Raw genomic sequence first — 268,768 nt, forward strand, 5'->3', positions numbered from 1 at the left:
TTAACATTGAATGTTTAGACTTTTAGCTCTCCTCCGAGTTACTTCTTTGATTTTAAACTGCCCTTCTGTCTTGAGACTCATGGAGAGTTAAAGGAAAGATCAATATTGATGCAGCAGAACCAGCAATATTGTCTTTTGTAGTATCAAAACCCAGAGCCTGCACTACCCACAGCACAAACTGACCACCAACAGATCATTCAGAAAGTAGTGGGCAATCATGCTGCAAGCTTTATAGCAGAGATGAAGAGCACATAACAGAGATCTATGAAGTTCACTGTTTTTTCAACTCTTCACCCAGAGGCTTATTTCATTTCCAAACTGAGAATCTTCGGTCCCAGCCAATGGCTACCTTAACATCACTTGACAGGAAATTCATCAAACTTGACACAGGTCTCTGTAGAGCAACAAAACACTTTTATTTTCTTCAAATATACAGCAGCAGCATCACCTGTAAACAGACATTGATGTGCAAAATTGGTCAACTGTTGGGGTCCACAAGTCTGAGACCACCAGTGAAGACGCTTCTGTTTTGCATTAGTTTAAAATTTAAAACCAAAATGTCAGTACAAATATGAGAAGCTTGATAATTTCAGTGAAAACTTGAATTTGTGAAAAATGCACATGAATTTTCCTATCTTTAAGTATTTGTTTTTCTATTTTTTTCTTTTTTAATGGCAGCAGCACTAGAGTTGCGTGGACTTCACAAGCCTGTTCAAAACTTGATAACCCAAGTTACCTCAAGCATGAGCTGCCAATGTTCTAAACAGCTTTTGATGTCAGGAACATTTGGCTTTCCCAGTCTTCAAGTGTCCCATTCACTCGGTAGGTGTTCTGTGGTGTTGAGGTCAGGTGACTGCGAAGGACGATTCATGACAGTCAGCATTCCGTGGTGTTCTTTGATCTTCAGGTTGAAGCTTTATAGTGCGTTTGGTCTCATTATCTTGCTGCAGTGTGAATCCTTCACTGCAAATATGCAAACCAGAAGGTGGAGCATGTCTCTGGAGAATGAAACGCTGCTTCTCCTTGCTTAGAGTGGAGTCGATTCACTGCTGATGTCCAACGCTAGAGGTGCAAAACACCCTATATGACTCGAATATTGTCGTTCTCCTTACATACACCTTTCTCTTACTACCACTAATCTCTAACTAGGATTTAACAGTAAATCGGACTTTTTTTTTCCATCATCCACTGTGAAATGCTGCTGTGTCTTAGCCCACTCCAAGTGTTTATCATTGGTTCCCCTCCTGAGAAGTAGTTTACAGACAAAGGAGTTAACACATTCACTGCTACACCTTTGTCTCAATTCGCTTAGAAATATTGCACAACCTGACATATTTCTTCTTCATTTAGTTGTCTTACATTCTATTTCTTCTGTTTTAAAATGTTTCTAAATCCTCAAACCTTCTGATTATTTTCAGGTTTGCATGACTTTCACTGTGGTCTCAGACTTTTGCATGCCCCTGTGCAAAATCACAAAAAGACTAATTCAAAAATAGTATCATTTGACACTAAAAGTAATATTTTAAAGTTGATGTGCAGGGCATTTGATCTTCCATATCATCAAAAGCAAGCAGGTTAGACAGACCTTGAAAAATGAAGGCCCCACAACTTCAGTTATGAAGCAGCAACCTCCAGGGCTGCAAAATAAAGATAGTGCCAAAGACAGAATCTACAGTTCATCAAATGGCTACTAGAGGCTGGTTCTGAGAGTGAGACAATCCTCATAGACCTCTATGTTTAAATGTTTAATTGTACAGCAGAAATAAAAGCATTTCCAGTCTGGTTTAAAAAAAAAAAAAAAAAGTTAATTTTGTCATTCATGACAACTGTACAGGGGGTTCATTTTCATGTAACTCACTTGTTTGAATTGTATCAAGTCCTAAAATAACGCATAATGCAAACCAATAGGTGCCCTCATGGGACAGCCCATGACCCAGAGACGTACTCATGTTCTACCTCTATTTTTGAATTTGCTGGTTAGGAGGAACTGCACAGTGTCGTGGTGGTTAGCACTGTCGCCTTGCAGCTAGAAGATTCTGGTTTGCATCCCAACCTTCCCTGGATCTTTCTGCGTGGAGTTTGCATGCTATCCCTGTGCATGCGTGGGTTTCTCCAGCTTGTCCAGCTTCTTCCCACAGTCCAGAAATATGCTGAGTTTAATTGGTAACTCTAAATTGTCTGTAGGTGTGAATGCGAGTGTGATTGTTTGTCTGTATATGTAGCCCTGTGATAGACTGGTGACCTGTCCAGGGTGTCTCCTACCTTCGCCAAAGTCAGCTGGGATAGGCTCCAGCACCGCCCAACCCCCCCCCCCCCCACACACACACACACACACACAACCCTAGAGGATTAAGTGATGGATGGATGATGGATGGATGGATATATGGATGGTTAAGAGGAGGAGTTGCACATTGGCAAGATGGGGATGGTCAGTGCCACCACACAAAATATTCCATATAGTCAGCTGTGATCACACATGGAATTTTTGGTTCAGGCTAATTGGAAAAAACAAGGTTATAAAAGAAACTATGAACACCACAACTATCTTAATTAGATAATGTGTTATAATTAAACAAATTACTTCTTTTCAGGAGTAATTTCTTGACTTCTCTGAATAATGCAGAAGTACCTGTGAGCAGTATCCTCATTAAACTACAGTACTTATAAAAGGTGTGTTGTGTAGTTCAGTAGGTGAACTGCTCTGTGAGTCAACAGCTTCTGAACAACTGAATGGTGTCCCTGAATGCACTGTAAAAAACAGCGAGTACTATTTAAACATGGTGGACATCACAGCCTTTTCCTTTTCTCCACATTTCCACAGTGTAATATAATGAAGACACTGGCACAGTATCTTTTTCTACCAGGGAAACTTTTCTTATGAAAACAGGATTCGTATTGCACGGCTTTATCCACAGTTATAAAGAAAATGGAGCCTTAGAAACTACACTGCTTGGCTCAAAGTTAGGCAGATGAACAAAAGATGAGAGAACAGGCTGTCTCATAAGACATAATGCAACATTTCGAATGGCCCTTTGGTTAGCCAAAGTGGCTCATTGGATGGAAAAATCTCCCTGCAGCAAAGCTGTAGATAAGAGAGAATTCCCCGGGTGGTCCTCTTACTAATGACGGGCTCATGCATATACTGTAGCTTAACAAGAGCTACATTTCACAGGGTATTTTAAGCTCTGAAATAATGGCTTGATCGCACAATAAAATGTGCACTTGTTTTTGCAGTATAACTTGCAAACTTCTTTTTCGCTGTGGAGAAAATGTGAGGCATAATTTGTAATAGTTTTGTTTACAGAAGACACAGCTGCTCGATATAAAACTAACAACAGGTAAACCTGATTTAGGTGAGCCAGTGAGTGAACACCGAAACTTATTACACAACTAATAAAAATGCAATCAAGTTTCCTATAATTAACTTTATTATTGCAGCTGTCTTCCACAATATGTGAAAATGAGACTTTCAGAAATAAATATCAGCACTGATATGCCTCCATTTGCTGCACAATCTCACTACTATTTTTACTATTTATCCCACCAAACTTAGAGGAGATACTGTTCGTGCAGGTTGCAAATTAATGTTCCTCTGTCTGTCTTTTTATGATGCCATTCCAAACCAAGGTGACTTTGAAATGAGGGGTAGTTTGAGGACAACCCATTACAAAGGGACACCATACAGAGCTACAGTGTGTACAATTAGCTCCTTAGTGCCTAACCATATGCTACAGAGAGCCAAAAGTCTGCAGGTTTTTCACTCCAGCAGATAACTCCAGCAGGTGACTGTGTTGATGAGTTCTTCTCTTCTACCTGACAGTGTGCTAATTAGTGGGTCTTTGGATGTACTGAAAACCTACAACACAACTTGGCGGCCCCTGCTCTCTGTATACTCATTTTGCAGTTTGGTACGGGAAAACCAACAGAGATCAGTCAATCTGTTAGCTTCAACAGAGATCTACTGAACAGGTAATATAGAGAAAACCAAAGTTACAACAGTTTATTTTCTGTTTAGCGAGGCTCCCAGAAGCTGCCTCTGTGTGGTCTCCAATTTATTTTCTGTTCTTTTTTTTTCCAACTGTAAACAGCGCGTCCATTTCCTCGGTGCATTTTGTAATGTGACAACAGTGTCCATCAGCAGCATCCTGAAAATCAGGCAAATTTAATATTCAGACAGATCCTTTTCATCATATTCAATTAAGTCTTTTCAGGCCACATCAGTATAAATTGCTCATGGACACATCAGCGTTTAAGAAAGTATAAAACAGAAATGGCATGTCAAATTCTAATGAATGGTTTTGCCAGATTTGTTTTGTGGGAAACCCTAATTGCTGTGTGGATTACATTGAATGGTAGCAGTTTTTCAATGTCAAACAAGTGATTATATTCTTGTAAAAACAATGCTTTGCAAACAAATTGATTATGTATAGTCTGAAAAAATGTTGTACTTAAACCTGGCAGTAGGTTGTTTTCTTTTTATTTAGCCATTGTGATTGTCATTGATTGTAGATAAAGACCTCCTTGGGGACACCTGTTGTTTCCTGAACAGCGTCTTTGAAGCTCAATGTGGTAGCACCAGCCTTTACCATCTTGGCAGTGCCTGACTCCTCCTAGCTGGCTAATCAAAAAATGAGCAATGAGGTGGAGCTTGGATGGAGCTGAGGTGGGCCGTGTTGACATCTCCAGGGCCATAATATCTCTTATGACAGCAAGCCATCGGTTACTGAAAGCATCCACCCTCGTGATTATGCACAATTTTAAGCCTTAGTACATTTTAAAAGCCGTGATTTACATTTTAAAAAAATCACCCCCGTCCCCTACAGTTGCCTAATGAGAAGTTAGCCAGAGAGACCAAACTGCTCTTGTAACCCGGATGTAAACGGTTGATCAATGCTCTGTTAATACCGGATTATAATGTCCTGTATACTGTAAGGTTGATTCGAAACATATACACAGTTTATGATCTACTTTCAGTGCAAAAGTGTCAAACAAACCTGATACTAAAGATACTAATAGGAGGCTGAAGTATTTCTACATTTGCAATGTGGGTCTATGTGACGAAAATGCAACCACTTACACGCCACTCTCATACCAGGTACAACCATTTCAAATAATTGTAATGGTCTTGTCGTGTTGCAGTAGCTGCTCTGAATAGTCCACATGTGGCGGGTGTATCATGGCATTAGAACAGAGCAGTAGGAGCTGCTTGAGAAGGACTGCATATGTTCTTTGCAGATTTCTGCCTGCAACAGTCTTGAGTTGAAGCTAAAAAAGACTGGCATTGGTATATTAATACTGGTAAAAGACCAAAAATTTTTTGAAATGAGTGGCATCAGCATTAACTTTAGGACTTGATATTAAAAGGTACACAAACCATCTGATTTCCTGGCATTATGTTTCTTAAAACCATATTTGCTTTCCCAAAAATCTGCTGTATGTGAATGTAATGTTTTTCAAAGAATTGCTTGGCAAACTATACAAGAGCTTCCCTTTTGTGGATGTTCTGATTGATCACAGGAGGGACAGCGCAGGTGTAACTAATAACATAATTAATGGCTCTGTCCCATTTTTGCATGCCAGCGTACCACGAGAGAGCCAACGAGCACAGTAGTGGAGCCCCGGAACGCCCAAGTGGTGTGCAGCTAACGTTAGCAGCCATGTCTGTGTGTGACGGTTTAAAATGCCCACTGTGAGGAGGCTCCGTAGGCCAATATTGTTCCGTGTCAATGCAGGGGGAGCACAGGTGTAACTAATAACATTAATAAGTGCTCAGGCGTGCCAGTTCCAGGGTCCTGATATTGTGCATGCTGTCTCGCTGCCAGCAGCTTATTGGGACACTTGAATGAAACAGAGCCATCATTAATGTGATTAGTTCCACCTGTGTTTCTCCTGCTATGACAAGTCACAATGTCTGCTGTGGAGGAAAACAGTAGGCCTGCATTTCTTTATTCTTATAATAACCTTGACAAGACTAGGAATTCTGCACCATCAAAAGTAGAAATCTGATGTTTCTTGTCAGTCCCTCCACAATCAGACTTTGGTCCTTGGTCTAGACTCATCATTTTAAACTGACATGTAACTATTATACAGATACAGCCCCATCACAGGGGAGGCCACAGATACCAATTACTGTACCGGCAGTGGCCTCAATAGACTCGACAACGTGCTGCAACTGTTGTGTTTTGAGTACAGAGCATGTCTCTGATGTTCTCGCAAAGCAAAAGCTCTCACTCGGGAAACACTTCATTGTATAAAAAAACAAAACAAAACTCTCACTGTTTCTTTCTATATTATTATTAAACTGCATCTTCATGTGTCTAATATGGAGGCTATTGTGGTCTTTTCCAGATTTTAAAATTCTTGCCTTGTCTGTGCACTGTCTCCTCCACGTCTTGTCTGTTTTTTCCGAGCCAGCTCTGCTATTTTCTTTCCCTTTTTTCCTCATGTTAAAACATATCAGAGTAAGCCTAGTCTTTGCTCAGCCTTTGCCTGTAATCCCTGTAGTGTGTGTAACTACAATGCCCTTCATCTAACTATTCAGTAGTGGGGTTTCTTATTGCTTTGGGAGGGTTTTTCCAGTGCTGATGCTTGTTGTGGATATTTACTACTGCGTCTGGTTGCTGCCACGTATTGTTGTTCTTCAACACAACCTTGTAAAACTGTTCAGGTATATTTATACAGTGTCTCCTCTGCAGTAAGCCGTGCTGCTGCTGTCCCAGAACATAACACATTAAAGTGTTTTTCTCACCTCTGAGCATGTCAACACTTATTTTTTCCTCTGTTCTCCTTCATAAATATATTTATTTTTAACTATATGCACCACTGTCCATTGACAAACAGATCTAAACCTTTTTAGGATCTTTATCTGAGCATTTTGCTTGTTATTATCCTATTTTCCTCACATTAATAAATAGACTGTCTGCTGAGCTAAAAGGAAAAAGCAGGGAGAGAAAAAAAAAACCCACACGATGATGCTGCTCTCTCACTCGGCTGCTCATTGTTTGTCCCTCCTCTCAATCTGCAAATGATATCACAATGATTTGCAGCCTTAAATTAAATTTGTTTGTTTGCTTGTTTTGCTTCTCACCTGAGTCTTGATAATCTCTCCTCTCCGCCTGTGATCTGGCGGTCCCGTTCCACCGTAGGCTTTCATCTCGCTTAATTGGTTCTGATGGCCTCTGCGGGGGAATTTTTCAGGAGAGAGAAAGAGAGATTCGGTGTCGCTCGTCAGGCGCACACGACGAGGGGTTAAAACTCACTGCGTGGGATTAATGAAGGGTTAAAGCGGCAGATGAGAAGAGGCAGGAGGTCTGAGTGGCGTGTGAAGCTGCATAACCCGAGACCCCGGGCTTTAGCCAAGAGGAGCTGGTGGCAACTGTGAGGAACACCGTCGAGCATTGCGATGCTTGTTAACATGTGGGATGCATTTTGCTCACTTGTCTTCGCCTGTGGTGGCTTCTCTAATTTGTTTGGATCTGAATGTCGGCGTGTGCCGGGTAGCATCTGTGCATGCTGCCTCGCGTACAAGTGGACGGCATAAAGGCCACTGTTCCCTATTTTCCGTGTGGTTTCATCGTCCGTCAAGGGACCGGATGATGCTTTTCCACTTGAACACAGTTGGCCTGGTGCCCGTGGAAACCCTTGTGACCTCCTTGTTTCTCCCTCGTCCTCCCTCCGTCGCTCGCATTGTCTCGCCACACCTGAGGTCTCCGAGGCTCAGGCTGCTCCTGCCAGGTGTGTCCCTAATACCGACTGGGATACACAGAAATACATACAGCACAGAGTGTGTAGGTGTGTGTATCATCCACAAAAATACACAGCTTATACAAGGAGACAATGATTCTTATCCCATGCCTGGGTTTTTCACATTGTTTTCTGTCCTTTACTGAATATTTGAACAAGCGGAACATCTGAGAGAGAGTCCTGTCACTGCACTCTCTATTCCCTGTCCTCTCCTTCGCAAGACTCTGATCACATTTGTGACACAGCTCTTCTATCTCCAAACCAAATATCGCTGTCTGCACATCTGAAACTTGCACGCTTTGTGCCGGCGAAGGTTATGCAGGTGTGCGTGTTTTTTTCCCCCCTCAAATGTCAATACTCTGTTTGTTTTTCATTTTAGTAGCTGTTTCTGTGCTTGGGCTTAGATATTCATATCAGGGTAAAGCAGCAGGGGCTTGCATAGCAAATATCAGTCTGTCTGCCTGCCTGTCTGTCTGTCTGTCATTTTGCCCATCTGTGCGTCAGTGTGATTGTCCAGCGTGCCTGTCAGACTGTCTGCGTTGCCATTTTCCCCCCCTTCTCTGCTATTCTCCTAGTTGACTCTTGCCACATGTGTCTGAAGCAATCACTTCCCTCCTCAGGCTTATGCCATTTATCTCCCACCATGTGACTGAATTCGTCTCATGGCTCCGGTATGTGTGTTTACATGTGTTTGTGCCTGTCCATCCACATGTGGGCTTAGGAGATGTGTGTCTGCGTGTTTGCTTGCACGTCAATCTCTGTTTGTGTAAGGCTTCTGCATCCCCACCCGTCAGTCAAACGTCGCTCAGCGGGGTATTAGCTATCTGTAAAGGCAAGGTCATGGTGACTCAGACACACCGAAGCAGGTAGAGCCACCACTGAACCTTCAAGGCTGCAGTGCAGTGCCGTGCTCTTGGTTTATTTTTTCTTTTTCTGAAGGCTTGAAGAGTAAGCAGAACGACAAGACAGTCTGGCATAAAACAAGCCCCTCCAGGTTAGCCAGACTTATTTGGAAGAGAAAACAAAGCCAGATGGTAAAATTATTACCCACAGTGTGCGTTGTAAACATCCATCACAGTTTACAGACTGGCTTCATGTACCCAGTGTACTTACCGTGTTTGTGCACACAGTTTGCCTGTATAATGAAGGATTGCTGCCGACAATTTGGGTACACTCATTTTCGGTTTTACCTACAAATAATGTGGCTAAACTGTTAGCTTGATCACAACCAGTCTAATTATCTGACGGCCTGTTCTTGCTGGTGATGAGGCTCCATTCCCAGTTTTTAACAATGGGCTTGGTGAAGACAGCAGTGATTGAAATGGTGGAAGATACAGAAAACAAAATACAAACGGCAAAATGAAAAATATCTGTCTTTATAAGATGCAGTGTAGCCCTTTACAGACATGGCACATATGATAAAAACCTCTTTGGACATAAAAACTCATCTCTGTGTTTTGAAATTACACATTTAAATGTTATTTTCCTGTGAAGATAATCACATTCTGCCTTAATGTGACTTGGATATGGCTCTAAACTGTTGCCCACTCTGGAAAGTACAGATCTCTGAAGTCACGGTCTGGAGCTCGAGCACACCAGCTCAATGTGACTTGGATATGGCTCTAAACTGTTGCCCACTCTGGAAAGTACAGATCTCTGAAGTCACGGTCTGGAGCTCGAGCACACCAGCTCACCTTCCACTGAGCTCAAACACTGTAAAACTGTTTTACGCTACACAATGGCATTCAGCCATACATGTTCAAATTACAAACAAAACAGAAACAGAAATCATGTATTGTTTTCTTACGTGTGTTATCTATGAAACCCTGGAAGTCTAAAGCAGTGTTTTTGAGCCTTGGGGTGATGGGTTATACTGTTTCTTGGAATGGGACCAGTAGTGTGATTTTTACACTTTCGCTTTTGTGTGATGACGTGTCCTGTGAGGTGTTCATTAGTGCAGAATTTATTTTCAGACAGAGCTGAACCGGCTATTCTCTGCTGTTTTCACTCTTTAAGCTAAACTAAGCTAAGTTAATTAGGTGGTGACAGTATCCTATATTTGATTCATCCGAGTCACGTGGGTTGGAGGTGATAACAAATACTTGAACTCCTCACCAGTAAGCTAGAACTGAGGAAGACTCTCTATTGAGAGGGGAAACGTCTTCAAAAACCAAAAGAAGTCCAGCTCCTTTCTGCCGGAGCGCATTGAAATTACATTACACACACCTCACCTAATGCTCAACAAGAAAGCGAATATTTCTCACTATGTCAAACTGCTCTTTTAAGTGATGGTGGCGCGAAGCCTGGTGCTAGCTGCACATACAGATAAAGGAATGCTGACACAAATATCACATGTACACGTTTGGACCACATTTCGGTCTATAATCAGACGTGCACCCTCCGAATGCAGAAATACTGTAACAGATGGTGGGTGTGCTGCATTCACACGCTGACAAATTTGGCTACCTAAGCAGATGTGTACACAAACACAGATGCAAACACACACACGCACACATGCACACACACACAGACGAAAACACAAGAGTTCCAAGAAGGAGCCGTCGTCAGAAATGCCTTCAAAACGTGGGCATACGCACAGAGAAACTGGCAACCAAACAGATGCGCACAAACACACGCAATCATTGCAAGAGGGGAGCGAGTCACCTCCGTGAGCGTACAGCGTCGGAGGGAACTGGGGGTTCTGTGTGCGCACAACTTGGATCTCCACCACATGAAGCACAGAGCAGTGGGAGAGAGGGAGAAAGTGACGGAGGTGGAGAGAGAGGGGAAGAGAGGGGGAGCAGATGGGTCAGCCATCTGGTGGATGGAGGAAAAGCGAGGGAGATGAAAAGAATAGGGAGGGTGCACTGGGAGATGTGTGTGTATGCATGTGTTGTTGTTGTTGTGTGTGTGTGTGTTGTGGGGAGATTCATGAGAAATATCTACATGAAGGTAGCAGTGAGTGTGTTGAGCTTGGTGTGCAGTCGGGATGGTCAGCCGAGACTCAGGTGTCAGCGGACAGTGCAGTCCAGTTACTCTGCCCCAATGGCTTTAAAACACTTATGACATACAAACCACGTACGCACACGGAGGCTGTGCTCGAACATAAAGACACACAACATGCACCTTAGTTACCATCTTGGACTATTTCTTGTTGAATAAAATACTCAACCAGTTACTTAGCAGCAAACTTTGATATTATACTACGTCATTTCTTACAAAGCGTCCAGCAGCTCTAAACTATTGAGCCTACTCAAAAGGTATTATACGTTATGTCTCTATGACATTAAGCCACACTGTCAAAAAACTATTAAAACCATATTAGATGGCCACCCTGCTGCGCATGGAGACATGTTCTTTGTGACCACAATACCAACTTGTTTTCAAAGTTTAGGGTCTCTCAGGCAATTTCATATTTTCCATAAAAACTCGTACTCTTATTCATGCGCTAACATAGTTGCACAAAGATTTTCTAATCATCAATGAGCCTTTCAACACCTTTAGCTAACACAATGTAGGCATTAGAACACAGGAGTGATGATTGCTGGAAAAGTTCCTCTGTACCATATGGAGATATTCCATTAAAATTTTCCAGCAAGAATAGACATTTACCACATTAACAATGTCTAGACTGGACGTCTGATCTTCATTGAAAAAAAAAGCTTTCTTTCAAAAATAAGGACATCTCTAAGTGACCCAAACTTTAGAATAATAGTTTATGCATATATAGAAAAAGACACAGCCAGGGCTTAATAGTAATCAGTTTCAAATCTAAATTGCAATTAGAACAATGCAATTAGCAAAGGCTGCAATTTGAGATATATGTTATGCAGTGAGTTCGACCCAGGATTTAAACACTCATTTCAGTGGTTCTATAAATTCATACCAGCCTTCTTGTATGACCGTCAGACTTTTTTGATTGTATCTGTTGCCTCTTGTCATCATGTTTTAATTCTGCTGCTCAGTCAATATGGAAACTACTAAAATTTTATCGCAAATCAAATCACAAAATCTGTCAGAAAAATTGCAATTAATATTTTCCCCAAATCGTTCAGCTCCTAAAGCTCCAGCTCTGTAAAGTGAAGTCAGTGTGTACCTGCTTTTTCCCTACTGGCCAGCAGGGGCGACTCCTCTGGTTTAGAAAGAAGTCACGTTGTGTAGAAGTCTGTGAGAAAATGATCCAACTTTTCTCTGATTTTTACTTAAGTTAACATTTTCCTTGTAAGTTTATGGGCTCAATAGCTTGTTTCAAGTCTCCTTCCATTCAGAATAATGTTTTTTTTAACTTTTAGTCCCATTAAGAGTTAAATACATCATAAAGAATGGCATGTTTTAGGGTGTGCTAAGACTCTCCACCCCTCGGCTTTTTACATCCAGTTTCAAAGGAATAAGATGGTGACGGTCAAATGCTAATCTTGGAGCGTCAAAACGACAGTCCACAAAACAACGGTTGATTTCACTGTAGCTACGTCTCGCTTTCATATAGAATCTTTGCTTTAACATGGAACTGTATCTTATTGTATGTTCATCCCACATACACCAAACTGCAGCCAGAAATACTAGAACACCAAATGTGTCTTTATATAAGGTTGAAATGCTTCCAAACAAATGCCCTATTTACTTCTATTTACTGCACTGACTGCAAACAAAGCCACACATTATAGTAAGCCACCCACTTCATAGCACCCTGCACTGTGAATAAAAATGTGTTTCTTCTTTTAAAACTTCGAGGCCTGTGCGACTGCAGCTACACATGCATTAATCCAGGCAAGCACATGTTAAGAGACACCTTATTCATAACAATAGCCTAAGTAGAAGTATTTTTAGCTCTTCTTTAGACATTTATGTGTTACAAGCTGAATTAAGTGCTCATTCTAATAATCAGACCTTGAACCTGTGGTCTCACGCCACTGAGAGTGTGAGAGAAATTATGTGTATCATCACATAATCATGTGGGAACGGACAAGAAAAGCTCACAAACGCCACGTGCCTGCGAGGTGAGTTTATTTCCTTTGTTAAATTAAAGTGCTTTCGCTGAGGAAATAGTCTGTCTCTTTTCTTATAATCCTCCTGCTTGAAACTGCTGGTTAAAACAGAATACTGAACAGTTTTTAGAGCTTATTAGTTTAAAAGCCCACCTCCAGAAAAAGTGGAAAAGATAAAAACCGAATGATGGTAAAACAGATGCCTCTCAGCTTTGTTACATTTAACTGTAAGAAGGTTTTGTTCTGTTTCTGACTTGATGTCACACCTCTGACATGATGAACTGCTTGACTTGTTATGTTTCCTGTTACTGTGTTTCTTTGCCAATGACTATGGCAACTCCAACCACTGAATTTATCCTCCCATTGATGCGACTCCCTATTTAAGCAATTAATTTAAGCTGAATACATACAGTAATGGAAAAAAATGATTGGACCACCCTTTTTTCTCCAATTTCTTGTTCATTTTAAAGCCTGGTACCACGAAAGGTAAATTACCTGAAGAATACAATGAACACGATAAAAAATGCAGCTGATTCCATCATATGTCCTATTTGACATGCTTCAGCTTCATTGTATTCCATGGTATGTAAGATGCATGTATGTTTCATGTAATAAGCAGCACTGCACATGTAAAGGCCTAGAGTGGTTTTCTGCTTCCATTCAAGCCGTTGCACAACTCAGAAGCTGTCAGCTCTCACATAACGCCTAAAACAAAAGAATTATGTTAAGCCACAAAGGCAGACATCTTGGCATTGCTGGAAATTGGCATGAGTGAGAGACAAGTAGTGAAAAAAACTGAAGATCTCAAAGACAGCTGTTCATTACACCAAGAAAAAACAAGCCCAACATGGTACTACCAAACTGCTAGCTGGTCACAGCAGGAAACGTTTTTCTACTCCACGAGATGACCATGCACTCATCTGTTCCTGTGTCAGGAATCATCATCAGACCTCCAGAGACCGTTCGACAGTTCGAGGCCAACTTCTTGAAGCTGAGCTGAAGTCACACAGGGCAGGAAGAAGCTTTTCATCAATGAAAGGCAGAGGAAAGCCCTGTTACTGTCAGCTGGGGATCACAAGGATTGGACTGTTGATGATTGGGCTAAGGTTCTCTTCAGGGATGAATCCGATTTTCAGCTGATGCCCACTCTAGCCAACTTACTGGTTAGGAGGAAGTCCGGAGAAGCTACAAAGCAGACCGTCTGCCCCTACAGTAAAACATGGGGGTGGATCAGTGACCATCTGAGGTTGTTTCAGTAGACAGAGCAGACAGAAAAGAAAACATGGAATGCCTGAAAGCTGTTTTGGTAGCACAATGCTATAGCTACTGATGGAAGAGCTTAAAGGCATTATGGAGGATGTTGTTTTTTGTTTAATTTGTCTGATTCACATAAAATGAATATACTGACCTTTAGTGGACTTGTATGTATGGTCTCTAAAAGAATAAAAAAAATAAAAAATAACTGTGGACATGGCAGGACCTGAAAAACATCAGCCAATCAACGCGCTCGGACCGAGGCGTTTGGTTTGCTCTCTTTCCTGTCAATCAAAAATCTTCCGGCTCAGGCCTAGTTACGTAGATTACGTACGCCTTGGACTTACGTGTTTTCTGTATGTGTTGCTTTGGTATAGCTTCGTAGTTAGCTGGCAACTTGTTTTGCTCATCTTTTTTTACATAATGGCAGATAAAGATCCAGGGGGACCCAGCCGTAAAAGACAACTTCACGAGTCCTACGCAAGTTTCTGGAGGGGGGCGTTTCTTCGTAAATGTTAAGAGGGGGAGGTTAGAGGGGGGTGAGGGAGAGGTTGTATGTGTGCATGCGCATGCTACGTTCAAAGTCGTAGGAAATTAAATCTCCTCCACTGCCTTTAAGTGATTTTGGTTATTATCAAGAAAACCATGGAAAATGACGACATATCAGCTCTTAAATGAAACTCTTACAAACTGTTTTTGTTGCTGTCATTATATTTGTCAAAACAAATGTACCTTTAGCTGTACCAAATGAACAAGAAATTGAAGAAAACAAGGGTGGTCTAATTATTTTTTCCTTTTTTTTACCTCACATCTTTAGACTCTGATGAAGACACAGGAGGGCTGAAACTTTAATCTGTTGGTACAGTAAAAGGCTATGAATCAAGAAGTCTGCTCCAGTCCCTCTTTTGTACTCTGAAACAAGATGTCAAATGTTAAAACTGAAAAAGTTTTGAAAAATATGGGCTCACTTTTAATTTCCAACAGTACGTTTCAAAAAAGTTGGGAAATGAGCAACAAAAGAGCAGAAAAGTTGCATAATGGTACAAAAAAGGCCTGTTGGAACATGTCACAACTAATTAGGTTAATTGGCAACAGGTCAGTGTGATTGGGTTTCAAAGAAGCATCCCACAGAGGCCGAGTCTTTCAGAAGAACAGACGGGGTTCAACACTCTGAGAAAGACTCCGTGGGCAAATGGCTCAAAAGTTAATGTTTCCTAATCTAAAATTACAAAGAATTTTAAGATTTCATCATCCACGGCATTTCATCATCTACTGTACATAATATAATTAAAAGATTCAGTGAATGGAGAAATCTTTCTACAGAGTGAACAAGATTGAAAACCACGTCTGAGTGGCCGTGATATTCAGGCCCTCAGGCGACCGTGCGATGAAAAATGGAGTGGAGATGATGACTGCACGGGCTCAGGAGCACTTCTGAAAATCACTGTCGCTGAACAGAGTTTGTTGCTTCATGCACAAATGCAAGTTAAATTTCTACCATGCAAAGAAATAAACATATTCAAATAAGATCCACAAATGCTGTCATCTTACTGTTCTGACCTTTTTTTAAAAAAATGATTTTATAAATGTTTTCTTTTGTTTTCCTTTTAATAATTGTTGTCATCTTCTGTCTTAATGTCTTTGTAAAGCACTTTGAATCGCCTCGTTGTTGAAATGTGCTGTATAAATAAATTTGCCTTGCCTTGCCTTCTCTGAGCCAGGCACCAAAAAGCAGCCCGGCAGTTTAACGTCAAGCCGTCCTCATTTGGTGCAATGACACAATATTTTTGTCAAACAATGTACATTCTGATCATTTGTGTTGCTTGAATAAGGCTAAAATCTAAAATGACCAATTTTTTAATGTTTTTCTTCTCATGTTTTTACAGAAAGGTAAAATTCAATGTGATGATCACCTGATGCCTAATTTGACTTAAGAGCTGTTTCTGTTATTGCAATTACACTGATCAGGCATAACATTATGACCACCTGCTTAACACTGCACGCACTGGAGCGATTCACAGCAGAGTGTGCAGCCATGGGGATGCAGACGTTTTGGACAACCCCTGAGTCATTTTAACAAATCTAAACTGCTAAAATAAGAAATGACGTGCACCAATCAGGAACAGCATTTGTGAGCGCATCCTGTGAGTGCCCGATCAGAGTGGAATTCATGGAGTTTGGAAACTCGGTAAACGCCTCTTTGTGATGCTCCTCAAGCTGTTCCTGAACAGCTTCAGTGGTGTGGTGAGATGCATTGTTCTGCTAGAGGAAGCTGTTACCATGAAATGTGTGCTCGGCCTGCAGCAATGTTAGTTGGTTTGTGTCACAGCAGCATCCACATGAATACCAGGACCCAAGGTTTCCCTGCAGAACAACGCTTTGTAATGGAATGATCAGTGTTATTGTTTTCATCCATCAGTGGTTGTAATGTTGTGGCTGATCAGCGTATTGTGTCTAATTTACTCCGCAGTCACACAGTAACATTCACCAATGCACTTCTAATTGGATCTGTGCTGGTTTCTGCTCCATCCTTTCCCTTTGTTGTTCAGAGCTATGTTCACCTGGCTGTTCAGAACAGAGTATTTGACAGATATGCATCGTAGGCTAATACAAATAATGAGAAATCCAGAGCAAAAAAAAATCTAATTTTCATCTTCATTTTACCAATTTATAGGCATAATTGGTAAATTTACTTTACATAAATTAAACTTCTCTAAATGTTTGTGCACTGAGTCTGACAGTTAAACCCTGGAAATGATCACACCTGCTGCAGGACTCTGGCAGCAAAACCACAAGGTTGAGAAAAACGTTTAGTCAGTTCATTTAGGTTGTTCACAGCAGAGACAAAGCAGCTGCTCCCTGCTCGCTCCTCTCTGATGTTTCTACCTTTTCACAGTCGCTGTCCTCATCATCACCTGAACACTGTTGGAACAAAGCCATTATGCCTTGACACATTTCGCAGCATCAGCCAGCCTTTTACCTCGTTTGGTTTTCTCTTTCTATCCCTGCTCTGATGACTTAGTCGGAGTGCTGGATTCTTGCTACCTGTGATTATGGATTTCACTGGTCATGCCACTGCTGATAAGATGACCGATTAAATGTCTGCATCTTGGCAACAGAATAATGCAGAACTTCCCAATGGCCAGTCCACACCTGGCTCGACTTCATTTAATTTTGGCAATTGCAAAGTGGAAAATGGTGCTGCGGTCTGGCCATTCAAAATTTCAAATTCTTTTTGGTAATGGACACCTTGTCCTCAGGGCCTAAGAGGAGGGGAACTATCCATTATGTTATCAACACACAGTTCAAAAATTGGCATCCACATTAGCATAGAGGTGTGCTAGTGCACATGGCATAACCTGCACATCTGTGAAGACAGCATTACTCCAAGAGACGTGAGTAAGCCCTGTGAAAAATCCCCCAAATGCCAAATTATTTCAAATTACATCATCCGTCAATGAAAGACTGCATTATTTCGAAGTTGGCAAGTAGATCATTTTGTCCTCTGAACTTAATAATACTCCGCTCTAAAAAATCTGATTGTGAGACTTTATAAAATGGAAAAGGACACAGGAAGACTGCTGAACAACTAAGAACAGATGCAGTAATAAGGGGACTGAGTGAGTCATAGTGCTAATAATCTGAGTCGCAGCAGTCGTCCTCCTGAAATGATGCCACAGACAGCGCAGCGCAATCTATCTCTGAAAAACAGACGGGCAGCTGCTTCAGACATGGAAATGGAAGCTGTGAGTTTCTATGACAGCTCAGACAGTACAAAGGACAAAGCATTATGTGAACCTCTATAGACTGCATCCCAGAGAAAAACCCTGCTTGCTTTTTGCTACAAGACTTCAAGATTCAATTTTGCTAAAGGACATGAAAAGCCTGATGAACATTGGCGTATGTTCGTTGGTCCATTTTTTCCAAGACAAATTTGTTTGGCTTCGATGGAGTCCAATTTGGTACGACTACCACAGTGAAGGCGTAGTCCCAACAGTGAAGCACAAAGAAGGGAACGTAATAATTTGGGGATGTAGGAGTGCAAATGGTGTTGGGGAGATGACATTTATAGATTGCACTATTAACGCCTGTGGACATATCAAAATATTGGCTGGTAAGATTAGAATTAGAAGCTTAAGTGTCGTTAAAATGCAGTGCAAGACAGATATACAATGCAATTTCTTTCCATTGCTCTATTGCAAGATGGCTCCCAGTCTCCAAAAGCTTGACAGAAAATATTCCATCATGACAGCGATACAAAGCACAATGCCAAAAACACACGAGGGTTTCTAAAGAAGAAAAGAAAGTACAACTCAGACCTGGCAAAATACGCCACCTCACTTGAATCAAACAGAACAACTTGGGGTGTTTTAGAGAGAAAGGTAAAGCAGCACACCCCCTCCAGCAAAGATCTGCTGAAAGATGTTCGAATGGCAGAACATCTCTCCTGAAATTTGGTGTCCTCTATGCCAAGTAAGATTGAGTCTGTCATTAAAGATAAAGTTAAGCACACCAAAATAGTGAAAAAAAATTGAAGATTTAAAAGACACACTGACTTTTGTTGTTCCCATTGTGGAGCCTGTTTTTTTTTAATGCAATCAATTAAAGCAGTAATGCTTTAATCATTTGACATTTAAAGGATCTTACACTGGGTTAACTCATTCTGTTGAGTACTTAACAGATTTTGGAGGAACATATGCTGGCATTTCGACGTCTTATTCAGGGAAGGTAGCTTTTTTTGGCAATACAGTGCCAAACAGCAGCGAAAAAGTCCATGTGCTGCCATCCAGACCTGTCACCCAGTAAAAACATTTGGCACATCCCAAAATGAAATGAAAAAAATGCAACCCAGAGCTGTTGAGCAGCTGAAATCCTGTATAAAGTGAGGATGGGAAAACATTTTGCTTTCAAAACTACAGCAATTGGTCTGCTCAGTTCCCAAACGCTTCCAGAGTGTTGTTAAAAGACGAGGTGATGCAACACAGCAGTAAACATGCTCCTGTCCTGACTTTTTTGAAATGTGCTGCCGGCATAAAATTTAACAGGAAAATTCATTTGTCAAATAACAATAAAAATGTCTCAGCTTTAACATGTATTAAATATGAGGTTTCAATTGTTTGAAAATCGTTGCATTCTCTTTTTGTTGACCTTCCTCCTAACAATCCTCACTTTTTTAGAAGCAGTTTCACATTATGGAATCCACAAATTATATTTTAAAATAATTAGATGTTTACAATTTTTAAAAAATGCCTGAAGCACGCAGTTGCGCGCCATAATTCTTGGATGTTAGGCAGATGTTCTCTCAGCTTCATGTCTGCTGTAAAGTTTTCAGGGATGCTATGAACTTGTTTTTAGTCTTTAAAAATTTATTGCAAGACACCGAAACAGAATACATGATCCTACAAAGACTCCTGCAGGTTAAACTGAACAAAAATTGACAACTATGTACTGGAGATCTTACTGTTATGTATATTTTTCTTGACCACCATTTTTGCTTTTACAAAAAAAACAGTAATACAAAGTTACATCCTTATAAGTGATACTATTTTGTTGCACTGTTTTAGAATTTTGAGATTTCGTTGGTCTGTCTTGCACATACAGACATTCTTATTGAGGAAACATTTGATGAATTGTACAAAAAAGTCCAAATTGAATACAGTTTATGTTTCCGTCATGTGTATTGCAGAACATGACAAATGATCAGACTTTTCATGAGTACACCAGATACTTTATAAGCTGCCTTGAATCCCTCACTGTTTGCTTTTTTTCTGTCTTTACTGACATGACCTTTACAGTCTGATTAATTTCTATGTATTTATTATGTGAAAGAAGAAGAGATTTCATAGTCAGAGTCATGATTTTGTACATTTATGTAATTTTTTTTTAACATTTAACAGCTTCCACATGAATGTCTGTAGTTACATTTTTGTATATTCAAAGTCAAAGTCAGAATTTGTTCATGAAAAACACTCAGAACAGCAAGCGCTGAACCAAAGTGCTGCACAATTATAATAGCAGGATGTAAAACACAGCTAGTGAAAGACAAACATGAATAAAAAGAGACAATAAAATGATGAAAGAAAGTTACAACACATTAAGAACTGAAGTCAGGGTGTGAAGCTCTACTTGGACTGAATGCCAAAAAGATGTGCTTTTCAGCGATGACTTGACAAAATGTTTCTAAAGTCTGGGCAGTTCTCACATAAAAGAGTAAAAATGTAGCGATTAGGAGCAGCTTCTGTGGAGACTCAGATATGTTTTGGTGCCTAAATCCAGGAACATCCCCGAGTATCTGGTTGGTCGACCTCAGAGCTCTTAACTTGAGTGTGACAAAGCAAGAATTCTACAAAATAATGTGACACCAACCAATTTAAAATTAACTGTAAAGTCCTAAATTAAGCCTGAAATGAACAAGAGGCAAATGGAGGGAGGCCAATGCCGGTGGGATGTGATTACGGTTTCTTTTTCCTGTTAGAAGGTGAAAAGCAGCATTTTGTACCAACAGCAGATGCTGAGAGACAAGAATTAAAATGGTCTACTTGAGTGGTAATAAAGGCACAAATAACTTTCTGAAAGCACTTGAAAATGCATTTTGACCAGTCATTTGCATTTTGACTGGTAAGAATAACAGCTTAAGAAGTCTACAGATGCATTTCAACTTGTCAGAAATTGCTTTCGATTGTGCAGTTTCATATTGGATTGCTTAAATTTCACTTTACAGATATCCACAGTGCATTTAAGACGAGTTCAGTTTAAAGATATCTGTAATTACACTTTGACTCGCAGGAAATAAATTGTATGGAGAAGCCAAATCAAGATAAATGCAATTTAAGTTTCGCCAATATGACGACTTTAACAAATCAAAGATGTCTTTAATTGAATTTTAAGTATATATAATCACAATTAAGTTATTTTTACTCAATAAAAGTGAAATTATACCAATTATCTATCTGAATATTTCAAACTGAAATATTACAAGTTGAAATTCAATTTTGGATATCTGAAACTACAGTTATGACAATCATGTTAGCCATTTATGTTTTTCCCTCGAGTCCCAGTGGACTTGTATGCAGTTTTACAATGACTGAACTGTCCTAACTAAAATGTGCTTAGTTCTCCTGGAGTATGTTAGAAGGTAATTAAAGACTGAGGGGATTCCTGATTGTTAGCTAATGAGTGGTTAGCTAGCAGGGCTGACTGTCCTTCTGACTTTCCTGGCGGACTGACATGCCTTTGGGGCTGACGCTGATGCCTTCATTTAACAGTACATCTGCAAAAATAGTGCCAAGATGGATAAGACAAACTGCAAGGGTGGCATGGAGATATTTTGGGCCCAGTATAGACAGGGCCTTCAGGCAGATGCAGCCAAATGTGCAAAAATCACTGACACGCTTGCTGCAGGTCTTCGGCACCAGTGGCCGACGATGACGATGATGATGATGATGATTATGGTGGTGGTGGTGAGGTGGGATGAGGAGAGAGATCAGGGGACAAGAGCACGGAGAAGCTAAGAATAGACTGTCGGCGTGTGTCAACAATACAAAGGGAAATGATCAGAAATACTGTTTGTGTTGCATGTGCACGGATCAGACGCAAGCAAATAAGAATGTTGTGTGACACTGTGTGATCAAGCCAATTTTTTGTGACTTGTTCGCACACATTTGTGATTTCTTTAGCAGAGAAGAAAACATCACATTCTGAGTCAGTGAACAGCCGGGATGATTCCACCTTCATTACTGATCAGGGGAGAAAGAAACTGCAGTTGTCAAAGTGCAAAAACAGAGCCTCAAAGAGAGAAGGTGATTCAGATCAGGAGCATTCTTGTTGTTTTCCTTCATGTTCATGTGGTTGTGCACTGGAAATGAGTTCATCAGGGTTACAATGTCAAGGACGAGTTTATTGTAACGCGCTGAGGTGTCTGATGGAGAACATTGGGCAACAACATCACAATCATCACGCTCCACCAATCCTACTTGCTAGATTTTGACTTTGTGTGACTTCTTCCTCTTCCTCAAGCTCAAACTTCAGTTGAAAAGTTGCTGCTTTGATACAGTTTAGCACATTCAACACAAATGGTACTTGACATATGGGTAATTCATAACCGATAGCATTACAGGCATTGCAGAAGTGTGAAACACTGTATCGCTGCACAAGGAGTCTACTTCAATGTACATGACAGCCAAATTTAGGTGGGTTTTTGATTTTTACAGTCTCAGAACTTTCAGATCACCCTTGTGTGTCATGAGCAATGATGATGATCACTGTTTGGCTGCTCTGGAATCCAGAACACCAGCCGAGATCCCCTTGATAAAACTGAGCCACAATGCACCAGGGGTGAACAAGCTTGCTGCTGTGTACAAAGTTGTGTTGATATAATTAAAGTAAAACCAATTTTGCTTATTTTGCTCTACTTCAGTTTGGCTAGCTTGCTATTTTTGTTAATTACGGCATAGTTTGCCATGTAGCCAGTTAATAAGTCAATGACAGAGGTGCTTGAGCTAGCTACCTCACCGTGTTCAGGGGCTGAGATAAGCAGTAAACATTTGGTATCGGCTCGTAAGCTCGATCTACTGTTTTCCCTGGTGAGGTAAAAATATCTTTTAATGTGACTCTGATACATTGCGCAACTGAAAGAACATATTTATTAGTTAACAACCATACATTAACAGTTTGTCATTTTAGATGACATACACCTCTTTAGTGAGAATAAAGCGGTGTATAGAGAATAGATGGATGGATGGACTTTTTTTTTAGGGTGAAGATTGTTCTTTTGCGACCTAGAAAACATACTTGGGCGTCAGTTTTAGAGTCGGTCTTCAAGGACGATATCTAGAAATTATCCATTCAAAAATCTCCATTATAAAATACTGTCAGTGCAGATTTTCTGCATCTCTTTTTCAGAAAATCAATCGATTCTTCACCAAAGACTTCATCAAAATCAGTTGAATCCTTTTTAATTTAGTAAGTTTGCACTTTATTCAATGCTGCTTTGTCTGGGAGACCCTGAACCTCTGATCAACCGTTTATCATGTCTATTTATAAATTCAAGTCCACTTTAAAACTGCTGCCTGAGGCAAAACTTATGTTTTTCTATTTGGCCCCAAATGCCCCCAAAATACACCATCTAACCATATTGTTACTCTGGATGGTATTGTCTTAACCTCTTCTGTGAGGAACCTTGGAGTAGTTTTTGACGAGGATGTCCTTCAACTCACAGGAAAAACAAATCTGGAAGATGTTTAAATTAGGAACATTTTGTGTTAGATTGATGCTGAAAAACCAGGATCGCTCATTTGTTACATCTCGGCTGGACTATTGCAATTCCTTACTATCAGGATAACCAAATAACTCTTTGGAAGGTGTTTACTTCTTTTCTTTTGGCTCTTAACTTGAGATAAATTTCAACAGTACCATCAAGTGCATTGTCAGATAACAAAGAAGCCTCCTCTCAAAATGTGATGCAATCACATGTCAGGACCTAAATACTAATTTGTATGTGCATTTTTATGTTTATTTACACACAGAAAAACCTAAACCTGCTGGAATTCACGCATCTATATACTGAGTAAAGAAACACACAAAGCTTGTGGCTGTTACTAAGATACATCTTAGGGCCTGACGTGGTATGTTTCAGTTAATAATGGCGGCACAGCCAGAAGGAAACGGGAAAGAAGATGAAACTATGAGATAAGTAAGACAAGCGATATAGAAAAGATAAGTGACAGACTTGGGGTGGAGAAGAAAAAAAACTAGGGGGAGGCAGGTGGTATGATGAGACAGAAAGAGAAATAGACAGGACAAGAAGAAAGAGAAGGTGGCATGAAAGGTGATGATATAAAATGGAATACCAGAAAAGATGAAAAGATCAAAGAAATCCGACTTCCAAAAGCCCAGATGTCAGAGAATGGAGACCAATTTATTGTGGATAGCAGGAAGCCTGGCTCCACCTGTAAATTACACTCTGTCAGCCGGAGCAGTGCCGAAACAATGCCGGGCCCTGATGAAAGAGAAAACGAACATGATGGGAAATGATTTTACATGAAGGAACGACAAAGATTCCACTTTCACGTTCCACTTTCAACTTTGCATTCGGCTCACGGAGTCCACTTCTATCACTGTCTGAAATACTCTAATGCTATAATTATTGTTAATATGATCGCAGGTATGGACAATCTATCATTGTTAGCTGCTCAGCCATAGCCAACTCAATTCTCTGTGTGTGTTGGGACGGGGGGAGGGAGGAAAAATTAACCAGCATATAATTTGTTCAAACTTTATTTTCTCTCTGCTTGGATGGTTGGTAATTGTCATCATTACTGTGATTATTACTCACTTGGCTCTTGTTGTGTTTGTTGTTCACGAGCGTGATTTTCTTGCAAGCTTGTCCCAAGTGATTGTGCAGATGTACCGCAGCCTTTTTTCTCCCTCATTTTATAACCTCGCCGATATTTATGCAGGTGTGTGTCTGTGTGCTCTTTGTTGTCTTGGCATTCCAGTGTGGCTGTTTTTCTTTAAGGGCACATTGGTGCACAGTCTTTACGTGGAGAATGCAGACTAGAAAAGTGGGAGAACACTTAAAGTCTTCCATCAGCTGGCAGCTCGACATTCAGGCTGTACTTTTGAAGATGAAAGATGACACCAGGCATGCATACATATATTCAAATCACACATTTTCAGACGCTGGATACATTTCCAGACGTTTCACACATTAACAATGCATAGTGAGACAATACTACAAAATTCAGTTTGAAATTCTGAAGAACCTCTTCATTTATTCATCGCGCTTGAAAGAGTCGTTCTAAAGGTGTTCGCTGCTCTTGTTTTTCTTAAAGCTTTCGATGCATTCGTGAGCGGTTTCTTTGACTCGAGAGCCCCGTGCAGCTCCCCTTCCCTCGTATGGAAATTTTATGTTTTGATAATTTTGGATAACAAGGAAACGTCAGATATGAAAAAGAACATTCTCTTTCATTAAGGCTAAATTGCCTGAGGCGAATTTCACTTAATCAATCCAACCCCTCAGATTAAAAAGCATTTTTAATGATGATTTAAAAGTCAATTATTAGGTTGTGTCAAGACCATTGATAATTGTGATTACATGCGATGTATAAATTATTCATTCATTCTTAATGCTGGCTTCAAAAAGTTTAAAGGACACTACTATGTGTGATACAACTGTTCTCCTAAAATCTGCACAGAAATGAGCTTTTCCATACAATGCAATACACTACAGTAAAATGGAGACTATAATTATGAGTCTTAGTTATGGTCTTTATATACAATAATTAAAGAATAACTATGCTGCCTGATTTAGTGTTGGACACACGGGATTGCACAGAAAATAAACACTTAACCGTTAGCAATGATCATCTTTGAAAGTTACTGATGTGAATGCGGATCATATTCAGTCTTAAAATGCAAAAAAAAGAATAAATCTATTGAAGACAGGCTTCGGGCGAAAAAAATGACCGTTGCATATCACTTTTATCCAGCCTCCATAATAGATTTTACCAAACAAAGGGCTTGTTTGATCACCTGAATCATCTAAAATTCCACTTATTTTGATACCGTTCCAGCACTGGAATTAAAAGCACTTTGTATGACAGTTTTTCTAAATGTGTGACACAGTTTCATAAAATTCCTAAGCAGTGATCTGCACTGATTTGTATGTGTGTGGTGGTGAGAGAGTAGCAGGAAAGGTTTGATTATTATGCAAATAGATTACCAGTCAAAATCTGAGCACTCAGTCAAATCTTTTTCTTTGTTTTTACTAATCGCTACATTGTAGTACAAAATTGACAATGTTGAAGCTGTTAAATAACATGAATTGAATTCTGTGTTAAAAAAATGTAAGAAAAGCTGATTTTGTTTCATATTTCTTAAAGCCTCTTTTTGCACTTTGGTATGCTATTGGCTAACGAAGCCAGCTTCATGAAGTCATCGCCTGAAATAGTTTACAGTCAACAGATGAGCCTTGTCAGAATTTAATTGGTAGAATTTCTAACCATCTTAACATTTTTGAGATCATTAGTAGTGTTTGCACAGAGCAAATAACCCTGTTCACCAACTGTACTAATCAGTATTATGGTAGGAACCATTCAACTATGCAGAAAGAACTGACAGTTCATCATTAATTTAAGACATGAAGGGTCAGTCAGCGTGGCAAATTTCAAGAACTCAAGAATTTGTTCAAGTTCAGTCATAAAAACGAATCACGCACAATGATGAAACGAGAAGTGCACTGGGAAGGAAGACCAAGAGTTCCTTCTGCTGCAGAGAAGAAGTTCTTTAGCGTTAGCAGCCTCAGAACCTGCCAAATTACAGCACCGCAGATTAAACTCAAACTGCTGCAAAGAAACCACTACTACTAAGGAAGACCAAGGAGAAGAAGAAAACTAATTGGACCAAAGACAAAGAATGACAATGAGGCAAAAGAAAACCTAGACTTTGATCTGAGAGTACAGACTTTTGGTTCCAACTGCTGTTTTCATGAAACTCAGGCCTTGTCCACATGTACACGGGTTTGTTTGTTTTTTTCTTTTTCAGATGTAGCTTTTTCTTAGTTGCTGCCGTTCTCTTCATGGCCGCAGAGTTTGATGAAATTCATGAGAGAAAAAAGGCAAAGCTAGTTATCCAAACACACACAGAAAAAAACTCCGAAAGGAAAAAGCGGCAGGGGGCTGTTCTGTAGGACGATATTAGTGAAAAGTACATCAAAAATACTGTTGTGTTCTTTCTTGACTTCACTGTAAACAAACCGTTTGGTAAACTCCTTTCAAGGTGAATGTTGTTTGCAGTGTTGATGTGCAGACAGGATGTAACCAACAACCAACCCCCTGCCTCCTGTTTACAGCGACATGTGCATACTCAATATTCCTGAAAGATCATAAGATATACACCAAGCAGGCAGAACTTAATGAGCACGTGCCTGATATTGTGTTGGTCTCCTTAATGCCACTAAAGCTCCTCTGACCCGGTGGGCCATGTACACAGGACTTCTGGGGATGTCCAGTGGCTCTGTGGTGATGGCAGTGAATTCTGTGGGTCCTGTAGGTTCCAGGGTGGACCTACCTAGATCAGACTTGTACATCCCACAGATGCTCAGTAAGATTTGGATCTGAGGAGTGTGGAACCTGGGTGAACATCTTTGCTCTGTCATGCTCCCCAGGGCCACTTCTGAGCAGTTTTTGTGGTGTGTGGGTTCATTGTCCTGCTGAGGGTGGCAACTGGCATCAAGGACTGCTGCTGGCATGGGGTTTGAAGGGTTGCTTGATCTGCAGTGTTTGGGTGGGTTATACAGGTCAATTATCCACATGAATGTCAGAACTCAAGATTTCCAAGCAGAATGTTGCATTAGAACAAGATGATCAAAGTTTTTCACTTCACCTGTCAGTGGTCATAATGTTGTGGCTGATCGGTGTATGTTTTCAGGCATGTTAAAATGGATGGAGATTATTTTTAAAATTATTTTAGTTCAATTCAATTCAATTCAATTTTATTTATATAGCGTCAATTACAGTCAAATTGTCTCAAGACGCTTTACAGAACCCAAATGCCTGACCCCCAGAGCAAGCCCAAAGGCGACAGAGGCAAGGAAAACACCCTTTTAACAGGGAAGAAACCTCGAGCAGAACCCGGCTCTATATAGGGGGGACCCATCTGCCTGCTGGCCGGGCGGGTTGAGAGGGACAGAGGAGGGCAAGGGGGAGGGATGGGAGGAGAGAGAGGGGTGGGGAAGCAAGGAAAACACAACACATGCTTGTCTGCATGGAGATCGTTTAAAATGTGGTTTTAAAATGAAAAAGTATTTGTGTAGTTGTAACCTCAAAGAATGTGAACGGTGCTATTTGCAGGAGAGGCTCCAATTGTGAAGCGTGGAGGAGCTCTGATGGTGTTATCTATCTATCTATCTGTCCGTCCGTCCGTCCGTCCGTCCGTCCGTCCGTCCATCCATCTATCCATCTATCTATCTATCTATCTAATCCCTGACTATGACAGTGTTGGAGATTTATTCAGAATTCAAGTCAACACCTAACCAGCATGGCTACCACAACATCCTGCAGTGACTCAGCTTTGCTTCAGATTTGAGCTCCGTTGGGTTTGAGTGGCTCCTCTGCCAAACTAAACCGCTGGGCTCTGAAAGGGCTGTTTGACCAAGAAGCAGAGAGAGACTGAGTGCTGCGTCAGATGACCTGTCCTTGACAACCACCTGACCTAAACCCAACTGAGATGTTTTTGGATGACTTGGGCGTCAGAGCGAAGGAGAAGCAGCCAAGAAGAGCTCAGCATATGTGGAGGCTCCTCCAAGGCAGTTGGAGAAGCTCCAAGTGACGACCTCATGAAGATGCCTGACAGAATGAGGAGAGTGCGACGCTGTTATCAAAGCAAAAGGTGGCTGTTTTGAAGACTTTGAAATTCAAAACATTATGCTTTGTTTAAACATTTATTGCTTGGAGAATAATTCCACGTTTCACAGTTTTGATGTCTTCAGCTTTGTTCCGTGCAAACGCAAGTGAAGAAAAACGCTTGAATGAGTAAATGTGTCCAAAAAGCACCTAATTTTCAGTCACTTTATCTTCCTGCCATTGAGTGTAACACGGTCTGTGACAGTGTGCACAACCCTTATTTAAGAGCTTACTGCATATTGCATTAATCTTTCCCAAGTTGTGCGCAGACACTAAGCTCTCGCCATTACTCCTCTTCAGAATTAGCAGAAATAGGATTATGAATCACCAAAATTGGAACAAATGGATGATTTCCTCATTTCTTGTCAGATTACACACACGGCATCATCATTTAATAAAAATCAGACACATGATATTGTGACAAGAGAAAAAACATTTTGCAGAGAATTTAGTTTTTTGGTGAAGATGAGGATTTCATGGGAATGGAACACAATGTGAATTATTTAAAAGAGAAGAAGATGGTAGATTTTACTCTTTTTAAATACCCGAAAGTCTTATTTTGGTGATTTATTCAGGAAAATTAGTTACATAATAATAATAATAATAATAATAAATGTATTTATAAAGCACTTTCAGTCAAAGTGCTGTACACACAGAAGTAAAAACAGATGAAAACAAATAAAAACAGTCGAAACAGACAAAACAATAAAAACAGAACAATAAAAAAGACATCAGTAAAGCAAACAATTTAAGATTCATATGTAAAAGAAAACAAGTGGGTCTTCATCTTAGTTTTAAATCCATTAATGGACGACGCCTGCCTGATTTCAACAGGCAGACATCTAACGTTTGTTTCAGGATCACTCGGGTAAGTTTCACAACTGTATTTCAACATGTTGCAGGTTCTACGTGATCTTCTGGCTATATTTTGAGGCAAAATTTCAACAAAAACAACTAAAATGTTAAATCATTTACTTATATTTCACACTTTCAAGTGAGATACTGCGGCAGTAATGGCAGCTTGTTTATTTCTGCCTCTGCAACCCACATTAGTCTCACATTCTTTTTGCTTTTTGCACCTTAAGTAAAACAATGCTAAAGTTCACCATCCTCACTCTTTCAGCCCCACCAGGGCAGAAAATGTCCAGCTGCATCTCCACAGGCTCGGGCTCATTTGACAGGGAACCTCTCATGTTGTTTTGGGTAGCAGTGGTCCTGGAGGCCAAACTGTGAAGCTTTCCCCGTGGTGGGAGCTGCTTGTGAGCCGGCCAGGAGTGAGACAACAGAAGCCACAGTAGCTGGCATGACTTCTGCACAGGCACTGGCCTGGAGCTGCTGGAACATGCAGGACAGGTGGCCTTCGAAGGAATCCAGCAACTGAGAAGTGCTGCCAATGCCAGGTTTTCGCAGATATCTGACAGCAGAGAACGAGTCCAGGAGGGTGTATTCAATGTGTGAAAATTCAGTTCAGAATCCAGGGATGATATTTCACAAGGTCATTTTAAAAAAAATGAGGTTTGTGGAATGTACCATCACTATGTGCACCAACTCATTGAGTAAGTGGCTGTTGAAGCACCAGGCTTTTTTCAGTAACCTTGTCGAATTCATTGTCTCACGGTATCTGATTATAAGTATAAGATCGGATGAAACTGAGAAAGCCTTGAGCTGAAGAAAATCCTGCTATCATTCAGAATGAGCAGGTCCGAGAGTATGTATGCACTTCCTCATCGTATATTTAAATAAAAGTTAAAGCTATTATCATTAGGTGCTATTCATGTGCAGATGTTAACATAACACCATGCCACTGTGGTGCTGTGAAGGAAAGAAGCTTACAGCTCAGGAACACTGCATTCTTTTTGACAGCCGCTGTCCCACACTACTTAACACTCCATTAGAAAAATCATTAATTCAGTTTGTTTCAGTAGAAAACTGAACAATCTTGAAACATGGGTTATCTGAGCTGATGGCTTTGTGAACTGATGCGATGTAAAATGGATCTGAGGCAATAATTAGAAATTAGCAGCAACAGAAAAAAAAATATGACTTTAGCTGGGTCTGGAATTGAGTCCTGGAGTGAATGTGTTCTTTTCCTCATTTACTCTCATTCCAGGCAAACAAAACTGTCGCCAGATGCAAGTCATATTAAGCGAAAAGAAGATTCTTGATGGATTAGATTCATTCCATGCATGACTGGCTAAAGAGGGGTTTAACCTGCCACAGAATCGACTTACGAGGCCAGATCCCTGAAGCCCTTAAGGTATTGCTGTAGCAGCTTAAATTACACAGTTTTATCTAGAGGCCAGGGTGTTTCCGCTTGTTTTTTTGAGCCATATTGGAACTGCTGCTGCTGCTGCTACTGCTGATGGCAACATCTTCTGCTTGTAGGCTCTGTTTGACTTTGGTTTGGTTATTAAGCAGCCATCCAGCTGGTAGGCAGCTAGCATCTGGAAGCACAGGCGTATTTGCTCTCCAGCATGCTCAACTGCAATTTAATATGCTCACTGACACTGCTAATATTTATCATGTTATTATCTGGGTAATGTATTGGCCAAGCAGACTAATGCTGCCCTGCTTTAACATCACCATAATGTTAACGCTGCAACCAGATTTGATTAATTATGCAACTACTGACTTTTACAAGTCGGGTTCTAATAAGTGTGTGCATTTCTGTGCGTGTGTGCTTTTATTTGATGAGCAGTGTAATGTTCTACATGGCAGGTTATAGCCCACAGACTATAATTGCAACTCATTGTTATGATATGCTGGGAAGCCTTCCCGCTGCACACATGCACAGTCAAGCTTACATGCACAGAGATATGACAGTGTGCTTGTAAAGGCACACATATAGACACTTTAATACAATACGCTGCTCATTTATCCTCCCACACCTTTGAGAACATTGTTTAATGCGTCCATATAATTTGTCAGTTTCTTCTTTGTCCCCACAGACGGCATGACTTTTTGAGATATAAGAGAAACGTACTTCTGCGCAAGTTGTGGGTGTGAAGAGGAAGAAAGAAAGAAAAGACCTGAAATTGCATTTGTGTTTCGTGCAGCTGAGACAAAAAGGGGTCATTCAAGTTCCATCTAAACAGATGTTGCTATTCCACGAAAATAATCCTGAGCTAGCATTCCTAGACAACTTATAAATATGCTGTGTGGTTCATGAAGCTGTCGACTATGGGTTGTGGGGCAGCATAAGCCCCATCAAGGTCTTGCTTAATTGAAACACAGCACATTTTCCCAGCTCATCCTGATACTTAAGGGTATGATTTTCCCCCCTATTTGTAAGGTGCAGTGTATGGGGTAGTGTAGACATGGTGGGTTTGCAAAATAAAAGACATCTAGGGTTGCTGCATGAAGATCTTTTAATCTGCTCTTTAGTAGACGCTAACTGTGAACTAAAACAGCAGTAGCAATTATATTTATTATACACAGCTCATTTCATCACATGTAGACTTCACATTGAAAGACAAAATATGAAAAATATAGACATTACACGTCCATCTAACATGACACATGGCAGTAAAAACCACCACCACTCCTCCTACAATCACTGCACATGACTATATATCCGCAATTAAGACTCTCAGTCGGGCGGCTGGTATTTGTGACCAGTTCGCCCTGGTGCCTCTGTCTGAGTTATGTGTATTGTTTGTGTTCCTGTGTAGGCGTTGGTCCGTAGTTACTTGTAGAGGCTCCATTTAGCAGTCCAACAACATTGTGAAGAAGCTGTTTATTAATTTGAGTCTTCATGCAGTGTGTGTGCAACGTCTGTGTGTAGAAGCACCAGTTTTGTTTAGTTAGTTTTGTACACTGTATTCGTTTCTGTTACTAGTGGTGGGTGTTGCTACTGTGATTTGGTTTTTGCTGAGGAGTTTAGTTACTTTGTTTGTGTTTAGCTAAGTTACAAACTCTGTTAGCCTTCGTTTGGTTTTATTTTGTTCTTTGAAACACTCACTAGTCTTGTTTTCTTTGTTTGATCACTTTTGTGTTCCATTTGCTACTGAGCAACAAATGCCTTTACCTGAACCAAAAACACTCTGGTTATTCTGTTGCATCCAGCTGACTCTAGAGGTTGGATCGTAACAAGCAGAATTAAAAAACACTTAAATTGCCAATGAATATAAAAACATTTGGCATTAAGAAAAGAACACACTAATCTGAAAAGCACAGGGCTAACAAAGCTACCCTAACAGGCTGCCCAACACTGGCGCCCTCTTGTTTTCTTCCAAGCTCGAATAAAATAGTAAAAACAGTGTAGCAAACAGTACAGGAAACAAACACATGCACATGCACACAAACTCACACACATGCACAGTAGTAAACCACAGGCCTGGGAGAATAGGAAAGTTTTACTTTTGAATCATCCAACAGTTGTAATAAACCGTACATCAGTCAGCAGGCTGCAGCACCACACTGAGGGCATCTTCTCCAGACTTTGATCTAATTCTGGTTGCAGGTACAAAAAACTCCTTGATGACCTGAGAGGCCTGATCAGGGTACAATCAATTATAGGTCTACTGTAAGTCTCCAAGGCAACAATCTGCAGTCTAATTGCATTAGCATTACACATATATGCATTAGCATCACAAAGCACCCACCACAAAGCAAAAGTTATGAATGTAAATGCAGAAGTTGGTGTAATCATGAGTGCTGGCAATCGGGGATGTGGATGAGGAATGCCAGGTAGAAGCATTGGTTTTCACACCACACACTCCACTTTCTCATCCCCAGCTAGCCCAGTCAGCGACAAAAATGATCCTAAAGTTCAAATAATTATGATAATCAGGTTGGTCAGTAATCAGTGTAGCATGTTGAGAGGTGGATTGTGTGATGGGTACAAGCAAAAAGCAACAAACCTTCATCATACCTTCTGATGGAGGCCTGTAGATGGAAAATAAGAAAGAGAATGTGGAGTTGAAGTCACTTTTTAAGAGGCTGAGACCCAATTTAGTTTGTATGTGTGCACTCTAATGTATTTTGCTAATTATTTTTCACTGATCTCGATGGAAAACATCACGAGGAACATGTGACAGTGGATGTTGCTGCTCTGGCTTTGCTATGGATGCTGCAACAAGTCCTCAAATTCATACGACCACATCGGTCGTATTTAACGTGCACCGGAATACGACCCATGAGAGCGTATTTACGTTAGCGCCCCTACGGGGAAAAGAAACACATTACGGGATTTAATTCAAGAAACGGCTTTTCCCTCGCGAAACGGGTTTTTCCTCACTTTCCCAGCACAGGTTTAGGGTTCTGGTTAGGGTTAGGGTTAGGGATAGGGATAGGGATAGTGTTAGATAAATGTTTGTTCATGGTGATGTTTCACCTGCGACACCGGAGTGTCGATATTTACTCAACCGCCAGAGGTCGCATAGTCAAAACGTAACACTCGGTCGTAATACGGGCATGTACAGACGACCTATGTGGTCGTTTTTCGTTTGAGGACAGGCTGGATGGTGGGTTGCTTTGAACGTTGTACCTTTTTTTTGTCTTGGAACCTCTCCAGGGTAATGAGGTAATTGAACTGTAACCTCAATATCTTATGCTCAGCCAATCCAAGCATGCAAACGATAGATAGATAAGGAGGTACACTACGTCTCTCACAATATATTTTACATTTTTCCTGTGGTCCTTGTGGTTTCAACATTTTTTTTTAATTACAGCATTTCCTTCTTTGTCTTTGGTGCTCCTGTTGGGGCCAACAATAGATACGACTGTCACAACTTTTTATCTTTTTTGTTTTTTTATTGTATTGTTAGAGATTTTGGATAATTTCTTGGTTTTACTGCCATTTTTAATGGGAAAAATAGCTAGAATTCATAGATAATCAATTCCACTTGAGATATTTCAGAAATTGACATCTAGAAGTCTGTGTACTCCACATTGCTGTGTCAGTGTTGGAGAAAGATCAGGCACCCATTATTGTTTTGCTATTGGGGAAAAAGGCTTTGGCTTGCTTGCGTTCCTTTAATAATTGCAGTTGTGCACGGTTGTTGCTAAGCCCAGGATGCAGCACTGATACCCCTGCAAAATCATGTCTTAGGGAGCAAGTTTTGGCAGAACTTTTGCACACAGAACCAAGCAGGCCTGCTTTATTGCAGGATCCTAATATTAGGCAAAATTTAACATTTCCATCATGCTCTGAGATTGTTGTTGTTGGGGATTTTGACTGAAACAGGAAAAGGAAGAGGCAGCCACAATAAATGCTTGCTCGTACCCACAGTCTACTACTGATGCATCAGATTAAAATATGAATTCACGACTGAGAGAGATCCAAGTTGTTGTCAAAGTGTGTCTTCAAGAAGCTGGCCCCTGGAATGAAATCATTTTCTATCACATAGAATCCGTATTTTTGATTTTCGCAGGACTTGGTAGAATACACCAGAGCAAACTTAAATAAAACTTGCTAATGAAGAAACAAAAGCTGGCAGGGAAGCAAACAACAACTGGAGGCGGCTGAAGAATCCAAGGCAAAACAGAGGCAGAGTCCAACACGATAAAGTTCAAGGAAACAAAGTTCAATGAAGTGCAAGATAAATCCGACAAGCAAACCAAATGCCGGGAAGTGAAGACACAGAGAGAAGTGCAGTTAGCTCATCTCATTTGACTATTTTGGGCCTCCTTGTCTCCTCTGTCCTCCACTGTCCTGCCTTTGAACCGGACCGCAATCTTGGCGCATGTTTCAAGTCCTTAAATGCATCTCAAGGATTGAGGAAGCTTACTGGAGGAGCAATGAGCAGGAGTGCACAAGTGGATCCTCGATGTGTGCTTTGACCTCTAAAAGACAGCTGGAAGAAAGCTGGATTTACAAGCCATGTTGGCAGCAGGTCTGACAGATGGGTGCATATAATCCATATCACTCAATCATAATATATGCCACACATTGTTTGTATTGTACTGTTTTGTGTGTCATACCCCTTTTATAATTCACAACACGGGCCTGTGCTGACCTAAAAAGAATAAAAACAGATGACATCCATATATTCTTGTCACATTATGCCACGCTGTAAATTGAATTCTAACTAGATATATGCTATAAGTTGTCATAAACACTGTTCTGCTCATCTGACAGAGATCATGAAATACAGCGGGAGGCTATAACAAAACAATGGACAGATGATGCAGCTGTGCCACGTCACATTTAATTGACATTGCTTTTAAACAACAGCTCCGAGGCAAAGATGTCTCATTTTGTTAAACGCCTGTTGCCTCGACTCCTCTCTCCTCGTACCTCTTCCTTGTCTCCTCTGCTCGCATCTCTGGGAGGAATGACTAAGGCACAAGAAGAGGAGTTGAGGACATCCAAACTGAGAAACAAGAAGAGGGGAGTGACTAAGAAAGGCCAGGAGACAAACTGACAACCAACAGAGGCAGATACAGGCCTATATTTACACAAAGAAATAACGCAATCCAGTGAGGGTAGGCGATCAAAAAAGGAGGGAAAATACACAAAAGACAAAATCACCAGCGACACACTTGGTGAATAACTTTAAAATCACCAGGAGAATAATGAAAAGAGAGACTTTATGCTCTCTCATTTTCCAGTTTGTACATCCTCCATTACTTTCTTTGACTTCTCTCCTTGCATCTGAATCCCTCACAGCAGGGATGCGAGCAGAGGATCGATGTATTACTATTGAGTGATACATATAATGTCAGTTTGGTTTAGTTTTTTCATTTGTCAGTCTTGCTCTTGACATGGTTTTGTATATTTCAGCGGTGTGTCATGCCTTTTTCCATGCCTTTTATGTACAGAAAAGACTTCAAGGATAAACCTGCGAAATCTTGCTCATAGTTCCTCCAACAAACCTCCTTGATCCTCCATCCTCCATCCTCAGGATGCATTTTCGCAGCTGAGATGTCCTTTGTGATGGCACACTAAGATTGATGTCTGGGTCACGGGCAGGAGGACAGAGGAGACGAGGAGGTTTAAATTAGTGAAATGAGATGAGCTCTTAGGACGGACACAGAGGTAGACACAGACAGGGAAGTAAAGCAGACACAGGGAAAAGAAAACACTTAAAAACACAAAGGATAAACAAAAGGACACTTAAGGAGCGTGACCGTGACGGTAACAACATTATACAAATTACTATAGTGTTCTCTTCTTTTTCATCCCGGTTACCAGGATAAATTCATTTACAGATCACATTAATGGTATTTGCTCTCATTAATCTATCTTTTTCAGTTCTGTAGATAAATATGCAGATTCTGAAGTTAGAAATTGTAGGCACACAGCCAGTACATGGAAGGTTTGATTCAAATGTTTCTGAGATAACCCTGAGCGCTCCGATTGCATTTAGCATTCACAAGTCGTCTCTCATTCAGCTGCTGTTCCAAACAGAACTAAGCTCCACTGAAAGTTTTAATTATTGACAAGATAAAAAAAAACACACAGTGTTTTTATTCTCTCACACAAGATGATTATAGGTTTGGGATTTGATAGTATTTTATCGAATTTGACTCAAGCCCCAAATCTGTGTTTTGAATCCAAATGACTCATGTCAAATCCAGTCAGATTTAGCTTTAAACTCGACAAATGAGAAAAGTTAAATTAATTGAAACTCAAAGATTCAGTTGGCATCTGTAGTCGACTTTTGTTGACTGACAAATTTGTTGAGTTGCAACTTGTATTTATAACTTGAAAGCATATACGACATGAAAGATTAATGTGACATACTGCAGTGTAGTCTTCTTGCATATGGAATTTTCAATATTTGGTTCAAACACTAACAGAAGCCTTAAGTAGTAAACTATCAATGCTACATTTCTTTAGAAACGATCCACTCAAACAGATGTGAATTAGTCTGAATGTGCTTGGTTCATTTTTGGTTTCTATCCATCTATTCTCCAAACCACTAGTCCACTTTAGGGTTGCGGCAACAGGGCAACTGTCTCAGCAGCTTCCTCCAGCTCCTCCTGGGGATCCCAAGCTGCTCCTGGGCCAGCTGGAAAATAAAATCCCTCCAGTGAGTTCTGCATCTGCCCTTGAGCCTCCACCCAGCCGTGTCTGCTAGACCTCTAAAGGAAAAGTCACCCAGGGGACCTCTTTATCAGGTACATGGACCACCTCAGCTGGCTCCTCTCAGCGTAATGCAGCAGTAGGTCTCATCTGAGCTCCTTCCAAACTTCTTACCAGATCCTGGAGAGTAAGCCCAGCTACCCCATGGAGAAAACTCATTTCAGGGACTTATCATCACACTCCCGTTCTTATGGTCATTACCCAAATTTTACGACCATAAGTGAGAATGGGGACGTAGAGCGACTGTTGAATTGAGAGCTTTGTTTTCACCACTATGATATGGTACAGAAATCACATTCAAGCAGAAGCTGCAGTGAGTTTTGTGTCCCACCAACCAAAATGCTTCTGGACACAACTGGCTAGACGGACAATCAATCAGATCAACGAAACATTTGACAAACTGTGCCACAACTTGGCTCTTCTGTACCGTCAGAGAAGCTCAATCTGGCTTTGTTAAATTTGAAAACAGTGTTACATTTTGATACTTTATTTTCTGCCAAGTTCCATTTTGGCTTTTTTTGGTTGGAAGTGTCTCATTCATTTAAAACAGCAGCTTAGGTTGGATTAGGAGCAGATTATTTTTCTGTTCTGGTTCCAGGTTGATGAAATACTAAAATTCATTAAAGTTGTACTCATCAGTATCTCAGTATAACAACTAAAAGAACAAAAGCGAAGACTGCAAAGCTGTCAAAGGGGGCAATCTGAGAATATAATATAGTATTATATAATTATCACCCAGCTCCGCTGTTCTTCTCAGCTCTACAGAGCATTTTATCATCTTTTTCCTCATTATTTTGATTAAATCCTCCCACTCTTGGGAGGTTGATTACTAAAAACAGAACTAAAAAGAAGGTACATATTGAATTTACTCAAATGTATTGGTAAACATTTTTCTAATATATTAGCCAAATTTAGAAAATAAATCACTATTTTCAGCTTGTTGCTGCAACAGCTGAAAATATCTTTTGAATACAGCGGAAAAACAATTGGAAATGTTAAAGATTTCGTATGATTCTATTAACAAACAATATATAGCAACAACAATAAAAACAGAACAAATGAATAATCTTTGATAATCATTTATTGGCATTAAAAAATATTGTTTGGTCTCAACAACAAAAAAGTTTGCATCTATCTTTTTAAGTTATGACAACTTGTAATGGAAGCATGTTCAACCAACAAAGTATACTGAGTTAGAATAATTTGCATTGCCTCTACTATCAAAAGTATTTTTAATTTTAAAAAATGCTGTCATACTTTCATCAAAGTGTTGGAAACATTCCTTAGAGATTTTGCTCCATATTGACATGACAGCATCACACAGTTGCTGCAGATTTGTCGGATGCACATCCATCATGTTAATCTCCTGTTCCACCACATCCCAAAGGTTCTATTGGATGGAGATCTGGTGACTGTGGAGGTCACTGGAGTACAGTGAACTCGTCATGTTCAAGAAACCAGTTTGAGATGATTTGAGCTTTGTGACATGATGCCTTATCCTGCTGGAAGTAGCATCAGAAGATGGTCCACTGTGGTCATAAAGGGATGGACATGGTCAGCAACAATACTCAGTCTGTGGCGTTTAAACGATGCTCAGTTGGTACTAGTGTTGAGAAAATATCAACGACACCATTACACCACTATCACCAGCCTGAACCGTTGATGCAAGGCAGGATGGATCCATCCTTTCACGTTGTTTACATCAAATTCTACATCTCAATATCGCAGCTGAAATGGAGACTCTTCAGACCAGGCAGCATTTTTACAATCTTCTATTGTCCAATTTTGGTGAGCCTGTGTAGCCTCAGTTTCCTGTTAGTAGCTGACATGATCTTCTGGTCCTATAGTTCATCTTCTTCAAGGTTGGACATGTTGTGCATTCAGATGGTATTCTTCTTCCCTTGGTTGTAACCAGTGGTTATTTGAGTTACCTTGAGTTGTCTTTTAATCATCTCCAACCGGTCACTGGATATTTTCTCTTTTTCGGACCATTCTCTGTAAACCCCAGAAATGGTTGTGCATGAAAATCCCAGTCGATCAGCAGTTTGTGAAATACTCAGACCAGTCCGTCTGGCACAGACAACCATGTAACATTCAAAGTCACTTAAATCTTCTTTCTTCCTCTCTCTGATGCTCAGTTCAGCAAGTTGTCTTGACCATGTCTACATGCCTAAATTCACTGAGTTGCTGCCATGTGATTGGCTGATTAGCTATTTGTGTTGTCAAGCAATTCAACAGATCTAACTAATGAAGTGTCCAGTGGGTGTATATGTAAGTGAAAAGTGTCTGAAATTACATGTCTTTTAGTGATAATTTACATGAAATGATGTTATAAGTTACATATTGTAGCGTTCCTCTAAGCGATGCTACGAGACGTTTCCCAACTTTTCATGGACTTTATTAACCCTTTAAGCTTCAGTCAATTCCAGCCGTTTTCAGTACAAAAAATCGCTAATATTCTATTTTTAAATAAAAAAAATGACGAAAAATACAGGGAATATTGGACGCGCATCGCCAGGTGCATTTCCTTGAAAACGACCGATTCGTGGATTTTATACCGACTTCAGGACATGTTTTGGACAAAATAGTTTACTGGCTTGTGTCATCTGGATGTAAAAGGTTGGATTATGGCCGTTTTTTGTGGAATATTTTTTTCTGTGTGTAATAATGAACCCGGAAATGTGAGTCGCGCTGTGTGCGTTGAAGCCGTGTATAGAGAACGGATGGATGAATATTCGTTTTTGTCAGACAAATGTGTTTTTCTCACCCGCTGTGGTAATCACATCTGAAAGTGGTTTATACCGGCGGATTCATGAGAATCTAAGCTTTCCATCGGCGTATAGTGTTTGTATAATTGTGTTTGCAGCCGTCGGACATTCTTGAAATTCCTATGCAAATTAGTAGGTGTACCACCGGCGGTACACCTACTATGCACTGCACTGAAGCGCAAAGGGTTAACAGCTTAACACAAGCTACTGTAGGCCGTAGCCAACGCCAGCGACACAACAAAAGGGTCTAACCTCAGCTCTCGTCCTCTGTTTTTCCGCCCATAAAACTCTTTGACACACGCGAGAATATAGCTAGAACATGTCCACAATAACGATAATCTCACTCCTTCCCAGACGGTTCCTTCACTGACCTCACGTAACTCCATAACTCCTCAACTGTCTTTAACTTAACACATTTCTAACATGAAATTCAGTCCGTTACAATATTATTTATATCAAAGCTCAAATGTCATGGTCAATTGCAATACTATGTAAAGTCAATTAATTAGTTAAGTATCATTCTATACATTAAACTTTTCCCTTATGCTCCCATATATATGTATATATATATGTATATATATATATATATATATATATATATATATATATATATATATATATATATATATAAGGGGTGGCCCTGAATAGTGGTTTCTGGCCTCCGAATATTCGGGCCCTATTAAAGACGAATATCCGGATATTCGTTCCGCCCCGTAACGTTCGTGTGGTTCGTGTGGTTCGTGCGGCGGCGCGGCAGCGGCGACGGCCCGAATAGATCCGTTCGGATCTGTTCGTCCGGTCTCCCGGGTCCACATTTTGCCCTCGTTTAGTCTTTAGTTAAACTGAAGAATTCCCAAACACCGGTCTTCAGCATCTTGTCTTGTGTTCATGCAACGAAGTGAAGCGTGACTTCAGAGTCAGCAGCCACCTGGCCATTCGGGTGGTGTTTACAAACACGAATGGAGGAGTCGAAATGAGCCAAAGAACACGGCGGAATGAGCCGAAATGGGCCGAAGGCGCAGGGAAGAGACGAGCTCCGAATATTTTCATCTGGGGGGAGGAGGGGGTGATCACATCCACATATGTGTATATGTGATAGACACGTGTATATGTTTATGTGATCACAGGACGAGATGAGCCGATGTGGGCAGAAGGCGGAGGGTAGACAGTAACGCTGCATATGGGGGGGGGGGCAAATATTCGGATACCAAATTAATATCCAGATAGTGCCGTAGCGAACGAATATTCGGATATTCGGGATATTCGGGTCCAGCCCTAATATATATATATATATATATATATAAATTAATGCCTGACTGCATATAAAACAAACATGAATCAAATTTTCATACTTCAAAAGACAGTCTTAATTACTGTGACCAAAACTGCGTATAGACAACCAGCTCACTCAGTCACTGTCAAATTCACATCATGTACAAAAGAAAAGAAAATCAATTACCTGGAAGTATACACAAGTGGTTTGGAAAGAGAGAAAGTCTATATGACTTGAGAGGGAATTTGAATGTTAAACAAGTAATTAGTGAGAACAAACGTAAAGCAGGACTACATTTCAGTCTGGGGGATGAATTTGTGGAACAGAGGAGCTGAAGTTTGAACAGATGTTAAAGTATAGCACAATAAACGAGTATAAAAATGGATGATTAGGCAACGGCAGGGAAGGATAGGGTGAAGGATATGTGAGCTGTATTTTTATTTTTTTTGCTTTGTGTGATTTGCTAAGCATTAATTGATGTTTGCTAAGCAGGGTATAACAAGCTGTGGTTTCACTCTACACCTTTTTCAGATATAATTATGTTGCACGTTAAGGATTTATACATTTATTGATCTTTTTTGTCTTGGCTTTGTCAAAGCATACAAGTGAACATACACAAGACAATAAACCTATGCTATAATTTTCTTTCACTCTTGATAAACAATATAATAAGAACCAATTACTACAGATTAAGCTCTGATAGAGATAATTTACTGTGAGCGAACAAATCCACGACACCTCCACTCCTCGCTCATCACTGTGGGGGTGTCAGCATTCATGTGCTCACAAATAGCTTGCTCATTAGCAAACATTGTATAAATAAGCGACCTGTGCTTTCGCCAGCAAATTCATGTGATGCTGCGCCAAGTAGTACTGAAGACACAAGCCAGGAAAATAGGCAAGATTCGTCCAAGAGAGTGTGACAGCGACCGTCTCCTCCACAGATAAAGAACAAACTACCAGACTCAACTCTGCACTGCATTTGTGTTCAAATCACCAGTTGAATTTTGCATACAGTTGTTCATATTTCAGTCCAGCTCTTTCTTTAAAATTTTCCTCACATCACTGGTCAGTCCCGTCCGTGTCACCAGACGTCCCGCAATGCTTTGCGATTCACTTGTGCCACATGGAAAATGAATGGGGGGCGTTACGTCTCTTTGAGTGAGTCTTTACCCTGAGGCTGACAAATGCTTTATTGAATCTTTTGTGCTATCACTGTCACCGGCTGAAATGAGAAATGTTGGCGGGAAGAGATTATGTCAGCTCTACTGAATACAGTTTTTATATTTTTTGTGCATAAATACACAATATTTTATGGTATGTAAACGTTTGGCTTTAATGCACAAAAACACAACTGCCAACTGGACTTAACAACCTTGGATGGTGCATACAGTGTGGCCAGCTGGGCTGCTAAAACTCGCCATAACAGCCACAATGTAACGCCATTTTATGAATATTTTCCAGTGGGCCTGCGTGGGGGACGGTGTCCAGATTTAACGCAGCAGAGCGGCTACCCCTCCTCCTCCTCCTCTAGTCCCTCTCTCTCAATCCATATCTCTTCTTTCACTGATCGTCAACAGCTATTCAAAGGCTGAAATCGTTTGCTAAAAGAATCTTGGCCAGCTGGACGAACGACAGAGAAGAAAAGGAGAGGGAGACAGAGAAAAGCCAAACAACAATGCATTCATATGTGGTCATTAGCATTCAAACAATTGCTCAAGCACCCCCTCTGGCACAAGGCCCTTGTCATATTCATACCTGGACTCTCGCCACAAACAGACTCACAAATATGAAATCGGCTCGGCGCTGTGTGTCCGTGGCGTTATTCTGAGGGCAGCAGCACTTAAATTGTAAATGCCACATGCAAAAAAAAGAGAAGTAAAGGAAAGAAGAGGAAAGGAGCAAGGACGGGAGGAAAAAGAAATGACAGTGCCTGAGGGAGCAAACATCACCTCCTGTCTGACTCTCTGACAGCAAGGAGCAGACAGGTGGAGAAAGGAAGAGGACTATGTGTTTTTTTTTTTTGTGTACGTGTGCGCAGAGGTGCAGCATCTTTTCCCGCTGAGAGAAGGGCATCTGTCCGTCTCCTGCTCGGCTCGGACTATAGCATGCGGCAGCTGTCCACGTCTCTCAGAGTGGCGTGCTATTAGACGCTCTACCTGGCCAGCGTCTCAACTCAGATCTGGAAAAACTTATCGTGCATCTGTCCGGCCGTCTGTTATCCTCATGCTATCTGCCACTCTGACTGTCTGTCCGTCCGTCCTGGCGCCTGTCTGTCTATCAAGCAGAGCTGCATGTTCTGATTGCAGTGAGCACACGTTGCGTCTATCTGCCCACCTGCTCATCTTTATTTTTTTTTTTTCTGGCACATCCATAGCTATGCTGCTTTCCCTGTCACTGTGCATACCGTCACTGGCTTTCGGTGTACGCTGTGCATATGCCAGCTTGGTCTGTCTCCCCGTTCCCCGTGGATCTCATAGATGACTGGAAGATATGTGGGGATCAAAGCCTGGTAGTTGCTGCAGGGAGCAAGCCGCCCCCCACCTCCTCCTCCTCCTCCTCCACTTCCCAACACATGACAGTGGCCTTCAAAACACACACATGCTGTCAGCTGGCAGCACATATACACTCACTGATGAGCACAAAAATAAAGTGTCTGGAGGCTGCCACGAGATTGAGAGGCCAGTGGATAAATCAATTGTGTTTGAACGCGATTGTATGTGTGTTCTTTGATTTTCTCGGTTGTTCTTGGATCCCTGGGGGGTTAAGGATGAGCTCAGCGCTAATAAACAGCAGGGAAGACTGACACAGAAAGCTTTAATTGACAACAAAGCAATTTTAACGTCACTCCAGCTCCATCTGATAGCATTTCTGAGTTAACGTGCTCGCTAAATAATTAGCTCTGATACTAATGAATAGGGGTTTTGTTGCTCTAATACTGATTAACATGCCACAAAAAAATGATTCATCCTACTCCCAGTTCATGAAAGCGTTTACATTAGCTGGTGGGTCTTTCCTGTGGTGAATTGCTTTGAGTGTGTATTTTGGAGAAAAAAAAATGAAGAGGAGCTTATTATCATGTGATCAGAGATAGCCTCCATGAGGAGAGAGAGAGGTAGAGAGAAAACCCTTTCAGACAGACACTGATGCTTCTACAAGGTAAAATTAAAGAAATAATTGGCAAATATTACTGTTTTGACCAATTATCTGCAAAACATGAAATAGTGAGTGGTGTACATTCAGTTTAGGCGAGGCTGGGGCCTGCTGACAGGTTTTTAGGAACCATTTCTTCCGTCTAAAGTAGCTCCAACAGACTTGAGCTGGTGTTTTCTTTCCATGTCCATGAGAGCGAGGAGGTCTATGTGACGCAAATTTTTACGCAAATTTCAGCGCATATCCCAACATTAAGTGATTAAGCTACAAACACCAATGGCGCACAAACTCAGCAATATTGTGAAGACGACATACTGAGCTTGTATCAAAGTCCTCCAAGTGGACTCCAGCAGACTAGAAAAGTAGTATAATTGCTACAAGCAGCCGCCCGTGGTGTCTGCAGATGTCAATGTGTGTTTCCGCGAGGGAGTAAATGAAGGCTAAAGACTCTCCAGCCACACGAAAGGCTCTGTGAGGAAGTACTTGACTCTTGACAGACTGCTGCTATATGAATTGTGTGATCAAAGCCTTCTTAGAGCTCATCTTGCTGCTTGGTGGCCATGTTGGAAATGCAGTTATTTTGGCAGGTCCTTGTCTAAATGAATGGGAGAGGGTTATACCTGCAATTTTAGTGGTCAGTAGGACATAAAGGTGACGTATCGCTCGTCAAATCTAATAAAAACGCCTAAAAAGTTTCCCCCAAAAACAGATTTAAAACGTGTTCCTGCAGGTAAAACTCCTGCTATGCATGCAAACAGATGCACAACACCACATTTGTCATTATATAATTGCGGGACTTTTTGTATCATAGTTGACATTTTTGCTGTTTTCAGGCCAAAAATCAACAAGGCCGCCTATAACCAAACACCACATGGCATTTTTACAGAAAGATTCTTCTAAAATAATATATATAGAATTTAGTACAACTGAAATTGAAAGTTATTTATCAAGATTTTGTAGTAAACCTGTTGACATGCCATAAATCCACACTGACTCACACACTACTTTTTATCAAATAGCTCAGAAAGCCTTGGAGTCTTGCCAGTCTTTTCTTCAGGAGGAAATGACATCATGTGGAGCAGGTCATGTGATCAGAAATTAACACACTTCCTTGAGAGGTGTTTTTGTAATGGGTAACTTAGTTGAAAGTGATTTCTTGGACACAGATACAATTTGTTATTTTCCACACAAAATTTGATATATATCAAAAAAATAAAAATCTGCATCTTTATAAAAAGAACACAATAAAAACAACTTTTTAAAAGGCTCATTTTAGTATTGTTTAGTTAATTAGAAGATGGTATTAAAGTCGGATGGTTATTTAGTTAACATTTTAGTGGTATCTAGTCATGTGTTATTAATAAATGATTGTCTTCATAATAAAAAATTAGGGAATTTGTGAAGACACGGTTATAATGAACATAAAACACATTCGTTTTTTTTAAACTTTTAATAAAGATGTATGCAAGATATATCCCACAGACTTCAAAAGTCCCTCAATTATATATTGATCGTGCATCAGTTCAACAAAAGCATTGGTTGGATGTTTTCCTGTTTGATTTGTATAAAGCATATGATTGGCTTTTTTGGAGGGAGGGGCGGGACATGTGTCACACAACTGCCATCTTTGGCTTTACAGAATTCTGTTATAGATTTTCATTCATTACTCTTTTAATGGTGAACCTCTGTCATGTATAGCCGTATTACTTCAAGATTACTATAATTTGCTATCGTGTAACCTAGAAAAGTTTTACAGTGTTTGTGTTTGAGTCACAGGTGAGCTGACGTGCTCAGGGTGCAACAAGTGGAAAGAAATGAGTGGAGAGAAGCACAAATTTCATGTATCTCCACATTCCTGTAGAAGCAACAGTGTAGAATTACGTCGAAATCGTTTCGAGACAGGAAAAGGTTGTTTTCCTGAGCAAAATCTTAAAATGTTGCTTGTATGTATAGATGAGTTTTCAGGGGTTCAGTCGAAGACTGCAGAGGGACTTTAAAGATTTGAACTTCATGATGTCACGAGTTGGTAAGCCTTGGAGTCACCACATTCATTTGAATTTATCCTCCAGTATGAGATATTTCAGTCTGGACCAGCGTTGTGGACAGACTGAGATTGCAACCTGAGGTCTGTGGATTATCCAGAGTTTATTGAACAGTAGCCCGGAAAGGAATGCTATTACATTTTTTAAATGTCATTCTTCATGGCTGCGAGCACCCCAAACAAAATTCCGTTCATGTCTGCTGAATAAAGACGGCGACAGAAATCACAGACCAGATTTTCCAAATCAAACCAAAGCTTTCTGCATGGGTAGAAGGACTGAAGTGTGAAAATGTGTTTTTGTAATTTGGGCAAATGGATCCTTCTAAGTAGAAAAACACATGATTTACTTGATCGCAAATTATACAGCTGAGAAGGAACAAGCTGAATTTGTGATGCTTTGTGAGACCACAGTAAACCCTCCAGCTTTCTCTGATACAAGTTGTTTCTTTGCACAGCCTAAAAGCATGTTTTCTGGTGCTGGGTACAATATATCCAGCCTGGTTCTGCTGTTTGGCCAACTGAGTGCGCCTGCCAAACACATGTATGGCAAAACTAACCGACTCTCCAGGCTGCTGTAAAGTGTGGCACAGCCAGGCAGTTGTGCACTCTGGCCTGAGGAACCGACAAGAAAAAGAATTAAAAATCCACACAAATGCACGCAAATGTGTATTTATAATTTAATAATGCATTCACAGGCGCTGTCGTTCCATAATAACAAGAACAAAGAATTCAACTATATGCTCCCTTTCCTTCTCCCTGCGACACATATACTCACACACAGAGCATCTCCCTGGTGGATAAATCCATCCTTTCATTCTCTGTCCTCTGACTGTTATACTGTACTCTATAATAGAGAGAGAGCAGTCCCTCTTTCTTGCTATTCTAATGGTCACACATGCATCTCTTTCTTCCCTCTCTCTCTGTTCTTCAAAGGGATCCTGGTGGAGTCAATCTACAACCACGCTGTAGACTAGAGTTACGGGACTTACAGCATATGTAATGACAGAAGAGAGGAGGGTATATCAGCCTAATGAAATGTGAGCGTGCATGGGCGCGAATACGTGTGCGCGGAGATGACGAGGTATAATTTGCTCTTAAGTGATAAGGATGGAGGTAATAGCTTTTTGAAATAGGATCGTGACAATGATAAAGATGGTCTGATTAACATGGCTATAATAATGTTATCATTGGACTGTAATCAGGTGATGACTTACTGGTGATAATGATGTTGTTAATGATGATGATAGTGCCCCTGCTAAAAAAAAAAAAGGCAATGTAATGAGAGGAGAAGGGACAATTTTAAAGGTTGCAATGTAATAATTAGCGTGGTCTTCCTTACATATGTTAAAGATGCCCTGGGGACTTTGTCTTGCTAGCAAACAAGAGTTATTTTACATACTTTTTTCCTAATCAAAAATTTGTTCTGTTCACATTTCCGTTTGTTTGCATGTAATTTCCACAGACTGGGCGGTGTCTTTAAAAAGTGTTCAACCTTTGGAGATTTTTCTGTCACGGTCAATGTAATTTGGCTTTTCTGACAAGAATTTACAAAGTCGACTTTTTCACCTTTTCAACAGATTCCGTCAAAGTAATGCCAGTTAATTAATAAAATAAAATAAAATACAAAATATGTGATTGCACAATTTTTCACCTCCTTCAATTTGATAGATGCATTTTTAGCCATAATTACAGCATTGAGCACAGTAATTTCACTTCGTTCATCTTTGCAAAACTGCTCTAGCTCTGTCTGGTTGCCCAGGGATTGTGAGAGAACATCTTTTCTCCTATAAAGCAATGACTGGTCAAGAAAAGGCAAAAGAAACGGTATCTACGGTCTCTCCCCTCCGCTGATGCTTCAGAGGAGTCATAGGTGTCTTGGTGGCCTCCCTCACTCCTCTCTTTTTGGCCTTTTTGCAGCTTGATTGGACAGTCATAGTGAGAGGAAGACAGGAAGGTGGGAAAAAGAATGGGGGAATTGAACCTATGTCCGCTGCATGTGGACTATAGCCCCAATTTATGAGTCACCTGCTCAACCTGTTGAGCTACCACAGTGCCCCACTCATCTTTTTCCTACACAGTTACTCAGTTTTTCGAGGACTAACTGCTCTTGGTAGATTTATGCGTGTCAGATATTCTTTCCATTTCTTATTGATGGATTAACTGTACTCCAAAGGATATTCAGTGACTTCGAAAGTTCCTCGTGTCCATTCCCTCACTTGAGTTTTTCAATAACCTTTTCACAGATTGAAGTGAAGTTTTCATTACTTGAAGTGTTCTTTTGTCTTCTTCTGTCTTCATTTCATAGACAGTGTAAACAGAAGATCGAATGATGTCACTTCATAGTTTGTCGACTAAGGTTTTGAAGCATGTTGTAACTAGACTTAATGAGTGAGTTGTGGATCTGATGAAGACACTACACACAGTTATATTGCAATAACTTCAAGGCAAGTCATAAATAGCCCCACTGTAAAACATACCTTGCTTTAACATCTATTTTGCTCCAACTGGGATCATAATTTACAAAATAAACATCATGCTATATTGAAGGGGACTTGAAACTAGGGATTGATGTGATAAACTCATGAGGAAAATGTTCACTGAGGGAACAGATCATGTGAGAATTCAATCATTTTCTCATCAACGTCTATACAAGTCTTCTTTTTGTAACATGAGGAGTCCCCCTCTGCTGGCTGTTAGAAAGAATGTAGGTTTAAGCACTTCCACATTGGCTTCACTACTATATACAGTCTAGGAATACTTCCAATTGTCAACCAGTAACTGGAAATTAGGCAGAAAGGAGAAACTTTTTGCTTTCCCTTTGTTCTCCAGCATGCTTCCAAACAAATAGGGTCCCTTTTTAAAAATGTTGCTCCGTCATTGTGTTAGCAGGTAAAGGTTAAGCTATGAAGCTGCAGCGTGTAACTTTAATTTCAACCATCTGACGATAGGAGGAATTACATGAACACTATTGATGCATGCATCAATCAATCAATCAATCAATCAATCAATCAATCAAACCTTTATTGTCATTGGACATTTCATATACAATGAAATTTCATTGGAGCTGCCCCTGCCAATGGCAGCTCGGGCTGCTGCACCTTTAAGAGCGCACCGCCTCTCTTATGATGTATGTTTTGCTTGCTTTCTTTTTAATTTTATTTGTTTTGGAGCTTGGTAGCCTTTATTTCTGAGTAAAGTGAAGAGAGACAAGAAAGTGGAAATGAGACCAGAGAAATGATCACATGATCCAGCCAAGTAGCATAGTATGGGCCCTTACCACTCTACTATTGGGTTGTCCCTAATTGGACTCATTGGATGTCGGTATAAGCCAACCATTGGTCGATTATCTGATCCAACATTCTCCTCCACTTCTTGTCAGTGCTTGTCTGTTTGCAGGCAACAGTGAAGTGACATCCTTTGCTTGGCTCCGCCCATGATAGCCAGGATTAATTTATAGAAATACAAACAAGCCAAAGTGTTTATTTATTCCACTTTAGCAGAATGATAGTGTGGTGCAGGAAGACCATTATGTTCAACAGAATGGGCTGTCAAGGCGAGACTCGGTCGTCCCCAATTGTTGTCTTTTTTAGACTGTAATTCTTTCTCTCAACGCTGAGTTTCTTTTTTATTTGGAACATCAAGACATCAACTTTTCTTGGATGTTTCCCAGGTTGTCCTGCTATAGTCCCAGTTTCCGTAGTCTTCTACATCTTTGTTGCGAGGCATTCTGCCTTAGATTGGATACAAAAGATGGATGTAACCTCCAGGTCTGAAAGGTAATGTCAATGAAGAAGTGATAAACCTGCATTCTTTCTAACAGCCCGCAGAGGGTGACTCATCTGGTTGCAAAAAAACAAACAAAAATGTAAAATAGATTAAAAGCAAACAAAGTGACAGGTCACTAGTGTATGCAGTGTCTTCAAGTTCTCCTGTCGGATCCACCACTTATTCACTACATCTGGTTTCAAAAGGGCAACATGGTGACATCTGAATTCCAAACTCAAGGCTTCAAAACAGCTGTCCTCAAACCAATGCCTGACATCACGCAACTACATCCATCATTTATATACAGTCTGTGGTTTCTCCCCTCTTTAGTTCTGGCAAACCAATAATTGCTGGTTAACTTGGTGCCAGCGGGAAACGGTTGCCATTAACACGAGAATCTGAGAAAAACAGAGGTACCTGATATTGTGTGAACTTGCTTGGTAAGGCCTTGAATGTAAAGGCTGTTCATCAATATGTAAATTTCCTGCCCTCTAGCTTTAACATTCTGGAAACGATAACAGGAATACAAGGTCATAGAAACCCCAGTGGGAACTCTCTATATACTGACTAATGACTGATAATGACATACACCAAGTCACTACATTACATCTAAAGATTCTGTGGAATATTTATATAAGAAGGTAAGTTACCACTTTCTAACAAGGCACCCTTTTGATGTAATAGCCTAATTACTACTTAATAAATTACTGACAAATGCTTTACACCGTATATGGTTTACCGTTACCAAGTTTTTGCTTACGAGAATGCAATTTTGATCAGCATAGATAGATAGTTTCGCTGCAGGAGCAGAAACCATTATAGAAAACTTCAAGAAAGAACATTGGGTACCACTTTATGAAGGTTTTGTTAACTCCTAGGCTATTTTAATCACTGTTAAGAAACAACAATCAACCAATAACTAATTTACGAGGCTGTTAATATAGGTTATAGTCTATGAATAAGACAAGAAACTAGCAAATAAAACAGTTGAGTTTTACACTTTCTTCTAAATCTGGCAACCTGAATGTGTTAAGTGTCTTTTAACTTATTTATAATGTTAGTAAAGAATGTATTAACAATAATATCTAATATTAAGTAACATTAATAAGATAAGAAACAATACCCAATTAAAAAAAACTGTTATGAGTTTTACACTTTCTACTAAACCTGGCAACCCAAATGTGTTCCTTGTATTTGTGACTTATAACCAATTTAGTAACACATTTTTAACAATAAATTCTAATAGGTAAGCTATGCCTGCTTAAAGGATCATTAGATGATGTTAACAGTAATTTATTGTAAAAATTCCCTCTAATATGAGACTAGACTACTGTTGTAATCATCATGACCTATTATTTTCCTAAATAGCCTTGCAACCCAAAACATAGTTTCTTGTAACTTGGTTAAGCATTAATTAGTTGCAGCTTATAAACCTTGAAATAAAAAAAAAGCATTTTAAAGAGTTATCCGTAACTCTTGTTTCATGCATCCACAATGTTAAGTTTCTACTGCAAAAATAACAGTAATAAAAACGTAGAAACGCAGGAAAGCCCTCTGAATACAATGCAAATGAGGAGGCTGTGTTGATGTTTGATGAATGATGATAAAGATGGTGATCGTGATGCTGCTGGTGGAGGTGGTGATGATGGTGATTATGAGTGATGATGGACATAATACCAGTATTAATCACTTCCGAGGGGGAGACTGTGTGATGAGGAGGAACTCAAGAGAGGACAAAGACAAGAAACCGTGGACATTAGCGGCAGGAAAAACGTGGCGAGAGGTTTTCAGGAGTCACGTTATTATTGAAAGGGGTGAGAGAGAGGAGAGAGAGAGAGAGAGAGAGGAGAGAGAGGAGAGGGAAAGGAGACGGCGCGATAACAGCGTTTGTCCTTCTTGGAGTCAGTTTGGTGACCGGCTGACGGGCAAGGCGAGCGACGGACGAAGAAACTTGAGACAATCGCACCGAGATCCGACATCCAGAGGTAAATTCAACAAAAATCTGTGTGAATTCAGATGATTGTGTCATTTTTAACGCGCACGGTTTCTTTTCTTTTTCACCTCGGTCAGGCTGACTGAAGATCAGACCTAGTTTCCTCTCGATTTGGGAATTCTTGGCATCTCTGCTTGACATTTACCAGAAATTGCAGGTTTCAAAGCAGAAACACCGCTACACGGATGCTTTAACACTTCTATTCATACACACGGGTCGCTTTGTTATTCTTTTTTGGGAAATAGAGGCAGGTGGTTCATTCTCGCGGCGGACCGACTCCGTGCGTATTTGCGTATTTGTGACTGATCTGCGGGGTTTTTTTCTGTCGCTGCAAGAGAAAAAAGTATATCCCTGAAATCACAGAGCAGAATGACCTGTGAACTGTGCTTAGAAGAGAAATATAATCGTGGAGCTGTGTCATAATGGCCGACAGTGAACACAGAGTCCTAATTGGAAGCCCCTTTGGTCAAAGAGATTGAGGACCTGTCCGCTGGCGCACGCTATATGCGCCTTTATGTGGGGGAATTTCAGCGCCATAATAACTGTTGTATACACTGACTGATCCCGTTATTGATCCGCTCATCGATTCCACCAGATTTGCAGTCCGTGTAGGCTGTTCCTCCGACCACAAGGTGAGGGGGATGTCACTTTTTGTGTGTGCAAATTGGACAGGCGCAGTATTTTTTCTCTCTCTTTTTTACGCGTACGAGCCGATTCCCAACAGATTCCCTGACAGACTGGAGCAAACCCGACACCTCCTGGGGCAAATATTTTACCTTGCGCGCTCGTCCGTGTGTGCAATCTCGTCTGCGGTTCAGCGCGTCTCTAATGAGGTTCATCGGCTGCGAGTCGCTTCAGAACCTCGACTTAATTGCGTCCATTTATTACGCGACCCCATAAGTCGGTGATAATAAGTATTTGGCTTCATATCCAGAGGTGTCGCTTTGTGATGCGCCTTTGCCAAAAAAAGATGCTCAGCCAGTGCACAAATGTAATAATGTTGCTGTTTGTGTGAGACCTTAAGCATCCATTGCCCTTCTGGGAAATACATTTGCTTAGATTTATGACCTGCCTTCCCAGGTTATATCGATTATTGCAGCCTGCTGTGTACTACGTTTTTGTTAGAGCAAGAAAAGTGGGTCTGCCACATCTATATATAATTTTTTGATGTTGTAGGGAGCACAGCGAGCTTTTGATACAGTCCTCTCTGCAGCTGGGTCAGCTCTGAAGTGGGAAAATCTCTGCTCTTTTAGCCCCTTGTTGAACATGGACATAAAAGCTAATGAATGGCACACACACTCACACTCACACACACGTGTGATGAGCCCTAAGCGACTGTAATGGCTCTGATCAGTGTGAGACATGTTTATGTATGTGGAAAGCTCATGTATTATATATGGATGTTGCACCAGGGTACATTGGGCACAATCAGCTCTTATGTGTCTATATTTGTTTACGTGTCTGTGCATCTCCAGTCGGAGGCTTGTGACTGGATGCTTATCTCTGTATGTGCCATTCGGTTTGTGTATCTCTGATTGCATGAGCACTTTTCTGCAATTTGTCACCGGACCAGCTGTGACATGCAAGCTTTTTATTTGGAGGGAAGCAGTGAAAACGAGGGAGGCGATTGGACACATGTGCTTAGAAGATACAGCGTGGAAATCTTCGTGTTTAGTTATTAACTGTTTCCACCGAAGACAGACACACAGATGGGGAATGAACAGCGAGATGCAGAAGAGGGCAGAGGAAGAGCTTAGGAGACATCAAGGGACGTGAGAAGGGAGTTAGATGGAGTACATGAAAGGTGGACAGAGGAAGGGGTGGGACAAAACATGAGGAGGGATTAGAAGGAGAAAATGAGATGATAGAGGAGGAGAGGAAGGGGCGGCGGTGGTGGAAGCAGACAGGTCACACTGAGTCAGTGACTTATGCAGGCGATAAAACTGCCCGAAGAATAGAAGCTGAAAAAAGAGGTGCTGTTGTTGTGACAAGAGAGGGACACAGCAAATCCCATTAGTGGACATTACTGTGCGTTATGGCCGACAGTAAGGAACAGGTTTGGGATAGATGGCGGCGTCCAGACAGAGGAGGGAGGACGGAGCGACACAGACAGGAAAAGACACTGAGGAAGGACATAAATAAGTGTGTTTAGGAGAGAAACAGCAGAGTCGAAAGCGCTTAGGGAAACAGATTTGAATTCAGGTCTTGAATAGAGATTTTCTTTAACCATTCTCACCCGCCAGTCTTATATAACCTTGTTGCCTCTCCTGCCTGAAGTGGCTTGTAATGCTTTGCCAAGAAGACAGATTACTTACTAATACTGTTCCAAAGACTCCGCTGGCTGTCTCCCTTTAAAGATTCAATCACATTCCATCAATGGCCTACTCTTAAAGATGCTAGAGATGCATCGAAACATGCAGATTGTTGTTCTGCGGAGAGAAATAAAGCCTATACATGCAGCCCCCCCACATGGGAACCACACACTGGGGACATGGTAAATGATCAGTGAGTCTCTGTTTCCTTTTGATTCCCTCCTAATGAGAATGGGAGAACCCTAAAGATGAGCACCCACGGGGGCTTTTCTCTTCCGACAAAGTGTGTGGCAGTCGACGGACGCGTACCATTCATTAGCTGACAATTCAGTGAAATGAATCAGACAACATGGCCTCCCAGGGATCCTTGTGGAGAACAAGGAAATGAATGCTTAGTGCTCACGACATGAGCGTTCCCTAGGGCCCCCACGCACAGAGATAATGCAATGGCACAATTCCCTTTCCGATTGTTTGAAACGAGGAAGGATACAAGGAGTTTCAAGGATCTAACATCGCCTCAGATCCTACTTGCATTCCCCTCGTCTTGCTTTTCAGGCACGGGGAAAATGGAATGAGGCGTATTAAACCTTCAGCAGAGTACTTTCCTCTGGTGTCAGTCTTTTGAAGGGGGAGTGAAAAGCTTGTGACTCTGCAGTGACTTTGCGCCGAACTGAATCTCAACTATATCATCTCAACTATATCATCTCCAATTACCTACTCAAGGCAAGTGACTGATGAGCCATTTTTCATCCATACGTGATGCTCCCTTCAGACTCCAGATAGATGTGGAGGATGATGTACTATACCTTCCCTCAGTGCCCTTTGATGGTGATTTTGCATCAAAGGAAGGGGGGTGCAGACACATGATTGCTGATGCAGAGTTTCTAAGAAGGGAAATTCGCCAGCATTCTCACAGCGAGCATCTCCCAGGAAAAGTGTGGGATTTAACTCAAACATCCTTCACGCTTTTCCCCCCTCCCCACCATGATCCCCCAATATCGTCCCCAGCGTCCCCAAACTGAGGTTAGAGCAGGACACGCTGACCCCAGCCTTCGCGCTGCTATGTCGAGACACGGAGCTGCTCTCTCCCTGGTGGTGATGGAAGGGAGGCAGGGGAGGGGAGGGGAGGCGGTCATTTAGAGGAAATGGCTATGTCTAGCGGTGCAGTGTTTTTTGCTCTGTGGAGGCCTGTGGGATGGTGCTGCAGAGTCTGTCACGGTCTGATTGCTCTCAGACCAACGCCGCTGTTTACCCCGCGTGCACGTGGCAGTGCATGCAGGTCGGGATGCATATGTGCATGCATATTCAAGACAGGGCTCGCACACTTGCCCACAACATGGAAAAGTCACTGTTGCTGTCTTCACACAAGCAAAACGTGCAAGCACAGACACACATATATGAATGCGATTTTCCTCAATTGTCTGTTCTCTTCAAGAAGAACTGAAAGTATGGAGGCACATTCCCTGTCTGCATCCAGCAGGGGGTCCACATCGCTGTCGGGGTGGACTGAATTTCTGAGTGGGATGTTAGATTGGTGGAGGCATCTCTAAGCTCGATGGTGGATGGCTGTTTGGAACGGGTGATGAAGGAGGACTCCAGTAGAAAAAAAAAAAAGTACAGAAACTCGCTCCACTGGAGACATTATTATACAGAAGGCTGCTCCAGGCTGGACTGAGTGTGTCTTTCTCTGTGTGTGAGTGTATGTGTGTGTGCTCTGTGTATTTACATTTACACCCTACTGTGCAGAAATGAGAAAGAGAGAGGGCAAGCGAGTCAGACACTGACAGAACGTGAAAGCCTATATGGCTGTTGCTTGCATGTGTGTGTGTCGGGCATAGACTTGCTGCCACTGGCTGAAGTATTGTACGAGTGAGCTAAAAAGAATCTTTTCTCTAGTTGGTTCTGATTGAAAGTTGAGTTTGAGCCAAGAATTGAGTGTTGAATAATGATGCCGTGCATTTCCTCACATTTCTTTTCGAATCTTGTTGGAAAGAATTCAGTGTTTTCACACAGGTGTACAGATGTGAAGTATATGAGGAGGAGGAACACTATGTTGCTGATAAAGTTCCCAGAGTCCCTGGAGTTAAGTGGAATCAGCAGAAGGAATGAAAGTGTTTGGCAGTAACTTTACAGAGATGTGATTACTACTTTGAGTGGCAAGTAGTGTAAATGCTTACACTTTGGAATTCAGCTTCATCATAATAATTGATCTCAGTAAAGCTCTGTTACATCAGTAGGATGACTTTCTCGTGGGAGTTTGACGGACAGTTCTATATTTTCTTTTCTTCACATTCAGAGGACAGGCTGAGATGCATTAGGTTGCACAGGAATATGAAGGATGGGGAACCATGCTAAGACAGTTGCTGCCAAAGCGGGTGTCATGAGACACCAAGTTGAAGGCATTGGGGGTTTGCCCGATGACTTCCAGGAATCAAATAGAATTAAAAAACAAAAAGAAATGGCATATTTTAGCAAAAATTGTTGCACAAGATAAACATAGCAGTTACAGTAGCTTCACACAAGACAGAAACAATCAGGTGTTGCTGCTTTTTGCACACATAAGGAGAACCTCTGCTGCTCCTGTTTTTACTCAGTGCTTCAGCTTATACTTAGATATTACTAATGCATTCAGTTAGAAGCCTTTATCAAATCAATATAAAATCTTATTATAGTTGTTGGACTGTTGTGTTTTTTGTCTTGAGACCTGTTACTGTGCTGTGTGTGTGAGCCATAAACTGTATTTAAAGATGGACAAACCCTCTGTGATGTCACCTATAGGTTTCCTGAAGAGTGGTTATGAAACTCAGAGTGATGCTTCTGACTGTTGCCTTCATGGTAACTCTTAACTGATTCAAAAAGAAGCAAAGAGATGGTGTCAGTGGAGCTGAGGTGGGCCATAAACTGTCCATTGAGGGAAAGCCCCTGTCATTCAAATCGTCTACTCCCTTAATTATGCTTAGCTTTTAGCCTTAATACAATTTAAACAGATATGCTTTTTAAGAAGTCAAAACCTGTAGAGTTGTTATGAATGGGTAAATCAGCTACACAGACCAACTCATTTTTTGTACCAGGCTGTAAACATGTTTATTTACACTGTAAAATTGGACATTTTAACATAGGAGTCAATGGGGATTAATTCAGTTTTGGAACCAGCCTCAAGTGGATATTCAAGGAACTGCATTTTTTTTGCTTTACTTTTCTGATCAAGAGGTTGTTGTTTGGTATTGCATACAACATTTGAATGCTTCAACCATCTCTGTGAGTAGCAAGGATGTTTGCCGCTCTGACACTGTTATTTTGGGGCTCAGGGACTGAAAACTTTGGGAATCCCTGCTCTAAAGGTCAGAAGAACAGAAACATGCCTCCTGTTAATTCAGCCACCAGTAGCTTTACCTACATTTGGTTGAAGGTCACTCTTCAGTTAGCGTATGTTTTATCTGCCTCAGTAATTCATGTTGTCATCCACCAGTGCTAAGCTTTTGATGTCTCATAACTGAAGGCTGGCAGCTTTTTAAACCACTCATTTCTTTGTTTTCTGTTCCTACCAGTTTCTATCACCGGAGTGATGTTTTTATTTTTTCAGTTAGTTGTATGTGATGAATCATTGCTTACATTTTTCAAGTGCCGCACTTTCTAAAAACCATTCATATATATGCATATATATATATCTATATATATGTATGTATATATATATATATATATATAATTCAAAACAGGTTGTGATGCACTAATTTCACCTTAACTTTTCAGTAAGTAATATAAGCCTCAACCAGACAGCTCTGACTTATTGATTTATTTTCCTCCAGATCAAGACACCTGATAAATCCTTCAAATATAACTCAAGTCAGGTCCAGAGTTTTTTTGTTTCTTCCTCAAAGTTGGATGGCGATTAATCTTTGTATTGGACATCTGCTTAGGAAATGAGTTTGCTCATAACTTTCCTTTAAATCACGAGTCAGGAGGTGGGACGACTGTTAGGTGTACAGCCGAAGAACAGATCAAAGAACAGGCGTATCAGTCACCCAGCCCAGCTTGCATTACTTCCATGCGCAAGGGTAATGAGGATAGAATCCATGAGGAGGGTCAGATCTCACTGAGCTGCACTGAAATGAAGAAGCTACAATTAGTCCCGCAGCGCATGGAATCCGAAATCACAGTATTGAACGTTAAATTAGATTTTCCGAAGTCAGACGTTGAGTTGAAGTGATTAGCTTTAAGACACATGATGGGGAAAGCAGTTTTCAATTTTACAGTTTTCTCGGGATTTTCATTTGCTTGTCCTTATTTCTCAACTCATAAGTACATATGAAATTGAAGGCGCTGACTGTAGCTACTTAAATAATTTCACCATGGTTTAACACAATTTAGAGAGACTTTAATAAGCTTTGCAACAAAAGGTGCCAATGACTGTAACCAGCGCCTTGGAATTAAATTTATCATACTCAGAAAATTAACTATTTTTCTGTACAATTGCTCTTTAATAGAAAAAAAAAACCTGCTTGCACAGAAGGTAGCTCTGTTTTTTTCTCGTGTTATTTATCACTTCTGTGTTTTGGCTCGTCTTTATCACGGCTGCCAGTAACTCTGGTGAAACGCTGTGCGTGCTGGAGGTAGGAGTCACTGTGTAGGTGTTCGCTTGGGCTGCTGGTAATGTGCATCTGCACGGCTGCATGTGTCACATCAGCTGCAGACGTGTGTGTGTGTGTGTGTGTGTTTGTGTGTGGTGATGGGGGGGGCGTGACAAAATGAAACCTACAGCATAAGCTGCCACCCCTGACATAGGAGTCCTGTAGGAATTGAGTAAATCCTATTGTAAATTTGCCTACTCCATGAAGATAATTGGCTTATTCCTGTGTTAAATAGCCGGTCCTACAGGACACTGACTGGGCTTAGCATGCTCCGTGTAGACAGTCTGTCTGTTCCTCTGCTTCTTAGGGACTTAGAGGCACATTACATACTGAATTACTGTATGACAATGATGAACTGATAGCTGCGGTGCCCAGCCCAGAGCTCCTGTGCAGGGGCCGACATGCACAGAAGTCTGCAAGGGCACAGGCTCGATTCCCACAAGGTGCTCGTCTCAGGAAAAGGAGGCTCTTGCTTCTTGATGTCTGAAAAAGCAGTTACACAGACAGGCTACTTTAGGAACAATCTGCACATCCGAGACTTCAGAGCTACATTTCTCATGCCTTGTAAAGCTCTCAATTTCTAGTTTTCATGCTCAAGTCTACACAACAGTCTCTGGCCTCCATTGAGCTTGCATGTGGAGAAAGTGTTGCGTAGCCTTACCTAAATCATTATCCACACATCAAACACCATCTGGGTTTCACTCCGTTACTTTGAAGATTCCTTCATCATCAGTGCTGTGCCTAAAGGAGACACAACAGATAAATGCGTGTGCATGCATACATTCGTTTGAGCTTACATGTGGCTCTTTTCATGCGCATTTTAACCCTGTAGTTGCTCAGTAACCACATTAACAGCCTCTCTGTTTCTTGGCCTCTGGGCAACTGCTTCGTGATGAACTCGGCCCCAGCTGATCCAGCAGCTCAGAAGGGGAGAAAAGCACCAAAACGCTCAAACCAGAAAATGAGAGATTCAGAGATGGATGAATTGTCAGCGGATGTGCAGCTGTTCGTGCCTGTGCGTGTGGATATATGTGTGTGTGCGGGAAGCTAGAGAGCTAGCACGCATAATTCTGGGACATGACCGAAAACTGTCTAGTTAGAGTGCATCAGGAAATGGATGAAAGGGAGAATTCCCTGCACATGGTGAGAGGAAAGAGACAGAGCTCGAAATGCTTCATCTGTGTGTGTCCTGATGGCTGCTAAGTTGAACAAAGACAACGGAGAGACAGTGACTCCGCTATATTTTCAAACCAGTGCTCTGTCTCTGTGAAAACACGCTGGACATGCTGGGAAGTGAAATGGTTGAAAGCGTCTTTTTAAAGGTTGACTGATGATATTGAGCAGATAAAATGGCAGCACCTCAGGGAGTGTTTTTTGAAGCCAGAAATACAGGGGCGAAGGAAGCATTTGTTCATTCTTATGTTGCTGTCAAATTACATTGATAAATACTGTCATTTTTGGGTAGGTGTGATGCACCCACACTCTGCCATTAAAATGTTTTCTTTGAGTGTACTTAGTCACATGTGTGTCCAGGTGTGTGCGCAATCGTGCATTTTCTAGCCTCTCTAGAGTCGCAGAGGGCGAGCCACAGAGCATGAGGTTCATCAGGAGTGTAATTAATGTGGTGCAGTTCAGTTGTCATGCGTGATATTTCAGTCCTGCGATCTACTTGAGAAGGCTTTTTGATGAATGGCCAATTAGAAGCAGACTCCTCATGCCTGGTGGCTGACTGATCTCTTTTTAATGGCACTCCTGTTTCTTTGATAAAACACAAAATGAATCATCGATACCCTGGGCCCGAGGAGCACTGAGCTCAAAATTTAATTGTAATTGGGTGTGTAGCAGCAGTTTGGGGTCGAAGCTGTGCCTGTGTGTGCAGCAGAGAGTGTGTTAGAGCACTTTTGCGGTAATGGTGGTCAGCCCCAGTCATACCCCGATGCACGCGGCTGCTTTCCGAAGCATTACGAATTATATAACTTACTGGTTATGTGTGTTTATGTTTATTCCTCCATCTATATTATCTGCATTGATCTATGTGCAGTACATTTCAGCCACATTGTGCCAGTATGGCAGCCCAGCTGTGTGTGCTTACAACAACAGCAATCGAGTCTCATTGTCACAGATTTTTTATGTTTTGTGTTTGCTATTAAAGCGCACTTCAATTAGGCCTGGCAAGCTTCCCTTCCCCAAATATCCATGCTTAAACTGCATTGCTGTGGTTTTGATGCTTTAATCAAAAAGTCTCATTTTATATGCATAATTAATGCAACAGAAAGAAAAAAAGGACGAGTGGGAAAAACAGCCCTAAACGTTCAAAGAAATACAAAGTCTCTTTTCTTCTTTATTTGCCAGTTCCTGAGGAGATGGCCGAGATGTATTTGCAGTTTCTCAGAAGGGGGTGCCACGGCAGAGGAGGGGGTTGTTTGAACTGAAGCTGTGAAAACACACCGTGTAACAATTTGCGCAAGCAGCTAGTATGTTGAACCAAAGAGCCCACCAGGAGCTTTTGGACCACCCAACGGGCAGCAAAGATCTTTGCGATGCCTTTTATGTTTGCTGCAGTGTTCTCGTGCGTCTGAGCCGCTGGAGATTTCTCCGCTTCCCTACGCAAACAGAAGATGTTGAGAATGAGGTGATTAGTGCTGTCAAAATGTCACCGCATCTCCCACTGACGCTGGAGGGGTTGGGACAATAATCTCATAATTCAGCGCATGAAACTGTAGAAATGCGTAGAAATCTCGTACCTGCCCGCCTGCCTGCAAGCAGCACATACAATACGAGCCCTTTGGATTCTCGGGTTTATGTGTACTTTCCTCAGCCTCCTTCCAGGGCTCCACCGCACAATGTGATGCGCCTTCTAGCTGAAATTGCGAGGCAGACCTTTCACACTTGGTCACAATGGAATCTTGCTCGGCAGGTAGGCACTTGGGGAGATACAGAGGGAATCTTATTTTGAGGATTTAGACTTCATAAACATCATTATCATCTCCCCGACCTTGAGTTGCTGTGCTGTTCAGCGGCGACCCCAATTTTGTCAGGAACCTTGAATGGTGATGCGCATGGTCTCTCGGGCACACGGGCAATCGAGTCAACAGAAAGGAATTTTTTCCTTTTTTTTCCCAGACTGGAGTGTGTGGCATGTCTGCATGTGCGTTGTGTGTGTCTGCAAGAGGGTGTGCATCTACGTACGTGCGCTGACTCAGTAATCTTTCTAGCCTGCTGCCTGGAACCGTCAGCATCTTTCCTCCAAACAAAGTTTTCTGACTGTGCCTCTGCCAGATTTAAACTGTGTAGAACATTAGTGTAACAGCCCACGCTCTTAGAATACAGATTTGTTCTTGAGTGCACGCCAAATGGCCTCTATATTTTATGAGCCTTCTCTCTACTAACATACCGTCTTGAGACTAATTATCATGGTTGCACTCAAACACAAAGCTCGTTTATTATTGCATTGACATCACATTTGTTTTGGCTTGGCCTACATGGCAGGGACTTCACAGCGCTACAATGCTGGAATCATGTTTTGAGCTTGACAGAGCATGGTTTGGATGGAGAATCTGTTCCACCGTGAGTTGTACACGACGTTAGACAGAAAGGTTGTTTGTTCTTTACAGTCTTGTCATTCGTCTCTCAAGTCAAGTGGACTGTAATTTTTTTCTCCTTTTGTGAGCTGCTCACTGGGGAGTCACGCCTCGATTCTTGGGAAGTGCTTTTTTCTCTCTTGGTCCTGCCCTAGAAATGCCTTGGTACTTTTGTTATCATAATACTTTTCCCCCCAGCATATTGTATCTGTACACTGATTCCAGCTATTTTTACACATACTGCGTTACTATTAATAAAAGCCTGAGTAATGCTGGACTGAAAAATGGAAATGGTACATGAAAGAGGAGTTGAAAATTTAAAGGAGCTTCTATTTTTTAGTATTTTTGTAACTCTGCTGCGTGGGAAGGATTAAAGGAAGATTCCAGTTGATCTAAACTTGGCGTTTTTTCATTAATGTGGCTATTGTGGCTCTGTTGGTCATGCTACCTCTGCACTGTTCAGTTCTGACGCAGAGATTCGAGGAAAAAAGCTGCACAAAACAGCTTGTGAAAAGCGTTTATCCTGGGCATCAAGCATGAGCTCTTTGCAACTGATTGGATACAAACACAGAAATTAGCCGCTTGAATAGGCCATTTTGCGAATTGCATTAGGGATCACCTTTGAGGATACTTTCCTGCTGACCTAATTAGTGGCATATTAATCAACGCTCGCTGGTTTGTTTACAGGTGTGAGGCTGACTTTCATTGTGGTCATACTGTCTTCTGAGGAAGCTCAGCGGTTAAATGCATTAGCAGATTACCCCATGGACTGTTGTCAGGACGATAGCAGGTCATTTCAGTTTGATGGTTGGCTAAATTTGTACGCACAGGTAGAAAGACAGCAGGACTGCCCTGAATTTCAATGCCGACTGAGGAGGAAAACTTTTCCTGCAGAGTGTGACCTGTTGATGCCAGACTTGGAAAATCTCCATGCGCCCATAGATGAGAATAACTTCCGCTGCTGAACTACAACTCATGAGTCTGCCACTGCATCATCTACGAGGGCACTTCAGAAAAGCTTCCGGCCTCACTCGGAAACAAGCACCATATGTTCCATTTTGGGGATTGATTGTATTTTATAAAACCTTTTATCACTGTCCACATAAACTCGTATGTTGGTTGGTACTGTATGTCTTTGCAGCCGACACCCATTGAAAATCAGTTGGTGAGAGTGAAACTAAAAAATGGACAAGAAAGAAGCCTGGAGGTCCATAATTTCCACTGTGACAAACAATCACTCATCTGTAATTCATGACCGTGCAGTAATTTGGCCTCCACTTGATCGCCCGTGGCTGATTTTGGAGGCCCTGACTGTGCCCCTCTTGAAATCAGCAACTGGCTTCTTTATAGTTGAATAGTAAGGAGAGTCATTATTAAGCATGTTAACTGTGTGGGGATCAGTCCCTTTTTATCCAGATGCTTGATCAAAGCTCTGGCTTCTGTCTTGTCCATTTTTTGGTTTCCCTCTCACCTGCTGATTTTCAAAGTCAAAGAAAAGACAACAAATATTAGCCTTTGTGCAGACAGTGATGTAAGGCTTTATAGTACGCAGCTGTGTCCCAAAATGGGAGTTATGCTCCTAGTTTCAAGGGAAGGCCAAGAACTTTTTTGAAGTGCCCTTGTATTTTATGAGTAAATTAACTTTTATTAGAAGCCGGGGTAATGCAAATAGAAAACAGGTTCTGACCCGACATAACGGAGAAAAACACTAACACCGGTTCTCAGCTTTTTGATCTGTTGTCCTCTGGAAGGCGGTACAGATGTATTAAAGCGAGGACAAACAGACTTAAAAACAGTTTCTTTCCAAGAGTCATCACCACCCTGAAGTCTCACGCCTCATATCTCACACCCAGCCAATAATATAAATTGAAATGTGCAATATACACTACTGCCTCATTCGCTCTGTTATTTATATTCACTGTTATTTATAGTATATATTGTAAATAGACTGCCTGCACTATTTTTAAATATTTTTGAATATTTTTCTTGCACTGACAAGGAGAAGTTTTCCAATTTCGTTACACACTGTATAATGACAATAAAGCATATTATCATATTCTGATTCTAACATATCATGCAAAGTAGAAAATGCATATCATTACTTATCATTGTTGATCTGAAAAGCAGCTTACATCCATAGATGGACTGACCTAATGACCTTGCTGTAAGCCCAAGTGAAACTCTAAAAAATCTGGTAAGCTTCTAATACCATACATAGAGAACTGTAACAGCCTGTTTGCTCATGATTCTTCATAATAGCTATGCTGTTGTGTAGCTGGAGTTTGCAGCAATCTGCACCAAAGCACAGCAAATACTGCATCTCTAGCTAATGTGTCTAAATTTGATGCAAAAGACATTACCAGTGCTCCCACATTCTGCCTTCCAACTCGAGGAACAGCTGCATATGTGAGAAAAAAAGTGTTTTTGGCGTATTGATCCCACATTATGCACGTCGTCATCCTTCGGAAATGCTCACTAAATGCAGGATAGTTTGCCAGGGGGAGTTTCTTGGTACTTTTCTAAGGGTCAATTTGCAGAGCTGCAAGCCACATCTGGAGTCTCTTTATCGTGCGGAGACAGTCGATAAAAAAACTGCAGGGTGTGTATCTTGTCATTCTGTTCTTGCAATCAGAAAAATTGCAGATAGAAGCCGTTTTGCCTGCTTTGCTTTTACTTCTCCAGAACAAACACTTGCTCAATGGAAAGATCTCCACAGCCTCCCACATGCACACAAACTGGCCGGAGTGGTAGAATATCATGGTGATTAGGTCAGCTGCACTGAGATTGAGATCCCAAATGCAGTGACAAAAGGTCCATTCTAGGAAAGTTGTTTCTGTGTTTGCTTTCAGACAGAATCAAAAACAAATCTTTCAAAAGCTTCATGTAAAAATCTACTTTTATGATTGATGCCCTTTACATGCTGTCTTGTGTGAGAGTGCAAAGCTAGCATGACCTGCAGAGCTTCAGTAGGCATATTAATGAGGTACACACCAGCATGAAATAAACTGGAATTCTTAACCTTTTGTATATTAAACACATATTCCAAAATATCACATTGCTCAAGGATCCATAACCAGTCCCACTATAGAATAGCATCTGGTATTTTAGCAGACTACCTCATTCATTTAACATGCCAGCTTCTTCCCATCCAGGGTCACAAGTGCACCGGAGTCTTTCCCAGCTCGCACTGGGCATAAGGAAGGAAGTCTCCTGGGCAAGTTGCCAGGCGATCGCAGGTTGCGAACTACACAGAAATGCACAGATAGACGCACAAAAACACAGGAATCCGCTAATGACGGAGGCAGGGTTTGAAGGATGCTGCTTCAATGAATATGCTGCTAAAATGAACATTTTGTTCAATCTCTTAGTGTCAGGGGTTTTTCTGGAATAAAACACGGCACTGCGGTGAACACAAAAACTAAACAGACTACAAATAAAGAGAAACAACAACAACAAAAAAAGGTTGGGTAAAAATTTGCTGCACACCTACATCATCGGCCCAACTCAGCCGCGGTAAACCCACACAGGTGTTTTCACTTAATTGGCTGATTAGACCTGGCTCCTCTCCAGCCCCAGACAGAATGAATGCAGTCGTCTCACCCACCCTCGCTCCAGACTTCTAAATTGCCACCCACGTTCCTTACTTGTGTAGCGATTCAGAAGGGGCTGCTGTTGTGCCCAGAGACGGCTGGCGAAACAGTTGACTGGCCACCAAGGTAAGATCAGGGATTTCCTCTTCCTACTCAGCCTCCCACCGAGCTGCACAGCTATATGTAATTTACATTTGCTCCAGCTGTTGTTCTCACAGGTGATTTATTGCTTCTGCAAAAAATTAATATGCAATTTTCTCACATGCCTGATTTCCATCGCCCTTTGTAGTTTTTCCTTGCACCTGTTGCATCTCTAGAATTATGTCTCCATATATTTACATTGCTACACAGTGGAAGGTGCATTTTCAAATACATTTTGAAGGGAATTTGTGACGTAGTGGGAAAGGTGGAGAGGTGTAGATGGTGACGCATACCAGCGACCAGACTTTTGTCCAAAAGACCAGAGCTGAAGTTCTGTGATGGACGAGAGAAAAATCAGTCCTAAAATTAAGTGTAGTGCTCTGTTGTTGTGTATTTTTGGTTTTCACTCATGTTCTGGAAAATATCATGCTTTGTTTGACACTTTTAGGTGTCAGAATCTTGGTTAGTGTATCTGCACAACAGTTACTTAGGTAGGGTGAAGAAAGATGTCATGGTTTGGATTAAAATACGACCCTCTGCTGCATGTTCCCCTCAATTTTATGGGTTACCAGAATGACAAGTCCCGCTCCATCAAACATATAATTGGTTGGTTTAAAAGGAGCGACAGGAAAGCTATGAAATAAATGAAAAAATGCGTTGATTGGAAACGTATTTATGATACGCTACCAACGAACGTAATCCGGCAGAAAATACATATCTCTCAAAATGTAATTGAGAATTTAGTTTAGTTGTATAAAAAGGTAATTTTGTGGCAGCTGGTTGGTTTTTAAAACCTTCAAGAAGTAATTAGAATTTGGTGTGCAGAGGTCCAACCACCAAGAATAAGACAAACCACCTGTGTTAGTTTTCAAGGCTGTTCAAACCTGATTCTGTTGTGCAAAACAGCTGAATATCACAGCTATTACTCAATGCCACATCAGCTAAATTAATACTTAACACACGCTGACAGATCTATTTCTGCCATCAGAGAGGTTGACGATGAATCACCACACAATGGACGGCAATAATACATTTAATCTGGTTGCTAAGGTCATTGGATGCAAATTACAATTTAGAAATTTTCAGAAACTGCACCTGAATTGCAATTAAAGAATGTCCAAATGACTGCATATATTGTTTCCCCCCTGAGAGACCTGCAAAGTAGAAATATTTTTCAATAGAACCCAGCTTTCCTGTGGCTCCCCTCTGTTTAAAACCATGAATGACACATCATTTAAAAGCCTCACAGTCAGCAATATCGCAGGAACAGATTGTTCCTATAGCTGCTTGACATCTCTCCTTATCCATGTGTAAATAAATCACAGGTGTATCCAAACACAATAATTACATGTTACGGTGCGCTTGGTGGCTGAGGTATTTGCTAACCTGCTGCCAGCCGCTTGTGTGTGTGTGTGTGTGTGTGTGTGTGCAGTGCAGTTTTGTGTGACAGCATCCACTCTGTCGAAGTGTTTGTCATCTATGATCACAAGCTGTGATGATGGCTACACTGCCGACGTTCTGCTAACTCCCACAAACTGACTCATAAATTTTATGGCTATTTATGTCTGAACATTTTTCAGTTTCAAATGTTTTGTTCTCCATCGGGCGGTCGAGATGCCTCAGAACACCTAAGATTAATTTTTTCCTCCTGATGCGACTGACCCTCACTATTGGATCCAATATTCTACACCAACTCTGCTTTTTCTGCTTCTTCTGCTCGATGCGTTGTCAGGCTGACATGTTTTCAGTTATTTATCTGTTTCCGTGTTGCTCCAATAACATACACGCTAAGATGCTCTGCTTTTCAACCTGCCTTTGCATGCACAGATATGCTTTGACACGCGCAATACGGCAAATGTCAGCAAAGACAAAAACGGCATATGATCACACACTCCTCAGATCTGTACACACACACATATATGCACACAAGCCTGAAGTGCAAACCCCCCGCCCTCCGCTTTCTGCTCAATGTGGGAACAGCTGGAGATAAAGCAAATGTGTTGGGAGTGTGTGGGTGTTCTGGTGTGACACATCTGGGTAACGCGACGTGAGGGGGTCCTGACAGATATGGGCTGAGTGAGAGCCTGTTCCTGTTGAGCTCCGTCATGATGAGGTTCCTTCCACATGCCTGCCTTCCCCCCGCTAGCTGTTAGGTAACCTGATGCTATTGTGCATACGCGTGGATGCTGGCACATGGTTTCGAAAGCGCGAGCGTCAGTGCAGCGCGGCCTCCGAAATGTGCCCTCGTGTGAAGTGACATCGGTTCCCGTGAAGAGATGGAGGGCGCGATTAAAAGGACGCGACACGGGGGAGTGAGAAAGGGAGTGGCGGCATCTCAGCTGCTTCATGACTTCATGCATGAAATGGACGGAAAGTTCAGTTGATGAATGAGAAGGTCGATGACATCGGTGCGGTGTGGCCATGGAGATGACAACGAAGGCACCAATGAACACAAATGATTTCCACTTCGCCGTAAAATTCCTTTTCTCTGTTTCTTTTTGCCACCATGTGCTCCAAGGTTAGCTCATAAGTTGATGTGTGTTGAAATCAGACTTTTTTTTCCCGTGCTCGCATAGGTGTATATGCGTGTGTGTGTGCGTGTGGGCTCCCAGTGGGGATTGTATTTCGGTCGGTCAAGCTTGACAGATAACAGCCCACCGTGCTCGTCACATCTATTATTGAGGGGACGGGAAATTGATCGGCTCTAACGGTGAATGTTACTCTGCCTTCCTCAGTGCCTCAGTGCCTCTTTCTCCTCTCACTACCGCTGTGCCCCTTGTGTTATTTGTCCTCCATCCATCCCTTCTTGCTGTCACACTCCCCGTTGCCCTTGTTTTCAGTCATCCTGTTACCACTGCCTCCCATCCTCCCTTTCATCTCTCAACCTCTGCGCCTGTCTCTACCCTCACAGCTTCCTCTACTATTTGAATTTCTGGGCTCTCTCTCTTGATCCTTGTTTTTCCAAGCCAAACTTTGGGATGCAGACAACTACGCTGTCTCTGTTTCTCAATTGCCAGCATAATTGGACTTCTAGTTTTCTGGCAAGCTCCTTTCTGTTGAAGTTGTTGTTCCACAGTGTATCAACACACCCAATTCCTCTCTTCCTTCAGTCTGCACAAGCCCTTTTCACCCTCCTCCCCTGCCTCCATGCACTCTATCCTCATCTCCCCTCTCCTCCTCATCAGCTGGAAATCATAACTCCGGCTCACCTTTGATCACTCTCCCTGGGAACTCTTCATCGCAGAAAGTCAAGTGTTTTTATCTTTGTTGTGTGACAATCCGCCGCTGGAAAAGACCACGTGCCTGCCAGCCAACACGGCTGTTTGCGCCCCTAAATGTGCAGTGCGGAGGAGAAGAAAGCCTAATTTGAGCTCAATTCATCGTGGCAAGATTGCCCTGCATTTATTGATAATTGCTTTTTTCCGTTTTAAGGGATGGCGTTTCAACCGTCAGTCGTGTAAACATGAGAGATGCAGCTGTTGCCGCAATTAACTTCTCACTTTCCCTAATGAAAGGATTAATCCGCCAGCAAATCTCTCGGCTTCCTTTCAAATGCCAAGCCCCCATTCAGCGCGCTGCCAGTGGAAGAAAGGCGGCCCGTGTCGAATAAAATGGGACTATCTATAACCAGAGCCAAAAGTCACATTCATTGGCTCAGCCTGGTGTCACATCATCACGGTCCCTTTACTGCTGGGGAACAAGAGAGACCCTTAACCAACTGCTGTTTGATGATTTCCTGAGTGCAGCCTTTCCAATCATCTGTTTTCACAGCCAGGCCTCTCCACAGCGCCACCTCCGCCCCCACCCACCTTCTTTCTTTCCTGTGGATCGAGAGCTCCGATCGCTATGCTCAGAACTCCAAAACACACCATTGCTTCTTGTCAGAATCCTTCAGAACGGACGACACAGAGTCCTTTACTTACCACAGACGGTTAAACGTCAGAAAGTGAATAGCTGTCTCCTGTTGGAGAAAGATGTGTCTGGACAGCCGATGGTGAATGACAGCCTGTTGAGAACAGAACAGAGCTTAGGCTAAATCTTTGGAGCCATTGATCGCATTTATTGATCAGTTCTTTTTTTCTATGCAGCACGGAGACAGGAGAACAGGTGTGGAGATGACCAGATAGATCAAATCCATGACAAATGCCAATCATCCTTCTTTTTACCGCTCGGGCCATTGATCAGAAGGAGGAAGCTGTCATTGTCAACATTTACTGAAGCTTGGTTTTAGATGCTGGGTGAGATAGTCTGTCTGTCTCAATTTGGTCAAAGTCCATTTCGTGTTCACACCTGGATTTTTACAGACGAACCAAGAGCGCATGAAGTTACATGGAGTGAAGCACCTTAATGAAGTGTGGTTTGCTCAGGCAGAGCACTGGAGTCACACTTGTATTATCAAATCATTGGCTCATTCACAGCTGTGTGGGTAGCGACATCCAATGGTATTGACGCAGGTGTACAGGCACAGGTGTACTCCGCTGATAAACAAAGCTTTAACAGGTCACCAGATGAGCTCCAGTAAATATAGATTCGGCTTTAGCAGATCACTTTAAAGGTTGCTTCTTTGACAGCTTGTGATCAACAGATGGCTTCAGTGGCTGTTAAGGTTTTAAATTCTTGGTTAAATTATGTACTGTGCCAGTAAAAAGTATTCACCCTTCTTGGAAGTTTTTCATTTTTACTGCTTTTCAACATTGACTCATAGTTAATTTAATTTGGCTTTGATGGCAAAGTGAAAGTGGACTTCTACAAAGTAATGCCAATTAATTAAAAGTATGAAATGATTGCGTAAGTGTTCACCCCTTTAAAGTGAGTCATCTAATTCAACACAGGTGCAGCCAGTTGGTGCTAGAGGTCACTTAAGTCTGAGTGAATGTGTCTCAAGTGATCGTAGTATAAAGACACCTGCATGTCGAAGGTGGATCCATACACCCGGCTGTAACTACACCACAAAGACAAAAACAACAACAAAATAAACACTCCAAGCCACTCATTGAAAAAGTTATTGAAAAGCATAAGTGATTGGATGGACTGACTGAATAGTAGCGATGGTGAGATGAAGCCTCACGAGGCATTGAACCACTTGAGCCAATTGGTTCGAGAAAGGGTTCATTTCTTGAAGCTTCATGAGCACACGAAACCACCTACTGGTCAAGTGTATAATCACAGGCAGCTGTATCTGAACCACATGCCTGATGCATTGAATCATTGTTCATTATGGCTGTTGGGAATGACTATGAAAAACAAAAACATGTATGATCAAATAATTTCTATAGATAAATGATCACATATGTGTATAATCAAATATAGTTTCACGTATTCTGTGTGTGTAAATTTCCCCAAAATGGTAGTATCATATAATGTAGCAGGTTGTGTAATAATGTCTTTCTGTCACCTTAGGAAAATGACATGGCCTTATGCAGGCAGAGGACAGTTAAAGTGCTTGTGGAACTAGGAAGATTGTACTGAATATGCTTGTGTAACTTAGACAAGGATGTACAGGAAAGGGGGGAGATTTTATTCATTTTATTAGGAAGTAACAGGTTTTCAACAGTTTCTGGTTTTAAACGACTTCTTTTTTTGACACACAATAAACACCTCACCTTTGAATAAAATAAACAGTGAAAAATACAATTCTTGATAAGCAAACCTAATGCGTCTGTAATAATGTTAGATTTAGCTTACCTTATTAGGAGTTAAAAAATCAAAATGTTCCCACACAGGGGAAATTTTCCACTTCCTGGTTGGCTCCTTCCTATCACCGATCTTTCTCTCCTCACTCTCCTAAATCTCCAAACTATCTCTCTAAACTCTCCAAACTATATCCAAACTATATAAACACTATCCAAACTCTAGTATCCAGACTATCAAAACACTATCCAAACTCTAGACTGACCACAACTCTCTATCAAAACCCACATTTTGAATGGAGCCTGAGGGGTTTATTCTGCTGTCAGACCTCGCGGCAAAATCTGAAACACTTTCCGAAGCAGTCACGTGGTTCAGCCGGGCAACAAGGCTTCGGATGTCATCATTTTTGGCTCCTCCCCTAAATGAAGCAAGCCTCGATACGCGCTTCGTGGAAACGCCCCCTCCATTACTCGACACACGCTTTGAAGCCTCGGCACATCTCGTAACATCACTACTGAATAGCCCTTGAGAGTTCAGTTACATCCATCATTGAGAAATGGAAGGAATGTGCCAAAAACTGAGTGACCGTGCAAGACAGATACTAATGAAGGAGGCCACCAAGACATCTATGACTCCTCTGAAGGAGTTACAAGCTTCAGAGGCTGAGATTGGAGAAACTGTGAAAACAGCTGTTGAAGCTTTCTAAGAGAAATGTGGCCACAAATATCATAAGACCAAAGAGTCTTGTTTCTGTTGACTTTAGGGCCTTTTACGTGTCTTCTGGTGAACTCTAATCAAGATTTAATATGAGATTTTTCCAACAGCAACTTTCTCTGTGTCACTGTCCCATAAAACTTTGATTGGTCTTGGTCTGATGTCTATAGCTCCTTAAGATTAGTCATAGGTGTGTTGGTGGCCTCCATCACGATTCTCTTTCTCGCTCCATGGTTTTTGAGGATGACCTGCTCTTGGAAGGTTTACCGAAGTGCCATTTTTCTTACATTTCTTTATGAAGACTTTAACTGTACTCCAAGGGATTTTCAGTGACTTAAATTTTTCTTGCATCCATCCCCTGATTTATGTTTTTCAATAACATTTTCACAGAGTTGCTTAGAGTGTTCTTTTGTCTTCATGGTGTAGTTATACCCAGGAGCACTGACTTACCAGTGGCACGATCTTCCAGATGCAGGTGTCTTTATATCACAATCACTTGAGACACATTCACTGCAGTCAGATGATCTCCATTTTGCTAATTGTTTGACTTGAAGCACAAACTGGCTGCACCTGTGTTGAATTAGATGACTTAAATGAGGTGAATACTTATGCAATCATTTATTTCACATTTCATGTTTTACTTTTGCACAAAAGAGGCATTGTCTTTCTAAATTTTTGCTTAGAAGCCAAAATAAATTGATGATGATTGAATCTTAGAAAGCAATAAAAAGGGAAAAGTTACAATAAGGGTGAACACTTTTAAAGACACTGTATCTACTGACATAAACACCTGTAGTTGCTCCCCCAAAACAACTGCAAAGTAATCTGCTTGGAAGTGGATTGCGATTCGTCTTTGCAGGATGTCTTTGTCTGCTTGTTTAGTTTGCTACAGAGTGTGATCTTTCACACCAGTCTAAAGTTGCTTTCACACCTAACCTGTTCATTTTAGTACAAACTCTGGTGCCCATTTAGTGCGGGTTCGTATAGGCGGGTGAAGATTGAATGCTTCCAACTGAGCTCTTTGCAGCATGAAAACAAGCGTGAAGCAGGCCAACCACAGCACTGTGTGATAACGAATTTATGATTTTACCAACTACTGTTAAATCCATCTGCTTCCCATGAACTGCCAATAAATCCATCTTCTGATGTGTAGGGAAACACAGGCTCTATTCAATTAATATTATTTTGGAGGCACCATATACATTATTTTCTACTGGAGGTGTGCCCAGTCAGTCCTGTCTATTAGAGCAGTTTTCCAGTGAAAAGTACGAGAAATGTTGTGATTGTTGTGGTACAAAATACATCTTTTCTTTCTTGTTTCTGCCTCTTCATCTCTGTAATCAGTAGTTAATTTGTTTAGTTAATTTATTGGTCCAATTGGAGCACCCCATTGCTCCCACAGCACCAACAACCACAATGGGTTGATGGAATTAACAAGAGTAGACGTACTGTGGTCATTTTGCTATCGAGGTGGATTGCTTCTCTCCTCAAATCACCTACTGTCCGTAGAGGGCCTGTGGTGCTGTGAACATTTACAGAAATTAGTAGTCTCTCTGCCATCAGTTCTTTCAGCTTTCTGTTTCTATGGCAGTGTGGGATTCAACTGATCTAAGATTGATGAGCACAGAAATAAAAGAACAATGGGGAGTTTGCTATTTTAGACTATATGGTGAATCCAAGAAGCAAAAGGCTCCTTGAGTTCACTGAAGAAGCTGTTTCAATTCTTAAAACCCTGACGGAGAAGGTTAGTTGCTTTTTTACTGAAGCTCCAACGATTACTATGACCTGGATGACTGAGAATCAACACAGACCTGTTTGGTGAATGATTTAGAAAAGACTGCTATTGGATGAGGATATCCTTGGGCAGCAAAATGGTGCTTGTTGTCCTGTTTGACTTGAGCCAGTTGACATTTGTTTTCTCTAAGTTGAACAGTCAGCTCTGATAGATAGATGGATGGATGGACAGATAGTTTATTCACCCTCTTGGGGACCCACAGAGTACTTTTTGTCAGGGCTGCTCACAAGTACCTATGCCAGAGTGGGTTCTTTATATCCCTTGAAAACAGCCCTGGAAGAGGTTATACTGTGGTGGTTGTTGTGGTCGGAACATGCACAGATTTTCAGGCCACTACTAAACGTCCTGCAGTGGGCGTATAAGGTCCTGTTATCTTAGTGATGTTTAATAATAAGTTGTATTTCTGTGAGTTCTTTGTGACCATCAAAGTAGTTAAATAAGCTGCTGTCAGTCACTCAAACTAGATTTTCCCTCCATACATCTACGTAGTGCTGATGGGCACGATGACAGGACCAGTACCATTCAGTGAATTCACCCATTCATGCACTTTCTACTGGAGTAAAGCTCTTGGCTTATTTGTTTGTGAGCGCGAACATAACTCGCACCAGAACAGAAAAGCCAGAATGTCACACCTTATTCCCTCACCCCAGCCAAAGGAACTTCACTACAGGTTATTTTGCTCCCAGCAGAGTGTGACTGACAACCTTAACCATCCTAAGTGAACCAGCCCAAACAGGCGCCTGCAGCAGAGTCAGTCTGAACCCTACCAGTAAGTGTTAGTCGTGAAAACATCCCAAAAGGTCGCATTTAAAAGTTTGATACGTGTCTGTTTGTAAAGGTAGCTCTGTTCTTCTAATATTGCCTAAGTGAACTCATTTATGTGACTCCAGTTCCTATACTTGTTATTAGTCCATTGATTGTTTGTAAGAGCTCTGGCTAAAACTGCCATTACTGGTCAGACCTCGAGGCTCGCTAAGTGGCTTCTCTGTTGTTTAAATAATCATCTCAATGGCGGTGGAACCACAACAATTTAAATTCATTATTCCGTCTTGTTTGTTTGGCTGTTTTGGGAGCTGTAGACCACTTTCTTTATTTCTGTCCAATTTGCATACATCATTGAAGCAGTCTGTATAGTCATTTACTGAAGCGGTTATTACAGGTTACAACTCTGGGACAGATTTTGTACAAAGGCAGCTACAGATAGAAGGACTTTCATCTGAGACAAACACAGTCTTTATTTATGCGTTTGTGTGAGTTTGTGTCGTGTGTACGGTTTGTTCTGCTTGGGCTAAATGAAGTTATATTTGAAAGGGGATTAAGTATCAGCTGGCGTACGGACTCATAAACAGTTATTGTCTTGATCCACCGCTCGCAGACCCCTTTATCTTTGTCATTGTTAGCGTCTCCCATATCGCTACCCATTCTCTTACAATCCCTCCGTTCGCTATAATCTCAATTTAAAGCTCCTCCTCTGACCACAGCAGAAGCCAATTCATTTTAAAGCCCCAAGATTACACAACTGCCCTTCTCCGTATCTCAACCTCTTCATCTCTCACTCTCCAGCTCTCTCTTCGCTAATCCGAGTATCTTATCGCTCAGCTTTGACTGTCTCCCAACTGTCTGATTCTTTCTCTCACTGTCTGACTCTTCCTGCATCCTTCCTCCCTCCTTCTCCTCCCTCCCTCGCCCACTGCTTCCTTGACTTTGCCTTTGTGCTCTCCGCACCGCCCCGTCTCGAACCCTCTTTTCACAATTAGGACTTCAGATTGAGTTTATTGGTATGACAGGCTATCATCAGCAGAAGCTGCAAAGCGTAATGGGTGCAGGCGCGCACCCCCACACTAGCACCCGTAGTTCAGTATAAAGCGATGCAGGCAGCACACAAACACACACACACATGCACACGCACGCACACATGCACACAGTCTCTTTCACAGCTGATTGAGCATTCACTCCCTGCGTGCTCCGTCCTCTCCGTCTGTAAAGAAAGTGAGAGAGTAAGAGTGCCGACTCGGACCTCAGTAGATAGAAACTAATGACTGTCTGATTAATTCATTAGCCTGACACTTTATTGCCTGTCTGCTGGACTCATAGCTGTTTACTTTTTTATTTTTTATTTTAGACCGGCCTCACGCACACACTCCACCCACGACACTCTGGCGTTTTCTCCTCATTTTCCACTTCATCTCCACAGCGTCAGAAATAATAACAAAAAATGATGATGTTTTAAGCTCGCCAAAGCAAGATGATACTGTCCTCGAGCACTCGCTGGCCGGCTCTCACAGTATTTTTTCTCATCTTCATCAAATCCTTTTGTCTCGATGACAATCTCCAGCCTCAGCCGAGCCAACTGCTGCGAAGGCCGACTTTTTAAAGCCTTTCTTGGCCGATGCGCGCGGAACAAGGACCTATTCCCTCGCTGGCCTTTGTGAATTCAGATTGATCCACTGGCTGATTGGTGATTAGCTGGCCACTTAATTCGAGCTTTAGTCAAACCTGGAAACAAAGTGCTTTTCAGAGCCACTCCAGTTGGCCAAGGAGTTTGAAGAGTGAGATGAAAGAGCAACTGGCTTTTAGAAAGGCGAAGTTAGCTAGCTTGGCATGAAGCAAATGGATCTGAAGAGTAAAGGAGAAAAAAAAAGACAGAACGAGCAGAGAAATATGGAGTGGAGGGTAAGATGAAAAAACACTGAGAGAAAGAGGGAGCCATCCTAAATGAGAACAGTAACCTGTGGGGAGTGATAAGAGCTGGCAGATGGATAGAGTGATAAATAGACAGATGGGTAGTTAGATAGATGGAGGGGACTGATTTGCTGAGATGGAGAGGTTCGGAGAGATGATGGGCAGATGGGGTAAAGAGATATTGTAGAAGACGGGCGAAACTTTCTCGCCGTGCAAACACTTTAAGGCTCGCCGTTGTGGTTTTTTTTTTGGGTTACTTCGCCAGTCACTCATCCTCCTCTCTATTCTCTCTCCCTCGTTTGGCCTCTGTCTCCCACTGTCACTCACCCTCCTCCTCCTCCTCCTCGTCTCCCTCTCGCTGTCTTCGTCTCAGCCACCACTGCACTCACGGGATATTTTTAATAGAATTAGGCTGCTCTTGTTATCAGTGGAGCGGGTAGCCACGGAGTGAGGCGAGATTGAAACAGCGATTTCCAATTTGAGATTGTGTCACACACATCTCCCTGTGCCCAGATAGCATCAACGAATCACCACCACCATCTCCCTCACTCACTTTGTCCCTCTTTTGCCTCCCTCTCTCTCTCTCTCTCTCTCTCCCTCCCCCCGCTCTCTCAGACATCTCTTGCCGGATATTTTCGGCTCGCTCGGGCCTTCCGCACATGCAGGACTAACATCTAAATGCATACATGCTCCCTCTCTGTCATTCCGGATTCGCTGGCTTCTCATGACAGTTTATCTCCTTGTCTCTTTCGCTCTCATCTGGGGCGCATACAGAACACATCTCTCTTTCTTCTCCCCAAGTCCTGTCTGTCCTCGGACTCACTTAGTTCCTCCAAATGCGGCTCTGCTTTCGCTGTATTTCTTTTGGTTTCTTTCTTTTCTTTTCTTTTTTTTTTTTACACTCGGCGCTCATGTCTTTCCCACTCCTCCCACACTTGCTCATTCCTCGTGCTTCCACCTCTCCGTTTTGCGTCGTCTCCTCTCCCGTTACTTCGCATCTCTCCTCCCACACTGCCTCCACTTCCTCCGCCCGCCCTCACCAATTTCCGCCTCCCTTTCTCTTTTCATCTCGTCCGGTGTCACTCTCTCTATCCCCCATGAATATTTTTCTCCTCCCCTCATCCTTCATTCTCTTGCTCCCTCGCCTCATCCTTTCTTCTCTGCTGCCTCAAAGCATTGGATCCCTTTGACTTGTCTTGTCAGGTCTTTGGATTTCTGTCTTCCCTCCAGAGATATATAGTGTGTGTTCATGCAGTACAGTCCGTGTGTGAGTTTTGTGTTGGAGAGGGGAGATTGATGTTATGCGTGGGTGTTTGTCAGGTCATTTCCTGGTTCCCATGGCCAGAGGGTCTTTTCTCCTCACCACAATGCCATAACTTCACCTTTTGAAACAAAAAAAGCTCAAGAGAAGTGCTGCCTAACATGTAGCCATTCTTTAATATCCTCCTTCCATTAGCCATGCCAGCCTCAGCAACCTTGATTCTCCCTCTCCATTTAAACAACTTTATTCTTCTCCATGCCAACGTTTGTCTCATCACATTAAATGCCAAATTCACAGCGTGTGAACGTTTCCTGTTATACACCCTCTCAACTTCTTCACAGAGATAAATACAAAAATTGACTGGTGAGCGCCAGTACTCTCTCCTTCATGAATTGAAAAATATCATGCAACTCTTTGTGGACTTTTCCAGAAGCTTGAAGTCTATGCTAAGAAAATTCAAATGAAACAGAAGGACAGGTCTTAGGTCTTCGCATTGTGTACATAAAAGAATAAACGAGGCTTCTTATAGGCAGAAAGTCTGATCGGACTTTTTGAATTATTCAAATTTTCAAGCATAGGGGTTAACAGTTCAAAGATCTGCAGTAGAAGCTGCTAAACTAAGTTCTTATAATATAAGCATTGTTACACTATATACACCCACGCACACACATGGGTGTACGTGTGCTGCCACAGAGTGAAATTTGTCTCCTTTTTTTCAGCCATTTAAACAGTATCATTAACTACCCTTTCATGTCAGTTAACGGCTCCTAAAGCGTCTCCCTGTATAATAAGAGTTTTTCAATATTAGCTGACAAACGCCCACATGCACCTGCATGAGCTCATAAGCCTCCTGTGTGCTACAGTATAGCAAAACACCACTGATATGTTCATCTGTGCGCTCAAATTTCACTGCTGAGCTTCTGTTCATGCGTTAAAGGGGAACATGAAATGTTTTCCTTTTAATTGCATTTGGAAATCCACTGGCTAAAGTAAGTCCTTACCCTAAAGACTGCCTGAGGCTCTAATGATGTAAAGCAGTGGAGTCAAGAAAAGGTGACACAATGCTTTAGTCTATGCTTCATTTGAAACTACTCTACTTTTATGTTTCTGGCCATGTGTGTGCATATGTATGAATCATTTTTAAAGTGAATTGGAGTCATTCTAAAGGGCTTGAATGGTGCGTTTTCTTATCTGGTTTTTCTTTTCGATATTCACATTCATTTTGTCGATGCTAAAAGCTCCCCAAGAAAGCTAGTGAGTGGGAAACGAGGTTGGAAGGTTTGTCAGAATGGTATTATCAAGGTTATGCTTAAATTTTTATTTTTTTAAAAATTGCTTTTCTGAAGTTAGTTTTATTAAATATGTGTGTTTTAAAAAAAAAAAAAAAAAAAAAAAAAAAGCATAGCTCTCAACCTGTACAGAATGTCAGTAAATTATAATTGCTAAAGGACATAAAATCAAATGGATGATAAAGCATATTTTTTGCATAGAAAAACTGTTCTCCAAAGCATGGCTCCACCTCACTCTGATACACTTTAAAAAAAAAATCTTTAAATGAATCGCAGTCATGTTGGGCAGTGCTAAGCCCAGGATGCTGCAATGATGTCTAAATAAATGTCAACGGGAACTTATTGAGGTGGAATATTCTCGGAAAATGAGGCTTCTCGCATGACTGCTGGAAAAACATGCAAGAACGCTTGTGCTACAGGGAAAAATAGTGAAAAAAAGAAATCGCCAGCAGCACCAGTTGGACTTGCCTTATTGCACAATCCAAATCTTTGTCAAAACTTGTTATTTTCAACTTGTAGGTTGCTGCTCAGAGGGGATTTTAAAAATGCAGGTAGTGGAGAATGGCCAGTGTCAGGCTTACACTTGCAGTCAACATGTGTTGAGTCAAATTCTGAAAGGAAAAAAAAAACCTTTTGGTAAAAATTCAGACATGGTGCACTTCAGCCATCAGCAGATTGTGTTGCTCTGTGAAGTTGCAAAGCATAACTTCATCCTGTGCTACATTTGCCGGGCATCGGCTTTGAGACGCACAAACATCGAGATCTGTGGCTGGCTCTCCCTCTGATGTGTATTCCTCTGGTGCAGTTTGGATTTAACTTTTTTTTTTTGCATCATACACACTGGACCCTGCCACTTTGATGTCTCACACACAGACTAGACAGTTTGTGTATTTCTTATTTTTTGCATCAGGAGCTTTTGCAACATAGCTTTTGTTGATTTTCTTTCTTATAAAATTGGAATATCGAATACATTTTGCTGCCATTTATAAATCCTATCAATCACTTGTGGATTTAACGGGTCTTTCTATTCCACTTGACGTGATTGGACAAAACACAGTGTCCCAAAATAATAATATGGTGCTAACTTTGTACAACTACAATGTGTAAAAAAAAAAGGCCGTAATTAGCTGTTTCAACTGTTTAACATTATTGAAACAACTTGTTACCAAGTGAAACTAGATACAAACAGGAAAAAGCAAAGAGATCTTTCTAATAGTAGCTGAATCAAGTTTTTTTTAAAATGAATTTTATTTCACATGTAAGAGCTAGCAATGTATGCTTTACAAATATTTCTCAACACAATTTGACTTTCTGTAGTCCTCTGTAGTAAATATTATGCTACCAGAACATAAAAATCTAGTTTTTATCCTGCTAACATGCCCACCAGGTGTTTTTTATTTGATTGAGGACATACTGTATCATCAGCAGGAAAAACAGTTACTGCCATGGCTGAGTATTTTTCTCTTGAAGCTGCAGTGTGTCTGACAGTCTCAAAACATGGATTCAGACTTCCAGGATTTCATATCTAACAAACCTAAATAACCAATCCTGTCAACTTTAAGGGTGGAATTTTCTAAATCATTCACACATGCATCATTGGATTTTACCAGTATTTGACAGATCACAATGAAAACATTAAAACAAATAACTTACTGTGATAAACAGTGACCCTATGCACACATCTATAGGCACACGCACACTCTACTATTACACTGAACTGAACTGTTTAGTCATGAATGATGCGCTTCCAATGGAAGTGATTTGATTACGCCGGCACGTTTGTCCTCAGATATTTTACCTTCCACCTCTCTGTCTCTTTCCTTTCCCCTCCCACCGTGGAAATCCATTTCCCTCTGAAAGTGACACTTTAAAAGGTTGATAGCTCTTTGGCCGGGTCTCAGAGCCTCAGATCGATGGCTGGCGGAGAGCAGCCTCGAGGTACTACGTGTCTTGTGTCTCCGGACACAGGAGTTGAAGTCAACACACCAGGTGAAGATGCTTTTCGATTTGTTGCCACCACATGATCCTCATGTCCCCGTAGATGGGAAATGGACGTCGGTGACATTTTGTAGCTCTTTCCAGTGGTGCTCTGAAAACACGCAGGGCCGTGTTAGAGAGGCTGGTTAGATTAGAGTTTACAGAACTGTAGAGACAAAAGGAAACACTCACACTCAGACAGGAAACAGTAAAAAGACAGTCTTATGAAAATTCATATTTTTGAAATGTACTCACTTACGTTAATTAAATGGGACAACATTTTGGGTTAAAAAGAAAGACAAAATCTCTAAATCTGCTTCTTTTTTTTGCCAAGAAAGTTCCCTCAGTGCCGCCTTTCTCCTGCTGTTTCTTTCTGCCATAAATCTTTCCCCTGAAACATTGCTTTGCAATCAGAGTGCACATTCTGGCTCCTATAATTACTCTACCTCTTCTGTTCAGCTCACTGCTTCTGAACAAAGTTGCAGTGAAAATAGAACCCATTTTTATTTTGACAATGGCTGCTGAGGTGTGGAGCTGATTGAGCAGAGCGGAAGATGAGGGAGACATGCAGGGGGAGTCTGGCTGTGCTCTGCCTGAAGCCTGCATGAGTCTAACCAGCCCCGTGGTTACCAGTGATCTATGCACACCACCTGGCTGCAGTTCAGCTCCTGCTGAGCTTCCCAGAGGAAGACCTTCAGCCCGCTTTCCTCCCCAAAGCGGCCCGAGTTTGGCCCCTGCATGGAGCCAAACTAGCTTTGGGGGAGCTGAGAGCTGTGGAGCAAGGATGGATAACAATCCCGGGGTAAAGCCCACCTTGAGGTGCAAAGAGTGGCATGGAAAAGTGGGAGCAAAGGCCCCCCGGAGACATGGAAGAGGGAGTGAAGCCAGAGCAGTCGGCCAAGCCTGTTTCCACACCGGCTCTACACACTCCGGGGCCTGTCACACGATCAAACCATGGAATCAAGGACAAGAAGTAGCACAAAAGACACACACACATTTTCCCATTAGAGACACAATGTCCCCAACTATGCAACTTTATTCTCACATTCACATGTGGAGGATCACCAGCAGTGTAAAATGGCACAGCTGAAATCAGGCTGTGCTAAAGTGTGAACAGTATAAATATTCATCAGTCATTGAGCAGCAGTGTGGAGGAGAAGCAGCAGCAGCAAAAGATCTCAAAGGGGGAACTGAGATTTTCTTTTTTATATCCTCACTGCTGTGAAATAGAGTATTATTGTGTCAGAACATTTACTCCTGTGCAGTTGAAAATGTCATCCGTGTAACTATAGGTTAAATCTATAAGCACCTATTGCCATGAGGAGTCTTTCTCCTGGACTCTGAGAAACCAGGCTCGTACCTTTGTGAAGCACCTCTTTGTGTTGTGTTTGTCACAGTCTCAGAGAGAAAAAAGCAGCTGTTAGCGTCCGCTCTCCTGCAGCCGGATGATGCTCTTCCTGCCGGTGACCCCCCACAGGCGCTGGATTGTGACCCAGCACACCAGACCTCGGGGCCTCCCCTCTCCTCTCCCTCCTGTGAGCGCGCTCCGCTCATATCGCTCCATCTCTCCGAGTCTTTATCGCAAAAACACAGCACACCACATTTTAATCATGCCCCCCGAATAGAAGACACTTTTCCAATTAATGGAACTGCCGTCGTGATGCACTGTGACTCTGTGAAGCCGCAATGCGCAATCGGCCGGTAAGCCGCTGCCGCCCGCTTGATGTATGACCACCTCACAAGCTCTGAATGTGAACAAGATGGTTTTTGAAATAGAGAAATCTGTAGTGAATGAAAGCACGTTGGTGAGGCAGCAAAGAGGGAAAAAGTGAATGAGTAATGCTCCGGTGAAGCTGCTGAGTGGCCAACAGTGGATGTCTGTGGTTGTACTGGGCAGCTCTCAGGCGTGAATATATGGAATTGTATGAATGTAAAGCAGGGTATTACGAAAAAAGAGCATGCACGCTCAGCAAAAAGCTACCCCGGATAAATAAAAAGAGGGTCAGAAGCTGCTGCCATCACTCTTAGATTGTGTCGTATAAAATCAGAAGCTATTGATAGGTCATTCGGTCTCACTGCAGACAGCCTGTTATCCTTTGCAGGCAGGCATTGAGTTCTTTCCAACAAGTGAATGACTTTAAAGAGGGTTTTGAGTTCTTGCGCCTGACACCATAAACACTGAGAGGAAGTTTAGCAATAAATGGAAGCGTTGCAGAGTTTCACTTGCCTCTGTATTGGCGCTTTATTTCCGGGATATATTTCCCAGTGTGTATTTATAACTCTGGGCTCATTCCAGCTCAGACGGGGAACTATCAGTTTTCGCAGAGACACAGCCCACAAACAAACACGACAGCGGGGGAGACACAGTGTTTTGTGTGTTGCATGTGTGTGATTTGGGCGCGGAGACATAGTATCCGAGTCATTTGTCCTCATGTGCAAATGTATGCGCGCCCTGTTGTAAAGAGGAGCGTTCAATTTGAGGCGCCTCAGTGTGCGAGCTCACACCCGCAACAGCATCGTATTCAAACGGCATAAACACCCTCATGCACTTCACAGTTTGCCTTCTTTTGGCTCCATATATTAACTTGCCCTCCCACTCCATCAATCAGCTTGACACCAATCAGCGTGACTCCGCTGTGCATAACATGTTTATGAAACGAAATAATTTTCTATTGCCTCGCTAGTCTCAGAAATATGTTGAGCGTTTTATACCTGGCGCCGCTCAAAAGACGCACTCCTTCGAACGGAATTAAGAAGGAAATGGCTTCCCTGCCGCCCTGATGGGGAAGGTTGAACGGGCGTATTAAGCAGAGGTAATTGAATGTAGAAGCAACAGTGCGCAGTTTAGCACGGGGGATTAACCCTTGCACCGCTGCTCCCTCAACCATGCCGGTAAAGAGGCCCGGCGGAAGTTTGGCTACAATACGGAGCGAGAGGAAGTTGTTGTGCTGGTTTGGAAATATTTAGAGTTTGGGGCCTGCGAGACCGCCATAGTTCAAGCCAGTGCATTGCTATTTATCATGAGTGACAGCTGGGGAGTGAAAAGAAAAAAAATTCAACACCTTTCTGCGTGAGCAATGGAGCTGTCTTATTACCCACAGTTAGAAAGCCAACTGGGTGCTTACTAGAGTTCTTTTCTGAAAACGACAGAAACAAGCACCAGCAATTCATCCATGTTTTGTTTTTTTCTTCTTTTTTTTCTCCTGCAGATTTCACTCTTGTTGGGAGATTTCATTTATTATTTTTCCAGGAATCAGACAGCAGTCAGGAGATGTGAAAATAAAAAAAAAAGAAAGTGCAGATGTCGGATCTAATCTTGACTTGTCTGTGATGAGCCGAGACGCTGACATTTGCTGCAACAGACTTGACTTGGAACCCATTTTACCACCGTTTTTTATTACAACATTGAATCGGACAGGGAAAGGCAGATTTAACCTTATCATATTAAGGTCAGGATCTTTTCTGTATTTTGCAAGCATTTCACCTCTTGATTCTTTTTTTGTCTTCAAAACTTTGTGAACCCTAATGGCAGCGTGAGGCCTCAGAAGGTCATGCATGAAGTGTGAACTGTCGACCCGATGGAGATGTCAGAGGCTTTTAAATTATAAAAAAGAGAGGGGTCAAGATGGTATTATCTGACTTTAACTTGTAGTAGATGAGCAGTATGTAGCAGGCCCAGGTCAATAGAAGTTAGAAGATTGAACATTTACCTCTTGTGAAGCTGTGTAAATATTTAAGACGACAAGGACTGAAATAGAAAAGACAGTAGGGTTGTGGGTAAAGAAGCGGAGGAGGCGGAGCTGTGAAGGAGAACACAAGTGGAAGGTACTCTAATTGCTCCAAAGGGACTTTGTCTTACACATGAGTAGGTTCAGTAGTACATAAAGCAAAATCAACAAGAGGGAAGACTAGAAAGAGGAGGAAAGTGGATGGAGGCGGGGCGGGACAGGGAGATATAAAGAGACAAAGTATGAGAGACAGAGACTAAGAGGGCTACTGTGCTTCCATTTCCATGGAACCACAGACCGAGCTAGTTTCCACCAATTACATTCATGTCAGTGTGCGTCCTGGATTCAAAATGCAACAACAGCCTTGAGGGGCCTTCACTCTCCTGGTACACGCTCAACTTCTCTGCCTGCCACTCCAGCATTCTTCAGACACACACACACACACACACACACACACACACACACACACACACACACACACACACACACACACACACACACACACACACACACACACACACACAATCTCACACACATCCACCCACACATGCAGACGCCGTGTATGCACATATCGCACTCACGCGCATTATAATCTCATCACTCCCTCTAGCTTTGTCTCTTTTTGTCACCCACACACACTCACTCGCACACCCACCTACCAACCAGCCAAACACATTCCCACCCTGCATCCGCTCACACACACACACACACACACACACACACACACACACACACACACACACACACACACACACACACACACACACACACACACACACACACACACACACACACACACACACACACACACACACAAACAAATCTCCTCTGTCACTTCCCTACACTGTCTTCCAATTCCATTTCTTTCACTCTCTTCTCCTCAGGCTCTCCATCCATCCATCCACCCCCTGCTTGCCTCATACTGTCTGCACACACACATACACACACTCTGCTGCCTTTGTGTGTGTCTGTGTGTGTCTGCGTGTGCCCTCCTCTCCCCTTAGATGATAGTAATAAGGCCGATGATTGCCGGAGATGGAGATGAGGGATGGCGCCTATTGATGATCGTGCCTGTGACAGCCTGGCAGCGAGCTAGACGTATAGGCCTTCATTATTAGTGGTAACAGTAACAGCATCAGTTGGGCCTTAATTGAATGAAAAAGACTGGCTTCAGCCGGCTTTGTGATCTGAAGATGGGTGGACGAGTTGGGGGAAATAAAAAGAAGTACAGAGTGGGACTGATGGCAAGGTAGCGGGGACGAAAGCAGGTGCCGGAGATGTTGGAAAAAGCAGAGGAAAATAGAAGTAGGAAGGATTCTTATCATAAGTGAATGTAAATGTACAGAGAAGGAGAGGCTCGGAGGGGAAAAAATAACAGGAGACATGAGGTGAAGTGGAAAGTGTGAAACACAGCAGCCCGGAGAGTGCTCTGAAAGGAGCGTGACGAGGTGCACGAGAGGAGCGTGGACAATTAGGACACTTTTATTGAGCAGAGAGATTAATAAATAATTGACAACATTCTGTTTGAGTGGGGAAGAATGGAAAAATGAGGGTTATGAAGCCACAAAGGGACTACTAGAGGAGACAGGGAGGCACAGAGAGTGAAATATAGGTTGCAGGGGAAAACATAGTCAGGATTTTAAAGGCTTGGTTCATTCAAAGCACAGAAAATAGCATTTTCTCACTTTGCTGTGAACATAAATTTTATTTCATTCATGCAGGTTCTGCTCCACTGTGGTGGAGGTAAATTGAATTATATTATTTGGTGCTTATACCGATGAAGAACTTATCTTGGTTTTGGTGGTTTTTGATTTCCTTTTCAGGTTAGTTAATTCATATCTTGAATTTTAATGCTTAAATATTGATAGCAGTTTCTGTATAAATACTTTGCCTTCAAAAAGTATTCATCCCCCTTTGAAGGTTTCTCCTTTCATTGATTTTGAACATTAAATCATGGTCAATTTAATTTGGCTTTTTTGAAAGAACAAAAAACAGATCTTTTCATGAGAAAATCAAAACATATTTCTACAAAGTAATGTCAATTTAGAATATGAAATGTAAAAATAAGTGGTTGCATGCATATTCACCCCCTATAAAGTGACTCACCTCATTCAACACAGGTGCAGCCAGTTTGTGCTAAAAGTCACACAAATAGTGAAATGGAGATAATCTGAGTGTGAATGTGTCTTTAGTGTCTAGAGGGTCCAGTCACTCGTTGCTCTAACTATACCATAAGGACAAAAGAACCCTCCAAGCAGCTTTGCAAAAAGCTTATTGAAAAGCACAAGTCAGAGGATGGATACAAGAAAATTCCCAAGTCACTGAATATCTCTTGGAGTACAGTTAAAGGGGAACTTTGTTTTTTTTCAACCTGGGGTCTGTTTTCATATGTAATTTCATACATGTGAGTGATGGAGAAATGAATTTTCGACATAGCTCCAGTATTTAGCCAGGCAGGCAGCTTAGCATCTCAGCTAGCAGCTCAGATAGCGAAAAGTATGGGGCAACAACCCCCCCCCCACTCGCGGCAAAACACCGGTGTTGGCGCGAACTATCGCGCGATTTCGGAACGAGATTTGCTTTCTAGCGTCCTGAGATTTGGATACAGACCACAACAAATAGCGATCGCCAAGTAATGTGGAGGTTTTCGTTCACTTCTCATCTCTTGTATGTTGTGGGACACTCATTGAGACTATCCGAGCCGGTCAGTGTGGGAAAAAAAGCACGTTAGGGCAGACTTTGATGCGGGGGGGCAAGTTGCCCCATACTTTTCGCTAGCTGAGCTGCTAAGCTGCCTGCCTGGCTAAATACTGGAGCTATGTCGAAAATTCATTTCTCCATCACTCACATGTATGAAATGACATATGAAAACAGACCCCAGGTTGGAAAAAAAAAACGAAGTTCCCCTTTAAATCCATCATTAAGAAGTGGAGGGAATATAGCACATATGTAAATATACCGACAGCAGACCTTCCTCAAAAACAGAGTGACCGCACAAGAAAGAGACGAGTCTGGGAGGCCACCAAGACACCTATGACTCCTCTGAAGGAGCTACAAGCATCAGATGAGATGGTTAAGGCTGGGCATACAACAACTTTTGACTGTTTTTCACCAGCCAAAGCTTTATAGGCGAATTACAAAGACTAACCTACTGTTTAAAAAAAACACATTAAATCTCAAAAGACATGTAGGAGACTCTGAAGTCAACTGGAAGAAGGTTCTTTGGTCTGATGAATGTTTTGGCTGTTAGACTATGCTATCAGACTAACACACCATCCACATCATAAAGCATGGTGGTGGCACCATCATGATGTGGGGATGGTTCATTTCAGCATAATCAATAATGCAGCAAGTTATAGGGAAATTGTGGAGGACAGTGACAACAACTTGGGAGAATATTTGTTTTCTAGCAACACAATGATCTGAAGCATACAGCCAAAGCTACACAGAAATAGTTTAAGGCAACAAAGTGATTGTTCTAGAGTCGCCAAGTCAGAGCCCTGACCTCAATCCAATTGAGAATTGAACTTGGAAAGGCTGTTCACACAGGTTACCTGTGCAACCTGACTGAGCTTGAGCAGTTTTTAAAAGAAGAATGGGGTAGAACTGCAGTGTTCAGATGTGCAGGGCTGATTTATCCACACATAGTCAATGCTCTAAAGGAGCATCTACTAAATACTGACTTGAAGGTGGTAAATACTTACACAGTCACTTATTTTACATATCTTATTGACATTACTTTGTAGATATCTGCTTTCACTTTGACATGAAAGAGTGTTTTTTTTTTTTTGTAAATTCCTGTCAAAAAGCCCAACTACATTGACTGTGATTTGATGTTTTAAACAAAAGGAGAAAACTTGTAACGATAGTGAATACTTTATTAGGAGCACTGTAGTTTTAGTGGTACACGTGCATGGATTATGTCACAGTCGCACTTGTCCACATGCAAGCAGTAACTGTCACAAGTCAGGAGACCATGTGATGCTGAGTTTTCAACAGTGGGGCCTGATGGACATGATTTTGTCACCACTTCTCCAAAAAGAAATTGAAGTCAACGGGTTGCTGTTTTCACACTGTTAATCAGATTCAACACTTCATCATCATCAGATGATTCTTAGCATGTTACATAACATGGCAGAAGTGCTGTGATTGGTGTATTTGTCATTTAAAAAATTTAAATGAGGTACGGTTTTTAATTTTTACAAGCCCAGGTTAGAAACTGCTTGTATGTGCTGCTTATACATTTTGTCCGAAAAAGCTTTGGGTAGTCAGAGGTTTGTTAAAAAAAAAAAAACAGTAATGAAAAATTTCAAACCCTTTCCCCCCAAAAAAAACAAAATCACATCGCAGCATTTCCATCAGAAATCAGTGACCCATTGGAGGCTCTGTCACAGAAAGCACAGCGAAATGCATCCGTGCTCATCATATGTTTTCACTAACAACTCACCAACAAGCTGGAATCATGCGAACACTAACACTGGTCCTCTTTCTTCTTTTTCTTTCTAGCTTAGTGCCCTAAGGGGGTGTGCAGTTTATCCAAAAACACATTTGTAGCATCAACTCTTGTCACATGATTAGCTTAGGGTAATAGTATGCAGATCGTTTCAGTGTAGTGGAGCAGCTTAGACTCAATGATACAACACAGCTACTCAACATAGTCCATTTTGCACTTTTTGGCTCTCCATTTGAAAGGTCAGCACGGCCAAGACAGCTTGTTGTTAGTCAGCATTACACATTCATATGTCAAAGTTTTTCTGGAGTTGAATAATACGAAGATTTTATGTAGATTTACACATGAAAATCCAGTGTCTTTGGCAAATTAACTAACTAAGACAGATTTTGGTGCAAAATTCTACCCTTTATATTGCCAGCTTTACTTTGGGTAAGCTACTGCAAGTTAATTCTGTCAGAACTTTTTGTTCAGTAGAAAAAAAATTGAAATATTAACAGTTCACAGTGAGGTCTGTGTCAAACAAGGCACAATTCTTGTTTGACAGGTTGCAGTGAGCACCTCAAACACATCTCAGTTAACCTCCAAAGTATCGCAACAGATGAATAAATCTGAAAACCTTGGCACAATAAACAGATTTTGATGAAGTGATGGTGAATTTTGATGAAGTGATAGTGAACTGTAAATGAAAAGCACGTTAATCTATCAAAACTGTGGAGGTGATGTGTGATTTTTACGCGTCGGAACAATAAATAGGGACAAGTTTAAACTGCTATGAAGACGTGTTTTTACTAGTTTGAGCGCACATTCATCAGCTCTGTTCATGGCTCTTTTTATCACTTTGAATTTGTTAGTCAACATGACATGGCAGTCAATCTGTGCATCGGCCTCTTTGACAGACCTGATTTAGCAGCGCAGTGGCGCCACATCCAAAGCCGCTAATCAAATTGTCACGGCACGCAGCAAACATGCTAAAAACTCAGCGGCGAGACAGGTCTGGGGATCAGGCTAACGACATCATCACTCATATTAATAACACAACATGCTTTCGGGATGCCCTTTCTCTTTGTGCTGGCATTATAAAGACAGAAAAAAACATAACTGAGGAAAAATCAATTTCTGCATCTGCACCTTGTTTCCGCTCCGTTGTGGGAGAAGGAATACATTAATACATTAATCAGGGTCAAATCACGCTCAGCCTGACAAAAAAGAAAAAGAAAAAAAAGCTGGAAGGATAGAAGGGAAGAAGAAAATGGAAATGAGGTTGACGGAGGAGGGTAAGGAGAATAGAGCTCTGATAAAGGAGAACCTGGAAAGGAGGAGAGACCAGGCCAGAGGTAAGCGGCTGAATATTGATAGGAAAGCGATAATGTCTGGAAATGAAGAATGGCAGAAAAAAAGAGGTCAGCCAGAAGACAGACAGGTGCATCAGGCTGCACCTGAGGTGGCTTAATGACAGAGGGAAGCTCTCTGGTGGTGAAAGCAGCAGCTGCCCTGAATTTTTTATAGTCGGCTTCACGGAGAGATGGCTGAGAGACACCATCATAGGCCTCAACCATGTTCCTCTGAGAGCAGCCTTTCATTAGACGTCTCCCGACCCTGAGGTGAGAGTGGCGGGGAGACGAAGTTGGGAGGAAATAAAACTCGAAATTGTTTTGAGAAAGGGTGCCGAAAAAAGTTAACACTGAGGAAGTTGCGAGTGTATTTATGGTCCTCTGAAAAATACAAGCATCCAGTCTCTGCTGTTGGGAGCTGTTATGATGGATTTTGGGTAATGGAGTTTTGATTGATGAGTAATGTCTGGCCAGTGCTGGGGTCTGAGTGGAGGCAGACTCCACTACACTGATATCTGACCACCAGAAAATACAGCATCTCCTGCTCCTGCTGCTCTATAGCCACCATGTTTAATTCTCTTGCTAAATTGTTTAGGTATGTAATATTGAATATCCCATAACTTTTTATAAGTGCTGTAAAAATGACTGTGATCCTTCAGAGACAAACCCACAGAGGAGCCTCAGAAATCCACTTTCCTTATGATCTCAAACATCCAAATTCCCATTTGGCCCCCCTCCTTTAAAAACTGCAATTAGGCGAGGTAAAATGATAATGTTTTCGTCTTTAGCATCCCTTTGGTAAACATTGCCGTTAGGATCAATTAACCAACAGCTAATGAGCAAAGTGGGGGTCTGCTTCAATATTGCACCATTGTTCATTGGTGATTTTTAATTAATGGGTTTTGAAGTAAAATTCGCAAAAGTTTTTAATTGTTTTCTTTCGGAGTGGGGGTTAGAGGTTTGGGGGGGGCAAGATCAGAGTGTTAATTATAAAGTGGGGGCTTTAAAGTGAGAAGGATTTAGATTTTTAATTAAAGAGGAATTTGATGCGACCAACAGACTCGAGTTCAATTGCCACACAATCCCCTGTTATTCTCTCCTGCCCGCCGTCTTCATCTGGCAGCCTTCCTTCTCTGTTTTGCAGCCTTCTATCTTCTGCCACTCATTTTGCTCTCTCTCCACCCCTATACGGTGTTGATGTCTCCCGCTTTGCAGGGTGTTGCTATCAGAAGCCGGATTAGGGACTGAGAGCTCTGCTCTCAAATGGTGAAGATGAGTCCTGAGTGAGGAGAAGGAAGAAGGGAGGAGGGCAAAGGGGGATGGCTCAGTCACTCCATCGGATTTCCAAGATTGAATTAAAGAGCTTTAGACAAATCAGAGGTCTTTTGGACATGTTCACAATGTTGCCGTCTCCATTTTCCTTCTTCTCGTCCAGTCTCCACTCTTCCAGACGTCCCTCCTTCTCCTCCCTCCACCTCCCCTCCTCCTCATCTGCTCTCCCTTAATAGCGCATAAGATTGTTTTCATAGCAGTGATAAATTAGGCTGAAGTGATTAGCGTGGTGTGAAACGTGATTACATACTGTAGCTTTGCTGATTTGTCGAACAGATGCCCTCTACCAGCTAGACTTTGGTAGGTTACAGCGTTGAACTCAGTTTCCCTCACAGCTGGAGATCCCAGCAGACGTACGCAGGTTAATTGCCTTGATTGTGGATATAGCCCCACCATACCATCGGGAACGCAACCTGCAGTTCAGTTGTTCCTGCGGTAGCTGTTAACAATCACGCACGTTGTTCACACCCACTCATACGCATAGCGAAGGCAGTCCTTACATAAATAACAGGGGCCTGAAAAGTAAAAGCAGCTGAGAGGCAGCAGCAGTGACGTGGGATGTTGAGTCATCGTGCCGTCTATTGACTTCAGAAAATGGCTGAAGTTGTTAAAATTAGAATATAAGAGCACAATATTTGCCAATCATCTGGATTAATAGGTTGGTGGCGTAACTTTCATCAGTAGGATGAGAGACAAAGTGCTGCTATTTTCTGCGGAGCCCCATCAACAGGGGTGGAATAACATGAAAGAATAATAACGAGAGAAACGGCTGACCTCCTGTTGTCTCACCCCTTCCGCCCGTGTTGCTGTGATTACGCCAATCACTGTCATTAGCATTCCCTGCGATTAATGTGATTTCTCATGCTTTGTTGCATGCATGCTAATGACTAACACCCAGCTCCCTCCTCATTTCAGCTCTAAAAACTATCCACCGTGCTCTCTTGAAACACTCATCTGACACTGAATTAACCCAACTCCTCGAGCTGCAGCTACTGTATTAGCACACGCTGTGCAGCCGGCAAATCCTCTCCTGATTAAGACAACAACCTGACCCAGCATTCATCTACACCAGAATCAGCCCTTATCAATTTTCGCTCAGTGTGATTCTCATCTCCCATCCATCTTTCTCCCTCTCTCTCCTTAGCTCATCTCATTTACCCCCGATTTCTCTTTTTTTTTTCCACTGGAAAAGGGCACAAAAGAGGAGGAGAGGCTGGGATTACCATACGCCAATCTTTTCCCCTCATCCCTCTACCTTTTTAACTTTGTTGCTTCTCATCACGTGGGTGCTCTCCTTATCTGTTTATCCCACTCTCACTAATCTTCTTTTTCTTTTTTTCCCCCCGCTACCATCCTTTGCTCTCTGCTTTAATGTCTTTTGTGCCTTTATCTGACTCTTAGCGTCTCCCACTCTCGTGTGTTCCTTGGCTTTGCTCAAGGTTTCTCTTCAATTGTACGTTAAGCATGTTCTTTATGCAACTAATTCACTGCAGAGGATCTGGCAGGTACATTTTTGCCAGTAACTCACTGTGGCACCGAGTATTAAGGTCACTAGGGACAAATTATATACAAACAGGATTTGGAATATTTATCTGAAGTCGAGGGACATGTGCTTGCATTGTGAAGAGATTATTAGTATATATATTTGTTCAACGGCCCAAGTAGCCTGTTTTGCTGCAGCTGCAGCCTTTGTGTTGGCTTTGTGTAGACACAGCATGGCTCTGGATTGACACTTTTGATTTGTAACTATATATCTCAACAGATAACCACATTCCTCTCAGGATGAACCGCATTAACTTTAGTGATCCCTGATTTTTCATAGCATCATCATCAGGTCAAAATTTGAATTTGCGCAGTGCTTCGGTTTACAACCAAATAACTGGAAAACAAACATTTCTGTTAACCAAAGCTTTACGTTACAGCCCATTTCAGACATGGGACACGTCAGTCAGATGTAGGTCAGAATGACCTTTGCAATAAATGCAAGATTGGATGGTGAATTATGAACATGATGTGCTAAAAAAAACCCAAAGGCTAAATCTCAATAAATGCAATGTATCACATGATTTAACCGCAGCTAATAACGTGTGACTGAGTGTGACAGCTCACCTGTCTGAAATGAAGAGAAGTACACAGTGTGACTTGTAATTAGATCTTAATTGATCCTGTCTCCATGTTGGGGATTATTTATAATTATGAGTGATAAATGAAGTTCTTTCTGTTTTTCCGTGTAGATAAATGCGTGTAATTCTCCTCCTTTGGTGAGACTCCCTGATCCTGGGGGGGGGGGGGGGGGGGGGGGGGGGGGGGGTTGTACCAGAGCCTGGGTGGAGCTACAGAGAACACCCGGTCACCCCAGTGTTTGTATTTAGACCTGGGTACTTCAAGCAGCCACTGATTGGATGACCTCAGAGCTCTTTTTTGGCCCTTTAAAGCAAAAAGCTCAGATAAATAAGGTGTGAAAGGGGCTTATCTTTAGTCTTCATTAGCAGCTAACATGCTAAAATAGTGATGATGAACTTGTTTTTCACCCCATAAGATATGAGCACATTCATAGTGTCATGTAAGCATGTTAGCATGCTGACATTCGCATTTACCTGAAAGGCCTGATGTGCTTCACTGCAGCCTGAGAGAGGCGCTAACGTGACTGTGGTTGTTAAAAAGCAACAGCTCACAGTTCAGCATTGAATGTTAGTTCAATGCCACCGGTGGTGTTAAGGTGAGCACTGAAAAGCATTTTATCTTCAGCCTTGCTTTGTTTTGTCTGCTTTTATTCAGTTCTTGATGTAGAGTTTTTTCCACCATGAACTCCTGCTTTTTGTTTTTCTGATCCTGAAGACTCTCTTGATGCAAGATAGCATTCATCATGATTATGCCGCCCTGATAATGAGACATAGTGGAATTAATATTCATTTGTAGCTCGCCATCCACTGGGACTCTAAAATGTAAATGAGTGTACTCTACTGTGGCACACGGGCTAATGTATGTGAGTCCGATCAAAGTGTGACCCAAAGTTGTACTACTTTGAAACTTAGCCAACATACAGTGACTTTGTGAATGTGGCCTTTATTGTTGTTGAATCTGACAGCTTTGCCTAGAAGTCAGGATTTTGACTCCTGGAAGCCAAAATCCTGCAGTGCTGCAGAGACAATCCAACATGAGAAGCGTTTAGTGCACAGGGATGCTATTTTCCCTGCATAGCACTTGTGGCCAAGACGTTTCACTAATTAAGTGGAGATTTTTTTTTAGAGACACAAATGACTTTTATTGGCACAGCATGGATGGGGAAAAAAGGCACCATATTTGGATATTTAAAACTGCACCTAATTATATTGGTGGTTGCTCTTGCATTGCATTTGTCGCCGTGTTTCTCTTTAGCTCAGTCGCTGCTTTCAACTAAAATGTTCCACTGGGTTTTTGAAGTTGGAAATAACATCAGGTGCACATTTGCCAAAATGAGTGTCCCCTCCTCCTCCACACAGCTTCAACACAGAACTTATGCCTGCTGGAAAACACACAAAATGTATTTCTAATCATACCATGGTTTGCATGTGCCACATTCAGTTTCACACACTTGTGTTGGAAATATTGTTTTTTGAGCGGATGTGCTGAAGGGGACAGTTTCCATTTTTGGCCTTTAACTTTGCAGGTTATTAATTCCTCTCTGTGGTGCTGTAGCCTGTCAAGACTCTACGCTGTTGCATCTGCTGATAGGTGTGATAAGTGCTTTCTGCACTCTGAAGGTTAGAAGGGGAGTCTGAGTACAAACCAGTGCAAGTGATAGAACTCATAAAATGACAAAACCCAAAAATGTTCGAAAGCAAAAGCAGTTATTGAATTTTTTTTTAAAAAAAAGATGCTGTTGAGTGCAATTTTTAATTTGGAATGATATGCTGAAATGAATAGAACCTTCAGAAATGTGGTCGCAACAGAGTTATTTATTACTTCCTGACTCCTTTAAATGTTTCATTATGAGGGTGGAAAGTCTTCAACATTTGCTTTCTCTTATTGTTTGTGAAGAACAGTGAGCAGGTAAGGATGCTGCTCAGGGTTAACAGGGTTGGTTGAATGCAAAAGTCCCAATGGGCTTTTTGAAGAAAGAGAGAGAGTGAGAAAAAAAAATGCAAGTGTCAGACTTGGAAATGGAAAGTGAAAGGCGATGGAGGGAGAGACAAGAGGGCGAAGCAGAAACGACCTCTGCAGTTCTGTTGATGACATGAAGCAGAAGAAGAGGGGAGATGAGGGAGAAGAAGGGAGACAAACTGAGCAAGGAGGATTAAGAAAGCAGCTGGTGAGGATGATCCAGAAGAGAGTCAGGAGGGGAGGAGAGAGAGACACACAGAGAGACGAGGAGAAGGAAGGTGGTGGAGGGAACGAGAAGACGGGGAGGCGCAAGAGATTGATGAGGGAGAGTGAGAAACTAATTCTCACTTCACTCTGGGCTGGAAGATTAAGGAAGATTAGAGAGATAGAGTGAGGGAGGGAGAGAGATGGGGTGATAACTTCTGCCACACGCCGCAGAAAGATCTTTGAATGCCTAATACCCAGAGAGAGACACAGAGAAAGAGTGAGTGAGTGAGAGGGGGAGATTATGAAACAGAATAAGTGGTGAAAAAACACAACAACGCAGTGAATGAGCAAAGGAAGGAGAAGACACACAAAGAGCTGGAGTGACAAGAGGATGGATAGATAAGGACAGGAGCAAATCAGGCTCAGAGGGGTCCTAATGCTAGTGATCCTTAAGCGTATAAGTGTCCTTTATAGAAGAGGCCATTTCTAGCTGTGTGCAGTAATCCATGCCATGAGAGCATAGATGCAAAATTCAGGTCATCTATATACCTCTCCAGCACTCGCTTTCACCGAGACTTCCCACTGGGATTCATTCTCTTGTACTGTGCAAGTCTGTGTGACGGTATCTTTTACATTCGCTTCTTTTTTACTTGCAAAAAGGGAAACCTATTTTCCATTCCCTGCCACTGACATCTATTTATTCTCTGTCTTGACTGTTGCTGCAAAATTTCAGTAGCTATAGGCGGTTGTACATTTTTTCAGGAGAAAAGGGTGATGGAACAAAGCTCGCATAGACATTATGCGGACGTATACGCGCCCTCGTGCCCATATTATGTAGCCGCTTGACGAATGTATGCGTCCGCATGCTGGAGCACGCGCCTGCTCCCACAGAAGTTTCTGTTGGAAACAAGGAGAGAAAGAAAGAGAGGGAAAAAGAGAGGGAGAGTGCTGCAGTGGCAGACTCAATCCGTCATGCAGGATTACAGTGTAAGCTTCTCCACGGCCATAGATGTGGTTTTTATGGGAGAAACACAGGGCTTTTCTAAACGCAGCGGCCCCTGCTATCCCCGCTTCATATTAGAGACAAAAGAAGAGGGCGGAGGAGGGTGGAGGGGATTCTCCCCCTGGCTGCTATCTCCATCCTCAATGCAGGGAGAAAAGGGTTTTCCAGGGCCCAAGTTGGAGGGCGACAACAGCTTCCACCTCTGAGCCCCAACGCTCTGAAGGTGGGATCATTACTGCACCTACGCTGAGGCAGAGGTGACCTTGGAAGGCGACAGGAGCCTCACAGCTGGGATTATAGTGAGGGGATCCTGTGTGTCTGCGAGAATACTTCTCTTCACATGTGTTGTGTAGTGCGTGTGTCGATCTGCCCTCACATCTTAAACAGAATTTATAGTCCTAGCTGGAGTAGTGCCAGAACATCCCAAACGTTACACAGCATGAATGCACCCCGCAGAAAAAATCGGCCTGAAAATATAACACTGCCAAACTTTGATCTCCTACATCGCTCTGCTATACACACCACTGAGACGGACAAACACAGCTTGGAAATCCTGCCTCAACATACACCCACAGCCTCAGTTTACTTTGAACTAGCGCGGAACAAGGTCCCAATAAAAACAACGCTGCCACAAATATTGTTGGAAAGTTAAAAAGAGCGGGATAGAGAGCGGCGTGCCCACGTAGCAGAGGCTGTCATTTTAACTGACGACTGCCCCGCTGAAAGGCAACCAACTGCTGCACTGCTCACGCGCTGCTGGATGTTGCACATCTTTGCTGCACGGAGCACTCCGTATTAATTTCCACATCCTTTATCCGATCCTCATCCAAGGTGGCCCTACATTATAACCTGCCAGAGATAGCGACTTAAACATGTCACAATCTGCTCTGCCTGCCTGAGCCGCTGGAAAATAAACAGAACAACGAAGTGACCCAAATTGAGAGAGACAATAGTGAAATGAATCTGAGATTGAGGCGTCATTAGAATTACAAAAATATACTGTCAGTTATGGTGCAGCAGCAGAAGAAGACCTAGGGAGCATGTAAGTAATACAAAGAGGGGAGGGGGGATGTATGCTAATAAGGCTGGGACTTAGTGCCTTCAACGAGGGGGGATTAAAAGCTGTGACAGTACAAGCTTCCAGGCCTGTTCAACCAGCAGAGCAAAGGCGTGAATGCAGCAGGCTACGATAAGGGAGCAGGACACAACAACATCCTTGGGATAGATGGTTCTGACAAAACACAGATACAAGTCAGTGCTGAATAGATATGAGCAAGACGAGCACTGTGTTCTGTTGTTGATCCTGTAGAAAAACAGTGGTTCTGGCAAGAGCTGGAACAGGGGCTTCCAGGGCTCCGAAAGTGTAACCAGACACATAAAGGTAAGCTCAAAATGATTCATACCCACGCCAAACTACAATTTTCCTTCTCAACAATAGGTTTCTCCTGGCTAGAAATGACAAAGACACTTAATTTTTCAGACCAAATTCAAATTCTATGTTTCCCCAAATAGTCCTGGCAATTTCTTAATGTCTCTGTGTTAATTACTCCCAGTGATCAATAGACTATAAATTGCAGACAGATGATGCGATGCTGTAGTTCTCTACTGGTCAAGCGCAAGTCATGATTAAAACTAAAGAGCTTAGTGAGCTGCTATTAGGGCACCATCACTGAGAGAGAGTTGGTGTTCGCAAGAAGGTTCAAAAACTACATGTTTTCAAATGCCTGTGACCACAGTGCAAAGCATCATTGTAAAGTACAAGGAGTTCCACACTGTGAAAAGTCGTTCTGAGAGGAAGCCAACAGTGACCCCTGCACTGCCAAGAATAGTGGAGTACAAGGCCAAGAAGAATCCAAGCATCACCGCCACGACCATCTTTAGAAATCTGAGCTATAACATCTCAAGTATCAACATCTCAATCAGGCACTAGAGCAGATCAAGGCTGGTCTCCATGGTTGCACACCAAGAAGGACTCCACTTCTCCAAGACAGCAACACAAAAGCTCATAATGGTAAAGAAGAAAGCTTTACGTCATCAACTCTGTGGTTGGATGAGATGAAAATGAAGCTATTTGGGCACTGGCTTGTCTCTATCTAGCTTGAAGAAAAAAAGGATTCTTTCTATCCGTTGTCACTTGTTTATGTTCCAGCCAGAAGAAACCTATTGATCAAAGAAAAATTCACTATATATCAAAATTTGACATGGGTATAAAGAATTTTGGGCTTAACTGTTTTGAGTTTTGCATCTAAATGCACTTTAGAGGTCACTTAGATTTAACTTGCTACCCCAAACTGCTGCTACTGTATACTGTGGTAGCTCAAAAACATTCATCATGTCTTCTTATTAATACAGTAGTTTTGAGTTCTTTTGTTCAGACGTAAAGTGAATAGACAGATAATTACCTTGACGGTTTTGATGAGAACACTTCTGAAGAAGGCAAAGTTTTCACCAAAACTGTCAAGGTAATCAACATCAGTCCATTCACTTTATGTCTGAACAAACTCAAAATTACTGTTTTCTGTGGTGCTTTGGTTCAAAGAGGGAGTATTGGTTCCAGATAGAACATATTTGCTCCTGTTGTTTCTTTAGCTTTACCAGCTAAACAGCTGGAGGAATGGCACTTTCATCTGCCACTCTGGTCCAGGTTGAAATATTCGGCCAACTGACGGATGGATAACCATCACACTTTGAACAGATATCGTCCCCCTGAGGATAAATCACTGACTTGTGTGATCCCGTGACATTTCATCTGGCACCAGCAGCAGGCTAAATTTAATCAGTGAACCATCTCCACAGCTACAAGATCTACTGGCACAAAAAATATTCCCAGAAGATTTGCTCTAATGACTTTGGTGATTCCTTGACTGCATACTACAACAGCAGCTGTAGGGTGATGTTTTCTTTAGTTCTCAGTATACTTTCCATTGGACGAATTGATGTAAAATTTGGCTCTGACAACCACATCTGACATCTCCACAGGATGGATTGTTCTAACTCAAATGATATTTCATCTGACGTCAGCCCAAATGAAAACTGTAATTAGTTTATGTCTTGCAAAAGTAATGACATCCCCATCAGTGAAGTTTGCGTTCAGTGTTAAGTAGATAATGTTTGCCGTGTGAGGAGGACGGTTTTGTCAGATTGTTTCTAAAAAATTTATTTTAAAAAATGTTGGACACAATCCATCCAAATTCCAAAGTTAGAAAGTGTGGGAAGGTTCAGACACTATTTGACAAGCTGATAAACTGTAAAGTATGCTGATGCCTTCAGTACTGCCTCACTGTGTCTGCAGACATTTTGCAGGAATGGCCAATTATTGGATCAGATTTTTGGCATTTTTCAGATTATTGATATATATTGATATTTATATTCCCAATAAGATAAATGTATTTAAAAAGCAGCTGCCTTTAAAGAAAAATGGTGAAAAGTGTCAATCAAACATGTAAAACATACATACACAAAAACATCTCAGTAAATGTTGTCTTGTAGTTTGTGTTATTCCAAATTTTGACAGTAAAGTTTCCATTTTTACTGCAATATCTGTTCAAAATATCAGTTATCGTTGTTTTTCCGCAATAAAAATCAATACCAGCACCCAAAAAAAACATTTGGTCGACCTCTAACGCCTGGCAGGCAAATACAAGTTCAATATATGTTGCAGCTGTAAAAGACGGTTTGTTTGCAGCCATTTAAAGCACAAACCACTGAAATATAGCCAAAAACAACAAATCTAGGTTACAGCATTTAGGAATTAACATGAACTCTAAACCAAACATGTTCTGCAATTCAGAATCATCCCCCACAGGTGCTGCTACAAACTGAGCAAACACCCTTTCATCATCAAAATACTGCACACCTGTTTCTGCAGCTTGCTTCAGCGGGGAGTATTGGTAGATACGAAAACTCCAGAACACCTGTGGAGAGCACGTTCCGAAGAAAGTTTTCAGTGCCCAGTAGAGGCTCATTGAACGCATCAGAAGGCCGTTTAAAGTAAGTCTTCTTGATCTTTCGTCAATTTGCTCTCTCCCCACCTGGGTGCGTCATAAACATGAAGAAAAGATCTTTAAATGTAAATTGAAGAGAGAATTGGGGCGATTAAGGCGGAACATTGAGTGTCATTATTCATCCTCCTTATTGCCCAGTAGCCTCGGTTTAATTCTGAAATGTGCCGTCTCCTCTCCGATGCATCACATATTATCGCTGACAACCGTGGACGTGTTGTGTTTATTAATGTCTAAAACGACCCTCTCCCACCTCGCCGCGTCCTCTCCTCGACCTTCTTGTCCAGCACCGGTGCCTCTCGACAGGAACGCCCTTGAAAGGTAAACAGCAGGGGTGGAGGAAAAGACTGCCATGAATTAAAACTCAGACAAAAAAACATCTTCAAGTACTGTGCAGTGAAGCACTTCTCCTTTTAATAAGGACTAACTTTATTAACCTGATCTATGATGCTTAATGGCTCACAGAAATGACAGGTGGGAATACTCTGAGCTCAGGCAAATAGGCTCTTTTAGTGGGTAATTTTCTTACAAACCGTCTCTAACAGCCTGCATGAAAAATTCTGGCTATTTTCATTCTCGCGCACACACCTTAATACATGCGCACACTCGTGCACGCGCACAACTTTTAGAGAGACGGAGTCCATCTGCAATTCCCGAGGACTTCTGCCGAAATGTCAGCCAGTGTGTTGAAAGGATCAGATAGCTTTTTGATGTTGCACATGCAGTCAGGCGGAAGAGGAAGAGAGACAGGCTTGATAGGCATCAGGTGTAATTTCGGTAACTGCTTTGGCAGCTGATGACTCACCATTCAGAAAATGCAGGCTGAGCACCCACCTAGAGAGACACAGGCCCAAACCAGATGAGCTGGCTGACACAAAAACATCCCCTGACCTTTGTGCATGAAGATCATTGGAGCTGATCAGCTCCTTCCACTTCTCAGCAGAGGAACAGCGGTGGGGCCTAAAGGTGGAGAGATGTCAGGTGTTGTTATAGTTCAGTGTTGTTATAGTAATTTGTGGTAGCCATAGGATGTTGAAATAACCAGGGGGTCCATTTTCTTGTGCACTGGGAGAGATGTGAATAGGTTTAGGCATCTGGCGTGGTGTGAATTTCTACCTTTTCTACCAATAATTGCACACACTCTGCTGTTTCTGCATAATTTATAGTTTTAAAAGCCTGGAATGGTTTGGAGAATTTCACAGTAAATCAGTGGCCTTTAGTGGGTCAGTGCTGTCGCTGTGTGTATATCCGCACACTCTTAGCCAGCACTTTACCTTATGACCAGACAAATCAGCCAGAGGACTACTTGAACTCTTGCCAAGGCAGTAAAATATAGGCCACAAATGTTGTCCCTGTCCTGACCTACTGGCACGTCTCCTGGCACTGTGATTCTGTGGACTGTCTCCTGTCAAGATTTATTTGATCTTTATGGCACCTCTCACAGTTTATATACTGTAGCCTAAGATAAAGCAGCAGCAGTGGAGCCTGAATTTGCTGTATCTAGTCGAGTTGGGTCTGATTTTACCAGTTATACTGTGGTCACAAGTAAGTGTTTTCCTCTTCAATTAAGAGTGAATGCACCACAAAAATCAGTCTTTATGAGAGGAATACTAAATATTTAGACTCAGTAGCTGTCTAGTGTAGCTGTTGTAAAGCAAACTGAGTTGTGTTAAGTAGATGCTTCCACATTCATTCCTATGATGCTTGTTGGAAGAATACGCTGAGAAAGCTCCCCTCTGCTTCCTGTCACTCCCATATTTTCAGTTTCATTGAGCATGACAGATAACTTTACTGGTCACTGTGTGCATGCTAAATGCTCCATAGGGCCTGTGTGCATCACAGGATGAACATGGAAGCTGCAGAACTCCTGTGTTAGAATGTCTTCACAGAGTTGACAGCATTGACTTGCTAAGATAAGATTTGTTCAGAGAAGTAAAGGAGGACTAAAACAAGTAAACTAGAATGTACTCAAAGCATCTTACCCTGTAATGCTGTTTAATAATGAGGGCCAAGATTTTTAGTTACAGCTTACACAAAACCTGTCCATCATGTCCACTGTGGGATGCTGCTGCTGACCTTCCTCCAGCCCTCCGCTTCCAGCTCCCCTTTTCCACCAGTCAACTCTGCATCGCCCTCACTATACTTGTTATGCAATCTACATACTGTTTGAATTTTACTGCTAGCTATATATGTAGTACCGTATATTTAATGTCAGAGCCTTACATCATAAGAGTAAACTATGAGTCAGTTTTCAATGTTAGCTTATACTTTGTGTCACATATCTTATCATACATGTATCCAAATGTGTGTTGTACTTTCCTTGCTTTCCCACCCCTCCCTCTCCTCCCATCACCCCCCCCCCCCCCCCCCCCTCCCCTTGCCCTCCTCTGTCCCTCTCAACCCGCCCGGCCAGCAGGCAGATGGGTCCCCCTATATAGAGCCGGGTTCTGCTCGAGGTTTCTTCCCTGTTAAAAGGGTGTTTTTCCTTGCCACTGTCGCCTTTGTGCGTGCTCTGGGGGTCAGGCATATGGGTTCTGTAAAGCGTCTTGAGACAATTTGACTGTAATTGACGCTATATAAATAAAATTGAATTGAATTGAATTGAAATGACCAGACAACCTGCTGGGTGGTCTGTGTAACACTTTACATTTCTTGAATTGGCTAAATAATAACCATTGATTATCTATACACCGCTTAATCCTCATTAGAGTCGCATAGGTGCTGGAGTCTAACCCAGCTGACTTGGGGCAAAGGCAGGGGACACCCTGGACAGGTCACCAGTCTATCACAGGGCTACATATACAGACATACAATCACACTCACATTCACACCTACGGGCAATTTAGAATAATCAATTAACCTCAGCATATTTGTGGACTGTGAGAGGAAGCCGGAGTACCCAGAGAAAACCCACACATGCACAGGGAGAACATGCAAACTCCATGCAGAAAGATCCCAGAAAGGCCGGGACATGAACTAGGGATCTTCTCGCTAACCACTATGCCACTGTACACCCCGCTAAATAATATTTTATCCTAAATAAATCAAGTGAAAATAAGTTTGAAACTACTGCACAAATAGAAAAGTTGCTCTCAGTTTATTTTTTTAATTGTTCATATTTTGGTTGCTGCTTCAGAATTTTAAGTTTTGGCCAGAAATCTTGAAAATGGCTCAATAGTTAAAACTGTATTGTTGTACTTTTGTTAGAACTGTACTATATGTTGTGCAATAAATAGTGCATCTAACCCTGCAATGAGGTCTTCTCTATACTATGTGCATTAATTAGTCTTGCATAGTCAGACCATTCTAGGTGGTGCTGTGTAGAATGGTCTGACTTATCATAAAAAAACAAACCTGCTCTGGTGGATGTACCCTCAAAATAGTGATAGTGGAATTCCATTTAGATGCAGGAAGGCACTGCCAAGACAATGAATAATTCACCAAAAAAAGGTTGGTGTTTCTGTAGTCAAGGGAATTTTGAATTGTGTATGAAATGTCTTTGTCCCCTGAGTCAGACGAGGCCTTAATAAACAATACGCTGCGTATAATATTATTATAATAATGTTTTCTTTGCTTCATGCAGTTTTGTGATTCATGTATTTGCCATTTAAACTCTAAAAAACAGATTTGAAATCTGTTGCTTTATGTTTAATCTGAAAAACAATAGCAGTACATTGGCTTATGAGACACGCTCACATACATCTTTAAACCCTCCTGAAACAGAGTAGCTGATGAATTATTGCTTGAGTAGATACATTATACAATGCATAAAGTGGTTGTACAACTGGATTTGTGGCTGGCTGAGGACTCCCCCAATGCAACAACCAAATGTAAACTGTGAAAAAAAAAAATTGAGAGACAACTATCCATTTGTGAAATCAGCAATAAAATAGACAATGAGAAATTTAAGCCTGTTTCTTTGATTTCATTCATTTTTATCATGCAAACTGAAGAAAGAATTGCTTCCTGTTACGTGGACTGTGGGTTAGTGTAACTGGATATTTCCTGCTCATGCCAAACTGCATCACCGTTGTGGATTTAGGTAGTAGCTGACCCCTGCGCTCTGAACATTTTCCTGCAACTGAGTTCCTACTCAGCATGAACGGAGATACAAACATTATTTTTGGTGTTATCTGGCAGGTCTTATTTATTTTCGTGAACTCAGATTCATAGAATGCGCACAGGCTTTTAGCAAAAGCACTACAAACATGGCCTCACTGCACTCTGAGGAACGAAGGAGCGCATTACAAAAAATATCTCTGACGATACAAACTGATGCTGGTTAACAGATAAAAAATATTTTCGTGTTTCCCCCCTCAGGGAGGAAGTCCAGGTTAGACAGAAACATACAGACTGCTGAAGTCGCAAATATGCCTCATTACTGAACACTTAGAGGGAAAAAAATGATAGATGGATTTCTGAGTGGCTGTTGCATATTTTGGTCGCTATATTGTAAAAAATATTACTTAACAAGACTGAACTCTCACATCTCTAATGTTTGCTGTTTCTGCTGCATATTCTGTATTTTAAATAGCAGCATTCTTGCTTTATGTTCTACAAGCTCTGACATTTTTTTGCAACCCCATTGATCTCACTGAAAGCTAACCAAATCCAAAGCCCCCTGTCGCTGCTCTGTTACACCGAGTATTTTTAGTCTTAATCTCACCAACAGGCAAACAGCCACCCCTAAGTGGACTAAATTTCAAAGCTCTTACGACTGTGAATTCATAGCAGTGTTTTTTAATGTACAACCCCCCCCCCCCCCACACACACACACACACACACACACACACACACACACACACACAAAACAGCGCTGTCACATTGTTTACCTGCACTCACTTTCCTCGTTGTCCTCCGCAAACCTCTCGTCTTCTGGGAGTTATCTTCTGTCCATAGTCTGCTGCTGTATTCTCTCCCAAGAGGAGGTTAGCACCTGCTGTCAGTATATCACTGAAACGGAGGTAGAGACAAAGCTGAGGACGCAGGCGGGAAAGGTAGTCATACATTAACAGACGAAAACTCCCGCTGCTTTTCACCTCCTCACACCCTGACAGGCCTGCTTTTATCTGCTCAGGTTCAAGGCGAGGACGGGAGCTGCTTTGCGGGGCTTTGCACTTAAAAACTTACCCTGTTGGCCCTTTCTGAGGACAGGCCCGGCTCACCTCCTGCTGCCTCCACCTCTACACCTTCCATCCTCTCCTTTCACTCCACCTGCAAGCGTTCCACCAAGCATCCTCTATTCTAGAGCTCGCTTTTGTTAACTCCATGCATAATTCCTTTTCTCTTCTCTCCTGGTGTGAGGCAGCGTTCCCTTTCTTCCTTTTGACTTCACTCCGTCCAGAGAGGCAGTCCCCAGAGCTTTCTTTTCATTTCCTACCGGTGCGGATGTAAGTGTGTGTTTTCAGGGAATTTTTTTTGTTTGAGAGTGCAACTTAATGAATTTGAGATGCTGCTACGAATGAGGCTTTGTGAGTACAGGCATTTTGTGTGCGTGTGTGTACACACAAGTAAACCAATAAATATTTTTTCACAGAGAATGTTTTGTCAACAGGGCTTGAAGTCACACAGCATGTGAGTGTTGATTCCTTGTTGTGAGGAGGGTAAGCGTGGACGTGCTGCTGCCGGGTCAGTGTTTGCCTGTTTGGCAAGAGGAAAGAAAAAGCGGACAGACAGCACGCAAGCAGAGGAACTGTAATTAAAAGTTTTGCTCTTGTTAAGTTGGTGACAGCTCGCAATTGATGATGAGGGTCTCCAATACTTAAGAAACATTTGGGCAGGATTGAGTCCATAACAGGAAGATTATCAACATATTTATGATCTCATTTGAGCATTTTATTGAGAACCATGGTTTAGGTGTAGAAAACTTACAAATAAATACGGTGCAGTGAGTTCACAAAGGTTTAAGATCTCAGATTGTACCACACTTGTACATTTTCTAAAACTTTAATTAGGAAGCGAGAGCCCCCTGGAGCTACTAGCTGCATCTCCCTCCCATCCTTATTTACTCTGCTTGAAATCATGGTACCGTATGTTAAGGCTATGGGTGAAATCCTCATACTGATCCACGAGGCTGAAAACAACACTTTCGCCGTAGTACATTATAAAACTCTAATGAGGAAATATGAGCTCCCTCGTGCTTCAAACTGGAGCACCCAATTATCCTCACTTACTGCTGTACAGGCCGATGCACCCAGGGTAATGGCATAACAATCGCTCTCCCCCAAAGGTGCCGGGCACAATGTGAAAGGCTGTGACATCGATCAATACATTACAGAAGTGCCTCGACTGTGTTCTGAGAGAAATCTCCCGCTTGAAAATAGTGTTCAAGATAAAAAGAATCATAGAATAAAACCGCGTTTATTCAACTTTGCTTCCTCAAAGTTAAACTTCACACCGACAGAACCTCCCACGCGAAAATGTTATAAATTTGTGCTCAGCTGGCGACAGTGCTGTGTTGATATTCTGCCCTGCATTCCGCCACCTGCCCCAGGCTTGTTAACAAGGTGCCCGTGGCAATGATTGCCTGGCCATCAAACTCCCAGCTGATAAGTTCCTCTGGGAGGAGAGAGGAGCTCTGTCATTGAATTCACCCTGATCGCCTCCTCATGCTGTACATTTGAGATAACGCTCAGCCAAACCCGGCCTCACATCCACCGGAGAGGCCCTCTGTGACGTTCATATATAAATTATTCTGTAAAATCTCTCCAGCATTTGCAGAGCTCGCCTCTTGTAACGAGCAGATATATCCTATTTGCTACATTTTTATCATTTGACGACTAGATTTAAATGCACAATTACGATGCTGTAGCCTACCGTCAAGATGGTAGCCAGCGAGACACCTGTCACTTCAAATGCTGCAAGGCCGAGGAAGGAGATTGGCTGATTGATTGAAGCCGGAGTGCACCGAGGATGAGGGACGGCAGTGACAGGCCCGTGATTGACACAGATGAGAGAGAGGAAAAGAGGATAGAGGCAAACAGTGGAGAGGACGGGGATACTAAAACAATAGCAAGTTAAAGTGAGAGGATAGAGGGAGATTTACTGCGATAGGCCAAAGTAGAGACAGGTGGTGAGTGGGAGAGGTGGGAAAAAATAAAAAAAGGACGCAGATGAGGGGGGGGGGAGGGTGGATAATCTTTTTATTTTTCCCTTTACTGTTCATCAAAAGGGTGTGCTTAGAGAAAAGAGATCCTGAAGGAAAGAGAGGGAGCTGAGGAGAAGATGAGAGAGGAAAGGGGGTGAAAAGTATTCCAGGAGGAACATCCCAACTTCAGTCATGCCCCAGTGAATGTGCTGACAGGGTCTGTCTGCGCCACAGCGGAGCAAGTGTCATACACCCAGACAAAACCACACCACGCTGCACAGGACAAGATGAAACCGCCACTGCTTAATCCATTACACCCAAGTTTCCCAAACTGTACAAACGTTAAATGCAGTTTTGCAGAGTTTGCGACTTTTGTCCACAAAAATATGGGAAACTTCGACACACTACTTTGGACACGTATTTTTTTTCTTTTTCTTTTTTTTTTTAACCAGAAATAGTGGTTAGGCTCTAAAACTATTGTATTATGTAGCCTTGAAAAAAGACAATAATCCCACTGAATACCCCCTGTTGTGTTTTTCTAGGCTGGAACACAGATAAGGAAAGTTAGAGTATGTCTTTTGAACAATTACAACTAATTTATATTCTTAGATGGGCGGATAAGAAGAATTACTTTTTCATCAAGGGGTTACTGAAATCGACATGGAAATAATTTAGTTCATTCAAGGAAAAACAATAATTGTTGGTTGAAGGATTTGGAGAAAATAGCTAACTGTGATTGTTTCTCTGTGATATGATTGCAGTTTAAAATTACATTATTATCTGCAATTTAAACTTAGGACTGCATAGTTTTAACAAGAAATGTTTGTATCAAGCATACTGACAAATTAAGTTTGTTTCTGTACGAATGGATTTTGTTCAGATAAGGCTGCTGAAATCCTCCCAGGGTTCACACCAGTTACTTGATCGGAAATACCAGCTTCTAATTAGTGTTTCATTTTTGATGATATTTTCAAAGACCCCTACCGGTGAAAATACACTTTTTTACCTTGTTAAGATGTCTATATAACGTTTTTTTATATGCTGAAAGACAACAACATGGCTGAGCATTGGCTCCTTGAAACTGTAGAGTGCTGTCGACAGTCTCAAAAACAGATTCAGACTTTTGGGGTTACATATGCAACAAACCTCAGTCAACTTGCTACATGGGCTTCCTGTACAACTTTTCTTCGTCTTCAGAATTGGTTTCTCGCTCAAACATGTATGAGTGGCTGAATTGCCGCACATTACAACTTGCCATTGTGTAGCGCAGAGTAGTTTTACAGTGTTTGAGCAAAGCTGATGTGCTTGAGACGCAATGAGCAGTGGTTGGAGAGAGCAAGAGGGGCTCTACAGATCCACACATTGTAGAGGAAGTAACACTGTAGAGTTATGTCTAAGCCATTTTACGGCAGGAAGGGATTCTTTTCATGGAAACATATTCACAATACGGAACTTTGATACACATAGGGGAGTTTTAGGGGTTAAATCAACAACCAGAGAGGGGTTTTAAGAATTAAGCACATGGAGTTTGAAAGATGTGGACATTTACCACTGAGATTAGATGTCTAATTAAAGAATCCACTGACTTATTATGGGAAATGTAGAATGCTTATAGAAACTAACTGCTGAGATTTGTCAGTCTCCACTGCATCGATTTTGACCATTGTTTTTAGCGTCTTTCTTATGTGGGTCCTCCAACGTAATGGATTGCCAAATAGCTCCCAATAAAATTGGAGTTTCCTGAATTACACATGCATATGCCTGCACACACAGTAGTAATGGAAACATTTTTATGTTAATGCAATCTGGCACATAGTCACATTATTGACTTGTCAGATGCGTAGGCTGATGTTACTGAAACACTACTGAAGGGTGCCTGCTCTTATCTTAAAACAAGCACAGTGATTGATATCTGACATTTCGATTTGGCGTAGGATTTCCATTTGAGGCTTGAGTGCATGAGAGACATGCTGAGAGTGTGAGGCGGAAGCGTGAGGAACCTTTTAGATCGCTTGAGGCCTTGGATGCAATAAAGTGCATCTACATCTACAACTCACATCTGCATTGACATTCTAACTGGCTGATCAAAGGACAATATCAAACCAGCCAATTAATCATGCATCAAAGTGATATGGAGCTCGTCTCATGTCGTAGCTGCTGTCTTTTTTGCACAGCAGTCAGAAATCCTTGACAGTCGTCGTTCCCATTAATAAATGCTCAGAGCGTTTTCGAATAAGTGTTATCCTATCTCTTTCCATGTACAATAGTATAATGATAACTTTGTCCCCGTCTATCTTAAAGATGTAAGGAAAAAACACTTGGGTCATTATGAAGGTATAAATGGAAGTGTGTTCTGGGCCTTAAAAGCCCTTTGTGCTTGTGAAAATGTGATTTCCGCACCGTTAAAAGGTCTGTCCTGCTTGTCTGTGCGTTCTCCTACCTGTCTGTGCGGCTCTACTTTTAATTAACGCAGTGCAATGATTAAAGTTTTAACTTAATTATCTTTATCTTTTCTCTCAGGGTGTTCAACCCTCCGTGGGAAACTGAATGAGACGGTTCGCGAGAGGAGCGGGGAAAAAGCAGCAGAGAGAGGCTTGGTGAGATAGAGGAAGATATTAGGCAGCGTGAAAAAAAGAAGAGAGAAGCCGTGACTGACACCTGCCCTCCAGCTCAGTGTGAAGGGCACAGAATGGGAAAGTGAGAGGAGGGGCATGAAGAGAGGGAAAACAGAAGAGAGAATGAAGACAACCGGAAAACAAGATCTGCCTCACAGCAAACCTTCCTCAAATTAGGACATCTCACCACAAGACAAGATGATTACAAGAAATCTGCTTCTATTGGTTTCCCTTTGCCTGTGGGAGGGGCTTGTCAGAGGTGCCTCGGCCAGTAAGATCGTACGGAGGAGGGGAGTGGGCGGATCGCACACGGTGAAGCTAGGGGAGAGCCGAACCGTCGACCAGTGGGATGCGAGTGTGGATTCGAATGCGATGCCTGTGGTGACTCTTAGAAACCTGATTAGTCATGAGCAGGCGAGTGACTCTGGATCTTTTTCTTACTCCAAGATATTACAGAGTCATCCTGCTTCATCAGTAGCTAACAAGGAGAGACAAGCTTACAAGCCCAAACGAGAGGTCGACTCTGTCAGTAAAAAAGAAGTTACTCAGCACACGTTAGCCACTAACAAGGAGTTAAACCAGGATGTGAGGAAAGTTAAAAACAGCACCAAGAATGCTGAGATGTCCAAAACAGGGAGGTCAGAGAAAACATTTGCAATCCATCACAAGCCAGATCTACACTCCAACAAAACCAGGTTTAAGTCAGGCTCCAGATCCAGGAGCAGACCTGATTCGGGTGTCCACACTACAGGTGTACCAGGAAAAGGTTTCAGCGTGGATTCAAACCGTAAGCTGAACCTCACTGGCAGCTATGGCGTGCTGAAGCTGCTGTCGAAGGAGAATCTAGTCAGGATTGTCAATTCCCAAATGCAGAGTGTTCCCAGCCTGAGCTTTCCAAGCAAGGGCAGCCGGAGCAGGAAGAGAGATTTGATTGACGTTAATCACGGACAGTTAGAGGCTCAGAAAGTGCCGAGACAAGATACGGCTGTCACTCAGTCTCACACTGGATTTGATAATCAGACTGCATTTCCTTATGTGAGCCCAGTCACCACTCCAGATCTTAATCGGGACCACGGCGCCGACACTCGTATTAATCCGCTAAGTGAAGTCAAGCCAGCTTTAAGTAAAGGGCAGGACAACTTGGGAACACAGGGCTCAGATAGTGACGATAACAAGAGCAAACACCTCGTCCGTTTACTGTCAACGCCTCACAGCGAGGTCAGTCTTAGCCCCGAGAAGGAAGTAATGATCAGCCGAACAGAACCACCATTTACATTGACAAAACATCTCCCTGCGTATGTTCCCTCTGAAACAAATGAATCTCCTCCGTCTGTGCTGACAATGCAACCCCTGGGAGTGAGACTGGGGAACAGAGCAGCAGATTCCCATAGAGACCCATTAACAGAGTCAGCTCACACTGCTCAAACAGAACTCAGCACAGCTCAGTACCCTGCAGATGAAGACAACAAACTCGTCAACAGCAGTCATGTCCTGAGGCTCCACCCTGCTCCCGAATGGAACCACGGTACAAAAGACGCTGAGATGCAAGCTGTCGATCCAGAAAATGAAAAGGGCCTCGTGTTTGAGGAAGCGGAGTCGGAGGTGGAGGAAGGGGAACGCATGGAGGGGAAGGGGCCAAGATCTCGTAGCAGGAGGAGCTGGATCTGGAACCAGTTCTTTGTGATCGAAGAATACGCCGGGCCTGAACCTGTGCTCATCGGACGGGTAAGGAAAAAGAAAAACTTCATTTATCATTTACAAGGGCTGTGAACTATTTTATGAATGTTTTATGAATATTTAAGACACTGTTACAAGTCTTTTACATGGCTTATTTAACCTCAGGTCCCGCACTCAGGTACACATCTTATGCAAGAGATGATTAGCATAATTTAACCCACAGTCACGCTCTGAGTTTCTTTGTACACTGTTATAAACCCGCAATTGGAAATGATTTACATTCCTCCCGGTGTGAACTGGTGCCTTCCAGGTAGCCGTAAAAACTTCAATGAATCAATGGCGTGCTGAGGCGCAAGAAAAGCCCCAGATCCCGTCTGCCCAAGGGGCTTGTCATGATCACCACCAATCTGCACGCGCCAATGGGAATTGACATATCCAGGAGAATTAATGGCTTTACTTTTTCCTTCCACCATTGATCCTCCCCCCAGGACAGAAAGCAAGAGTCGTCCGAGTGTTCCCTCATTTCCCTGTAGGTCAGGCCTGTCAGCTCTCCTCCCTCCTGGTCAGAGGTCTGCAAGGTCCCGCTAATGCTATTTCATTCAGACTGATTTACGCTTGCTTTGACAGGATTTATCACTGCATTTTCCCTCGGCTCAACACATACAGGCCTGTAGTCCTATTGCGCTGCTCTGCAGTTTATTAAAATCATTGACGGGGCACGGCACACACCCTCCCCTCTTCTTTGAAAGGGTGAGCAGATGAGCGTGTGGGAGGTCACGTTGGCTGGACAGAAGGTGTCTCGGAGCCCTGCACTGTAATGGCTACGCTCTCAGCCCTCAGCATGCGCCAACTGTCTCAGTACCCAGCTGCGGTAGATGAGCTAATTTATAAGCCTGTGTGGCCAGTTTGCTGAGCAAATGAATAGTAATGATCCCTGTGTGACTGCTGCAGGCTGTTGGAAGCCACAGAGTAAGAAGTTGGTGTGTGGATGTGTGAGCGCTCAAAGTTGGGCTGGTGTTTAAGAGCTCCGGCGCAGCGGGAGGCGCCTCGCACTTGATAGATAAAAAGGCCCAAATTGCTTTGTGTTTTTAGGTTTTAATATGCAGGTGCACACAGATGGGCAGGACCCTCCAGGCTTTATGTGCATCCTCCCTGATGTTAAGCCAACATTTAATTTGGCTATTTTTGCCTTTGTGCTATGACTGATGGAGGTCTGAAGTGAACACTATGAAACACTGTTAGTGGGCGCGGAGAAGATGCAAGAGCCAACGGTCCAGCTTACAGATGGCACCGCGTGTAAAGCCATTAGTGCCAATCTGCTGTGTCAAGCAGGTATTTATGCCAGCACATTGTATGGCACTCAAGGAGGGAACAATGCCAGACCACACACACATGCCCATATGATAGCGCTGACACTTGGAGTACACCCAAAATGCTATTGTGACTGTATTTGTGTGTGTGTGTGTGTGCTGGGTTAGAGATTCGTATGATTAGTACCCTACTGTATTAGACAGTGACGGCACATACATGAATAATGCTCTTATAGATTTTAATACGCTTATGAATTTTTAATCTCCTGCTCTGCTCCAGTGTAGGGCGGCACTATAGGTAGAGAGATCAATGTGGACATGCTGCCTTGTTTTTTATTTTTAAATTCTATCGGGACACTGATTGTGCTTTAATGGAGAGAGCTATAGTGGAGAGCGTGAAGAAATTGACTGTACAGGCCGCAGCAGCTCCGCCTGCCAGATCTAGCACAGTCCAAAATCAGGCTGAGTCAGCTGCAAACACTGTTGTCCGTTGACTCACAACACGTGTCTCGCCTAAAGTCAGCCATACAGTCTTCGTGCACACTTAGACACCAGTCATCCGAAGGTGGGGTTGTGCAGTTAACAGCAGGCTCTCTATAAAAATCCGCCTTCTAACATTGATTTATGCCGTTTTTTTTGTTTTTTTTTTGCATGTGTGTGTGTGTGTGTGTGTGATCTCGGACAGTTTAGTCAGAATAAATCTCCACTAAAGCTGGAAACAAGAGCCAAGACTGTAATCTGTGATGTCAATGGGAAACAAAGGCTCTGCTGCTGAACTGAAAATGAATTAGGGAGCAACTTTGTGGACGCAGCACCCTCAGTGTAATTCTCCATGGAAATTTCTAAGCACTTCCTCTGATTTAAAACTCTCAGAAGCTCTATCAAAAAAAAACAACCAGATAATCTCTTATTAAATTTTGAAAAGAGCAGCCGGTGAGCCACCTGCTGCCAATCGGCTGTTGTTGAACTGACCCTTGACACGTTTTCTTACTGTTAAAGATCGAAGTTTTTGTTGACTGTGGCATCTTGTTTTTGGAGGGTTGCTCAGGTTTGCAAGAGTTGCCGAAAAGGGCACGAAACATTTTCAGCAGAGAATTGTCTGACTCAGTTTTGTGCTCTCTATCAACACGCTCGCTCTCTTTATCTCTCTCTGACACACACACACACACAAACTCACACACACGCACACACACACTCACACACACGCACACACACACTCACACACTCTCACAACACAGGCGTTGTTACTATATTTTCTCACGCTGGAGTGTCTCTGCCCCATGATTGTGAATTTAATTGATGCTGTCACATGGTCTGTAATGGGGTTTCAAGTGATTGCAGAGGCAGTGTGAAAGAAACACAGATTTTTCTTGAGGAGAAAAGGCGCCTCAGCAGAGCTGGGATTAAAAAAAAACACTCCTTTCTGATTAGCTTTTCTTCTCCCCTGACTCTGCTCTTGAAATGCAAACTCCCTAACTCCTCGCGTGGGGAAAAAACGTGACATATAGCGGTTTCTTATTTTCTGTTAGGAAATTCTATCTTGGCCTACCTCACCTTTTATACCAACTTAAGTGCGCGAGCTACCTGGCATGTTGGGGAATGTGCATATCCAATGCGCCATCGCAACAGGAAATGGACCTAGGCGATCATCATCATTAGCATATCATTAACATCATCATGAGCATGCATAATTCATCGTTAATGAAATATGTCGGGATTTCACATTATTTTCTACACATGAAACCACCATCTCACTAAGAATAATCTATAACATGTAGACATCAATGTGAAGCAGTGATTAAATCATTTTAGCCTCTGACACGTGAAACAATAGGATCAATTCCCACAGTAGCGTATGCTTAGCATTCTCATTATGCGGAATCATTCATTAACATTCGCTGAAGAAAATTGCTCTGCAAAATGCGGTTAAAAGATTCCCCCTGCCTGAGGGCATCTAAAGATATATAAATAACCCAGTTACTGACCGTTCTGTTATTGATAAGTCCTGCTCCTCTGTGCAGCGCCTCTGGATGCAACGTGCGCACATGCGATATTGCAGAAGCGCTCGCAGGAAATCGTCAAGTGTGATGCAAGGACGGGAAGGAGGTTGTCAGAGGAAGTTAAGTGCTGGGGTGCAGGTTTTTCTCTAATGCTCACTCTAGCAAAGCCTTCTTATAATTAGCTACCAGCTAGTGGTTGAAAATAACTAAATGCATTTACTCAACCGCAGTTTACTAAAGTAGTATTTCTCTCTAATGTTGCTTTATACTCCACCACATGCATTTCACAGAACAAAAGCTATGACGATGAAATTTAATATGACCTCTATTTACGGCATGCGCTTATTCTGCTAGAGTGATTTCATGTATTTGCACTTATTAGATACATTTTTGTTTACATTTTCAGTGGCAGAGTTCTTCACACTGGATTCAAATGAGTCAGTTTGTATCGTTGTGACCAGCGTGAGATCATTACTCACTTTATGGCGGCGCAGAAACTAATATCTCTTTTTTTTTTGCTTGGCAAATCTCTGTAGGCCACATAGCTTTACTGGTCACTTACTTTTATCGCTCGCTTATGCAGACATGACTGCCATGTAGAAGTACACCATGGGGACTCATATGTAACATGCATAATGAGCTTTTTATGTAACAGATTAAAAAAAAAAAAAAATAGAGGGATTGTTCAAGCTGTGCTGTTTTTAACTCTGTAAACTCCAGGCTATTTCTGGGTGGTTTTTTTTCTTTGCTCCTGTCACATTTCTATTTACTCGGTGTTGATTTTGCACTGCAATATAAAGTTCTACTCCCTAAGAAAACAGCACAACCACGGCTGAAAGCAGAGAACTCAGAAATCTCTATTGTGCAGCATTACAGTGTTTTTTTTTTCAAACATTATATTTATTACTGAGAGCGATATTGCAGAGACACAGCAAAGTGAGAAAGCGAGACGGATTTGACATTCAGAAAATGGCCATGAGCTGGAATCAAGCAAGGTCTTTAGCCGTTGGGGTGAACAGTCAATCAGGTGAGCTATCAGTGCACCTCAGTATAAAAAATGTATAATGTCATCAATCATTAAAATAATAAAAAAAAAATGGAATGTGAATTTCTTTGATTATTAATTTTTGCAAAAATGGAAAAAAAAAACAGAAGTCAGCACGTGCAGCATTTGTCTAAGTGCCCGATATTTTTACCAAAAAGGAGAGAAAATAGCAGCTGTACATACTAAAGATAGTTTGCTGTTTACATTTTCAATTTGTCTCCAACAAATCTTTAATGTGCTCCGTTAAAACACAGCCTACAGTTCAACCAAGAAGTATCTGAATCGTGTTGTCACGCAGGCTGGACCCAAATATCCGAATATTCGGTCATTGTGATGGTATCTGAATATTAATTTTGACATCCAAATGCTCAGAATAAACCCCCTTCCCCTTCCCCTGTTGTCACCACCACCATCACCACCGAGTAGCATTGTTGGCTAGCTGTATCACAGGGACCTACCAACGCTGACGTCATGCGTCACTTCGTCAGTGTTTGTACACAGAAGATGCAAAAACTGAGATGTCCATGCTAATGCTAACCATTAACTGGGCCTGAATATCTGGAGCCCAGAAATTGGTATTCAGACCTGCCCTAGTTGTCATGTTGGCTGCAGCTGAGTTTGTAATGGCAGCAGAGTTTTTTTTTGTTTGTTTTGCAGAATTTGGTTTATTTTTTTGGATTTTTTAAAAGTCATCTATAATACAGTGATTTTGATCAAATATTGCTATATTTGGCTTAGATTTGGTTGTTTTTTCCTATGGAGAAAGTAACATGATTACTTCATGGATCGATGGTTCTTCCTGTTTTTACATTTTTCTTGGTTTATTAGTTCGATTTTGGCAGTATTTTAAAAATGGCATGCCTTTCAAACCTTTTGGCGGGCTTTGAGGTTCAGGGCTCAATTGATGTTATTTAAATGTAAATTTCATAAGAATTGGATGTAATATGCTTCACTATCAGTTGTGTGGGGTGGCCGGAATTTAATCCCTTAAGCTTCAGTGTACCGCCGGCGGTACACCTACTAATTTGGATAGGAATTTCAAGAATGTCCGACGGCTGCAAACACGATTATACAAACACTATACGCCGATGGAAAGCTTAGATTCTCATGAATCCGCCGGTATAAACCACTTTCAGATGCGATTACCACAGCGGGTGAGAAAAACACATTTGTCCGACAAAAGCAAATATTCATCCATCCGTTCTCTATACATGGCTTCAACGCACACAGCGCGACTCACATTTCCGGGTTTATTATTACACACAAAAAAAAGATTCCACAAAAAACGGCCATAATCCAACCTTTTACATCCAGATGACACAAGCCAGTAAACTATTTTGTCCAAAACATGTCCTGAAGTCGGTATAAAATCCCCGAATCGGTCGTTTTCAAGGAAATGCACCTCCCGATGCGCGTCCAATATTCCCCGTATTTTTCGTAATTTTTTTAATTTAAAAATAGAATATTAGCGATTTTTTTGTACTGAAAACGGCTGGAATTGACTGAAGCTTAAAGGGTTAACACAGGGGGACATGGCCACCTTTAGCTCCACCCCTGGTCTGCACACACAGAAAGCTTTGCACTGGACCAAATCAGAACTCAACCTGTCAGACTTAAAGCACATGTTACAAATAGTATACTGGTACTTCTGTCAAAAGTCTCATTTTTCAGTTTTATTCATGATGCAGTATTTTGACACTGTGCTATTCCTACATGCACTTAACGATATAACACGTGTATACCTCTTTCACTGCTGTTTAATGTTAAATTCTCTCCTCTGACGTCTGTAGAAGTAAAAAGCACACCAACACTTGTAGATTCTAAATACATATTTGTGTCAAGAATGGGTTAAAATCCACACTGTGTTGGTACACAAACACATCACAAAGCACAGAAACCTTGCAAGTTATAAATAACAGTAGTCAGATAAAAGAGTCCCTCCTGAAACTGAAGGAGGAGGGCAAGAGGAAGGAGGCACGAAGCCAAACAGACAAAATGTAGCAAATAACAAGAGTGTGATGGTGCCAATAGGAGGGCCAAGACCAACACACACCTCCTGACAAGGAAATCATCAATAACGATAAAAAAAACCCTCTTTGCAAACAGCTCTGTGTTTTCATGTGCTTCCACTCTTACTCTCCCTGTAGAAATCATTTAGCCTCCGGGTCCGAACACAGCAGGGGCGAGACAGCAATTAGAGAGTGACTACAGTGCAGGAATGAGGGAGAAGAGAAGGAGGAGATAACAAGGTAAGGGAGAGCGAGATTACAATACAGGACAGAGATGGGATGATGTGAGAGGAAAAGGCGAAAGGGGAACAGAGAGAGGGGTTAAAAATGAAAGGAGATATACGATACAGCAAGACCCGTGTTAATGGCATGGTGATATACAGAGCAGAAGGGCGAGAAGAGAAAAAAACTGAGAGTGGTGCAAAGTGAGAAAAGGTTAATGGTTTACAACTGGCAGAAGGGAAGAATGTGTTACAGGGAGAAAAAAGAGGAGGGGAAGGACTGGTAGATCACACGCCTTTCTAAAGCTGACCTCGCAGCCCATCGAGGCCCGAAGCGAGTCGGAGAAAGACAGACTGCAGAGAAAGAGAGGGTTATGAAAAGAGGCAGCCGGGAATCCAGGCCATCAGCGCAGGGACGTGCCAGGTTTACATGAAGGAAAATACAAGAGAGTTGGGGAAAAGGAGAGAGAGTGAGAGAATTGAGAAAGCAGTTAAATACCATTTTATTGCAAGCCCCTGTGGAGGCCACATTTAAATGTGTTTCTGTGCTGAGTGGGTGCAGGATCACATAGAGAAAATAATAGACGGGATGACTGAAGGAACAAGCTTACGAGGGGGAAGAGAAGAGGAAGAGAAGAGGAGAAAGCGTGGAGTCTATTAAAGATGGAATTCAAAGGAAACACAGTGGGTCTTTCTCTCCTTTACTTCCAATCTCCCTTCTCTCTTTATGCCTGTGTTTCATCTCGGGATAATGTCGAACAAATCAGCAAAGCAAGTATCTGAATTTAAAGCGTCGTTCTACCGGATGTGAGGATGGCAGTATTTTTATCTGTGAGACTACATGAACCTCTTAGAATACATCTACACCATTTTCAACTTAATATGAAAATACATTTGTAGATAACCCTGGAAATGTGTGTGTGTGTGTGTGTGTGTATAACCTCTAACCACCCAAGGTAATAAAATAACATGAAATAAAGCACAAATTGGAGTTGGAGCCGTTTCATCGCCTGAGGTTGGCCCATCAAGGAGCACCGTGTCAGTGGTGAGAAACACAGCGAGCGTTTAAGCGTCGAGCTGGTGTATCGTAGACGGTGTGTGAAGCGAAGAGGCTGTGCAGGAGTCAAATTCATGATTATGCATCGCCCAGTGTGAGCTCTTTGACCGTGACCTTGAGCTAATATTTATGCTTTGGCCTGGACCGTGCACTCCACTTCTCCCGGTGGCCCTGAAGGGGCTGGAAGTGAAGGAGCCGAGGGCAGAGGAGGCCGAAGAAGACCAAAAGTCACATGACAGACAGAAAGCAGCAAAAGAGGAGGAAAATGCCAGGTGACACCACTAACCCTGTTATGAATATGTCAGCTGTAACTGAATTCAGTGAGCGGCGGCCAGTCATCCACATTACAGTTTATTATGAATTGATGTCCAATCTCAACTTGAATTTTACACTGTTATACCATAACATGAACACGTTTCCAATATTAAAGCATTCAGTCAACAATACTGAGGCATTTGCAGTAATCAGTGTGGAGCACTGCCATGTTCACTTTAATGCTGTTGTAAATTAGGTTGTTGGGTAAGTTTCTGTGCTTTGAGATTCAGTTTTCTTGGATTAGATTCTCGGACTAAATGCAGTGAAGTTGCATTAGTTGGTGAGCGGAGGGACGAATACATTGTCATGCAATGCTGTAACACGGCTTTGTTTACATTCTGCGGTTGTACGCCACCTTGGATTGTGCTACGTTCACTAACTTTTGCCCTTCATTATGGCTCCCAAGTGTAAGTGAGACTCTTCTGATGGCAGTGCTTTGAAGAAAAGGAAAGCCATATTCATGGAAGTGAAATTAGATGTCATAAAATGTTCAGAATGAGTGTGTGAGACTTTATCTCGTTCTCTGGTCGTTAACTGAACTTTCACACAGGCTACTGTGGGCTGTAGCCAACACCAAAATAAATACAAAAATCCTTCAACTTAGCTCCAGAATTAGCTGCCATTCCCAGCTCTCTCTCGCTCGGCACATACGCTCTCTCTGACTCTCAGCCAATCAGAGGTGAGCTAACTAAACATGGCACGTTCACTGACATTAGGTAAATCTTGAACTGAACAATAAACATTGAAACCTCAACATCAACAACAATATCAGTCCGTTACAATATTCTGTTACATTCTTGTAAAATGACTCATACATGCATAAAAGTCATTATTATTCATGACTTTTCTGAAGAACTGATCGATATTGTGACGCACCGTATTGGTTTGTTTACATTTTCGTCGGAGTTCTGACTTATTGCAAAAATCAACTTACGTAGATCAGTAGGAACAAAACTTTGTCGTAAGTCCAGGACCCCGTGTATGTGATTGAGAGATATTGAAAAAGGAAAATCGTGGGGTCATTGTTGAACTTTCTAGCAATGTGTTTTACAAACTAATCATCAACTTAATGTGATGATACTGCTTGACTCCGTACCACCGTCTGCTCAGCTGTGCTACGTACCCTGCTACATGTGCTGCAGACAGTGCTGAGAGTATTGTTAACAAAATTGTAAACCAAATTTGTGATAGCACAATTTCTAAGTTATACCAAGCATCCTTTTCTGCATTGTGTTCCTTAAAAGAAGAGGAAAAGAAAATGTTATTGTCATATAAGACTCAACATGGACACTAGAAGTATGAGCTGATAGTATCAGCTGATTGATATATCAGTCAGGCTCTGTTAAAGAAAATGAAATGTAAGATGGATAAATATTTAGGTTTTGAGCTTATTGGTGATTCTTAAAAGTTGTAACAAATCTAATATTGATTATAGTCGTTATGTGGATAGCCATCCAAATATACTCAAAATAACTATGCTATATTGATGTTAAGCATGCTCACTGTCTTAGTTTAGCTTGCAAATATGCTCTAATTAGGCTTCAGTGTTCCAAAAAATAACAACAAAATACGCAATTTGTCCATGCTGTCAGAGAGGACACAGCAATAGGACATCATCATTTGTTTGTGCCTTTCAAAACTGCTTCAAATCAATAATGGAAATGAAATAATGTGAGAAGAGGATACTTAAGTTCTGGCTGGGTTTCATGCAAAAAAAACAACCTGGTTATATATGGAAATGATGTGAGCTGGAATAACAACGTAATTAAGTTTGGAGAAACAGGGACTTAGAGACTTACAGACTGAAGTCCTCACCGGTAATGGAAGAACAAACAGATCCTTTAGCTCAGTCAGATTGCCAGTTCAGTAAAATAGAACTACTCAATTTTAAGTACAGGTCACTCATGAACAATCCTCATAAGTAAAAGGACTTAAGTAGCAGCAGAAAAATGTAGTTGAAGTATTAAGTAAAAGTTCTGGTGTGGTGTCCTGACTGATATATTTACTAAGCGTTGTGAGATGACATGTTGTGAATTTGCACTGTATCAATATAATTGAATTGAGCCGCAAATTAAAATATCATTTTTGACATAAGATAATTATTCCTCAAGCATCACTTTTTCAGCAGTATGTTACTTTTGTAGTTGTGGGAGAAAAGTAGAAAAAAAACAGTTCAGATACACAAATCTGTGTCAAAGTGTTGTTGGAGCCCTTCAGAATATGTTGCTCTGATCATGTCCCCTGACAGTAGTCACCTCAGTGTAAACAGCTGATGCTTTGCTCGCTCTTGGTACGACTGTTTCTAACCAGCACTAAGCACAAAGCACAGCAAATGAGGCTGATGGCAGCATCATTAGTTTTGCAGGTATTTGCAAATAAAGCATATCCTGGACTCACTGAACTGGTGATCACCATCTCTGTACAACATGTCATGATGGTGTGACCAGGTCGAGCTATTCCAGTTCACCGGCCAATCGACTGAAAAGCTGCGCTGCTCGTACGACAATAAAACAAACGTTGTTATTGGCAAATAAGATTGGGTTCATTTAAAGCTTGAAAGCTTGATTTGCGGTAAAAGCTAAATGAATTATTTCATTTGCTGGGGTGCACTGAAGCTTTCTAATAAAAACATTGATTTCTTTCGATGCTTATTCTTTATTATCTGTGCGGCACAGCTGGTGTGGGCAGCGGAGACAAGGGGAGAAAATGAAACGGCTCGGTTACAGAGGTGAGGAGGCGCGTGGCGAGGGCATGTCAGAGGAAGAGAGTGTGGTCAGCGTGAGGCGAGCAGGAGGCCGACTGAGAGCAGAGCGAGCCGGTGTTAGGTAGCAGCAGATGGGAGGCGGCGACAGAGGAGAGGGAATCTTCTGACACATGCAGGGATGCAGGTTAATTTTTTAATGCATCCCGAGAGGCATGTCAGCACAAACACACGTGCTGAGCTAATTCAACTACGGCGACACACTGTATTAATAAAGCATACATTATACACTGTGCATACATTTTTATGGTGTAATAGAGCAGAAGGCTGTTTGAGGACTCCACACACGATGTGCAACCCCTGAGCATACAATGTAATTCACAAATAATATATTATGAAATGTATTTACACTACATTGCCTCTTTTTTCTTAATTTAGATGCAGCCATCCATACTTCTTTACACAATCTCAGTGCCAACAACAAAGTAACAAACAGAGCTTGAAATTCCCTTTCATTATTGCACATTTTTCATGCTTTACAGGCATACACAAACGCACACAGACTTTTGGTTCCCAGTGGCAAAAGCCATTCCTCTTGGCAGTGGCACGCGGTGGCATATATGTGGGCGATTTGCCCTTTAAATGTACAGCAGTGAGTTAGGCCTCCAGTGGCCTTTTCCGAGCTCGTCTCCCTCGGCTAAAAATATGATGTGAAGTATACACCAGCAGAGTGGAGCACCGAAGCAATAAAACACAAACAATCATCCGACTGGCCGCCACACACATACACAGCACAACACTGCCTCTCATACATCAGCTGATTATGATAATCAAACGTGGGATTTGCATACTCTGAGGCTAAAAGCACAGTTTTGTCCTGAATAATGTATTGCGGAGGAAGAGAACAGTAGCTTGATGCATTGAACAGCTTATGGTGCTAAAGGAAAAGTCTAATAATGATGAATAATGAATGTTCTATTAGGAAGTGTGCGAGTGGGAGGAAGTGTGTGTGACAGAGGGACATTTTGCACTTGTGTGATTGTGTGTGTTGATGAGGAGGCCACACAGCATGCCCTCCGGAGACAGACTGAATTAGATCAAACAAGAACAGGGCAGCATGTCCACACCACAACCGAATTAAAGAGGAAATCGACGTTAACCAAACTTCAATGCCGAATCAATGGCGGGTCGATGCTAAACAATTAACTGCCGCTCCTTGTGACGTGTTTAAACCGCGTCTCGCTGTAAGACAAACAGACAGGGAGCCAGAGGAGACTGTTTTCAGCGCCGTCTGACATTTTACTGAGCGCTGAACAAAAGGGAATTTCTCCCCTACACTCACTGCTAGAATGGGTTTGATTGAAAGTTCAGACGGAATTTAAAACTTGTCACAGTGTGAAGGTCTGTCTTGTGAAGTCACAAGTGCTCCTGAGAGGCTGGCTGTTTTCTGCTTCTGTTTCTGTGGGGGGTTTATGTTCGACTGCCTCTGCATAATTGGAAAGTGTGTGTGTGTGTGTGTGTGTTTTTCCCATGCGTCTGGATTGTTTAGAGAGGAGGACGTGGCGGTAGAACGAGAGCACATATATTTGCATGCATGTTTGTGTCACACCTGGGTGGAACATCATTTGCATACCCTTTATGGTTGTGGTTGTTTTATGTTGTCCTAATGGTTTCTATGAGCGCAGTGGAGGGTGTTTCACATCTTGACAATTATGGGCTTTATTGGAATTATGGCTTAAAGTTAACGATAATTATAACTTGTCTTGCTTTCATTGTTCGGTTACGATAATGCTGTGCTCACAAAATAATCGCTGCAAGTCTGATGTGGCAAAAAACAGGCAGCAAAATGATATGACAGCATGTAAATAAGACAATATTATGGTTGTATTATCTAATCTGCCTTATTTGGAGGTAAAATCACAGTTGCGTGTACCTGTAATGTTGGTAGTAATTCCTCATTACTCTGTGCTGAACATAATATTGAATCAGACACTTAATATGCAAATGATCAACCTTGTTTCTCCAAAATTGTATTTGTGCACAATTAAACTACCTTCTCATTTACATTTGGAAAGGAACATAAATTTATTTTGAGACAACCTCAAAAAGTAAAACTGTGACACACAATCACAATGACAACTATTTGTTAGAAGCTCGATTAAGTTTAGGTACCAGAACTATTTGGTTAGATTTAGGAAAATATCACAGTTTGGGGTAAAATATACTCTTTTTTTTAAACAACATATTTAAATCTTCTCCTCCCTATTCTGTCCTACTGGGGTGAGGAATCCTGGAATCCTGCTCCATCTTGATTGTTTGTCAGAAACGGAACAACAGTGAAGCGTGTGGCAAAGATTGGTTGATGTGAAATATATTTCTGTCAGAAAACGGGTTTCCCTCAAAATCTAATTGAGAATGCAGTACAGCACAACAAGATTTTTGACTGAAAGCGCTGCTTAGACGGGCGTCACTTTTATGTTTTTTTTTCAGACTAGTTTGACTAAAATGTGTCAGACTACTTGTGTCCCTCTTAGCAATAGAGCTCTTTTCAGTGTTGTTGTCACCTTGAGGAATTGAAGCCAAAGTTATGGCAATAACACTTGAGTTGTAAATTACTTTTTTTTTATCTGATCATTCATTTATGAAAGTCTGTACAAAAATTTTGAAGTCCAATTTTATTTCCCCTCCAGTGTCTGACAATCCCTTGTTACGCAACTCTGGCATCATGATTTTGTTTAGCTCCGACAGACTGTCACATATTTGATCTGTCTGTGATCTAATCTGACCTGATCAGGCTCCAACATAATCAGATATAATTCAGCTTTCTGCTTATCATTTAGTCTCTGGCTTGCTTTTTTGTGTGACATTGGTAATACCAGCTCATTTAATGGATTTTCATTTAAATCATTTTATTTATTTGTATAAATAGTAGCAGAATTTGCAAGCAGTCATGAAACAAGCAGTGTTGAATAAGGAGATATTCAAAGCATTGATTTGACTAAACCAATTAAACTAATGTAAAATGACATTTCATTTGAGGAAACATCTTCATCTTCAAATTAGTCACGAATCTGGACACATAAAATACGATGCCTTCTCCAACATGATGTGTTTTGAGATCATTTATACGCAGTTTCTTACAGTCATATTAAAAAATCATCACGTCTAATGGAAACTGCTGGATTTTTTGACAGATTTGCACAAGCAAACATTTGATCCTCTTTGAAACAGTGCATACTAATAAAGATGATGTAATCAAAACAAATAACACATAAAATGAACATTTTGTAATCATTTTCATCATTTACATGAAAAACTTTAATCAGACCTTCAAATACATCAAATTCAATTCACATCTTCCAGATACAAATTCAACCCAAGAGCACACCGTCTATTGCAACAAAGAAATCTCCAAGAACACAGAACTGCAGGTAACTCTGCAACTGTTGGTGTCAAAGCACTGTGTCTACAATCACAAAGAGTTTGCACAGATTTGACCTGCACGGGATTCGTGCCAGAAAAAAGACTTTGCTGCCTAAAAGAACAATGGAGCAAAGCTACTGAGCTAAATGTTGTGGTTTGGGGTTGCCTCACTGCCTCAGGAACTGGGCAGCTTGTGGTCATTGATGCAACTGTGATATCTGCGTCATATCATAGCGTGCTTGAAGATAATGTGAAACCAATGGTCCAAAAAATGCTAATGGCGCTACCAGAGGTTAAATGCCTGGGACTCCACATTAAATGTCAACGAGATCCTCAAGCAAGTCCAGTTGCCTTTGTTTTAGCACTTAGGTAGCTCAGCACATAAACAAATCCACAAAGGAAAGGCTAAAGTGGAAGAAGTGGATGATTATGGACCAATATAGTCAAGAAAATAGAACAAACCAAGATTTGAATCCAATTGATTTGTTTTGAGGGGATTTTTAAAGAGCAGCATATGCCAGAAAACTCTCAATCCAATGTCAGAGATGCCTACAAGAAGTCTATGTAGATTCTCAGTCATACAGGTTGTGGTAATCCTAGAAACTTCAACAGAAAGCTATTAGACTGTGGCCAGAATCACTCACTATGCTCTACATAGTGCACAATATAGGGTGCTTGCCATTTTGTAGAGCTTTCTGAATGCTAAGTTAGAAATGTTAAACCCTATATAGTCCACTCAGAATATCCCACAATGCACCGCAAGAAGTAGTGGACTGCCGACATTCCCTAGCCAAGCAATATGTACCATCATGTGCTGCACAAAAGAAAATGCGAAGGAGACGAACGAAAGCACAAAAACATGTTGTAAATGTTTATAATGTAAATAATTTCCTATTTAACTTGAATTTGGTTGTACCTGTTTCTAGGTCATGTAATAAACTGTGAATTTGATGCGTTTGCTCTGTGCTGCTACAACACAAATCACGGCTAGTGAGCAACATAATAATTAGCTCCAGTAGTGTCCAATATGCCACTTTTGCTGAGGTGCTCTGTCGTGAGTAGATGATTTTGAACACACTCCTCTATTTGTCTTCTAGGTTCTTAGGTTACAGAATTGAAAAAGGGTCTTGTATGAGAGGTGAAATGTCTTCAAGAACCTAAAAGAGAAGTCCAATTGCTTTCTCCTGAAGTTCCTAAGATTACCTACAAGAAAGATGTTTGACCAGAAACTGCTAAGAGAGACAAAACTAGCTTCTAATGCCAGTGGTGCACTTATTTTTCCATTAAAGAATATTAGATCTATTGTTTCTTTGTCAAACTAATGCATCTAAAGGTTTATCTCTTTGTGCTTCGGTTGAAGTATGTCATCTTTATCTGTAGACACTGTTTTAAAAATAGATCAAGCGTGTGGTTTTCCATATATTCCCATGCCTGTTTATGTGACTGTACCTGCTCTTTAGAATTTGTACAGACACCATGCAGGCCTGCTAAACCTGTGTCCACAGACTTGTTTGTGTTGTGGATATGCGTGTAGGTGTTTATATCTCGCTCTCCTGAGGCCCAGATGGGGATCTATTGCTCTCCAGATGGGAGCGAGTGCAAAGACATCTGATGATGGCAGAGCTGATCACAGCCAACCCGGAGAGTTGTTGACTTTAATTATGAGTCGCTGTGTAGATGTTGGCCTTCGCTTTGTGCTGTGCTCTATTAACTGTCCCACGCTTTCTGGCCTGCTTTCAACTGTTTCTTCTTTCTCCAGGTCAGTCCCCACCGGCTCAGAGGCAAACACCAACACACATACAGACAGAAGCACACACTAACACACACACACACACACAGGCAGAAACACAAACACACATATTCTTAGTCACGCCTTGGCTCCTCGTCCACTCTGTGCTATAACTGCGCCAAGTGGAGGTTCAGCCAGGGCACAGAGAGACTCAGAGTCATTACACCTCCTTCTTTAAAGTTGCCGCGGCCAGCACACACACACATTCACCTGGAAAGCCCGTTGGTAAAACTGTCACGTACAGTAAGACACTCGTGGACACAAATGCACACACACAAACACTTACACATACCCTCGAGGAAAACAAATGATATTGCAGTGGTAGGTAAGCTGGCCACGAGGTGCAGTTTCATTTCAAACGGGCTCTATGAACTCATATGGGCCGTGTCCCAAATTAATTTTCCTACCGTTTCCCCCGATCGACCTGTTTCTTCAGACATCTCTCTGAATCGGTGGGCCTGTTCCAAATCGATTGGCTGACCCTCTCCCCTCTGCCCCGCTTGACACTCCCCTGGCTGATATGACGGAGCTGGCGTATTACCTCCACGACCGGCTGGTGGAGCTTGTGGTTGTTCTTTAGGCCTCTGGCTCTTTTGAAGTCAACCAAACAGAAGATAAATACCTTCGCCCTCCTCCGCGGGCTTCTAGAGGAGCTCAGGGGATATTCTCGCACCTGCCTGCGTGTCCTTGCAAACTTTGCCTGATGTGTTTGGGGAATTGAACCCTGCTGCCAATCACGGGGCTCAGCGGCGCCCTGCGTTGCTGCCGCCGCTGCCGCTGTGCGCCTATTGGCAATTCACGTGAGCTGCCAGCTGATTTTCCACACTGTGATTTCTGCTGCTGCTGTAAACCTCACCTCCGTTTTAGCCTCGAATAAACACAGAAGGCCACACACACACAGACACACACACTGAATTTGTTGAGGGAGGGAAACATTCACATTCATTAGGCTAATGCACAGCTGTGGAAAAAAACATTTTCTTGGTGTTTTTATGATTTATTGTGTGGCAGAAATGTGAAATTGTGTATATGGGATATTAGTTATTTAAGTGATTTAGAGGTTGGCAGAGAGTACTTTTCCTCCTCGCTTCATGATTTATGGTTATTGCAAAAATGTGAAATTGAGTATATGAGTATAAGCATATTACCTTATGATAATATAAGTAATTGAAGAGATTTAGGAGTCTGGGGAGGCTGGGTGTTGCATACACAACAGCACCAAAGAAAATGGGAATGGCAGCTTATCAGTCTGATATCATTCTCCAAGCAGAGGTGACACATGAGTAAATTTGGCTTTTGTGGCCAGTGGCTTCATATTGTTTGGCTCTTGATATATTTGATGGTATATCAGGGGGATATGAAATACAGGAGTTATGAGATGTCATATAATTCACGTTAAGCGGATGTGAAATATGGTGATAGCCAGTTGTGTTATATGTAATATTGTTTGGTGTATATTTGCGCATGCATGGAAAGATGGCTGAAAGATTCTCAAGCTGTTCCACTTCTGCCGCCATAAAATCTTCATAGCCATTCTATCTGGTTAAGTGTGTTTCCTTATTTTACTTTCCTATTAATCTTGGATGAACAGATAAGGGTGAAAGGTCAACTTTAAATGGATTTGGTTTCCTTAGGCTCAGCTCTCCTGCTTCAAAATGACTCTGAGCAGTGCTTTCAATCAGCGCTGCCACCACTCACTGTGGTAATGATGGCCAGGGCTTCATTAAGAAGCTCGTTAAGTCCCCTCGTTAAGCTGCAGGGCCGTTAAGACTTTGATTGTTAATGGCTCTCCGTTAAGGAGAGCGAGGAACCAGGCTCCCACGGTGGTCCTGACCAGCCGGGTGTTTTGGCCAATTGGCCCCAGCTGGCCTCCTCAGAAGATGAGAGGAAGCCTGAACGCAAAATTTACACGCTTTCACTCCATTTTTGTGATCGTAGCTGCAATAATACAATCTCTAAACCTACACAGGTGCGCTAGTAAAGGACGAAAATAAAGGTTCACATAAGCAAACACCACATCTATGACTTGGCCCTTTGCTGAGTGTGTGTGTGTATTTTGACAGCATTGATTAGTTATTGGTCAAGTGCATTGACTCGTTGCCTCCCTGGTACTTTAAGCCATTTCCTTGTGTTATTTTGAAATGCAATGGAAGTGAGCCGTAGACCAGTCTGCCTGAATGTCTGCAACACTCCCTCTAATAGGGTTGGCATATTGTACCAGGGCTGCCCATAAGAAGTACATGGAGAGACCATTTATCAGCTTTATTGCAATAGCTGGAGATGGTGATCTTACTCATAATCGAGCTGGGGAGTGAAATCTAAACTCAAGTAGTCACTGGAGATACTGAGATCCATCTGGATGCAATGTACTAATGGAGTGTGTCTTTGACAGAATCTAGATGTACTGTCATCGAATCTACATTTCCTGGTTTTAATTGGGCTGTAAATACTAAGCCTTGTCGCAGCTGTTGTAGTTGCTGCGTAGGTTCAAAGGAAGGCAGACAGTCAGAGGCGGAATTATGAGGCGTGAACTGTTTTCTGGAGTGTAGTGGCAAACACTGATAGACTGGTAGAGAGCTGGTGTTAATAAACAGGTATATGAAGTTGGTCTCAAGCTGTTAGGGTTTAGAAATTATTTTTATTTGACCTCTCGGTTTGTTTTGGTTGGAAATGGCAGAAGCAAGTGACAGAAGATTGCAAAACATTATTCATACGCCTTGAAATTGTCAGTTTTTAAAAAAAGAAAATGCAGCTTCTGTACGATTTCAAATGCTCCTGGTACTTTTCACCATGTTGTAAAGAATTCTTCTATACTATAATCCTAGAACAGCTGATACAGTCTTCTCTAGCCAGTTAAAAGTCAATTCTAAATTATGGCTAAAACCAAAGAGCTCAATGAGCTTAAAGCCATATTCGAAAGGTTATGGTAGGAATCCAAAAATGACCCCTGCGCTAACAAGAATGGTAATTCCATGAAGTCAAGACGAATCCAAGAACCACTGCCAAGACCGTCCCGATGAATCAGTGTCGCCCACCAGCAGACACTGTACAAGGCTGGTCTCCATGGATGTTGACCAGAAGGACTTAACTACTCCAACACAGGAACTCAAAAGCTCACCTGGATGTTGCAAAAGCTGAACTATACAATTAAAGAAGAAAACTTTTGTTCATTAGTTCTGTGGTCAGGTGAGACAAAAATTGAGTTGTTGGTACACACACACACACGTGGCTTTCATTTCATGAGAGAAGGAGATACTTTCAACCCCAGAAAATCCCACTGAGAAAGTATAATTTTGGAATGTGATGCTTTTTCAAACAATGGGCCAAGCAACTTTTTCTAAGGTAATGGCATTATGAGAAAAGACATTAAGATTGTGGATGAGAACATGAGGTGATTTGCAGAAAAACTTGTCCTTGGACAGCATTGGAGCTTCCAACAAGACAATGATCTGAAACAGTCCAAGTGGTGAAGAAATGGTAAAAAGAAAACAATATTAGCTTGTTGCGGCAACCCACCAAGAGCCCAGTTCTGAATCTGTGGAGGAACAGGAAACCAGACTGATGACAAAGAAGAAAAAAATCTGGAGATCATCACAAAAAGGTGGAACAAAAGCCCAGTGGAGACAAGCAGAATCCTTTTTAGCAGTTATTCATAACGTTGGATTGATGTGGTGGCAAATACAGGCTTTGAAGCTGATTACTGGACTTGACATTTTTCAAATAAAGGACATAGAAATAGTTGTCATACTGCCTTTTGTCACTTGTTAATGTAATTTCCAGCCAGAAGAAACTGTTCAAATGTAAATTCTCTATGGGCTTAATGTATATCAGTAGCAGCTTTGGCAGAAATGCACTTGTAATCACAGGTGTAATAGCAGTAATGATGGCTTGCCTTTTTTTTAGCTCGTGCATATCCTGGTGTTGTGCATGCTGGCTCTTTTTCACGCTGTAGCTCAATGAGACATTTCATTAGAACAGAGACATCTTTAATGTCAGCACTAACTCCTGTGTTTTCCCTGCTGTGACTCGTCAAAATGTCAGTTGTGAAGGAAGCTCACTGACTGAGTGTTAGCATTAGTGGGCATTGAAAATGGACCCAAAAAACACCTGGAGTAAAACCATGTGATGACGCATTAATACGTGTGTTAGGAATATCAACTAATTTTCACAGTGGAAAAAATATCAAAATTCCAGTGGCAGGTTTTCAAAGCAGCTTTGCGTCACAATTGACTTTTAAGATAAAACCTTATTATCCTCAACAGAAATTCTTTTGCCAGACATTGTTCAGAAACAAAAGTACATAACATGAGGAAATGCAGATCTTAGTAGAATAGCAATAAGATGACAGCACGATATATTGCTGAAAATAATGTAAGTAACCTGTCATAGAAAGTCAGAAGTGACTGACGTAGTGAAGTAATATCACACATGATAATGACTGTGGGCTGCTCAGTGGAGTAGTGGTTAGCACTTTCGCCTTGCAGCAAGAAGATCCCTGGTTCGAATCCCGGGGTGGGCCTGGGATCTTTCTGCATGTTGTCCCTGTGCATGGGTGGGGTTTCTCCGGGTACTCCAGCTTCCTCCCACAGTCCAAAAATATGCTGAGGTTAATTGGTTACTCTAAATTGCCCATAGATGTGAATGTTAGTGTGATTGTTTGTCTGTATATGTAGCCCTGCGACAGACTGGCGACCTGTCCTGGGTGTCCCCTGCCATCGCACGAGTCAGCTGGGATAGGCTCCAGCACCCCCCGCAACCCTAATGAGGATAAAGCGGTGTATAGAGAATGGATGGATGATAATGACTTATTATACATGAAATTTAAAAACACACACACGAAAAATTAGATATTACACATGATAATGACAATTTGTCATTATCATGTGACAAATTGTCACATTTGTCAGCTAAATGCATGACTTCAGTAGCTAAACACACACATACGCTACCATTTAAAAGTTTGGAGTCATTTAGAAATGTCCGTATTTTTAAAAGAAAAGCGTTTTTTTTTTAATGACGATGACATTCAGAAATACAGTCTAGACATTTTTAATGTGTGAAATGACTCTTCGAACTGGAAATGATTTTTACTGGAATATCTCCATAGGGGTACAGAGAAACATTTCCAGCAACCATCACTCCTCTGTTCTAATGCTACATTGTGTTAGCTAATCGTGTTGAAAGGCTAATTTAAGATTAGAAAACCCTTGTGCAATTATGTTAGCACATGATTAAAAGTGTGAGTTTTTATGGAAAACATAAAATTGTTTGGGTGACCCCAAACTTTTGAAAGGTAGCGTACCTGCTTATGAATTCCACATGAGGCTTTCATGACATAAATGCAGCGTATTAAGCTTTATTTTGGTATTTGGATGACATTACAACAAGGCCACTTGATTGAAGAAAATCAGTTGCCCTTGTTGTGGTTTTGTTGTGTTGCTGTATTTTGCTTTTTGCTTTTGCCCTAAAGCAGGGGTCTGGAGCTCTGGAGCCGCATGCGGCTCTTTCAGCCCTCTGTTGTGGCTCCCTGTAACTTTGGAAAATAAATTGTTCTGCCTTTCAGGTGCGTTTCAATGAATTTTAATATAGAGAATTTTATTGTGAAATTACCGCTCTTATTTTGACGTGTCACTCCACCGGATGTGCTGCTGGGGTACTATTGCATGAGAGCGCAAGGTTGATGCAGAGGGACAACACAGAGCTTCTGATTCCCACACGTTTCATGGCTTTTTTTGTTTTACTCCTGGAGAAGCAACGCCTGTAGTTTCACATCGTTTTGTACTCAAGAATGGCAAGCCTGTATATTAAAGCTCCACTCCAAGAAAGACACGTCTTGTCTTTGAGTCAAAAGTACTCATGATAGGGTAATACACGTTACTCGCAAGAGCATGGCTCGATTTCACATCCAGCATTCAGGCAGCAGGTCAGAGTCAGAGGAGTGTTGTCTTAGAAAATAGAGCAGCGACTTACCGGAGAAAAGTTATTAGCTTAAGATAAATAGATTTTACAAGTTAAATAAACATTCGCAAAATATTGATTTCCAGCTAACACTATGTAACATATGAGGTCCAGGAGCAAAAATGTCATTAACCAAGTAAGATAAATATTAGTGGAAGGACACAATTAAAAAATGAATCTATCTAATTAGAGGCTTTGTAATTAATTAATCATGACTGATTAACAAGGGCATAGAGGTAAAAAAAAAAAAAAAAGCGATATATGCAGTGTTGTCTTCATTTTAAATGCCAAAAGGATTTTGCAGCTCCCGGTGTTTTCTTTTCTGTGGGAAACTGGTTGAAATGGCTCTTTGAGTGTTAAAGGTTGCTGACCCCTGCCCTAAAGACTTCTGACAAAATGATACTTCTGCAAGTGTCATAAGTCCAAACTTATCATTTCCTCCACCTTCTACAAGAGAGCAAGCTACAGTGCTTTTACAGCTGCTTTCATTTTTTAAAAAATGTATTTATTTATTTGACCTTTATTTTATCAGATAAAAAGTTTGACATCAGTTCTAATTTGCAAGCAAGAGTCTGAGGTTTCTAAGAATCATCGATTGAATGCACATGTTCAGGCTTGATGTGGTGCAGCTGATCAAAGATAACCCCTTCACTGACATTACTTGGTGCGTGAACACAGAGAAAAGCTTCACAATAGCAGTGCATCTCTGTCTAGTTTGTGCATCCAGCTCACACAGTACCCTCTAATGTTGATAAAAGCGCTTTTAGATTTTCCAATTTGCATTGTCATTAAAATAAAGGGCTCTTCTGAAGGTGAAGTGTTGTTTAACTTTTGACTTTGAGCCATCTTCTTCAAATAGTTTTAGCTTTCCGCTGACAGTCTGGACCTGGGACTGCTTTTTCTGAGCCATAAAGAGCCTTGTCAACACCCGTGCTCATCGTTTACCCCCCAGGAAGCCGGCGTATCCATGCCATTTCCCCCCTTGAAAAATAGCGATCCTCAAAGTAAATGAACATTTCGATTCACAGTATCCATTCTCATTTCATTTAGCAAATGTGCTTAGCTGTTGCCACGCAACAATGCTTTCCTGAGCTAAACCCCCCCACACCCACACCCCGCTACCCCCTCCACCCACCACCACCACCACCACCACCACCATAACCACACATCCCTTCCCCAGCTTTCTCTCTGTTCTCTTCTCTCCATCTAAAGTCACAATGTCACACTTTCTTGCGAGTGGGGCCTAATTTAGCGGCTTTTTTTCCTCCTTTTTGGTCACAGTTGCTATTCGATTCACGTAGGTGCGAGGGTAATGAGATTGAATCTTGATGTGCTCGCCGCATCCCGCTGGCTCGTCTCTCTCGTCGAGGACAGAGGACAGTGTGGAGCGTTCCCTCATATTACCTCTCCATGCATGAGGAGGCCGCTGGTTGCTCGGCTGCTCTGCTTTTCCCACCAGGCGCTGATCCAATAAAACTCAACACAGGACCGTGATCGATACGGCATGTCCTACTGCCATGCAACCCCTCCACTCTCACTCATACACACCTATTAGTTAGAGAATAATGGATTGGCCTACTGTTCATTATACCTTTGATTTGGTGCTTTCATTAAATGGCCAGGCCACTGCATGTGCACAGACTAGTAAGCTCTCGCTGTCCACAGCTGCCGGGAACTGAATAGGGGCTTTAAGTGTGAGCAGGAGAGCATGTGTTCTGGATATTGTTGAGATTAGCAAGATCCGGGTTCATAACTGCTCATACTACCGGAATAGAAAGATGAGAAAGTGTGTGTCTGTGTGTGTGTGTTAGAGAGAGAGCGAGAGGGAGGTATTGTGTGTATTTCTTTTCTCTGCTTCTGTTTAAATTCATTATATCCTGGAGGCGTGCAGGGGATAATCTGCTTGTTTTGTCTTCACCGCCTGTCTGAAAAAACAAACTTAATTTTTAACTGGTGTTTACTCTTGTCTTTTCCCCCACTCTTTCTCGTTCTCTTCTGTCCCTAATTCTTTTCTTTCTTTTGCTTTTTCTTCTCGTTGCTCCTCTTGCTATCCTCATCCAGCTCCACACTGACATGGACAGGAATGATGGACGCACTAAGTATGTCCTGCGAGGCGAGGGGGCGGGCTCGGTCTTCGTGATAGACGAGAAAACAGGTAACATCCACGTCACAAAGCCACTGGACCGTGAGGAGAAGGACGAGTACCGTCTCATCGCCACGGCCACCGACAGGCAGACCGACCGTGCCCTGGAGCCCTCGTCACAGTTCATAATTCGGGTGCAGGACATCAACGATAACCCGCCTGTCTTTGATGAAGGCCCCTACAGCGCCACGGTGCCCGAGATGGCAAATATAGGTACGTGAAGCACAGCGAAAGGGACTGTTATGACTGATTTAGAGTCAAGAAGGACAAGCATGACTCCTCATAGTAAAGGAGACATTCAGAATCAATAAGCAAATGAATGACACACATGAGTAAACCAATAAATAGTTTGGTAAACTTCAAATTTAAAACTCTTTCATTTTATAATGTCACTTCTCACTCAGTGGAGTTGTCGTCGGCTTCGTCTGCTCTCTAACCGTGTAGCCAATCTCTCAGCAGACTCACCAACTGTTACCAAATTTAGCCAGATAGCTCTTGTCAGTTGCAGCCACAACAATGCCAGAAAAAGAAAAGAAAAGAAATTCAAGGCTGCTGCTGTAAATACACACAGTGTACACTTACAGTACATCTCTCTTTTTTTTATTTAGCTTAACAAGCCTAGCATGCTCTCTGACCTGCCAGCCAATGAAAAAAGGCTTGAATATATTACTCAGCAACCAAGCTGGAAAAAGGTTTTAATTAAAATTACTAATATCACAATGTAAAAATACAATGTTACAAGAAGGAGTCATGCATTTGAATCTGGTTTTAAGTAAAATGACTAAAGTGTTGCCATTAAAACATATTCTTCAAGCCTTTTTATTTTAGATTTCTGAAGTCTGAGTCCTTGTTTGAACCATAACATGAGTGCTGTACACGAGAGAAGTTGTTCAGAGCTGTCCTGTAATACAATCAACTGAACTTTCTATCCTGATCTGGCCTGTTCAGTACAGCAACCCAATTTGTTGCATCTTTCCCACAGTTCTAACATGAATAAATTGCTATTGCAATGCCATATGCCATCCAGTCAGCAGTTATAGTTACATTTTGCATGATAGACAGATGTTTTCATTTAATCTTTTGACCAGAAGGCAATACGGAGGGACCATTATTATATTCTGATCAACCAGCGTTTGTGCAAAGCTGAACACATGGTAACATAATTGCAATTGTGGATTTGCAGAAGTTCCCTGGTAGCTCTTTTGGCTAAAAGGGACTTTATGTCGTTTGGAATCTTTGTCGTATGTCACAAACATTCTTTTATCTCATCTTTTCTCATCCTCCCTCTGCTGTGATTGAGTATGAGAGCAAAAAACAATAATAAAATGATAAATAACGTCAATAGCAAGGAGAGGAACTTACCTTAATATAGTGTGCCATTAAAGTTACATTCTGTGAACAAACTGAGGCCATAGCGTTTTATTGGTTTATTGTTTAATCAGAATAAAGTAGCAGCCAGTGACTGCTGTCAAGCTCCAAAATGATGGATGCCCCACTTGACCACGGCTAGACAGTATGCTTTATTATTTCTATCTCAGTGGGCTGAATTGTCTGAAGGCATTTTATTCAATTGCTTTGAATCTGCTGTCTGTATCCTCTGCACTGAAATATGCACTTTGAAAATATTAAAAAACATCAATTTATAGCAGCGAATTAAACCAAAGCAGCATCGGAAATTTAAGAGCTCTATTATTTTAATTGTAACGTAAACACCTATTATGAAAATCACACAAATTGGAAACACGAGCTAATATTTGAAATACAATAAGCATATTAATGTAGCTGTAGATGTCCTCAGTATGAGGCTTTGACAGCTGCAGTTATGCAGCCATTATACAACACAGCACTGCCATAATTATTGCCTGCTAGGACTCCATTCACACTGAATCACCATTCTGTACACAGACTTGTTAGACTTCATCACAATGAAGTCTGAAATGGGTATATTGTATGGTGGGAAAACCTGCTGCAATTTAGGTGCCGTGCAATACAATAGGTTCAATATGTGGATGGTTTTCAGACAATAAACTTGAGCAAGTGAATGTTTATTTGCTGTTAAAGACTAAGTCTGAATCCCACAACTAATATCGAAACACCTCAAGGCAGATCAAAAAGAGTCTTAAAATTTTGATTGACTGTTCTCCAGAGTTGTTGCTTTTATCACCATGCTGTAAAAAAGCAATCTGCACGATGACGTCACTGTTTCTTATTTGGATTAATATTTATCACACTGCTTTTATCTGTTCCAAACCAGTCCACAATTATTTAACATTTTTTAAATAAATGCACATAAAAACACCTAATTTCATCAGTTTCACATCCAAAACTTGAAAGGCTCTGAAAATCTGGTACGAGTGATGGCGTCCAGCATGATCAGTGTGTTATCAGTCAAAGTCTGTAAATATTTCCTCTGTGCTCTTCTCAGTGGTTTAAGGAGGGCAGAAGTCACGTACTTCTGTGCAGTAATCAAGATGTTGCAACCTGTAATTCAAGACCAGTTTCCATCAAATCTCATTCAAAGTCCTGATGAAAGTGGTGGACTGACCTTTTGACTATTTTAGTGAAAGCTTTAGAAGAACTGAAGCTACATACAGGTGACAAATTAAAGGAAAACCTAAACCTCACCCCTACAGTGAGAGGATCTGGCTGTTATGCTGTAGGGGACAATTTTCTGTTCTGTGTGTTCACCTTTATCCTATTGCTATATATTACTATTGCAATTACAAGCCCAGGCAAATATTGTGGCCAATATTTGGCATTTTTCCAATTATTATAATTGGCATTCTAAAAAAAATGACCTTTTATTGATACACTAACTGCTCTATTTTAGGTCTAATGCAGCCCACTCTCTCTGTCTGCAACCACTCTGGTCTCTCTCAAGCAGAGACTGCAAATGCTGAACAAGAAACACAAGTTGTTGTCACAAACCAGGAATTTACAGTCAGCTCCATAAATATTTAGACACTGACACAGTTTTCAGCACTTCCGCTTTGTACAACACCGCAATGGATCTGAAATAAAACAACCAAGATATGCCTTCCGTAAGAGTTTCAGCTTTAATGTGAGGGTATTTACATCCAAACAGGTGAACAGTGTAGGAATTACAACACATTTTGTATGTGCCCTCCACCTTTTTACAGGATCAGGTTTGTATTTGGACAATTGACCGCTCAGCTGTTCCATGGCCAAATGTGTTTTATCCCCTCATTATTTAATTTCCAACGAGCAGATAAAAAAAATCTGGAGTTCATTTCAAGTCTAGTATTTGCATTTCAATCTGATTGTGTTAAAAAATCCAAACAAACCCGTCAGAGAGATAGGAGAAACGTTCGCTGTGGCCAAATCAGCTATTTGGTGCATTCTTAAAAAGAAAGAACACACTGATCAGTCTGAACTGATCTCACATCCTAATTTAATTACTTCTACTTCTGTTTTACATATTCACTTAATGAAAAAGCCTGGTTATGAATTGCATTTAATGTGTATCATTTTCAAATCAGTTATTGGCCTTTCTTGATTACCAATAATTAGCATTGGTTCAGCATCTCATCACAGTCACCAGATCTTGACCTCATCGAACATCTGTGGGAGATTTCGAACCGATGTGTTAGACGGGGCTTCCATGACCATCATCAAAACACCAAATGAAGAATATTTTTTGCGGTGGTGCCCAATCTCCACTAGTAGAGTCGAGACATTCAGTATCAAGATGCACCAAAGCTGTTCCTAAGACACTTTTTAAGAGGCAGATGGCAGTTTTCCTTTAATGTGTCACTGTTGTTTCTACGTGCTGCAGTGCATCAGTTGCAGTTATGTCAGTTATATCACCATAAAGCAGTTATATCACCACTGATGTGCAGTATAATACCAAAATACATTCTATTCTAATCTGGCCCTGTGCTATACTCCACATTAAATTACCATAAGCATGTAACGGTTAGAACACTAAAGCAGCAGGTTGTCTTTAACAGCGCTGTGGCTTTTTGCCAAGGTTAAGTGATACACAAGGTGAGATTTCATCTATTAAATTGAATGAACTTATACACAGACAGATTTTCATTCAGTAAGTCTCAGTAGTCTTGACCATTTCATGTTATACAGTCAAACTGATATAATATTCAATACAGGCAACGTCGTGTGCCTCAAGCGACTGCCCAATTATTACATTTAATATACTGAAATATAATTAAGTGAAAACAGAGATTAACCTGTTCTGAGTCTAATGGATGAAGCGCTCAGTGATGCGTGTCCATGTGATATGTTAATAAGAACGTGCCTTTGATCTTAGCTGTGTTTCACTTCGGGCTTTGCACAGTCGAAGGCTCTGAGAGCAGCTCTGCAAATATTTGCGAAAGAAAATTTGACTGACAGGTCCAAGAAATGTTCCTGTCTGTGCTGTTTCAACTGAGCTGTGTGTTAGTGTAGCACAAGTCAGAATACAAGTCCTGGGTGCCCTTCCCAGATTGTAACACTAGATATAGTTGCTAAAGGGCCCTCAGTGCAGTTACAAGCTAAAAGCGGTGTGCGATGAAGGGCATTTGGCCTCCTTATACGGTATGTAGGACATAAGCTTTTCCTCCCTTTAATAGTCCTCAGTCTCATAAAAATGTTTTGTGTAGTTTCACTCTGGTATATGGTGCTGAAACAGAATATAGAGAGCAACTTAAGGTGAAAGTACATTATAGGCTTTTTATAAAAGTTTTATATAAGTGCTAAAATGCTTGCTCTCATTTTTTTTTTTCACCAGGAGTGAGCAGGTCAGGTAGTTCTGTTCAATTTTATTACTCTTTTTGGCATGAAATTGCATCTCTGTTTCCGTCTGCTCTCACCAGACAGAGAGAATTTCATGGCTGGGTTTGGCGGCTGTGCCCACACGCTCAGACACACAGACCTCTCTGAAAATCCACAAAAAACTCAAATGCAAATGGGAAGACAATTTAAATGCAACATGGACAGAATCTGTAATAAGTTAGATTAATAGCTGATTTTTAATGACACTGTCACCAGAGCTGCTCATAGGATGTATGAGTCCCTTCTCTTTTTGTTGATTAAATACCTGTAACCATCATACAGCAGCGGGAATGATACAGTGCATACATTCTATCTGCAGTCACTAATTTAAAAGATGTGCTGCTTGTAATTATGCACAGGCTGAACAGTGAGGGTTATTATAATGATAATATGGCTATTATTATTGTAGGGAGCTCCCAGGTTATGTAATCACGTAAATGCCTTAAACAGACCATTGTTTTTATTGTAACATTTGCAGTTTTCTTGATTATGTGCGTGTAAATGCACACCACATAGATGCAACTACAATATGTTTAATTACTGCAGCAGACGAAAATGTATTCAAAGAAACAGGAGCACATTGTATTGCAAAACATGAAAAAAAGTCATAATCTGCCCATTAGCGCTGCAGTTTATTCATATTCGGGTCGTGCGCACTGTGTTGCTGCTTTGGACTCGCTTTTCTATCGGCCCGGACTTTCCGCTCAGCTCATTTGGTGGTAACTGACATCCACTTAAAAATGGGACGAGGAGCTGATGTGCCTGGTCATAACTGAAACCCATCTTGACTCCAACTGTGAATAATCTATTCCGCCTTCTAATTATGCATGCGTCCTGCTCCAGACTCTTTCCCCGACGCGGCACGGTGAAGCAAAATGGCAAGAATTAGATCGTCACACCCACCTGTGCTCGCACCTCTGTGTTTGAGTCGGAGCCCTCAGTGAAGCAAGGCTTTGTGAAAATGCTTTTTCTGTGGCAGAAGTGGTTAATTCTTCAGAATGAATAAATTCAGGTCGGCAAACGTGGGTTTCCTCTAAATGTATCAAAAGCTTCTCCTGGATGCCTCAAATGGTAGAACCTCAAAATCTACAACGAATCTAAGGGTACAGTTTTTAAATTACTGTTTTTGTTTTGTCTATGTTTACCTAAAAATATATGTAATATAGATTTTCACATATTTGTGATCTAAAAGCTGAAACACTGAGATTTCAATGAAATTGGGTACAAATAACTGATAGAGAGATTGTTAAATTATATACCACTTTCCAAACCTTCATTTTTATTTCATTTTTATATTGAAAATGGCAAACGGCTGCATGTCACAGCCACACTGACCTGACAATATTCTGTGACTGCAGGGAGATCTTGTAGAATGTGATAGGGATTTTTGGAGTAGAAATGCAATAAGTGGTAAGGGCGGAAATGGAGGGATTTTTTATTTTTTTTTGCACTCACACTGCAGCAAGATGTTGGAGTGACAATAACTGTCTCAGATTGTAATTCCAAGCATGACTGCAGAGTGCCTGTAGGAAACAGTTTGCATGTGCAAAAAGTACTCTAATCTCCATTTAAACTCTGCTCAGCCCCTTAAAAATGAGTTCTACTTTGAGGAATACTTTCCTTTTAAAGAAAAGCACAATTGCTTTCAGGAAAACTTTTGAATTTGCCAGAAAGTGGGTATTATTCTAAATAATTCACCCCTAAACTGGTTAGTTTAGAAAAGTTCAGCGAATTTGGCCTGAGGTCCTCGCCATCTGCCTCTTAAAGCTTTTTCCCAAACATCAAGGTCCCTCCTGCGCAGAATTGTTTAATTCAGGTTAGAATAATGACCCTGCCAGCAGCCTGCCGGGCAGGGCCCAAGGAGAGGGGGTGATGGAGACGAGCACTATTTAGTAATCCTATCAGCTGCCTTATGAGCGTCTGCTCCTCACAGCAGCTCAATCTTCAGATTGAGTTGTTCAGTCAATCATGGATTCAATATTTACTCGACGATTCAATATTTACCAAGGCGCTTCGCAGCACGCGTGACTGAGGAGATAGTGCTGTGAGGATCCTATCACAGACTCGTTACATGAAACATTTAAGGGTGAGGCTGGGGAGCAGGAGGAAGGAGGGAGCGTCTCATATACGGCAATGAGATGCTGATGCAAGGTGCGCTGGAATCGAGCCAGTCTTTCTGCTTGAAATGCGTCTGCAAAGTGTTTAGTGCTGGTTTCACTCGACTGGGCATAAACATCTTGCCAGATGTGTATCTGCATTCCGGGAAATTAGTCACATTTTAAGTTTAACCTTGAGTGTTGATATTAAAATCCAGAATTCTTATATCTATCTATAAACTAGAGAACGATTCCTATTCCTTTTCCCCAGAGGACAGATGTCTTATAGTATGAACATGCGTTCCAGTCGGGTGCGTGGCAGTGTGAATATTTGATCCTTGTGGAGTGTGACTGGCTGTATAGCACGGTTGGCAGGGTGCATACCAATGGGTTTCCCTCCGCCTAGCACTTGTTGCATCAACCTCAGAACCAAAACTGTTTGATCCCTAAGTCTGATTAGTTTTTAACTGCTGTCAAAAGAGACATTTCTGTCCCACTTATCTACTTGCATCCCCCCTGCACTTATCTACAATATCCATATTGGAAAAAAAGCCTTAAACATAAAGAGATTCAGTAGCAGACACTTTGTAGTCAGTGAGAGATGTGGTGTAGTGGGTGAGTGCTTTGAAATAATAACAAGTGCAGATAGCGCCGTAATATTTTTTTTCTAGCTGGTTGGAAAATGGGAGGAATGGAGAAATAAATCAAAACTCAGCATGGATTAAAAATAATGGCCAAACATCTGAAAACAGAGATAAAAAAAAAAATCTCTTCTTTCTCAAGTATTACTGTGGGTTTTATTTTGTATCACTGTGCCTCCATTCCTTGTGTATATTACTGTAGATACACAATGTCCACTCATGCATTCATCCATTAGCTGTACTGGCTTCATCCTGCAGAGGGTTATGGGGGCTGGAGACGATCCCAGCTGACATTTGGTGAGAGGCGGGGACACCCTGGACAGGACTCCATCACTGGGCTAAAACCTAGAGGCAGACAACCGTGCACACTCACATTTAACCTCACTCAACCAACAGCCAATTTAGAATCACCAATTAACCGACCAGGCAGGCCGGAGCACACAGAGAAACCCCGCTAGTCCTAAATACTGCACCACCATGCTGCCCACATAAACTCTATATTGTGTACTAATGGTGGCATTATGTCACGTTTTGCAAATATTTAACAAGACATGAGTGTTATTTAATGTGTAGCTATGCACCACGTGTGCCGACAGTCATCCACCGACTTTGGATTACCACAGCTAATTAAGCTTTACACATAGAAATCGAAAAGATTTAATGTTAATTTAATTCTTATTTAAACTGTCTCACAGCCAACCACAATTTGTGTAATTTGGTGCAGCTGCGAACAGCTTCTTTATTTCCTTTGGGCATTGCATTGCAGGACAGTAGAGCATAAACAACACACTCAGAAATCAAGCATTTGTTAGAATGCAGGAAGACTCTTTTTAACATAACTCCAGTTTATTTCGGCTCAGGTCTTATCTTTGTGGGCTTGAGAGTGGTTTCTGTTGTCATTCTAACACTGAACTCACCAAGTTTATTGTCCACATGAGATGGGGCAAAAACACAATAAGCAGTCAGGCATTCAGACTAACCAGATTTGCCAAATGTGTTTGGCAACCAGAGCTTTGACCCAAGTAAAGGACTGACTGCATATGTATGAGGCCACATTTTTCTGTGCAGTGCAGGTTTTACCAACATTACAGGTCCAGTTCTGCAAATGAGGTTTGATAGTGTTTCATTCCTAATGCATCAAAGTACACTACTCAGCAAAAACATGGTTCCTGTATATATTCCTATATATTCATGTTATTAGGTATTTTATACTAAGGCATAAATATGGAACTTCACTTAAAATCTGAACTATTTTATATGCAAACATGTACAGCCATGGCCATAAGTTTGGACACAAGTACCATGACGCTTGTGAATCTTTGAAAATACCACAAAATTGTCACTTACAATACAGTACACAACTCCTGAGAACTATATTAAGTTTCATATTTTAAAAAACATCAAAAGAGTTTGGTGAAAGTACTGCATTTTTTTTTTTGTTACTTTCTTCTAATATTATGTTTTGGGAACAAAGTTGTTCCAATTGTTGGAATTTATTGATAATATTATATCCCTTGTTGATTTGTTGACTAATTAACTGGTGCTGTCAAAAAATATTAGTTATGTTCTGTAATAGACATCAAAACAGACATAGTAAGTCATGCTGTGTCCAAACTTATGGCCATGGCTGTACTCTAGTCCAGTGGTTTCCAGTGTGGGGGTTGGAGCCTCTGACTTATATGATGAATCTTATAGATCAAGAGATGATTAGTAGGAGAGGAATGAAGAAAAAAAACTTCCACACAAAGTGGAATTAAGTTCTTTTCCTGTGTGAAGAGAACAATTTGTGCACAATTTTCTTCTTTGGACTGAAAACTATAGCTCACCTGAAAAAGCCCATGTTTTCTTATTTTGCCTTTCTCTTCAGTGGGTTATATAACTTTTTGTACATGTAAACGCTCAGCAAGCTCACAAAGCCCATACTTCACGCCAAAGGGAGTTATTCTCTCACCTGCCCGAAAACACTACATTTGAGGTGCAGGTAGTCTGACTCACTGGATGTAGGTTGAGGGCAAAATCCTGGCGTTTGCCCCACATTTCACACGGCTTTCCCCTGTCCTTCCACTGTCTGTGTGTTTACCGCCTTCAAAATCCCCTTCACTACAGGAAACAACAACAACCTCTGGGCAGCAACCTACATGCAGAAAATTTCAAGTTCTGCCAAAGGTTTGGACCGTGCAGTGAAGCAGCCCTGCTGGTTTTACTGTGAAATATCCATTTTAATGGCAGCCCTCGCCTCCCTGCATGCAAATGTGCCACCAAAACACTTCCTTCATTTCTACTTTGAGTGAACGCCATCACCACATCCTGTTCATAGCCCTGCCCAAGAGGACTGTTTTGGTTTAAAGAAATCCAAACACAGCAGAGCTTATTGTCTCCCCCCCCAGAGCAGAATAACAATGAGGTGCAGCCAAACCATTCCACACAGTCAGTGTAGTCAGTGTGGTCTGACCCTGTGAGGCTAATGGCTTTTTTCTTCAGTTACACATTTGTAACACATTTTAATAATGCCTGTAGAATCTGGTTTGGTGCAAAATCAAACAAAGAAAGAAGAAGTGACTCACAGTTTGCTATTATTTGAGCTGCATCTCCACATCTGTGGTTGCTCTGCGCAGACAGCGTGACCTCGCTTTTGTCTGTCAGGTGGACTTTCAGCAGGAGAGCCTTAAGCTTTGATTATACTCCAATATGAGACGTACACAAACAGCTGCAGATGTGGAGATGTCATTATACTACTTTTCCAGCCTGCTGTATTCCGTCTGGATGACTCTGTTGCATCCATTACACACACTGTAGGTCGTATCTACATATTTGCATTGATCGTGCTTTGAGATGACGTATGTTGTGATTCGGTGCTATATAAATACATTTAAATAGAGAGACTTATTCATGTATATATTACTCTTGAGCATGTGTACTATTTCCCTCGAAGCATGTTTAGCCTTGGACTGCACTTGGACATGAGCACATGTCTGCTGAAGCAATGCACAGCATGAATACCAAAATGTCTTTTGTGAACAATGTAGAACAAAGCATTGAAATTCTAAACTTGTAAATGAGGGCAAAACGAGTTCTTGGAAACATTTGCGAAGGCTAGCGAGAGAATATCTAATAACTCGTAGCATTTGAAATCTCACAAAGAAACCCAACAACAGGAGAAATCTTGTATTTTTTAATGCTGTTTTGGGCCTCAGTGCACTAAGCACTGATTTAATATTTGGCAGATTATTGTACCTTATTGGTAAAATCTTTAGATGTGAAATGGATGCGTTGGGGTAAAAAGCAAAATGTATCCCTCCTGACTTTAGTCGAGTGGAAGTAGAAAGTAGAAGATTACAGCACGGGAATGACTGAGTGCAATATTTAGTTCAATGTACTTAGTTACTAACCACCTGGATGAATGAAGCTACTGTATAAAAGTGTATCTCAGCTGCAGTTGAAGTAAAATACTTTTTTATGCTTCTGCTTTGTTTATTGCACTTTACGTTTGTGGATTCTGTTAACTTTAAATGACATTTTGTTCCTTTAAACTGGTATTCTAATTTCTGTGAAAGTGTAACATTTAGGTTTACTACTCCTTTAGCATTGTGCGTCTGATATCCGCGTTTCTTTAGATTTTTACTTCAACTCGACCACCGTTTTCTTACAGCAGGACAACAGTGTAAAGCAATGAAGGAAAGTATGGTGTGACTCAGTCTGTCTGCTAAGGGCCAGTGATGATCAGGCAGCTTTGTCAAACATATAGTCAAAAATCAATTCTGGATCAAAAGTCTTCCAAGAAAGTTCTCAAGAAAGAGTCTTCAAGCAGTCTTTAACCTCTATCCAGAGGTTGTAAGAACAAACATGAGCAAAATCTCAAGATTTCAACTGACTACACAACGCGTTACATCATCTTATATACCTAAACACTTCTCTTCCATTTTGGAAGGCCACAACCCATCGTCTGACCAAATTAGGATGTACATGATCGTATCAAAAGTTAGACCACCTTTTCTTTTTAATTTCTGCTAGGTTGGCATTGTTTCTGCTTAACTCAGTGTACCCTAGGTTTTAACTCACGAGTGCAGATGAACAGAGGGCATGGTCTTATACCTTATATGAGCTCCATGGACTTCAGTTGAGTTGCCGCTTTCCACAGGATTATTTAATGTATTCATAACTTCAGTTGACACATTAGGGCTCCCAGTCTTATCATTGTTTGCTTTTAAATTTGATTCATACATCCTGTTCGTCTAATTTTATCATCTATTGAGTCTTGAAGTGACAAAAACATGTTTTTATATTTTATGTTGGGGTAAAGCGAATACTTAAGTTGGGAAACTTCAGATTGATTTTCCTTAAAATGAAATTTCAGCAATGCTCATTGGAGAGAAATCAGCTGATTTAAGTAAATCTAACTTAAACCCGTAGCTTTAATGTTACTTGTTCATTTAATTTGGATAAACTTTAGTAAACTTCACATTACCAATTGCTGCCATTCATTTTGGCTGGTGACACAAAATGTTTCTTTTTTCACTGTATACAATAAAAAAAGATCTAAGCCGTAATAAACTAGAGTTATCCTTTAATCCATTCCAGTGCGATAACACAACTGACTGAAAATGCACTTAGTCCTCTCTCGCTTTCGCTTCCTGACACACACACACACACCTACACACACACGCAGACACACACACACACACACCTACACACACACACACACACACACACACACACACACACACACACACACACACACACACACACACACACACACACACACACACACACACACACACACACACACACATACATCTCTTTGGTCTTGAGCTCTCTGTGGTTCAATCTTTTCACACTTTACATCTGCCATCTGTCAATAACCTCTCTGATTCTTAACTACCTTAATGGATCAACTGATCTCATGCCCCACTTTCCCTTCGCACGCACACTCTCTCTCTCTCTCTCTCTCTCTCTCTCACACACACACACACACACACACACACACACACACACACACACACACACACACACACACACACACACACACACACACACACACACACACGCACACAGTTACGTACGTACAGCCCATTTATTTTTCCCACAGTGATCCTGTCAGGGCCTTTGATTAGAAATAAAGTACCAGCTGCTCCCACCAATCCCCTTCTCCCTCCCGTCTTGTCTGACTGGAATCCCACTGGGAATAGTCATCCCTGTTGCACTTCTGCATAAATGCATACCTCTCTATTCGTAAGATGTGTGTTTACGGTTGTTCAAATATTACTATTTTTGCCGGCGATCTCCCAGAAAAATAAAATATTTCGTGCCGAAATCGACACTCGGTGAGCTGCAAACGAGAGGGAGGCCCGTCGAAGAGACAGACAGTCCGATTGAGAGAGGGAGAAAAAGGGAATTGGAGACGGAGATGAAGAGAAATGAAGTGAGACAGAAAGAATCGAGGGAGGGGGAGAGAGAGAGAGAAGGAAGATGAGGGTGAGAGTGTGTGTGAGGAGCGAATAAAGTATTTGTCACACTGCCGTTGGAAAGAGATTGAAAAAGAAGGAGTGGGAGTGAAGAGTGGAGGTTGTCTTGATAGAAAGCTTTCTTATGCTCTTAAAGTACTGCTGTCCACTTAGCTCTGGCTCTGCCTTACTTTGTCTTTGCCTTTTTATCCCACTATTTTGCTCATGTTCCTGTCTTTTTTTGTCCCTCCCTTCCCCTTCCTCCTTCACTTCTTTTCTTCTACTATCTCATTACCCTCCTCTTTATTTCCCTTTTCTCCTTCCTCTCCTCCTTGTTCGTCCTCCCTGCAGGCACGTCTATAATCCAGGTGACAGCAACAGATGCTGATGACCCGACATATGGGAACAGCGCCAAGCTAGTGTACACACTGGTACAGGGCCAGCAGTACTTCTCTGTGGATCCCCAGACAGGTGAGTGTGTTTATACATCGGCGCGAGTGTGTGTGCGTGTTTCCATCACAACACACACGGGCGGGGAAATGTAAGAAGATGCACAGATGTCGGAAAGCAAATTCTGCACCCACACGCTGCACAAAAGCAAATATACTCAAGATGTTGGAGAGCAAACAAGCGAATTCAGTCTTGACTCGTGAACGCGCGCTTGTGTGTGGATAGACAAAGGCCAAAGGGACACACATGTTTGCGCAGGTGTGTATGCAGGTGGAGTTTAACAATGCACACACACACACACAGAGGCTTTGAAACCAACTCTTTTCCCCCCTCTGTACATCCAGCGTTCTCCTGTCACATTTAGTCATCCGTCTTTCCCACTTCCCTTTTCCCACCTCTGCTCAAACACACACACACACACACACACACACACACACACACACACACACACACACACACACACACACACACACACACATATAACCTCTCAAGCATATACCTCCTCACCCCCTTGCTCACCCTTCCGGTTCACTCCAGTATGAGATGGCAGAAAATGTATTCATGCTGGAAGGGGTGTGTGTGCATGTGTGCAGCCCAACAAAAAACTCTGCAGTGATGTTATCATCTCCAGATAAAGCGAAGGCAAAGCGACGTGTTTAAAGACAGACGTCAGCAAAGGTTTGTGAACTTTTATGCAGGACAGATTACAAAGAACCTGTCTGCTGTGTGTGTGTGTGTCTTCTCACTGTGTCTCTGTGTCACGCATGTCACCTCGGGGCACGAAGTTTTTTTTTATTTTTGAGTTTTTCCAGCACCGTACCTCAGAGGGGGAACCACAGCTCACTTGACTTCGCGTTTCTAACTGTCTGATGCTGTTTCTGATTGAAGATGAGGCTCCTTGAAGTTGTTGTTGTTTTTTATGTTTGCATGTGAAGGTATGAACCTGCACGTGCGCGTTCCTTCTCCGCACGTGGGTCACAGGTGGCAGATACTTGTGTTTCGCTCAATGAATGTCAGCGTTTCGTAATTGATTGCCTTGACATGTGAGGACCTCAGTAAAAACCGAAAGACAGCCCCAGCGCTTTTTGAAATGCTAATTGGGGGAACGTAAGCTTAATTCCACACTGTGAATTAGCCGTGACACTGCGCTATTAGACCAGCTTTAGTATTCGGAACATGTCCGCTCCCTTCTCCCTTCTTCATCTCTCCGCTCTCTATCTCCCTTTTTCAATCACCCCGTTTCTCGTTGGCTCCATCACTAAAGGTCTTATTCAAAATGTGCACTCAGAGGCGAGCACGTTTGCTCATATATTCAGTTTGTTTGCTTATGAATTCCGCTCAGAAACCTCCACATATTTCTGCTTGGTCGTTAGCATTCAAAACAGCCAGTGTTGAATGTGATTCACCTTGAGCTGCCAAGTCATCCAGGCCGGTGTTTTGGCTGATGTTGGGCGTAAACAGCCAGCGCTTGATGTGCGACATCCAATCACATGTAGCAGAATGAGGCCATTTTCACCGAGGAGGTGATCGATGTTGAACACGTGTAAGCGATGTGTCTTGGTGTGCCGTTAAAGAGTGTGAGACACAGATCGAGATTTTACGCTCCGTCAGCATGCCGAGCTGTCGCCGAGTGGTGATTTATCATTTCCATATGAGCCTCTTCGCATATCTGTGTTTATGTATTTGTGTGTCTGTGTGTGTCTTTCCGTGTGCCTTCAACGGGACATTAAGTTATATATTGGCGCTGTCAAATGGAAAGTGAGTGTCTCCTAAATGTCAGAAAAGCTGTCAAATTGTCAGGAAAAGCAGACATGTCTGCAGCCTGATGACAGTGCGCTTCGATATTGTCCAGTAGGTTTGGAAAGGGCTTCCGAAATGCCAGAGAGGTCTGAAAACAACTTTATCCATCAATTAGAGTCAAGACACTTTAATTATTGAACACAAGTTCTGGGTTTCTTTTTTCACAGAAGTAGCTTCAGAACTTTTTTTCGAACTTTGATAATGACCAAACTGCAGCTAACAACACTGACAAGTTTATGCCAGAACTCACACAGAACAAGTACAGAAAAAAATTACTGTCCGCTTCTTGAGGATCAGAAAACTTCACATTCTGCTTTATACTGAATTAAATAGTTGGATCCAAGGGCGTCAGTTTGTTTTTAAAAGTGGGGGGGATGGAGACCACAGCACTTTGAGAAAATGTCGAAGAACGGCGGCAAAATGCCACAAACTGGGCTCAAACTCACAACCACCGCACCAAAGGCGGAGACTCAACCTGTTGAGCTACCGGCACACGCGGGTAGAGGGGTCTGTGGGCCGTTATAGTACTAATTCTCCCGGGCCGAAATTTTGCCCCTGTACGCCTCTGGTCGGAGCTTCGACTTGGCACGGGTGCAAATTTAGCGTCTGCACGTTTTTTTTAACCTCACGAAGGTGTGCTGCATGTCTGTGCAACTCTCGGCCGAGTGCGGATGGTGCGTTCAGGAGCGTCGGAATTTTCTATACTACTGAAAATAACTGGGTTTACAACGGCTTACATGTGAAGAATTTGAATGTGCTGAAGACAAAATGACCCCTGACAAAAAGTGGGGGGACACATCCCCACCGTCCCCCCCTAAACTGACGCCTATGGTTGGATCTACTGGCTTTAGTAATGGGTATAGAATATAAAACTGGGAAATTTCGTTCCAAAGAATCATGTGCAAGATAAAGTAAAGCCCCAGATTACTCATATTTGTGCCAAATTTTGGTTTAGTTTGGTTTTTAAATTGGCCAGTAAGTTTATTCTTGCTGGAAATTGCATAATGATGTAACAAAAGACAATAAGCAACAGAATGATTAACATGATCGAGATGTAATGTAACACTTTCACTAAATCTTGTCATGTCCAAAATTATTCATAAACAGTGTCAACACATTGCTTTGCCACTGCATGAATCAAACATTTGTTATAATGCTAACAAGCTTTCTTCATGTCTCCGCTGACATTTTGTTCCACTTCTACTTTGAGACATCTCGAGGTCCTTGAGGTTTGAAGACTTCTTTGTCTAGTCCACTCCAACATATTGATACTACTTTTAAAAACTATTTCTTTGCCAGTTGTGATGGAAAATCATTTCAGATCATGTCTTGTTGGAAGACAGACTGCTAACTCAGTCTAAATTTTCCAGCACACTGCCTGATCTTTTGTAATGATGCTGTTGACAAAGTTTCCTCGACCACTGGCTAAAAAATCAACCCCAAAGCTTAACCATTGAGATCATGTTCTTTGGGTAGAACATGTTTCTATCTTTTACCAAATACAACAGTCGCTTTGGGCTTCCTACCGCGACCTTTCAGGTTTTTACAGTGTGGAGCTCTGTGTGCTTTTTGATTATGGTTCACACTGTGGCCACTGAAATGTGGAAATCTGTGGATGTGCTTTTATAGCCTTACGACATCTTATGAGCAGCAGCTCTATTTCGCTGATGGATCCTAGTAACAAGCTCTCTAAGCTCACTAAGCTCAATAAGGCTGAGGCCTTGACCTGCAGTTGACCAGTAAATGACTAGAGGACTACTGTGTCAGCTTTTTCCATTTATATTAGTGTTAGCACTCTATAATATGGTGGAAATGAGCAGGATTATTTGGAATTGCATAGAAGCTGAATTTTCTCTGAATAATTTGGACCAAAGCAATTTTGTAAAAATGTGAAGAAAAACAGACATATTCAAAATTCAATGTCATTTCGCCTCAGGAAAAAAACTGATAAATAAATTGTTTTAATAAATCACTATAAATCAGCACTACTTTTTTTTATTTTACAGTGTAAAAATAAGCTGATCAGTGGATTTTCAGTGTTTATGCGTGGGCAAATATTTGGATAAATTAGGCAAATTTAGCAGCTAAATGCACTGATAATTATGAAAAAAAAACTGAAACTGGTTGCTTTAAGTCCCAACAGATCTACTGGTCTATTATCATTTATTTAGTCAATCAACAATTGACAAACCATTATGTTATAAGCGAAGGACCCAATGTAAACAAAGGCTGATTAACAGGAGGACATATTATGTAAAATAAACGTCACAAATTTAAAAATTTGAACTGAAGTAACACCAGAGGCAGGAGTTTAAATATTCAGAATCGCTTAATATTAAGTCTTACAAGTTTTAAGTTTCTCTAATTGACTGACCAATTAGTAAAGTTTCTAAGAAAGAGCTGCAGACCATCAGGACCTAAGCCCATTAAATAACAACTTATTAACATTTATAGCTGCAGGCGAAATGGCTTACTGAAAAATCAAGAAACCCCCGACCTTTTATTAATGACTTACTAACACGTGTAACTGCAGTCTTGATGAAGTCCTTAATAAAGGGTCAGGACGTTCTCAGTTCATAATGGGCAGTCAGATGTGCTGCTATAAATGTTAATAAGTCATTAATATAAGGTCAGAGTGTCTATTATGATTCCCAATCCAACACTTCATAAGATATTTAGTTCAAGTCAGCTGTCTTTGCTGTTTTACTGTAGAACAGCAGTTATTCCAGTTGCCCCCTCCTCAGCCATTAGCAAAGACATTTTACGTTGCAATGATTCATCCAGTCAGGCGTCAATATTATTACAAATGTCATGTTGCTGATCCACAAAATCTCAATAAGTGATTGTTAACTAGCAATATGGTCATTAGCCGCAGCTTGTAAACCCATTAAGTGCGACTATTAGAAAGTGATACCTGCTAATGTCTGGTAAAGTGATTAACACATAATACAGAAGGTGAGATAACGCTCTCGTATGTTTAACAAGATTTTCTGTCGTTAAATATGTGAATATGGCTGGACGAGTTCCAACTTTGCCTTTGTTTCAGAGCCGAGCGCAGGCCAGAAAGCACATTTTGGAAGCCAGAGGGTTTGGAGCCGACTAATCATAGAGTCATAAATATTGATCAGAAAACCATTTTAGCTTCACACAGATGTATTACGGTCATTTTGTGCTGTTTTTCCACAGGAATAAAAACTTCCTTTAAATGCGTCGCAGCCACCCTGATGCTACCGTGTGTGTGTGTGTGTGTGTGTGCGTTTTCTTTGCAGGTATTCTACGTACAGCTGTGCCTGACATGGACAGAGAAACCCAGGACCAGTACCTGGTGGTGCTGCAGGCCAAAGACATGGGGGGCCACCTGGGAGGACTATCTGGGACCACCACCGTCACTGTCAGGCTCACCGATGTCAATGACAACCCTCCTCGCTTCACTCAGAGTGAGTAGCTCAAACAACCACCCACAGGGGCAGAATTGCTACCAGGAGCAGAGCTGCAGCACAAGATAATAACAGGAAATGACTGTATGTTAAGCATGCTGTGCTCTCTGTATGCACACGTGTGCAATAATTATATGTGCTTCATTCCACCACCAGGCAAACATGCACACAAACACACAATGTTCGTTCATTACAGTTCGGAGCAGCAGATTGCCGGGGCATCACCTCGTTAGAACAATGCGGTATCAAGCGAGCTGTCAGTCACCGCAAAGTAGCAGAAATTGCTTGTGTTAACTTTGTATTATTCATTATGTAGAAAAGCTTGAGAGGCAACAAACACTGCATGAACGCTGTCCGTGTTTTTGCACCAGAAGGCAAAAGAGTTCTCAGACCTTTCTGACCTGCAGGTCCTGTCAGGATTTTCACAGCAGCAGTCAGGCAGAGGAGACTCCCGCAGGGCTGCAAAGTACCTCATCAAACATTCAGTCATGGATTTAACTCGCCTCTGCAGTGATAGATCAGCTCCTATTTCCAACTGCAGCTGTACTGTCACATTATATCACCTAATCTGACAGGACTTCGATGTAAGCGGACCCGATTGACATTTAAATTAACTCCACTGTTTGTAATCATGGAGTTATTCTCGTGCAAAAGACAAATGGAGAGGTTCTGCCTCACGTGTAGCTTTGACTTATACTGCTGATGAATTGAGTTAAATGACTCTTGTTGTGTCGTCTACTTTTACATTACTATAAACAAAATGCACACCCAAGCCATCATTTTTCATAATGGCTGCTGGTCACCCCAAAGAATCCATAATCGAGATGGATTATTAGACATTATTATCCTAGCTGGACATTGAGCTGTTAATCATTAAATCAGTCATTAAACTGTTAATCATTCTGTTAGTTGGGAGGTGATTGTGCTGGTGGGAGAACTCCCTACGCAGCACTTTTCACTTCACTTTATTTGTCCATCTCTGTTGTTGCGTACAGGCCGATATTAATGAATCCTTTCTTTGCTACACTACCAAAAAAAAAAAGAATATAAATTAGTAGGTGGGTCCTTTATTACCTTCAAAAGCACAAGCCGGTTAGTCCTCCTGTGAATGATCAAGGGAACAAGTGGCCTTGATGGCCACTGCTCTTGTCATCCTTTACTTAATGTCATCCTTTCTGCCATTTCTCAGCTAAGCAAGCTCGCTTCCCTCCAGTTTAATTGCTGACCTTCTCCCAATTAAAGTGGAGATAGGGGAAGTCGGAATATAGCTTTTGAACAACTGCACTTGATTTGGATTTTTAGAAAGGCTGATAAGACAGATAACTTACCTTTTCATCAAGGGGCGCCGTAAAAATAGATCACTTCTTTCTAGGAAAAGTAATAATTGTTATTAGGCTGACGGAATTAAAGAAATATCAAACTGTGATTTCCCAAGCAGTAATATGATTGCATTTTAAAAATACAGCATTATTTGTAGATTAAACTCAAGACTGTAGTTTTGAGAAGATAATTTCTGTGTGCATTAATCCTGTTAAAGGTTCTACATGGACTTCAGACTTCTAGACGTCGTCACAGTATCATAAGAGCTACTTCTAGAATAGAATAGAATAGAATAGAATAGAATAGAATAGAATAGAATGGCTTTATTGTCATCATACATGGGGGAATGATGAAAATATAAATAGCTTCCGCTGGACCGTGCGTTAATAACGAGCATTAATAAATAAAACATCAACATTAAATAATAAAATCAAATGTGCATATAACACAAGACAATATTATAAATGACAACATATGCAAAAGAGGCCAGATATATACAGCATGGGAGGTAAATGAAATGAAATATAAACCAATAAAATAGAATAAATATGGTCAGGAAATTGCACGTAAGTAGCATTTGAACCACTAAAAGTGACATTGTGTATTCAGGAAAACAGGAGTTTTGAGTTCAGGAGTCTGATGGACCATGAGTAGAATTACAATTATAGAATCATTACTCCACATCTCTGCATGGCAGACAGTTGTTTGCTGCTTTATTATTGCATTTTTAAAAAAAAAATTATGTTCAAAGTTGTGTATAATACGCCTTTAAGATCTTGAAGACTGAGTCCGAAAAATTTATAAAAAATATTCAATTTTTAGTGGAAAAAATGAGGGGTGCAAATGTTAGTGGGATTTTAATACTGCTTGATCATGTTTCGATGTGATAATGATATTCAAAAGTAAAAGCAGCACACATTTTCACACAAATTGTGTTTTAAAGTACCCCTCATGCCCCCCACCTGCCTCAGCTGCAGAGCCACTGGTGACCGTGATAATCAGCAGCGAGCCGAACTATAGCTTCATCTTTTGATTTTAGATCAAAGTAATTCACCTGCTCTCTTTTACCTCACCACTGTTAGCTTCAGTGCACGTGCCGCAGACATTGTTTCTTTTCCTTTCACTGTGGATTTTCTTCCAAACACTGTAGAATGAGCAGATACCACACACACAGTTCAGACTGCTGGCAAATTGAGAGTGACACTGCTCTTGTTTTTTTGACCCACTCAGAAGTGGTGTTAATCAGACTTCAGTCTAGTCGGCCAAATTACAGCTGTGTCCCTGGAAATGACATTGCTACACAATTACGCAGCCATTTTGACATGAAATGGTAGGTAAACACAGGTGTTACTAATGACGTTAATTAAGGTTCTGCACCTAAATAGAGGAGAACCTTTATTAATGTCATTAGTAACACCTGTGTTTACCTACCTTTCATGTCAAAATGGCTGTGAAAAAGGACTGCTGCCTTCCCAATCACATCTGTGTGCAACATAACCTCTGGCTGAATACAGAGGCGGTGTTTGCTTTTTTAATGACTGGAGAGCCACATTTATGAACCGCATCAGTCCGCAGGAGGTGGTTGGGGTGGATGGTGGGCTGACAAAACACACACCAGAGACTTGGATTCCTATCCGAACATTTGTCAGTGGTTAGGTTCAAGGAACAAAAGTGCTTTGGTTGAAGTAAAGAAAGGGTTGTGATTTTGATCAAAAAACACGTTATGCTTCAAGTCATGGTGAATTTCCGGAAAGTTAATTAAGCGTTCTGAGTGCTGAAAGCTTCCAAAAGATTAGTTGAATAATGCTACAGTCAAAACAGTGGATATCGTATTATATAATTGGATTTTTTGGCAGAAAAATATACACAGCCAGAGATCTTAGCACTGATGCACTCAGTATTGCAACTTGCCAGTTATATTTCTCAGAGAAAAACTGATCCTGTGGCAATTATGTTTCTTTCAATCATCCATACTATTTCTTTTTTTATTATTATTATCCCTTATTAATCCCACAAGGGGAGATTCTGATTTGCGCATATCCCCCCATCTGGGGGGGTCAGAGCGCAGGGTCAGCCGCGGTACAGCGTCCCTGAAGCAGGAATGGTTAAGGGCCTTGCTCATGGGCCCAACAGTGTCCAGGAATGTAATTTATACATGACAGAGTGGTCAGATTAACAGTAGATAACTAACTCTGTCACATCATATATCTTGTTCATACCATTAATTAGGCAAGTTATTAAAGTTGTAACTCTTTGAACATCATACATGACTTTGACAGTAAGTGGGTGCTATGGAAGTTGTTTCTTCAGATCTTCATATAACTGTGACGTAGGAAAACCCTTATATAAATGCTCCTCGGTTTCCTATCCGTCAGGTGCAGGAGCAGGTAAACATTGACATAGCGTAGCAGAGGGCAGATGGATGCAAGAAAGGAGCTGTCAGGAGTTGGACGGGCAAACGGTGAAGGGTTTCTTGTTCAATAGAGCAGCGGCTTTCAATGCCAACATTGAACTAATGATGTCCTGGGGTGGGGGGTTTGTTGGTCGAGTTGAACCCCTATCAAAGATGGCATTTTGGAATCAGGATGCACTGAGGTCTGGAGGGCTTCTTAGAGGAAAACTGGACTCACTCTGATCTGTTTGGGTGATGAAGAGCCTCATGATGCCAGCGATTGCTACTAAACCTCCCTGATGCCTCGTCTGTTCCTGCTCGTGACTCCCTGCATGCATGTGCCGTATCGAATGCACTGATGTTGACCTGCAGTTTGCGAGTAAGCGACTGTGCCCACGTATTCCCTTGTTTGTGTTTGTGTATTTCTGTGTGTATCCCTGAGCCTCTGCTTGGCTTTTTCTTCCTCCTGTGTTCCCTCACGCACTCGTGCTCCCTTGTGCTTGCGCGAACACCATCAAAGCCAGCCACCCCGCCGCTCTACTCAATTACACACCCAGGCTTTTAGAAAGACACCCTCAAATCCGGCCCCTGCGTCTCCCAAGGTCAACACTGCTTATTCCTTATGGCATTTAGCAGAAGGAGAGGATTACACTGGAGCGTACCAACCAGGTATCGGCTGTACATTATAGCCTTAACAAGGAGGGGAAAAAATGGGTCTCGCTTTGTGAGCTCGTCTTTTCACGGCGCCCTAGAATTCCTCCCTGTCTGAAGCATGATTTCAGGAACTAAGTGGGTTTGTTGTGTGTACAGTTTTGAATGCTGTCAAGGGATTTCTTAAGCCTGGAGGAGGCTGTATAGCGAAAGGAAAGTAGGCTACCGTACAGATTGTAGTTGTTTTCTGGTTGAATAATAAGTGGAAAATCTGGGATATTTTCAGATGCTTCTTTGGCAAACGTAACGCTCTAACCACACTTTCCTTTGGGTCTTATTATCAAATGGCATATGCTGTGCTCCAAATGTATTTGGACAGCAACCTGTTCTTTTATGTTTTAGTTTTGCATTTCTTGGCAGAAAAGAAGCTTTAATTTGATTTTCATCAAATGAACTTTTTCAAGGTAGAAGTGCTTTTTGAACATTTTAAAGTGGCAACAAAGTAATCATTTATAGTAAGATGCTGAAAATACCTCGAGATTATCTGAAGTCTTTCTTCATCCCAGAAATATCATCGCACTCATGTTTTCCTGCTGTGTAAGCACTCACACAATGGGATGGGCTTGCTTTTCATGACAGTGTGTTAGAATTTGAGCTTATAAACTTTCGTTTTTAACCTCTGCCCCAAAATGTGCAATTAACCAAGCAGGCAGAAGTAAAAATTGCGCTAAAAGGAAATTTCTGTCGCTATCTCATTTCACATCAACTCATTCCCTCATTAAAGTGTTAATTATGTTAGTGCAGTGTGGAATACATGGAAGACTAATTGCATGACAGTAAACAAGGTTTCAAATCACACCTCAAATTATAAACTTCGTGTTGCAAAGCTTGAGGATAGGAGTAGATGACTTTCTGCACCTCTGGTAATCCACAGGGAAATTAACATGATGGGACTCGTGCAGCTCCATAAAGCTTCGTACGATAGAGCTGTGGTTTAACAATTTATGACTATGTATCCTCCGAATTCTCTCTGGGATAAATTGAAATAGAGGCTCGGAGCATCTGCTGGAAGAGTACCTAAAAATAAGATGACCACTTAATTTAATACAAAGAACCAAAAAAAACCCAACATTCTAACCACTCAGGAAAGTCAGTTGTTTAAGAGGCGAACATGCCTGGAATGCTGAGATGCTGAGGAAATGGAGACATTATTTAAAAAATGAAACTGTTTGTGGTCTTATTTTTAGTGTTCCATTCTCCCACACATTATTTCCATTAAATATCATATCAGCGAAACCATCCAACACAGTGAACAGCTTTACTCAGTGTCTCCTCTTTCCACTTTACTTTTTATCACCTCCTACATACAGTACAAAAACTGAATGCAAATATTGTTTTACCAATTTCGACACTGACGCCTGATGAAATGATATATGGAGGACAAAGTAAACAGACAAACAAAAGGAAAGGAATATGCAAACACTTGCTTTGACATTTAAAAACATAGAAATCAACACGACCCAGTTCTTCCTGTTGCATGAGAAAACTCCCAGTGTTGCAGTGTATTAGAAGACAATGGCATATCGCAATCACACGCTAATGTCAGACTTAGGCGTGTGCTTTCAGGAAAATCTAATTTCTGTTTAACTAGCAGTGCCTGTTCAAAATGGGCCGACTACTTGGCTTCCAGTATTGCTGTGTACGGCTTTCTCAATACTAACACTGACTGTGTGAGGTTAACTAAAGTTTAATAAACTCAAATTAGCTGACACATTGTTTGGTGTAACTGGCACTGTTGAGAATTAGTCCAAACCTTCTCTCTGCATGGCTCTGAGGATAAAGTAGTCTAGCAGTATTATACAGCTATTTTTTTCTGTATTTAATAATCTACAATGTTTCTTTCTTTCACTTAATGACTATTTTATTGTTGTTTTTTTGTCCAGTGATTTTCTCTGTTACTCAACTAAAATGAAACCTTACTTGAAGTGCAAATACTGTATATCAAACTCCTATCTAATCAATGTTTCAACAATTATCTAATCATCATCTTCTTGTTTGCACGTCACTGCTGTGTTATGTTGTCATAGCATTACCGTGATCATGCTGTTCCATGACATAAAGACACTGGACCTCAAATTTAAAAGGACACGTCGATTGTTTTTCATTATTATACATCAAACAAAGTCTGTCCCTGAATGTGAGAGTCAGTATTTTCACGTAAAAACTGACATAAATACTGGACTTAATTCTTAAAATGGTTATGACACTGATTGCCTTCATCACTGGAATAACATGCAGTGTGCTATTTTTGTGTGTCATATTGTGAATATTGTGAATTTTGTCCCTGTATGTATGTTATGATGTGTGACATGACAGCTTGTGAAAACAAATTTCCTTCGGGACAATAAAGAGCTCTATCTGTCTGTCTATCTATCTATCTATCTATCTATCTATCTATCTATCTATCTATCTATCTATCTATCTATCTATCTATCTATCTATCTATCTATCTATCTATCTATCTATCTATCTATCTATCTATCTATCTATCTATCTAGATGATTATGGGCAAGTGTATTTTTGCATGAGTGTTGGATACAGACACTTACAGATAGAAACAGCTGTTCCTAATGAGTTTAAGTCATTTTGTAACACTTACTTATGAGCATTATTGTAAACAGAAAAAAGAAAACTGCCGATGGAAGCTCATAGAGGCGGTGAATTAACATTTAGTGAAATCTTTTTCAAGGAATACCACTAATTAACTAAGTTACACGTTTTGACAATCCTAACAGGCTGTCCTTTTAAATTTGTTAGTAACAGCTTGTATTATGTTTAAAAAAAGAACGTCAACAGGACTGTGTTGTCTGAACAACTTCCTCCAGGATGCTTTACTTTAACGTCTTGTGCAACATTTACACTGGTGTGATCAGCCATTTCCAGCATTGTTGGATCTCTTTCTAAAATACTCCCACACTTAAGATAATTGTGTGACAAGGTTTTTTAAGCTACACGGTCCTACTGTTGTCAGAAGCTTCAGTTTATTTTTTTAAATCATTTTTAAGTTTCTTAAGAAATGCTCATCCAAACTACCCTGCCAGTCAAAGGTTTGGACACGCCTTCTCATTCAATGTTTTCTTCGTCATGTTTCGCTACTTTTTACATTGTAGATACATACTGAAGACATTAAAACTATGAAGCAAGATATATGGAATTATGTGGCAAACAAACAATTGTGAAATAACTCTAAATATGTTTTGTATTTTAGATTCCTCAAAAGTGGCCACCCTTTGCTTTTTGACAGCTTTGCAAATCCTCGGCCTTCTCTCAATGAGCTTATAAGGTAGTCACCGAGGTTAACCGTTTGATGCACAACATGGGTCAAGAGATACCCATTTTCCATTTAATATAGGCCACTTTTGACCCATGTTATGCATCAAAAGGTTAATTTGTGGCATTTCTTGCCTTCTTAATGGGGTTGCGATCAGTTGTGCTGTGCAGAAGTCAGGTTGGCAGGATCCATATTATGGCAAGAATCAGCTACGTAAAGAGAAGCGTCACCGCTTCTCCTTTATAGGACGGTTCCTTTAGGTTCCATCTGTGAAATACATTCAGTAAAGTCCCTGTACTGTTCACAAGCCTTAACTACATTTTCCGCTTTGTTTTCTCATCATGCCGACCAATTTAAAAGTCTAAGATGATGATAAGAGATTCCACTGTAGTCATTATTTATCCTAGCTGCTGTAATTAAGTCATACCATAAAAGATATTTTATACACCAGCATTACTAAAGCTAATGAATAAATGAATACCTGAAAATATGATTACTGAGCTATAGACTAATAGAGTAACCTTGTATTCTCACACCCAGTGAATAATTAAAAACACGCTTTCTTCCAGTGCACTAGACTGTAGCTTTAATCTAAATCCTCTAAAACTTTCTGGAAAATGACTCACCACCACATTCTTTTATTTGAAATATCAGACAAGGAAATGTCACTCTTTGCTTCATCTCGGTGAAATGTCAACATTTGATGTGCGATGGGGTCCAATGCAGATCTGTGCACCGGCTCTACCTGCTCAAATAAATCTGTGGGCTGTCAAAGGGCAAAACCTTGATTCAATGCTTTGTGACAATTTGTGCTGCATACACACACACACACACACACACACACACACACACACACACACACACACACACACACACACACACACACACACACACAGAAAATTCCCAGATGCGTCCGGAGACTCATAACTTGGTGAAAACTTTTGGCTTTTTCTGCTCTGCCTGCAAGAGCCATTTGAATAGCTACAACTCTGCTCGGTGACAAGTCCGCAGACGGAGACGCAGGTGCTGCTTCCCGTTTTTATGTGGATTCCAAACAACCTTGGCTTGCCAGCAGTGCCACATAAAAACGCTGAGGGAGCCATCACTCTCCCAGTTGTTTGATGGATGGAAAGATAGACGGCCTGACAGATGACTACATAGGTAGCGCCGATAAGATCAGTGTCATTTTATGCACCAGGGAGATGAGACAGAGAGAGGAGGAGCGAAAGAGGCAGTAGTTCGGAGAGGGCTTCATCATAAATATTACTAATTCATTTCCCCGGAGAGCGAGGCTGCTACAGAGACAGTGTGAATGGGAGGAGACGGGAAAGAGAGAATGAGGAAGTGTGTGTGTGCAAGCCAATTTTTATGTGTTCAAGTTTCTTTTTTCCTCCCTGAAAGAGAAAAAGATGGAGTCACTAAGAAAGGTGCGATAAAGTTGTCAGAGGAGTGAGACAAAAAAAAAAAAAAGAAGAAGCGCAGAGGGAGTGGGTGAGAAATGGCTCGGAGAGGAAACCACGGAGAGGCCGAGGAGACAAGGAGACAAATGTACAAGAAAGGGAGCGGGGGAGTGAATGAAATGGAGGGAGTCGAGAGGAATGAAAAGGGTATTATGTCCTTTAGTGACAATGAGAAAAGGCAAAGAGGCGTACAGACAACAAAGAGGGATGAGTGGGTGAAGCTGAAAGTGTGCTTGTGGTGCAACCTTGTGCCGTATTCTTTACCTGTGGCTTGTGCTTTTGTAGAAATGTACTTTTTTTTCTCGTATTTTTATCCTTGCATACCTGCACGACCAGTCAAAGGTGAGGAGACGGGGACGCAGAGAAGTGACAGACTTTGTCATCTCCTGTCAGGCACCAGCACACACACACATATATATATATATATATATATATACATCCCCTCCCTGCCAAAAACACACTCGCACACTCCTGACTCCCACTCGCTCAGTGTGTGCTCTTCACACACCCGGTACCCTCGTGTCCCTCATCGCACTCTCTCCCATCTGTTCCTGTTTTAAAACACCCTCAGCGCACAATCATATTTAGTCAGTGTGGCAGAAAGTATCTGTGCTGAGAAATCCCACTTGTCAAACCATTCACTTTCACAGTCCCCCCATAAACTACTGTAGCTATTGTTAATGAACATTCCTGTGTTCCCTGCCAAGCAATAAATTCCATGCCTGAGGTTAATATTGGTCACCGAAGTTTCTTTAGTTACTGCTCCTAAATTATGAATAATGGTTTATACAATATTAATGCTTAAGATAATGTTAGTAGAACACGAGGGAGGTAGGTTGAGAAGCTTTTTTTGTGGTTTTCTGTATAACAATGACAACAGAGAGCCACCACTGCTGGCACGAACCATCATTCTCCGTTATATCCTCTTTAGCAGTCCAATCACATGCAGTGCAATTCAATGCATATTGAAAATAGCTTGTGTCCTCTTCAATAGGGCATTGATAATGAATTTAGTTAAATGCCATGACTAATGTGCATTTGTGCACTAGTAATGGGCTCATCGGAGTTAAGGGATGCTCACGTAGGCCAATGCGGTCCTACGCGGCCGCCCACATCCTGTCGTCCTGTCCAATGATCGCCACCCACTCGCTGACGTCTCCCATTGTTTGGACTGGAACGATAAAGACGTTGAAGCCGGCACTCTTTAGAATGCATGAAAGCGAGTCCTGAGGGCAAGTTCACCAAAGCGTGAAGGAGGAAGGAGAGGGAGATGGCTGGATGGAGGGATGGAGATGAGGGGAAAGGAACGGAGAGGAGTGGAGCTAATGGTTTTATGGCGACAGTGATAATCGGGCTAACTAAAAATCACTTCATCTCTCACGGAGCTGACAGGATGCAGGGAAATGGGATGAAGAGAGGTTTTCGGTTGTTGGATTTAGAGGTCAGGATGCAGACAGATGAGTCCGTACCTGTTTATGTATGCATGCATATTTCTGTAAACGGGGACAAGTTGAGGGCTGGTGGGTGATTTATTATTGACAGCTGTGGCTGATTATGTCTCAAGACCTCCTTTGAGAATTCACATGCACCCACTTGCACACTAATACGTACAGTACATATGCAAAAATCTGTGTACACAACCAGCTCAGGGGTGTTAGATAGCGCTGAGGCATGAAAAGCCTTTCCTGAAATGGTTCCTTCGTATTACAACGCACAATTAGGCCTGCCATTGCAGTGCCCCGGAGTCAATGGTGGCACAGTGCAAAGCTCTGCTTGGATAGATTCCTCTAGGCTTTCACCCTGCGTGGGCATAAATGCCGCTCCAACCCACTAACTGCATTGTGCGTGTATATGTGTGTGAATCTACTGTCCAGCAGTTGCAGAAGTGTTAAACTACCGGGGTCAGTAAGCCTCGTGGGTTACTGGCTTTTTGTTCTTTTCCCTCTCTTGTTCTTCCTCACATGTACATGCACAACAAATGAGGCTTTATGCTGACATTAGAACCACATCAAATTGGCAGCTTCTATGAGGAATCCGCGGGCGGAGCTTCCCCTGATGAGCTTTTCTCCCACAATCCTGTGCAGGCAAAAAGAGCTTGTGAGCAGAGATTCATCACACAGTAATCGTCCCATACAACACAAGGTTTCCAAAAGACCTACATGCAGGCAATCCAGCCTTATGGAATCCCAAGAGGGACTTAAATTCTCCACACTGAGAGAATTTCCATACTCACAAGTTTCTCTGCCATCGCACTGGAAACGGGGAAATTTAAAACTTCATTAACCCCCAGGAACGGGCCCATTTCAGCCCCTGTTTCTTTTTCATTTTTCCTGTGTATCAGCTCAGGCTTCTGCGGAAATTAGGTGAATCCATCACACTTTCTCCAGCAATGCCCGGGCCCTTTGCTTGCAGAGAACACACAAGAAATTCAGGGAGACAGGGCGCAAAGAGACTGTCTTGACAATTTTTTATTTTTTTGCGTTACTTTTTCATCTGACCTGGCAGTGTGCCCCTTCACGCAGAATAATAGGAGCTAAAGCCATTCTCTTTTGCCGAGCCATCAGTGAGCCATGGAGAGCCAGAGAAGAGGAAGTGATTTCCATGTTAATGGGAACCTTCCCAGCAGTGTCTAAACTCTTTCTCTCCTTTCCTTCCCTTCCATTGCCGTGTCCTCGCCTCCTGTCTGTTTTGTGCTTACCTACCTTTACCTGCTCTTGTCCCCAAGCACTCAATCCTTTTGCTTCTGTCTTGCAACGTTACCTTTCACCTGCAGCCTCTGTTTACTTCTTCTCTCTTCCACCCCTCTCTGGTGCTCTCTTTCTTTGTGTCGAGCTTGATGAATGGAGTCGCTGGACTGTGAGCGGCACATCCTCAACAGGGTGTGGCGGGCCACTGCTGGCCGTCTCACATCAGTGTGTGTTTGGGTGTTTGTTTTTTCTCTCAGTTAGCCTGCCTCTCATGGTATACATGTGCAAATCCTCCCTCAAAGTCAAGTCTATCAAAATGGATTCTTGGGGGAAAAAATAAAAAAGTTGGACAGGCAAGAGCACTCTTTGAGAGTCTTTTAAAATCCCTTATTCCCTGCTACCGAGGAACTACACTGATGTCCACTCGGCTGAACATGTACAATCCCCACCTAACCCTCTGAGGATCCCTGAGCAGCCAGCTGAACATGCTCCCTGAAGGTCTGCGCTGTCCCCTCCTGCCATCGATGCACTCTTGACCCTTTTCTCCCGGAGCTGCCTCAAAACACAGGTGGAAATGGGCCAACACGTCATCTCCCTCGAGATATGCTAAAGAGCTCTATCCACTGCACGGTCTCTGTCAGGAGAGCGGCGGTGGGTAAACTACTGTGTCACCGTGGCGCAAAATGAATCGCCTCAGATCTGCACTCTCATCCCTTATACATAAAGGCAGGCAAGGCCAAACTTTTCATAAATATATCTCACCATATTGGGTAAACGGATGATCATTCTGCAAGCAGAGCGGGCGGAATAAACTTTGGGGGGGATGCAGGGAGACAGACATGATGCCAAGATGGACCCCATGGGGCCTTGCGGGAATTTTTAGCTTCCAGCTGTGTAAATGAGTTGGAGATAGACAGAATGTGCTGATTGTTTGATGTGGATGAACAGTGATTTTGGATGAGATCTGCAGAAGAGGAAGAAAGGAAAAAACAAAGGTAGATTCTGGAGGACTGTCCTGGACATAACCCCATATAGTTGCACGAAGGAGCTGTTATCACCGCTCCAAACTATTCATTGTTACTCCAACTTGAAAGGGAAAAAAAAACACCGAGCTCTCCAGGATTCAAATAAAAATGTCTGTCTATATTTTTGTCTGTAAGTAGTGTTTTTCTCTCTGCTAACACTGCCAAAGCGGTGCACCTGCACACTCATTGTTTTGTTTTTTTTGTGTGTGTGTTTTTTTGCAGAACTGTACGAAGGCTCCCGTGTGGTTTAGCACGTTGTAACTGCTGCACTTGCAATTATGGGTTCAATTCTCACCAGGCTCATTTTGCTACAGTGCATGAATGCAGAGTAAACTGCTTTGCATAAAACACGCTAAACAGCAGAGAGGGGACGGCCAGCTTCCTAAAGTATTCTGTTACACCGAAATTGTTTAAAATATATTTATCTGTATTAATGCAAATTACACATTAATTCACCTCACAATCTGTAAATTTATATTCATAGTTTTCACACCTGACACCATTATCAGGAGCTATTTAATGTGTAAAATGATAATTGCAATAAAAACAAGAGTGACAGCAACTGATCTTCTCTTCTCTTCTCTTCTCTTCTCTTCTCTTCTCTTCTCTTCTCTTCTCTTCTCTTCTCTTCTCTTCTCTTCTCTTCTCTTCTCTTCTACATGGAGATGGCATCAGGGCAGAAAAATGTACACATTCAGCGGAAGGGGGAATATATCTGCTAATAACAATGCAACGCAAAGATATTCCAGCGTGTAAAATAGTTCTTCACTTTTCTGATCTTGTGCCGAACGCAAAAGAAAGCTCTCTGCATGGGTACATTACAAGTCACAAACAACAGCTTCAGAAAAAAAAAAAAAAAAATTGCATTTGCTTGTACGACTCTTCAGATAATACGTGCCTAATTTCCCCCGCTACTCAGTCTGAAGTTATGAAAAAAACAAGCGGCATTCATCAAATAACGGTTTTGTTTATAACTAATTCAGTAAATATGTTCATGTTGTTACAATATATTTCTCATCCCTGTGTGGCACAACAGAAATAACGTATTTAAAACACGGAAGAGGCTCACTGAGTGCTCAGTTTTGCACAATAAAGGTCAGGTCTGTCTGTAATGCGGGCGTTGTAGAACAATGAAGATAGGTCATGCAGTTAATTCAAATCAATGCTATAAATTGTGTATACTTTGATCTACCATTTAAGCACCAAAAGTCATGATAAATAGGATTGTGAATGATTGTCGATTTGTTTTAATCCTGTGACGTACCGGAGAATACCCGTCAAAGCTTCTGTTTTTCCAAGGATTCTCTCATATTTTGCTTCTTTATCCTGCTCTCCTCCCATTTAAAGGCCTCCTTTGATTAAAACCAAGTATTTTTCAGCTTGTTAGCATGCTTATACGATGTGTTGTATACGTGAAAAGACACATCTTTAACAAAATATAACACCGTGGGGGAGCATTTCCACCATGAAACTGCATCAATAGAAACTGAAACTGTATCAATGTTAATCTTAAAAACACAGATTCTGACTGTACGTGTGGCAGAATTACCCGGCTATTACAACTTGACATTGTGTAGTGTAGAGTGACTTCAGTCGTAGGTGAGCTGGTGTGCTTGAGCTGCAGTTAATGTTGGAGGTGGGTGGAGGGGGAGGCAGGAGGAGTGGTGTAGAGTGACCTTGAAGCCATTTTAGGGCAGCAATAGAATATTTTCACTGAGGAAAGACTAAACACTAAATGTGTAGTTTTGATGAACTGAGATATTTTTTTAGTTGTTAGAGCAATGACTATGGAGTGGCTTGAAATGTTTTCTATTAAATCTGTGTTTTTGCAAATACTGAAAAGGTCGTGCAGGTTGCAGGATGCCACCTCTGCACTAATGGTCCATGTAGGGTTCCACAAATTATGCGAGGCACTGCTACACCTTCAATGAGACAGTGAATTATTGCTCTGATTACAAAAAGAGGAAGAAAAAAAAAAACACCACAAGCATGCGTTGCAGGAACAGCAATCACAAAAATGTGTCTCCTCTCCTCCCCACGTTTGAAATCACTGTGAGGTTAAGTTGATGTGCAGGCTTGCAGTGCATCTCTCTCTAATCTTTCTGTCTCAGTAGCCAAGCCAAGCAGAGAATCTTTTGGTCTGTCTGTCTTCCTTGCAGCCACTTCCAAGGCTGCAGTCTGAGATGATGTTATTGACCAACGTGAGAGTGAAATACAACTTTTTTTTTTCTGTTGGATAAACACCAGCAAGTAACAGTGTTTACAAGCTGCAGGTCATACAAGATAACCACGTCACGTGTGTTCATCTGTGCATGTATGGAATGAAACTCGTGCTTTCTTGCAGCAACCTGTAGAGAACCTGTCCAGATAATATAAGAGTGTGATGGCGCTCTTCATGGGTGCATGTAATTTCAATGATTATCTATAGTCTCAGTCAAGGTTGTGTTATGAATAGAATAGAAGAGAAGAGAATTCTTTCATTGTCATTGCAGTGTGGAACAAAATTTAGCAGCAATCAGACAGTGTTTCAAAAGTACAGTAAGAAATGTGCAAATCTAAACATCAAGCAGAGAAAACATTTTGTGCAAGTGTCTTACTGAGAGCAGTGTGATTTTATTTTATTTTTTTTTAAAGATAGCTTCTTTGGTATATATATATATATATATATATATATATATATATAGTAGTATAACTGATGTTGCACTGCTGGAAACTGCACATTTGCTGAACTTACAAGCTAAAGAAAGGCTTAAAGTCGTGCATAAATTACACAAAAAGTGCAGTTGTATATAAACATATGTAACCAAGAGTAGTTTCAATAAATACATATAAGAAGCATGAATCAACAGGTGCAAACATGTAGATATTTCTAGATTTTGTAAATTTAACAATGAATAAATGTGGACTGATGCAAGATGGATGCAGATGGAGATTATAGGTGTAATTAAGCCTTCTGTTTTAAAGGAGAAATGATGTCAGGTGTGACCGTGTGGTAAATACAAATGTTTTCCGCGGTTCAGATAGAGAGGCGGCTCCTCGGCAGCATTTGGCTTCAGGTCTCAGAGAGGTCAAGACCATATCGGAACCTGTTTAACCCAATCTTTGTTGATATTTTAAAGCAAGTGGTTGCCTCGTGGTCATTTTGAGATTCCCTGCATGCCACTATTTAAATGTCAGGGGTACATGGGCAGGACATTCGAAAATTCCCCCTATTTTCAAATCCTAATGTTAACAGGATTGTACCAGTGACCTGTCCAGGATGTAGACTGTTATCATCCATCATCTTCCTCATCTTACCTCAACTGCCTGCCTGTGCATATATATGTATGTATGTATATATATAAAGCCTCCAAATGAAATTGTTGCTGTTTCCCACATTTTACTTTTTTCACCTGAAGTATATCAAACTGTGCAGAAAAATATCACCGTCATAATTTCTCCTTTCCAGCAGCGTCGTAAAAAAAAAAAAACTCTTCTTGCTGAAAGTCAGTGTGAAAAAGGCTTCATAAATAACTCTCCAGTCTTAATGTGAGGTGTGAGGAAAGTTTTCAGGTTCAATTTCAATGATTTCCAGACGTGACTCTCAGATGCCGGATAAAAATGAGCACCTGATTGCATTTCTCAGACCCTCTGGAATTATGTAACGCCGTGCACTTTGCAGACAAGAAGCGTGCACGACGTCAGGCATTGTTGATTTCCTTTTAGGTCTTCTCCTTCCTCAACGAATCGGAAAATTGACGCTTTTTGTCTCAAGAAGAAGGATCTCTCATCTCAGTAAATCCATGTCCGGCGTGCAGCCTGCCTCCAGGCCGCAACAACACCTCGTGTTAATTAAAGCCGACCTGTGGATTTGCCTGCTCTGCACCGGCGCATTCTGGGGGGAAAATCGAGTGCTTGATTCTTAAAACCGTTTGACTAATTTCATCTGGCTCCAATGCTCGGTTGTAGTTGCAGAGAGTAATAATGATTACGGTGATAACCTAAACAATTAGGTAATAGGCAATAATTTCCAATAATTGTTATTCACTAATTAAGTTTTACATCTTCAGAGCCCAAATAAGAGATGGAGGAAATGAAATGAAAGGAGAAACTAATTAAAATGGAGGTGGCTAATACCAGCGTGCTTTTTATCCTTTTATTTTTTCTATCCCTCTGTTTCTCTTTCTCTGTATTAATATTTCATCTAAAGTTCAGTGCTTTCTGCTTCAATAGACAGTAAAATCACTGCTAGAAACATTGCTCTAAGTCACATCTCTCTCTCTCTCTCTCTCTCTCTCTCTCTCTGCCTTTTTCTCTTTCTCACTCACAGCTCTCCTTCATTCACTTTCAGTCCCATGTCGTATTTTTCCAGTTTTTTTTCTCTTTTCCTTCAGCTGGCGTTCATACATTTCTCCGTTTCTCTCGTCTCTCACAGTATCTCACAGGTGGAGGCGAATGTCAGCGGCGAGTCGAACTGGTTTGAGCCAGTCGCAAACTCCACTTTCCCTTCTTTTAGCCACATCAGTCAGCCATTCAGCCAACCAGCCTGCCTGCCTCCCTAACTGCTTGCCACTTCGTCATTTTATCATTTTGTCAGTGCACTCCAGAGTCAGTCAACGTGAAGCTTTTTAGCCACTTGATATCTGGGAGTAGACTGGAGCTGGTGCTCGCATTCTTCTTGTAACCTTGAATATACAGTGTGTGACTTCTTCGAAAACCTCCAAGATGTTGCTGCAGAATGCTCTATTATGTGTACGAGATGCGTCCGTGCATCAATTTATCCTGCACTTAAAGAAATCAGCGTCGGTTCAGGCCTGACACGAGGTGATAGAGTCGACTTTGTTTAGCGCTGTTTGCACTCAGGTACCTGGGTTTCCCCACGCCGCCGTGCAAGTTCAGGCGCCGACATACTAATGGATTAATGGACACACACATATGCACACACACTCAGGCACACCCAGCCTTCTCCTCTTCCTCCGTCTGGCATTAGAACGGAGCTCGGTAATGGCTAATGGCCTACCTACTCTGTACAAGGCGAGTTAAACAGCAACATGCCGTGCTTCATACCGCTTGCCCTGGAGCCAGTAAAGGAAGAGGTCTACTCTATTTCATTATTAACCCCATTAGCACCCAGATAGAAGGCGTCACTTTCGCTTTCTCTCTCTCGCTGCGTGTGGTTTAATTTAACCCCAAAGTGGCTCGGGAAGAATAAAAATTCCGCCTAGACAGCTGTTTTCATCCCTCCATCCCTGCCTCGACTATCACTCTCTCCTCTCGTGATGATGCCTAAATCACGCTCCAGCTCGCCTTCATCCTTTCTCTTTCGTCTCTCTGGCCTTTTCCCTTAAGCCCTCTCGGGTATAAGTGCCTGTGTGATGGACTCGCTCTAAACGAATGCAGATTTTATTCAGGCTATTTTCAAAACCAGTGCGTGCGCTTTAGCCAGCTAGACATTTTTTTAATGACTCCCCTAACTCGATGCCTTCCACCACCGGCACCACCATCACAAGAAACACGCCTCCCTCCGCCTCAGATAAGATGTGGCAGAGTCACATCCTCTTATTTTCTTTTACCCCCCCCTTTCCTCCTCCAACACATCTCTTTTCCTCCTTGGAGTGTTTTTCCAGCTCAGGCCCTGATCCACTCTTGTCTTCAAAAAGTGGTTCCCCACTGGTTTTCACCTTCGTCATTCCTCTCGTGTTTCATCTTTCATTTCGCGTTTATCCATCCTTCAACAGTCGCCACCTCTTCTTTTACAACCCACCGAGTCCCCCGCCCTTCTCCATCCAGTAGTTTGTCAATTTAAGCTGTTTTTCTGCACTTTTAAACCTATATTACACTACCGCCTGCCTAATTAACACTCACCACCTGTCATTCTGCTTCATTTCCAGCTAATCCCCTTGCCAGCGTGGCCCCCAATTCATCCGATCACCTGCGAAAAACTGGCAGTCCCCAGCCAATTGTAACGTCCCCTTAGTGAAATTCAGCCTGACAGCAGTCATGGGGATTCAGAACAGCCTCGTAGCGACGAGGTGAGAAAGAGACATGAAGAGAGTGTCTTCTTTTCTGTGAAAAAGTGCCTGAGTACAGCACAGGAAGGCTTTCGATCTTCTCTCCCTGGCACAATTATGGCCAGCTCAGTAGGGAGCACCTACATTAGTGAGACGTGATGCATTGAACTGCCGTGCCCATGCTGCTTCCTCACAGCCCGCTCTAATGGTTTTACCTGCGCGAACAAAGGCGAATGACAGGCCACAGCCGCTCTCTATTTTGATCCAATGTGTGATTTTATCAGGGACCAGTGCCGCTTTTTTAGGTCCTTTATGTGCACAATGAGCTGGGATTCTCTGCCTGCCACTCACCTTTTCACCGTCCTCCCTCCTCTGCTATGCCCCCCCGTCGGATCTCCCTCTTTTATTTCTCCCCCGGTCCATCACAGGTGGGAATGGTGTATGACTTGTGTTGCCAGCTGCTCTCCTGTGTGAGCAGAAAGCTGATAATGACTAGGTCTAGCCTACTTTACCAACATCACACCTCCTTTTGTCACTCTTCTCTTGAGTGCTCCCTGTAAGTGACAAGTGTGTATGAGTGAGAGAATGTGAGGCTCTGGAGGACTTTGTTTTGCTGCTGTGTACGTGAATGAAAAAAAACCCACACACGACAGGGACTGTTGTGCGTCACTTATCCATACAATAGCCCAAATCAATAGAAACCGCAGTCTGACTTGTAAATAACTTCCCTAATTTACTGTCTCATTAGCAACAGGCCTGTTTATATTCGAATTGTCTTTGTCTCAGCCTTCTGGTGCTGTGTCAGTCCCAGATGGTAGGCATGGTAGTCACACCACATAAACTGGCATTTAGCACTGATTCATTGGCACACGCTGTCCCTTTTAGTGGGCAGACCCCTGCGAGGGCACGTGGGTGTTGGCATACTCTGTCAGCAGCAGAATAAATTTACTTAAAGGATTGTTGCTCACACGCTGATTCTCAGTGTTTAGTCATGTAACATGGACTCGTTTTATATGATCAGTCATTTCTTCTTGTATCAGGTAGTACAACCAATTTATGGAAGCATTACACTGGCATAAAATGTGACCATTTAAGTTGTTATTGCAACCCCAGAGGCGTTATCGTGCTGTTGAAAAAGCCTCCACTCTTGAAGAAAGGTTTCCACCTGCCTGCAGGAATTTTGCTGCTATTCAGCCACAAGCGCATTAGTGAGGTCAGGCACCGATGGTTTCTGATAAGGCTTCACTCGGCACTCAGCGCTCTAATTCATCCCAAAGGTGTGCCGGATGGGGCTGAGGTCAAGGCTCCGGGCAGGCTGGTCAAGTTATTTCACACCGGACTATGAAATCATTTCTCTTTGGACTTGACCTCGTGTATTTGTGTTGAAAGGATTCTCACAACAACTGTTATGACAAAATGGAAAGCACACTGCAGTCAAAAATAGCATTTTATGTAGCAGTATAAAAAATTGCACAAATTTTGATGAACAGCCTGGAGCACAACTACAGGGGGTCCTCAACTTACGTTGGGGTTTTGTTCCTAGGGATCAACAAAAATCGATTTTCGCCTTAAGTCAGAACTCGAAAGTGTAAACAAAGCCGTTACGCACATCACGATATCGATCAGTTCTTCATCAAAGTCACGAATACCAATGACGTCCATGCATGTATGACTCATTTTAAAAGACGATAACAGAACATTGTAAAGGAATGATGTTGTTTTTGATGTTGAGGTTTCAATGTTTATTGTTCAGTACGAGATTTACCTAATGCCAGTGAACGTGCCATGTTTAGTTAGCTCACCTCGGATTGGTTCAGTGTCAGCAGTAGTGTGTGTCCCGAGCGAGAAAGAGCCGGGAACGGTGACTAATTCTAGAGCTAAGTTATAGAGTTTGTGTAGTTATATTGACGTTTGCTGTGACACACAGTAGCCTGTGTGAAAGTTCAATAAATGACCAGAGAATGGGAAAAAGTCTCACTCATTCAGCACAGAGGGTTGCTACAATATGCTGCACTGTTTTTTTACAACTTGACTGATGTTCGTGAGCGTTTCGCCCTGTTCCCAACATTTTGTTCTTTCTAGTTTCAATTCCATGGAGATGGCTTTCCTTTTCTTCAAAGCATCAGAAGAGTCTGACTTGCCACAATGAACAGCAAAAAGTTAGTGAATGTAGTAGCACAATCCAAGGAGGTGAATGTAAACAAAGCCATCTTGCAGCTCCGCGTCACGGCGTATTCATCCTCCCAGATCGCCACCTCGTTCCACATAACCGGTTCTGATGTAATGACAAAGCGCTGTAGGTCGATGACGTTGGAAACCGAGGACCTCCTGTATTTATTTTACTTGTACTGTCGTATAACTCTGATATTAGTCAGTATTAGGGATTCACAATGGTATCGCCATCATCAGTATCGGCTACTACAACAAAATGAGCATTGACAGGGAGCCTGTCATGTAAAAAAAATTGGTTTTGTTTGAAAACGTTTAAATATGGCATGCTTTGTATGTAGTTTAAGTAGCATATTTTATTCTGCCGAGTAATTGTGTAAAGTATTGTATTTTTTATCTGCACTGGCAAGTGGGCCTTCATAATACAAGTAGGCATGAAAAAACTTATTCCACTACCACTGATGAAAAAAGTGCATTTATCATTATCAACAAAAATGAACTGGAAAATATCCTGGATTCATCCATCAGTAAAACATCAGAGGATGATTAAATGTTTGATCCTAATTTTATATGAGTTATAATTTTCTTGAACTGTCTTTTATTTTATTGCCTGTATTTTTTAACTTTTCCTACCAGACATTAGTTTTTATATAATCATTTCTTTCCCTGCTTTTAAACCTAATGGTTCATTTGCTGCTGATGTGACGTACTTTGTAGCGTGCTTTGAAAAGTGCTATTTAAATAAGCTTGACTATTATTATTAACATTTCAAAAATAACACCATGCCAATTTCCTGATTCTTTTTCCACATTCTGAATTCTTCCCGTTCTTTAAGAAATGCATGAAATGACTCTGTCTCCCGTAGTATAGTGCTGCATTTATTGTATGTGCTGCTGTGTATTTGTGCCGTTCTGTGACTCTGGAGTCTTGCATGTGTTTGGCTTTGGGCAACAAAAGCATTCGATTCAACATTCACTTCCAGTTTTTCGCTTCATTTCGGGAAAACGAGTTGTAAACACAGCATTGACCTTTTGTCATATCAAATCCAAATATCACATGAATGTCCATATTAAATGTGTTGGAAATGTGTTTCTGGCTACTTGGTTAATGTACGTCCAATATTCACTTCAGTATAACTTTGTTGTTTGGTTTCTACCAGCTCCTGAGGGAAATATCTGCCTCTTTAACTGCTAAATGCTTCACCATCAGCCACAGCTCACTGTGTCTGTGTCCTGTTTGGTGCAAAGCGGTGGGTTTTTAGACCATTTTCACTGAGAGCAGCTGCCTGCTGCTCCTGAAAATGGTGTTATGAGAGCAGTGAGAGTGAAGGCAAACAGCACAGAGTTGTGTGCTGGACAGCTAAACAATAAGCTAAAAGCTCTAAAGCTGAGGGAGACTGCAGATTTGAGTGATAATCCTCGACACAGTGGGTTCCTCACTGCAGGCCACTTCTTTCACTTTGTTTTGACTTTCCAGTTTGGTAAAAAAAAATAAAAAAATAAATCAAGGTGAAGGAAAGATTGCAGTTCAGGCTAAATTTTAATAATGCGAATATTATCAAGTTTATATTAGCTTTTTTAGTGTTAAACCAAGACAAACTTTTCCTATACTGGTGTCTGAAACCTAAACGGCCATAAAGACTTAATTTTGCTCAAGTCAAATCAAGTCAACAAACAGTTTTTATATGGCACATTTACATTTTAGGGTTAAGAGTATGCATTATTACAAAGAATACAAATTAACTGGTAGCTTATATATTAAGGTTAAAAAATATACAGAGAAACCCAACAAACCCCTTGGGGAGAGTAGAGAGGAAGAACTGCCTTTTTGACAGGAAGAGACCTCCAGCAGAACCAGACTCCGGAAGGATGGCCGTTTGCCTCGCCAGGTCAGGGTTAGGGTAATAGGGAGCGAGAAATAAAAACAAACACGAGAACAAAAACCTCTCAAAATGTACCTCCGGAGACACATAGGTAAAGTTATATCCAGTAGTGCACGCAAGCACCACACAAAACCCATCCAGATGAAGAGGTAGCCAATGATGGAGCACACTGTGAGATTAAAAAGAGGTAAAGCTATGGAAGTAAAGTCAAAAGAAAGGTCAGAGTTTAATGCTCTGAATCTCAAACAGTGCTGAGTTGCTCTCGTCGCATATTTACTCACTGCACCAGATGGAAAAACCATAGTTAAGAGTAGCGAGAACTCAAAAATGTCTTTTATGCCACGTAATAAAGTTAAAGTGCCTTAAATTACACTTAATAATAATAATAATAATAACAATAATAAGTCAAGAATCAACATGTACAATATTTTTCCAGCGCCCACTTGTGATAATAGATACTCACACATGCTATTATGACATTTTATTTTGTGTCCATACTCTTGTCTGTGCTGTGTAAAAGCAGCCTGACGTTCGACTGAAAAACTCTTTGAATTTTCCTCACATGACTGTTGCCTTCAGCTGATGGACTAATGCCTTCAAGGTTGCACCGAGAAGCCGAGAATTTTTTGCTTTTCACTAAACCTTCGTACAACAAGCTGTTTATTTTTGCCAAATTTTTAAATGAGACCTGTAGAATAAAGAATGTGAACTGAGTGAAACCAATCGATGCGGCAAAGCAGGATGATAAAAAGGCATCTATGAGTGGACATGAAAAAGTTCAAAAACACAGGATAGTACAACAAAATGAACAAGTTGTCGGTGAAAATGGTGCAAATATTTTATGTACGAACATTTTTCGGGGGCTTGGCAGAAACGTCAATACACACTGTTTCCCCGTTATGTTGATAAAACATCTTAAGAGCAGAATTACGTTTATCTCAGGATATATTTTCTGTTGCATTTATGTTGATTCTATGAGGCAGAGCTGCATGAAAAGCTTCCTTTTATGTGATATAAATAATTTGCACTGCAGTGTTTGATCGATGTAGAGCTGTTGCACAATTCATAGAGAAATCGACTGCTTTGGGTATTGAACAGGAATCGAATGATTAAGTGTAGTAGCAGAGAGCAGTAATGGCACAGTTATATCCAGTTTAACTCTGATTATTGAGTAGTAGGTTTTCTTTTTATGAACAACGGTGCTGTGGGAGTTTGCTTCGCTCATGGACTCTTCGAGTAGTGCTTCTAACTGACCTTTAACCACTTGATGCGATTCTTATTCTTTCCAAAAAGGAGTCATTAGTCTGTGAGTTACAGTAAGTATATAGAAACCTGTCATTACATTCAGTACATTACAGCGTTAAGCAGTGGGAAACTCTAGTGGAGCACCTGGAGTAAATTGCACAAGAGGAGGTGGAAGCAGTGGGGTTAATATATAATTGAGGGACTTTTAAAGTCCATGGGATATATCTCGCATATTTTTTTATTAAAAGTAAAAGAACTAATGTTTTTTTCATGTTCATTATGATCATATCTTTACAAACTCCATAATTATTTATTATGGAAATAATCACTTATTAATAAAAAATGACTGGATATCACTAAAATGTCAATAAGCATGTGAATTTAATAGCAACGTCCTTCTAATTAGCTAAACAATAATATAATGATCTTATTCAAACATTATTTTGATTGTTTTTTTTTTTTTATGAAGTTGAGGTAATCATGACATGATCTTTTTTTGGCAATTTATCCAATTTAAAATGGAAAATAACAAGTTGTATCTGTGTCCAAGAAATCACTTTCAGCTAAGTTTCCCTTTATAAAAACATCTCTCAAGGAAGTGTATTAATTCCAGATCACATGACCTGCTCCACATGATGTCATTTCCTCCTGAAGAAAAGGCTGGCAAGACTCCAAGGCTTTCTGAGATAAAGTAGTGTGTGAGTCAAGTGTGGATTTATGGCATGTCAACAGGTTAAATACAGTATCTTGATAAATAACTTTCAATTTCAATTTTACTCAAATGTACCTATAATATTTTAGAAGAATCTTTGTGTAAAAATGCCATGTGGTGTTTGGTTATAGGCGGCCATGTTGATTTTAGGCCTGAAAGCAGCAAAAATATCAACTATGTTGCAAAAAGTCCCACAATTATATATTGACCCAGTTGTTTTCCAGTAGATACACACGTGGACAAAATTGTTGGTACCCCTCAGTTAAAGAAGGAAAAACCCACAATTCTCACTGAAATCACTTGAAACTCACAAAAGTAACAATAAATAAAAATTTATTGAAAATTAAATAATCAAAAACAGCCATTACTTTTGAATTGTTGATTAACATAATTATTTAAAAAAACAAACTAATGAAACAGGCCTGGACAAAAATGATGGTACCTCTATAAAAGATTGAAAACTATTTGACCAGAGTGACATGATTAACTCAGGTGTGTCATTTAATTGACATCACAGGTGTTTCCAAACTCATAATCAGTCAGTCTGCCTATTTAAAGGGAGACAAGTAGTCACCCTGCTGTTTGGTGAAAAGGTGTGTACCACACTGAACATGGACAACAGAAAGCGAAGGAGAGAATTGTCCCAGGACATCCGAAAAAAAATTATAGACAAACATCTTAAAGGTAAAGGCTATAAGACCATCTCTAAACAGCTTGAAGTTCCTGTGACAACAGTGGCTCATATTATTCAGAAGTTCAAGACCCACGGGACAGTAGCCAACCTCCCTGGACGTGGCCGCAAGAGGAAAATTGATGACAAATTGAAGAGACGGATCGTTGGAATTGTATCCAAAGAGCCCAGAGCAACCTCCAAAGAAATTAAAGGTGAACTCCAAGGCCAAGGTACATCAGTGTCAGATCGCACCATTCGTCGTTGTTTGAGCCAAAGTGGACTTCATGGGAGACGACCAAGGAGGACACCACTGCTGAAAAAAACTCATAAAAAAGCCAGACTGGAATTTGCAAAAATGCATGTTGACAAGCCACAAAGCTTCTGGGAGAATGTCCTTTGGACAGATGAGACCAAACTGGAGCTTTTTGGTAAGGCACATCAACTCTATGTTCATAGACTCAAAAACCAAGCATACGAAGAAAAGAACACTGTCCCTACGGTGAAACATGGAGGAGGCTCAGTAATGTTTTGGGGCTGCTTTGCTGCATCTGGCACAGGGTGTCTTGAAAGTGTGCAAGGTACGATGAAATCTGAAGACTATCAAGGCATTCTGGAGAGAAATGTGCTGCCTAGTGTCAGAAAGCTTGGTCTCAGTCGCAGGTCATGGGTCTTCCAACAGGACAACCATCCAAAACACACAGCCAAAAACACCCAAGAATGGCTGAGAGAAAAGCGTTGGACTGTTCTAAAGTGGCCTTCTATGAGCCCAGATCTGAATCCCATTGAACATATGTGGAAGGAGCTGAAACATGCCATTTGGAGAAGACACCCATCAAACCTGAGACAACTGGAGCTGTTTGCTCATGAGGAGTGGGCCAAAATACCTGTTGACAGCTGCAGAACGCTCATTGACAAATACAGAAATCGTTTAATTGCAGTGATTGCCTCAAAAGGTTGTGCAACAAAATATTAAGTTATGGGTACCATCATTTTTGTCCAGCCCTATTTCATTAGTTTGTTTTTTTTAAATAATTATGTTAATCAACAATTCAAAAGTGATGGCTGATTGTGATTATTTAATTTTCAATAAATTTTTATTTATTGTTACTTTTGTGAGTTTCAAGTGATTTCAGTGAGAATTGTGGGTTTTTCCTTCTTTAACTGAGGGGTACCAACAATTTTGTCCACGTGTGTAAATCAAGTTAAGTAAAAAAGAAAGAACTGGTGTGTAAGGAGGCTGCACAGTGGTGTAGTGGATAGTACTTTCGCCTTGCAGCAACAAGATCCCTGGTTCGAGTCCCAGGGTGGGCCTGGGATCTTTCTGCATGTTTTCCCTGTGCATGGGTGGGGTTTCTCCGGGCACTCCGGCTTCCTCCCACAGTCCAAAAATATGCTGAGGTTAACTGATTATTCTAAATTGCCCGTAGGTGTGAATGTGAGTGTGATTGTTTGTCTGTATATGTAGCCCTGAGACAGACTGGTGACCTGTCCACGGTGTCCCCTGCCTTCACCCGAGTCAGCTGAGATAGGCTCCAGCACCCCCCATGACTCTAGTGAGGATAAAGCGGTGTATAGAGAATGGATGGATGGATGGTGTGTAAGGAGTAGTCTGGAAAGCAGCAGCAGCAGCAGATGGTAACGGGGTCAGTTTACAGTCTTTATAAGCAGAAGGCCCCAGTGAGCTTAATGCTGCTGTCACACTTGCTGCTTGTAATATGTGCAGAGCAAATGCTGCGGTGCTAGCTAGCATCTAACCACTTAAGCATGTTTAACTATGAAAAAACAAATCCCGTTTGAATGTCAGCGCTGAAGTTGTGTCACTGCTGTTATGCAATCTCCACTGAGAATTGGCGGGCAAAATAAATAAATATCAAAAAAAAAATCTCACAGTCATTACAGCAGCAGCCAGAGAGAGAAAGCACCAATAAACTAATAACAAATTTGATTTGTTTGCAGAACCGAATTCCTCACAGACAATAAAAGAAGCAATTAATACAAAGCAATCAGGTAGAAGTGGAGATCATAGCTGGGGAAGTGGTGTTATTATGAAAGGTGGCTTATTGAAAAATGTAAAAACACTTTGATTCACTGTGGTTTCGTCTTGATCAAGAAGGAATTTGTTCTAAGCCTTTTAAATCCGTCTTGGCTGTTGTTGTTTTTCAGACTTTTCTTGCCTCTCTGCCTCTGAAATCACAACATGTTGATTCTTAACTCCACCACTCTTTGTCACAAGACAAGGTTACAGATTTCTTTTTGTTCTCCTTCTGCCTTCTCTATTCATCATCGCTGCGCATTGTTAAATCTTTGATACGCGATCTAAGGTTACGTTTCCCTCAAATGATCCGGTGCAGTTTGAAAACGTCCCTAAATAGCTCCAGTTACAGACAGATGACACCTAGAGGGTGACTCTGTCTGTCACTGGTAATTTGTAGCAGTGTTCGGTTTCTGCAGAAAAGGAGCTTCCATCTTTCCCTGAAGACAGCAAAGTAATTAAGTAGGAGTAACTTGAAGAGAAAAAGGAAATTAATCAAAGTCAGTAGTTATAAGAACGAAGCGTCGTAAATCACTGTCTGGATCGCTTTGCCGATTTTCAATCTTCAAATATTTGTTATAGTAGATATCAGTAGAGTGATCAGTGTGCACTTAAACTTAAAGACTTTATCCTGCACACACTCTAGAAGCAGCTGTAGATTCCAATCAATATTTTGAACACATACCTCTGTAACGCAAGATAAAACCACTTGATGCCTTTAAAGAGCTTCTTCCTCAGACAAAAGACACGAAAGATGACAGATTAAATCCAGCCGATGTACACTACCGTTCAAAAGGTTGGGGTCACCCAGTCGATTTCATGTATTTGTTGTGGCATTTTATGATTGAACAAATGATAAAATCAGATGAATAGGATGTGTGAATCAAATTTAAGAGCAAATAATGATAAGACTGGAAGACCTAATGTGCCAAGTGAAGTTATGAATACACTAAATAATCCTGTCAGGACAGGAAGTGCATGCCCTCTTTTCGTCTCTGCCCGAAACCTAGGTCACGCTGAGCTAGACAGAAATAATGCCAATCTAACAGAAATAAAAAAGAGGAGGTGGTTTAACTTTGATAAGATTACATCATATACATCTTGGGTCTTCAGACAATGGGTTGTGGCTTTCCTGAATGGAAGAGGAGTGCTTAGGAGAAGTTTGCGCAGGTATAAAAGACGATGTAACGCTTTGTGTAGTCAGTTACAATCTACAAGATTTTGCTCAATATGTTTGTTCTTACAGCCTCTATGTTGACTAAACATTATTCGCACCAAACTCTGATGATTGCTTGAAGACGCTTTCTTGAGAACTTTCTGAAGAAACCAACATTTGATCCAGATTTGATTTTCGATTCTGTGTTTGACAAAGCTGCCTGATCATCACTCGTCCTTAGCAGGCAGACTCAGTCACAACATTTTCCATGAAAACTCTTACTTTTATTCATGTGCTAACATAATTGCATAAGGGTTTTCCAATCATCAGTTAGCTTTTCAACACCATTAGCTAACACAATGTAGCATTAGAACGTAGACATGATGGTTGCTGTAAATGCTCCTCTGTACCCCTATGTAGGCAGTCCATTAAAAATCAGCCATTTTCAGCTAGAATAGTAATTTAGCACATTAGTAATGTCTAGACTGGATTTCTGATGAATTTAATGTCATCGTCTGTGAAAAAAATGCTTTTCTTTCAAAAATAGAGACATTTCTAAGTGACCCCAAACTTTTAAATGATAGTAGACGTGTTGACCCAGCTGGAATTATATTCACTGAGTAAAGTTTACAGAAGTGTGGATATTTTAAAGCAACACAGAATGTCTGAGATCATTACTGTGTTAAATTCCATCATATTTTGAATTTTTACCCTAAACGACTCAATTGTTTGACTTCACATAAAAAACATTCTAGTATAAACTTGTGCAGAAATTGGGTCATACAAATTCACTAGGATGTAAGAAATTAAGTGTTTGTTGCTCAAAATTCCCTGCTGAACAACCAGACCCCTGCTTGTTGTGGACCCGCTCAGTGTTTAAATGAAACATGTGCCGATGGTGCAACTGAACCCGAAACAGCCGATAGGATCATGTTTACTTTTAACATTTCCAATGATCACAGTTAAATGAGCACAAAGTGACCTGCCCTGGTTGTCTTCACCAGATGAGGCTACAGTATTGATCAAACACTCATGTTTAACCTCCTGTGGCAGTAAGAATATCTTGACATTCCATTAACAAGTTGAGTTTACAGCTGTGTGTTGAAGCGGTAATCGAGCCTGAACATGTAGCTGCCATGGATACACTGGAGCTGCTGTGCACTACTTTAAAAATATGTACCGTGTCCTGGAAGGATCCAGCATAGGAATGCTCAAGAAATTCTAAGGTAGTTGAAGAAATCTGAACACGATGGCTTTCCAACAGTCAGCTGCGATTCAGGAATAGGACAAGGAAGAGTAAAATTTACCTCCATTTCTTTTGCAGTTGTTGCAGTTGGGCTTTTAATCAGTGAAATCTGATCTTGACCTGCAAATCAAAAACTACTAAACACTTAACCATTAACTCGTTGTGTCAAGCTTAAATCCAGATTTAGAGACGAGATAAAACGTGAAGTCGAAATACAAGAAGAATTTTGAGAAGGTTTATTTGGTGTCTTTGAGGATTAGCGGTGAAGTCTTTAAACTAGAGAATCGAGTAGCGAGTCAGAAGATTGTTGTGTTGCACGTTCTATCTATCACCAGAAGACGTGTCTGATGTTTAAGTGTCTGTGATGCACTTTTGCTTGCCAAACCCAGAACAGATTTGTGTCGGAATTCTGTCTGTCTGAGCTGCAGGCTCGATTAAAAGCAAGTATTCTCCAGCTGTTCGTTTAACCGCCTGTGCTCAGAAATTCAGTCTGAAATTCAGAGCAGCATCTGAACTGTCCATCAAAATTTAGTTTTACTTTCCGATCACACACAACAGCAGGATTCAGTGATTTGGAGACTGCAGCCGAATTGTCTTACTTTATTTTCACTGTTTCTCTGCCTGAATGTTGGTGTTTGTGGTAGAAGAAGTTCTTAAACTGTTTTCTTCAGCAAAAAATGCAGTCAAGGTCCTGCATTCATTTTATACTCATGAGTGACGAGTGAAACAAGTTTTATCAGAACAAATATACTGACATTTACCTAATATCTGTTTGACGGGGAGCTGTTATTTCTGATATAATGCTGGGCAGTTGAATGAAACACATTGCATGATGTTTACAGCCTGTGACACTGTCCACAGTGCTCTGATCCTCCCAACAACACATTAGTGTCTATGTAAATGTTCATTCATACACAGTACATATGAGAAGATAAAGCAATCTTTATTGTCCTTGATTTGTTGATTTTTTTCTCTCTCAACCAAACAAAAACAATCAAAAAGTACTGATAAGAATACAGTTTATAGTACTGGATTGATAAGCAGCATCGGTAAAAGTAATAGTACCATTAAGATCTTAATGATGCCCATTTCTAATGAGGAGTCAGGGTAGATTGTGGGGCTGCAGCATTTCTAAATTCCTCCCTGTTCTAACTGCCCATCATGATCAAAACTTGAAGTTTTTCACTTTGTAAACATTGGTCTTCTATACGCTAGAAGACACTAGTGAAAATAAAGAGTCATGATATTTCCAGTTAGTCTCAAAAGCATTAATTCAGCCTTCAGGGGTTTCATGTGGAGCAAACCAAAAAATAAACTCTCTCAACTTTTAGGGTGCAGCTTTATGCGTCATTCTTCACATTTTGTTTCTGGTTTAAACATGTATACCTGAATGACTCCAAGAGTCAGAGGTGAGCTGGTGTGCTAGAGCTGCAGCGAAAGCAGAGAGGTGGGTTAAAAATTAGAAGCAACAGTGTTGAGTTAGAAGTTATTTGGATTTAAGAAGGGATTATTTTCAGGAAAAAAATGTAATGCTTTGAGATTATTTCTCTGAGGTTTAATCAAGGACTGAAGAGAGGCTGTGAAAAAAAGAGGTTTTATGTTCAGGGAAAAAAATGGAAAAAATAATGTTTTATAACAGTCCAATGAGTTCTGGAAGGCACTGGCAAAATGCTGCTTTTTCAGTGGAGATGTCACATCTGAAAATACCCCCTGACAACCTGCTGTTGCCTCCTAACTTGGAACCGTGTTTTTAGTATCAGAGTTAGTAACAGGAAAAGCACTCAGAGAGCGCAGTACTCCGCCAGCGCCGCTCAGTCGTATGATTTCCGACAGATAAGTCTCGATAAGTCTGCACTGGTTGATCTGTAGGAGGATCTCAATCATCAGCAGACAGCTGATATAGTGTTCACTTTCAGAATCACAATCATATTAAGCCTTAATGGCTGATTAAACGTACACAGCATACAAGGAATCTGGTTTTGGTTGGTGTCACCCTAGGAATAAGGAAAGAGAATAATAATTTTAAAAAAAAACTAAAGAAAGAAGAAATGTAATAAAAATAAATGTATCACAATATATGCAGCTATTTACAAGCCAGAAAGGAATACACACAGTCGTGAAAAATGATAATGGCATGATACAGTGCAAAAAGCAAAGAATGCTGTTGTCATAGTTATGGTGACGCCATGCCGCCATCTCACAATGATACAGAAATCTTTAACAAATCCGTGGATCCAAACTATGGGCCGCATCACTGCCAAAATGTAGTTTGTTGGTCCTTGTGTCATTTCTGACCTTTCCTGAAAATTTCATTCAAATTTGTTTGTATGTTTTTGAGTAATGTTGCGAACAGACAGATGGACAAATGTACGCCAATCATCGCATAACTCCGCCGTGTTCCTTGTCGGAGTAATTAGGGGAAGCCTCCATTGCGGATGTGACACCAACAGGCTTGCAAAGACAACAATCAAGCACTCCGAGTGATACTTTTGGTTGTCGATGCCGCTTTGATGCCTGAACTTTAATCCCCGCTCACAAAGCGAACTAACCGCCCAGTTTGTTCTGCTGTGATGTTGTCAGATTTACGTGCGTGTTTTCGCACAGAAAACTGTCTCGTTGAAGCGCTGGCTATCTTTTACTCTGTCAGCCCGGCGTGTTTGTGTGATGTTGTTCTCTCTCACGTTTACAGGTCTATCTGATTCCCTTAGCTTTAGCTGAGCAGATAACAGCTCTGTCTGAATGAGCCTGTCTGTTCTGTGTGTGCGAGCCAAATAGTGATATCTTACCTTTTTCCCCTTGCTCAATTTCTATCTTTCCTGCCACACTTACCCTTGTCAGTGCAGTCGGTGGCCGCCTTCTGTATGGCAGGTGGATATTTGAATTTATATCTGCACATGTGTTCTTTTGATGCAGTAAATGTGAGTTGTCTGACTACTTTTATCACATCAGATGTGCCGTGTGTTGCCGTAATGTAAACTGCAAAGCCAGCAAAAGGACTCCTGATATAGTGCTTTAGTGGGCCCAGCAGTAAAAGAAAACTAACATGTTTAAACGTAGAGGCAGTGCACATGAAAGGATCCTGTTATCTTGATTAATGCTTGTTAGCAGCAGGAGGAAGGAACGGACAACTCAGAGACTAAAAAGCGACTGTTTGTGAGGAGCAGTCAGCTCAGTTCATCAAGTTCAAATGTTGTAGGGGGAAGACAAAGCAGCGTCTCCTGACTGTAATCACTTCTCTTTCTTTATCTCCTCTGTTCCTTCTGGTTTTTAATCCCGGCCCCTTTTGATTTAGTTATTTTTGCGGCAGGTTTTCTGGCCATATTTTACCTGGCTTTTTAATAATATTTCCGCGCTCAAACGCACAGTCTGCCTTTTCTCTCTCCTTTATCTCTCTCCTTCATCCTCTCAGTCGTGTTAAATTGAATGCTGCCTCGTCTGAATGAAATGTTGTAAATATTGGCTCAGCACAGGTGGGGGAACAGCAATTTGAAAACAGTTCAAAAGACAAAATTAAATGTTTCACTGGCAAATGAAGCGTATCACAGTTAATAAAATGACAGAGTTTCTCTAACTAGTGCCGTCATGTGTTCTCTCCCAGGTATGTGGTCCTTCTCCGTCTCCGAGCTGGCCATCCCGGGCGCCGAAATCGGGCGAATCTCCGCGACTGACGCCGACTTGGGCGAGAACGCCAAGCTGGACTATACCATCCTGGAGGGCGAGACGGGGGACACGTTCAACATCACCGGAGTGAACCAAGAGGCCGTCATCACACTCAACAAGGTGAGAGGAGGATGGTGGAGATGGAGGGGCGGACAGACGGATGGAGGGATTGGAAAAGGGTGTGTGCACGAGGAGGGAAGGGTCGGCCGAATGTTGTGAGGGATGGTGGCAGAAGAGGAGGAGAAGCTGGAGGAGGGAGGGGATGGGAAGTGAGTCAGTCCGCAAAGGTTAGAGGAAGAAGGGCAGGAAAGGGGATGCGGAACAGATGATGAGTGGGAGGAGAGGCGATGACACGGCTAACGTGGGCAGGCCTTTGGAGAAGAGGTTTGTTTTGTCTGTGATTCAAAGCTAACAGCGGTTTGCCTATAAACCCATTAACCTGGAATTACCTGGAAAATACACAAAGCTACTGTATAAGCCTCTAAGATTTTACACGCTTCATCAGCGAGCTAAGGCTTTTAGAACAGCTTATCTGCATTCATCTTACCTTTTCTCCTCGTTTGACTCTCCACCAGACAAGAGCATTTGATGGGTTTCTGACAAACTGATTTCCTGCTTGACTCACTCCCTGCGAACCATCCTTCTTTTTTCTCCCTCCTTAATCAATATTTCCATCTGTTTGCAGCAAAACATCCAAACTCAATCAAAGCAGCCAGATGCAAATGTTGTCAGCGACCCGAGTTGAGTGCAATTTGCAGCGAGGAGGGTTTTGACCACCGCTGAAGTGAAGGTTTTACATGTGCAGGAGGATCAGTGAGGCGCCGCTTTTCCATTCGGAGTTCAGCTGGCTAATAGATCCCTTTAGTGTAATACTAGATTATTTCAATTTCAAACAGCACATTCCCTAAGCTGCCCTGCCATTCTCAATAATCACATTCTTATGAAGATGTGTGCGCGTGGAGGGGGTGATGAGTGCTGACACCCACTCATTACCAGTGTGCCTTGTTAAACTACATACATGTCTGGGTGGGGGGCTGCGCTCACATGTAACGCACACTTAATGGGGGAGGAGGGCCCCGTGTGGGAGGCCAGTCAGAGATATGACGCTTTCCTTTCAAACGAGCTCTTCAGAACCGCCTCTGACACTTCAATAAAAATACATGCGTGTCTCGTTTAATTTTTTCCGCTTTTTCCCCGAGCCGCGGGATGTCACTCAGAGAGGGTGTGTGTAAGCACGCTTTGTGTCATATCCACCGAGCGTGTGCAAGCGTGAGTGCGTGCTCACGATGTGGAGTATATTACGAAGAATCCCATAGAGCTCTATTGTTGTCCAAAAACCATTAAAATCACATCAGCGAGCCACACCAATGCGCCAAGTGCCCTCATGAATACACATCGTGGCTCATTTCCACACCAGGCCACACACACTGTCCTTCTGCAAGAAATACCAAGGATGTGTTCCCGCTAGAACTAATCTGCTGCTGATAGATTACTAAAAAAAACCACGGTGCTCAGCTGTTTCAGGAAATTAGTCAGCCTGTTTACATTAAGAAAGTGTGCTTCTAGGACTTGTTTTTAAAGATTTTTATGTCTTCAGTGGGGACTAATCGCCTTGAGGCCGAACGCCGCAGACGGGCTGCAGAACAGGGAGAATATTGAGACATGGATCAACACATTGTTGCTTTTAGCTGGTTTCGTGTAATTTGCTGAGAATTAGAAAAATATGGAATATCTCCAGCAATATTATTAAAACATTAAAATGTCCTAATGTAGGTAACAGAGATGAAAGAGCTTCTGTTAAAATTTTTATTAGGGGCTGCAGCTGATTGTTATTTTCATATTCATTATTTTTTAAAGACATTTTAGGAATAGTTTTGCTCAAAAAATGGTGAAAAAATGCCTGTCACAACAACTCTCTGAATCCAAAAGATGTTATTGTTAAAAAAAAAAAAATCGTCCAAATTGCACCATTTTCAGAGCCAGAAACTGTTAGAACAAGAATAATTGCCAGATTTTCAACTTTTCCCCGTGTTTAGCATGCAGTTACATCAGATAAATAAACAGAATATAACCTTAAAAATCATGATATTTAATGACAATCAATTTATTCTGTATGCCATATTTGAAAATGAGCCAAAATTAAACCAGTTGTACCATGTCCTGTAAAAACACAAAAGATTCTGTGCTCCTCAGCTTGACTGGAAAGCCGTGAATTAGTCAACAACAGTCACGTGACCAAAATTCAAGAACATTTCGGCTGAACTGCAGGCAGTTTTTACACAAAGAAAAGAGGGGACAAGTATGACAGTAAAACAAAGGCAGCATGGTTCACAAATGGTACACAGAAGCAAATTGTGAGCAAGCTCTGTGAAATGTCTTTCTGGAGTTCATGTAGATAGTAATGTAGAAACAGTTCCAGTTTGTAAAGATCGTAAAAGTGTCAGCAGTGGAAAACCTAAAGCATGTAGACAAAGGTTGTGCAAGTTGATTCCAGCTTTAGTCAGTTTTTGTAAACTGAAAAAATAAAGAAATTCTACCTATTATTCCCCCTTTCTTTCCTGATTTATGGCTTTTAAACTGTGCTGTACCGCGCAAAGACATTTTTGAGTTCTCTTTGCTCCAAGCCATGTTTGTGCTGTTCCCATGGAGGTGCAAGACTTTATATTACTGTGAAAAAAGAGCCCACAGTGAGTAAAATAGTGACAGGAGCAAAAACATCCAGAAGCTGCTTGGAGTTCAGAAGGTTCATGTGGCCAACACAAAGATATTCAGTTTCAAAAGGTATGAATAAATGAAATGTATGGTAAATCTACAAGTTCATAGACCATTAACATTGTCATTCAACTAATTCATTCATTCAAAGTTATACAATCGTGGCAGATTGAACTTTATGTAGAAGCACTAAAATCTGGCAGTTGTATGTCAGATGTGTCGAAGTGAAAAACAAACACTCATGAATCTTCTGAAAAAGTTGCCGTCATGAAGGAATCTTGTTTTCAGGCAGTAGAGACAAATGCCAGAAATGAGGTAAAACCTGCCCAAACTCTTCCTGTTTGTAGCATTCTGTGTGCTTGACTGGTGAGCACCTGAGTGTTTTGGAATGTTTGTGTGGTCATGTGTTCCTGCGCACCAGTTTGTGTGCACGCAGGGATGGTGTGTATGTGTGTGAATTTATCACCGTGTCAGTCCTCTGCCTTAGGTTTGTAGGATTCGTTAAAAACAATCCGCACCTGGAGGTGGTGTGTAGAGCAGGATTTCCAAGCCAGGTATGAGCTCCTTTGAAGAGAAGCAGAGGGGTAGGGAGAGGACTGGCCACGGTAAGAGATGCAAGAAGAAAGAAATCGAAGGCAAGGGCCCAGGAATGAAGGGAAGGAGTGTGGATGGAGAAGGAGAGAATAGATGGGAGAGCTGAGGGAGGAGTGTTAAAATGAGGTCCTGCGAGGCAGTGACAGCAGAGAGTGCAGCATAACAAGGGAGTAAGAGGAAGAAGCAACCAGAAAGAGACGTGCAAAGAGAAGGGAGATGCAGAGACAGCAAGAGCTGTGAAATCACTGACAGCCTTACAGAGAAATTAGCACAGGCAGAGACTGAGAGGCACAGGCAGGTAGAAATAAACATCCAGAAAGGCAAGAAAATAGCTGAATAAAAAAATAGGAACAGTAAAATGAATTTTAAAAACTTACAGATTGGGAGGGAGGCAGCCTGGCAACAGGAAGACGGAGTGGAGAAGAGAAAGCGGAGAAGGGGAGGGGGATCAAAAGGAGAATCGATCAATTCAACAAGTGCTGGGCGACTGGCAGCCGACAGGCACACAGGGCAGGAAAATTACATGTAAACAAATACAGTAAACACCTCCCACCCGCAATATTCCTCCCACCGGACTCAGCCGCATGATACAAAGAATTGAAAACAAAATGCACAATTACTATTTCAACATGGCCTCCTTCATGCTGTTTAATCCCTCCGCAAAGGCGCCGAGAGCGGCAGAGAAATAGATTAGAGCAAGATTGCTGTTACGTGCGAAGAATTAAATAAAGCTGTAGAATCACAGGTTACGCTGCATGTGGATGCATTTTGATAGACGGACATGTATGGAATATGCTGCAAGGCACTGTTTCCCAAGGATTTACATCAAGTGCAGCCCGAGAAGCTGCTGGGATTTTGGGTAAAAGTGGGTGTGCTGCAGAGAAGAATCTGACTTGAATAGGTTAAAAAGGGATTTAGCCTTTCAGGGAATCCACGCACAACTAATGAAAAACATGTTAGATAGGCTACAACTAATAGAATTAAAACAAACAAAGCGTAAAATTAGCACTAAGCTCCCCCTCAGTTTCCACTTCGTTAAACAAACAAAAAAAACCTGAAAAAATCTCATGAAAAAGCATGCCTGCTTTCTGTGCTTTCTGTGTGTGCATATGTTAGGCTTTGCGTTAATAAATGCCTCGACGTCCATTCTTTTGGAGGCAGACAGCTTCGGCCCTGTAAAGAATTCTTAACAGGGGAACCAGATGATCTGTGTGCCTCTGGAGAAGGAGGGATTTCCAAGCGGAACAATTTGTGTTGCCACAGAGTCGGCCTTGACCTTGCTGGTCATCTTGCTGCTGTGGGCTGAATCTCTTTAACCGCTGATCTACGACTCGCATTCCCTCAAAACACACACACAAAGACAGAGACCCATACCTACACAAGCACCAATAAACCACACACAGATATATATATATATATATATATAAATACAGAGGCACGCATCAATAAAACACACTTGACCTCGTGACTCCCTGTGTTTAAACTGCTAGGGAATGAGGGGGGGAAGAAAGAGCTACGATGAAGCACCAATTTCTCGTCTGAGGATGAAGGAGAGGGACGCTTACCTCGGAATGATGCGTCAGATGGGAGGTGGGTGGGAGCTGCAGGAGGGTTAACAGCAGATTAGGAAGAAACAGAGGGAGAACAAGCGAGGATTTGGAAGATAGTTAAAAATAAGGCTAAGGGAGAATGTGTGATTAGAAAATGGAGGGGAAGGGGATTCCAGACAGAGGGAATCAGACTCGCGAGGAGAGACGAGGAAGAAGAGGAGGAGGAGGAGGAGAAAGTGGTATCACCATGGCAGGGCGATGGGTGAGGCAGGGACGCGGCGGAGAAGCTGGGTCATTAACAGCCTGCAAGTCTGAGTGCCGATTGAAGCCGCCTGCTGCTTATCGCTGCTTATTTACTGTCAGGCCCACAGAGACCCCCAGCAATAAAAAGATTTCTCTCCCCTTCCCCTATTCTGCCCTCCCTCTATCTCCACCCCTCCCATTACCCCCTCTACCCCATCATCAGCCGCTGTCTCTCTGCATTTTCTCACTCCCTGCCTCCCTCTCTCTGATCTCCACACATGTCCAAATAAGCATTGCAGTGGGAGACAGAGGGGAGACACGCACATATTCCCTCCTCACCCTGTAGCTCCCTTCACCTCGTCGTCCTCGCTCTGTTTTGTGTCTGGAGGCCATGTCAGACAGTGTGTGTTGTTTGTCTGTGGCTCTGACTCAGCCCCGGCTCTGCCCTCATTCGCATTCAGATGCAAAGCGACACACAGTTACATGCTAACACACACATCAACAATCCATTCATTCCTTTCAAATTAATTCCTCACCCTTTTGTAGTTCGTCTCCTGTTTTTGTTCCGCCGGCCTTCATTTCCAGCCCTCTCCGCTCCCCAAGTGGTCAGCTCCGCTCCACTCCACTTATTTACTTATTACATATTGCCGTTAATAAATGTACATATTGCTGCTAATAGACTTTTGATACAGCATATGAACAAGGCCACAGTGTAATTGAAGAATTAGCATAACACACTCTGGAGCAGCTCCTTGACATTGTTCTGCAGCAGTGCCCCCTAATGGCCACATGGTGACATTTGGATGGTTGGTGGCTGCAGGTTAAGGCTTTCCTTGAAATCTAATCGAGATCTAAGCAACTTCTACAACATGGAACAATTACAGGAAAAGAAAAAAGACAAATATGATGTCGTCACCGGCTCATGGAAGTAACACTCCAGTGTTCGGATTGTGAGGTTCGCAGCTGCATGTGCAACCATTAATGCAGCAAAAAATAAAAATTCAGCCTCGGATAATGCTACAATTTCCCACACCTCATTACACATGTACACTGTATTTAATAGCACGCATATAACAAAGTGGAATCACTAGACGCAACACTAGGCCTGTCACAACACCATTAATACGAATCTTGCTGTATCCTTATTCAGGAGGTTCCCTTTTGAGGTATGTTTTCAGGGTGCTGCGAGCTGTGTAAGCCTGCTATTTGTGCGCCTTTCATTCTTCATACCTGGGGGACAAGCTAGCTCACGCATGTGTCAGTTTGCCGTTATTATTTCCATATGCTCTCACTTAAAACGGCTGGCTAATCCTCGGTCACACGCCAGCAGCGCACCCAGGATTATCTGTGTTTGTTTTCTCACGCGGAGTAGAGATTGTGTTAATCTCCTCAGAGGGAGAAAAAGAGAGAGATGGGAAGAAAGAGAAAGAGACAGAGAGGGTGAGAAAAAAGGAGGGAGACAGAGAGAGACCAGTGTCTTGCTCATAAGTTTTAAAAAAAAAGGAAGACACGGGACCTTAGAGAGCGAAATGAGACAGAAGACTAGAGACGAGTGACAGAGAGAAGGCAAGGCGGCAGAGGAAGAACAAAGTCAAAAGGGAGATTTAGAAGCGTCTTTGTTCTCTCAACTCTCCAGTTGTGCTTGTTGGCAGAAATGTCCAAAGCTGCATTTGTCATCAGACAAATGTGATGTATGATCTTGATTTAGAATGGAGAAAAATCAAAACAGAACTGAAGCTGCCAAGGACGTCGGGGTGCTGAACACACACGAGCATGCACGGTTCACATAGACACATTGTGCTGCGTGCTGCAAGTGTGTATGTGTTCACCTGCAGATTTACTCAATCTTCTTATTTTCAGTCAATTACAGTAGAGGCAGGGAGAATCTCCGCCTCTGTAATTTGAAGCCTCACCCTTCAGTGATGTACATTTGCTGTCACATTTGCACACACACACACACACACACACACACACACACACACACACACACACACACACACACACACACACACACACACACACACACACACACACACACACACACACACGCACATTAACGCTACACGTTTTCTCAGTCGAGCATGTATGCCTGTGGGGTCAGCCTCTATGAGCAGAGATATATTATGTATTGCCAGCCTAGCGTGCAGGTTAGCTAATTAATTTCTGCTAACTGCGAAGCAAATTTAAAAGGGAAATTGTATAGAAATTTGAATTTCAAAAAGGACGGCTGGAGCACGGCAACACAGGACAGAGGAAGGTTACACTTGTAGAGTGTGTGGGTGTATAGGAGTATTAACTGGAGAAAGTGTGTGTGCAAGTACAAGTGCTCCATAATGATTATTTTCCCTGTCAATGTGTTGATTATTTCTTGAGAAGTGGATGAATATATGCAAAAGGTCAGAAAATTGAGCCCAAGATTAAGATTAGGTTTAAATGGCTTGTTTTTACCAAGCAGCGTTTTAAAAGGGAAAATGGAAAAAATATTCAATTTACACGAGAAGGAGATCAAGCCAGTGATGTTAGGGGATTTTTTTGCTCGATAAATTACTTAAGTGTTCCAGTTATTAAAGCCGTTAATAATTCATATTCTGCTGAACGACCAAACAAATCATTTTAATTTAAGCACTAACGTGCACGTCTCTTCAGATTTGGTTCATGTGATAGGAAATGTGTGAAAAAGAAGGCACAATCTAAAGGAAGACAAGAGAAAACACACCCTACCTTATCCACACACACACCCAAGAATGTAACAGGGAAGATGTCACAGGAGGAGAATGTAAAAAGTAACTCAACACCACATTCACTTTTCTGAGGTCACTTTATTTCATTACATGCTGAACCTGCTCTAATGTTATACTGTTCATTGCAGCAGAAATTATTTTCTATTTTCCAGAGAAAATCGAATGATTCCATTCCCTACACCCCAGTAGAAACTATAAATTATGAGGGAAATGAGAGTTTGACAACTTATACTGTATGTTTAGATTCTTATCCATCACATTCAATGCCATGTAGAAGGCATCCAATTGCTCCTAAATATTTTTGGCAGCAGGACGACCCCAAATATAGAGCCAGACTCATAGAAAAGTATATTCAGCAACAAGAACAGATGGTGTGGCCCTGCAGAGCGCTAATGTCAACGCTATGGAGTCTGTCTGGGACTACATGAAGAGGCAGGAGACACTGAGGGTACTTTTCATTATGCAAACTTATGCCTCTTCGCATCCCCTCTCCTCCCTTGACCTGGAAATCCTTCCCCGTCTGCCATCATGGAGGAGCTCCCAATTACTTAAATGCACCTCGAGGAGAGAAGAGGCTTCGGGAAGGGCTTTGAATGAGAAAACACGAGAGCATCTTACACGGAAGCCTATTATCGAGTGGCATGATTTAGAAATCCCATGCATGGGTTGGCACCTGGGAACATTGCAGAAGTTGTCTGTTCAAACTCTGCCTCTTAGATCCTCAGAACAACTGCTCTTAACTCTTTCACCATTGAGGCCCAAATTGAAAGGAAATTTGCAGTATATTATTCCTAAAAGCGTGGGAATAGTCTGCTTCTTTCAGTCAGATGTTTCTCCTCCAGTGATGCTTCTAAGAAAAACCTCAAGATATACATATTATAATTGGCTTTTGATTGGGTTGTTTGGTCTTAATATTCTGGAGTTTAATGTTTCTTATTTTAGAATTTTAGCTTACAAGTTGTCATTCTGCTTTGTCTTGTTTTTTTAGTGTTTCATATTTATTTTATTTTGTTTTACAAATTGATCTTAAAAGTTTTTATCCTGTTCTCTGTCTTGTTGTACTTGCACATATTTTATTGATACCTGTCTCATATATTAAAGAACAGTATAGTGATGTAATCTGGGCCAATTGTGGGAGGAATCAGTGTAAACCTATGCCCCCTTCTTTGTTTACATTTGTTGTCACAGAAGTGAAAACAGCCAGTGAGTCTCCAATGTTTAATGGAGGTTTGTTCCAGTTTAAGATAAAATGTGTTCAGTCACCTGAAGTCATTAAGCTTCATTGAAGTCTCTGTCATGGTGCTTCTTTAGCTACACTTCCATAGTGCTCTCTGTTACCCAATATAGACCTGCTCACCTCCTCTGGTTGCTACAGCCTCAAACAGGTGCATTCAGATACTGTAGGTTTGTGTATTATCTTGATGAAATGATACTGGGTGTTGACATATGCAATATAATAAATTATTCAAATCGAATTGGGAGAAAAATAATGATCGTGTAATCACTAACATATATAATTTGATTTAATTTGATTTTATCATCCTTCTCTCCATGCATTTGAGAGCATGCATGCAGCCCAAGATGTGCTTCCAGAAATAAAAAATAGCAGGAAAATAAGTTATTGTGTCTGTCATGATGTCATTTCCTCCTGAAGAAAAGACTGACAAGACTCCAAGGCTTTCTGAGTTATTTAATATAAAGCAGTGTGTGAGTCAGGTGTGGATTTATTCCATGTCAACAGGTTTACTACATTATCTTCATAAATAACTTTCAATTTCAGTTTTACTCAGTTGTAGATATGATATTTAGAAGAATCTTTCTCCAAAAATGTCATTTGGTGTTTGGTTATAGGTGGCCATGTTGATTTTAGGCCTGAAATCAGCAAAAGAGTCAACTATGGTACCTGTCAGCTGTGTTGCAAAAAGTCCTGCAATTATATATTGACCCAGACGTCCCCGCCTCTTCCGGTCGCTACAGTGTATGTATGTGAGAGTGAGAGTCTGCATGCAGCCCAAAATCTGTGTCCATGCTGACAGTCTGCAACTTCACTACAAAGGCCTGAGTGCACATTCCCATCAGTAATGAGCATTCATGAAATACATCTATGCTAATGCGCTGTGCATGTAGGGAGCGTAGTCCTTCAAGTGGACTCCAAACAGACAAGACAATAAGTTAATATTAACACCTACACATCTATAGTGTCCCCAGTCCATGTGCACATCCTCAAGGGAGTATATTCAAGGCTTCAAACTGACACTATGGATCGAAGGATTTCTCACTGGGCAGCTTCAGCTCCTCTGCCATCTCATCTCTCTTTTACACTCTCACTGGGATGAGCTAAGATGCTAGAAAGAGGCATAAATGAGGGAAGCAAGGGGACATATTGAAATCACCCTGAGACAGCCAAAATCCACAGCAAACATGTGGCTCAAAATGTCTATCTGCCGAGAAAAAAAAAACTGCACACAACTATACCATGGAGAATTGCCAAGGAGCTTTTTGAAAGGCAAAGTGTGATCATACATAATATTGATTGAAAGCATCCAAAGTTTACTTTCAGTGGCAAAAACCTTTATACATTTTTAATTGATAGCTGTCCTATGTATAAAATATTTTAGAGATGTCATATGGGCCAATCACACAATTTTTATTGATAGCAATCGACATAGACTTCTTTGTTTACATTTGCTGCCTTTGAAATATAGAAAAGGTGACAACAGCCATTAAAATGAACCTTAAATATTAGATGGGGATATATCGGGCTTTGCAAAAGTTCTGTTACACTTGTTGAGACATTCACGAAAATGAACACAAAGATTTTTTTGGTGCAATAAGATAAAACTTCTGGGTGGCCACATTTCTGATTAATATTATCATTAACACATATATTGAAATATTTGGAAAATAAAAAATTATCTGATTGCACCAAAAAATCTTTGTGTTCATTTTGCTTGCATTTTGCAAGTGTAACAGAACTTTTGCAAAGCCCGGTAGGAATGTTGCTTATGTTTAATCAAATTTAATTTAACATTTGTTCGATGGCCTAAAGTCACTAAACCTCACTAAAGTCTCTGTCATGGCGCTCCTTTACTCACTAACTTCCACAATCTTTTCTGCTTGCCAACATGGCTTTAAGCTAACACTGTGGAGCACAAGGTTTCTCATTGGGCAGCTTCAGCTTCTCCACCATCAGATCTCTCTGTTGTATCCTCACTGGGATGAGCTAAAATGCAAGACAGACAATGCAACTAAGGGAAGTAAGGAGACATACTGAAATCACCCTGACACAGTCCAAATCCTCTGGAAAAAAAGGGGCCCAAAATCTGTACTTGCTAAGTAAGAACTGTGCACAAGAATGCCTCAGAGAATTACCAAGGGGCTTTTTAAAAGGCAAAGCGTGACCACACCAAATACTGCTTGAAGGCATCCAAAGTTTACTTTAAGTTGTGAAAACCTTTGCAATAGTTTAGGGATGTCATGTGGGCCAATCACAGAATATTTAACTGATAAGAATCGGCATAAACCTGTACCCATTTCTTTGTTTACATTTGTTGGATTTGTCATGGGGAACAGCTGAAAACAGCCATTAAAATGAACTTCAAATATTTGATGGGGATGTAGGAACACTGAAGTTTAATCAAACCTAATTTAACATTTGCTTGGTGGTCTACACTCACTAAACCTCATAGAAGTCTCTGTCATGGTACTCCTTTCCTAGCTAAATTTCCATAATGTTTTCTGCTTGCCAACACAGCTTTAAACTGACACTGTGGAGCACAGGGTTTCCCATTGTGCAGCTTCAGCTTCTCCACCATCAGATCTATCTCATATCCTCACTGGGAAAGCCTTTCCACAGTACTGTATATATGCAGCAATCAGTAGAAGGACTATGAAGACTGAGATTGTGCAAGATGAGCAGCTGTGGATGTGCAGTGTTGTAATGTTTCCAGCACATTCACACCTTCCCTACCATCCGTTCATATCTCCTATTCTCTCAATCTCCTCCACAGCTGCTACAGCCTTGTTAAATTAATGTTAACCTAGCAGTTCAAACAGCCCTAAATCACAGTCTGAGCCTTCGGAGAAAGTAGAGATCCAGCTGTAAATGAAGTCAGTGTTACTCCTTTCACTTTCGGCTGCTGAAAAAGACGCTAGGGACTGCACAAGTGACATGCAGACAGTTAGTGGCTACGTTGCTTATGTAACTGCTGTTCTATTAACTCTGTCAGTTGTTACACGCTGCAAAAAATGGCTTATCAAAAAACAACAGGATGCAGGAAGTGTTGCTTGACATTAAATGGTGCAGACAGCCATGGAAAACAAGTAAAATCACTGTTGAGGTGAGTTCTTGGAGTACAGAGGGAAACAAACACATATCAACACTAGTTCTTCATTAGAGTCTGTTCTATCAAAATTCAATGAAACCGACTCAGATGTGACGCTTTATTTGGCTTGGAAAAAGTAGATTTGGTCAACCAGGATTTGAACCTACAAATTGGGGTGCATCTACAACCATCAGCCCGACTTTAAGCTGCTTTTTCATGTATGTGCACAAGTTCCTCATGAGTCAACAGAGTGCTTGTGTGAGAAAACACGAGCGGGAGAATTATTCACAAGACAGACAAATCAGGAGACAACAAAAAAAAAAACCAGAAGAGTGGCCCGGTCACTGCGTGATAAGTGCTTCTTGTAAGGGCGTACGAGGGAGAAGGATGAGTGTGTGTGTTGCTGGTTTGTCAGAGAGCCCTGTCGTACACACACCGGGCAAAAAAAAAACCCAACAACATAGGGTGGGTTGCAGAGTGGGTGATGGAGTGTGTGAGGTAGCAGAGGAGGGGGAGGCGGGGTGATGGAGTGTTGGATACAGGGAGGGCGGGGGGTGATGAGTGTGTGCTCACAGTGTAAGTGACACCTCTCCTCCTCAGACAGATTGTCTCTCTCTCCCAGTAATGGGGACCCCGTTAGAGCACCTTTTCCCTCCTTTTCTTCCCACACATACACTCCGTCTCTCTCTGTCCTCCGTGACAGTTCCTCTTGTTTATTTACATTTTCTGCAGAGATATTCCCCCCAAATTGCCTGCATTTCAATGTCGTTCAATTCAACTTCTTTCTTTTTTCCTCTGCATAATTTTTAATCAATCTTCTCCTCTTTCTAAAACTGCTGATTTCTGTAAAGCAGTTTAGAAGGAAAGAAGAAAAGAGCAAGAAAAAGAGCAACCGGTAAGGATGGAGGGAAAGAGAGAAAGGATATCAATATTCCCACTGCTGGTGGTATCCTCAGAGTTGTTTTTTTTTTCAAACTTGAATCTGATGGGGAAAATTCTGCATAACCACAGAGCCCATTCATCCTCTGTCCAACATGCTTGTCTGTGCCAATCAGACCGAGATGATTCATATGTATACTTCCTTTCAGGATGGTGGATTTGAGGACACGCAGACTCTAAAGAACCACTTGTACTTGCACACAAAAGCCCCCCACACACACCCACGTATGCCTTATACAGGTATTTTGAACCAGACACAAACATGTTACTTTTTCTGAAATTTAATCAACCACAAGTGTATGTCAGGGATGTCTGTGTAAGACAGTGGATGTATGTGATTACTCGTGTGTGCCTGTGCACTCACTAACAATCATCTCGGCAAACCAGATCAGAGGCTATCTCTCCGCTTCAGAGGCGCCACGCTGGCGGGAGAGCGGCACACAATCACACGGACACCTCAGACAAATAGGCTTCATAACTTCTCTGTAACAAACAATCACAGGGGCCTGAGCCCCTATCCCAAATGAAATCTCCTGCACCTGTGTAGATGCACGGATACAAAGGAATTTTTAATGCTCCTCTGTAGCCAGGTACGAGTCTCCATGGTGATGGCGGGGGTCGCCATGGTGATGGAGATGGTGTTCTAAACAAGGGAAGCGTTTTTATGAAAAGCAGGAGCATGGTTCTGTTTTCGCTTTCATCACTGGGAAATCTGTTGTTTGTGGAAATTGTCAGTAGATGTCACAGCTATGCAGAGTGCAGGAGGCAATTTCCGCCACCGCTCAAAGTGAACTCCTGCTCCATACTGTGCAGTGGCATGCAAGCGTTCACATTTCTGTCACCATCATTAGTGAAGTGATCTCCAAAAGGGCATAAAGATATAACATTCCTTTTAACATTTTAAGCAAGATTAGTATATTAGTTTGGCATAGTACCATCTTAAAGTAGAAAGAAAAGGATTAAAGCACCATGAAAAAGTCTGGGCAGCCCTAGCAGTTTGAGCTCTTTTACCTCATTAACTCTTTAGAAAAGTCCACAAATTTCAAAGCGTTCTAAACGCTCTGTCTCCCCAAACCTTGTCCCAGGAATCACCATCATGATCTCCTCTTAGTAGCTCCCTAAAAACTGTAAAAAAACAAAAAACAAAAAACAAATACTTGAGACCCCAAAAGCAATGGAAAGCTATGAGAAGAGAGAAAAGCAGTTTCAGGGAATGCTCTTCTCAGTAATTTAATTTAGAAATGGCAGCTAACAGGAATGATGGAGGTCAAGTTGAGACCTGGAAGACCAGGAAAACTTCCCATGAGAACTGCTCATGATTGCAGTTGTGGCACAGGTATTAGAGCAGATTGTTCAATGATTAAAAGGTTAGCAATTTGATCCCTGAACCTCCCATGTGCATAAGTTTCCTTAGGGAAGACACTGAACCCTAAGTTGCTCCGAGTTCATACCTTGCAGTGCAGCTCTGCCACCAATGGCGTGTGTGAATGGGTGAATAAGAAACACATTGTAAAGGGCTTTGTAGAACCTAGCTCAGGTTAAAAGGGTGCTATATAAGTGCCAACCATTTACTGTTGCTATAAAGGGTAATCAAAACCATCGTTTGACTGCGGAAGAGATCAAGATTTAATAGACTCTGGAGTGATAAATCTGACCTTCATGGAAGAGGCATCAGACCTGTCCTGCCTCCTCACCACAGAATTCAGCATCTGAAGTCCTGTTAATGGATGAAGTTAAAATAGAACTTTTTGGCTGCAATGAGCAAAAGTATGTTTGGCGAAATAAGGGTGCAGAATTTCTTCGAAAGAACACCTCTCCGACACAGAGGTTGTTCGATCATGCTTTGGGCTTAAGTTGCAGCCAGTAGCACAGGAAATATTTTACTGATGGGGGATGAATGGATTCAATTATACACCTGCAAATTCTGAAAGACTTAAGAATATCTGGCCAAAAAGTGTAAGATGAAAAGGATAGCTTCTACAAGGATTCTAAACACACCTCAAACTCTGTAATAGACATCCCTTAAGAGACGCAAGCTGAAGGTTTGCCCCGACCTTAACACCATAGAGAATCTAGACCTCAGAAGAGCATTGCATGCAAGACAGCCCAAGAATCTCATAGAACTAGAAGAATTTCACAGGAAGAATAGGAAAAAATCCTCCAAAAAAGAACACAAAGACTGTTACAGCTGCTGCAAAAAGCCTTTAAAAGCTGTGATCCGTGCCAAAGATGATGTTACTAAGTACTGACCATGTAGGGTGCCAAGACTTTTACTTTGGGCCATTTTTTGTAATTATGAACGTAGAAAATCTGGAAATAGGACGCAATCTTCTTGAAATATTAAAGATCATCTAGAACTTTATGCCTTTTGAAAAACAGGTCATTGTTTACTCACTAAGCTATTCACAGAAACAGAAATTTAGAGCAGTGTGGCCCAATCTTTCACTTCAGTGTTTAAACCAATGTGTTTGCAACATTATAATAAAGCTATACTACCTGCCAGGTACCCACTAACACCCTTCCCACTGTTTTTCCGCCAACACTGCAGTGTCAAACAATGCTACAACTAGATAAAATGTCCATCGCTACTACTCACTGTAGCACATACTTACATCTGTCTGTGCTGCACATAGCAAGCCATGCTAATCTCATTACTCCCACAAACACAACAACAGCATTCAGCTTCCTGGCAGTAAACTCCACAGCGATATATCCTCTAGTTTTAACACGTCAAGAATATCCAAACATCAACTCCCAGCAATGCCACCCTAACATGTAGCTACTTCAGTGTCAGAGCTCTGAAGGATCCTTTCAACTCTTTGAGCATCAAGAACCTCATTGGAAATGCTGTAACATCAACACCTCATGAATGTCTCTTCCGACTTCACACGAACCGCACCATCTAAGCATCCACCCACAACAACCTTCAAAGTACCACTTCAAAAAAAATCGAAGTCACAACACGTAAGGTAACCATGATATTATTTACTCCGAATTATTCTTAGCTGATTTTTTGGAGATGTGACCATTCTCGGGGCCTGTGTGAGGTGTTATCTGCTGGAATAATTCATTATTTGCCATCTCTCTGCTTTTGATATGTAATTTAGCAGTCATCTGTGGAAAATTTAGTGTGAGAATTAGACCAAATGAAAGCACAAACACAGACTATCGCTTCTGATGTTTCTGAATGTGACATTTACATAATTTCTTGCAGTTACAAAGTGTCATCATTACTCATTTCGCAGTACGTGGATGTCTGCGCCTGCTGATTATATACTTCTACATTAAGTCTTCTTTTCTACCTTATTGCAATGCAACTCACCTTCCTCCTCCATCCCCCCTCAGGCGGTAGACTACGAGAGCCGGAGCTCCTACTCCTTCTCTGTGGAAGTCCTTAACCCCATAGTGGACCCTCGCTTCCTGCGTCGAGGCCCCTTTAAAGACAGGGCTTCGATCCGAGTGGCAGTCCTGGATGCCGATGAGCCTCCGAGGTTCTCCCGGGCCCGATACCACATGGACGTTTCTGAGAACTGCCCGCCGGCCTGCACTGTTGGCCGTGTCAGCGCTGTGGACCCTGACACCGGTTTAACCAATAATATCAGGTGCAGTATAAGACCTCATAGCTGAGATTCCTCTCAGTTTAGCTCATAAAGATGAAAAATACGACCGGAGCTGGTTCTCCTTCACTCTTTATGAGGATCTTGAAAGGTTAGCTGTTTCCACTCTTAATATTTTAGTGTACAGACATTACAGAGCTATCACTTAGTCAGTAAATAAGCCTATTTCCCAAAATGTTCCTATAAGTATTCACTGTTTATGAACTCATAACAATACTGCTTTAACTGCAGGAGTTTTATTGCTTAATGACAAATTAAGCATTTAATGCTGCCATGAGCCGTATTTCTTCCTTTATTTAATGTTACAGAAGATGTCATTAAGTTCTTTTTGTGTTTTTTTTTTCCATGCAGAAGCATTTTTAATCAAGGGATATACAGTCTTTCTTGGATTGAAATTCAAACTCCGCAGCTAAAAGAAACAACAGCAAGAGCTAACCAAATAAATATAATCCAACTAAATGCCCACACAGTGTTCCCTTGAGCCAGACAGTAACCACAGACGCTTGCTGGTTTCGTGCTTTTGCTAGTGTTTGCAGTGGGTTTTGTCTCAAACCGTTCGAAGAGGGAGGCGAGTGATTTGTCTGTAACAAGCACAGAAAAGCGTGTCCCAATTAAAAGCAAAAAGTGCTAAGAGTGAGTGTGTGGGGAAGAATGATAGTTGGTATATTCAGAGAGATATTTAGATAATCAGCAGCACTTCAAAAGAGCTGCTATCAGCCGCGATTATCTTGCTATATTAATTCTTTGGCCGTTTGAATGCTGACTTCCTTATCGCTCCCTCACACACTTGCCCCATCTGCTTCTTTCACTCGGCGCCCTGCTGCCATCTCCGCTTGCTTCCTCCCTTCACTCCTTCTTTCAATACTCTTCCGTGCCCTCACCTCACTTCTCTCACCTTGCTGCTTTCAAGCATTTCTTCTCCTCTCATGCTGCTTTTCTCTCCCTCAGGTTCTCCATTGATCCTCAGTCGGACCCAGAGGCTCTGTTTCGTATCACCCCAGACACCGGCCTCATCACCACGGCCATGGAGCTGGACCGGGAACGTGAGCACTGGCACAACATTACAGTCATCGCCACCCAGAGAGGTCAGAGGTCCCTCTTTGTACGCAGCTTAACACTGAGACATCATTAACGCGTGTTCATTGGATTATGCCTTTTATTAGAGCTGACATTTTTCAATGCAACCAACATTTCTTCCCACCTCTGACACCTGAGCCCACTGATGAGTAAGAGGTTTAAAGGAGTGTGCTGCACGGTGTCTGAAAAGCGCAGTATCCGCTGTGTGCTGCACTTCGCTAAGCGGCTTAGCTCTCGAGTCATCAAGCCATGAGAGGGGAATGCTGCTCGGCGCCACGAACAGTTTGCTACAGCGGGTCTTAGAATCAATTGATCTCTATTGTGCGAGTTATCTGATGCCGCAATAGATCCGTTCTCATAAGGATTCAACTGGAAACACAGAATTAAAGCAACAAATCGAAGTGGAGCTTTGCGGCGCTGTAAAGGCACAACGTGAGAGCAAAAAGGGGAACGGTAATCACCTTTTCAGTTTCCAAGTAAGAATACAAAGTTGCAACAAACAGTGAAACACAGGAATACAGGACCATGAAAAGATGTGTTTACTTGCTGTTTTAGAGCTTTCAGCTTTTGATCAAGGCGAGGTAACTTTGCCAGTTGTTTCTTTGAAAAATCAATAATTCAACATGAATGAATCAATTAAGAATCAAGAAATGCTGGTGTTGACTCTGTCGTGCTGAGAGCTGCACAAGGAGTTCCTATTTTCCGTGTAGATGTAGGTGCTTTTATTGTTGCAGCAGATCGATTCACATAAAGCCTATAAGCAATTTGGCCTTGACACAGGTAGTGTGAATAGTAACACACCTACTCTGCAGTGACAATGTGAGAAACACAACAGATAATGAAGTGGTTTGGTTTAAAGGCTGGCAACACGGATTAATATCCACAAATCCCTTGAAAGAATATCATGGAAAATTGCCATTTTTCATGTTATCTTAAATAAGAAAACAAACACATTGATGGGTCAATGGTAACTTTATTATTGGATACAGTATGCAGAATAAAAGCACATCATTGCATTGGAGAGATCACAGGACTGTTTCTTGTAGAGAAGAATAGGAAAAACATCTGCTATATACACTATTTATAACTCTTCTCCAATAGGCTTGTTATGAAAGGTTGTAAGTTGAAACCTGATTGTTTGGTTTTCTATTTGTGAAAAGGCCTACATTTCTCAGAGAGAACAGCTTCCTAGAGACAAGACCAAAGAATCTCCTTAGAAGGACTCAGATGCATTCCACAAGTTGACCAAGGAGCCTCTTCAGACTGAAACTCAGAATCTGAAAAGACCTGTGTTGCAGATGATTTACTTCCCCCCACCCATACTCTAGCCTTGGATAATGTTGTTTACAGTGTGGAGAGTAACAGAGTTCATCCAGATTCTCAAAGGAGAAGCAACAGCTTTTATAGTGAACAGACAGTCAGAAATTCCTGTGAACAGCATACATAAATGTAAATGTAACCCTGTTGTCAATTTCCATACCATATAAGAACCACTGAGTCCATCTCTCCTAAACCCAAAACCCCTTTAGGCATGTGAATATATCATCTGTGGTTGACCTCAGACCTTTTGGCCCTTACACAACAATTATGCTGCGCTGTCAGAAGGTTACTCTGCTAACAGAAATAGTTCCCCATCGGCAAGCATACATGTACATAAAATGAACACATAGTTGAATAAAAAAATGGTAACCTAAGCGCTTATGATTGATTTTGCTTTTACACCTGAGATCTTTTACATTGCTATCAGCAGTCGTCAGCCTGTTCTCTGAACATGAGGGTTTTGTTTCTCTGAAAATGACTAACCATGTAAGAAACTGATCATTAATAGAAGATTACTGGATGATTGATATATAAATAAATGACAAGTAATTTCACAAAGAGAAAATCCAGCAATGCATGAGAGCATCTTATGTCTATGGCTCTTCTCCTAACTTCATTGGCTTCTATTAGGAAAAAGGGGTCATCAATCCATCTATCCATCCATCATCTATACACAGCTCAATCCTCAGTAGGGTCACGGGGGGTGCTGGAGTCTATTCCAGCTGGCTTTGGGCGAAGGTCGGGGACACCCTGGACAGGTCGCCATTCTGTCACAGGGCTACATATACAAACACACAATCACACTCACACTCACTCCTGTGGGCAATTTAGAATAATCAATTAACCTCATCATGTTTTTGGACTGTGGGAGGAAGCTGGAGTACCCGGAGAGAACCCGCACATGCACAGGGAGAACATGCAAACTCCATGCAGAAAGATCCCGGGAAGGGCCGGACGTGAACTAGGGATCTTCTAGCTCAGGGGTCGGCAACCCGCTTCTCCGGAGCCGCATGCGGCTCTTTCAGCCCTCTGTCGTGGCTCCCTGTAACTTTGGAAAATACATTATTCTGCCTTTCAGGTGCCTTTCAATGCATTTTAATATAGAGAATTTTATTGTGAAATTACCGCTCTTACTTTGACGTGTCACTCCACCGGATGTGCTGTGCCTGTGCATGAGAGCGCAAAGAGAACACGGAGCTTCCGATTCCCACACGTTTCATGCCTTTTTTTAAATTTTACTCCTGGAGAAGCAACGCCTGTAGTTTCACATCGTTTTGTACTCAAGAATGGCAAGCCTGTATATTAAAGCTCCACTCCAAGAAAGACACGTCTTTGAGTCAAAAGTACTCATGATAGGGTAATACATAGGGTTTAAATAGGGTATAATTACTCGCAAGAACACGGCTGGATGTCACATCCAGGCAGCAGGTCAGAGTCAGAGGAGTGTCGTCTTGGAAAAATAGGTCAGCGACTTACCGGAGAAAAGTTATTAGCTTAAGATAAATAGATTTTACAAGTTAAATAGACATTCGTAAAATATTGATTTCCAGCTAACATTATGTAACATATGAGGTCCAGGAGCAAAAATGGCATTAACCAAGTAAGATACATATTAGTGGAAGGACACAATTAAAAATGGATCTATCTAATTAGAGGCTTTGTAATTAAGTAATCGCGACTGATTAACAAGGGCATAGAGGTAAGAAAAAAACGATGTATGCAGCGTTGTCTTCATTTTAAATGCCAAAAGGATTTTGCGGCTCCCGGTGTTTTCTTTTCTGTGGGAAACGGGTCGAAATGGCTCTTTGAGTGTTAAAGGTTGCCGACCCCTGTTCTAGCTGCAAGGTGAAAGCGCTAACCGCTACTCCACTGTGCAGCCCCAGGGTCATCAATGTATAGTTTAATTTTTAAAACATATGGATACTCTAGTTTTTAGCCAGTGTTATTTATCCTGGAATAAATAATGAATTTGACAGTTTTCATCTGTGGATTAATGCATATATGGGACTCCAGTGTATTTTCATGGCAGCATGATGCTCTACTGTGTGTGGTCGTGTCCGTTCTGATGGAAGGATGCGTCACCCAGTGCCAAAATGTGGCTCACTTTTTTGTTTTTTGCTGCTAGTTTTTTTTATGAAGCATGGAGTGCTGTTGCAGAAATATGTAGATTTTTTTCCAGTAGATTTGTTGACAGTCAGAAAAATATTAAATATCACCACATTACCTATTCTTACAATGTCCTTCAGCTAATATAATTACAGGTTGACAAGTAAAGCCTTGGCTGTTCATTCAGAAGCTAATAATTTACAGTTAAGCTTACGAGGCCTTCTTTTAACTTTGCAAATTATGACTGCGAGCAATATGACTCTCAGAGGCAAAGACGGAAGCAGCGCAGTGATGGTTTAGTATCTGATTTTCATGCAGAAGCCTGCTGCTTGCAGCCCATCTGCTGCACACAGTCAAAGATCTTTTCTTTTTAATCCAAAACATCATCAGTGTTTGTGCCTACACAAATCCAAACCTCAGCAACAGCAGCAGCGGATCAGAGAAAAGTCACATGAATCATTTTACTGGTCAGTGTGTTTTTGAAGCTTCTGACAAAAACTGTCGTCCTGCTGATGTCGGGTATCGGCTTAGAGAAATACTCTGACGTGAATGAGATATTTTTGAAGCCAATGAAAAAACAACCTGTTGTGTTAGTTTGAGGTTTGTATTAAAATTAACACCAGCATTCTGTTAAATCTTGGCTAAGCTCCAGTGGCATTTCTTTTTGGCAGGTGACAAGTCATTAAAGCCCTAAAAAGAACAATCCAACTGGTTGGTGTGAAAAGTGAAAGTGCTGTCAGAGAATACTGTCCGCCGTCTGCTGTGCACAAGGAAAGGAAAGTTGTTTTCCTGCCAAGGCTTGCTCGGGACAAAGTTAATCTTTACTTAAAATCTACTCAGGGGTCCTCGTGGCCGCGATGTGTTGGTAGGACTGTGGCGGCAGCACAGTGAGTGGCTGTCTTGAATAATGAGCTCTATCTAATAAACAGACTGTTGGAGGCTGTGTTGACATAAAGCACAGTAGGGACCCTGCCATGGCCACGGGCAGGCCAGCTCACCCAGTGGCAGTACAGCGAGAGCTCATTTTCGGCTTTTCAGCGATGGAAACCAGTCGCTGTCATCCATGACACAGTGTTACTGCTCAAGGTCTGAAAGCATGTTGTGGCAGTGAATGTGTGTGTGTGTGTGTGTCTCAATTTGCAGAAAGCGTGGTCCACTGTGTTGCACGGTTTCCTGGATAGATGATGTGTGCTGGTGAGCCCGGATTGTGTCATAGCAGCCTGAAATGTAATGGTGGATGTTCAGAAGGCTCAGAGTATGACTTCATGCTTTTCAAGTCTGTGAGAACTTCATGTTTGAGTGTGTGTATAGAAAAGTGAATGGGGTGTGGGAAACCTCATGCCAATCCATTTAAACTGCGTCCTTGTGCAGCTGCATGCAGATTGACTGCTTTTTTACTTCCCGCCTCTGCTTCTTCTCTCGCTTTCTTCAAAACGTGCACACACACACACACACACGCACACGCACACGCACACGCACACACACACACACACACACACACACACACACACACACACACACACACACACACACACTTGACACCGAGAGATGCTTTGGCTAAGAATGGAACAGTTTGATGTGGAAAAATCTGACTTCTATGGAAGCATCAGTTATACTCCAGCTGGGAGCCTGTGAGCTGTAACACAAGCCAAATGAAACCAAATGTACGACTGTTTATTTAGCCAATTGTGTGCTCGCTAATGTGATCTGAGTGTTGTTGAAGTTTTTGGACAAAGACCGAAATGCTTGATCGTGCCTATGAGGGCAATTGAATGAAATTAATGGAGTGCAAACTCGCACCCCTTCTGTGCCTATTCTACACACTGGTGTTTCTTTACAACAGGGTATTGTACTCATATAATTTTCCATATACAGCTGCTCGTGTGTGCATCTCTGAAGGCTGTGTTATGATGTGCTGCTCTCTTGTTCTTTCAGATAATCCCAGCCAGGTGTCCAGAGTTCTGGTTGCAATTGAGACCTTAGATCTGAATGACAATGCACCTGAGCTGGACAGACAGTACACCACTGCCATGTGTGACTCATCCTCCATCGGGCAGGTCAGTATGTGCAAAAACTGACCTTTAAAGTCAATGTTTCTGTGAATATAAAGAATTCAGTGCCAAAACTAGAGTCTACCGCATCTTTAAAGTGGATTATTTTGTAGGAAGAACTTTAGTTTGAGTGGAATGAGACACTTCTAAGTCAATTAGTTGAGTCTATTAATCAATCTTTTTCCACTACACGACCATAGAGCAGCTTTGACTTGTCACAGGATCTGCTTTTTGTTCCCCCACCCACCTCGAGGGGGGACAAGTTCCTGGAACTGCATTTTGGCACCGCTCAGTCCTCACTTCAGTTTAGGGTTCTTGGCAGTGCTGGAGAATGTAATTTGTCAAGAAGATGTGAGAAGAATTTAAGTAATGCCTACAGAGCAGCAGCAGCTTTGGCGCTCTGTGAGTGTCTATGTCGGTTTTCAAGGGAGTCCAACACACAATCTCTGCAGTCAAATGTGTAAAACAGGGAAATACACTTGCTACGTGGGGCATAGTACAAGTAGAACACAAGCCTCTGTAGATGGCAAGGTTGATAAATAAAATAGGAGTGTATCTGTTCCGTTAGACGATGATGTGGATCACTGAAAACCACAGTTGAAATGCTTTTGGTGTAGCAACAGTATTAGTACCAAAGCCTTGCATGTTTCTTAAAAAGTCGGTTCATGACCTATCAAGTTTCTGAATTTAAAACAAACTGTTATGTGTGAGATGCTTTCAGAACATTCAAGTGTGTTTTAATGGGTTGAATCAAGGGTAATGGGAGTCGGAAATTTCCAAATCTTACACATTTCAATGCAGTTTTTGTTCAAAGTTGGTTAAAGATTCAATTTTTATTTTTAATGTGACTAATACTTTGATTTATGATCAAATACATGCAAGCACATGAGCTACACATATGCTAAACATTACACCTATGTAACATCAGTATGTAAGCATTGTGACTATTAGCATGTTAGCATATAGAGTCCATACTCTGTGTTTTTGCATGCCATATACAACCCATATAGTGCATACAGGTTCCAGTATAATCAAACCTGATGGTTACCATTTTTATGTCAGACAACATATGCAAACATTCATGCTCCTGTACAAATCATACGACTACAACAGCCAATCTGCAAACACGTCATTATGTTGTCAGGCGAGGAGTTAGATAAGAGGGTCATGCTGTCAGATTGATTCATTTCAAACAATGATGTGTCCTACAAAGGAACATGAAGTACTTCAAAACAGATTTCCTTCAAAATAGGGACGTGCATTGTATGAAAACCACGCCTATTCAAATACAGGAGCATACGGAGTGCAGTAGCACAAAGCTGTATCTGTTCCGATGTGGCACCATGCAGCTCCAGCATGCCCATTCACCGTGGAGGCAGGTGAATCCTCCATGGCCTGTTATCAGAACACAGCAGCTATTCACATTGTAATTAAACTTGAGCTTCCTCTCAGACTGCCTCCCTCCTTGCCGCCATCCTTCATGCTTTATTTGTGTTCCTGTCTATTTTTCTGCATCACGCTTTTCTTACTTGATCCCGTCTCAATTATAGAAATCATCTCTTTGCTCCTCGGTCTCTCCTTGGAAACCATCCTTTACTCTTCTTGTTTTTTTTTTCTTTCCCTCTTCCTCCTCTCCTCCATCCTCAGTATTCCGTGCTGGCTCCATCACTATAATGTGGTGTCTTGGCCCATCTGTTGTTTTTGCTGGTGTTTTCATTGCTCTGCTTGTGTCTTTGTTGCTTCGCCACTAAATCTGTGATTCTATGGCAACCACTTTGATTTGTTTTTGCCTGTGATGTTCATGTTTGTGTCTGTGTATACTGTTATTTCAGTGAGCGGGAGAGCGTTCAAAAAAAAAAGAAAAAAAAGGGAAAATTATGATATCCTTCAATGTGTTGTGTATGCACGTCTCTGTATGACAAGTCATTAGGCAGAACACTTTTGAATATTCACACACAGCAACTAAACATAATGTGAGAGAACACAGCAAATCTTATCAAGGCCTAGAGACACTAACTAACACGCAGAGCATGCGGCGCCCATCATCCCCGCATTCAGCCTCGTAACTAGCACTCGAAAGCATTCCTGAAAGAGCGTCTTGCATAATGACGACCAGAGTTTTTCATTAAAAAGAAATTACCCATCAGCTTAGGGCTGCGGGAGATTTCTTTCAGATTAATTTTGTTAGGATTGTCAATGCAGACTTGTGCCGATGCTATTACTAAATTGAAAGGCACACTGCAGTGTATTGGTGAAAGGCGATGCACGTCACAAGCGGTTATTTATGTGGTGTGAGTATCCGACACAGTTCGTTTGTGTCTCCGTGCTAATTGTTGGGCTTGTTTTTTGATTCCTGCCAACGTCAGCTAATGGTTTGTAGCTAAAAGCAATCTCTGTGTAAGTGTTTTTCTGCTCATTCCTTTTCGTTTTGTCTCTATGCATACACACACACACACACACACACACACACACATTCATGGCCTCCCTTCACCCGGCCTCCTCGGCTCTCTATCTCTGTGTTTCAGGTGGTGCAGGTGTTGCGGGCGATTGATAGAGATGAGGGAGGGAATGACAGCACCGTGTATTTCAGCATCCCTCCAGAGTCCAGTGCTGCCCTCAACTTCAGCGTCAGGGACAGTGGTGGTACGCACTCAATCTTTCCCTCTCTGTGAATTCCTCTTAATTCCCTTTTTTTTCAGTCCCCTTGGCAGGCACGCTGTTTTTTCCCCACTTTTTTAAGGCTCTTAATCCCACATATTTTTTCCGCCTTTCTCTTTCCATCTTTGTCTTTTCTCCTATTCTCTTTTTCTCTTACCGTCCTCTCAAAGCCCCTCTGCCTCTTTAACTCCCCCTTCCCTTTTTCTGTCTCTGCCTCTCTTTTCTGCCATCCATCTCCCAACTCTGGTGGCCCCATTGTTTTGCTTTGTTATCCTCCTCGCTTTTGTTCGTCCCCCTTGTTTGCCTTCCATATTCTCGACATCCATCTTCTCCTCTCCACTACCAAGTACACTTACAATTTCCACTGGAAGGCTTTTGAAGAAATCAGAGCTGCTTCATTTAATTCACTTCAACGGAATTGAATTTAGCTACTTAGTATTTGTTTCTAGTTTCCAAAAATACTGCTTTTTCTTTCCCTCTTTCCTGCAGAAATGGACAGTTACTATATAAAGAGTTTTAGTGCATATTGTTGTAAAGATATTTGAACTTGAAGCATACATTTGTGCAAATGCTGAAAATTGATCTGCTATATTAGCTGAAGATGTCACTAGCATGTTGAAATGTCATAATGTAAAAAAAAAGAGGTGGTATTATGTTTCTTGACAGGTAGAAGCAACTGTAAACACAACACTGATATATATTAGGACAAGATAAGATAAGATACAATGTACCAATACTGATTACGGATTACTGCACAGGATTAACTTGATATCATAGATTTACATACCCAGCTAACTTTATTAGCATTCATTTTAACTTGAATCTCTGGCCACCTGTTGATTGTAAGTCTAATATTACCACTACTTTTAGCTTTGTTTTGGTCTCCACTCTCTCTTTATCTGTCCTAAATGATTCAGTAGAATCTTCTCTAGCTCTTGAAGAAGTTTCACCTTTCACTCAAGAAGCTTTCTCAGTTCTAACTGACTAGTGGGGACTCCCAGGTATTTTCTCCAGCCCCAAATCACACGGCTCGCAGCCCGAGACTCCCCACCAGTCGGTTAGAACTGAGGAAGCCACTTGGATGAGAAATGACAGTCTCTCCGGATTAACGTGACCTGGATGACTGAGAATACACAGACGGCTCTTTAGTATCTAAATGCGTCAGTATTTTCACATGCTAATTGCCAACTTTGATTGCCTGCTTATGCTGCTGTCAGGTAATGTGTTCCCTGACAGTTGCTAATTAGTTAGCCAAAAGACACAAATGCATCCCACACGGCTGAGGGAAGCTGCAGAGTTGGGTGATAAATCTCTTTGACTTCATCGGTGCAAGTGAAATCTTTTATATTACAACTAGTTTTTTTGGGGTTTTTTTTGGAGCTTTTGTTAAAATATGAAGGTACATCAAATAGTTCTTGGACTCAAAAGAAAACGTCACAGGGGAAAGATTGCTCTTGCATTATTTTTTAGCATTCTCTCCCTTTAACTTCAATGCACTTGGTCCACCAATGTTCAATCTTCACTATCTCTTCATGGAAGAAGGTCACATCTTAGGCTTTCGGATACTCCCCAGCAGCATGCATGCATGAAAATTTTCAATCTGAAAATGGCGACCATGCACTTGGGATTTCAGTTTCAGAAATACATTCATGGGGCAACTGTTTAAAGTCACATTTGGCTGCTTCTGTCATCTGTACTGTGTGGACGGATACATTGTCCTGGAGCAACAGCAGCTGGCTCTAAGCTTTCCTCTCCTTTTTTATTTGATTGCTTCCAACATTTGAGTTTATGTGGACCGTAATATAAAGCTTTATATAGTTGTGCCCCAGAATGGGACTTGCGCCCCTTGTTTCTAGGTTATGCTAAAAACTTTTTGAATTACCCTTGCAACAGTATTCACTCATGCCATATTAGACAAATTGTACTGTTTAGAAATGATAAAAAATGTGCATATGCCCGTTGGCTGTGCACACATCTTTAATCGGCTGCTGATAATTTTGTTAATCCGATGTCTAATGGCTGATTATGGCCCTCCGCCGCATTTGTAATTACAGTCCTGAGAGGCTGATGGTGTGAGTACCCTTTGGCTATCTTTGGTACCAAACTGGCGCTGATTGTTCCCAACGTGACAAAACCACGAGGAGCGAACCTGCACTGACTAGATCGGGAGGATAAACTCAATGTCATGTGGAATCAGAGGCCACTTTGATGTGTCAATCTGCAGCAGAACAGAGAAACAAGAAAATCATGCCTCATTCCCACACGGACAGCTTGTCTGACAAAAGCACGCCACATCATTTGCCTTGTTAAAAAAGACGATGATTTGATCTGCGATTTGGATCACAGAAGATTTTCTTGATAGCCGTGTCTGCCACATTTGTGGTGCCACTCATGCTGATGAAATATCTTCCACACTGCGTCTGTACGCCCTCTTATCAATGACATGTTTTTGTCGCCTTGTGCGTTCATTTGAGGAGAAATCTTTAAAAAAAAAACAATCTCCTTTACAGATACCCAAGAGTTCTTTTGCACAAATACAAGAAGAATCAGATCAATAGAGGCTTTTACCTCTTGGCTGGTTGCTGAACCCTGGCCTTTCAAATTTTTGCAAGTGAGCCTCTCTTTATTGATCACAGTATCTGAAAAGAACTCAACAATGTGTACTCTTATGATATTTTCCATATGTGGAGACATACAAGCATGCTTTGGATGTACAGCCTCTGCTCTGCATGTACTGTACTGTGTTGTTTTTTTGCAGTATGGTAGGACATTAGTCAAACATTATCCATTATCTATGCACTGCTTAATCCTCATTAGGGTCACCGGGGAGCTGGAGTCTATCCTTAGGGACACCCTGCACAGGTCGCCAGTCTATCGCAGGGCATTACTCAAACAGTATTTGGTTTATATTTTTAAATGTGAAAGTATTTCAGACTTTATTTTTTAAGCTTTGTAGCCACCTGGGAGCCATAAATCATAAAGAGTGGCTGCAGCAGAGAGGATATTATCTGGCCTGTTTGAGGCATTTAAGTGGATTCTTCCTATTACATCAAATTAGTATCATTGTTATTCTTGTGTGAAAGTGTCGCTTCAATGTGAATTATAAAAGGTGTGAAATAAAAGCGTCAAAATAACAGAGGAAGCAGGAATCAGCAAAGTTGGATATTTTTGCTTGCTCCATTCCTTTGTGGTTTAAATCAGTCAGCGTCTGACTGGAATCACAAATTCGCAAACATGAGCGTAGTGAATTTTCTAAATTGTAACCTCCTGCTGCCATCCAGCACAGAAAATGGAAAATTGCACCGTGCAATTAACTGTGGAATAATTACAAGTGTTCGCTGTCAATCTTCCTTCAGGCCCCACAGCCAGCCTGGTGCTGCTGTCCCAGCTCCAGCCGCTGTCCCGATCCCCGTCCTCCACCCTGACACTCCACGTGCCGCTGGTCCTCAGGGACGGGACGTCGGGCCTCACCAGCACCGGGACGGTCACCGTGTCCGTCTGTCCCTGCCTGAGAGGAGGGGCAAGGGCCGGGGAGAAAGAGAAGGACAAACAGACGGAGGGCGAGTGGGACTGGGAAAGAGAGGCGGTGTGTCTCCCTCAGCAGTCCACACTGCCTTCACCTGGACTCAGTACCGCCGCCCTGCTGGCTATCCTGGCTTGTGTCGCTACACTACTGGGTAAATACTCTAATAGTACTAGAAAACTCGCATAGCCAGCTCATTGTGTAGTGCAGAATGGTCTGACTGCACCACACTATCATTCTGTTGTAGAATAAATAAATAAATAAATGGTTATTGTTTTTCTGTAACTCAATCACGATTCTCATGCGCAGAGCTTCGGTGTTCCCCTGAAATAGTGAAGAGGTTAATTGTTGCGCTGGAACATTTGCATGCATGATTGAATTTAATCCACTGAAAAAAGTGGTAGAGCTACTGTATGCACACTAAAAATTCTCTGCAAATTTCAAAATTTTCAGGCTTTAAACTGCTAGTCAGGAGATTTTAGTTTTTTTCCCAGAGTGAAGTGGATTTTAAAAATGAGCAACCAATAGCAGTCTTTTACCCGCAGCCTATATCCAGTGAGTCAGACTGTTGTGAAGAATACAGTCTGGTGACATCTTGCATGAAAAAGCCTCAAACCCTGCAGTAAATAGGATTCTGTTATGTTGTGGTCGGTATTATGCTGCTATGGTTTGTATCCACTTGTGCCTTTTTGAGGGAACGCTCACCGAAAATATTAAAAAGACGTTCTGAGTGATCATCTTTTACCTTCTGCTGCAACACTTCTATCCTGACAGTATCCCCATATATAGGGGTGACTGAATGGTTTCATGAAAATGATGTGAATCACGTTTTATGGTCTCCTTAGTCACCAGATTTTAAGTGTTAGCGCTCTATAACTTCCATCTTTCAAACACCGTATGGGGAAATTGCTGTACGAGCAGTAATTTGCTGTAGACTCAAATGCAGTACTCTGGAGTACTGCGGGAGGGTGTGAACACAGTTTTATTGCAAGATATGCAAATGAGCAAGAGGCAGAGCTGGGAGGCAGGGGCTGGGGTGAGGCCAGAGCAGTGATACAGCGAGCAGAGCAGGCAGTAGCTGGTGTGCTGTAGAGGAAAGCAGACATTTGTGGTGGTGGCAGGACTTAGGAGTTAGCAGGCAGGTCACACAGAAAAGCTGGGATCCTGAGGCACAGGAAGAGCAGCTGGCAAACCAAACACAAGGAGCAACAGGTTACCGAAACTGAGTTGGCTGTAGAATTGTTACCGCATGGCAGACCGAATGATCTGGCAGGAATGAGGTTAAAGTTTTGCAGAGGAGCTCGGTCACTCGATGAGGAGTCGGTGTGTTGGTGGATCGGCAGCCAGGAGCCTGATGGAAACCACACCCAGACACAGAGAGAGAGGAAGAATGAGACAAACTCTTTATCTCATTTCTCAATTTGTACCACCTGTACTCCTCTTCCCTGCATCTTAACAGAGATGTGAGTGAAGGAAGCAAGGAAGAGATATGAAGAGAGAGGGGTCGAAGCAGCTGGCTTTTAACAAAATGACACATCTTTGCCTTGCAGCTGTTGTCATGCAGCAACATCAATTAAATTTGACCTATAGTACAGATGAATCATCTGTACGTTGTTTTCTTATAGCCTACTGCTGTATATTCTAACCTCTGTCAGATGAGCAGAACAGTATTCCTGACAACTTACAGTGTATCTTTATATTTAATTCAGTTCCCAGCATGGCAAAATGTCATGAGACTGATAATTATATTTTGCATTTGGGATCTCATTGCATGGCATTTAAATGCAACAAATGACTCCCTCCTCCCGACTGTAGCCTTAACCATTTTTTATGTGTTTTTGTGTGCCATCAAATGAATAAGAAGCTTAGAATGAACAAACATAATGCAAAATGTGTGTCCAATGTTAAGCACAATTACATGATATTACATTAGAATCTATGGATGCCATACCTTTTGAAAGGAGTTCTGTACAAATAGAGTGGCTAATCTTATGATTGAGTTGGTCCTGCTCCTGTAAATGTTTCAGTATTTCAGCTTTGCATTGCCTCTTGTGTCTCGAATGAATAACCCTATGTATAGTCGCTCACATAGCTTCTTCCTCAAGCCTCCTCTCTCCTCAAGATGCATTTTTCACCATCTTGAGATTCAAGATGGTGCCCTAAGATTGATTTCCGGTTCAGGGTGGGGAAAGCAGAGATCTGAGGAGGCGAGGAGGCTGAAAATAGAGAAATGAGTTGAATCTAAACAGAGAGATCATAAGAAACACAGGGAAGGGGGAAACAAAACAAGACCCCGGCAGACGATGACGGGAATATCTTTGGGAAGAATGTTATTTCCCCCTTCAGTAGAGTTCCTGAGACTTACAGAATCAATGCCAAAGTGAATTGCAGCTGTTCTCGTGGCACTTGATGGCTCACTACCTTACTAAGGCCCTTTATGCTGTTTTTTCCTTTATTTTGTCACTTTTATAGTCTGAAGATACATTGAGATGAAGTCTGTGTAGACGAGGATACAACAGCGATAGTAAAACAGTATATTACGAATTATATTATGTCTCTTAAAAGCCCCTACTTATATAACTTACATCAGCTTTTATTACACCGCTTTGTATTATGCATTCAGTGAAGTTATATCATTAAGATTTACTGTCTATAAAGGAGTTTAATGCTAATCTACAAATAAAAAGTTGAATAAATAGTGTTTAGGGCTGTTTACCCTCCACTACATCCCTGGATGCTTAATCTGCATATGAAAATAATGAAAGCAGCAGCGTAAATATTTCTCTTAGTCACAGCCGCTCAATAGCGGGGTTTGCTTTTCCTCGCAATTTTGGTCCAGTTATTTCCTCTGGCAAGGTCACTTCTAATCACAGCTAAAATAACAATTCTGAGTGATTATCTGGGCCCGCAGGTTTTTGATACCGGCGCAATAAAATGTCACTACCACCTTCTCAGAAAACTCAAATGCTCAATTGGATAATGTCTGAGTGCTCAGAAGGCTTTGGCTCGTGGCCAGCAGCATTGTAATTTCTATTCAGTCTGTTGGATCGCTACTCACGCCCTGTTGATAGAGGCATTATCATTCTGGGAGAGGCCAGTTGAATCAAGGAAGAAGCCCAACATGGCGTGAAGGTGATCATGCACACTGGCTTCGGTGGAGTTAAGAATTTAGTTCGCTAAGTGACGAGGATGTGAACTCTCGCAGGAGATGCACAAAGCTTTACAGTGTTTGCTTCAAGTTTGTGCCTTCAAAATAGATTTGAAATGTTTTTCCAGCAAAATCTTGTTTCCTTTCTCTATGAGACGTCCATATTAATCCCAAACAGTATAGCTTGGCCCTAAACAAAATGCCAAATGTTCTTACAGAAGCTTCGACAATCGCTCCATCAGGATCCCATCTGGTTATTAAAAAGGGCCTTGGCATGCACGCTGTGGATATGGAGCTGTTTGACAACCACTCACCATGTCTTGTAGATAAACGCTCCGTTAAAGAGAGAAATACTTGTGTGTCATTGCAGGAAGGTGATCACTCAAACTGTTGTGGAAGGTTAGAGATTTCCCACTGCTTTCAGGGATCATTGGATTAGTTCCATGGAAATCAAATAATGCAACCTCCAACAATATTAAGGCTGTACGTGTACTTGCTGCAGCAGCTTAACCACCTAAGACACTGCCATATCACACAAGCGCAAATACATACACAGTGATATAGTAGTTTAATATTTATTAATCTCCTCCCCCAAATTCTAATTGTCCAATCACAGCCTACAACTACTGTGAAAAGCTTAGCTCTGTTGAGGTATGGATTTGTCCACATTCTGAAGCAGTTTGCACAGATGATTGTGACTGTTGTTTAAGAGAAAAGTATACACATGCCTAGTTAACAACAGATGGATGACAAAAACAATCTAGAGTTTCTTCGCAAGGTGTTGGACAACCACATGCTGCTGTTAAAGCTTCAAAGCTCCTTGGCTTTGATTTTAGAAAAGTTTCTGGAGCTCTACTGGAGGGAAGAAACACCATTCTTCAAAAAAAATGTTCCCTTCATTTGGTGTTTTGGTGATGGTGGTGAAGAGCAATGTCTGACATGTTCAGGATAGAAATGTTTGACCAAAGGATAAAGGTGATCACTCAGAGCAACTTTGTATTGATTTGCAGTGACCCTTATCTCTAAATGGACAAGTGGAGACAAATCATGGCAGCAAAATGCTCCCAGAGCAGCCAACAGATCCCTGCAATGAATGGGTTATGGGGTTTTCCTTTAATTTGTCACCCAGCTATAACTTCCTACAACAGTAACCGGGGCTTTGTGTCTGAATTCTGTCTGTATAAATTTGCATGTGCCAAATTGGGTTGCTCAAAAAATTCCACAATGAAGTGAAAAAGTCATGTATGCTACTTTTAGCTGTGATGCATCACATTTTATAGATGAATTGAGAATAATGCAGAATGACAATCATTAGTGAATATGTCAAAAATGTCCTTGAATCTACTGATCTTCCACCGTTGTAATTGTAAACTATATGTGTTATGCCAAAATAGAAAGACAGATAGGTATAGTTGCAGTGACTATGAGGTTAGTTGGTTCAGGTGTTCAGGTCTTTTTGAACGAATCTGGATCGAGGTTCCATCAGGATCAAGAGTCTTTTTTGGAAAATTTGGATCTTAATGGGTCCATATTGCATTCTATGCAAATGTCTGGACTTGTGAAGACTTCTACATTCAAGTAATCTCTGTATTTGGAATGTACAAGATTAATGAAAATTCTTGTAAATTAATGTTTGCTTACAGCAGAGCAATTCCACATTTCTGGATGAACATTAGCACAGGTGTGCTTATTGAACAACTGTCAAAGAGCTTCCTTTGCCTGGTTCTTTGCCACAGCCCAGGATCAAATGTAGCTCCCCTACTTTGGGAATATGGAATGAGAGTCATGGAGTCATGGGAGAACAAGGCATCCATTTGCCTGGCTGGGGCTCAAAGTCAATTACAGAGTGGAGGCATGCAGCCTGCTGATATGATATACCAGCCCTCTAACCCAAGGCCTCCTCTGTATTCGTTTTGTCTCTCTGTGTTTCACCTCTTTGTCTGTATGATTTTCCCTCCCTTGCTCACACTCTCCTCTTCCTCCTTCCCTTTATTTCCCCTGTGACTTCTGCCCCCATCCTCCCTTGTTCATCATTCTTTTTCCAATTTCTCTCCTTCCCCTCAATATCCTTTTATTCCCGTTGCCATCCCCCTTCGACAGCGGTGAGTGCCCTGTCATTGTCGCTGCGCCGTCAGAAGCGTGACTCTCTGTCGCCACTGGAAGAGGACGACGTGCGCGAGAACATCATAACATATGACGACGAGGGCGGAGGCGAGGCCGACACAGCCGCCTTTGACATCGCTGCCCTGCAGAGCGCTCCACACAGCTCCCGCTCACGTGGTTACCGCACTCTGGACAGCAGGAATGTGTGAGTAGAGGACAGTTTGCTTGCATGCAGTCAAACATGTGTGAAGCTTGGTGTTTAATCACATCAGACCTCACAGCCGGCCTCCTATTACACGCTACAAGGAAAACAAGAAGGAACCAAACTTATCCCTTTCAGTGTAAAAGCTTTCGTAGCATTCCAGCACTTAACAGAGCTACTTAAACAACTGATCGAGCCCTAACTCCCGGGTGATAATCAATCACAGATCAAAATGCTGAGACAGAAGGCTATCAAGCTTTGCAGTCCTCAGAGACCACTTTGTTGTGCTCATTTTGTTAAAGCTCATTTATGTTCTGCTACATCAGAGAGCTGTTTGCACCCACTTTGATGTTTCTGTGAAACATTGTTATTGCCTTTGGACTAATAATTAGCTCCCTGAATTCATGCAAGCCATATGGAGAGGCCATAAACAAGTACAAAGTCTGCTTTTAGTTTATCGGAAATTGCTTCTTGCAATTCGCGGAGGTGGACACAACTGCATGCAAAAACCTTCCTAAATCTAGTGCAATTCAGTGCAATATCCCTGCAATAATACTACCTGTGTGAAACTTAATGTTGCATTTTTCTTTAAACTGTCACAGAGAAGTTGATAGGAAAACCATTGGTAACTTTGAAGCTAGCAGTTTGAGGTTCTTTCATTGAGCTTGGACTGAGCTGGAAGATTTGGAGCCTGCTTTATAAAAGTTTGTAATTTATTCTTCATATTGAGAACTAAAAGTAAGGTTATCTTGCCCTCCCCGTTGCACTGCATCATTTTCTTCATCCTTTTAAAGCCTGTCCACAGAAGTTGTCCAACTTTCTGGAAATGAAAACTAAATCTCCGGAATACCTATTTATTTAGTTATCTTGTCCACCAGGTTATTTTTTTCCCCAAGGTGTACAAATAGCTCAGCAGAATGCCTTTCAATGTAGATATAATGCTATATACAGTGACCAGACAGTGTCCTGGAGGGACAGCAAGCTGCAAGGAATTCATAATGTCAGACTTAGCAGTGTTATTTCGACATTTTTTGTTATCTTCCAGTCGCTACACCCATCGTGGTCAAGAAAAAGCTCGCACCTACAGCTGGGCTCAGAATCAGGGTGTGGATCACAACTACTCAGGACCAGGAGGACCCCTTTATGGTCGTCTCTGCTACAGCAGCCACACCTTACCAGTTCTCCGACGCACTCCAGGAGGAACATTCGAGCCGGGCTTGGCAGAGCTGGCGTACCGCTTCCCTGGAGGTCAGCCAGACCACTCCTTGGTCATCCAGAACCAGGGGGCCATGGTCGGGCCCATGGAGTCTGGGGCGGTGTACATAGCCCCCACAGACCTGAGCACGGGGAGCCGAACGGGGAGTCGCACAGGAAGTCGCGATGGGACTGCACCCCAAAGTGGGGTGAGCACGTCGGACGGAGGGACACCGAGAACCACTGACAGCCAGGAGAGAGGAGGAGGGACGGGAACTGCGAGCAACTGTACAGAGGGCAGCAGTGAGGACAAAGTCAACCACAGTCAAGATGTGGACTGGGTAAGAATTACAATGAGCCTGCTCTCACACCAAATGTGCACTTTGAGAAACTGCAGTTGAGCTGGACTGAATAGAACCTAAATACAACGACCTCCATGCTGAGTGTTCAGTTTCTGAAATCTCTGATTTTTCAAGACAAAAACAGAGATGTTCAAATTGGGGTAGGCAGTATTTTCTGGTATTATTGGGCAAAAATTTAACACTGGCATTTCAGTACATTGTAACTCAAGTGGTGGGAGAAGAAAATAGACCTCAGCACCTCCTCTTAGCTCCATTTTCAGGTTTCTCATGATTTGAGATTTAAGCAAATCACAGGTCTTTTAACCAAGAGCAGTTAAGATAAAATAAATGGTAACAAAGTCTCACAAAGGCTTAGAAGAGAGAGGAAAGAGCTCCAAAAGGTAACATGTATAGTTTCAAAATCAGCGTTGTTTTTGGCTGTTGTTTTGTTTTTTCCTTTTCCACTTGTTGCAGCTTTAATTTTGTGAATTCTAAATTCAAGCTGTTACACAATTCTACTCATTGTTTAAATCTAGTGGGTCTCAAATAGATTTGATAGATGATACCAGCTTATGAAATGATTAATATTATTGTCTGCACCTCCTCTTAGCTCTGTTTTCAGGTTTTAAGTGATTCTAGTCCATCACAGGTCTTTTCACACAGAACAGGTGAGGTAGTATGAAAAGCATCAAAGTCTTATAAAAGAGGCTTAGAACAGAGGGAAGGACTATCTGTGTGTTTGTTTGTTTTTTTGTCTTGTGTTGTTCTTTTGCATTTTCTGCACACTGCAGCTTTCGTTTTGTGAATTCTGACTTCAGGTTGTGATATAACTCCAGTCTGCCAGGTCTCAAATAGAGATGATAGGGTATACCAGGTTGTAAAATCAAAATTACTATCGCTTCCAAAAAATTGTTGCCTGGAGCGTCCAAGATAGATGTTTTGAAGGGCGTATTGTAATGCTTCAGCTAATGAGTTCCCTCAAACCAAATTGTGCAAATCATACATAACTGCACATTTGGTGTGAAACTGACATCTGAACTCATTCTGTACTGCAACACAGTTTAATACGTCGATGGATTGATGGCCAATTGTTTCGGGAAGGAGAAAAAGTGGAAGATGTTGGCCGGAGTCCTGAATTAAAGTGGAATAAATTGCTTAATTAATGATATATGGTCACATTGGAGACACCACTGAAGATGAATGAATTACTTAATGGTTCAGTTACGTAAGCAAACAAACAAGTACGAAAGGAAAGAAGCAATTTCAAAGCAGTTACTAAGTTTGCATTCAACCTTTTATACTACATTATTGCAGTGACTGCAACACTAATGTTTTAATTTGTGCATGGAGCAGAAAGGTTCAGGACAATGCCGAGGGAAGACGGTGATACAGACATGTCAGCACATTTGTGTATATCCTGCTGCTCTATATGTTTTATTTATTAGGTCATAGCAAGGCTCTGTTGCCCTTGCTTTATTTAATTTTCAAATATTTTATCTCTCTATCACGTCCCTCTCCATCTCCCTCTCACAGTGCAGTGTTAGCTCATTCTAGTGTTCAATTAATATCTATGCCTTCTTCCAACTCTGCTTTTCTTCCACTCTTTTCTGCTCAATGTCTGTCTCTCCATCTAAATCATTTTTTTTTATCATCACCATCTCCTGCTTTCCCTTCATTTGGGCACTATGTCATCACACTCCCCCATCTCTCTGCTTTTTACTGTGCCTGTTATTAAAATTTCCCTCCTTGGGCAAATTGTCTCATCCCATTTTGTGTTACAAACCTAACACCCAACCCCAGTCCCGAACTGAAACCGCTCGTGCTCGCCTACGTTCCCTCCAGGTGCAGTCGGAGACGTTACCCAGGGAGCATAACCTTGTCATGACCCGATCCGGCTCCATGATCGGCCAAGGTCACGGCGTCGGAGGCTGGGTGTGCGACTCGGCTACCCTCCCCTTGGCGGGACGCAGGGCCTCCCGATCCGGTTTGTCCCCCAGACGCACAGGCTCCAGTGTGGCTGAATCTGACTCCAGCGGAGGAGGAGGAGGAGGAGGAGGGAGTGGAGGTGGAAATGGAAATGGCGGAACCTCCACAGATGGACAACAGCAACCTGCAAGTGGACGCAACTATGCCACAGTCCTGCAGGGCGAGGTGTCTGGACAGAGGGACTATCCCGGCACTCTAGGGAGAGGAGGACTGGAGATGGGGAGCAACTTTGTGGTGGCGAGGCCAGACAGGGAGAACGGAGGAATATCACTGGCCGGGACTCCGTCGGTGTACCCGGAAGCAGCTGGCTTTATTGGGGACTGGCGCGATCGAGTGGGTCTGGGAGGGTATGTTTTGGGCAGGAGGGATATGACCCCGCAGATTTTATCCTTCCCAGGGCAGCCTCGGGGAGCGTACGGCGGAGTGATGGGCTTCGGGGCCAACTGGGTTCCAGGAATGGAGGCGGCAAGAGGGACACCCGGGACAGGGGGTCCCTCCTTGGCATTGAGGGTGGGTGAGTTCCTTCGTCTACGTCTTGCCCAGGTCACGTTTGACCCCTCGCAGCCGCCGTACGACTCTGTGCAGGTGTACGGCCTGGAGGGGACAGGATCCAGGGCCGGATCCCTGAGCTCGCTAGAGAGCGAAGGGGAGAAGGATACAGAGAAGGAAGATTGGGGAGCAGGGCTGGAAGAGTGGGGTCCCCAGTTCCACAAATTAGCCCAACTCTTCAAAGACAGGGAGAAAGAGAGGGAAGATAAGGAAAAAGTTGAGGAGGGTGCCAAAAAGGAGAAGGAAACGGCAGAGGAGCCCGAGAAGAAAGAGAAAAAAGAGGGAGGAGATCAGGCTGGAGAAGACTGAGAGAGGATGAAAATGACACAAATAGGGGTAAAGGGGTAAGAGAGGAAGGGAGGGAATAGGAGGATGATGAAAAGGCAACTAGAGCTAGAATAATGTGAAGAGAAGTTAAAGGGGAGAAAGATGAAGAGGCAAAGTAATAAAAAGAGACAGAGAAAAATGAGCCTAGGGAGGATGGAGAATGCGAGGGCAGGGGAGGGAGTGATTGATGTAATTTAAAGCAATAAGTGTTGAAACGCTGATATGGTTGAGCACAGATACTGAGACAATGCAGAGGCTGCTTCTGCTCGGGGCAGCAACAATTTGTTAAACGCTTTGGACAAAGAAAAACAACCCAAACATCCAAGACTCGATTTAATTCAGCGCTCACGTATGGAATAAGAAACAGCAGGAAACAAGGAGGAAGACGTCTCTCGTTCTTGTGTGTTGACCTGATCTTCACGTCAGCGTGTATGTTCGTATGTGAGGGGATGTGTGAGCACAAAAAGGCATAAATGAACTTGTATGTGTGAGTGTGTGTGTCTGTGTGTATGTATGTGTGTTTGCATATTTAACAGAGACTGAACAAAAGAGTCAGAGAGAAATCACAATTCCCAGAGACAACTTAAAGACAACATTAATGCTATGCGCCGCATAAGCTGCGGCATTAGTTTTTTGGGACAAGTGTGCAAGAACAAACATTTAACATGGAAGTTCAGGAAGTAGGATAACACACGGGGGAATAAAACTGATGTTTGACTATAAAGAGAATAGGATGACGAGGATGTATAGAGAGAGAATCGGTCTTGGAAGTGAGACGATTGTACAGAAACTGTTTTTATTCCATCTGCAGTGGCAGAAAAGTGAATTATTCAGCTTGCTACTCCATTCCAAATGAAAATGATGAATCATTTAAATCCTGCAAAAGATTCTCCCTCCTCTCAGCCCACAAGGAAAACAGACATTGTGAAAAATTTAAATGATTTAGGGATGTGATCCCCCCCCACCCCTCCTCACCCCCTCCCCTCATCGCTCTCGTCCCCCCCAGCTTTTTGTAGTCGAGTGTTGGTATGTTTACAAAGACCCACTCTCACACACTCACACACACACACACACACACACACACACAAACACGCAAAAGAACTGATTAGTACCACAAGGCTTTGATTGTACTACAGTAAATTATAAAAGCCAAACCATCCACAAATATTCCATTTACTATACGGAGCAATGATGACTCTATTATCGGTCGCTTAAATGTTTTTATGGAAGAGTTCAGCTATTTTTTATTCCCAACCCTCCTCTTTTCCTAATAGTCTCACTTGACACACCTTAAGGACAAAGTATGCATGACATATGAGAACAACAAAGTGGCAATCAGTCCCCACTCTGAACATTCATAGTGCCCAAATGAAAATTTTCCACACATCTGTAATGAAATTGTAGGGGAACAACGCCACAGAGACACCCGCAGCAGGCTTTTTGTTCTTGTTAAAGGTCAGGATGCAAATGAGCTGGAGTTTTCAGCTGGAATGCACTTTTATACTGTGTGATGTTCAATAATAGATAATGAATAATGTCAAAGACTACAGTTGTTTTATAAGATGTCAATTAAAGGAAAAGATACAAATGTCTGACTGTATGTAAAAGCATTTCAAATGTAAATACCACTGAATATTATTGCTAAGAAGAGAGTATATAAAATGAAAAACGAGTACAAAAAAACAAAGCAAAAAAAAAAAACAGAACTTAGATGTCCAAATGGAGCACTGTCGGGACTATCTGTATGTACTGTAGATTAGAAATGGATTTACTGAGCTGGACTTTAACAGCCTCCTGGACTGAAAACAACACCATGTATTCAACATCTGTGTTTGGGTTTGTTGTGTGGTAGCTCTTCGTCTGAGATGGACAAGCCAAGGATTCAATTATACATGTGGCCTCTGGCAGAAGTTTGTTGTGCAAAATTTTAGTTGCAGGAAGCCTGTGAGCTCGCCTGTCCTCGTGAACAGCCAATTTGATGAAAATCAAATGGAGTGAGGAGAAATTCCCCTATAAGGCGTACAAAGCAAACAATATATATATATATTTTTTCCTGAAAATCTGGATTATTATTCTGCAAAAGTAGAACAAAAATGGAATTTGTAATGAGTTTTGTATTGCCTGAGAGACATGGAGGTTTTACAGATGGTTACTTCTCTTTAGAAATGTAATAAAGTCTACATCAAGGAAAAGTGACTTCTTTCATCTTTCGTGCATTTCAGGCAATACAGCTCAAATACCAAATAATACTGCTTTTTTTCTTGGCCTTAGCAAATACTCTTATTTTGCAGAATAGTAATTGAACCTTCAAATTTATTGAATTTTCCTGAAAACCTAATTTCTTTGAGTCCAGAGAGGATTTTTTTGCCACATATCTTAGCTTGAATGTGGATGTCTTTGGTGCGCCATCGCAGAAATGTCACTGTTCTGTTCTCACTGGTCCACTGTAACGTTTCCTCACAAGTCGAGTCAAGCTGCCAGCTTCGTTAGTGTCCACCAGTTTGGTCCGCCATAATCTTGTCGTCATGGTCTTTCCACTGTCAACACCTAATCAATCAGGAAGTCGGGCTGCTTTCACTCAATAAAATGAAACCCATTGACACCTCTGTACTCTGTACCTGAGCCACAGACTTGCCCACACAGTGCCACTGTGCAAACTGGACGGTATCAGGACCAATGTACAAAAACTGCACAATACTTGGAGAGGAGTGGAGGCGGTGCAGAACCTCAGGGAGGACTGAGTTATGATCAGTTTGGGCTAATTAACAATATCTCAACTCTCTACATTTGAACAAACCTTTTTTTCAGTTATGTAACGTTGATTAAAAATTCTGAAGGCTGTTAGACACTTAAGGGATGATTCTGGTTTATTACAAAGTGGAGCTTCTTTGAATCATTTCTGCCGCACTTCCTATCAGTAGTTATAACACTATAGGCAGCAAGTTAATTGTTGAGATCTGAAAGTAAATGAAATTGCTAAAAAGAATTCTAATGGGGCAACAAACACAAACTTACTTGGAAAAATGTAAATTCAGCTGTTGCGCGATGTAATGTTCTCATTGATGTTTAAACATTTGTTAATTAATCATAATAAAAAGCATCTCCAGTGATGATCACATGGAATGTGTCGGTCAGATCTTCCTCGTCTGAGTGAGTGACGGAGCAGAACCCAGGTTTCCCGAGAGAATTTGAAGCAAACTTTTGAAATGTTACGAAAAATTAATCAAAACAAAGCAAAAGAAAGTGCATTAGGCCTGTTTTCATTGATCACTTTGTAATGAAAATAAATAAAAAATAGGCTGTTTAGTGTCATCAGAAGGTGCCAGTATAGGCTATATTATGCATGGCTGCAATAAGCAGAGCAGAAGAAACCAGAAACAAAACCAATGACATCCCCAATGCTCATCCTACCACACTATGTAATACCCGAGAAAAAAAATGTACATTTCGTCTCAATACATAATATATCAAATGCCCCAAATACCAGGATGTCCAGGTATATTCTCTCTCATTTTGCTGTATGCAAGCTAAGCATGCTTCTCTGGCCTTTCTGACCCACAATCCTCTGTGCAGCATGAGATATATCGCATACATCAAGCAATAAACTTGAGACGTCGAAAGTGCACAAGCAGCTTCTTTCACATTGCAGACTGTGACAGATCTAGAAGCAAGATGGTCAAAGGTAAAGGCACGATTTAAAGATGTAATGGTGTATTCCAACTGCATCATACTATGAGCGATATTACATACTTTGTAAAGGCACCTGTAGTACATACTGAGAGGGAAATGAAAATAATGCAATTTGGAAATCTTGTAGAAGAAGAAACAAAATAAAGGTTGCCATTTTTCTTTCGTGTCAGTTGGTATTGTCCATGTTTCATGCTCTCCAGCAAATAAGACAATGGAAAAAAAGCAGAAACTATCATTCATGTGAATTGAATGTTCACCAGAAGTATTTCAAAAAGGTGTTTTGATCACCCATTTTGCGTAAAAACTCTTTTTCAAACAAACATCTTAAGTCAGCGTAAAATTTTCTTGTGAAATTGGGGACGTTTTTTTGAAACTTGCCATTTCCTTGCAAATTTCTGATGTAATACTTTCAACGTGATTATGGAAACGTAGCTAGTCTGAGTGAACCCTATGAAGAGGATCAGACTTTGTCTCCTTCATAGTCCAGCTATGTGCTTCCACCAGTGTTCATTAACTCATATTCGTTAGCTGGCTAGCTGCGCTGTTGATGTTTTGCCAGTTGCTAAACAGTTTCATGTGCAATACCACCTCCGCTGGGTTGGGGGATGCCTGACCCTGATTTGCATGTAGCTCGGGGGCCAAAACAGATTGTAATCAGATGTTAGTGTAAATGAGAGAAGCTTAAATGAAAAGGTGCAAATGAGGCTGTAGGGGGTGTTCCCATTTGGTTTTACATGCCTTTTGATCTTGCCCTATTTGACTTTGTTGCAGCAATGTTTCCGAGTTCCCAGCAATTAGTCTGGTGTGTACAATGAACTAACAGAAATGATGTCAAAAACTACAATTACAAGACTCAAGTTGGGACAAACCAGGATTTTCCTTCAAAAAAATGAAAATGACAGCTTAAAATTACTTCAATTTCACTGGTACAAATTAAATGACCGCTGAAGAATGAGCATTGTTGACAGCACAAATGTGTTGCTTCACCAATACACTATCTGTGCATTGTTTTCCTTTACATTTATGTATAATGTGCCAACTTGACTCAACACACGCACACACGCATTATACCAATCCCCACTTTTATTACAGTATTGACGATTCTTTGGCAGCCATTGCAAAAGCAATTAGCATGGTATACCAACAAGTGACCTTTCTCGCCGTTCTAATTATATGGTTTATTCCACAGTCTTGATTGGCTCCAGGTGTCTCATCTTTGCTGATTCAAAGCTCGGCATTGGCTGATTGGTCAAAATCAAAGTGATAATTCTCCTGATTTGTCTTATTTCAGAGTTCTGGAGTGCTGTGCCGACTAAACCACTTGACAGAGCTGATTATCCCACCTCCTGAGCCCAGCAAATTGGTTCAATCAAAAGCGTGATTTGTTGAATCAGTTGTTTTAAATAGAATAAAAGCCTGCAGTCTCTGCAGCCCTCCACAGATCTTTCTCAGTCTTTTAGCTAGCTTCGATGCACCAACAGATGAAAGTGGTCGACCAATTGCGAAGTCCTCTGCAGAAAATAGCTGCATACTGAGCACAGTGAAGCCCCACTCAAATGACAAGAGCAGCTCCCTAACTATCCAGACATATAGTGACTGCATATGTTGCTTAAAGGCTAAAAGTGACCTCTGCTCCTCTTCTTGACCCTCAACAGGTAGACCCCCTATTGGTTCTGCACCTCCTCCCCTCGGTGACTTCATTGCTCCTGCACGATGTTGATACAATTTCACAATTGCGTGCTGAACAAAGTGTATTTATTTCTGTTGTACTTTTTCTTTTTGTAAATTTGAATAAAAAAGGAACTATTTCAAAGAGATGAGTCAGACCTGCTCTGTGCTCCCTTCTACGGCTTCCTGAATTTCTGGATAATCAGACTTCTGTTGCTGGCGTGTGCCTTCTGTTTGTGAATGTGAGTGTGTCTGAGAGGGAAACAGACAGTCAGGGCGCGCTATTGAGGGATTTGCCGTGCAGCGCATACAAATGTGTGCTCACCTCGTGAGCATGTGTCTTGTTGTGAGTAGGTGGGTGTGCCGTGTCAAATTGGCCCCTTGAAATTTCTGAAGCAGAGACAGCGAGTGTGTATGCGTGTCTGACTGCAGGATGAAGGAACACCGTGTTTGGTCTGATCCAGCCCGATGGGGGGATGTAAGGTCAGTAATAGAGGACAGACGGAGAGTTCTGCGGAGTAATCACGCTCTCAGACGAAAGAGGAGAGTTCTCTGTTTGTTTGCCAACAAATTAAAGAAAAAAGAAGAGAGGACATTTGAACTCCAGAGCACCAGCAAATAGAGTAGACCTGACAGCTGCGACCAAGTAATACGAGGCCCCCTCTACCAAGTTTTGCAGCTCTGCTGAGTTCTGCAGCGTTTGTCCTGCTGAATGATGGATCGGGGAGATGTGCGCCATTGCTGTGTGACTGAATAGCTGGTTAAAAAGATTTATTACAATAATCAAATATGAAGGAGGGGATTATTTCTACATGATGGTTTAGAGAATGATCGTGTTAGCTGGGTCTTCGCTTGATTACAATGATAATACCCGCCTCAAGTCAGGGAAAGAGAGGGAAGCAGGGGGAGAGGGAAGGGATAGAGAGAACCATATTAGCAGTTAATATGTAAGTCTGTTGCATTACATAAAATTGTATTTGTGATTGGGTTAGAGCTGATTCTGCAGACCGCTGACGGAAAAAACTCTTGCCATCTTAGCCAGTGTCAGAGCATTCCTATAATTATGAGATTCACAAGGCTGACTCGCCCCTTACGGAAGCAATATCCAGTATCTGGAGAGGATGTGAGGTCTGTTGGAGGCAAAACAGAGCTTTTATTTGCTTTAACCCCCGCCACGCAGATAAAACACATCAACATGTAACCGACGCAACGCTGTTATCGATTTACAACGCCTATATGTGTCAGTCTCCCTCTAGCATCAACACCGCAATGCAGTCTGCTCGGTGAAATGTGCTGTCATGGCACTGTCAATAATTACAGCATGCATAATTGATCATAGTATAATGGCAGAGCTGGGGATAAAATGGGCTCTGTTAAAGCCGTACACCTGGGAATGACTAACTATATGCTGTGGTGGAGAGCTACAGACACACACACACACACACACACACACACACACACACACACTACTGCAGGATGGTCTCATGGGACACAAGGGTTAGTGTATGTTTGCCTGCGTGTGTGTGAATCCAAGTACATGGAGATTCTTCATTCTGTTTGAACCTTCCTGACACACAGAATCCCTCCGGCTATTCAGCACACTGAGCGCTGATGTGTGTGTGTGTGTGTGTGTGTGTGTGTGTGTGTGTGTGTGTGTGTGTGTGTGTGTTACTTTCTGTGCGAGCTCTGCACTTGAGCACTTGTACATCTTTGCATTTCAAGTACATGTGGGCTTTCAGGGCTGCTTCTAAACACAAGGAAAGTGTAAGGGAATGCATTTCAACATCCAGCAGGAACTCAAGACGAATGCAACTTCTTGGACGTTTCACCACCGTGCCCCGTAGTTAAATGTCAAACAACCGCCTAAGTAGCTTTTAACTCCACATGTCCCTGTTGGTTTTCACACTGGCCCGCTCCTATTTCCTCGCCTCCTTTTATTTTTCTCGCGCTCTCTCGCTCATGCGTTCTGCTCGGGATGCTCTCCGAGTGCACTGGCTCATTTGAAGTGGAAAATTAAATCTTCATTAACAATCTTAATTAGAGTTCGATCTCCCCATAGCAAGCCGACAGGGAATCTATAGTGTAACAGGGGGAGACTTGGAGCAGGAGTTGGTTTCGCTAAGGTAGAGGGGTGGGAGGATTAGAGGGGGGTAATTAGTGAATTGGAACTTCAGGGTAAATTACACAAGAGGTATTTACACTTTGGAAGCAGAAGAGGATGGATGGAAAAAGAGGATAATTAAAGTGACCCGCTGGTTTGGCTGATGGCGGACAACGGAATGATGCTGCAGTCCCACGTGTGAGATGTGTGTTGGTGAGCGTGCGATTCTGCGCTGTTGGCAAAGTGGGGTTCAGCGGGGTGAGGGCGAGAAGGAGGGCATTAGTCAGAAATCTTCACTGGAATTGCTTTTTGTCTTGTTTTTGGTGACATGGTGTTACTTGAGGCGGCATAATCCCTTATCATGCCTCCATAAGCATAGAGCATTTGCCTAATACCAGACAGTAATCATTCAAAGACACTGCTAAGCATGCAGCCCAGTGCTCCCTCTCTCATTCACATTTACATACCACAGCACGCTGTTTAACTACTGTGTGCGGGGCATCGTTTAGTAAATAGAACTATTGTGTTCCCGCTCAATTAAAATATGCATTATGTCTCTAAAAATGAAAGCAGGGCTCCTCTTGCAGTGCTTCTTTTTAATTTATTCTGTGAATGATGTCTTTTTTTCCCCACTGTACTTCTATTGTAGTTAGTCATCCTATCTGAAACCATCAAAATCCCTCTGCAGCTCTCTTTTGTGGAAGAAATGAGCTGAGGAAGAGAGATTTTTTGCCTGAGGGAGACCAGGCGAGTTGAACCGGCCCAGGATTTTATCCTTTGACAAGGAACCCGCAAAAGCAGCACCACAACCTGTCATGTGACTGTATACGTCCCCGTGGAATAGATTATTTGTTTAGCTGCTCAGCTGCTTCTTTATTTGCAGAGGACATAGAGATACGCATGGCTGCGGAATATTTCTAAATGGTGAGGGCAGGAGATAGTGTCTGGACCTTCGTTTTATTTATCTGCTCTGCGTAGTTTCCTGGGAGCTGGGTCGCTTGACTGCTCCGAGCAGGGTGATGATATCTGCAGTAATGTTGCCGTGGCGGCTGAAGACTCAGGAGAGGCGTCTGTGGATGTGTGTGTGTGTGAGTGTGTGTGTTGGGAGGTGACAGACTCTGTTTCCACAGCTGATGATTAGAGACAAAAAAGAAATAGAGAACATGATAACCAATTACAGACACACAAACAGAGGCGAAGAGAGAGAGAGAGAGAGAGAGAGTGGGGGAGTCAAATGCGTTCATTAGCCCGTTGTGTCAGATTGGTTAATTGTTCAATGAAGTGAGCGGAATAATAAGTTGAGCAGGGATGTTGTGCCTATGGTGAAATGTTCATGGGGATTTATTCTCATCAGCTGTGCCTCTTATTGTCCTACATAGATCATGGAGAAATGCTAACACAGCTGACGGCGGCAGAAACAGCAGAACCGGTGTTTCGTCAGCTGCCCACTCACTAAATACCAACAGGCACTCCAACAGTGTGCAGCCATTAACAAGTCCCCTGTCATCAGAGAGAGTTTTTTTTTTTTTCCAGGGAGCGCTAGACCTCGGCCAAATAAACATATCTGTCCATCTCGGTGCAAACAGTATTAGTTTGGAAAGAAAAAAATCAACAAAAAGGAGCCTGCACGCTGTGCTGATGTATTTTGTGTGAGTGCAGTCACAGTTATGGGGGATATTTTGCTTTTTATGTCCAACTTAATATTTTATTTCTTCATTATTGTCTGTATTTTCTGTTTATTCTTGCTCATGATTCATTCTGGCTTTTATCTTGACTCATTTATGCTCAGAGGCTTTAATAATGTAGGCCAGGGCATAAGGCTGCCTGGAGTCACGTCCTCTCTGCTCAGAATGTAATTCCCGATCTGTTACTTGACTTGTGTTACTGTTAATTCTCTATTACAGGAGTTGTGCTTATTTTTGTTTTTGCTGACTTGTCGGTTTTCCTCTGCTTCTTGCAGGTCTCTGTATCAATGCCTGTTAGGTATGCAGTTGCATGACCATACGCAGTGCACATACTAAATATTTTGAATATTTACATCCTACAAAGTTTTCGATCCAGGCACCACTTAACATATTTAATAGGATGTGGTAAAATAAATCCAGCTTGTGAAGAAAAAAATCGTAACTTTTAATCACATGCTTCAGTAGTCCTTAAGATCCAGTTTCTTTTAATTTTTCCCTTCAAGCAGCTTTACAGTCGTTAAAATCATTTTTATTCCAATCTGACTATGCTTCAGTTGTTTATTCCCTGTTCGGCCTCTATGGCTGTTATGCCTGCAGCAATTATCAGATGGCAGTGCCTCAAATGTGTTGGGAATCATTTGATACCAATTTTTCTGAAATTCAGCCCGACACGTGTGTTATCGTTGGAAACTTTTGGGATCTCCTCCAGAATTTAAACTCACAATTTGTGCCTATAGCATTTGTTTGTGTAAGCTGTCAGAGGGGTTGGAGAAGTTAAAGAGGCCTACACAAACACTGCATTATTTATGAATAGAGTTCAAACTGATTAAAATACATGAAACATGAGATCATCAGGGAAATAGCTCAACACAAATAAGGCCTGACGTGTTTTAGATATTATAAGAAAAACTGTAAGTCAAGATCTTCATCAAGTCTGGTCCAAACGTCTTAGCGTTCAGCAGTGACATTCACCGATCAGCCACAACATTAAAACCACCTGCTTAATATTTTGTAGGTCTTCCTGTGTTGAAGAAGCAGCTCTGACCTGTTGGAACATGGACACAGGACCTCTGGGGGTGTTCTATGTTGGTGTGTTGGTAGTGAATCCTTTGGGTCCTCTGGGGTCTCTAGATGGAGCTTGTTCAAGTGCTTGATCAGTTGCGTGACCAGATTTGGACCTGGAGAAGTTGGAGGCCGAGTTCGTGCTTTGGCCAGCTTTTGTTGAGGTGCTTTATCCTACTAGAAAAGCCCACTGCCATCTGAGAATGCTGTTGCTATGGAGGAGGGGGCGTGTTTGTTCTATAGCAGTGTCAAGGTGGGTGGTATGTGTCAAAGTAACATCCACACAAATGCCAAGATCCAAGGTTTCCCAGTAGAATATTGTGTTGTGATGAGATGATCAGTGTTAATCATGTCACCTTTCAGTTTTTATAATGTTGTGGTTGATTGGAGTCGAAGTGTACTCTGAATTGTATCAGTACACCGGGACATCACTGCTTGGTTAAAGGAGCTGCTTCTCACTCTGGCATTACTGGCAGTCACTCCTCGATCATACATACCTATGAGGCGTCTTCAAAAGGGTCGTAGCCTTACCTAGAAACAAGGGGCGTAACTCCCATGTTAGGGCGTAACTGTGTACTAAAACGCCTTATATTCTCAAAAATTCTTATATTTGTTGTGATTTCTTTGCAGGAAACACTCTTTAAAAATCAGAAAGTGAATAAGAAACAAAAAAAATTGGCAAGAAAGAAGCCAGAACTGGATACCAGTGTGGTTTCCATGATGTGTTGACCAGTTACATGTCTCTTATTCATGACCATGCAATAATTTGTCCTCCATCTGATCATCCATGGTGGCTGATTTTGGGCATCCAGACTGTGGGCCATCTTCACTTGAAATCAGCAACCCGGTTTTTAAAAGTTGAACCGCAAGGGGAGTCACCATCAAGTGTGTTGACTCTGTCTTTAGCAGATACCTGATCACAGCTCTGGCTTCTTTCTTGTCCTTTTTTGGTTTCCCTCTTACCTACTGCTTTTAAAAGGGTGTCACATTGGACTTTTTCTGGACAGGGATCGAAGGTTTGCTCCAAATAGCATGCTACTCCTCTTGTTTACAGGTGAAGCGGAGATTTTTGAAGTACCCTGCGCAGGAGTGTTTGCTTTGACAGACCTGCAAAGTCCCGCAGTGATTCTAAAATTCATGACTCTTACAATAGCGGAACAACTATAATCCAGCTGATAAATGTAGGATGCTTTGTTTGAGCGTGTACGTTTTCACAGAAACTGAAGCTACAGCATGTCCAGCCACACTGACATAAACAGCCCAACCAGCGACATGCAGGACATTGGTTTGTGTCTGCTGCCACCTGCTGGAATAATAAACACCAGGAAAGTTGAATTTTTCCCACTGCTGATATTCATTCCAGGGTTGTCTGAAGTCCATCCCAGCATGCACAGAGGGAACACCCTTCACAGATCATCTGCTCATTACAGGGCTAACTCGCTTGCACAGACCATCATTCATATTCACACTTTTGGTCAATTAAAATTCTCCAGCCGGCCTGACCTGCACGTCTTTGGATTTTGAGAAAATAAGAAATCTCACTGAAATCTCACAGCGAAAAGCTTAGAGAAGGAATCCAACCTTCTTGTTGGGAGATTAACACAGCAGGTGGTTCAGGCACCGGAACGCCTCGTCTATCTGATACACAGTTGGTGCATTCAATTTTGGGTGAATAGCTTGTTAAAATGATTTACTGCGTTAATCAAATCAGATGTGAGGGGAAGGGATTTTATCTGTAAGATCATTTAGAGAAATATTGTGATGTTGGGATTTTCACTTGATGCCAAAAATGAAATGTCTTTGTGCCTGTGTTTGCTGCATATCGTTGGTATTAGTGTCTATATAAGGACATTTCTAAACTTTCAGCACAGTGCTGTCATAGCTGAAGATAAAAGTTATCACAATTTATGTAAAATCACTTCAGACAAGCTGAAATTAGGATGAATGTGATGAAAGTGGAAAAGCTATAATCCTGCTCTGGCTGCTGTTTGATGGCTGAATGACAAACCTGATACCATTATGCGGGTTTTATTGGCTTTTTGTAACGTCTCTAATGAGCACCCTGCCTGCTTCAAAAAACACCAATGAGTTTATGGCATTTTTATTCAAGAATCAAATGAGTGTAGCATCATTAGGATTCTATACTTTGTAACAAAGGGCGTTCAATACTCTAAAGGGCCTATGCATAGGATGTACACACGTGGACAAAATTGTTGGTACCCCTCAGTTAAAGAAGGAAAAACCCACAATTCTCACTGAAATCACTTGAAACTCACAAAAGTAACAGTAAATAAAAATTTATTGAAAATTAAATAATCAAAAACAGCCATTACTTTTGAATTGCTGATTAACATAATTATTTAAAAAAACTAACTAATGAAACAGGCCTGGACAAAAATGATGGTACCTCTATAAAAGATTGAAAACTATTTGACCAGAGTGACATGATTAACTCAGGTGTGTCATTTAATTGACATCACAGGTGTTTCCAAACTCATAATCAGTCAGTCTGCCTATTTAAAGGGAGACAAGTAGTCACCCTGCTGTTTGGTGAAAAGGTGTGTACCACACTGAACATGGACAACAGAAAGCGAAGGAGAGAATTGTCCCAGGACATCCGAAAAAAAATTATAGACAAACATCTTAAAGGTAAAGGATATAAGACCATCTCTAAACAGCTTGAAGTTCCTGTGACAACAGTGGCTCATATTATTCAGAAGTTCAAGACCCACGGGACAGTAGCCAACCTCCCTGGACGTGGCCACAAGAGGAAAATTGATGACAAATTGAAGAGACGGATGGTTCGAATTGTATCCAAAGAGCCCAGAGCAACCTCCAAAGAAATTAAAGGTGAACTCCAAGGCCAAGGTACATCAGTGTCAGATCGCACCATTCGTCGTTGTTTGAGCCAAAGTGGACTTCATGGGAGACGACCAAGGAGGACACCACTGCTGAAAAAAAACTCATAAAAAAGCCAGACTGGAATTTGCAAAAATGCATGTTGACAAGCCACAAAGCTTCTGGGAGAATGTCCTTTGGACAGATGAGACCAAACTAGAGCTTTTTGGTAAGGCACATCAACTCTATGTTCATAGACTCAAAAACCAAGCATACGAAGAAAAGAACACTGTCCCTACGGTGAAACATGGAGGAGGCTCAGTAATGTTTTGGGGCTGCTTTGCTGCATCTGGCACAGGGTGTCTTGAAAGTGTGCAAGGTACGATGAAATCTGAAGACTATCAAGGCATTCTGGAGAGAAATGTGCTGCCTAGTGTCAGAAAGCTTGGTCTCAGTCGCAGGTCATGGGTCTTCCAACAGGACAACGATCCAAAACACACAGCCAAAAACACCCAAGAATGGTAGAGAGAAAAGCGTTGGACTATTCTAAAGTGGCCTTCTATGAGCCCAGATCTGAATCCCATTGAACATATGTGGAAGGAGCTGAAACATGCCATTTGGAGAAGACACCCATCAAACCTGAGACAACTGGAGCTGTTTGCTCATGAGGAGTGGGCCAAAATACCTGTTGACAGCTGCAGAACGCTCATTGACAAATACAGAAATCGTTTAATTGCAGTGATTGCCTCAAAAGGTTGTGCAACAAAATATTAAGTTATGGGTACCATCATTTTTGTCCAGCCCTATTTCATTAGTTTGTTTTTTTAAATAATTATGTTAATCAACAATTCAAAAGTGATGGCTGATTTTGATTATTTAATTTTCAATAAATTTTTATTTATTGTTACTTTTGTGAGTTTCAAGTGATTTCAGTGAGAATTGTGGGTTTTTCCTTCTTTAACTGAGGGGTACCAACAATTTTGTCCACGTGTGTAGATATGGAATCTAATATTCATATTAACATTTTCATTCATGGATAATCACCTGAAAATAAGAATTGTTGTGTTTTTGTGACCTTATAATGGACCCTTAATGTCTACTGACAGAGCAGCAGTGAGAAGGAGCTGTCTACCACAGAGTCCACCATGTTGTTTACCATGTTTTCATACAGACAAAATAACAGCTGTGTCCAAAATCACTCACTATTTTACTATATATAGTATATAGTACACTATATATGGGCTATATCGTGTACTATGTAAAATGTTCACCATTTTGTTCTGAGGGTTAGGTTATTGTTACACACTATAAAGTGGACTCAAAATATCTCACAATGCACCGTGTAAAGTAGTGCACAGCCGCGGTCACTAATCAGGCACAATGTGGACGACTGAGGGCACAAAAACTTGTAAGTAATTTCCCATTTAAGTTGCAATGTTGAATTTGGTTGTACCTGTTGAATGTTGTTGATGTGTTCGCACTATGCTGCTACAGCACAAATCACAGCTAGCCAGCGACGTAATTAATAGCTCGAGTAGTGTCCGAAATGTTACTTTAGTCGAGTTGCTCCCTACATCGTTGATCGTTCGCACCTTTGGCAGCCATTGTAGGTTCTCCTACACGTTTGAAATCAACGGGTGAGATGAAGGGTATTCAGCTGGCTGCAGTTTGCAACTTCAACCCTAGATGTCACTAAATTTGACACACTGGCCCTTTAAGTTCTTCACTGCGGTAAAGTGATCGCGTCTAAAGACAGCTGATGGTTGCATCTCCATCCTGTGTGGAATGAAAAGGTATGGATCTAAACATGTGAACTACACTTCTGATAACACTTAGCTCTAGAATTATTACAAAATAATCTCTGACTTTGTTTATTATGCAGCCAGTATTTGTATTTCATTTAGTTGATTACCCCTTTTTTGTTGTTGTTGACTTTGTTTTCTCGTTATTGTTGGGATCCCACAGGCCCCGTTCCGTATGTGTGATAATCGCAATAATAGCCGCAAAATCAGACCTTTGAATTTTTCTCAGTGTCATCTAACTTTATTAAAACTTGACATATTGCCCTGACGAGCCTTTCTTCTGTCACAAAATTGCTGTACAACTTTACTTTAGGCTGCAATAAATACAATTCAAATCATTGTTATGACACCAAATATAGCATATGGTATTCTATGTCTGGGCATACAGACTGGTTCATGCTGTCTGAAAACAAACTAAAGACACAGCAGCTATATGTAGATTAATTGTATTTAACTGTGTTTTTGCACGTGGTCTCTGAGAGCCCCCACACAGAAAATATTGCATTCCCTTTTGTTGCTGACTTCTAAAGCAGCTTCACAAACATGTTGAGAATGAATTCACATGAAATTAGTGATACTGGTTTCATGAGCAGTTGAAGAGGGACTCTGTCATGAATAAAACATCCGGGTGTACGTGTCCGACAGTTCAATCAGCAGAGAAACTAGGTTCACATGTAACTGCTATATGAAAAGTCTGCAATTTGTTCATTACCTCATCATAACCCAGTTAGAGCTGTGAGGTATTTCAACTTTGAAAAGCACGAGAAAACATGTAAAACCTGCTGTCTAGTTTTAGTCTTTGTATTTAAAGCTCTGTCATGTCATTTTTAAAGTGATAATACAGCTTCTTTCCTGATGTCTGTATTGGAATCCTTTAAAGCTCTTTCTTCAGACGTGTTTCTGGTTCTAATATAAAGAGCTGAATTACTCTATTATTTTAACTTGTCATTGTTTAGCATAGAGCCGTTTCACAGTGAGCAGAATCAAAGGTGTGTTCATGCCGTGGCAGAGAAGTGGGAGGATAACACTGTAGAGTTACATCTCAGGTATCTTTAGGCCTTGAAGGCATCAGCTTCATGGAAAAACTTCTAAATATGCAATTTTATACACAAAGATGAGTTTTGAGAGGCAACAGCCACACAGAGACTTGGCCTGTTGTAACCTTAAACTATATTCAATTCCTGCAAAAGTAAATCAGATTTCTAACATTGTGTCTCAGAAAAGCACTGTTAATCACTGAATAATTCATATTTCATCAGTTGCCAAACTGTTACTGCTTTTCGAGGTCATAGGCTGTGATATGTACTCTGCTTATAGAGGCCGGCTCAGCACAGTTTTATGCTATATACTGTGTACTCCACCCCGCCTCATTCTCTGACATTTTTGCACGCCGTGGGATCTTGTTTTCTCTGACTTCTCGCCTCAAAATCCTCTCAGTCAGTGGCCATTCTCTTTCATCCCATGTCCATCAAACCGCTCCACTCCAAACCTCTGCCCGCCTACTATGCTTCTGCCCCTTGGCTTCAGCCGTCATCTGAAAAATCAAATTCAAGATTTGGTGCCAAATAACATAAAGTGGGTCATGCTGAGAGGCTGCTGTGTGAGGCTTGCTTGAGAATTTTGCAGCGTGATACAGCTTTTCACACTGTTGCCATGTTTGCTGCAGGTAGAGACCACCAAAAATTGAGCATCGAAACAGATTAGATCAATTTGTGACTGTGTCTTTGAAGAAAAACAGCATTTTGACTCCAAACATGCATCTGTGAGAGGGTCTTAAATGTGTCAATAGTGAAGTAATGAAGTGCCTCCTCTGGATCCAGAATACTCTGAGTTCTTTTCTCTAATTATACTTACTGTTTGTATTCTGTTCACTCTCTTCCCCAACTGCAAGCCACAATAATTGCATTTTCAATCTTTCCCGTTATTATACTCAGTTCCCCATTGAGTAGCAGCTACAAGAGGTCAAAATAAAATCCTATGAGCGACTTGATCACAAACAGGCTGAGATTAAGAGTGAGAGACAATACCGCATTTGGTCTCCAGATAACAATTTAATATGTTTTACAGACTTACAGACTCAGTAGGTTTTTATAACCCAGCTGTCTCAAATCCTTCTCCTCTGATCGCCGCCTTCAGTCCCCTGCTGATGCAGCGGCGGAAAATATAGACCACAGCTGCTTTTTTGATAGCTGCTGTGAAGGATGGGCAGGCATAGCTGTCAATAAAATTAAGGACAGGCAAGGAGGAAATCCTGAATGGGCACTGGGAGCACTTAAAAGAAGAAATGGCTCAGATGAATCAAAATGAAGCTGTCGGTCTATAATTAGGGCCACAATAAATCTCTTGAAAGTGGATACTTCAACGTGTTTCTTCCAAAAGTGGTGAAAAGGGAACACTAAAGGATCCTTGGATGAATTCCAGTAAGTCCCCCGGAATTGAAGCGTTTCATTTTAATTCCCTAATTATCACACATTTACTTATCAGGTTTTGTAATTCTATTCACTATCTGACCATTGATAAATTGTGTAAGATAGTGCCACTTCTACAACATAATAGGTGTTGGATGTGCTGCCTTGTCTGCAGGTGTTAACACTGCAGCAGCTGCTACGTTCTTGCCTGTGGGACATTTGTGACCCACAAAAGATGATTTAAATATGATCTAGTAACACCATCACGTCAAAATCTCCTACTGGCCGACAAGTTTTAAGAGAGATAATGGCTAAGATTGAGTGGAAGCTCATTTGAGGACAAAATGTTTCAACTTAATGAGGAGTAAAATTGAAATTTACTGCAGTTGCAGAAACGTATTGATTACTTTCATGCCTACAGGAAAGCCTGTTTACGACCCCTAGAGTATAATTTCATTCCAGTCATTTTGGTGAAAACCTTCAACTCAAAATCCCCCCTTGACAAACTCTTTGGTCCATTATAAGGTTTTAGTGGGGGGGAATTATGACCTGTAACTCTTTTGACTTTCATTTGATTTGGAATTTTCATGATTTCAAGATCATTAGTCCTAATCTTTATGGAATCCTCTGACAAAACCTCTCCTTCATCAATACACAGATACATCAAGGGGGATCTCAGACACTTACAACTACTTCTTATCAGGTTTCTAGGTGTACAATGGTACAGATATTGACAGGAACAGCCCTTTAATGAGCGCTTTCAGCCTTTTTGTTTCCATTTTGCTGCAGGATCTGACAGGTTCGGCTACAACATTAGCTCCAAATGCGGCAAAGCAAAGACAAGTAGTGTTCACTGGATGTAATTGTAGTTGTTTGAGCACTCGATTGGTTCTGTTACATTGAAGATGCTGATGTTTAAGGAAGGAATGCTACTTGACGAAGACATCAACAGGGCAAAAAACACAGAGCTTGCCGATTTCTCTGATTTTCACCAATTAGCATCAAGATACCGAGGGTCGAAGTACCTACCTTAAACTAGAGAGTTTTTCTCTTGTGAAAATACTATAAAAAGAGGTTCTGTAGGGGTGGTTCATATGGATGGAACATGCACGGACATTTGGGCTACAGTAGAAAACAGCCTGTTGACATTTGCTGAATAATTTTGTTGCTTCGGCGCTCCTTGATCCTCTTTTCCTACCATCCCAGGTGATATTTTCTGTTTCATTCGTGCTCCCTGGAGGTTGACCCTTGATACATTTTGATGACCCTGTGACCTTTCATCTCATAACATTATCATTCCAAAATCTCTCTTTGCCCAATGCTCCTTCACAAGTATCTCAAAAACTAGCAGTTTTTCCACCCTTGCGGTGCCTTTCATGGTCCTCAGAGGGTAAGCTTCTCTCTGAGGTTTCTTCTAGCTCCACCATCAGATCATAATTTCTTCTTGTACACAAAACAATCTCAATCTAAGGGGTGATTTCCTACATGAATATGCTAAACATATTCATACCTCCCAAAGGACAGAAACCTTCCTGTTTTAAAAACTCCACCAGGCATTTTTGGCCTGGAGGTATTGATAGGAAACCAATACCTTCAGGCAAACAATGTACCCCCCTTAGAGAAGTTAAAATACTCATGTAACATAACTGATAAAATAATATTATCATGAAAGTTTCCATGCTGAGGAATAAATCATTCTCTTTTACTAACCTCATGGCTGGCCCTCTTGCACCACCTCCAAGCTCATTTTATGCCTGTTTTTTTCATTTCATGCTCCACAGAGGGTAAATGCATTCTTCTATAAGCATAGTAATACTTCCAAAGGTCTAAAGTGCTTTTTTGTGCATTACAGGGTCCAAAAATAGCAAGTATTCAAGTCTTAAGTGGTTTCCAGCACAATGGCATTGGAGCATACAATAGATATTTCGGCCTGCAGTCTTTTAGACCCACATTTGCTCTTTTTTTTTTTCCCTCTTTATCTTCTGAGTTTACAGGTTTGGCTTTAAGCTAATGTCATGTACATTTGAGGACGCTGACATGAACTGTGTGATTTGGCAAACATCCATTCACACTTATTATTAATTACCACACCACCTTGTCTAATTATGACTAGAATTAATCAGGGATTAGTTACATGCACACACACCAAATAACACATACGGATGCACACTCATATACAATACAGCAAGAATTAATTACTTTATTTTTATATTTTCATATTAGCTCCAAGGATGCAGCTCATTATCCTGCGTCACCTCTTGAAACTCTTTTTTTGGAAAAATGCTGTAAGAAGGTGCCGAAAATAATACCACTCGAGGAGGTAAGTCCTTGAGAAAGGTAGTGCTTGAGTAACTCTGTAAAAAAAAAAAAAAGGTTATTGAAAATGGAGATTGATTCTTGTCATTGCAAAGACACATCAATGAAACATTTTTCTTCACTTCCCTTGTTCCCTTTCCACTCTTTCTAAAGTTAAAGACTTTAAATGAAAGGGAAAGGACATCTGTCATTTGTTCAAAGCCTAAGAGAACAATTCCTCCTCTGTTTGTTTTGTTGCTCGCTGGATATTGGAAAGTAATTTGACTCAGAGCCTGTGAATGAGTAGCGACTCCTTAGTGAACTCAAGCTTCTACTGCAAGAGATCAAAAGGTACCGATGTTCTGAAAAATGCTCTGATGCATTATGGGGGTGCCGTTCATTCTACAAATCCTGAAACAGTGCTAATGTATCATCTACCAAGCGACCAATGCTTCCTTTAACATTTTTACTTTGATTCTGAGATGAGTGGCGAAGGCTGTGCTGAACATAAATCTTTACCCTCAGAAACCATTAATCCTATATGAAGTCTGAAACACCCTTGGGAAATATGTTGATAAATCTCCACTTTGAGCTTGTTTCAAGATCCATTTTCAGCTTGAGTGAAGTCGGTTTGAAGAAGACGGATGCCTCTTAGGTTTAAGACTGTGTGGTGAACTGCTCACGCTGAACAGGCTGATGTTTGACTCTATCAGCAATAAAATGATACAAAAATCTGAAGAGCAGGTGTACTTGAATGACAACACTGTTATATTCTCAGCCTCATGTTTCTTGATTTGTCTGACTGCACATCTTGAAGAAACCCACCATTTGCCCAGTTGTATGTCAGAATCAGACGAACTTTATATCCTTAGAAAGAAACAACACAATCTTTGTTCATTTTTGGTGCAGCAAAAACACTGTCAGCCTTTATCTCAGCCTGGATATTTATGCCACCGATGTGAATGACATTGACCTTCTTGCCACAAAGCGATGTTCTGCTAGGAGTTGTTTAGTCAGTTTTACAATTTCATCGAGCAGATGCTTTTTTCCAAAGCGACGCACATCTGAGAGGACCTTGCCAAAGTGTCCTCACTGGACCAATGCACCCTGACTGGGATTTGAACCACAAAATCTCCTCAGGAATGTCTCAAGGAACACGACAAACAGTCCAGGATGTTGACCCAGCTTCCAGATTCAGCAGACGGAAATGTGACATCCAGAGGACACACCACAACCCACAAGACCCAAAGGATCCATTGCCAACACCTTCATGCCAGACATCACATGCTGCCAAGGCTGCCTTATAAAAACACTGCAGAAGTCACATAATGTATAATAAGCTTTTTAATGTCGCCCTCATTAATTAAAAACCTAGAATGGTTGCTTAAGTTGTGCCTTTACAAAATTGACGATGACGGACATGAGGTAGTTGCAATTTAAACTCCATAAGAACAGTCCAGGTAATACACTTATTTTAAAAGTGTCCTTGTTCTGTTGAGGACATCCGCCTAACTGAGACTTTACACTGTGTCTATCCAGCCTTTTAGCTCTGTAGGCTGCAGATTTACATTGTTTAGCAGTTTGCACTACTTCTGCACAAGAGTTTTAACTAAATCCACAGCTAAACCCAAATCTAACATGTATAAACAGATTCTTATTCTTTTTACTTATTTACATATATGTAAGTTAAGTGGTGACATGTTATATTGTCTAATATCTTCACTTTTCAAGAACAATAATAGAAGTTGTTGAATTGTTACAAAGTCAGTCTAAACTTTCTCTGTTTTGGTCAGAACTGCTTAGTTATATGGAGTTGAATGAAGGGCAGTTGTGTTACTAACATGCACTTTAACAAGAAAAACAGCCACAGAGAAAAGGTTATGTCAGAAATATTCTCTAACAGGCTTCACTATTGGTTGTTTGTGGTTGCCATGACCACCCAGGAGGCCATCCTTGGCTCCACCCCTGCACTCCAAAATCGCTTGTTCATTCGTCAAAGATTCAGAGATACTCACACAATATTAGTCAGGTGGTTTTATTGTTGAGGCAGATCGCTGTCTATGTTACCCACTGCAGCCCATTAGATCAAACTGTTCTGTGTGAATCAAATAAAGGTCACGATGATTTTGGGTTTGCGCCCACTTCACCTTTACAGAGGCCCTGAAAAAAAGTAAAAACTCAATCTGAGTTTTTTTGTTGAGAAGCTTTGTGTTGCTTGTCTTTGTTCTACTGTGAGTTTTCTCAAAGAGGATGAAAAGCGCAAACCTTTCCCTGAGTTTTTTTTTTAATTAAAAAATGGAAAGCCTTGGTTTTGTTTGGTCCACAGCTCTCAGTTTGGCTCTCACAGCTGCCAATGAAATGGATTTATAGTTTGTCGTGTTTGAAGAAATCAACTATATGGATGTAAAGGGAAAAAGATCGGGTTCATCATTTTTCATTACAAGCAAAACTTCCACCTTACAAAACCCCCTTTTGGGATATGGAAGCATCCCAGACTAGTGATAACTGTAAGACCAGGTACGTGTGAGTACTGCTTTTATAACCTTCAGCTTTGCTCTCACAGCTCTGTTATATTATAATATGTCTTTCTGTCCTGACTTTCCCAGTTACTGTTTAAGCAATCTGCTTATTATCTTTCATGATGGATGAGGAGTGAATAATTGATGGTCAGGTATCCTGCAAAATTTACAGACCTTTTCTCATAAAGTGGAGTCACAGCTGTGTCACAATGTAACCGGTTACCTGACAAGGCCTCAGCTGAACACGTCTGTCTCTGAAAAATTGAAAATGTGAAATAATAACATACACAGTAGTTATCTGCAGCCTTTCTGCTGACTTTTGAGCACGTCTAATGCAAAACTCCCATGACAAAATCATTCCATCCACTGACTTTATGCATGTATAGGTTATTTAAATAAATATTCATTTGTAAAATACTATATAGATCTTTAGTATTGATAATAAAATTCATGTATTGCACAAGAAAAGGCATGCAGATACAAACCAAGTGAAAATTAGCAGCATTTTTTTTCTTTTTTTGTAGCTTTTCAAGGTTTTTTAACTATGTTTGCTATGCTTTTTGGGTTTGTGGCGCACTGATATTTTGTTGTTTCACTTTTCTCAGAGTTGGGGGACACTATGCTGTTGTATGTTTACTGGATGTTTACTTTTTAAAAAACATGGTACCAGAGGTAGGTGTATCATCTCAGCCCGATCTCACGGGGATTCGTGAAACTGTCACGTAAGTTTTAGTTTCGGTTTCGTGCGCACCAACACGATTTCGTCATGTTTTTCGTGCCGCTCACCACGAAATGCGCACCAATGTATTTTAAACGGCGAACTTTTCGTGCCACTCAGAACGTATTTCAAAAGAATGTGTATATTATATTTTTAATGTAAAACCGTGGCGAATCCAACGCTATATTTTGCATGACATCGTCCCTAAACATAACCCTAACCATAACCCTAACCATAACCTAACCATAAGCCGGTGGTACACTTACCAATTTGCATAGGAATTTCAAGAATGTCCGGCGGCCAGCGGCCGCAAACGCGATCACACAAGCAGTATACGCCGATGGACAGCTTAGATCGTCATGAATCCGCCGGTATAAACCACTTTCAGATGTGATTACCACAGCGAAAAACATTTCGTGGTGAGCGGCACGAAAAACATGACGAAATCGTGTTGGTGCGCACGAAACCGAAACTAAAACTTACGTGACAGTTTCACGAATCCCCGTGAGACCGGGTTGATCATCTTGATATCTTGATTTGAAGAAGTTTTGTCACCAAGTGGTGTAAAAAAATAAATAAATAAAGATGAGCTCTTACTGGCGCTCTGATGATCAATAAAGTCCTCCCAAGTAATGGATTAAACCACTAAAATTCATCTCTGTGTGTTAGAGTTACATGTTTAGAAGTTTTTTTTTTCCAAAGAAAATGATCCTTCCTTGCCTTAAGGTTTCTTAGATATAATCATTCCTCTATCTTTACCCACTACTCTGCTATTTGCTGCAGCTCAAGCACACCAGCTCTCCTATGAATCTGCTCAAACACTGTAAAACTACTCTACACTAGTCACTGTCAAGTTGCAATACTGGAGTATGTCAACACTTTTAAACTGGAAATCTATTCTGAAAAAGAACAACCATATAGTTCTGTTACAGCCACAGGTAACTGTGGTCCGTCTTGTTCTTGGGATGGATTCCTTCTGGGCCTGTGTATTGGGAGATAGCATGTGTGAGCCCAGCTGTGGCTGATTTGGGAGCCTCTCTGGAACTCCAGCTGCCTCTCATCTCAACTGATGAGTCTGGGTAGAAGACCTGCACTCCAGCCCTTTAGCTCCCTGCCTCCCAACACATCGGATTGGTCCACCACCACGGCTCCTCTTCCCAGAAGACCCCAGCAATCACCACACACGAGTATAAAACTGCAACCAAAACGCTCAGTTGTGGCAGCTGGTATTTGTGACCAGTTCGCCCTGGTGCCTCTGTGTAAGTTGAGTATTGTTTGTATTCCTGTGTGGGCTGTTGGTTTTGTAGTCACTGAGGGTTTCTGTTGGCAGCTGCTGAGTTGGTGTGGAGCCTCAAATCTTAGTGGAGACTGTGGCTCCAGTTAACAGTCTGCCAACTTTGAGAAGAAGCCACTTGGCAATTTGAGTCTTTGTGTACTATATGTTAAATGCCTGTGTTTAGAGGCACCAGTTTTGTTTCGTTAGCTCTGTGCACTGTTTGTATTAGTTTCTGTTACTAGTGGTAGGTGTCGCTAACTTGTTTTGGTTTTGACTAGGGAGCTACTGAGCAATTAATACCTTTACCAGAGCCATTAACATGGTATTTTTCTTATATCCCGCTGACCATAGAGGTTGGGTTGTAGCACGCTCTATCCTGCAAGCTGACAGTATTGGTTGTTTGTTACTTATAAAACTCCAGAAGTCTGAATCTGTGATTTGAGACACTACAGCTTCAATGTGGAAATGCTCAGTCCTGGTGTTGACTGTTTATGACTCTTGATGTGTCTTTCTGCATATAACAAACCGATACACCATATGGACATGTTAACAATTTTTTAAAAAGCAACAACAACTTTATTTTTAGAGGAAGGAGCAATTTGTTGCATACAGGCACTGACTGTACACCATTGTAATGAAGGCAGGATATAATGTACATTATGTGTGACGCTGACATCAAAGCAAAGGAGTTAACGCAGTAATTTCAAGAAGAATTAAGCAACATTTTAAGTATTTTCTTACTACTTATAATGGTATTTTTTCTGTTCATGTTAAGTCTTTCATTTGCCTTTAAAAGAAAGTATGATGGCGGTGAATTCTTATGATACACATAACTGTATAGAACTGCACAGTTTTATAACTTCTGCTCATTTTAAATGTACATTTAATTAATCTCTTTAGCAATTATGTGTGCATCCAGTTACAGTTGAGTAAATTGGCATCCATTCAGACCCTCAGACATTTTTAATGTGTAGATATGAATATATGTATATTCATGCATATTTGTCTGCATACATTCATTTAGAAACAGCTGGCTGGAAAGATTTAACACAATTAAGTGTATTTTCTCAAACACACCAACGCGTATAGCTATGGTCTACTTGTACTTCATAACTGTATTTCCATTTTAAAGATCACACAATTCATAATACTGTAAACATCCTCACACTGTAAGTGAATAAGAGTTGCAAATGTGAGCGTTTCTGTGAGAGCTGCTGCTTAGATCTAAAGCCTCGTGGTGTCAGGAGACTCTCTGGAGCTGCTCTGTTTAGTGAAGTAGAGTAAATTGTTTTGTTTTGGCATTTACACACCAAATTAAGTTTTCATCTCTGTGCTACTTAATTTTCAAACTCAGAACGCACATCCAGATCCGCAGAGAATCAAGCCGTATTCACTGTGCTTCATACAAGTTTAATGTTTTGACGCAATAAGGGCTGCGTTTGTTACCGCGCGTGAGTTCAAATGCACCGAATTACACTTATTTCCTTACAGATCATTTTCAAACAAAACATGACTAATTTTCTCCAGTCATGCTTTTCCCCCTGGTGCATGCTGGGAGAGGCTCCAGCCGCCCTGCCCAAGAGAAGGAACAGATGGGCAAAGAAAATTAATGACTGGGAGAATAAGGATCTGCAGGTATGCTTGACTAGTCAGCTCACTGATCACAGATTCTTAAGAACATGGGGATTTCTTCAGGTGTGATTTGAAATGTGGCCTTTTATTTAAGAACTTGTACATTTTAATAACTGTTAGTTCTTGTCAAACTTGTACAGATTAAATAAAATTTTGGATGAGTAATCATAATTTAGCTTGCATTAACTCATAAAATAATGCACCAAGAGCCACATTTTTCTCCATATTGTATTTATGATCTTTTGCCATTAGCCATAAGAAGACATTTAGTGCACAAAACCACAACATTTATTATTCACTGCATAGTTATTTCCTCTGAACATCATCCTCATATATATATATATATATATATATATATATATATATTAATGATAGAAACCTGTTATTTTGCAGCCTGCCACCGTCCGTGTACACATAAGAGGAGCTGTTATCCCCCCCAGCACTGCAGGGGGACGAGGAGACTTTTTAATACTGCGAAAGTTATAATAGCCCACTGTAAGGTGGAGACGGTAATCATTTTTATGAGCAGATGGCACTGTAACTGCCACAGATCACATGGCCATGAATATAAAAGCACAAACATTTGCCCACTCTTCCACTTCAGCTATTTCCAAACATGCAGTTGAATCAAATGCAGCATGCTTAACTACGTAACCCTTCAACTCTTGCCCTCAACTAATGCATGCATGCAAATGTTGGTGTCTCACCTCCCTTGCAAAAAGCTGACTCCTGAATACACCTGTTGACTTTTTAAACCATTATAACCACTCTATCGCTGGCTTCAGTCACATTTTATCACATATTTCCCAAGGATAGTGTTATGATCCTGCCCCAGTTCCTGTCCTTTTTTCCTTCTTTTGTCCTTTTCCCTTTTTTCCTCCCTAGTGGTCTTGTTCCTTTGGCTCCCCCTGTCTGCTGCACCCTGTTGGCTGATTGCTGTCAGCTGCTGTAATCAGCGCAGCTCCATCCACCTGGTCCCCTCCTCTGCTACTTAAGCTCTGGCCTTTCCTTCGGTCTTTGCTGGATCATTGTTGGACACACATGTCATGTCAGACTCTGCCTGAAAAGCACCAGTTTTTGAATCCTGGAAACGGTGCTTAAGTGGTGGAAACACAAAGAATGGTGCTAAGTCAGGCACTGGCTCCAAACTAACTCTGGAACTAGCTTGGTTTAAAGGGACCTCTCACAGCTGCAGCGGTCATATTGACTGTCTGGTGCTGCATATTACTTGCATAAGGGTACACTGAATGTAGTGTGGCTCCAGGTGACAGTGTGAAGTAAAGATTAACAGATTTCCGAAACATGTTGATCACAGTGAACAACAATAAACACAAATGCACAGGAATGATTAAAAAAAACCTTCTTAGCAGTGTAAAATAGACACAAAGCAAAAGAAGAATTCCAGTTTCTATACTAAAGGCGCCAATGCACAAAAAGTCATTTGTTGCTGCTTCTTTCTATTAGTAATCTGTATTTCACCTCAGATGACTTTGCAGACAAACATTGCGCCTGGTTAAACACTAAAATCATCCCTTCAATGATGACATTGGCTATAAAAGCAAGACTACGCGTCTGAACTTCTGCTGGACCGTGAATGCAGCTGTTTGGTGAGATCCACTGAATAGTTTATCAGCAGTTCTTCACTCATGCTGTGGATCCTCTGCAACAGTTTCAGTCTGCTGCTGTTTGGCCAAGTGAAGAAGACCGACACTCTGACTGAACGCAGCTGAGATACAGCGCGAGGACTGCAGATTTACTCGGCAAGGTTATTGACTCTCTTCAAGGGAAAGCAGCTAATGTTTGGCCAAAAATCAATAGATTTGTCATTAGGGTGCTTTTTTTGATGTAAAGACTCAAAGGGGGCCTTAAAGGTTGCTGCATCTAGTGACACATTAGCTGTTTTGTAATGCTGGGGGAGTTGTAAGCGTGCTCTGCTGAGACGCCTGTTGCATGCAAGATGTGACTTTCAGTACTGTTTATCAGCCAGCCTTTGAAAGGACTACACGCTGATCAGCCACAGCATTAAATCCACTGACAGAAGAAGTGAATAACATCGATTGTATTGTTACAATGGCACCTGTCAAAGTGGGAAATAGTAGACTGTAAGTGAACAGTCAGTTCTTGAAGTTTTTGTGTTGGAGGCAGGTAAAATGGGCAGTGTGAGCAATTTTGACAATTGTGATGGTTCAGTGATTGGGTAGGAGTAGCTCCAAAACTCTTTCAAAAAGTCTTGTACCTCACAAATGTGATCCAAAATCACCTGGTATGAGTGGTCCGATCCCACAAAGGAACGACTGGAGCACAAAATCCTGAAAACCGTAATAGTGGCTATGACAGAAAGGTGTCTGAACACACCATGCTGACCCGCCGTCCACCACCAAAAGCACCATGCTGCAATGGAAAACTGATAAATTGTGTTTTTTTTTTTTTTTTAACATTATGTGGAAGGATGGGTTTGTTTACTTCTGGAAGAGATTGCAGCAGGATGCACTAGGGGAAGAAGGCAAGCCAGCAGAGGTAGTGAGATGCTCTGGGCGATGTTCTGATGTAGGAAGTCTTCGGTCTTGCATTCGCCAGAGCGTTGTTGCACAACATGAAACCATTCGTGGCAACAGTATTATCAGATGGCAGGAGCTTTTATCAGTGGAATAAAATAAAATAGAACTTTATTAAACCCAAAGAAAATCATAGTGCCAGATTTGGTTTAGAAAAAGAAGTCATGAGAATAAATGCAGTGTCTGATGGAAAAGCAGCAAGATATACTGTAAGTAAGACACATTTACTGAAATAGGGCTGGAGTAGATGAACACTGCCAATGATATTCAAGTGGCAAAGTAATATTCCACATAATGAAATAGGTGTGTGACTAATAAAGGGAATGATGCTTCCTGCCACAAGGTGTTGACTTGGATTCAAAATTCCCAGAACCCAAGCATCTTTGAGGTGTGTTGGGAAAACAAGTCTGATCTATTTTATAGAAACCCTTCCTCACAACTTCCACAAAGCAAGGATCTGCTGCTAACAGCTGGAGCCTGGTGCCACAGGACATCTTCAGAGGTCCTTTAAAGTCCAGGTCACAGCTGTTTTTTTTTTTTTTTTTGTAGCACAATGGAGGCCTACACAATATTAGGCCGTTTGATGCATATATCTGAATAAGGAGATTGTTTATTGTTTATTGTTTAATTAGGATCCCCATTAGCTGCCCTTTGAATGGCCGCTAGTCTTCCTGGGGTCCTTTAAAAAAAGAAAAATACATAATTTACAATTTACACAAAACATTTTACATGCACATTAGTATATACAGTGAAACATATTACATTTAAAACATGCCAAAGACTTAAGTTTTCACATTGTCATCTGCAGAAGTTCTTGTACTAATGCCTTCTTGAATTTATTTTTGTTTTAAATTTTTCGCAAAGAGGAATAAGGAGATGTGACCTTATTCATCTGTAAAGTAACTTAACCCTTTGATTTGCAGCATGGGTCAGGACATACCATTTTCCATTGGATTTGGGTCACTTTTGACCCATGTTATGCATCAAAGGGTTAAAGGAGCATTATTCTTCAAAAAAAAAAAATGACAGCAGTGATGTAAAGGTGTATTTGGACTACCATAAACCTTAAGTGAAATACTGCAGGTCTATTTATAGTCAGTCAGAAAAAAAACAGCAGATCTGAGCTCTTGTTGTTAAGCAGATTTGTAGAAGAGAAAGCTAAGTATGCTAAATCATAAAATGGTTTTCTTTTATTCAACAGTCAGAATAGCTTACATTTTTGGTTTGCAAGAATTAAAAAAAAACAAGATTATGTTCAAATTCTTTTACTTGAATGATTGACATGGTTATTGCTCGCTTTTCACATATTTAAAAACACATCAGAAGCTTCAGTTAATGTCAATCTTTACAAATTTATCTGTGTTGAAATAATGTTAAAATATATACTATAAAATCTGAACTGAACTAATCTTGTTGCACCCTCAGTTGTTTCCCCATCAGAGGTCATACACTGTCCACTCCTATATCCAAACTACCTGCTATATTTCCATGAACAGGTTTGGCTGATTTCTTCTGCACGCTTCAATATTCAGCACTCATCCTTCCAGCTGCAGCTCTGGCTTGATACTGCCTCCACCTCTCCTCTGCATTAGCATTTAGATTTGTGTGATTTCAGAATGTTTTCCCTCTCTGGGTTCATGTTCATCTGAATGTTTTGTATCCAAGCCTCAGCCAGAGGGACTTTGAACTCAGATACAGCCTTTATAAATCTCCTCTTGGAGAGTTTCAGGAGCAAAGCCACGCCACGAAACCCAGATGAACTGGTGCAATAAAGGGTTAAACCCCGATGTAAGTGTCATGAAAGAAATTTATTCTAGTCTCAACCACTCCTCTCATTCTGGCGTGGAGTCAAATCTCGGCTGTCCTGTTACATCTAAGACCTCGAAGATGTCTGAAAAAGGACAGTGAAGCCCTTTAGGCATCGTGTCCAATCAATAGTCTTTTCAGCTTTTTGGTGTGTGACATTAACAGATCAGTGGAGCAATGAAATAGAAAGCCAGAGAGTTCAGCTCATGCTGTTATCCACTCTCCGGTCTTAAAAGTGATCCTCTGTGTTACTTCTAATAACTCACTGACTTACTGTCTGTATTTTTTTTCTTCTTCAGGCGAAAATGCAAGGAAGGGAGGAATCAGACAAAATAAAATGTTGTAACAGCAGTAAGCCTGACAAAGTAGAGTGTGGAGCCTCTGGCTGAGTGCAGCACACGCAGGCAGTCAAGCTGTCTTCGTGTTACCAGCTGTTTCACGCTCCCTCTTAATCTGTATGCAGGCTTATTTAGCAACCGCCTGCTGTGAATTCTGTTTTGTCAAGCAGAGTCATTGCTATGAAGGTCAACTAAAATTGATGCCCCTGGGAGGCCCTATAAATAGATGGGGTCAAAACCCAGAGCGCAATTGTGAAAATGCAGGAGTGTTACGAGTAGAAGAAAATGACTAATTGCACTTACATAAATACTGTCACCTTCATCAAAAAGGTAAGCTGCTTCTAACTTTTAATGACCCCCTCCTGTGAAAGTTATTTTCTTTTTACCTCATTAATATTTTTCTTAATATGCTGGAAGATACATCAAGAGTAAAATCAGCAATTAGTATTATGGTGGAGAATTTCTGCTTTCAAAATGATGATTTAGACTTCCAGGGATTCACACAATCCTCCGGTACCAGTAGTGTGGGTGAGCTGGTGTGCTCAAGTTGCAACTAATTTGGAGAGGACATTGTGAGAGAGAGAGACAGGAACTTCATAGATTCTAATAGATGTACAGATTCATAGATTCTACTTGAGAAAACAGTGCCATTTTAAGGCAGAAAGAGATTATTTTAATTTTATAAAACTTCTAAATATGTAACTTGAATTTACCTCAGGATTAATAAATAACTCTGTCTGTCTATCTACTTTAATACACAGGGATGTGTTTGTAGGGGTTTAAGTTAGTACTTCCTCTCAGTCCTTCCTCTCAGTTCAGATTGACATTTCAGAGCTTTTTACTTTTAGAGAAATTTCCTGCAACAGTGAGCTGCCTTCGTTCAAACCTTTCTCTCTTTGTTCCAGCCTCTCCTCTGCCTACGTTCAGAAGTTTAGAACCTCTATTTTGTTTCTGTATGTTGCAAATCTTTTCCTTTTTGTCACTCTTGCTTATCCAGCTGACATCTGCCACCACCCCAAATTCCACTTGTCATCACAGAACTCAGCTTTCCAGGCTGTAGAACAGGACTCTGCCTGGATCTGCTCCAGCCTCAGTCATCCTGTCCATGAAGTCTGCGCCAAAACTAACTCAATATGTCGTGTCATTGCATATTTGTGTAGTGAACTCTTTTCCAACAACATTTATGTGAGAAATGCGTTACTGGTTGGGTTTCAGAATAATATTTTTACACACATGGCGTGAAAAGCTTGTAAAATAAGCTTAAATCAGAGGCTTCCAGTTTTTTGGGCTAAAAATAATAATAATAAAAAAAACAAAAAAAAACAATATGAAGTCGGGACTTTGTCATTTTGTTTCAGGTGTCTATGAGTTGTTGTCAGTATCACTTTTCTATTTTGAACATTTCTTATTGATTAATTATATAATGGTTTGGAACTCAAAATGGTAAAATTAGACAATATTTCACAAAACAAAGTGACAAAATGGCATTTGTTCACTACGACTTTGCTATATTTTGCTGTATTTGGAAACAAGTGCATTTATCAAATCTTTCCTTGTGTCAAAAATGGACCGCTAGCAGAGAATTATCATGGGTCAGAGGTGTGTGTTTGGATCTCAGTCAGCTTTTTTACATTTGGTTGCATTTACATTTCAAAAGAGGTTGGCTGAGGGGTAATTTATTCGTTTTCCCCTCGTCTTCTCGTCCTGATCTAACAACACAGATAAGCGAGGCGTGTGTGCGTGCGTGGAGCTGACACTGAGTGACCTATCACATTTAAACATAGAGCAATTCAGACCCAGTACACCTTTTCTAGAATTCAGTAGATTTCTTCTCATGGTCCACCGGCTGTCCATTTTGTGTGTTTCCTGAAAAAAAAAAAAAAATCTGGTGTTTGAACAAAGCCCTTGCTATGTAAATGGAAAACAAACACTATCAGCTCTGTTCCATTGTGTCCCGTGCACGTCCATGGATGTTCACGCTCGTGCACAGGACAAGGACAAAGGGAGGGGAAGTGAGGAAAAGAGGATGGTAAATCTGGGACATGCTAACTAGATAATATGCAGAATAGCAAGATATTAACAATCCTCCAGAACTGCAGGCTCCACCTTTAAAAAGTTGCTGCTCTTTTAACCATAGTTGATCCACATATTTTGTGTCACTCAGAAATACTTGCCATTGCAGACAAAGATGAGGCTCTAATTTGTGCCGCAGTATGACTTTAAAAAGCCCAAATTATACACATTTACGGGTTCATAATTACATTTTCAGGATCTTTTCAAATATATTTCCATGTTATTTTTCTCTTTCTACACTCTTTTGCAGGACCTCGTGTCGCCCTGCGTTGCTTTAAGGCCCATCTCCAGAAAAATGCCTGTGATTGGTTGGTCTGACAGAGTGAGATGACATTGGTCACATTCCATAACCTCAGATATATGAATACAGAGATGTAGAACAAGTAGAGACCGTGGAGCACCTGCCTGTTCTCTGCTTGAAGGTCATACAAGCTTCTTGATAGGTGTTATGTGAATGTGCTACATGATGAAGCAAATAAGTAAAGGAAGAAAAGCCTGGACTTTAAATGAAGCGTTTCAGGCAGTTAGGGAGCAGTGTTTTCTGTTGGAAACTGTGAACTATGGGCTTTGTAAATTTTCAAACCTTTTGCATACACAAAGAGGCAGCTATACAACACATGAAAGCATAGCATATCATTAGCTCATTAATACCCCATAAAATGTTTTTTTGACCAACAACAAAAAACAGAAATTACTTCTTGCCTTCCTGCTGAACCTCATGACATATTTTCCAATTGAGGTCATCGGTCAAACACACCTAAAACTGAAAAACCTCAGTCTGTTGTTAAGTTACCCTTTAAGTAAAGTACAGAGGATCCTTGATTTACATCAGAGTTCCGTTTCTATGGTTTGATGTAAGTTGATTTTCGCCTAAGTCGGAACTCCGGTGAAAATGTAAACAAAGCCCTTGCGTGCATCACAATATCGATCAGTTTACTTGTAAAACTACAGCAACATTAACAGTCATTAGCTCACACTGAAACACAACTCGGTAGGAAAATACCAGCCAAAATGTCTGACTTACACTTGGGAGCCCTAATGAAGTTAGCAAATGTAGCATAATCCAATGTAGCGGCAAATGTAAACAAAGCCATCTTATAGCGGTGCATGACTACTGTACATACAGTATTCATCCGCTCCACTCCAACTAGTTCTACTGAACCAGTTCTGACATTACGAAGAAATGCCATATGTTAAAGTGAGGACCGGTCTGCGATCAATTCCAAAGTAACGATGAAACGATGTAAGTCGAGGACGTCGTAAACTGAGGCCCTCCTGTAGTTGAGTACTCCACAATCTTTGAGTGTATCACAGTAACACCTGAGGCCAAATATGAAGAATAATTCAGGGTTAGTTTCAGATAACTTCAGGCTTAACGCTTGTTTTTCAGGACTGTGACAGTGGTTTAGTACTTACCGAGTCACATCACCATGGTAACTTATGCTGCACAGTAAGCTTGCTCCAGGGCAGGTTATGTTCGAGATAGAAGAGGATAAAAAACCACCTAGTGACCAATAATTTCTCTTCCTGTAGATTATGTTGAGCAAGGTGTACCAATAGTGCCCCTTTCTTTTCCTTAGATGCACTAATATGGGAGATATATTTTATCAGTGGAGGGATCTCCAGTCTTTTATCTTTTTTTTAATTTTTTTTTTACCTTTGACTGCAAGCAATTTCAAACCAATTTAGTTTTTCTACAGGCCTTTTGTAACGCGTTATAATCCAAAAACGGAGACTTATTAGCATGCTAAAGCCTCGTACTTGTTGACCCTATAAGATTTGCAATGAGCCCTCTCACTGATTTGAATTGTGCTTTTCTTTTTTCTTTACTCGCACTCGAGACTATTTTACACAGCCGGGGTCACAGCTGAAAGAATAAAACCGGCACACGCTGTAAGAATACATTTAAGACACACATTAAATTAATGCAATGCACAATTGTAATTCTAGTCTGATGTACTTGTGTCTTAATGATGGGGCAGTGATATTGATAAGCCTATTAACTTGCACATTCACACAGCCGACATTTTATTTATTACCAGCTTTCGTTCCTGCAGCAGCTGTGTTGCTGTTAGTCTGCATTACACTTTTAAGTTCCTAATGTTGGCTTAGGATTATAGTTTGCTCTTGTGAGAAATATGCATCTGATGCAAACTTTACTTATTTTATGTGACTGTGCTCATCACTACATTAATAAAAACCAGTGCTGACTTACACGTACAAAGAACAACTTCAGTTTTTAGATTTACTGAAGCCAGACAACCAAAATATCTCATCATACAGGTGTCCCTAGATTGAGTTGCACCACCTTGCATTAGAGAATAGCCAAAACTTCCTGGTGCTTCCATGAAATCCAGGAGTGTAGATGTTTACTGTGTTCAGCCAGATGAGGGCAGTGCGCCACAGCTCTGCAGCACAGCCTGAAAACTGTGTGTTCCTGTGCCACATCCTGTATACTGAGAACAACCCAGCCTGAGGGTGAATATTGGGAATGGATCGAAGGCCTGCATTCAAGCATCATTTTGACTTACTACTAGCATCAGGAAGAACAGATGAAGGCTGCTGCAATTTATAACCGCTGGCAGTACTACACTGGATGTGGTTTACTCTGTACTTCGCCCTCCTCTCCTCCTCCTTCCCTCCCTCGCTGTCTTGCTGTCTAAGTGTTTCTGTGATGTGTGGATCGTCTCACTTCTCCCATGCACAGATGTTGCGCTGTCTCGTGTCGTTATTGTCCGCCAAATGACAACCAAATGTCTGCAGAAGTAGGAGCACAGACAGATTTTCGACGGATGAGTGTTTTCTTTTTCTTTTCTTCTTTTTTTCTTCTTCTCTTTTTGCTGCTGCACGAGCTTTGGCTGCTCTAAACACATTGCCTGCCTGGGTTGCAGCGCCTTTGTAAAACCTTTTATTCCAGCATTGTTTTATGTAAGCAGATTCATGCACACGCAGTACCTAGACAGACAAGTAATTGAGAGCATATTGAGCATCTCGACTCCTATCAATGAGATGCAGCATTGATGAATAAATAATGGATCGCCCTTTCAAGTGCATCTTTGAACAGCGCTGAAGTTTTTAACCAGATGAAACCTGGAGACAGCTACAGTCCCCCAGACTATAAACCTCTTATTCAAGCCCTGCACACTCACTGTCTTTCTCCTTCAGCGCCACCGCCCCCTCTCTCTCTCCCTGGCATAATGCCCCCCACTGGGTCTTCTTTCATCACAGTGAAGTATCAGTGAGAAGCAGACACAAAGGTCTCACGTACACAGGCCCAAATATACATAGAAGTATGAATGCAGACTGTGCACTTTTGTTGTATGGCTCTGAGGTCCCCTGGAGGGCCCGTTTTTTTGGAAATTCAAAGACAGCTGCACCCTCCGCCGCCTCATTAATTTGTGTCCTCACGAACACATTTGTCACATTAAGAGGTGATGTATGGGGCTAAAAGAGTTAAAAATTCTGGTATAATTTTGGCCGCATCCGTGAAAAACAGCTGAACTGTGTTGCATAAGCGATGACATTGACAAGTAGCAGCCATTCAGATGAGAGGGTGAATCATATATCATTGTTACTTACAGCTTGAGCTTCAACCTGGCCTCCCAATTCTCCGTCCCAAATCCCATCACAGCCATGAGTGGTGATCTAGCAACTCTGAGGAGAAAGCCTCTGAATGAAATTGCTTGATTTATGGCTCTATTCCCACATTGTCCTCACATCATTACAGAAATATTGCCCAGAAAACACGTTTATCAAAAGCATCAAATCAGCTTTCAGCTCCGACACAGTAACACCATTGCTTTTGTGAAAAGTGCTATAGTTTAAACATTCTTTCAAATAAATAATTACATATTTTTGTGAGGAAATAGGCAGCCACGGGGGAATGCAAGAATCGACTTGAATGCTTTGACCCAACACAGAAATTGGGATTATTCTCATGCAGTCAAATCATCTTTCTGCCTACCTGGAAAGATTCAATGCCACTGTGACCAGATCATCAGCATCATGATAACACAGGTCCAGAAAGGAATACAAAAGTCAATAGTTTGACCTCCAATAAACTTCAGCACAGAGCTATGTAAATGAGCTTTTAATCCGCTGTCTGGAACCTTCTGCAGTTATTTAAAACTTTTCTGAATTTTATTGTCAATTATACTCAGTGCTTGGTTGCCAGTGTTTGTTTTTTCCACCGTTGATTAATAATTGAGGCTTATTTATTTATTTTTAATCAGTCTTGTTGACTTCTCAAACATTTCCATAATTGTATTAGAAATTTTAAGCAAAGTTTTTGCATTTCTATTTTTGGCCAGGCAGCAGGCATGAAACAAAATAATAAAAATATATAACCCTGCAATCAAGTAAAACACTAAACACTGTGCGCGTGCATGGAGTCAAATATAATACAGTCATAATTTTGAAATCCATTTGTAATCAGAATTTCTACTTCTTTTTCTTCTTATATCATGAACTGTATATAGAGCCTATGTTTCATGTTTCAGTCGATGTTTGAGGTCACCCAGGCAACTTAATGTTTTTCATGAGAACTCACACTTTTGTTCATGTGCTAACATAACTGCACAACGGTTTTCTAATCATCAATGAGCCTTTCAACACCTTTAGCTAACACAATGTGCCATTAGAACACAGAAGTGATGGTTGCTGGAAATGTTCCTCTGTACCCCTATGGAGATATTCCATTAAAAATCAGCCGTTTCTGGCTAGAATAGTCACTTACCACGTTAACAATGCCTAGACTGTATTTCTGATTAATTTAATGTTATCTTTATTGAAAAAGAAAAACCTTTTCTTTCAAAAATAAGGACATTTCTAAGTGACCCCAAACTTTTGAATGATGTATATTATCTACAAACAAATGTGTGTGGGACTGTTTACACTAATAATAATAACTGAATTTAAGAAAATTCAATTATTGAAGAAATTAAAGAAATGCCTAAAAGAGAAATTAGTTATTTTACTGTAGCTAAGTGTAAACTCACTTAAGAGTCTGTGGGACTCAGCAATATTAAATGACATGTGAAAAGCTTAAAATGAGTATACGTGGCATGCAAAATGTCCTCAAATTGATGGATATTTGAACACAAATTTATGACATCACATTGGGAACTAGAAAGCATATTGTATTGCATTGTATTGTATTGTATTGTGTATGCTGTATCACTGCCAAAATCTATCCACTTGGTCCTTGTGTCATTTCTGACCTTCCCTTAAAATTTCATCCAAATCCGTTTGTCCGTTTTTGAGTAATGTTGCGAACAGTCAAACAGACAAACCGTCACATGAACCGTGTTCCTTAGCAGCGTAATAAAACCTCCAGCAGAACCAAGTTCAGGCAGGGCATCCATCTGCCTCGACCCGACTTAGGTGAGGGAAAAGGGGAGAGATAATAGGATTGCAAATAGAAAACAGACAAACAATGCACAACAGAAGAATTTAACACTGTGGAGGTTGCAGTAACTGCAGATCAGGCACATGTAGCTTCACAGTCAGAGATACATACACAGAGGACAAAATACAAAGTACTGGAAAGAGACGTACAAAGTTAGCAACATGCAATTATGGTATTAAATGTATACATATATATATAGAAAGGGGGCATGCATTTGTATGTCAGATTAATTATTGATTTTCTAATGTTTTATTCAGACAAGTCATTTAATATTGAACATTTGAGGCTCCATAATAACACCCATCACAAACAAAAGAATTCTGAACTCTAAAGAATAACAGCAGGGACGCTCTAAAGTTTAGACGGGACTACTCACCGCTCTGCATGGTGTTGTCAGTGGCACTTTGATCTTGTGCTTCAGTGAATACAAGGCATCTCTAGGGATAATGTTTCTTGCAGCTGAGGCCCTCTTGTGTTTGATTGATTATTTATTCGATAATTACAGTCATTGTGAGAGTTCTTCGTGGAAATCTGTGTGCATTTGGTTCCTTATGACTGAGCAGCATAGGCTAACTCCATTGCTGTAATTTGTTATCAGTGCAATGCAGCATACAGTATTTTAATTGATCAATCTGTTATAGTCACCTTTCACTGCTACTTTAACTGCAAGCCTGGGTGTCCTAAAATTGATACAAAAGTCATGTTTTCAACAAAAACACAAAAACATAGTATAGCATTTTATTATGTTTTTTCTTGAATTTGAAAAGTTGCTGTTTTTATCATTGCATATTTAGTCTCTGTGTGTGCATCTTGGACTTGGGAAATGTTAAGTATAACTAGCATAATTTATCACAAAGTCCTTAATTCAGTGAGTGGATGAGGAAAATAATCATAACTTGCAATCATAAACAACAATTTATTGTTTAATTATTGCCATTGCAAGACTTTTTTTGTGTGGAAATCTACTAATTTGTCCTCTTCGACTGAGTAGCATAGGTATTAGTTTTAAATTAAAACAATACAATATTCCATTTTTTTTACTAGTTTATCAGTCTTTATGGTTATATTTCACTGCTATCTTAACTGCTATACCTGCTGTCCTCAAAAATGACAGAAAATCATTGCAATTCATTTAATTAATTGCCATTTATGTCATTGTTTCAACAAAAGTACCAAAAATCTCTGGTAAAATATGGCTGGTTTACCATTATATAGATTGTATTTATGGGAACTGTTTCTTAAACAACCAATTTATGAATTAACTATTGTCATTGTGAGATTTCTTTGTGGAAATCCATGCTCATTTCATTGTTTGACCCTTTCTGACTGTGCAGTAAGCTACATCCTGTGCTGTAAGTTGTACTCAGTACAATGAAATATGCCTTTTTAACAAACTATTATGCTTATATTTCGGACTGCCAGCCCCGACGTTCTCAAAAATTGCATAAAATCATTATGTTCCATGAAATGAGTTGCCTTTAAAAAAAATTAAAACAAAAATACTAAAAAATCTCTGTTTAAGGATTCTTAAATGGGAAAACCCGCTGTTTTTAATCATTGTATATATTGTAGTTGTGGGAATTGTCATGTGGGTAGGAAGGGATGTGTGAAGTCATGTGAGGCAACAATTTGGAAAATTATAATCATCACCCTCATAATTTATCATAAAGTGATCATTCAGTGATTTAAAAAAGTAATTATGTTGCACAAAGGGCTGTCAAAATTAGCACATTAATACGGATGAATCCATCATCATGATTAATATGATTAAAAATATTGCATCTGCAGCGGGCTGTTTGTCCACA

At 41.5% G+C, this 268,768-nt stretch overlaps 1 protein-coding gene across 3 annotated transcripts; it reads left to right on the forward strand.

The window, feature by feature from the left end:
* The first annotated feature begins 52,059 nt into the window (after positions 1–52,059).
* Positions 52,060–234,593, forward strand: LOC110953274 (uncharacterized). 3 transcript variants are annotated; one of them, XM_051952948.1, is made up of 14 exons: positions 52,060–52,400; positions 111,755–113,574; positions 137,416–137,710; positions 150,818–150,937; positions 155,986–156,153; positions 189,723–189,904; positions 206,234–206,490; positions 207,454–207,590; positions 212,944–213,065; positions 215,585–215,702; positions 219,074–219,394; positions 224,489–224,696; positions 225,739–226,228; positions 227,762–228,018. In XM_051952948.1, the coding sequence occupies exons 2-14, from the start codon at positions 112,048–112,050 to the stop codon at positions 227,780–227,782; spliced, it is 3,966 nt and encodes a 1,321-aa protein (XP_051808908.1). In that variant the 5' UTR covers positions 52,060–52,400; positions 111,755–112,047; the 3' UTR covers positions 227,783–228,018. The 3 variants fall into 3 exon arrangements, with proteins under 3 accessions (XP_051808908.1, XP_051808905.1, XP_051808907.1); XM_051952945.1 differs by lacking the exon at positions 227,762–228,018 and adding an exon at positions 228,029–234,593 and having other exon boundaries at positions 52,064–52,400; XM_051952947.1 differs by lacking the exon at positions 227,762–228,018 and adding an exon at positions 228,071–234,593 and having other exon boundaries at positions 52,067–52,400.
* The last annotated feature ends 34,175 nt before the right edge of the window (positions 234,594–268,768 follow it).

This window comes from Acanthochromis polyacanthus, chromosome 9, assembly GCF_021347895.1.
Source record: "Acanthochromis polyacanthus isolate Apoly-LR-REF ecotype Palm Island chromosome 9, KAUST_Apoly_ChrSc, whole genome shotgun sequence".
Classification (NCBI taxonomy): Eukaryota; Metazoa; Chordata; class Actinopteri; family Pomacentridae; genus Acanthochromis; species Acanthochromis polyacanthus.

Bases quoted from the DNA above. Each gene is read 5' to 3' on its own strand.
- LOC110953274 (XM_051952945.1), top strand. From the start codon at position 112,048: ATGATTACAAGAAATCTGCTTCTATTGGTTTCCCTTTGCCTGTGGGAG. The intron at 189,905-206,233 runs GTGAGAGGAGGA...ATCCCCCCTCAG, and splicing joins CCGTCATCACACTCAACAAG to GCGGTAGACTACGAGAGCCG. The intron at 219,395-224,488 runs GTAAATACTCTA...CCCCTTCGACAG, and splicing joins TTGTGTCGCTACACTACTGG to CGGTGAGTGCCCTGTCATTG.